This window comes from Glandiceps talaboti, chromosome 7, assembly GCF_964340395.1.
Source record: "Glandiceps talaboti chromosome 7, keGlaTala1.1, whole genome shotgun sequence".
Lineage (NCBI taxonomy): Eukaryota > Metazoa > Hemichordata > Enteropneusta > Spengelidae > Glandiceps > Glandiceps talaboti.
Genome location: NC_135555.1, coordinates 18,523,388 through 18,759,317, shown reverse-complemented (window position 1 = coordinate 18,759,317; position 235,930 = coordinate 18,523,388). Strand labels below are relative to the sequence as shown.

General features: G+C 36.0%; 8 protein-coding genes across 11 annotated transcripts; 5 read left to right on the top strand and 3 right to left on the bottom strand.

Annotated features, from left to right (window-relative positions):
• Nucleotides 1-7,162: 7,162 nt before the first annotated feature.
• On the bottom strand, nt 7,163-16,808 carry LOC144437142 (vacuolar protein sorting-associated protein 4A-like). The gene is made up of 10 exons (XM_078126003.1): nt 16,623-16,808; nt 15,015-15,126; nt 14,064-14,214; nt 13,278-13,506; nt 12,635-12,753; nt 11,622-11,770; nt 10,635-10,716; nt 9,087-9,306; nt 8,669-8,809; nt 7,163-7,334 (listed from the first exon to the last, which is right to left on the bottom strand). Exons 1-10 carry the CDS (start codon nt 16,641-16,643, stop codon nt 7,233-7,235), a joined length of 1,326 nt encoding a protein of 441 aa, XP_077982129.1. The 5' UTR covers nt 16,644-16,808; the 3' UTR covers nt 7,163-7,232.
• An 855-nt stretch (nt 16,809-17,663) lies between these two features.
• On the top strand, nt 17,664-23,623 carry LOC144437664 (vacuolar protein sorting-associated protein 4B-like). Of its 2 annotated transcripts, XM_078126662.1 has the most exons (10): nt 17,664-17,817; nt 18,378-18,415; nt 18,803-18,924; nt 19,347-19,501; nt 19,874-19,955; nt 20,126-20,257; nt 20,733-20,820; nt 21,454-21,594; nt 21,880-22,069; nt 23,213-23,623. In XM_078126662.1, exons 1-9 carry the CDS (start codon nt 17,721-17,723, stop codon nt 22,027-22,029), a joined length of 1,005 nt encoding a protein of 334 aa, XP_077982788.1. In that variant the 5' UTR covers nt 17,664-17,720; the 3' UTR covers nt 22,030-22,069; nt 23,213-23,623. The 2 variants fall into 2 exon arrangements, with proteins under 2 accessions (XP_077982788.1, XP_077982787.1); XM_078126661.1 differs by lacking the exon at nt 23,213-23,623 and having other exon boundaries at nt 21,880-23,074.
• A 3,173-nt stretch (nt 23,624-26,796) lies between these two features.
• On the top strand, nt 26,797-75,589 carry LOC144438250 (septin-7-like). Of its 2 annotated transcripts, none has more exons than XM_078127299.1 (12): nt 26,797-26,900; nt 45,979-46,088; nt 56,976-57,076; nt 60,405-60,539; nt 61,523-61,640; nt 62,341-62,454; nt 65,115-65,174; nt 69,981-70,077; nt 70,775-70,940; nt 73,032-73,179; nt 73,822-73,976; nt 74,719-75,589. In XM_078127299.1, exons 1-12 carry the CDS (start codon nt 26,891-26,893, stop codon nt 74,771-74,773), a joined length of 1,269 nt encoding a protein of 422 aa, XP_077983425.1. In that variant the 5' UTR covers nt 26,797-26,890; the 3' UTR covers nt 74,774-75,589. The 2 variants fall into 2 exon arrangements, with proteins under 2 accessions (XP_077983425.1, XP_077983426.1); XM_078127300.1 differs by lacking the exons at nt 26,797-26,900; nt 45,979-46,088 and adding exons at nt 47,971-48,092; nt 71,397-71,423.
• Nucleotides 75,590-78,995: 3,406 nt separating this feature from the next.
• Nucleotides 78,996-102,616, top strand: LOC144437704 (endonuclease/exonuclease/phosphatase family domain-containing protein 1-like). Its single transcript, XM_078126709.1, has 9 exons — nt 78,996-79,122; nt 86,647-87,681; nt 93,491-93,542; nt 95,214-95,321; nt 98,545-98,676; nt 99,931-100,011; nt 100,563-100,617; nt 100,749-100,943; nt 101,851-102,616. The coding sequence occupies exons 2-9, from the start codon at nt 86,723-86,725 to the stop codon at nt 102,165-102,167; spliced, it is 1,899 nt and encodes a 632-aa protein (XP_077982835.1). The 5' UTR covers nt 78,996-79,122; nt 86,647-86,722; the 3' UTR covers nt 102,168-102,616.
• A 10,747-nt stretch (nt 102,617-113,363) lies between these two features.
• Nucleotides 113,364-138,616, top strand: LOC144437533 (GDP-D-glycero-alpha-D-manno-heptose dehydrogenase-like). Of its 2 annotated transcripts, none has more exons than XM_078126480.1 (3): nt 113,364-113,541; nt 113,747-113,879; nt 132,802-138,616. In XM_078126480.1, the coding sequence occupies exon 3, from the start codon at nt 132,820-132,822 to the stop codon at nt 133,867-133,869; it is 1,050 nt and encodes a 349-aa protein (XP_077982606.1). In that variant the 5' UTR covers nt 113,364-113,541; nt 113,747-113,879; nt 132,802-132,819; the 3' UTR covers nt 133,870-138,616. The 2 variants fall into 2 exon arrangements, with proteins under 2 accessions (XP_077982606.1, XP_077982605.1); XM_078126479.1 differs by having other exon boundaries at nt 113,364-113,605.
• Nucleotides 138,617-152,537: 13,921 nt separating this feature from the next.
• Nucleotides 152,538-170,667, bottom strand: LOC144437591 (D-beta-hydroxybutyrate dehydrogenase-like). The gene is made up of 9 exons (XM_078126558.1): nt 170,237-170,667; nt 164,934-165,130; nt 161,847-161,971; nt 161,086-161,208; nt 158,444-158,547; nt 155,799-155,871; nt 155,270-155,331; nt 154,235-154,288; nt 152,538-153,931 (listed from the first exon to the last, which is right to left on the bottom strand). Exons 2-9 carry the CDS (start codon nt 165,101-165,103, stop codon nt 153,839-153,841), a joined length of 804 nt encoding a protein of 267 aa, XP_077982684.1. The 5' UTR covers nt 165,104-165,130; nt 170,237-170,667; the 3' UTR covers nt 152,538-153,838.
• Nucleotides 170,668-174,757: 4,090 nt separating this feature from the next.
• LOC144438046 (leukotriene-B4 omega-hydroxylase 3-like) lies at nt 174,758-182,033 on the bottom strand. Its single transcript, XM_078127079.1, has 9 exons — nt 181,854-182,033; nt 180,091-180,235; nt 179,168-179,340; nt 178,511-178,629; nt 177,269-177,530; nt 176,643-176,839; nt 175,872-176,008; nt 175,602-175,749; nt 174,758-174,926 (listed from the first exon to the last, which is right to left on the bottom strand). Exons 1-9 carry the CDS (start codon nt 182,031-182,033, stop codon nt 174,758-174,760), a joined length of 1,530 nt encoding a protein of 509 aa, XP_077983205.1.
• A 30,493-nt stretch (nt 182,034-212,526) lies between these two features.
• On the top strand, nt 212,527-214,893 carry LOC144438045 (histamine N-methyltransferase-like). Its single transcript, XM_078127078.1, has 3 exons — nt 212,527-212,686; nt 213,665-213,948; nt 214,750-214,893. Exons 1-3 carry the CDS (start codon nt 212,527-212,529, stop codon nt 214,891-214,893), a joined length of 588 nt encoding a protein of 195 aa, XP_077983204.1.
• The last annotated feature ends 21,037 nt before the right edge of the window (nt 214,894-235,930 follow it).

The window sequence follows — 235,930 nt, the reverse complement described above, 5'->3', positions numbered from 1 at the left end:
CATTTTTGTGTGAACTTATTCAAAATCTCTAATATATTCATCCAAAGGCACATATTCTACTTTGATGTCTGGCTTTACAAAGGTTTTACAAAAATTCTTTGATTAGGCAAAAAAAAAAGAACTGTTTCTGGTGCATCACTTAAATACCCTCGCGTCGGTCTTTTTTTCTTCATGTTTGTCCAGCCCATAGAGTCTGCAGATCCGAGGGGGAAACACTAAATAACCCTCCCTAATTCAGTGAAGACAACTGCAGAATCAGTCATGAACAAGCACACACACTTGCTCTAAACACAGACAAGTTTACTTAAAATGAACAGTAACTGCCATAAATAGTAGATTGAGTGACAGGTTTGTTGAGAATTAAAAAAAAAAAAATCATGTCGTCACACCACTTTAGACAAAATGTCCTGACCAGAAACAATTCTTTTCTTTCTTTCTTTTCTTGGCCTTAGTGTGAACAAATTACTGTGTTAGAGAGATAACAGTGGTTTTCTTTCACAATATGAAAATGATCACTCACAATATCTGCTATTGCGTAAAAACTTCTACAGAGATTTCTATAATCATGTCTTTTCAAATCATGTTTTTGACTCGTAAATCTTATCAAATGTTGTCTCGTCAAATCATGTTCTAAATATGTAAATCTTATCAAATCATGTCTTGTTGAATCATTTCATGATTTATATCATAAATAAAGTATATGTACCTGTCAAAGTACTTTGTAATTTGTTTTCTATGAACCTTTTCACTTCTTTTGTTTATTTAATCACCAGGGATAAGACAAAAAATGATGAGCATGTTTGTGAAAAAGCTAGTACACAAATAGACAACAAAAAGACAAAAACAAAAGTTCTGTAGATTTCAGTCACTAGGTGGCGCAATTCAATATGCTACAGTACAACTTTTAACTTGTTAGTGTGCTGACAACGCTTGCAGAATGTCGTGTTCAAATTACACTACAACTTTACCAACATGGAATTACATTTGTGATATTTTATGCACCACTTAGAAATATTTCTTTACTTCACATTTCTTCTATCTATTCCTTTTCACTTCTTTGTTTTTGCTGTTATTTTGGGGTCATTTTACGTATATCAATTTCTTGATTCTGACAGTACAGGTACCATAACTCTTTCGAGGGAAATTTCAGTGTGGGTGGGTGAAGTCCCAACTGTCTATCAAACAGTTTCTTATCACAACATTAATACACTGGCATGTACATACACATACTCAGTAACATTGATACATGTAAACATTGAAGCACACACACGCACGCACACACACACACACACACACACACAAAGTGTAAACAGACAGGTCTAGGATTAGTCAAACCACAAGGTCTGTGTCATGGCCTCATTTTACACCATACTGGTTTCTAAGTTTCTGAAAACAATAGACTCAAAAATATCAAATCAAATTTCTATGACTTCACAATATTTCCAAAAATAGAAAACTCATGAATTGAGTCATTCACTCTTTCCTTGGTTTCTGTATATGAATTTATTGCGCAGTATTAATATTTATTTACAAATACAATATTTGCAAAATGTACTTGCACACTTCAACATAAAGGCACAGAGCATAACGGACAAGACAAAACACTGTTTATCATATTTGACATTTTTTCCAACAAATTTCAAATGCACTATTAAAGAGGTATTGTATATAGACATATGTAGGCCTGTGCAATCACTGTTAGCTATGTTGTCTGTTGATGACATCATGGACTGCGTCAAATGTCTATGAAAGTATGAAATTTCCACAAGTATGTTCATTAGACTCCTACAAAATGGGAAATCGTTAATTTTGGATTTGTTTGCATATTGCTATAAATATTTGGCAAGAATGAAGTTAAAATCTGTTTTACTTGTGCTTGGTGTTTGTCTACATACTAGTATTTATTAATTTGTATGGGTACATATGTATATCACAAGGGGATGCAAAGACCCCAGCGGCGGTACCAGTGGCCAGCTCTGGTAGGGATATGTGGCCAGTGCTGGGAACCCCAGGCCCCATTGTAGACCTACTTTGACCAAAAATCAATACCCCATTTTAGACCATTACAGATTTATAAAAGATGAAAGTTTAGACCTAAATACATTTTCCTTATATTAGGAAGCAACATTTTGAGACAATTAATGGCAGTTATGATTTGGTAAAGGACAATGGACCCGTTTTAGACTCTTCAGCTCAAAAAAAAAACAGACCCCATTTTAGACCAAAGGGCTAGAAAATGCACCCAAACAGCAGCACATATACATATACTCAAATAAGGTGAGTAGCGCCATGCATACCACATACAATGATAGCTATTCTCTTGGTCAGTCAATACATAATTATAAACTGAATGATTTATTGTTGTTGGCAATACCTTAATCATTTTTCACTAAAGTGCTCAGCAAATAATACTTAAAGGAATGCCAACACCAACAAATCACTCTACAGTATAATTGTACTGAAACAAAATGACTCAGTAACCATGACAACATAAGCTTTTCAAAGTAACATTTATATATGTATGCAGATGTACAAAAATGTCTTTCAACTACTTTTTACATAGACTACAAAAAACAGCCATTGGTGGCACTCTAATATAGTACTCTATACTACACATAATGTTGATTGTTTGACAGCCACGAATGACTGCATTTTATAGTCTACTTTTTACAAAAACAATTAAATATTCCAAAAATCTAAATAAAATAAACTGGTGGTCAACTTCAACAAATATCTCATTTTGTAGCAGTGCTACTCGGTGAAAAGTTTCGGAAATTCTTATATAAGGCAAAAAAAAAGAACTGTTTCTGGTCAGCACACACATCAATTAAATACCCCTTGTCAGTTTTTTTGTGTGTTTGTCCAGCCCATGCAGTCTGCAGATCCGTGGGGAAACACAAAAATAACCCTCCCTACTTCAGTGAAGACAACTGCAGAGCCAATCATGAACAAGCAAATGACATCTGCCCCACATACACACTTGCTTTATTAAAGTACTAAATAAAAAGAACAGTAACTGTCATAAATAGTAGACTAAGTGGTAGGTTTGTTAAGAATTCAAAAAAAAAAAATTATATTGTCCTGACCAGAAACAATTTTTTTTTTAGCCTGAAGCTACACTAGTAGCCTGAAAGATCCAGGCATTCCTTCCGTTTATATAATGCCAATAGCTGAACCTTTCTCACTACCATACTAGCTGCACCATTTTGAATATGGATGTTATAGATACTGATTTTATTTTATTTACATAATTCATAAACAATATGATCACGCTCTACAGTTCATTTTTGTATTTAAAAAATGTTAACTCTGCAATCAACATAGTCTTGTCGTAGGACATCAGATCTGTGCTCAGGAGGTTGCGGAACAAAAAGCCAAGGTTGACAGAACCACTGGTGCGCAGCTCCAGGTGTGAGCAAGCCTACGACAGTGCCTTTTAAGGTTAGCAGAATAGTCCAAGGGTGTAGCAGCGAGAAGACTTTAAACGTGGTTCTGGGTATGAATGTTACCTTTCACAGAAGTAGAGGCTCTTTTTAGCATGCAAACACTTTTTGTAGTTTTTGGTGATTTACTGACAGGCAACACTGCAATTTGGTTAAATTGGGTTACTATTAAACTTAAAAGTATCTCAATGAAATTTTGCTTTTATTTTTATACTGCTGAGGGATTTCAGGGAATTGTCAAGTCAACGGTTGAGTTATCTAAAATGTTTGAAGTCAAAGAGAAGTGTAAACCACAGCATGGCCTGAATGTTGATGCAGTCCTTTTCAAAGTTCCACATGAAGCACATACATAGATTTTAACAATACATTACTTGTCATGAAATACAAATATGGCATTCACAGGCTGCAGGAAAGTCAAATTATCATATCAACAGAAAACAAAATTCATGATCTGAAGCTCTTAAATAGACCTTTCTACAAATAGCGCCCTCTAGAGTTACGACCGAGTTGGTTGAGACAGGTGGTGAAATGTTTGATTGTTTCCCCTTCTTATTATGATACTATGGTCTGCAGCTACTGTTATTGGAAGGGTCTCAAGAATTTTATGTGGATCAGATTTGTAGGCCAAACACCAAGGTATAGTAGTACTATAACTGGTCTGTCAAGTTTTGTTATGTTCAGAGAATAACTGGATGCCTACTTTCTCCCTTCCGTTCATTGATTCTGAATTTTAATGTTTATATGTTAATATCAAAAGACTACATTATAGCGGAAACATAGGATATGAACATAGGAAATCCTACTTGCCAATGACAGAGATATAGCATGTTGTAGATGTCAATCACTTGACTGTCAGCAACAAACAAATATAATACTGAATGTCTGGGAATATACCACTTTATACTATATTCTGTTCAGATAATGTGAAGCACTTGATAAGGTTCATTCTGATTGGTCAGAAAAGAAAGGAAACAAGCACATCTGTTGGTTGTATTGTTAATGAGTGATAAAGTATATATATGTTATCCAATCAGTGGCAACCTTGTAATAGCTTCACATCACCACTATCCAATCAGTGGCAACCTTGTAATGGCTTCACCGCACCCTATCCAATCAGTGGTAACCTTGTAATAGCTTCACATTGCCTTAGGCAGGGTTCTGTGCACGCACAACTCAGGGGTAGAAAGTCATCTCTCCTCTTCATATTCTGGATGTATGCATCAATTTGTTTTACCAATGTCAATGACATCGACAGTTTCACTCACTTCAACTTGACTCCTAAAGTCATCCTGTACATAAAGACTGAAGTGTGCAGCCAAACATTTCACATACTAATTCTTTTGTCTGGAGCAAAGTTTATCTTTTAATAATGTTCACCAAAATAGATAAATTGTGAAATCTTGTTATGTTTTCCTGTCATACAATGATGAAATGTCAACTCAAATCCCATGAATACAATATACAATGACCTAGAATGATATTTAAAGTGAAATGCGCCTCTGAAATAAATTGTTTAAACTTTTGCTGTTACTTTGGTTCAAGGAAACTCAAATCCATTATCAGTTAAAATCAATTTAAAAAATCTGGGGGTCACCATACAAAGTTTTGAAATAGAGGTCAAAATGATATAGAAATTAAGTCATTTTAGAATCTAATATGGCTGCCATCCAATATGGCTTCCATCCAATATGGCCACCAAATACTGTCTTATCTCTATGGGAAAATGAAAGATTATAGATTCCCCTTGCACACAAGATGGTGAACTCCAAATTTCTTTCATTATTTCAAAAGGATCTGAAACAAGCTTTACGCTTCCACATGACAAAGTTTGGAGAGTTTTTTTTTTATTATTTTTAGTGAAGTTTGTCCCCAAGATGCATTATACCTTAAAGTGGCCATATGAATGAGGATTGGGTATTTATTTTGAAATTTATAATTTAAAGCACAATTTTATCAATTTTACCTTGTTTATACTTCAATAAATCACAAAAGATTGCTAAATGTGTAAAATGTTTATTTGTTATTGTACGTAAAATAAACTTTTTACACATTTTTAAGCTTTTTGCAATGTATTGAGTTACAAACACAGACTTGGTCCATGTTGTTTCACACTGATTTTTCAAGTAGGAAGCCATGATAAAATTGTTTTATAAATTAAAAATCCCCCAATCCTCATCCATACGGCCACTTTAAAGAAGGGATCCCTTTGTTCAGACATATTTGAATATGCAAATTAACTATTCAATCCAAACGCATCCTGTGTTAATGTTGACATGATCTCAGGAGATGGATTTTAGTTCAATACAAAATATTTCTATTGTAATAAAAAGACTTTAGAAAAAAACAAATTGAAAATATGCATATAATTTACTCTGATTTACATAATATCTACAGCTACACAAAAGACTGCACAATTCAATGTCAGTAAATATCTCAATAATTTTTTATTTTCTTGAAGTTGGGTGATTGAAAACCGTCCCTGAAACGATGGTACTATTAAATCTGTATTAGCGACACCATACCTTCAGTATATGTAATTCCAGTGATGATTATACTTTTTACATTTCTGTTCAAGTTCTGGAAACCAAAAGTAGGCTTATGCCTAAGTTAAAGTGGCCATATGGATTAGGATTGGGTATTTATTTTGTATTTTTAGTTTATAAAACAATGTTATCGTGGCTTCCTCCTTGAAACATCAATGTCAAACGACATGGACCAAGTCCTTGTTTGTATCTCAATAAAAATTGCAAAAGATTAATAAATCTGTAAAAATGTTTGTTATTGTACATACAATACCAACATTTTTACTCATTTTTTTAGCTTTTAGCAATGGATTGAGTTACAAACACAGACTTGGTCCATGTTGTTTCACATTGATTTTTCAAGTAGGATGCCATGGTAACCAAAAACCAAAATAAGTACCCAATCCTCATCGATATGGCCACTTTAAATAAATGTTTTTTTCTTTGTACCATAGTTCATTCAATGTGGTCAGTTTCATAATGACAAGTGTGGATTCTGTGATACAATTGTCATGAAAAACAGATGTAACAGTTCATGCCCAAAGAGAGCCCATAAATATACTTGATACAGAAAATACACAGACTGTGACAGGAATTATTGTTTGGGGCCAGGATCTCTTAGAAATGAATCTATGTTGTTATGAGGCAACATGGCTCCATTTATGGTACATACATTTGTAACTTCCCACATAAAGCACATACACTGTGGGGTAGCAGGGGGAGGGGACTGAGGTGGCATGTGTAGTGTCATCTACTGACATACATTTATAATGTCCATAATCCCTGTTTCCTGTTGTCTACCATGGTCTTGTTCGTTCCCAATTTCACAACAATCCCTGGGCCTTCTGTCTTTCAGATATGACAAAATATAAAATACAGACACAGTATGGTACACATACCGATGATTGAAGGTCGGACATCTAAACAACAACTGTCAAAGTTTTTTATTTGGATTCCTAGCAAATCAAGATTTCAAAGAAAATAAAAAAAAGAGTTCCTTTCAGTTGGCACTACGTCAAAGCTAGCAAAAGATCTTTGCACCTAAAATAGCATATTCTACCTCAAAATGAACCTCAGAATTATACTTTATACAGCATGTTATATATTATTACTAGCTCAGAAATCAGTGGGAGGTAAATATTATGATATCATCCCTCCCCCACCCACCCCCCGCCCCAACCCATGCCCCTCCCCCCTCAGTTTTTTGTTTCACATTTTTTTGAATTACCAGTATTTACAAAATCTAACGAGTAAAAATGTTTTCTTTTTATCCTTCCTGTCCAAAGTCGTTTGTAAATTTCTTCAGTTTGTCCAGATCAGCATCATTAACTGTTGGTTTGGTATTTGCAAGTGATCGCAGCATGTCACTCTGAAAATATCAAAAAGTAAAAAGAAAAATTTACAGGTTCCTGTGGTGTACACTGATGACAGCTGATGATGGAAATCTACCAGTTATTGCTGTAAGTTTCTAAAATTGTCTCCTTGAGAGAGCTAATCACTGTACACATGCCTACAAGTTCCTGCAGTGTACATTTTACTCTAGAAATACAATCTTGCCTACAGGTTTCTGTGTTGTCTCTTTGATATGAGCTAATGCCTTTACCAAACTACATATGCCTAGCCTACAAGTTCCTGTGGTATCTGACTATCCTAGATACACAATCATGTCTACAGGTTTCTATGGCATGGCTGTAATATGAACAAATGATCAGGAGTACCAAAGTAAACATGTCCACAAGTTTCTGTGGTGAAAAACAGTATGAACTATTCGCGAGAGACATGCACGTGTACACCTACAGGTTCCTATGGTCAATCACTGAAAATTAACAAATGTAACTATGCCGACAGGTTCCTGTGGTGCCTCATATGGCAAATGTCAATGAAACAATAACTTACAAAGAATCTATTTGAGTTGGCAAAAATACAATTTAGTGCTCTAACTATTGCAACAAAGGTCAGCTTTCATCCATGACTCATATGTGACACTGGAGTATATAGTATGCCGGTCCCATCTTTGAATAAATTTACATCTAATTATAAATATGCTGTCCAACTGTATTGTAACACCTCAAGATATTACAGAGATTGAAACTGTCAATCAGATTGAAGTCTTTGTTTACACTTTCCTTAATCACACAAGTCATGAAAGTGGTGATTCAGAAGTTAATAACAAAGAGGGTTTAGATACACATTAGAATGTGTACGCGCGAGGGACTATTATCATGCAGGCGTACATGTAATGGTGCGTACACAAAGTTGTGTTTAGTTACGCATTCAGAACACAAACGTGAAAGACATTGGAAAGTGCATGCGTGCGTTGACATCTTCTGTCCAGAAGGCCATACAAATGACTTTGTTTTCTAAACAGGGTTGATATTTGTCAGTATTTTTGCCATTTTTCCTGCAACTACTTTAATGGAAAACCAAACACTTAGTTTACAGTTATGTTTCCGAACTTTGACACAACAAAATATAACATTTAATAGAAGAAAAATGACTGAAACTTAACACGTATTTACAGTTACGTGTAGACTGCCATTTTGACGTAGCATCATCTGATACAAACCACCTTAGTTGCTTTGAATCACATGACTATGACGCTATGCATATATAGAACACACGTAAATACGTGCATCTAAACCACTCTAATACAAATTCACACATACCTACATTATGTTCAGTTTAGTAAATTATAATACTCACCATGCTTACAACAGGTTCTAATAATTTTTCTCCAGGTACATCCATCCATGTCATTGGTACGGCACCAGGTGCACCGGGTGAACAGGGTTCAAGTAAATCATCCACTATAAGATTTGGATCTTTCCTATCAGGTCCACGTACCTTGAAATAAAAACGCATTGACATTTGCGTTACATATTTTGATATTCAAACCATTTTTTTGGGGACTCATGTACTGCAGATATTGATACAAAGACATCGCTATGGGACTATGTATACACCTGTGTACTCTGTTCAAAATGTTTTATTTCTTTGGAATTTTTCTGTTGGGAAGTTACGAATTCCTTGACGAACTGTACAGGGCTACTACCAACCTATGTATATATCATAACAAGAGACAACTCTACCTAACAAAATCTAGATATCAAATTGTACCTACCCGTCTGAAATGTGTAGCTGATTGTACTTTCCTTACAGGTTGCATCAATGCATCACGTACAACAATACTGACGTCAGCGCCTGAGTAGCCATCCGCCCTTTGACCTAAGTCTTTATAGTTATCATCTGTAAGTGAATTAGGTGTCTTGCCCATGTGAAGTTTAAACATTTCTGTTCTAGCATGGGCTTCTGGCAGTGGGATGTATATCCTCTTTTCAAATCTGTGTGAGAAATGAAACAACATACCCATGTTACTACAATTCTATCCATATTTTCTTGGGTTCATTCATTGCACATTTTAGTATATATGAATATATATATATATACTCTCTATCTGTGTGTCTGTCTGTCTATTTGTCTGTGTCTGTTTATCTATCTGTCTGTCTGTCTGTCTGTCTGTCTGTCTGTCTGTCTGTCTGTCTGTGTCTGTCTATCTATGTCTGTGTCTATCTGTCTATCCATCTGTCTGTCTGTCTGTCTGTCTGTCTGTCTGTCTGTCTGTCTGTCTGTCTGTCTGTCTATCTATCTATCTATCTATCTATGCTAGCAAACTATCTATCTATATATTGATGTGAGCAAAATTTGTGCACACTGTAATGGGTCATTCAAAATGTGAAACCTTATCATGGACCTTGTATCTCCCATTAAATGGTTCAGAACTTTTCACGTTAATACAGCTATGTATAGTGTTTTTCTTTGTAAGGATGGGGTCTTCTCTCTCTGTGTGTCAGATACTTGGTAAAATGACATTGTTTGTACATGAAACTAGTGAGACCACTCTTCTGATCTACTCATACTGATATGTGACTGAGATAGAAACTAACAGTAAGAAAAAGTATATATTGTTCCCCAATATTTTTCTTAGGCCAGCTGAGGAAAATACAAGAGACCTAAGGGGACTTTGTCATTACGATTCGAGAGATGAGTAACGCTTTAGTCCAAATATTTTTTCCAGCTCATTAAAGCAAATTACTGGTTAATAATATGTGTATATCTCGTCACGAATAATTTATGAAAAATCAGGAAAAATAATGACCATTTGGAACATTTGACTCATATTTTGAGTAATAATAACATTTATACCATGCACAAAACAGATTAAACAAAAAATATGGAATATATACTCTGGTCGTTCTACATCACGACAATGTGTATCTATGTCACGACAACACATGTCTATGTCACTGGTTCTGCTGTGTTCGAAATATGAGTCAAAATGTTCAAAATTACCATTACTTTCCCCTGATTTTTCTTTGCTATTACTGGCGATGGTATCATTATATTATTCCCTTCCATTTTTCTTCAGTCAGCCAGAAAATACTCGTTACCTAAGGGTTGTCACTACTCGTCTAGTAATTCATAGTGACAAGGGTCCCTTAGGTCACTCATATTTTCCTTGGCTGAACAAAGAAAAATATCCGCGAATAATATCTAAGCACATGATATTTCTGTGACTGTTTATGAATGATTAACCCTTTAAACAGCACAGCGCCCTCTATCAATCATATACGATTGAAATGAGGGCACTGTGCTGTTAATGTTAACTTACCTTCTCCTAATAGCAGCATCCAGTACCCATGGGATATTAGTTGCCCCTAGTACCAACACTCTATCTTTGTCACTGCCAACACCTGTAACATTCAAATTATATAATTCATATCATTTACTTTATTTTGTAATTTAAGTAACAAGAGTGTGAGAAATCCGATAAAAAACATCTCGACCTGTGAACACATTGAACAATAATATTATAGCATTACTCCTGTACAAATGTTGAGAACTCATATATATACAAGTTTATACGGCTTAAAGTGGACACTCACACAACTATAATCATAACATCAACTGGGACTCTTGTATCCATTATTGATACATCCCCTACGTGATTTCCCGAGGACCATCAGGGAGGCTATAAACATCAGACGCTACCATCCTGGGATCAACAGAGACATCGGGGCATCATACTACCTAATATCTACCATTGGCTGATCATACCGCCACCTAGTGGTCAGCTGTAACTATGGAAATTGTCATTCTGATGAGGACCGTCGACCAAGACAGATCGATCGAAAGCTCAATGCTAAATAACTTTCAACAATAGGATCATCAACGGGTGAGCAGGTGGACTCACTGACCGTGTGTACAGTGCGAGGGTATATATTTGACCTTCACCATGACTACCAAATTACATTTGTAATAGACAACATGATATGCATACACTTTTGGACATTTCTTTCTCAATTCTCAGTAGATGCAACAGACTTATTTTCACATGCGTCTATAGTACAGCATGTGTAGTGCGTGGAACAGAAGTTTGTGTGTTGACCAAGAAATTTTGCACAATGCACCTACAGTAGGCAATACAATTCTATTTCAGGTACCGAGAATTTTTTCCATCTACCATCTACTCAGAATTTCACTTTCATGGAAGACATTTTCTATCAATGCCCATACTCAAACTCTGACCTTGACCTTGACCTCATGAAGTAGACTAATCCAAGGTCAAAGTCATAGGGTCAAGAGCATACAGACTTACCTTGCATATTCACTAGAAATTCTGTTTTTATTCTCCTAGCAGCTTCACTTTCATTTTCACTACGAGAACTAGTTAGAGAATCCACCTCATCTATAAATATAATTGACGGCTGGTGTTCCCTTGCCATCTCAAATAGATTCTTTACTAACCTAGGGGGTACAAAGAAAACCACCACATCAATACAGTGGTAAACCAACATTACGGTTAACACCAACAAATAATGGTTCTGTCTCAGTAATGGTCATATTGGTGGTACTACCGATCTCTCTGCACAGCTGATAATAAACCGTGAATTGAGTAAGTTTTATAAACATTTTGGTTCTGTCATACATACTCAAATCTCCTTAATCTAATAATCTGAGTCTTCAAGCTTCTTCCGACACATGACAAATAGTGTATGAGTTATGCCATGATGGGGCGCCCTCACACATCATTCAAGCAGGCCGTTGAGGGCGCAACAACGTGACAAATTTTACAGTCTACATGACAAATAGATCATAACTATAACAGAGAATAACTAACCACCCACTCAAGCAAGTTCAACCACATTTCAACTATCCTTGAAACTCTACACTGGTTGCCAGTTCACTTCCTGGATACACTACAAAATCCTTCTCCTGACTAAGAAAGCTGTCAAGGACAAAAGCTACAACCAACATCCACGACCTTCTGCCAAGTTACACACCAACACATTACCTTCATTCAGCTAACAACAGCCTCCTTCTTCCAACACAATTCATGACCAAGACATATGGTAGCCACGCATTTTCAAACTGTGTGCCTAGACTATGGAATTCTTTACCGATTGGATATACGACAATCATCAAATCTGAACACTTTCAAGAACAAACTAAAGACACATATGTTCAAATAAGCATTTTGTGTGGATTGACCCTTATTGGCACCACTGAACATTAATTTGGTTCTGGAGTCTGGCGCGTTATAAATTATTTCTGATTGATTGATTGATTGATAGATTGATTGATTGATTGATTGATCATGACAATACTTACTTTTCACTTTCTCCCAGCCATTTTGACATGAGATCTGCTGAGGATACAGCAAAGAATGTAGAGTTATCTGCTTCTGTAGCTACTGCTTTAGCTAAGTATGATTTACCAGTACCTGGTGGCTGTTAACAACAAATAAACACAGAGATGACTCATTCAATCACTGTACACTTTAGTCTGTCAAGTAGGACACTGGTAATCCATCCAACCCATGAATCTGCCCAACAATGGATATATAGCATTATACCCTCTTATGTTAGCCAAATTTTGTTGTTGCGAATCAAATGAGCAGGTTATTTTGTTGATTTTAATGATGGTGTATGATTTTTTAAACCCTCAACAAAATACTTTCAAAGAAAAATGATGTCAATCAGGGCCAGTAGTTGGATCCTTTGACAAAGAGTTTGTTAGCAATTGCAAATAGATGAACAGCAATCACTGAAACACTAACACGCTCAAAGTCAATGTGAAAACACAACTTTTGAATTTTGTAGTTTCAAAACTGATATGTACTTATTTCTTTTGATATTGTTTGTGTTTCTCTTAGGGGGAGGAGTGTGCAAATTACAAATGGAGAAGAGAGAAGTGGGGTGGAGGATGGTGGTGATGGTGGTGGTGGTGGTGGTGGTGTCAAAATGCTGCTTACCCCAAACAGAAGTATTCCTCTCCATGGCTTCCTGTTACCAGAAAAGAGATGTGGGAATTTAATTGGCAGAATAACAGCTTCTTTGAGTGCTTCTTTGGCAGCTTCCAGACCTGCAACATCTGACCATCTTACGTTGGGTCTCTCCATAACTATGGCACTCTGTAATTGACCTTGTAGTTTCTTAGTCTCTGGATTATTATCAGAGTCACTGTCAGAGCTGTCATCTTTGCTGTAATTTCAAAAAATGTACATTGTTAAGTTTGTGGTGTACTAAATAATTTGTCAATATTTTTGAGACCAGGTGAAGGTGAACGATGATATATACTTTTGTAGATATTGACAGGGAATACAGTGTTGAAGTGTTGTTTGTTTTACAACTGCCGACATCAGATCGTAGGCAAACGGAACCTGCTACAAACAGGTAAACAACTGAATTGGATTAATAACACTTGGCTCAGCATGTTGGAAGTACAGAGAGACTTGTATTACATTCTATCAATGTATCATTTGATAAGAACAGTTTTATGGCCACTTTAAATAATAGTTCACAAAGCAGGTTATTTTTCCTGGCACTTCATTGGACACATAAAGGCTGTTCTTATCATGCACTGCATGTCATTTGAGGTAAGGAACATCCATGAATCTCCTACATAAATTTAGCAGTCTTCTACATCGAATGACCATATAACTGGTATATGATCGACTTAGTCGTGCTTGATGGATGCCTTGACGGCATCAACAGATCCACCTTTAACTACGCCGTCTTCAAGATTGTTCCAGTCTTACCCTTTGTTTCCTTCTGAACTTTTCATTGGTTTCTTCTTGTCACCTTTGCCCTCCTTTTTCCTCAAGTAGTCTTTCAGCTGCTCCGCTCTTTCTAGATACTGCATGCATTTCTTTCGTATACTTTCTTTAGCCTTTTCACCCTGTGCTTCATCTAAAGAGGATTGTAAAAGAAAAACAAACAATTACAAACCAAAGACAACACTCCAAATATTACTTGTGATCTTTTAGAGTTTACAATTTGTTTTGTAAAGTGTATCCACTACATCTATTTATATGAACCTAGGTCTTGTTTAAAAAAAAAAATTTTTTAAAAAATTAAAAAAAAAAAAACATGGGTCTTGTGCCAAGTTACCCCCACCCCCAGTATATGGGTGATCGCAACATGACAAATTAATGTTATACAAATAATTTAGAGACATTTTATGACTGAATAATTACAAATTTTACCTGGTTTGATCTTTAATTTGGGTTAGAGGCCCATGACAGAATCCCAGGTTTACTATCTTTGATCTTTAATTTGGGTTAGAGGCCCATGACAATCCCAGGTTCTCACATTTTAGTGTTACTCAGCTTCCTACAGATTACACAGGGCCATGCCCAAATCTTAAACCCTTATCTGACAATGACCTTCACAAATGTTGCTATGACAAGAGAGCGGCAAGAGAAAGCCTCCTTGCTACACAACACAACAGTGGCATTGCCACCTGCCAGAAAATGCAACAGTGGCAAGAGAAAGCCTCCTTGCTACATTGTAGAAATCACAACAGTGGTATGAGAAAGCCTCCTTGCTAGAAAACACAACAGTGGCGAGAGAAAGCCTTCTTACTAGAAAACAGTAGTAGCAAGAGAAAGCCTGACTGCTACAAAACACAACTCAATTATTACACAAACATGTCAAAACATTTGGGGAGTTACTGATCTACCGTACTTCATCCCCAGCAGGCTACTTACATTTTATACAGTGAAGGAAATATTCTACTCCATGTTCATACAGCCTCAGTGCCTCATCATAATTCTTGTTTTTGTCCTCTTCTGTAGCTTTAGTCACCAACTCAATAGCTTTCTAGAGGATAAAATAAACCAGTTAGTAGTCATGCGTACATAAATGGTGAACATTAAAACATGGAGGTGAAAAAGTGTCTCAAACTACATAAAGTTTATGATTGCACAATGTTGTACAAGCTCAATAATAGAACTTTGTTTCTTTAGGACAACCCCCCCCCCCCCCCAAAAGAAAAAAAAAACATTTAAAAGTGCGACATCGACATTTTTATGTGATGTAAACTATGATGAAAATTGTTGCTGTCACATGATGCAATGTAAAAACAGTGATGGTAAACGCATTAAAATACTACCGGAAAACCAGCACTGTATATCATATTAGAAGTAAATTTTAATCAACCTATCAACATGTATGTAGTATGAGTAAATACAGAACCTGATATCATTGAAGGTGTAAAACTTAAGAAAGTTTTCGAAATTTGGTTAAAAATGTAAAATTAGGTTCAGCAATCGCATTGACACCAGACCCCCCCCCCCCCAACGAACGAAGTTCGTTTAATGAGATTCTTTGACATTGTGCGAGATCATTGCTTTGTATATGTCAATTCAACTTTCGTTTGGTGATCATATACCAGATTTTGAATGACCTGAAGAAACATAATTCTTGAAAAACCACTCACTATGTACATAAAGATTAAGATATGAACAACAATCACATACAAAAAAAAACTTACTTTTTTTAGTTAAGGTAACCCTAATCTTTAACAATCTGAAAAAGTGGTGAAGTGTTATGGGAACTGTACATGTTGTTCCTGTACTTGAAAAATACCTAAAACTATTAATCATTGCACCGATGGTGGAATACGGCAAATCCACAGCCATGCATGTGTATGGGTTTGCAAGTATCTATTACAACATTCGTACAAAAAGACCGAACTATTTATTTGGGAAAGATAGTCACCTGTGTTCCTAATTTCCATTTATTTACATTTTTTTAATCTGTCTAGTCGTGACACACGTGAAAAATATGTTTGTTTTCGTTTCATTCGGACCCCTCCCACCTCAATAAACCAGTTGGCTTTGTGATACATAATATGAATTGAACGTGAATTATTTCTGATGGTTGCAATACAGCAACAAGATGAACATGTCATTCCAAACGTATAACTGAATGACGCTCCACACCGCAGAAGAACCCCGAAACTCGATTTCGTCCTTGTTGACATTACGATTTCGTATGACTGTATTTCACGTTGAAGTGTGTCACAAATGTTTAGTGTTTTACCCCAGCCGTGTCGACAAAATATTACGTCTTGAATTCATTTTCAAAATATGCAAGTTACAAAATCATGCGTATTAACAATAAATCCAAACTGGTGCATTCGTATGTCATCTCCATAATTTTGGAAACAGTCATATGGACTTCATCATCATCATGTTATATTTTTGCCGGATCTCTTCCGGAATGTTGTGGGACTTTAAAAACCTTATTAAAACGACATCTTTCATTCCAACGCTCTGGGTACTTCACAAATGTAAGCACTGACGTTTACTTACTTGCATTTGCTTCGACGTCATCTTATAAATAACGTTTTCGGGAGAAAGCCTCCCAAGTGTTTCACCAAGTCGGATGAGAGAACACTAGTACATCTATCAAAATGGCGACGATCTTCACCTCAGTGACGTAGGTCACGTGGTATGTATATTATCCCACAATGCAGTATTTCTGCAAGTGAGTCAGGTCCACCTGCTTCCAAACCTCCACAAAAGAAGCAAAAAATATGATTTACGAACACCAAGATAGAAAAAATGCACAGCAATCAAAACTTAAAAACTAACGAAATTTCTTTGTTGAAGATTTTGCTGATTTCGATAACTTCGTGTCCATATAAAGTTGCTCTACAATGAGCCAAATCGAGGTGATTACTTCATTCAAAGTGTTTAAAACCAAAAAGTAAGCTTGTGTTACCTTTCTTGGTGAGCGAAGTATTTTGAGAAAGCCATATCATAAATATTTTCATTACAATAAATCGCTTATGAGACAATACAAAAATTTAAAATAAAATTGGTGAAATAAAATCATTGAACAAAACGCCATATTGTCTGTTAAAATGCAGATCACTAACGAATTTAGTGGTCTGAGGTGTGGTACAACCATGCAATGATCTTCAGAACGTTGGAACAAAAAGTAATTTTCACTAAAATTCACCGTCTTCTTTACCTGAAACAAGAATAAATCTTATTGTGGCTATCGGACCCGAGTTGATCAATGTGCGATATTTATCTATTTATTTCGGTTTGTTTACTTTATAGGCCGTGGGCATCTTGACAAGTTACCATAACAACCATTGCAAAGTACAAACAAACGATTCAAACATATTTTGTATATTTGGCTGTGACACAAGTGATCCATTCAAATTATTAATGACATTAGTATCAGCTGACCGTATGCATGACTGTCACGTTTGCACCGCGTACAATACAATAAGTAGGACATGCGACAATGACATCATAGACCAGGTCGGGAGGATGAAGTAATGAACATGTGAGAAACACGTGATCTCTCAATTTGAATACACAGTTGTAAATAAATGTTGACGATGTAGTATTACATGTAATGTCATCATACTAACGTACAGGAGAGGACGATCAAAGATGGCAGGGAAAAATATCAGTTGGTCTGACGTTGTAGGAATTGATGAAGCCAAGGACACACTAATGAAAACTGTCATAACTCCGCTTCGAACTCAAGGTATGTGTTGTGACCTATATAGGATAACACGAGTACGTAGTATAGGTAGGTGTATAGTATTGTGATTGCAGCAGGACCAATATGCTATAGCTATCTACTACCACTAGGCTGTAGCTTGGACGGAGCTCAGACTAGATCAGACGACTATGGCTGTCCTGTTCTACTGAGTACATTACATGGGACTAGACTGTCGGGGATATTGCCCTAAAGTATGCCATATTGTATATTGCACTGTTAGCCTTATTTTTTATTTAATATACATACATACATACATACATACATACATACATACATACATGCATGCATGCATGCATGCATGCATGCAGACAGACAGACAGACAGACAGACAGACAGACAGACAGACAGACAGACAGGCAGGCAGGCAGGCAGGCAGACAGACAGACAGACAGACAGACAGACAGACAGACAGACAGACAGACAGACAGACAGACAGACAGACATTTTCATAGACATACATACATTTTTATAACTTTAATAATTTTTCATTTATTTATTCATTTATTTATTTATTACCTATTTATTTACTTATTTCATTTCAGGATGTAACATGCCCTTCACATCAATTCTAATTTGTGCGGTACGTATACAACGAACCAATTTCTTCTTATTCAGAGTATTATGATTGTAAAATAAGTTTTCGATTTTAAGAACCTCGTGGTTCGGTGAGGTATACTTACAAATTTATTTTCATTATCCTAAACTGCAGCTGGTAAATGTGGAAGTCAACTACAATTCATACCACATTTTTCGTATCTCTAAATACTCACATTATAACAAATTGAGCAAAGCAATAGAATTGGGGAGAAATGAATAAGTTTGCATGCAAATCACAGTTATATAATTATATATATTGTCATTAGTCATCGAATTTTAAATTTTAAATCTTAAAACTGAATATCGAAGTAAACCTGCTCAGTTTCATATCGTTTTCTTTTTATAAGATTTCCTTTTCTTCTGCAAACAGCCACCAGGAACGGGCAAGAGTTACCTTAGAAGAGCAGTGAACAGCGAAATCAGCGACATCGCATCTTTTTGGTCCAAACATTCCATGGAGTTCTTCAGCAAATACATAGGTTTTAGTAAAGAGTTAAGTTACTTTAAACGTATCCTTGATATAATATATGGCCGTGGCGTTGTCGTCTGATTCGTTAATAATTGTTGCAGAGTAATTGATAACAAATATCTAATATCATAGTGAACCACACATTTTAGTCTAGTTCCTATACAGTATCGTTACGATTTACACCTCCGCCAGTTAGAAGCCACGTAATTTGACATCCATACTCCCGGTCCAGACTACATACAAATATTTCGAAGAGACTGAGCTCCTCGTCATCGGTGGGTCTCATATTACAAATTGTGACAAAAAACGTAATAGCATATTTTGGAAAGCAGGACGATACAAAGGTACTCCGTGAGGATATATACAATAAGAATATTGTATAACATACTAGTAGTATGACGCCGCTGTCTGACACATACATTTTTTCTAATGTTTTTTTCTTCAGTTTTTTGAAGTCTTTTCTGCAGCAATCGAGTGAAACAAGACCGACTGTTATTTGGTTAGATGACCTCTTTTCGACAGACGGAATGTTTCCATGTGCATTCTGTAATGGAGACGAGGGAGAGACACTATCACGGTATCTTACATACTGGATGAACAGTGAGTAAATCATTTTATGTACAAGACCATGTGATATGTACGGCTCTTAAACTTACGTATATACAAAATATGTAGCCCCGGTTGAAAACGTCCATGTTAGTTAACGTTCGATATCAAATGAAATTGACATTTGATATCAGACAACCAACACAACAGAGATCGACTGAGGTCCGATCGATGCATGGGATATCACCACTTAAAACTTATACAGCGATAGATAGGATAATGGCAGTGATCCTATAGAATTCGAAATTGTGATTTGGCCAGTAATCCTAACTGATGTCAGTACCCGCTTGTCTTTTTTTCTCGTTTGACTGAAAATGTATCTTTTGCCCACCTGTACTAACCTATCTCTTTTGCATCACCCTTCAGGTAACGAGATAGGAAAGGAAGGTCTTGTATTAATCGGTGCCACACAGACTCCATGGATCGCAAGTGATTACCTGCTCAAAAGGTAAGAGATATGTGTCATGTTATTCCAAAGTTGAATTACACAAGGCAGTATTTTTGTATTATACATATCGAAAAATATTTTGATAATTTCCGTTCAAATCACATCATGACTTTCTATCTTATAACTTCTCCTCTCTGTTTGCCCTCTTTTGAATGATATTTCTCGGACAGCTTTGAACATTTCGTTTTCCTCGATCGACTGGACGAGGAAGCCCGACATCAAGTTCTCAAAAGAAGGTTACAAAGTGAACGACACTGTCTATCTGAAGACGATCTATGGATGATAGCAAGACTTACAGATGGGTAGGTCTAGGGTTGTCTAGGAGAGAGAGAGAGAGAGAGAGAGAGAGAGAGAGAGAGAGAGAGAGAGAGAGAGAGAGAGAGAGAGAGAGAGAGAGAGAGACAGACAGAGACAGACAGAGAGAGACAGAGAGAGAGAGAGAGAGAGAGAGAGAGAAGAGAGAGAGAGAGAGAGAGAGAGAGAGACAGACAGACAGACAGACAGACAGACAGACAGACAGACAGACAGAGACTGCATGAGGCAGACTGAGGGGGGTTAGGAAGTTTCTATCACATTGCAAAAGGGTTCACCGTCAAATGAGCTCAATTCTTATAAAATCCATGTTTATAGGTAAGGCAAGATATGTCTGAACTTGAACTTGAGTAAAATAATGATGCGTTTACAAATCTACAACCATAGGGTACTTTCTAGTGTAACTTATATCTATCTTTTTCATCAAAAAAGTCAAAAGTAAATAATATCAAATTATTTTCTTAGTTTTTCAGGAGCAGACATAAGCAGTTTAATCTCTTCAGCGTGCATGATTCCACTTAGAAGTATAACGACATCGACACATTTCAAAAAGGTATACACACACACCCTATATGTATATACTAGGTTTGGATACGAATATATATCTTTACTTACCATTTATTCTGCATTAATTTCCTTTGATCACATAAATGAGTGTCCTTTTTCTTTTGTTCGAACATGCGTAGTTCATGATCATTTGCTAGGGTTCGTGTGTTTATGTCATAGCTTGAAAAGGCGCTAATAAGTATTTTCTTTGGATTTGAAGTAAGGTTAGCTGACCCCGGACACTACTACATGTTCAACAAGTCATTAATATATATATATATATATATATATATATATATATATATATATATATATATATATATATATATATATATATATATATATATATATATATATACTTTATAATTCAACAGAATAAGGATGTAATTTTTATAATATATACATTATATTTATATGTATGTAGTCTATAATGCTCTGCTACTAATATTTGCATCGAGCTAGCACCGTTCTCTCCAGCGAGACACTGATCATATAGATAACATATTATATATAATTTTTATAGATTTTCAGCATGCTATCGCTTTTATTAATTGTCATCACAGATTTTAGTTTCTGAAAAATGTTATTTCAAATATTAAAAAACACACACCACATTTTGATAAAATTCTGTGTATTACAGGTAAGAGGTCCAAGTCCTGAAAATCCATCGGTGATGGAAGATGATTTGTACACACCTTGCAATCCGGACGATGAGGGCGCACTTGCGATGTCATGGGCTGACGCACCTGAAAATAAATTACTTCTTCCAGAAATCACTGTCGTAAGTCGAGTAGGATTGAATCGTACCTTAAATTAAGTCGACGGCCATAGTAAATTAGATATGACGACAAATTAAGACATGTCTTTATATAATGGTAACAAAACAACAGTTTGAAAAAGTAACAAACGCAAGTGAATATATCAATATATATAACTTCTTTGAAACGGTTCTAGTCCGTCGTACGATCGTGTCAGAAGTATAGGATGAAAAATTTCGACAGACCAGAAGGCAATGTTGGAAATGTTTTTGTACAAATGTTTATGATATCTCGTTGTTTTATTGCAGGATGACTTTATAAAAGCCGTCAATAATTCCTGTAGCAGCGTCAGTGAAAAAGAATGGGAGGAACTATACAGTTTCAAGTTGAATGTCACATCAAAAATTCAAAACCTTCGGAATGACGACGTCCCGGGTTTCGGACCGCCTTCGGAATAATAATGACGTTCTTAGTTTCGGACCTCTTAGTAGACACACGGTAGAACATCTTTAACCTATGCATGGCGTTGCTTTGCTAATATTAATTGTGGCACATTTGTCACAAAATACTTGGAACAGAGTGCTAAGAATGTGGTCCTAGAGAGAAATCCACTAAATATGTCACCTTATTAAGTTGACTCGCAGCCCTGTGCTATTACATACAGACGCTTGTACTTCTAGTGGTTCTCCCTTTCTATGTGTATATATTTTTCACGTTAATATGTAATTTGTGGTAGATAAGATACCAAATAGGGAACTTGCAAACCCGCCCTGTTGAATTTGCCTCATGGAAAATGTGTTAATAAATACTAATCAATTAGTATTGTAAACAATGTTGATACATTGTTTGCAACCACGAATGATCAATTCATAGTTACCCTGACCATTGTGGGAGGTTTTTTTTATCAGTACCTCCAGATTAGGCATTACGATAACCACATATAATCCCATAGTCCTTTGCATCTGAGCATGCTCAGTCTGGATGGCAAGTTCCCTATTACCTATCATTAGTCCATTTAATACTTTTCTCTACGATAATTAAAAAACTGAAAATCTGATACATTTTTTATAGATTATAACTATAAGATCAAATAACTACATCGATAAATGTGGCTACATGTCTTTTTAATATACGGGAGATGACGTGATTTGACAATTATAAAGTGGTCAATTTAAGTCTCTGAACTATTGATATTACCGAACAAGGGTTGTCATGATAGCATAAATATGTCATGTGTTTGGAGATCTTGAGATTAGAACGTCTCACAACAGAAACAACTTTAGTTACCCTTACGTATATGTTTTTAAACACCACACAAATTTTTTGTCATCATGGAACGTTTCGTTTTGTCAAAACTGATTTGCTTCTACCTATGAACAAATAATGCATGATAACTCATTCTATCAGGTCCAGTGTACTCTACATTTTCTTGTTTTTATGATGTCGTCAGATCATAACAAGGCCTACATGAATGATGTAAAACATAGCTATGAGTGAATTTTAATACTATATACATTTGTTTGTTTGTTTGTTATTGTTTTATAATGAATATTTCCTTAAATAAATAGGTGAAATCAAAAACTGTTGGTATTCGCGTGTGATACTGATTTTTTTTTTTTTTTTTTTTTTTTTTGCATAAAGTCAAAGAGGTTATAATATGGGGATGTTGGTATGCCGAGGTGAACATCGTACCTCATGAGGACTGAATTAAAAAATATAAGTACATGTAGTTCAGGCGAGGGGTACTTTTACTCACAGGGGTGTGTAATATTTCATAGATTGTTGTTTTCTTATTGCTTAGAATGCCTTTTTCTTAGGAAAATATCGTACGAATCTTGCTGCTACAAATGCATCAATCTCTATACTACGAAGAAATAGTCTCTTCCCCTTACATGTAGGAATATATAATCAAAAGGTTGCTGTAGACCTGGAAAACAACAATCTATGAAATATTACACGCCCCTGTGCTTTTACTGTATTTAAAAAGAGTGTGGTGGGCATGACGTAATTATAATCCGCTCATTGACAATGACCGCACAAGCACTGTTGTAAGCTTATTATATTAAAGCCCGCAACTTTTTTTATGGCGAAGAAAAATCTCAAATTTCGTCTCACAGGAAAAGATCGAGAAGAGCAGCGTTATTATGATGACGAAGGATGTGATGTATACATTACACAGAAGTCAGCATCTTTGATATTTAATAGTACACGTAGTGAGAATGCGACAGATGCTATATAAATTATTATCATGAAACTGAAATTATACCCTGCTGTATGATCACAAAATCAAGTATAATTTTCATAGATACTTTGTATGAACATATTTCGACGTTAAGTCACTCAGGTTTTAACCATGATAACAATAACAACAATAAAAGCAACAAGAATAACACAATAACGTGATGTGGGTCGTCATTCAATTTGGTCTTTTCTAGTCCTCGACCTCGTCCCCACACATAATACTTGCACTGAAATATACGAGCGCCACCAACGACAGTATATCCTGCAGTCAAGTTGTTGTCTAAAGAAGTTACTATAGTATACAATTATGTGTGGTTCCATCGATGTCAGTTATGTATTCCGACTTAAATGAAAGATAAATAAAATGCATCACAATACATTTCTTTGACCCTCGACTCGAAATATTTGCTGATTCACTTTCTATTTATAAAATAGATAGAATATGTCATAGAATATGTCATGAAAATACGTCAACAACTCGTCAATAAGCTTATCAACACGTCATACTTCCATATCATGTTTTCATAACTATGTTTATATCATAGGCCAATTTATGGTCTAAAATTGCGCGAATAAAAGAACCATATGCACGTGCACGTGTTGTTTCGTAAACCTGTAGTTACGCATGACTATCATTTGTCGACATGTCACGTGTGAAAGATGCTTGGTAAAAATTAATATGCTTGGACTTTTTAAAAAAAGTCGGAACCGGACCTATCTCGCAAAGGGGAAAGACTCTCTTGATTGATAATATTAATGGTGCCACATTAAACGTCAAACCTCAAAAATGATTTTTAAGGAGATGAAATCAAGTTTCCACAACTGCGTTTTCTCATTTCATTCGGTTTAACTTTATCTGCTATGGTACAGATTTTACGGTTAGTTACGTATATGTGCGTACGTAACAGTGTTACTGTTAGTAGATTTATAACGTAAAGGTCGAGCAGCATGTCTACAGTGATAGCAAGCATGGAACTGGCGAAGACATGAGACCTAGAAAGATGGCATTTTCCGTTATAGTAAATTCAGATCATAGGCAACATACATGTAAAAGTTAAGATCGGTTATCTCAGTGAATATCAAATGAACGCGAACTAAGCTTATACACGATCTGTAATTTTAGTCATTAAGATAAATCTTCTCATTTATCCCTATTAACCCAAAGCTTGACACTCACAGTGAGACTCGTTACATTAAATTAACCCAGCAATAAACTGTGTACGCCTGCAATTAATCTAGACACATGTACAATCCCAATCAGATTATATCAGCTAGTACTTAGTTAGATTCGATCTTCGTACCTTTTTTATTGAATCTTCCTTTGTGTTAGGTCTATGTTTACGTTTTCGTTTTGTCGGATCGGATTGACGACCAAACATTATTAGCAGATTCACAATCATTATTATTTTGTAAAATGATTTTATTTTCATCCTGGTAGGGGAGAGGGGTGCAGAGGAATGATTACCGAAAACTTTGTTCAAAAATCTCTCTAAAATAAGCTTTACCGGCAAACATTGGAATATTAGTTCAAATGTTTTGTTAATTCGTTTCATTATTTTTTGATAACACCACTTCTTATATTACAGCCTTTTCAATAAATTGATAAATTACATTCGTTTTTTTTATGATTAAAAATAACTAAATACAGCATTAGCTCAAGCCATGATCGGATAAGTCTCTTTTTTTCGAGTTCAAATAGAAGTGCTGTAAGACTACATGTAAATTTAGTTTCAAAGCTAAAAATGCGTCTGAAATGGTCTACAATTTAGTTATTGTGATTCTATCAGAGAGATGGTGATCTCCAGAAAATGTGTGCACTACAGGCAGAACACTTGCAACTACACAAGTCAAGTCCTCCGGAGAGGCAATCTCGTGAGCAACGAGATATTTATTCTAACGAGAGTACCGGTTCCGTTATTGCGCATGCGTAAAACAAAGACGAAGGAAAGTGGCGGTGAGATCCTTTTATGGTAAACTTCACAGAAAATGGGTACGTTTTGCACTATTATGACTTTATTAACCAAATCTTTACAATTTTAAAAAAGCGTATGTACTGATGAATTTCTCCGCAAGTGTAGAAACGCGTCTGTGTTTGAGAAGATATAAAATCTTGGATATCATACAATGGGTGTAGTGAGTAGTGTGTGGCTGTCAGATCTCGTGTACTGTTTTCAGTCGGAAGTGACGGGTGATAGGACTTCCTTTTGCCAAAATGTTTTGAATGAAGTATTCAATTTTATGGCATTGATTTAGCGGTTTGGTCATGAATTCCAAAACGCGTATATTCTTATGATTTTGAGATTACTACTCCCGTTTAGCGAGTAGTACACAGTTCGCGATTCGTGTTTTGAAAGATTAACACTTTTAAATCTGAGTTCACGTCGCACCGACTATGCTTTCAATTTTTGAGTCACTCCCATTTTTGACCATTAATCAATTTGACGTAAAATCAACCAAAAACTCTTAGTCTAAAACGACCATTATAACCCATTAGTTTGAAAGTCATTGGCAAAAAAAAAAACAGTGAACAGTCGCTCATAATGTATTTGCACAAAAACCGTTGTTAAACATTTTTCTAAAAACAATTTAGTGAATTATTAACAAAATGTTGATCTTTTTGGGGATTAAAAAATAAAATTGATGTCATTTATGCTGTGCACACTATTATTTTGAAGTCCAATTTTTGATGTTAAAAAATGTATTGAACATGAATAATGAAACATTTTTCTCTTTTCTGTTTGTCTTCCCCAAACTTTGTGTTGTGTGAAAACTCCTGGTATTGGCTTGCACCTGACCTCAGCGGTAAGTGTCAGCTTCACTTATTAGCAAATTTGTAACTTGAGTTTATCTTTCTTATCTCAATGTCATTATGTTTGTTTTGTTTTTGGTAAAATTTCAAGTGTTTTGACATTTCCATTACACTGGTGCACCCTAAGGAACTTTTCCATTTCCTTTTTGGTTTATTATCCCATGTAACAGAACACCAAAGCCAAGGAATTGGAGGGTTATGTTGGCTTTGCTAATTTACCAAACCAGGTGTACCGAAGGTCGGTGAAAAAGGGCTTCGAGTTCACATTGATGGTTGTTGGTAAGTAGTCACTATTGTATAGTTACATTTGTATAACCACACTTTTAACATATAGACCAGTCAAATTTGATCCTCAGCCAAATTTTCTCACTGCTGAGGTATCATTTCCCAAATGTTTATCTCTATGTTGCATTACCCCTTCCTATAAGATACATTACAGGAAAAGTGCAAAGTAGTGATATATATTTATTTCAAATCCAATTTTAACATGCAAACAGTGAAAGGAATTGGCATGTTTGTGTCTTCCACTTTTCAACACTACTCCATAGTTCATGGTAGCGTAGTTTATGCACGGTTTCTGTCAAAAGTCAACACAACTGCTGTAAAGCATATGGACACTGGACATTGAATCTAAATATTTATTACTGATTAGCTGTCATATCGGCTGCTGGTAGTTCATGTTGTGTTTAAAAGTGTGCAGACTTCAACAGACATTAGTTCTGATAGTGCTGTAACAATTTTGTAACAAATCACAAAAGTAAAAAAAATTACTCAAATTAACCTACTGTATTTATAAAATTGGATCTGGGGATCACAAAAAAAAAATCATTAATCAATTATCCCAAAATTGAAAGGATCTGTAAAGAAAATATACTAATATATAATTTTCATCACGTAGTGAAATTAATGTGTAAAAACTGATAAGACAAAATGAAAGTCTTGTGTTATGACAGAAAGATGTTCCTGTATGACAGTGCCGAATACTTAGCAGTTCTTTCCATTTTGAATTCATGTCACATTGTAAATGCTTTTTAAGGTTACTACAATGCAATTCTATCTGGAGGCAGTTGTGGTTGTGTTAGTAGTTTAAAAAGGATTGCTATCTGGTGTGGATTGGTGTTTATGGAAATATGAAAAATGTCAAGGGTTGAACTGAACAGTGCACAGTGGTATGGACACTATACATGTAGGAGCTGATAAAAGACAATGATTGTTCACTAGGACTGGGTGAATGAATTACTACAGTTGTATGCCTGTTTTTGTTTCCCTGGGACCACAATAGAACTGTGACAACATGACATTCTTTCAGACCAATAGAAAAAACCAAACAAATAAAACATAATAGGATTCATTCATATTATAACTTTTATTGGTACAAATCACACTCAGTTGAAAAGAATCTAATGTAGTGACATCATATGTGATACACGACAGGAAGTCCTGTAAGTTTTCTCAGTGTTGAGGGTTGGCATTGAAATAAGGGTGTGACTGAAACAACACTAACCCAGAACATTGAAAAATACCGTAGCTACTCAGTACTAGATTTGTTACATAACCTCCCCAATATCAGGTGTGTTGTTATTTCTACCCTAGTATTTTGTTATGTAAAGGGTTAAACTCAAAGCTATTTATAACTTGGAAACTAGATTTTACAATGTAAAGCTATCAAATACTAGAAATAGTTCAAATGAACCCAGTCCAGTAATTTTTTTTGTCTCAACTCACATATCTTCATGAATGCATACCAGGTATTGTCATGGTATTTTAAGTATGTCACATGTTTTGCTATGCGTAAACAAGGAGTAAATTATCAAAAAAATGTTCAGTAAATTTTCCATTTTTCTGTTGTACCATGTCTGTGCAATACTACTTATATGATTTTTATGAATTTTAATTATATTTGAATGTTATGCAATTACAAATGATTTGTTAAATTCTTCCACTGGACCGTAGAATTATTTGGGTCATCTGATACTAAATTTTTGGCTGGTTTCCAGTTTGTTGGGGGCAGTTATCAGAGTTGACATCTGATTGATATTTGTAATTGGAAGAATCAAGTTATAAACCTAGCAATCACCAGACTGTAATTACTGATGGTACTTATGATGAAAAATTCCATTCATGAAAACCATCCATCTGTAGAATTATGAATATAGAGGGAAGGAGAGTCACAGAGTTAAAAAATTCTGAGAAGTATATAAACTGTATATCTCGAAGGATATTGAGCTATGTTATTGTGGAAACTGTATTCATAGTTATAAGCCCAGCCATGAACTTCCATTCTGGCATTTGAAGATTGCCATTCTGTGGCAAGTATTTTGGTTTTCCGAAATTTAAAGTGGGAAGGACGTTGCAAATCTTGACCCTGGGTTATACAGAATTGGGGAATATTGACATGGTGATATCTGCATATTTTATGCTGACAATCATGCAATAATATAGGGCAGACCCAGTGAGTTCTTGTTTATTCAGATATGTCCACAAATAGGAACTTTCTGTGTTGTCGTTGTTGAATTTATGTGTTGTCGTTGTTGTTTTGACAAAACAGGAGAACAAAGACAAACATACACACTGATTTATGATATGGATAACCTTGGTATGTTAGGTCAAGTCAAGAGATTTTAACAACACCTTGAGGGTGGGTCACTTCAAACTATCAACACAAGTAAGAACAAGTTTAACAACATGTATATATATAACAAGTGCTATTGTGTTTGAGAAAGCTGAACAAGTTCAGAAACATTTTTTGTATCTCTTCTGTAACATCTGCAGTCTTCTTGTTGACCTAGTTTCAGATTGATTAATTGAATTAAACATTATGTGGTGCTGAATATTTGTAACTCATTAGATAATACTACAACCATGCTGTGAGCGACCTTGAAGTTCTTTAAATGTTTAAGAGAGTGTGTATGTTGTAGACAGCATATGATTAAAGATGTCCCACTACAGGATATGAAACATTCATCAGAAACGTCCGGAAATTCAAATCTCAATGTGTACATTTATACACATTCTTTTGGCCACTATCAAAAGTCACTTTAAACCAGTGATGTTTGTGTTCGAACATAAATTTCAGTTCGCAGTGTTGTCAGACTTTTGCAACTGGAGAGGTTGTATTTCATTCAGTCTGTATTCTACTCAAAAAATGCTGGTGTCACTTCTATAGCATAGTCACACAAGTACCAGGGTTTTTTATCGGTTTCGAAGCAGATAAGGTTACAACCAAACAACATGATTCGTCACAGAAATATATGAGACCATTTTTTTAGTCATAAAAATAAGGGAGTGGCATGAAACTTGAACTGTGAACAGCTCCTGAGAACATTTCAGTGGAACATTAGCAGCGATAAAACAATCACAGGACTTCTGAGTGCTGTATAACAAAAGAATAAGTTTGTCACTAGACTTCTAAAATTTGAAAGAATTCACTCAAGTGTCCATTTTGTTGACATGTCTTCTGTAGTCGGTAGTAAGAAGGAAAGTCAATTTAAATAGAATCAATTTACAAGGAAACCGACACAAAATTGTACAAGGCTTTGGCCTTCAACAAAGATGGCTCTGTGCTCAGAGGTCCCCTAATGCTGTTGACAGTTTGTTTTATATTTGGTTACTTTGGTCTTGAACAAAGATAGTACTTGGTGGCCCTGTGGTGTAAATAGTGTGTGCATGCCGTAAATATTGTTTTGTTCTGGAAGTGCAAAAGCCAATGTTCGAGAGGCCATTATCCTAAGCATTTATCCTTGCGTATTTGGTACATTCTGTTGAAAAAATCTGGTGCAAGGAAAGCAATTATGTTTTTGTTCCAGGCTAAAAATTCCATAGATTAAACCAAGTAAGGAGATTTGTTTATAATAGAACACTTCCCCATATGACCTGTCTAGCTGTATTGAAAAGTAAGAAAAGATAAATGAATATTTCATCTCCATGCCACATTGTATTATAAACGGGTGCATGTGAGGTGTTCCACACCACTGGAGAAGCTGCCAACAGTCTATGGGTACACAATTCTAAATTGCTACATCTTGTAAATGTATTCGATGGACCTAAACGGTGCGACTATTGTGAATGAACTACTTTCAAGAAATTACTTGCTATGATGATATATCTCTACATACATAATTGCTGCCCTAGTTCAGTTTGAACTTTTTTGTGTGTTATGACTGGAGAGAGTCCCTGCCAAGAAAACTTCCTCATTTACCCTGCCAATTATCACAACTGTTTCAGTGAAACATCTCCCAATTAGTATAGAATGTACGCCTAACATCTGTTAAGTTGTGCACATGTCAAACAGACATATTTTACCATTTGGTGGAGCGTTCCTTGTTTTTCTTGCAGTTTGAATATGGGCCATTGTGGGAGGGGTAGGGGTGGGATTGAAACTAGGAACTCAACAAACTACTGAAAATTTGATCTCGGCCAGTTGGGGGAAGGGTTGTGGACAGATTGAAACTATGGGTTTGACAAACTGCTGAAAATTTGATCTGGGCCATTAGTGAGAGGGTTTCGGGTGGGGGTCGAAACTAGCTAACAAACTTGCTGGGATAAGTAGCTTGCATTTCATTTGAGGAGAATTATAAATTATAAATACACACATACATGCGTTGTACTTGATATTCATTAATAAGTGAAAAAGAGACATCGGGGAGAATTGTCAATATAAAGTCAAAAATATAGAGTATTGCACTCTGATTTACACATATTGTAACTAGGCAGTCTTTGCAGTTGCTTTTGACACACTTCATATGTATACACTGAAACTCAATTTTATTGCAGACATTTTTATTACCCGCTGCTAATGCTGATCTGTATGTAACTGGTGTTTCATCTCAAATCTCTCAGCGGTGTAATTTTCACAGACATACCAATATAAATGTGTTACTTTTATTACACAAAAACATTGTCCATAGCAACAAGAATTGAATGACTGACGTCATTAGCTGGGGGAACCAGGTTACTAACTACAGGTCAAAGTTCATTTCTATGGAATGCCAGAAGCGATTTATTTCAACGATGAGAAACCTTGTAGTATTTTAAGCGTTATCAAATTATAGGAAATAGAGAAAGGAATTATTTGAAGGATTGTTTGTGGTAATGTAGGAGTTCATATTACCTAGAAAAAATAATTGTTTGGTTCCCGTTACTCGACCCAACCTAGCTTTTCACTGCCAGCCCTAAACTTTTTTTTAACATATTCGAGAAAAAAATAATAAAATCACAAATATTGTGAAGTCTCACGAGATATAGTGGATGCGGAAACTGACATCAAGTTGAAAAGGCGAAATAAAAGTGTTCTTCCAATTTGTAATGGCTTTACAAATTACATCTGGTAAAATGAAATAAACAACACATAGACCATTTGGAAAACAATGGAAAACCTGAACTAGACACTAACACAGAAAAAAAAAAATAAAATAAAAAATCTACCTACCCCACCTATTCTAAAATTGAGTGTAACCGAAACCACACAATTTTTTTTTATCAGGCCTTACCTAATTTTTGCTAATTTCATCAATTATTTCATGGCCATATTTGAATGTGAGTAGCATACACATAGGTTGGAGTTTGATTTTCCCCATTTTCTCCTCGTAATTTGTAGTAGTTCTTTTTTCCTTCCTAAAAAGAGTAGCTGTAAAGCAAACAAATTGTTAATTATGTTAGAAATACAAAAGCCATTTCCTTCTGTGGGGCTATAAGATTATGCTAATTTACCACTACAATATTGATATTGATATTTGGGAACTGATTATTAATATTACAAGATATATTGTAAAATTTCAATATTTGATGAAAATCGTGGAGCCATGAGTTCACAGAAAGGTGATTCCATAAATTTATTTTACAGTGTGTGCTTAAGTGCCCATATTATCAAAGTGTCTGCCAGTCCTTTGTTGGAGAGGTTGGGTGACTTAATTACACTTGCCAGTTCACATAATGATATAATTGATTCAACAACCCAAAAATGTTCATTAGAAAAATTTCCATATTGATCTGGCTGGCTCAAATACAGTGAAACAGAACAATAGCAAGAATGCGAAGCACATAATGTCATTGATAGAATCACTATCTCCTCACAGTGTGTGTTCTGAACCCTCATTGTGAGATCTGCTCATCTTGTGTGCCAGACAGACCTGCTAGTATTCTGTTTGCTGGTGACATGATTAAATAAAAACATCTCAGTCACAAGATCAGAGGGGCACCCTTTTCATCCAGATTGAATTAGCAGAGGCTCATTTGGCTCTATGCTCTAGGCCGGAACTCATGCTGTCCAAGTGAGTCTTGTGGAAAGATCTTAGCCTTGAATCTAGAGTAGTATGTACTATGTAGGCTCTTTGTTGGTATGAAATGAATAACATTAGTAGTTGTACAATAACATACCCACTAGCTATGAGCTCTAACATTTTAAAGCTTTCTGAAAAATTGCCAAAGATACATGAAATAATATAATAGTGAGAAATAGTATAATACAACAGAATTCTCCTCAGACATTTCTAGAGTTGAAGGTTTTTTTCCTGATGACATCTGGGAATAATGCTGCCTATTGATATAACAGTGTGAACTTTTGTTGCGCAAATTTTTCATAAATTTTATATTTTCAGAGAACACGTTCTGTTTGTCACTTTTGAAATTTGGAATTGTCAGTAACATTTTTGTAAATAAAATTTTGAGTTGTACTCGAGACTAATTAATAAGTATTAAGTATCATATAACAGTTATTGATAGTATCATACTGAAATTACAGAATATGATATTGAAATATATTACTGCCTACCAACCAAAGTTTCGGAAGGGTTGCTATTACATTGTAAATTAAACATACTTTTGACTGTTTCAAATTCAATTGATTTCTGAACTCTTCTCTGCAACCTGTGTACAATTCAGAGACAGACATACCTGACTGGTTGATCTGTTACTCTGTAATCTTCCTCCTCCCCATTCTCTTCCCCCCTCCCTTCCCCCCTCTTTTAGTTTAGATGTTATGCTGTAAATAAATTTCTGGATGTGGTCCTCAAATTTGTTGATAACCGTACAGACAATGAATATATATTGGAGATGTCATGACTTATACAAACAAACCATAAACTCTTCATCATTGTCTCTGAAAATAACGACATTTAAATAAGATGGCTGCCACCATGTACCGGTATACCCATTATCATTACTTGTGAAGTAATGTCAATATTGTATTCATACATTGAAGTCCGATCAAAACAAATTCTCATGAAATTGTGAATATATATCATTCATACAATGTTTGTAGTAATATAGTAATTTCCCATTATCATGATTGAATATGACATTTGATATTTAGTTTATCTGCCAATAAATCTATAAATGATACATGTTTTGATTTTCCAGGAGATAGTCTTGAAAATTGAAAGAAGAAATCCTTTTGTAGTATTTCACTTACTGAAAAAAATAATTTGATGTGTTTCATAGTAAACACCCCTATCCCTCTACTTCCCCCCTCCCCCCTCTGTCATTTCTTTCCCCTCCCTTTGACATGAGACCAGAGACTTGACTATCAGGCTTGACAGATTCTGGCAAACAACGTTGCAAGCAGCAGCTGAACCAGAAAGCCATGTCTTTGGGCTAATGTCAATGCATAATGCATAATTGTTGAATTTCCACTATGATTTAGGGAGCGATGTAAATACATACATACATACATACATACATGTATATGAATGTGCATATAGAAGGACAGATAATATCACAGATGCTCATACAAAAATATCTGAAATTTTATAATATTCTGGGGTCATGGACGTGGGATGATGAGGGCAAGTTAATGGTAAGTGATGGTGTATACAGTTCTATATTTATACGGGTACATCTACATAAATGGTTATAACCAAAATGTAAAATAGTCAGGAAATGGGGTAGTCTGGAATTCATGCCATCTTGTTTTATACTAAATTATAGTATTACTAGTACACTGAGGAAGTGACATGCATGCTGTACTATTTTACAACACACTGAGGAAATAAACTGTCCTATAGTGGAGTCTTGATCCCAGGCTAGGGATGAGGTGGTACATTTGGTGATCAGATGTGAGATTGAAAGTCATTAAACTGTGACGTGACAACAGGGAGATTCAACCACATAAGAGATTGTCTTTTACTGTGTGTGATCACCCTAGCAGAGGATAATGTCTTTCATCTCTCCAACAATACCAAACTAGCTATCCTTTGTGCTTCCCAGTAGATTTGATTGTGTCAGTATGTTTGTCTAACTTAGACATTACACTGAGTATTGTGATATGTGACGTACTCAAAAGAGATGTGAATTAGCCCGTTTTAGTTCAGCCATTGAGATTGGAGTATTTGCTAAACTCTCTGCTTTGTGGAGATGGATCTGAAATTGTGATAGGGTATTGTGAAATATACATGTGTTACATCATTGGGTGTCAGTTCCAGTCTGTTGGCAGAAGATAACATTAGAGTCTTCAGACCAACTGTTTACTTTGCTGTGTTTATCTTCTGACCCATCTTTCTTGAAATATACACACACAGAATGTTGATTTATGTATTTTCTGATTAATAGTAATTTGATGTATCTATTTCTGTGGTTGACATGCAGTAGCAATAAGTATGGATTTACAGATGTATTTTTACCAAAGGTTTTAGAAACCTTATAACAGAGTAAGGAGAGGTCTTTTCAATTACTTATTATGTAGTGTTGGAAGTGGGGGTGGGGTGGGGGTAGGGATCGTGCTATGGGTTAGAATCCTTGTATCACTGTCAGAGGAGAATTCTATTGAATATATAGTTTGAGAGAGGGAGTTGAAGAGGAAATACATTGTTCACATGGGGCATGTCTTTAAGCTATTTATGCCTCCCCAATTTAAGATTTTCCTTTCTGAGCCAAAATCTCCTAAATGGTGGTAAAGAATAATATAGAAATAATAATAATGCCTCCATCTTCCATACTATAATGAATCATTAAATGTGTCTGTCATTAATTAAGCAATTCATTTCTGAATATTATGCATAAATTCACAAAATAAAGGAAAATTAAATTCGTAATTTTTCCTTTCCAATTGAATAAAATATAAAGATCAAAATGAATGAAATTTCTGTTTACTGATGTATGGCTTTATTTTGTCATTTATGCCCACAGTTTTTCACAAGAATGGCTCATTTACATATAATTTGCATATAGTGTTTGACATTGCTTGATGTATATGTATATGGTGAACACAATACACAGTACAAATGTATGTACAGCATAGTAATGACATTGACCATGACATAAGTACACTTCAGACATTAAATATTTTATATAGGAGTCATTAACCACAAAAGTGCTTCTTGCATTCTTAAAATTATTTTATAATTATGATCACACACAGAGGTCAGACCAACCCAAAAACAAGGTAATCAGTTGGTCATTTGTTTCCTGTTACTGATATTTCAGTCTTTTTCTGAAATTTCAGAAACCATTGATCATTGATTAGTTTCAGTATTACAGTAGATTTGTATGTACACCCCTGATGATAATGCTGACAAAATATCAGCAAAAAAATTCCTGATTTGCTTCCAAGAAATATTTTAACTCAGTGACTGTGAGCAAAAATTTCATTACTAAATATATTTGTATGGTTTTAGAAACCAAATAAGAGAGAAGAGGAAATTTGTGAAAAAATGGATATCTGTTACATACAAGTATAATTGGAATATTGGTGAGGATTGAGAACAGTCATATCCACAATACTAATTTTAGTAATTGAAACTGTATATCATGTGGCAAATGCTTATAAACTGTATGCTGTAGAGTTACCTGAGAACAAAATGTAGGAATTTGATAATTGAATTTAGAAACTTGAATTATTTCATTCAGTGTTTAGAGTCCTCAACAAAAGTTGAATTCATCAACTATAAATATAGTAAAAATATCAACTCCTTTCAATATTTTGATGATTGACAGTTATCTTCCTAAATTTATCTTGAAACACGAGGATACCCAGATAAAGAGCTAGGCAGGAGTAACTCACACAGATTTTACCTGTTTCTGTCTCTAAACATAACAAAAGCAGTGTAATATCACATAGACTTTATATATAGCCATTTGCCATATGGACAGTTTCTGTCTCGGTAGTCAAAAGTCTGGAGTTAGTCCTTGATGGTAAATTTGTAATAAAGTATGCCATGGTGCTAGTCTTGCTTGAGTTACTTCAACCAGCATTTTTAATGGATAATTATAGTGCTGTGTGTGTTTGGATACATGACAGGTTTGATTCATGGCTCAGACTGTCGTTTGATGATCATTTGGTCTATCTAAAATATTAAATACCATTATAGTCTAGGACTTCCTTTCTATTACACATCCATTATTGAGCTATTACCAGTGAGCAAACATCTTTACAACTTGATGTATTGTGACTTATTAGATAGGTAAATAAATAATAAAAATGTAGAGAAATTCAGTAAATCTGCTTCAATTTAGTGTTATTCTTGTTACTTTTATGAAATCTGTAATTTTAATGACAAAATGGAAATAATCAATCACTGTTTTTTGGTGTATATGCAGATTTATTGTCTTCGTGTATATATATTTATAGCATGAAAACCTCAGGTTTTCCTTAATCTGTAAATTTGTCTTCAAATGTCACTTCACCATACTTTAGTCATCACTGTGCCTCTAACTTATGAAAGGCAAGATTTTGTGTTGCAGGTGAAAATGATAAAAACTTGTGAGTCACCAAGTAGTTAGTTAGTTTAGAGGCTATCCGTGTCTTTGAATATCTTCTCACAATCTTTAGATATGAAGCCATGGATAGCATCTAGAATACCACATAGTAAGAGACACAGCAACGCCAAATTTTAGTGCGTCATATGAAATTTGCTGTACGACAGTGGCGTATCAAATTGGTTTAGAGGGCATACTAATAGTCATTCAGTATTTACCATAGGTTTCTCCTGAACTTAAAATTTGCGACTTAATATTCTGGGTAGAACTCTCATATACTGACACAATTACTTATATCGGTATTATCTTAAAGCTATGCCTTTCTGTGTAAATACTATTAAGCAGTATAATTTCGCCTGGTGTTGGTAGCACTTTTGATTTGCACATTAGAATTATGTGTTTTAATGCTTGTGCAAAATCAACATGTAAAGATCATTTGTCCTTATACTGTGTTTGTATACCTGCAATATCCATGCATATATATTTCTAGATTTGAGATAGTTGGTATTCAAGGGACATGCTGACAATTTCAACCCACTTACATGTCAATAATGCCTATTCTATCAATGTAGATACATTATTTTCAACAAAGGACATCTTTTGTTCTCATAGTTGTCTCAAAATTGATGATAAAATTTCTATTTTGCATAGTCAATTAATTAGTATTCATTACCATATCTCAATCATTTCACATTAGTGCTCATGATGAATTTCATAACAACAAAGAAAATATATTAAAATATTTTTATAGGTTCCAAGTGTTACTAATTTTAGAATTTACATATGAAGTAGGTATAAAGGTTGTATTGTTTTTGCATTAGCCTAGAGACACAGTTATCTGGCTAATTAGATAGTATTCCCCAATATTTTTCCTCATTCAGCCAAGGAAAATATGAGTGACCTAAGGGTCTTTTTCACTACGAGCTGCTGGACAATAGTGACGAAACGTGTAGGTCACGAGTGCTTGCAGACTGAATGAAGAAAAGTATTTGGGGAAAAACATAATTATACCAGTGCCAGTAATATCAAAGATAAATTTGGAAAAGTAAGGTCAATTTTGAACTTTTTGACTCATATTTTGAATACAGTAAAACCAGTGACGTTTAGACGTGCGTTGTCGTGACGTAGATGTGCATTGTGAATAGAACAACCAGGGTGTAAATTCCATATTTTTATTCAACTTCGCTTATGTATGGTATGTCTTTCGCAAAAACTCTGTCAAGCCAGTATGTTGACAAAGCGCTGGCAAAATCCAAATCCAAGTTTGTGGGCTAGTGTTACGTTCATTGATGAGTACTTACGCATTGCGGAGTACAGGCTGTTTTTGTTGAGAACTAAATGTTTGTAAATCTTGCTAAGTTACCCAGGCATTTTTCAAGGACTTCAAACATGCAGAAATGATTGTGGTTTTAATAAATGTCTTGGAAACTATTATAATTACGTGTACTTGTATAGTAAATTTCCCACTCATTGTTAGCTGGGTTTGTTGGAAGAGTTCAAGCAGTTCTTGAAAGTTAGTAAAGCAGTGTATAGTTACTGTGATGGTGTCAGCAGGGTCACTTTTCTAGGGTATGGGTGTCAAGCTGTGTTCATTTACTGTGTCAGTAGGGTTACTTTTGTAGGGTAGATGGGTGTAAATGAAACCTTGAAAGCAACAGCAAGAATTGAAGGGAGGATTTGTGGTGTAGAGATTAGGTGTATCAGTTTGGGTTGGACAGATTTGACAGGGAATGGGTGGACCACTTGGGATAGTTGAGATAGTTGGGATAGTTGTATACCTTATAGTAAGATGCAACATTTGGAATTGGGGGAGGGGGTAGAGATCAAGAGGCTGATACTAGTGTTAGGGTGGGGAGGGTGGTAAGAGTGAGGGATGGGGATAATATGTGGTTGAGGTGTTCGATAGAATCGGAGAGGAGGTGATAGGGTGGGACAGTTTTGATGGAATAGGTTTGATAGTGAAGGTTTAACCCAGCGATTAGGCGATCAGGCTCAACAATATTGTTTGTCAGATCTGTTGAGTCAGTATGTCAAAATCACACAGCCTCATCTCGTGGCTAGGTAAGGTTGTGCAAGAGGGTGCATTTGAGATTGGGGGTTTTGATGACAACATTTTGGGTAGAATGGGCACATAGGCTGGTGTCTGCACTTGGAACAAGTCATGCCAACTCAAGTATGGCAAGGTAAAGCCTTGAATTAGTTGTTGATACCATAATTACTAATTTAGTTAAACTTCAACAATGATATCATCACAGAGTGCATGTAGCACAGATGGTCACCGATGTGACTGATACTGTTGGTAGTAAAATAACACATACTAGAGTTGCTATGGTGAGGAAAAGAAACATTATATGTCAATTAGAAAATATGCTAATGTTTTTGTGAGATTGCTGATTCAAACTCAATACCATCTAATGCCGTATTCATTCATAGATATTAAATTAGCATATAATATTAGATTGCTGGTAATATCCCCCTTGTGTTTATCCCAGAGGCTTGAATATCAGACTAGATAATACTGTTTGGTCTGTGGAAATGTTAGCCTGTGAAATAGTGACCTCGACAAGTTTCCGGTCTATCTGATGATCATAGAACACAGACTGTGAAGATGTACTCATGAATGAAATTTATCATTTGTACATATCCTGTTCTTTGTAGCTCTGTTTTTACTGATCTGAATTTACCGAAGTAGGTTCAATGGTGTTGTTTGAGATAAACCTACTACTAGCCTACGATAGTGACACTGTCCAGTGTGATAATCATACTCATAATATGAAAGGTGAATGAAATTTGTAACTCGACTGCTCAGAGAGTAGTAACTGACTTTACCAAAGTCCAATGGTGTTGTTTGAGATAAAAGTACTACAATGTACATTGTACTAGCTTGTGATAATGAATCCCTGGCCTACTGAGTGTCTGATCATCATATACCGGTACATGCAGTACACTGAACTTGAAAGATGTACTGATGAATGAAATTTGTCACGCATATATTCTTCATATTGCATTATATTTTACAATACACATATTCTATTCATTGTAGTAGCATATCATTTAATTTTTACTAGGGATAAGTTCGAGATTCCCACTGGGTACCAATTGTAGTCTATTAAAGTGAAATGTTAGATTTAGAATTTGGAGTCTTACGCAGTAAAAGTGTGACATGGAAAATCTTTTCACCCGTAATCCAGCCGATTAAAATGTTATTATAGCCACACATTTTGAGTGACTGCTGGCTTATACTTTATAGTGAAAACACTGATAAAGAATCAAGTCTCCTTCCCAGAGGAAACTGTTTGTATGTGTGTATGTATGTGCTGTTAAAAGTTACAGTTCTACTATGTTAAGAACCAAAGTAGAACAGCAAATCTACTGTACTACAAGAAACAATTCTATTACAGTACATGTATTAAAGTGTCTTGAGAGAGTAGTAATAGTGTTTAGGGTGTGTTGTCTACAGTAAGATTCACGTCTAGTAAGATAAAACTAGAACCTAGGGATCACTAGTCTGGATGGCAACATGGTCTTTACCTAAACTGGAGGTGTAAATTGTAACGATACTGTAGAAGAACTAGACTAAGTGATCACTGGCCCAGAGTGGGGATATTTGTTCTCGCCATTCCTGATAACTTGTGGTGTGGTGTGGTGTGGTGTAGGAAGTTTTAATATCCTGCCAACGGAAATGGGTCAAACTAAAAGTGTGTAAGTCCATGAATGGCATACAGTACAAACTACATATATGTTTAGAAAGTCCTTGAATGACATACAGTATGTGGTAAACTGCTTACTTTGCAGTCAACATGTATAGTATAGTAAACAAAGGCATGACATATGACTCACCCCAACCACAGTTATGAGTCATACACAGAGTTAGCATTACCTGAACTATGACTTGTATGTATGTACATATACAATGTACATACTGGTAGTCAAACTAGGTCACAGGATATGGAGGCTAGGTAGATAGTAAGAACTTCTTTGCTGGCAAAATTATATGCCTAAATTTCAGACAGCTGTATTTCTAGTTTACTATTATTTAATAGGGTTTATTCATCAAGTTTCATTTGTCAGGTATGTCTACCTAAGTATATACAAAATTAGCAATAAACGGATCAGAATTTGATTTTAATGGAAAAAAAGTAACTATTTCAAGCCAAAGAGATGAATCGAATGTTACGACTTTCTAATTTTTGGTGGAGAACCCAGTTACTTGAGTTTTGAGCTTGGGTATATGTCTCTTTGCTGAAACACTACTGTCAACCAAGCAAAACACTGATTGTATTTGAAACGTTAGTCTAGAGACTTGTTAAATGATATGATGTTTACCATTTCAAGGTACATGTACAGTTATCCAAACCATAGGTAGCTTGAGACGGTAAGCTTAGCACAAGTTTCTGAGCTAATGAAATGTTGAAATTGGTTGTTTCGTGACATACTCAATGATTTGGGTGAAAATCAACGGTTAGCTGTTATGAAAGCTTTCGGGGGTGAATATTATTTGTCGAACAGTCAATGGAAAGAAAGATCGCATGTAAAATATAAACATTAGTTATTTGTGATATACTCAATCATGATTTGAGCAAAAATCCTGCCCATCCCACCACTAGTAATAATATGGTCAAAAACATGCAAACATCCCTAGTTTAATAGTGCTAGTTAGATGTGTTGAGAGCTTTTGAAAGTCAATACTCTATGCTGTATACTGAAGTACTGATTGTATGTGAAATACAGACAGCCATCATTCCTTGCTTTTGATTTGAGGTGAAGGGTCAACTGTGGGTCAATTTACATCATATCAGTCTATCCTACTGACCTATATACAACCCATTACACCGAAAAGTTTATTGTGGAAAACATATGGCAATTCTATTATTAGATGTAGATTGTATGTAATCATGGTCAAACATAATTCAATGTCAGCTGTGAGTTTGAGTTGCCTGGATCATAAACTATGACCAACTACAAAACAAAGGCCGACTTGTTATAATAGTAAAGCATGACACAAAAGAATTACTGTGTTCAGTTTTGTATTTCAATGGCAGTTTGTTTTTAAAGAGAAATTTGCCGCATTTAATTTGGGCAAGCATTTCTCGTAAAGGCAAGTGCGTTGATGGATTTACAGTATGAGTACATACTCTAATAGCTTGTGTTGAACCATGTTCTAACTTCTTAGCAGAATCTCTAGTATTAGGAATAGAGGTAATGCAACTTTCACCAGATTTTTACTTGGGTTCCCACACCTAAATATATATGCCAAAATCTGAGAAATCTGGAATTTCTGGAGTTCCCCTTTCATTGCATAAAATAAGGTTCTTGACCTTATCGTGAGAAACTGCCAGAGATAACACCTCCACCCCCCCTGTGAACCAATTTCTCAAAACTTTAAAAAAGTAATTTCTAACTGAGTTTTATAAGTTTATACTGAAATAAACACCCCCTCCATCCCTATATGAACCAAGTTTCGAAAATTTTAGAAAAAGACATTACCCAACTGACTTTGAAAGTTTATCCTGAGATTATCCCCTCCCTATATGAACCAGGTTGAACAAAGACAGTGTCAGCCAAGAAGCAGATGATGAGTGATAACAAACTCTATTTGTCTAGACTGTGTGTTCAGCTGATTTTGTGAAAGTTAAGGACCTACACTGTGTCACCTATGGTTTGAAAACTCTACGATAATTAACCACATGTCAAGGTATAGACTATAAAGTTGAAATTAGGCCAGAGATCATACTTCAAAAGTGTCTTGCAAAATGATATTCAATAATAGCTCTCTCTGCAGGATAGTTAGAATTAGAGCGTCTTCACCACATTAATCCCAGCCATTGAGTTAGTAAAATAAATAACTGGTGATGAACTCAGTGGCCTTGACAGTTGTCATCCAGTCACACAGCAGACATAATATGGTGTTAAGTGTCCCAAGCTGTCACTCTACAGTTAGTCTAGAAACTTGTCATGGTCTGGTCTTATCTCAAGACAAGCTATCTAAACCTAGGCAATAAGAAGGTGTGGCTTGAATTTTGAGAGCTTCTTCAAATAGTAAGACCAAGACAAGGCTTGTGCTATTTGTCTAGAAGTATGGTAGTCTAGTCCTACATGTACATGTATAGGATAGTTACTGATACTTCAAGAATAAACCACTTAGTCAGTGAAATTGAAATATTTTATGAAGATACACTTGAACAACTGATTCTAGTAATCAATCAATCAATCAATCAATCAATCAATCAATCAATCAATCAATCAGTGGTGTTGATATTTTATAACAAAACAGACTTTTAGGTGGAAAATATGAATTCCATTAGTGATATCTTTGTAAGATCTCGCTCACAGTGTGCCCTCTATGATAGCCAAATTTTGTTTTTGTGAATCAAAATGATAAAAACTGTGATTTCTTGTGAGCCACCACACAGTAAGAAATAGGGGAACGCCAAATTTTGGTGCGTCACTAGAAATTGTGTGTGTCGGTGATGCGTCACATTGGCTTAGTGGGCACACTGGATCACTAGCTGATAAATGGGGAGTGTGAGGGGTCCCAATAAAATACCTGGGGAAGTCAGGTAGATGTTACCTACCCTTGACACAAACACTAATAGGTATGACCTTACACTGCAAATAAGAAATCAAGTCCATGATGAATTTTTAAGTGTTTCTTTTGGTAAAGGTACTTGTGATTATTGGGTATTATGTAAGGGGAGTCCAACCCAACCCAACCCATTCTTTCATTCATTCATTCATTCATTCATTCATTCATTCATTCATTCATTCATTCATTCATTCATTCATTCATTCATTCATTCAGTGATATGTATTCTTTGTGTGCAATCACTGAATCAATGTATAGTAACACTATAGAAACAGAATACCACTGACTGTGACATAAAGAGAGTAAATTCTAAGCTCATTACTAGTAATGTAATCACGCTAATGATGTTGTAGATTCTTTTCTACTCCTGATGTGAATGGAAGGTATTTCAGAAAAACAAAAGAGAACATGTTGAAATTCCATTCGGGCGGGAGATAATGGTGTATCACTGTATGGTCCTATAATGGTTTCAATAGCTTGTTAGCCCTGTTTCAATTCAAGGTGACATTGTTGCAGTCCTCCATACAGCAGGCACAGGGTTTCACGAACAGTGCAATTTAAAATTTAGCCCGGTTTCGTTGAGATTGTTTCAGTTCTTGGTGCAACAGCCACAGTGTTTTTCTAAGAGCGCAATTTAATGTTTAGCCCTGTCTTGATGAAATTGTTTCAGTTCTCAGTGCAACAGCCACAGGGTATTATCAAGAGCTTGATTTGTAAAAAGTTGAGTCCTGTTTCAATGTGACATTGTTTCAGTCCTGGGTGCAACAGCCACAGGGTCATACCATTTCCTTATTGTTGGGTGGTGAGGGTAATTAGACCCATCAAAGCCCACCCCTGTGACAGGAGTTGGCAGGGCCATTGTCTATACATCAAATCACATTTGCAGAGTTTCTTTGTGAAATTACATTTGAAGATTATAGAGATATTAGATGTGATAAAATCTTTGACCTTGTCAGCGTTGATCATGTATGTCACTGAAAAAGATACATTCAAATATTAGGGTCATTTGAAAAAACAGTACCAATTACTTTGAAAACCTACTTATCCCCTAATCCCCTAAGTAATTGACAAAGCTATGAGTTTGCCATTGTGTGATGTCATTTTAGAAATCCTATCCTGTGACATTGTAAATGTTAGTTTATGTTCTACTCACAATTCATTATTGAAAGAAATTATTTTATTTTCATATGGAATTATAAGGAATTATTTGTGCTGTTTTAACAGGTTTTTATTTTGATGCCAGATATAGAAATGTAGAATCAGAGTGAATACTTCTATTCATGAATTTTCTGTTTTTAGGTTTTACATTAGAAGTGATGATAATGATGAACAGTGTGCCCTTTAATGATAGCCAAGTTTTGTTGTTGTGAGTCAAAATGATAAAAACTGGGATTTCTTGTGAGTCATCATCGCATAGTAAGAGATAGGGGAATACCAAATATTGGTGCATCGCTAGAAATTGTGTGTGTGTCAGTGGCGCATCAAATTGGCTTATTGATAAAGAAGTACAACAGCTTGCATCTTGATTAAAAAAAAAATTAGAGAAAAAACAAACATATAAAAAAACAAGTAACTAAGCGAAAGGATAGATCCTTTAGTATAGTCATGCACTATTCCACAAAGATTACATTTGTATATACATCTATATTTAAATTTATACCAATATGGATGTTTGCTGTTGTTTGCTGTCTCTAGACTTTTTTCATGAAGTTTGTGCTGTCATAGTGTTTTGCTAATTTACTATTTCTGAATTCCCACGTCATAAATCACAAAATCTAGTCTGATTTTGTAGCCATTTTGTTACACTTGAAGTATTACATGTATAACACATATTCCCTGTTGCAATGGTTTGTTCGTTCCTTCAGCTATTAGTAGGAAACTATAGTGCATCAGAGGAACATATAATTAAATTGTAAAATGAATCACTCTTGAAATATACAATGTACATGTAGCTAGGAGTCTATGTATGTTCTCTTTCAGGTGAATCTGATCTCAGTAATCAACTACTTTTGAAATATACGTTGTACTACATACATGTAGCCAGCTAGGAATTGACATAAGTCTGTATATGTTCTATTTCAGGTGAATCTGGTCTCGGTAAAAGTACACTGATTAATTCCCTGTTCCTGACAGATATATACAGCGATAAAGAATATCCAGGCCCGTCACTTAGGGTCAAGAAAACTGTCTCTGTAAGTATACATAATTTGAACAATCAGTGGATACAGATGTTTCCCATGACAAACTATGTGACCCTAGTCTTGTCTGTCTTGTGTGGTTCCCACTCTGACTTCTAGTCAACTCCCAGTGACTTCCAGTCAACTTTCTTTATATTCACCCCTTTTGAACCCAAATGCCATATCTGTAGATTTATTTTGTTTGAATTATGTCAGAATGGTGGTTATATGTCTGTCTGTGTCATACCAAAATGTTCATTCCAGGCTTACTATTGTATTGGTGCCAAATGTATGACTTAACCTGTGTTTTTGATAAGGTTTGGGGAAACAGGTAGCAAATGAGGTGGGGAGGGAAGGAGGGAGGGGGGACAGGTGTGTTTTTGTGTCTGGTAGTATTTACACACATCTTCATAGTGTACTGTAATATAAGGGATGATCGCACAATGTCTCACAAGCTCAATAAACGAACTTCATTTGTTTAGGAGAACCCCCCCCCCCCCTCCCTCCCCTCCTCCTCCCCCTCCCCCTAAATGAACATAGACAAGTGTGACGATGACACATTTAAATATGGTATGTAACCATAGTGGAAATTGTAGCAGTCACACACCACTATGATCGATGCAATGTAAAAACATGATGGTAAACACATTAAAAATAAAATACTACTGGAAACCCAGCACTGTACATGTATATCACATTGGAAGTAAATTTTATTCAACTTGTCAACATCTCAGTAGTAAATACAGAAGCTGTTATCATTGAAGGCGTGAAAGTTTTTCGAAAATTTGGTTAGAAGTGCAAAAATGAAGTTCAGCAACTGCATTGATGCCAGCCCCCCCCCCCCCCCCCCCCCCCACACACACACACACACACACACAGCTTGTGTGATATTTTGCAATCATCCCTATTCAGAGTTCAAAATAATAGCAGTAGGTTATAGTCTAAAGCACGTAGACTACTAAACATTGTATGTAGACTACCAAATATAAACTGTGGTAATCTGTCAGACCAAGGGAAATCTAATAGGAAACTATAGCTGATAAACTAAGTTCACTAGGTTAGATCTGACTAGCGACTACCAAACATAGATGTTAATTTGAAGCCCTGTGTAGTAATAATTTCTAATATTGATCGCAAAAATTCTCAGGAACATACTACCTTCAACCTTCCGATTCCATAATTCCTGTCTTTGTATAAATCTACTTCCCTTTTCCTCATCACTTCTTATTTCTACACATTTTGTGAAAGAGACAACTAGAAATTGTGTGTGACATTTCATTTCCTTCAACTTCCAGTCTATTAATGTCCTATTTCGTCACAGTTCACTCACATTTCACTCACAGCAAGTAGTTTCCATCCTATCATTTCTAGAAAATAAAATAAATATAATTCCTGTAAACTCATCTGTAACTCTTTTGTGACTTGACAAGGAAATCACTCCACATTTGTAGATGATAGAGAAATAAATTACATGTCTTTTCTTCCGCAAAATGCATCTGCAGTTCTTTGAGAATTGAGAGAGAATCAGTCAACATCTGAATGAATGAACAAATCTTTATTCACCTACAAATAACAGAGCAGCAACTCGTATGCCCAATTTACTTCGGATAAGTTTTGTGAATAATAGTAGGAGAGAAGGTAGAAAATAGTCTCATTTAAAAGTAATCGAATCTAGCCATGTATATATTTCTAACAAATGAAGAGATAAATTAAATGATAGTAATTTCTTCCTTGATATTCTTCAGCAATTCTTTGAGAATTGACTGGGGAAATCACTATATATAGAAAGAAAACTGTGTTACAAGTACATTCTCATTCATTTCGTTTCAATGCACTAGGTGTATGTGTCGCTACACTAGTCTTGATTTGAAGCCAGAGTTTTAGTCTATTTCTCCAAAGAGGTTGGAGTTGTCATGGCAACAGTTTGTCACTGCAGTGTCAAGGTATCCTTGAAAGAGCTGTATGCAGGCACTGTTGTAGTTATACATTTCTAGTGATGTCATGACCAGGGGATCAAAGGTGAAGTTTCCGAATATTCATTTTGGAAAACATACATGTACATATTACAGATCATGTGCATGTACATATTAGAAAGAAAATTGTGTTTAAACTTTAACTTAGGATAGTTCCATATATAGTGACTTACGAACAGTAAATTGGAAATGAATGCGACACAATGATTATTACGTGATCAAGGTCCGTAGTAGATGGATTGAAATGTCACATTCGTTTTCAATTTACTGTTCTGAAGTAACTATATCGTACTATCCTAGTAATTCTTGGAACCATGAACAATTATATATTCTCCTGTGTTTAAGTTCCCCTTCTTTTCATCGTACTCACCTTATGTGTAGTTACACTAACTTGATTTTGACCCAGAATTTGTAAAAAAGAGAGTTAGAGGTGTAAACCAATCTGTTACATGTACTTTGCACTTGTCACTTGAGGTACCCTTGAAGAAGGGTCATGACCATACAACCCATGTATAAACTGATGTCATCACTAGGGGTCAAAGTTGAGGAATCGTTTTCCAAACATACATGTACACTCATATTTGAAATCCACAGAACAGGTACTCATAGTGTGAGTTCACAGACAAGAATTTCAAGTTTCATTTCCCAGTTTACATTTTCATCAAAAAGATCAAATTCTTTGCCTTTAAATAATGATAACTTTGAACTCGCCCACAGTATGGTGCAAACTGTGTTACTAATTGATGGATAATAGAGGCAACAGGGCAGAGTATTTCAATGTTACAAATAACCAGTGTACTGCTGGGACAGGGCAACCTTTTGGTGACCTTATAAGAAATTTGATGCAGCAATCTGGCTGACTTGTGATCCAAAGTCAGTGAGGTATTTAAAATAGTGCAGTTAAGATATAGGAATACATTTATGAGATTCAGAGGGCTAAATGCCGGAATGTTTAGCTAGAACTATAGAAAGGGATTAGAGGCAAATATTTCATATATGGTTCATGTAATGTGATATTTGAAGATAAAATCTGAAATTCAAACATGATAAAATCTGAAAATTGAAATGAAATTATTAATTACTTGTATGTATAAAATGTAAACTTTGTGCTAAATGTACATGTAGGTTACTTGAAAATATGTAAATTTACATATAATTTATGTAGTTCATGCCAGTGCATTACGTACTTAAATAGTTGATTGCAAATGCAAATGTTTTGATTATGACAACTTTTCTGTGAAATAGATATTGTTACCCTGGATTCACGCTGTCTTGTAAAGCAGTGTACCCTCTAGTAATAATAATCAAATTTTTTTGTGGGTCAGTACATGTATGATAAAAACTGGGATTTCTTGTGAGTCGCCCGCCACATAGAAAGAGATAGGGGAACACCAAATTTTGGTGCATCACAAGAAATTGTGTCTCAGCGACATGTCAAATTGGCTTAAAGGGCACACTGCTTGTACAAATTTAAGTGTAAGAAATGAAATTCCCTGTAACAAGTTTGAATTCCGTTTTAGAAAATTTCAATTTGAAATTATATTCTTGTAAAATATACCGGTACCAATCAAGTTGTCAACTTCATACTGAAAATATGCAATTAGTCAGTTTTCTGTGTATTAAGTGACACGAGAGTGACAGTAAAGGACTTAACACTACATGTACATGTAGCTGTGTAGTGGTAAGGCCCCTTAGGTCATTTGTATTCTCCTTGGCTGTATGAAGGAAAATATTGGGAATAATATAAGTTAAACTGGGAAAGCAGATGAATAACCAGGAAAGATGTCAATGATCGTGTAACGTTTTAAACTCATATTTATAGACATGGTACCAATCATATAGACATATATTTGTGAAAATAGAACGACCCAAAAATAAAGCCTGTATTGTCTGTTTGAATGCATATAATTTGGCTTAAAAGTTACATTTAGTATATAAGTGGATCTGTCTCACTCTCTGTCATTTGACAAAGCCCTGCCTTTTTCACTGACTGTGACAAGACCTTTATAAATGTCACATTCAGTTTGTATTCCCTGAACACAGAATGAGTTGAAAGGTTTGAAAACAGCATTGTTTGAAGTAGCCGAGTTAGATGCATATTATGTAAATAAAACACATCAATATTAGCTGAAAAAAATCGAAAAAAATCAATGGTGAATTATTTCAGCATCGCATCAGCTACTACAGTGTTGTCTGTGTGAGGTTTGTGTGTATGTTGTTGAAAGGTTACATGGTACATTTCCCAGTAGATTATATCAGATGACACATTCTAGTGATGTAATACAATCTATAAATAGCCACACTTGAGAACAGCTGATGTTCTACTTGTAGAATTTGTAATTCACTGTTTGTTGTTATCAGATTGTATCATCCATCACTGCATCTGAGTTACAACTGCACTGTTACAGTGTGGATCACATGAGTAGTTGAGGAACAGCTTACTAAAAATTAGAATTACTTAAATAAAAATATACATGTACCAACACACAGACATACACAATTTCATACTGTACATTTCATACAAATACAAACACAGACAATAGAGATGTGCTCTTACTTAGAGGCATACGTGTAACACTGATGGACAGAGAGATGGACAGACAGACAGACAGGCACACATATACATACATGTGTTCAGTCAGTAGACTTACAGACAACACATACATGCACACAAAAGCAGAGCAACCAAACATATAAATTCCTTTGGTAGAATGTAGTATTAATTATACAATCCCAAAATTCATGACGTAAAATTACTGGTCTTCAAAAACACCAGCCCTCCCATCATTATTGCTGTCAATACTCCAAAAAGTCTGTCATATTTTATGCCCAACAAATTTACTACATACACCATTGACACAGACACAGACACACGTCATGTATTGACAAATCACAACATATGGATTAGGTATTTTACTAACACCATTGACTGGGACACAAACACAGACAAGACATTCGTACTTTGCATTACTGCCATAAAGCGCCATCCTTTCATCCAAGATCATTATATGCTGAGTCATCAAATTTTGAATACACATCTCACATCACCTTATGGTGTGTTACACTAAGCGTAATACTTACTGTTTTGTCTGTTATACAAATTCACAACTCCTTTATGTTGGATTAGAAATTGCATTCTGAATCTGAATATTGGTAAATGATTGATTGATAAAAATTAGTTGCTTGTATGAAGTTGGATTTGGCGTGTTCTCCCATGTTTTGCAAAGCCAGGATTATATAGTTCCCTCTTCATATAGATAAAATTCTGAACTAACTCGTCATCTAAATCATCTTTCATGAAACTGCTATTACATGTTGTATAAATCATAGCAGCATACATCTGTTACAAATATTTGAAGAAGTGATGACATCACAGATGTAAAATTTGCCGGAGCAATAATGGAAATATCTATTGTTGATGATGCAGCGCATCTGATGGCACTTATTGTATCATTTATATTCATCTGAGCGCCCAAATTGAGTATTTCATCCAATGAATTTATAGGAATTTTGTAGAAATGAATGTATGTACAAATGTCTTTTGGAGAAGAAGCATGATAACTATCTTCAGTTAACGTTGTAAACCACAGCCTCTTTTCGTTACCGTCCAAGCACTTGATATTTCGCAGTGTCGCTGAAAATATCAACTTTTTTTGCAAGAATATCTTCAGTGTACGTGTCTCGTGGTCTTGATGTCGTTCTAACATTCAAACAAATTTGAATGGGCTTGATTCAATGTAAGAACAGACTACATGTACACCCCCTTTAGCAAGACTGTTGATAACAGATGGTACATGTATGTATGGAAGGCAAACAACCATCCCACACATGATTGTGTTTGTATGTGTGAATCCTTCATTGTGAACACATTCCATGAACTTTGGGCAAGGCAAGGTTTGAAAAGTCAGATCCATTTCGTTTTATCCACCATAAACATTCCATTTATTCATAATCATGACACTTTTTATGACGTGAGCTGAGTTCATGACCCCAAGTTTTGTGAATAAACTTTATACTGGACAAGTAAAAATAAGTGAGCTTTCAGCAGGATCCTTTCAACTTATCAGGTTTTAATTTCTGTTTAGATTGTGAGATAAACAAGAAATAGTTGAATGAAACTTCATTGATTGAAACCCTCAAAGAAAGTTTGTAAATAAGGTAATTTCAAACTGTTTTTTGTCGCCATGTGTATACTGGAGTAATCTTTGTTAGTAAATCTTGTCTATCCTCATAACTTCAACTCAGAGGTAGAAGGACTTTCGATAAGGCAGTTGAAAAATGATTGTAGTGGGTGGGGGCGGGGGAGTGTGGGTGTTAGGTATGCTTCCCTTTGTCCCAGAGGTTTGTCAGCCTGTTTGTCCAAAAATGAGATGTTCTTATTTCAGATGAGGGAGTCGAACAGTGATCTACCCTACTCCATTCTCAATTAATGGTATGCCTCAAAACAGATGTACTTCGGTAAGACACTTGTACTTGTGCAGGTCCTGTTTTAGTCTCGCTGCCAGACTCATGACTATCGCCCCAAAGCTCTATGTAAGTCGAGCAGTGAAGTCGCTAGAAGTGAGGGACTTTAGTCGAAGTTGTTGCAGCATCTTTGCATCTTGTCATGTGCTACAAGGCAGTCACTGAATCACTGTTGGGTTTTGTCCTACCAGACATTGTGTTATTCAGTTCATTCAAGGTGCATGTGTTGTATTACATGGTCAAACTGAATAGATACATGTATGGACCAGTGGAATTTATCACATGGGCTGACACCTTCCCTCCCACCTTTCCCAGTACACACTCCTATCAGGACCAACTGCGACCGCAGACAAATATTAGATGAGTATTTGTACATGTTATGTTGGTGTCAGTATACTGATATTTTACATATCACAGTCCTCAAAACTGTCCAACTTTGTATGATCTATGGATTTCAGGTGCTTGTAAATTAAAGGAATAAGTCAACTTTTAATCGTTAGTAAATAATTAAACATATTATATTAGTAGACACAGAGAAATTGTGTTTGCTTTCCAGTAATAACAGAGTCAGCTGCCCCCTAATTGTGGAATTACATTTACATACATGTCTAAAATATTAATTATGGATAACTTTGAGGTCATAATGTTTGCTAGAATGACATAACTCACTAGAATAATTCAATATACCACAGATGGATTTATTAATAATTCATGGTGTTCCTTTAGGCATAATTTTGAAAATGATGTTAATATTATTTAATTATGGTCTCAGTTTTCATTGCAATAGAGAAGTCTGTCAAGTAAAATTGTCACTGTTTGTTGTATGTGGTCATTGGAGAGAGGAATCATTCTGTTAAAAAAAAGACCTGGGGAGAACTTGGGGATGGAGAAAATGTACTAGAAATCCTTGAAACGAATCATTCTTTTTGTCTATGCCTGATGATGGTTGATGCATCACAAAAAAACACACCACATTTTCTCTGAAAAACGTCGAAAAGAACATTAAAATCAACAAATCGAAAATAACATCAAAACCAACAACAACACTGATCATGGTGATAATAAATGTGTCAACAGCAATAATTAAAATAACAACAGTAATAAAAACAAAAATATCTACAAACATAACACTACGGAATAAAGTTTGAATAATCCCAATACAGAAAGATTATTCAAACATGACTCGATCAGTGTTTATTTTGAAAATTTTAATCATATTAAATATCAAATTTGATTAAAAAAATGTCTTCAATTACAGTAGAACAGGATGGAAAAACGATCATTTCATTACGATATGATATCAAGATTATTTGTGATGACATCTGTCACTGTATTTGATAAAGGCTGTCAGGAAACACACATCACATCTACTGGAGATTTCCCTGGAATTGTCTCACTCCATTGGGGATTGCTGAAACAAAAGAGCAATTTATGTGGGTGTATTCCAGTGAAGTGATATTCTGTAAGGTGTAGATTTGCATAGATCTTAAATTCTCGGTACCTGAAATAGAACATTACATGTATTTGCTAGGCACATCAAAAAAATAATGAACATTCGATTTCTTCGTCAACACCATATAATATAATAGTCACATGCATTACTAAAGGCAAACGTGAGAATAAGTCGACCTTCTTGTTCTATTTTGACCTGCTACCATGAGATAAAATGGTATTGCAGGTACTGAGAATTCAATGCCTTTTTTGGACACTAGTTTAAATTTATTCAGCTCAGATGTAAGTAATTATACTATGTAAACCTTGAAAATTTAGTTATCAAATATGAGAGAGATTGAATACATTGATCAACATATAGGTAGTCAAGCATTGTGAGTATGGACACATCTGTTCAATTACCATTATCATTTAGTTCGTTAGTATGATCATCAGGGTTGGGATGTTTAGGAATTAAAGTGTATTTATGCTATCTTTTTGTGAATTCTTGTTATTATACCACATGTAAGCCAAGTTTAACATATTTGAAAAAAAAATGAGTAATGCCCTTGTTCTATGTTATGACAACAGCAGCTACATTTGCATGATTTGTACATCATTCATGGTACAGTATTCAAAATATGTAAATATTGAATTTCATGACACACTTGTGACAGACTGCATACTCAGGGTGTGTGTTCTGTATGACTTTACTGAATTGACTGTCTTTAACTTTATATCTATCTCTCTATTAAGTGCATCTGTTTGTTGTAGTCATATTAAATATGGCTGAATGATAACCGAGGGGCTCTTCACCTTCTCTGTCTGTCTGGCTGTCAGAAAGACACATCTGTGCTCAATAAACTTTTATAAGTTTTTATAGCACCATCACAGTGCTTACATTGTCTAGCCAGAAGTCTTAAATAAAACATAAAATGTTTGCTCCACAGGAAAGCAGTCGTTAACTATTTAGAACTTTGTCAAATTTGTCAAGAATTTTCTTTAGAGAAACCTATGTGAAAGTTTAAACCAAGGGATCAGGATATAGGGATGTCAAATGTGCGGTAGGATGTGATCATTAATATCCAGACGGTGTAGGAAATGTATCCCAACTTTGACTTGTATCATATATGTACCAAAAAACTGTAAATGATGTTTATTACTGTCTACTTTTAAAGGTCTCTCATATTTCAAAAAAATAGTGACACCCATGCATGACAGTTAAATTATGTATACATGTACATACAGTCTAGTTTCTATATGGTACATGTATCATTTTGATTTACACCACTCACAGTTTAGAGACCACGTTGGCATCCAGACTTGTATACATGTGAGCATGAGCACACATATGCACACATGCATGCTTGTATCCACACACACACACACACACGTGCACGCTTGTATCCACACACACACACACACACACACACACACACACACACACACACACACACACTCTCTCTCTCTCTCTCTCTCTCTCTCTCTCTTTCTCTCTCTCTTCAGGTTGTAATTTGCTATGTATCAAAAGATGAAATAAGAAAAAAAAACATGTACACTACCACAGGATGGTGAAAATCTTAACATTAATTGATTTAATAACACTTTCAGTTAGTTATATTTCTTTGTATTTGAACACGACAGTGTGGATTTTGCTATTTGAGTTGAAAAGTACACCCCATTTATGCATTTTACGTGATTTTCCTATTATGGTATGAGAAAAGAGACCAGCAAAAGTGGCAAAAATGATTTCACAATGAAAATAAAGAACGTCACATGTAGATGAAAAGAAAATATGATATGAATATTATTGTTATTTATAATATTTTATTAGAAATATGTCAGCCAAGTATTGATCCAGGAACAACATTGATTGTATAAAATGTGAGAGAAAAACATTGATTTCAGATTGATAGTGCGCGCGGCAAGTAAACAGATAACTGTTAGTAATTGTAGTCTGTAGTGTAAATCATACCATATGATATAGTTTACTTATCAAACATATGATATCAATATAAAACAGATTTCACAGTAGTTGTGAAAGTACAGAAATGATTTTGATGGTTTATTGTATAACATACAAAGTGGTTCATGTTGACATAGTGTATTAAAGGTTGATGCTATTCCTAGCTATTCCCATCTATCAAACTGCCTCCTTCCCATACTAATGGAACTCTGACTGGTATCAGATTCAGTCGTGTCATGGGATGATGGTATGTGATTGAATGGTCACCTGGGACAAAAAAAGTTGGTCCCTTTTGCCCCAGCATATGTTACATTGTACTTCATGTTTCAGAAATGAATCTGTTTTTTATTCATTTTTTAAAAAAAATATGTGTTAGGCCTTCCTAGCATATATGTTAAATAAATTTTGGGTAAATTTGAAAGAAATTGAGTTATCTACTGCCACTGGGATTTGCATGGTTGTCGTTGTCTTTGAAATCAGTGCAGCTCCTTTTCATCTGTATAAAAATTCATTGATTTATTAATCCATTTGTTTGTTTGTTTGTTCATTCATTCATTTGTTTGTTTGTTTGTTCATTCATTCATTTGTTTGTTCATTTGTACATACATACATTTGTTCGTTCATTCAATCATTTGTTTGTTCATGCAATGTATGTCTTCATTTGTTCATTCATATGTATGTATGTACGTTGGTACATACATATGTTCGTTCGTTCGTTCGTTCGTTCGTTCGTTCATTCATTCATTCCTTCCTTCCTTCATTCATTCACTTATTCAACTAACCAACCAACCAATCAATCAATCAATCAATCATTTAATTAGTCACACTTGTTCTTGGCGGCAACTCTCATCTCGACCCCTAAGCCCCCTTCCCCCACCACCACCACCACCACCACCACCACCACCACCACCACCACCACCACCACCACCACCACCACCACCACCACCACCACCACCACCACCACCACCACCACCACCACCCACTTTCAGAATGTGTTATATTCAGACAACTCAATATGATGAAATATTTGTAAATATTGATTTCTTCTCAATATATTTACGTGGACAGGTTGAGACATCTAGAGTGTTAATCAAGGAAGGTGGCGTTCAACTTCAATTGACAATTGTAGATACACCAGGTTTTGGTGATGCCGTCGATAACAGTAATTGGTGAGTAGAAAAACACTAATGTACATTTAACTACAAAGCTTCAGATCCTAATGTCAAGAGAAATTTGAGTTGACAATCTGCATATGTTTGTCAGCTAAAACTTGACATTCTGAGGTGAAGGGAATCGGTAGACTGTCGACAGTCGCTCGCGCCTTTTTTCCATACGTTTTATCTAAACTCCGGTCCGGCGCAACACTAGTAATAGTATAATCGCAAACTGATTTCGAGGGCCGTATTGCGAAGGCCCAAGCGACTGTTGTCCCTTGCCGCGCCCTCATGCGATAACAATAGGAACATTCAGTTTGTAGACTATTGACATTTAGGTCATAGTTCACAAAGCTTGTCAATCAAAATGAACATGGCGTAGTCACCAAGCGAGTCAACACATCGAGACGCATTGGAAAAACTTTGATACTCGCACTTGAAAGACTTTCAGAGAAGAATTATAGATACCTATGTCTCTGGGAAAGATGTTTTCGTTAGTGTACTGACAGGAAGTGACAAGTCCATAGCCTATGAAGCCCGGGCTATGAAGTCGCAGGCCTGTGGGTTATACTTCCATGCTCCGATCGTTCTCGCGATACAGCTAACAACATCTAGTCTGCAATTGTCCCAGTAGTATCCTCATTGATACAATGATAGCTCTAATATAATCCCGTATATAAACGGCGAAGGCCCTTTTATTTGTGGTAATTTTGCTAAACAATAGGGTAAGTGGTAACAACCTAGCGGCCGACCCAAAGGTTCACCCCCCCCCCCCCCCCCCCCCCCACATCAACAACAAAAATCATATAAAAAGAAAACATCAAGGAAAAGACACAAAAAACTGTCATATCATATAGCATTGTGATAAAGATTACGTAAATTGACTCCTCAATCGGTATCTGAAATAATGGGGTACAATAGCGTTAGGTATATATAGACTCAGTACTCTGTGGAGGCACTAGTTGAAGACGTGTCGGATCGGAGCACGATCTCCGTGCCGTGGTAAATATGGAGGCACTTTTCTGTTTCTGGTCTAACGTCTACCATTTGCACATTATCTGCGCCTCACTATCAAACATTTTATACATGAATATTATTACTATATAATATGCTAGCTGCAGTCGAGGGAAGGTAAAAAAAGGTGTCCAAAACATCTGTTGCTTGACTGGAGTGTCGGTCGGAGTTGGTACAATAAGTCGACTTCCGTTGCACTCTCTCGCTCCAGTACCACTGTAACAGCTAGCTGCATGCTAAACAAGGCAATAGACTAGTGAGCATGACAATGTATCGGGCGTCGAGTTTGTCAACGACGTCATTTACGAATGTTATAAAAACGCGCGGTTTCAAGCTTTAACAAAGAAAGATAGGAAAGGAAAAAGTACTTGATTCTGACCATCAAAATGCATTTACGAGGTCAAATTTGCGCTGCAGGTTACGTGTGTTGCACGTTGAGTAACCTTACATTGAACTGTATGCAAATTATACGATAGAGTACCGCCCATTAAATGACGTCACATCATGAATAAGTAATAGCAAGGGAGATGCGGCAAGGGACAACAGTCGCTCGGGCCTTCGGCCCTCGATCTCGGGCCTTCGGCCCTCAATTTGCGATTAGACTAGTGTTGCGCGGGATCGGAGTTTAGATAAAACTTTGGGCAAAAAAGGCGCGAGCGACTGTCGACAGTCTAGGGAATCGGGTAAAAATTTTCATCCTATCCTATGTAGTTTGATGGGAAACCCTTCATGTGTTTGGAATGACAGGTTTGTTTTACAACAACAAGCAAACATTGTCACAAAGACATGACTCTTCTCCTTGGCTGGGTGTCTGTTATGTAGACAGGCGGATGTCGTCCTCAAAGACATGCCTGCTAAGTCAACCTGTTGTTTCTTGGCATCTATAATACAATGCAATTCTTCATGCTGTAGTTGTCAAGTGGCCTTGGTACGTACCATTGTTTTCTTACAAGTAGGTACACAACTCTTGTCCATGATAACATGTTATGTGTTCAACACAAATTGTAAAAAAATACTGTAGCAGTTTGGTAGGTATGTGTGCTAATACAACATGCATGCATGTATGTATGTGTGTGTGTGTAAATGCATGCATTTTTGCATTTGCAAAGCATGTGTGATGGGAGGGTATATATAGATGCGTGTCTGCCATCTGTCTGGGGAAGAATAGGTGTATGTCCATGTATCTGGTTTTTTTGTATTTGTGCATAAGTGATCTCTAGTTCAGGAATATCGATTTGGAGTAACATGAAGGGTTGGTTTTTTAGATTTCGTTTCTTTGTGTCATTTGTAAATATTGATTTCTTCTCAATATATTTACGTGGACAGGTTGAGACATCTAGAGTGTTAATCAAGGAAGGTGGCGTTCAACTTCAATTGACAATTGTAGATACACCAGGTTTTGGTGATGCCTAAAAGTCCTAAAAGTAAAACCTTATTACAAAAAAAATACAACCAAGTGTGATGTATTACGAAGTGAGTGTATAGGAAACACCCAGTTCAGTAGTATGTAGCTTAGGCTGAGGAATCCAAGCTGCTACATCCATCATGTTGCATACCATTATTGTACGAAACTATCAGTTTGATGGATCACAAATCAGTTGCAAGTATTGGGCTTTTGTCTTGTTACAGACACTAAACCCCATGATGCTACTTTTGTGTGTTCACACGTACAAATACACAGCCCAATAAGTTCTTTATCAGCTTTTAGCTTTAGGTACAGACTCCCCTGTGACTTACTGACCCCATTGTCCTCATAGATTGGATCAATAATTCCACAGAAATTGAGAGCATTGTTTTCCTGAGGCTTTAGATCCTGAGTTATATATATATATATATGGGAGAGAGAAATCTTGTAAGTTTTGTATTTTTCATATATACATTTACACTATCAAATTGACAAGGAAGGAGGGGTGGATAGAGAGAGGGAGGATGGATAGAGACATATATAGAGGGAGACAAAAACGGAGAGAGATAGACAGAAAACTGGGTTGGGGAGTGTTCCAAAGTTTGTAGGTGTGTATGTGTGATAAGTATGTTTGGGTCTGTATGCATATATGTTGGGTGTTGTGTGTGTGTGTGTGTGTGTGTGTGTGTGTGTGTGTGTGTGTGTGTGTGTGTGTGTGTGTGTGTGTGTGTGTGTCTGTCTGTCTGTCTGTCTGTCTGTCTGTCTGTCTGTCTGTCTGTCTGTCTGTCTGTCTGTCTGTCTGTCTGTCTGTCTGTCTGTCTGTCTGTCTGTCTGTCATGGCATGTAACCACAGATTGATACATATGATACACAGCTGCTAGATTATTCATGTAAATCTATTGTCTCTTTTCAATATTTCTCTAGTTGGCAACCAGTCATTGACTACATCGATAACAAATTTGAAGATTATTTAAATTCAGAGTCAAGAGTTAACAGACGTTCAATGCCAGATAACAGAGTGCACAGTTGTCTTTATTTCATAGCACCAACAGGACATGGGTAAGTTTTTAGATTACTCTTAACAGGATTACTTTAAAATAAGTTTGTCAGAAACTTGTTCATGCTCTAACATCATCAATACTTTACTATTGCAATGCCCTTCTGTATGGGCTGCCAGCTAAAGACACTGTCCCACTTCAACATGCCCAAAATACAGCAGCTAGGATTGTGTCACGTACAAAGAAAACAGATCACGTCACATCAGTTCTTTCTGCTCTTCACTGGCTACCTGTATTCAATACAAAGTACTAACTGATCACCTACAAGGCACTCAATGACACTACTCCTGGTTACATCACTGAATTGATCATCGGTACACCCGCAACTCGTTCACTTCGCTCAAATAACAAAAGTCTCCTTCATGTACCCTGCTGTAATACAAATTCTTACCGTGAGCATACATTCTCGTGAGAAGCACCAGTCTTATGGAACAGTATACCACTTGTACTTCATTCTTCTCCAACTGTCGATAAATTCAAGGACATCAAGACACATCTGTTTGCAAGCGCTTTCTAACATTTTACAATGATCTACTATTGTTCTTGTTAAGTGCAATAGAACATTACGTTGTATTGGATTTTTACACTATACAAATTCTTTTGATTGATTGATTGATTGATTGATTGATATTGACTGATGAAATTTATCCAAAAACAACATTATATTCCTTCTTACTTTGTCTTCTCATCTGAGGTTGAAAATGTCAGTTGCAGAGTTTATGTCTGAATACTAATATAGACACAACTTTGTGTTCAGGGAAACTGTTCCTAAACTGCATCTCCTTCTTTCAGGTTGAAACCATAGATAGAGTTTATAACACAGAGACTTGTCTTTGGATTTCAAATCTAGCAATCCTCCATTGGAAGGGATCACTAGATTTAAAAATAGTTGACCACTACTAGTCTCTTGGCCACAGAATTGATGGAGAAACATTACTTTGTGTGTGGGGAAACTGTTTCTAAACTATGTGTTCTTTTTTTCAGGTTGAAGCCATTAGATATAGAGTTTATGAAGAGACTCCATGAGAAAGTCAACATTATACCACTAATAAGTAAAGCGGATACTTTGACTCCTGATGAATGCAGGCAGTTCAAACAACAGGTAAGAAGTGAGAAGGAATCGGGATGTCTTGGTAAAAGATTGGAGTCTAGCCCAGAATACAAACATATTTACCATGATATTTTTGGTAACGATTGGAGTCAGTTACCAGAATACAAACATATGTAGGCCTAAAAAAAATAATTGTTTGGGTCCGGTTACCTGACCACACCTAATTTTTTACTGCCAACCCTAAACTTTTTTTACATATTCAAGAAAAAAATAATAACATCGCAAAAATTGTGAAGTCTCACGAGAAATAGTGGACATGGAAACTGACATCAACTTAAAAAGACAAAATCAAACTGTTCTTCCAATCTGTAATGGCTGTACATCTCAGTGATAGGAAGAAATAAATAACACAGAGACCATTTGGAAAATAATGGAAAACCTGAACTAGACACTCACACATGAAAAAAAATATATAATAAAATAAAATAAAAAATCTACCTACAGCACAGCAGATTGTAGTCAATGGCCAGAATGTACAAAGTTAACGTATTCGTCATGATATTGTTGGTAAAGATTGGCGTCAATGCCCAGAATATACAAACATATTTACCATGATATTTTTGGTAAAGATTGTAGTCAATGCCCAGAATATACAAACATATTTACCATGATATTTTTGGTAAAGATTGTAATCAATGGCCAGAATATACAAACATTCATTGTGATGTTTTCAATATTTTTTCTACTTCAGATAATGAAAGAAATACATGACAACAAGATTAAGATTTATGAATTTCCAGAAATGGAAGAAGATGAAGAAGTGAAAGAAAACAACTCTAAAAATATCCCAGCAGCTAGTTTTAAGGTAATGACAATAATTTCCATTAAAATGTGTTATCATCATAGCTTGTAAAATGGTTATAGTCATACATGTACTCACAACCTTTGCATGTCGTACAGATTATCTCATTTCAAATTTCGAATTTTCACGAATGGTAAAATTATTAGAATAAGGAAATGGAGAGTTCGACATGGCTTGCCAATTTGAGCAGGCGAAATTTCCGTGAATTATAAAAACATAATGGAGAAGTGAATAGTTTGACACAGATTGTCAATTTGAACAGGCGTAATATTTGTGAATTAAAAAGCCATAAGGACAAGGAAATGAACTGGTCGACAAAATTAGTCAATTGAAATAGGGGAAGCATTCCTTTTAGTGTTATCCGAAACTTATACATGTATATTGCGATTGTGCAATCAGAATTGAAATATACTAATTTATTAATATTCAAGAAAGTATAAATAATAAAATTATTCAAATTTGAGTGTCAGCACATAAAAAACTAAAAGCAGTTGATAAGACTACAAAACTAAAAAAAGAAAGCAGTAAATAGTGAGAGTCAAAAAATTTCTTGGAAGCGATTCCCAAATTGAACCCAGAGTCCATGAATTGAACATTCATTCTTGCAATAAATAGTTATTTGTTTGTGATGTATTACCTTGCACCAATAAGTTTGTGGGTGTTAAACTTAACAGCATTACGAAAGTAGGAATCGTTTTATCACCAACAAAGCCTAGTGATTTATCAATCCTCAATAAAAAGGTCAGGTCAAAGGTCTTTGTTTCCAGTCTCAACTTTGACCTTTTAATTTTGAAATGTACAGCTAACATCTGTGACATACAAATGTAGAACTCTGCACTATTATCAACAAGTCATATTTATATAATCAAGGGGGTTATTTATTTGTAGAATTTATGGTAAACAAACCAGCAGATGTATGTTTATATAATATTATGAAACTAGTCGTATAACAATAAATTAAAGGAATGGTCATTGTCAAAAGTTTACTAACCTTTGCCACATAAATCATCAACGCAAATGGAAAATGTCAAATTACTAAATAATGTTTTACTGTATATGAAAATTCAGTTTGAAATGAGAAAATGTGTCGTTATATTTATGGATGGGATAAACGTAAGGTTTAGATCTATGTACCAATATGTAGTCTTTAGTTATTGTGGATTTGTTTAACTCTGTGAAACTCTGGTTTTCAGTAATGGATGGAAGGAGGCCTCAGCTGTCGCATGGTTTTGTAATACAACATTGCATGCCACGACTAGTCTAGTCAGATCTTGTTTTTTTCTGCCAGCTTAGTTTCATTGTGGTAAAATAAAGTGTTCTTCTTTTACTGTGCTATCAGCTCCTATGTAAACAATGATCTATGAAGTAAACCAACTAAAGGGTGTTGTATATGGCTTACTCTAAGTTTACATACATGCATGGCTCATCTTCAGGTGATTTCACCAGTGTGAGCGAACTTGGGGATCAGTCCCACTTCAGGCAAGAAACTTGGAGTGTAGTGGTCACCCCTCCTTCTTTCCGTTCATAAGATAAAAAAAAAAGCTTCGACATGTTAGAAATAAAATGCTTTCCCTTGAATATGAAAACTGTGTAGATACCGTTCTTAACCCTTGTGACACCACATCGTTGTATACGATGACAGTCCCTTCTGGATCGTCATGTCGTGTCAGAATATACATTGACAAGCTCACTCATTTGCATAAAGTATGTCATTTATAAGGCCATCAAATGTTTTCAAGGGCTACACAGTCTAGAGGCTAGCCATGGGATTGAACAGAGATGTTGAGATTCAAAGCCATGGAAGCCTCTAGACTGACAGTTACATGTTCAGACAAAAATTTCATTGCCGATACAGATAGTCTTTTGCACCTTATGTTATGTGTAGATATGGCAGGCAACCATTTGGAACTTGTGTATGGTACAAAAAACAAATTAAAAAGATTGCAGATCTTTTGACTTAATTCCTTTCCATTTTTGTAACAATGATTAGTGGAAAATAAGTACTTGTGATTCTGTATAGATAAAATTAAAAAACCAAAATGTTCAATCTATACTTACTAAACCATCATCTTTCTCTGATCTTGTCTATGGCTTACCTTGACTACATTCTGTATTTATTTTCTACTGTTCCAAACTTTTGGTATCTAGAAAAACAAACCACAACACAGCTTGCAAACTTTGCAAACTATTTTGTATGGCCTGGTATATCTACCTCCACAGTTGATATCTTGTTGCCATGGATAACTTAGAATAAGCCCTCATTCGCCATCGTGTTGCCATGGTGACTTTAGAATAAACCCACAAGTGCCATTTTGTTGCCATGGTGAACTTAGAATGAACCCATACTTACAATCTTGTTGCCATGGTGAATTTAGAATAGGCCCAAACTTGATACTTTGTTGCCATGGTTACCTTGAATAAGCCCACACTTGCCATCTTGTTGCCATGGTGAATTTAGAATAAGCCCACACTTACCATCTTGTTGCCATGGTGACCTTAGAATATGCCCACACTTGCCATGTTGTTGCCATGGTGAACTTAGAATAAGCCTATACAAATACATATATAAAAGAATTGATGATCTTTACTGTCATGCATCATCTTTTTAAGTTCTTGTTTTCCTGTGTGTATGAATATTTCCAATGCTTTATTTCTGTTGTCAGAGGCGATTTGATACTAAAGAAAAAGAAACAGTCAAAATAAAAGAAAAACCGAGTCTGAAGGTATCTACATATAAACCTCCGTCAATGTAGTAATTATTTTGTAGTCCTGTATATACTCTGTATATATAAGGTCAATGACAAATACTAAAAATATAGCAGTTTGGCGCACTTCCTATGTTTGGGCTCTAGTAACGGTTTTAGCAGTGATATTTTAGAGGGTGAATTAAGAAAAAAAGTAGTATCAGTCTGATAGTTGTATTTATTTGTTCTATTTGATTAGAGTAGATGGTGTTTAGCAAGTAGAAGGTATAAAATGAAGAAGAAAAAAGTTGTAGGCTTTTTTTTTTGCGCTAACTTAAAAATGAATGTGATGTTGGTAATAGCCTGGTTCCATGATGTATATTATAGGCCATATATATCTCTGCAGTCAATATTAAAGAGATTGCTGCCTGATGTAATTTCTATTGAATGTTATCTCAGTTTTTCTTGTTCTGGACAAAATCTACCTGAGTTCACTAGGTATTTTATCAGGGTCCCCCCCCCCTCCCAATTTCAGGTATTTAAATCAATGGAAGAATCCCCCCTCCCCCATTACCAGGGTTCTTCTCCCCCTTCCTGCCCAATTCAAAGTACAATGGAAGAATCCCCCCTCCCCAATCCCCCCTCCCCCATTACCAGGGTTCTTCTACCCCTTCCTTTCTAATTCAAATTACTTAAATCTATGGGAGAATCTCTCCCCCCCCCCCCCCCCCCCAATTACCAGGGTTCCAATACCATAGTAGTATAGTTTCCATAAAGTATCGTTACGATTTACACCTCCACTCACATGGTTTAGTTAGAGACCACATTGGCATCTAGACTAATACCATAGCAAAGTCCAACAGTCTTCAGGAAAACAACTGATAGCTGCAGCAGTATTTTTTGTGCAGGTTTTTGAAAAGTGGTAACAGAAAGACATGAATTGGTTAAAACAAGCATAGTTTCCCATATTTTGTACAATGCCATCATTTTGATTGTGAACCCTGGTGAATGCATTGGAAACTTGGGTAGTTTCTCCTACTTTACTTAACAGTAGTGTCTAGTCGAGTCATATGGGATTTTGACTGTTGTGTTGGGAGACTTGAGTCAAAATCTCCACACGAGTAGATACTAGGTGTCCTACTTTATAATATTGCTCTTCACTAAAAACACTGGTACAGAACCATGGTAAAATGACACTGGGAACTCAGGTAGAATATTACCTACTTTGCAGCCCTTAGCAAAGACACTGTACAAATATCATGATGTGTGTACAGAAAGTCCAATATTGAATTTAATAACTATACTGTGAAGGCAAACAAATACTGATAGAATGTGATAAGTGTAGTGGAACCATGGAACCAGGCATTATAAAAGCAATGCTATCTACTGTATCACAACTTTTCATCACAGAATGAAACAGAGAAATGTACAGATTTGGATATTAATGGAACAGAAAGGAGCCTCGTATCTTTGCAGGACTTCTATATGTGCTAACTTTGCAATGAAATTATGTATTTTCTCATAATAAATAACTGTTTACACTACTCATTAAATCAATGTTCCAAATTACAGTGAAATTATTTTCCAACGGAATTTTTTTTTTTTTTTTTTTTTTTTTTTTTTTTTTTTTGCAAAATGTGCGAAAATCAACTTTCCAAACTTGCATTACTGATCTTTCTGTTCCTGAACACTTCAATTCAGCATTTCTCGCTAAACATACGCCAATATTGCAGTTTTAAAGTTTATAATGGCTGGAAGATGGTATTTTCATGAAGACATGAAGCCTCTATACTTGGCTTCCAAGGCTACATATGCCAAAAATACTATATAATTTCGTGATTTGCTTCTCCTGGAAAACCCTTCAAAGGAAAATTGGACGGAACTGTAACAAAACTCGTACTTGTGTTGAAAAATGATGATAGAGCCATGAATATCCAAATCGGTATTGATTCATTGTGACGAAAAGTTGGAATGTTTTGAAGTTTACATTATATGCTGCTATTGTGGACTGTAAAAATTGAATATCTGCATAATACACATGAAATGAATTTCTTTTTGTCGAAAGGGGAAAAGTAGCTAGTTTGATATATCGCTTACAGCTTAATGTAACGTCAATCAATAGTGGCATCAATTTGAAAGTTAAAATCAAAGGTCAAAAACAGAAGTGAATTTGAGAGCCAAACAAAGGGTTGTGCTTGACAATGCATAACATATAAATCATAAGCTGCCCTTTCTCTCTCTCTCTTTCTTTCCCCCTTCCTTTTCTAACAGCCATTATTTTAACAAGCTCAGTGCATGGTTGACTGCAACAGGTTCAAATAATGCTGCTGCTGCTGTTGCTGCCGCCGCTGCTGCATGTCAGAGTAACTTGTAATAAATGAATTCTAACAGTACATCTATACATAAATGTATACATACATACCATACTGCATGTAAATACACAGACACACACACACACACACACAGACACACACAGACACACACACACACACACACACACACACACACACACTTAGTCAACAGGTGGGACATGGTGTTTGTTTTCATATTTCATTTATTTTCATTCAACTTATTCTTGTATTAATTTGCTTTCTCCCCCATTCATCATTTGATTTCTTTGTGTTTTGTAACCACATTTGACTCAGACTCTGTTACAGTATTGACATGATCCTGCATGGTTGGTTGTGTATCCTGGGTACTAATTGTCATTTCTAATACAGTATTATGATTTTTTAGCACAACTGAACTGAGGTTCAGTAGTGCTATAGGGATCGCCTGGCGTCTGTCTGTCTGTCTGTGTGTGTGGATGTGTGTGTGTGTGTGTGTGTGTGTAAACAACTTAAAGTCAAAAACCACTGAACCGATTGCCACGATATTTGGTGGGTCCATTACCTTGGGTGTCTAGTTGGGAAATTGTTCAAATCAAAATGATCGCATCACAAGTGTGTGATTTGGGTCAAAAAATGTGATTTTTGGTCAAAAAACTTAAACTCAGAAACTGCTGGGCAGATTGGTGCGAAATTTGGTGGAAACATTCTTAAGGGGGTGTAAAGTAAGATTTGTTCATGACGGGATGATTCCATCAGTGATATGCAAATTAGGGCTAAAAATGTGTCTTTTTGGTTAAAAATCTATAATTCCAAAACTACTGAGCAGATTGGGCTGAAATTTAATGGGAATGTATCTAGGGATGTATGGACAAAGAAATATTAAGCATACCACGATTCCATGAGTGATATGCAAATTAGGTGTAAAAATGTTCATTTTTGGTCAAAAACTTATATCTCAAAAAGTACTAGGTCACCGAGTCTGAAACTTGGTGAGATGTTTCTGAGTGTTATTCTTCAAAACGTTTTGACAAAATTGGCCCTAGCGACCATGACCACGCCCTTAGCAACAACCAAATGGCAGTATATTTTGGTCAAATAACAACATCATCTGGTAGGCAAATGAGTAAACATTCAAAAAATGTATGCAAATACCATAGCAACCATGACCACGCCCATAGCAACAGCCAAGCGGTCTTGAATTTCACAAAGATAACAACAGGGATTAATAGACAATTGAATAAACATTCAAAAAATGTATGTAAATATGCCTAGCAACAAGACCACGCCCATAGCAACAGCCAAATAATCACATATATTGCAAAGATAACAACAGGAATAGAAGACAAATGAATAAACATTCAAAAAATGTATGCAAGTGTGCCTAGCAACAAGACCACGCCCATAGCAACAGCCAAATGATCACATATATTGCAAAGATAACAATGGGGATTAATAGACAATTGAATAAACATTCAAAAAATGTATGTAAATATGCCTAGCAACAAGACCACGTCCATAGCAACAGCCAAATGATAGCATATATCGTAAAGATAGCAACATGGTTGGATAGGCAACTGGATAGTCATTCACCAAATGAACACTTATTGTTAGCATGGACTACCATATGGATAAACATTTTTAAAAACTGTACAGTTGTGCTACAACGCCATTGGCGGTATTTTTATTAGTCTATATGCATTTATGTTTGTCAACAATATTATTTTGTCTTCACATGTATTTTATTTATTATTTTATCAGTGCAACACTTTGGCATAAAACAGATTATACATATAGGTCAAACAGTGTGTTGGTGAATTCTCACATCTTGAACACTCGTGCACACAAACATTTCTACACGCAATAAACACAGATCACAAACAAGCGTGCATGTGCATATGCATGCATGAAAACAACAAAACATGCTCATAAAAACATGCACGCTGCCATACGTACATACGTATGTACATGCATGCATGCGTGCGTGCGTGCATACATAAACATATACATACATGTATGCGAGGACTTGCATGCGTGCATGCATACATACATACATACATACATACACATGCATGCATGTATACATGTATGCATGTAGACATGTACATACACACACATGTATACACATGCACATGTACATACACATGCAAACACACATACATACACACATACATATTATACACATATACACACATGTATAGATATACACACATGTGCATGCACACGCACACAAGCAAACAAACAATTTCAGCTACAATATGTGTATGTTCATTTCTGTGTAGGTAATACATTGATGTAGAAGCCATCTTTGTTTCAGATATGTACAATGTTTGTCAAATTTCTCAAGTATCAACTTTTGTATGTGTTCTATTGTCTTGTCTTCACATATACAATAATACATACATATACCATGTAACTAGCCATACACAGACAGACCTTCAAAACAAACAAAACTTTACTCCACTACTACTTACCCGACATTACAGCCAAATAATATTATCGTTGATTGTGATTCCAGGAGAGAGTACCATTTGCAGTTGTTGGTAGTAACACAATTTTAGAAGTCAATGGCAGGAAAGTCCGAGGAAGACATTATCCATGGGGCATTGTCGAAGGTATGCAGGCTTACTCTGGATTTACTAATGATTGCCATGATTGTAGACACAGAGCCCATTACACGTTTTTGCTATCCTGAGCAATTCATGCTAAAGTTGTAGCTTAATTTTACTAAGTTATAGGGTGCTACAACATCATAGAGACTAAGGTGTCTGTGTGAAAATTTTGTCAAAATCAAAACTATACTTTTAATTTCTGTTTTAACAGTATAGAAGTAAGTTTCACTGCTTGTGAATCCTTGCCTCAATTGTTAATTTCTAATAAGGGCGCACTAGCAGTGTAACTTGCAGACGAAGTGTCACATAATGTAATTCGAAACTGTGAGTACCAGTGCACTCTCTAAAGTCTCTTTGACTTGCCACTGAAACACGGCAATTTCTTGTGACCCAGCAAAATATAGTGTTCCCCTATCTCTTAGTGTGTAGTGACCCAAAGAAAGCCAGGTTTTTATCATCCTGACCCACAACACAAAAAGTTTGTCGTTCATTTAGAGGACACACTGGTGCTTACTCAGCTGTCCTTTTGAGTACAAAATTGGTCATTGTATTAACGTAACTAAACTACAGTGTGGTCTGGTGATATAAGAAAGTTTTGTGATGTTAGTTAGGTTAGGTATTTGGGTACAAATGATTGGCCCTGGTTAGATATGCCCTGCATTTCAATACAAATCATTGTATTGTTATGTATCTCTTGTAGTTGAAAACCTGGAACACAGTGACTTTGTCACACTCCGGAATCTAATACTTCGAACACACATGCAAGACTTGAAGGATGTTACAAACAACGTTCATTATGAGAATTTCAGATGTCGAAAACTGACACAGGTTACCGCAGGAGATAACAAGCCAGCCAGGTCCAGCAAGTAAGTTTTGTTAACATTACAAATTATTTTTTTAATGAAATTGTAGAAATGACCTTGTTTGTCCCATATAGCTTTGGAGTTGTATGTTTCTATTTTATAAGATATTTTGATGTTGTATATTGTAACCTCTTTATAATGGACTCTCACAAAGTGAACAATCCCTTACCACAAACCTACATGTTTCCCAAATGATAGAGGGCGCCCTTTGCTGTCATGAACACTTCACTTTACCAAGCATTTTTCATGTTCCCTACCTACCTTTCGTTTGTTGTAAAGAGGTCACAAGCATATTTCCATGCATTTTGATATATCCCCATCATTTGCTAGCTGTGAGATGGTTGTTCCGTTCTACTACTAGATCACAGAATTGAAAGGAGTTAAAAAAAGTGATGAAACTCTGTAATATTGTGGCAACTCGGCTAGCATGTTATTATGTCAATGTTCTTTTTGTTGTAGGAAAGATGACAGGGCTCATAGTTCCAGGTATGAAACATGTTCAGTGAAATCACCATAAAGCAATGGATTAAAAGTGCGATAATGCGTCAATATTCTCGTGCTTTTTTGTAGACTTTTCATGTCATTATAAAGCTGAATGGTATACTTGGGGCCTCATCTAGAAACCCAAAATCACGCCTACTAACACTTTTCATGCAGTTGTCTCTATCCACGCCATTCATGTCTTCTCTATACACCCATTCATTCACTCATGCATTCATTCATGCAGTCTTGTCTACCTATACCCACCCATTCATGCTGTCTTTTACAGTAGCGTCATCACTTTCTGATTGGAACTATCAAGACTACAGAATTGTGTATCTCAGCTGTGACGTAGCTGTGAGACTGCAATTTTGAGAGATTTGCTTATGGAATACTTCCTGTCTCTCTCTTTAGATAATATCTTTTAGTAAATACAGATTGTATTAAAGGACATGGCAGTAAATGTTAACAAGACAGAGACAATGAGATTGGCATTTCCTTTGATATTATCTGTATTTATTACATTTATTTAAAAAGTTGTGTCAAATTCATAGTGATTTAGTCAAGAGCATTACAATATACAAAGTTATTGACCAGGTTTTCATGTATGTTTTGTACCCCCTAACTTGCCTAATATGATTGGTGGATACTATCAAAACTATATTGTTTATACCCCCTAACTTGCCTAATATGATTGGTGGATACTATCGATGCTGAATTGTCTATTCCCCCTAACTTGCCTAATATGATTGGTGGATACTATCGACACTGAATTGTCCATACCCCCTAACTTTCCTAATATGATTGGTGGATGCTATCAACACTGAATTGTCCATACTCCCTAACTTGCCTAATATGATTGGTGGATATATCGACATTGTATTGTCTAAACCCCCTAACTTGCCTAATATGATTGGTGGATATATCAACATTTTATTGTCTAAACCCCCTAACTTGCCTAATATGATTAGTGGATACCATCGACACTGAGTTGTCCCATATAGTGATTCCTTACTTGTGCCTCCATTTCAAGATGTGTGCATCCAATGCGTTATATTCCAGTTTCCATGTATTTGTAACCATTTCCAACAGGAACATCATGTGGAGGGCACCCTAGATAAGAAAATACATGGGCTCAAACTTTTAAAATGGATGCCAACATCATGATAGTGTGCAAAAGTGCATGTAAAAAAGTACTTCATAAGGTTCTAGAAATCATACTTGGAAAGGAAGAGTATCCATCTTTGCAATAAAAATATGACGAAAAGACACTGAAAAGTATACCACATGTCATTAAAAGTACAAAGTTAGGGGTGCTTTCTGATTTGTCAATTTGCAGGATTTGTCAAGTTTCGAGATAATAAGTTTTTGGCCTTGTGAGGGCGTGCTTCATACATGAAAATTTGGTCAGCAGGACTGAAGAGAAGGGAAATGTAATCACAATCTCACGATAATTCAAGTTGTCTAAAACTTAGAAATTTAGAATTTTTGCCTTCAAAAGTGTCAGGTGAGGTTAGGAGAGATATGCCATACGACGATGCTACTGTGTTGTTTAGTTTATCATTGTGTTCAAGTTACTTACAAAATATCCCTTCTCTGTTTTCACACCCACAGAGTCTCTACAAAGAATCCGATGGCTCAGTTTGACGAAGAAAGGCGAGAACACGAAATGAAGATGAAAAAGATGGAAGCTGAGATGGAACAGGTGTTTGAAATGAAAGTCAAGGAGAAGAGACATAAGCTAAAAGAATCGGAAGGAGAGGTAAGTAATTGTGGTGTCAAATGAAAGGAAAAAACTTTAATGGTATGTTTATAGATGTTAAAACAGGGGTAGTATGGCATTGCCAATATGTGATGTTTAGAAGACAATGTTTGTTCACAGGATAACCACATTTCTCATCACACCAGACATTTAAAATTGTAAACCCAACATGGGAACATGTTTGATATTCTAAAACTCTGCAACATTATGTTAAATTTGGCTGTGTTGTAACACTGTATAGGGTAGAATTCTCATTGACTACTTGACACAACATGCTTATCAGTTGTATTTTGTTTCTTGATTTTGAAGGCAAACAAGTCTATTTAGGTGTGACACATAGTTGTCTGTTGTATGAAAATTAAGGCTGTTTTGGACAAACATATATGTAATGATAAGAGAACCCCCCCCCCCCCCCCCCCATAACATGAGAGTGACAGTATGACATAGTCAGGGATATTTGCACTTGTGTTTGTGTTGTTTTCTGCTGCACTTGTCACTTGGTTACGTTCATGGCTGCTGAGAACATCACAAACACATGCAATTACTGTGAATACACCAGACTGGTACTCTCACATCATGAGGGTCTGTCATTCTGAGATTGTCACATGCCAAATGAACTTGTATTTATACTTGTTTTTCCAGTTACAAAAACGATATGAGCAAATGAAAAAGAGTTTGGAACAGCAGCAAAAGGATCTAGAGGAGAAACGACTTCAATTTGAGCGAGAAAAACAGAATTTTGAAGAAACTCAAAAAGTAAGGGAAGAAGAACTGAGGAAAAGGGTAGACAATGCCAAGTAAGTACTGCTGTTCTAATAAGTACCATGTCCTAGAACATCCTGTTATGGCGCCCTCTGTAGGTGAAAATACAAAATGTGAAGTTATGGGGTTTGTACCATATATTACATAAGGACTGCTAATGGAATGGGAACCAGTACATTGTTCTCTAAATTTCATTGCATATAGTATATAACTTAGATGAATTGCATTGTGGTATTCTCTTCAAAACATATACATAGACAGTGTATACTATTATTATTGTTCAGTACTGCTAAGATACATGTACTGATTGATATCAACTTAGTACACACAGAAAGCAACAAGTAACTCACTTTTTCTGTGGAACATGAGTACACACGTCCACACCCCTATGTACACACACAGACACACATTCACACACCCATTCACACAGATACACAGACACAGACACACACACAGATACACAGACACAGACACACACACATATATTTAGGCATATGTATGCATACATACACACAAACACCCACCCACACACTGACACATTTCAATATGTGCATCAGTCTCTCAATCCCATCTCCAGTTGAATGACCATCAGCCTAGTAGTAGTGAAGATATTATGATACAGTTTGTGAAAACAGTTTGTTTTTAAGAAACAATTTCTTTCAGCTAACACAGTGAACCACTGTATATCTGTTTATTCCAGTTACCAATTTTAAATTATTATTTTTTTTAAATGTTACCAACTTTCTTATGACTGAATGTTGACTATTTCTTTTACAGAACACTGGACTACAACAAGAAAGGCAAAGAAAAGAAGAAAGCTTCTCTATTTTGAAACCGGTGTCCACTCATTAGGACTATAGTTGTCGTAAGATTTGAAGTAAAAATCATCAACGTTTAGTATCTGTGGCTAGAACTAACGCTGTGTAAATTCAACAGCTTACAAAAAAACCCAACATGATGATGGGAAATTATGTGAACACAGCGAATTTACACGATCTCTGCCAAGATGGTCATCACTACTCACTCTATTTTGGAAGTGATGCAACAAATAGAATAGCTACGATATTAGAGATAGTTAACATAGTCACTTTCATGTATATTATCTTAACAAAGTAAACAACAATAACAACGTAAACAACAACAACAACAACAAAGGAAACTTCGTGTTGGTTTGATGAACTAACACTAATTGCAAATTATTTGTAATCTGAGAGATTTTGAGGGAAAGGAGATCAATATGTAACTTTTTGATCGTGACAAATTATTGGATTACTGAATTTCCTATCTACATTAACATTGCAGCTTAATTCTAATTTTTGCGCTGTTTTTTTTTTTTTGACAGCAGAAATTTTAATGATAGATTTCATTTTCTTGTTCGTTTATAAAAATGTTTGTTTTTTCTTCCAAGACAGACTGGTGCTCATATTTATGACGTTACGTTTTTTTTGTACGACATGTACGACTTTTTTTTCAAACTCAACATGTAACAAGAAAGTTGCAGATCTCACTTAAAAATAATTCTGATAGTGTTTCTGTGTGTTATACTCAAAATTGATAAGTATTCTATTTATAGTAAATGCGTTTTCAGGATCAGTTAGATATTTGAGATCTCTGTTCAATTCATTGCTGTACTAGTACCTGTACAAGCCCCCCCCCACCACACACACACACACACACACACACACACACACACACACACACACACACACACACATATCACTCAAACAACCCTTGTCCACCCTCGCCTCCCCTCTACACCACCACCCTCAAAACTCCCACCTCCCTCTACACCACCACCTTCAAAATCTTCACCTCCCCTCTACACCACCACCCCCAAAACCCCCACCAAGTATATTTTTCTTCACACTGTCAGCTTATGTTTAAATTCGGAACTGCACAGTTTTGATATTTCCAGCTTTTGAAAAACTGTTCTGTTGAAAGACTCAGGACCTAGTCAGTAATTTTATTACATTGCCAAAGCACAATTGTGAGCAGAGACTATGCCTTAAGTTGTGTATTGAGCCCACTGGTAATGATATTTACATAGAAGCCATTGTCCTAACTTTAAGGCTACTTCATTTCCCTCGTTCTCTGATACCCCCCCCCCCCCATACACCCCTGCCCCTGCCCACATCTCTTCCTACCCCTTGGCTTATGCTGTACAGCAAAGGAATTGGGCTTGAAGTAAACCTAGTAGTACAGTAAGTAGCAGATACAGTAATACACATCAGTACACATGACCGTGATAATACTGTCAATTCTCAAAACATTAATTCCACAAAATTATCCCAAAAAAAGTGGAAGAAATGGGAAAAAAATCAAAGGCAACTTGGTAATGCAAAATTCAAAACTTACAGATAAAAGCTAAATTTTCAGACTCCAGTCAAATCTTCATTCATGGTAGATGGTACAGATATAGCAAAAAAAGTTATTCTCCCTTTTTCTACTTCGTATATAGATCACGTGATCGAATGGTTGACAAAAACAAAAATAAATTTACAAGAAACTGTGTTTATTTTATCAGATTTCCCCCTAACAATGGTTCTAGAACTACAAACTCACTCGTATTGTCTAAATTGATATTTTGAAAAAAACATTCACTTTTGTTTTCTATGCATCTATACTATTTAATTATTACATTATGTTATTTTGATCTCTAGCATTAGTCTTATCATTTAAGTGGTATTGTATATAGATTCTGCTGTTGTCATGGAAACATACCAATTTTTTTTTTATAACAGAGAAAAACACTAACCAGTTATTGTAAAATATGGGCGTATTTCTTAAAAACAGGCATAAGAGGGTATTGGGGGGGGGGGTAATTTGAGGGGTCGTAGCGATCTAAAATTCATAGTAGATGTCAGAATAGTATTCTTACTATAAACACCTATTAGGTTTTACTTTAGTGTTGAAATTCTGGAAAAAGCCGTGGAACTTTTTAGTTAGGAAAATGTAGTTATTCACCGTGCGCCGCTAAAGATCTGAAATTTTGTGTAGGATGGAATTTCTAATTTGAAATCTGTATATATACTTCTGATGTAGTGAGTGCCTTCCAAGAAAAGTAGAATGAAAAACAGCATCCTTCTGTATGCATTAGCTTTTATTCTAAGAAACCTGGTCAGTAAGATCTCTGTATACGGACACCTCGCAGTGTAGTCGACTAGTCTGTACGATGCGAAATGTCATAATACCATCTCTCAGTCTGAAGAGAGGTTGATTATGGCAAAATGACACAACATATCGCACAGTCTTAGTGGACTTACTGTGGTCATCAATACTGATAAACACAGATCTCAGGGGGTGTTGCCTGATTCCCCCATCCGTAATGTTAGCTCGCTAGCTTGATCATGAATATTTATGATTCTCTAAGAATGGGAAAGTGGTACCACCTGTGCTTTCAATATGACAAGTCCCCCGAGGTAGCTGTAAAGTAGAATGTTCAATACTACATAGTATTGGTTGAAAATTGTTTCCAGGATTTCTAGATAGCGTATGCCAATGTAGAAATTTTTAAAATATTGACGTTTTAGAACTATATTGAAAAAGAGGAGAGTAGATATGTTGAAATGGTTTAATGGGAAGGGGGTTACTACTAATGATGATATTACATATAAGAGACTTTTTGAGGTATACCTTCAAGATATTCTGCCTAGATAACGAGTCAGCAGTTTGGATGAGTTTTTTTTCCAACTATTATAAGCCCAACCACTGTTTAAACTCTATTTGTGTATATTACTCTGAAGTTCAATAGCAGCATTTAGGTGAAAGGGTTCATCCAGTAACAGCTGATTGAGACAATTTCCTCTTTGTCTGACAGAAACCCCCAAACTTGTTCTCCTTCCCCAGTTTTGGGACATTTTACCAGAAAATAAAATCAGTATCACCTATTCTTTCACTAACTGCCATTTAATGTATTTATTTATAAGTATAGATCATGTTCATTTTTTTATTACTGTGTCAATGTAGACTCCACAAGGTAGATATATGTGGTTGCTAAAATTATATATCACTCAGAGATTGTCTACTTCATGAGACAATAGAAGATAGTCTTGCATATTGTTTTATTATGTAATTTGGGACCGTATGTCCACTTTCTGCTCTGTACAATCAAAAATTAACAGTTTGTAAATGTCTTTAATTTTGTGCTGCCGTTGATGTTCCCGTATTGTTGACTGAAAAACAAAAGGAGACAAATTCGCTACACTCCAACGTTGGTGGCGCTCTTCACACACAGCAGACCGCCACCAATGGTCAGTGTGTGCCTCTGTTGACGTTATTAACTTTCTTCTATTGTTTTTAACGATTTGGAAAACAATCACATCTTCAGATATGTACAGGATTTTTTGTAATGTGTGCATTTTTTTTATTTTAACATTAATATTTTCATGTAGAAAACAACATAATACTGAAATTGGGAGGTGTACTGTAAAGAAAGTGTGTGGAACAATTTTCAGTGCTGAGTTGATTTTTTGTGCTTTCCAGATATGGTGCAACAAATGTAACACCCCAATCCAAATAATTTTTTGTATGACATTGCCCTCTTTAGTTTTTTTTATAGCCATATGTATTAATTAATGAGAAAAATAAAGAACAGCACTGAAAAGTCAAAACTGAAATGTGTAGTGTACTTTTATTTTCTTCCTGTATTTTATAGTGCCAGTAGTACATGCAATATGAACTTCATTCTTGTGTTGCAAATGTGTGTGGGTGGCTGTCTGTCTGTCTGAAGAATATTGAAAGTGAGAGAAGGCCATACTTGTACAGAATTGCAATGTGTCAAGTGAAAAGTTAAATAATTAACATATTAAAAATTGACTCCTTGGGGAAAAAAGATGACGAAATCTACTCTTAAGCAACGAGAGAGTCTATTTTCGCAGTCCACGTGATGACAGGACGAACAATAACATAAATAGTATGACTCAACTGGGCCGTGGCAGGGTTGGTTACCACATCACTAACGCAACCAGCAGCCACTCCCCTTCCGAAAGTTCGTTGATCTTATCTTTGTACTCAATCCACATGCGCGGTGACCTTTGACATTCAGCTGGTCTGTCTAGTGATTCCCCGTGTGCGTAAACAGCTTTGTTTATCGCACTGAACAATGTTTCATCAATTTTCAACTTTAGTACGTTGACGTTGCTGTTAAAAACAGACGAACATGTTGAGGTGACGTTAAATAAGGTGAGTAATACAGTTATACTCGAACGAATACCGATTTATCCGTACATGCTCATGATATGTCGATATGGCAGCTGGTCTTCGGACGGGGGACCGGGTCATCATTACATGATGTATCATTGTATGTACATACATACAGTACAATATGACGCAGTTGTGCACATGGTACATGGAAAGGCTACCAATGTTGATTGAAATAAGTGACAAAACTCCCTGAAAGGAGAAATTTTACGAATGTAGCAGTTTTAATAGACAATTGTTCACCAGAATCGATCGCAACAGGACCAAAAATACCAATCACCGAATCTTAGGGATGGAGAACAACTGCGCTATTGTACAGTCAGTACATTATGAGACACGTATGACGCGTAGTCGTGATTCATGTAAACCACAGACCGTTAGTACTATAGTCGATGGACACGTCTCTTTACACTATGTATATGATGTAAGTTAAAGTTGTAACGTTGCAATGTTCTTGTTTCGGGGCCGAAAAAAATATTGAATTATTTTTTTTTCGATACTTGTATTGATTTATAGACCGTGTAAATAGCGATTTACGACAGCACACGTGCTCATGCTTACGAAAACACACCAAACAAATAAACAACAACAACAACAACATATTCATACTGACTAATATTAATGACAGAGTAATTACATGTAGTTATCAATATCAACAATGTTTTTGTGCAACAAGAATTACAATATGTTTTCCTATACTAGAAATGGTCACCTCTAGCCACACATTGTGATGTACTTGTTCAGTGTACTGGGTGACCGACACTGTTTATAATGACACACCGATAACTGTTCTTGCAGGGATTATCCATATTTGTCAAGAAATGAGCATATACAATTTCTTTTCATACATGTATAGTTTTTAAGAAGAAAATCATATTTCAACAAGTGCACAAGTTTAGAGTTCTGTAACTTTAGTCGTTTTTCACTTGCATCAAATTTAACCAGTTTGGATAAAGATAAAATTTGACCACTATACTAAACCAGGCAGACATTTAGTTATACATCCATTATGGGGCTGTTTCTCAGTAACTTTACTATTTCAATCACTCACCACCTATTAAACACAAATCCAAAACACCCACTCTATGTATTTTATGAGTGATATTGTGTATATGTGTCTAAAGTTACACTTCTATGCTTGAGTTCACTTTAGTTGTCTATTGTGTTGTATTCAATATAACAAAAAAGTGTGGTTTTGTTTGGGTGCTTAGTCTGTATTGTTCAATCTATGAAATGCCACTTGACAAAAAAGCATGTCATGACTGAAGCACCTAAGGACATCAAGTGATCAGTGTTTCTATGGCCTATGGATATTTATACTTCTAAGTTCTATTGTATCATACACATGAGAGTAACTCACGCTGTCACCTGTGGTCAGTGATTTTATATTAGCAGTCAGGGCTTGCATTTAATATCTAACTTGGTAGGCAAATTTCACCAGGTGAACTATTTTAGCAACAATTTTCAAATTCTCTTTGAATTCAACTTTTTTATTTGGTACATAATATAGACTAATACTATATTACATATATACACCAAAAATAGTGGACATCAGGTCGGTGTATGATATATTTGGTTATTCTAGGGGGTCTCTCTACTAGACTCTAGCCCTAGCTTCATGAACTTAGCCATGGCCCTAGCTTTTTGGCTAATTTTCAAATGTTATGCTAGTTTATCAAATTATAGATCTGAAGTGTGCGTATCGCTAAGGGACGGTCACACAATGTCACACAAGCTCATTAAAGTGAACTTTGTTCATGGGGGGGGGGGGTCTAGCATCAATGCAATTGCTGCACTTCGTTTTCACACTTTTAGCCAAATTTCGACAGAAAACTTTCACTCCTTCAATGAAAATAGCTAAATTTGTATTTTTGTAATACTACTGAGATGTTGATAAGTTGACAAAAAAAAATTACTTTTAATGTGAGATATGGTGCTGGGTTTCTGGTAGTATCTTTAATGTGTTTACAATCATGTTTTTACATTACATCGATCGTAGTGGTGTGACTGCTACAGTTTTCATCATGGTTTACATCAAATATAAACATTTGATGTCGCACTTGTGGAGGGGAGAGGGGTTTTTGACCTAAAGAAACGATGTTCGTTTGTTGAGCTTGTGCGACATTGCGTGATCGTCCCTAAGATAGAGGTTATTATTCCATACTACATACATGTACATCCCTCATTGGTCACTTTCAGAGTTCTATGATTCAATCTCTGTAGGAAAAACCCTTAAGAAGTTACTAGCACTGGACCAAAAAACAGATAAAACACAGAAAACATATACTTGAAATTAAACACCTCCCCCCAAAAAAACAAACACACAAACAAACAAAACAAAAAAAACTAAAAAACAAACAAAAAAAAACAAACAAAAAACCCAAAAAATCAAGCAGGACCAAACTTCAATCCAATACCTTTCTACATAATAATATTCCTAGGTCACACTGGTGATTTGAAGAATAGGGCCATAAATCAATTCATATGTTTTAATTTGTTAATTCCAAACGGCCACCAACTTCTGATGTGATGTTGAAGTATTCTTTGAAGGGCAAAGTGCCAAATTTAATGATAGTGTAAAGTCCATTGAGATTAAAATCTTGGCATGAAATATGGTTCTTTTGGCAGAACTATAAAAACATAATATTTGTAGCTAGATAAACTTAATGTAATGACCTGGAATTGAAACAGAGCCCTTAAAGGCCAGGGATTCAATCCCAGGTTCTCACATTAGTAATATTAATAATAATAAGTGGTTTATTTCCCCAAATGTATAAATGATTACAAAAATTTGGTAACAAAAAACAAAAGAGAGAAGTGTAAGTAGTCAAGAAATAACTTACAGCTAGTCTAGCCTGACCCCCGACATTGCACATTGTGAATGATAACAATAAGAGGGTTTAGCCATCGATGGGACTGAAATACATACATGTACACAACTGTGGGAAAAAAGAGTAATACCTCATCAATGGCGCCATTACATGTAAGATTAAATAGGCCGTTCCTCTGCGTTGTACCATCATTTTCTATAGATCTGTCTATAGTTCTTGGGGCGGATTTGTGGAGTCATGATTGGTGAATGGTTAGAGTGGCCAGCTTGGAATCTACATGTTGCAGGTTCAAGCCCCATCCATTTGTTTCTGAGTGGCTGAAGTCCTTGGGCATGATTTGAACCACAACTGTGGCTCAGTCAACCCAGCTGTATAATCGTGGACCTGGTAGGATAGTGGTTGCAATGTGAATGCTTTAATCCTATGCACTTATAAAGGCTGCAATAGATTGTATGCTCCCCAGGGAGTTGAGGAAGTATAAAAGGCTGTTGTGCCGCTATAGATCCATACCAGGGGTAATAATTGTAAAGCGCTTTGAGCACAAAGTGGGAAAGCGCTACATAAAAACAAACATTATTTATCATCATTATTATCTACATGTACATGTATGTTCTGCCAGACAACATGTTAATCCTAATCTGAATTTGAGGACTAATCTAAATAGGGGCCGGATTAAGATAACATTCAATATGTTAGATGACTTTGACCATGTAATGCGATGTGTTCACAGAGCTCATAGAGCAACTATAAAACTGTCGTTTTAGAGAGTATTACAGCTTTTTTATCTCCCAATGTTGGCCTTCTGTATTATGAATATAAAGGAATGAAATCTGTCTCTGTATTTTTGAAATTAGTTATATTTTTGGGACTGTATTCATGAAAAGGTTAGCTTTATACACATGGGGTAGTGTTGAGACACTGACCCTGGATTAACAATTACCCCTTTAACTTGTGTTTTGATACATGTATTTATAAAAATTCAGCCCTGAGGTATACATGTACGACATGTAGTTACCTGCGTGAATTATTATTTGTACCAGGCATTGACAACTATTTTTCCAAAACAATATGAGACTTTTAAGAAAGCTTACAGGGTTAGAAAATTACCTTCTAAAGATTTCATTGACATTCCATCAGGTTTTAGTAGTTTATTGTTGTCAAGATTTACTGTCCTTGACAAAATAAATATTTACCAGACACACAATGGTGATATGATAATCATAATTGTTAAAAAAATGAAATTTGAATACAATAAGGGCATTCGCACAATGTCACACAAGCATGGTAAATGAACTTTGTTTAGGACGAACCCTCTTCCTCCCTCTAAACAAACATTTACAAGTGCGACATTGACACGTTTATATATGAATCGTTGAATCGTTGTGGTGACACCACTACGATCAATACAATGTAAATACATGATGGTAACATTCTCGCACAACAGAGCTGTTATTTCTTCCACAACACTAGAAAATAATGGTGCATTTTAGACGGTGACGTAAAAGAGGCTGTGGTTAAAATTCTACCGGAAACCTAGCACCATATCTCAAATTAGGAGTAAATTTTAATCAACTTATCAACATCTCAGTAGTAAATATGAAAGCTGTTATCACTGAAGAAGTGAAAGTTTTCCAATGAAATTTGGTTAGAAGTGTGGAAATGAAGTTCAGCAATCGCATTGATGCCAGATCCTCTACCCCTAAATGAACAAAGTTTGTTTTTCGAGCTTTTGTGACATTGTGCAATCATCCGTAATAAAATAAGAATTTTAGAAAAGAGAATAGGACTGATTCTTGTATTTAAATAAGAAGAGAAAAAATATTGAAAGTTAAAAAAAGGGTTTGGATAGTTTGAATGATGGTACCAGTTGAATTCTAGTTGTGTATGTGTTTTAAACTTCTCATTTCTGCTTTCCGACCGATCGACAACTGAAGTCTTATAACTGTTACAGGTTTGTCCCTAGGTGTCAGGTACAAACTACAACAAGACTTCAGAGTGGTAAGCATTGTTTTGTAGTCTGTTTTAGGCCAGGTTTGTCTCTAGGTGTCAGGTACAAACTACAACAAGACTGCAGAGTGGATAGCGTTGTTTTGTAGTCTGTTTTAGGCCAGGATTGGTCAGTATGCTGACAGCTTAGGCCTTGTTTGAATTCCAAACGATGTAAATGCTTCCTGTAGTGTAAGTCTTACAGCTAGGTAGGAATTCAGACAGCTCAAAGCAGGATTAGTGGATATAGACTTTGTATACCAGTGGTATTTTTCAATGAAATGAGTGTAGTAAATGTGTAGTTTCTAATGCAACAGTGTCTGAAGATGGAAGGCACAGGACTGTACACTGGAAAGATGGCCACCAATTGCCTTTCAACACTGAGCCATATAGGATGTAACTTTTCAGGACAAAGTTCAGAGAAAGAACATTCAATTATGGGGTTTAGAGCTGAAAATGCCAACCTTTGACTTGAATGAAATTATGCAGTGTATTTTGCTAACCTTAACCTGTTTTGTAAAAATTAAACAAAGGAAAAAAGAGTTAAAACAATGAGGTGAGAAATTTGATAAATTTGCCTAGTAGATTCCACACCTTGTACTACTGTATATCATTTTTGTGAGCCATCCCAGAAAAATATCTTGGGAACACATGTAGATTTTACCTTCTGAAGAATACATGTACCACCCAAACAAAAACACTTATTTTTTGTAATGAGAATTCTAATATACTTTCCTGTACATTTGTTTTTGTGTTACTGTTTAGCCAGGAATCAGTCTTCCCCATCCTCAAAATGTCTGTGCGTGGATATATGTTTTTGTTTTTTTTTAGCTACACTTCATTGATTGACAGCTAGTGAGTCTTCTATGCAGTACGTCCAACAAAACAACCAGTAACAATCACAGACTGAGTCATTCATACTAAAAATCAACCACTTTCTATTAGGCCATCCCTATTTATATTTATGTTTCTCATGACCCACCAGGTCTATATTTCTAGAATCTGCCCCCCCAAAATGGGGGAAAAATTTATACCCTTTATAACCACTCAACTTTACTGATTGTACAGAAAAATAAAGAATAAATAAAGGCCCTCTATGTCCAGATAGAAAAATAACTCAACTTCACTGATTGTACAGAAAATAAAGATTAAATTAAGGCCATCTATGTCCAGATAAAAAAAATAAATTGATGTGGCAACTTCACAGCTATGTATTTGGGCAAGTCTTCCTTTTTCTCTTCAATAGTGGAAATTTTGAAGCTAAGATGGTTCATGCTACCCCTTCTGACTTTAGCACTGTTTATTTATAAAGCATTCAGACTGTTTAATAGTCTAGATGCTATCCATAGCTTCAAATCTTAAGACCTCTCTTCACCCTGTCTAGCTTACTTCAGAGATCATGAACCAGAAGTTATTCATGCAAATGAGTAAACCACCAACTGTTAGAATGATGTAAACTGAAAAATGTAGAAGTAGCATTCTATGCTGACAAATATACCATATTTGGACACAAAGATACCATATTTGGACACAAACATACCATTTTTGGACATACTGTAACTTCCCCTAATAAACATTAACTTATCACTGGACAATTCTGTGATTTATTAACAAAGACATGATGTCATGTATGTGTGGATGGCTTCATTTGAATTTGAAATTTCATCTCAAGACCTCATTGAACTAGACATGAAAAGAGATAGGAAAGCACAGATAGCCTCTAGACTAAATTCAAAGCCACGGATGTAGCTGTTAACAGTATGTGTATAATTATGATTTGAAAATGTCATCAAATATGCAGACAAATGTACTTTCATTTCTATAAAATAATAGTATATATATATTCTCTTTTGTTTTTTGACCCATCATTATGATGAGAAACGTAAAATTGAAAAGAGTCGCCCTCAACTGTAGAAATACTTGAAATATGCAGGCTGGTGATTTAAACGGTAACATATCACAATGTTACTAGGATAGAACTAAGATACAACTACATATACACTGTGTGGCAATGATAGCTGTTATCTATCATGTGAAACTAAACATTCCGTAAAGCACATGTCATGTTATACAAAAAAAGGACAAATTTATGTGTGGGTGAAGTGTTGATTGTTACAGTAAATTGATAGGGAAGGTCAGAATACTGTTTGTCAGGCAAACAACAAAAGGACCCACATATGTTCCACAGTAAAATAGGATTTTTGAAATCAGTCTGGCAAAGGTTATTGGAAGTACCACATATTATGGTAACATGTACCGTACGCTGCACGTACACATCATAGGATGTAAACCGTAAATTAAAAATTATGATGTGAAGGTTCAGGGATATTGATTTTTGGTATATTTCATTCAATTAGATGTAATTAAAAGATGTCATGTTGTAAGTGTTAATTATCATCAGTTATGAGGAATGCGACCCTTGAACTTTAACCTCCAGAGCTGACTCATCAACTATCATAGATGTTTATGTGTAGTGGTGAATAAACAAGTTTTAATAGTTGATGTATCACATTCAGTTCGACCCTAGAGGTATATGCAGTGTCTTTAGTTATTTGAGTGTCAACTGTTTTGGGTAAATGTCAGTCTTTAGTCAGTGTTTGGTTTGTTTTTTTGAATTGATATTACAATATGTTATTAATTTATTCATGGAATTATTCACATGTGTTGTTGTTTTTTTTGTATCGCACAGCTGTGGCTGAAATGACCAGGGTTTAAACCAGGACCACTATATTATCACTATGACCAGTAAGTTCTAACAGACTGCCATGGGAAACAATATGATCACAACGTGCTGTGGGCGATGTCCCAAAAAAAGTCGGCTAAGAAGCGACTATGATCTAATACCGCATATCAAAGGTCACAGACGTGACATTAGTGCTACGTACAGTGCAAAGGATCTCACTTTTACATTTAACAAACTCAATATCAATGCTGCCACACAGGAGGAGTTAATGACACTGCCTGGGATCAGTCGCATCGTAGCTAAGAACATTGTCGATTATCGACAACAAATTGGTGGATTTCGCAAAGTTGAAGATTTGGCGCTTGTTACTGGTGTGGGAGCCGTCAAGTTAGCTCACATGAGGCCTGAAATATGCATAAGTAGTAAAAATGGAATTGGAACACCAAGGGGTAGTGATGGAGGTATTTCGCGAAGTTCGTCTGCCACTGGAAGCCGATTTAATCCCTCTGTCCAACAACCGCAGTATACGCACACCCAACCCACGTCAAAATACACGGATATCAACACTGCAACTGTGTCGCAACTAAGCCGAATAAATGACATCGGTGAACACCGTGCCAAAAAAATAATACATTATCGTAATACTCATGGACCGTTCCATACGTATGATGAAATTAAAGACATACCGGGAATTGGTCAAGAGACGCTAGATCAGATACAAGATCAGATAACGCTTGGTGAAATGGAGTACCTCACAAACCATGCTGATTTCAGTATCGGTGATGCACCAAGACGTAAGGTTCAAAGGTCAAACAGTAGAAATAGTGGTACTCAGACTGATTTTCAGTTTTTAGACATACAACCATCAAGTCCTCCAACTACATCTGAAGTTATTAGAGATTTCGTTCCAGAGTTTACCGGAATTATGAATGGACTGCCCGTCATCAGGGTTGGGACTTGGAACCTGTCTAGATTCAGTAAAGATAAAGCTAGTAACTGTGGTGTGATGGAAGTAGTGTGTCGGACCATACTAGAGAACGGGTTAGTATGTATATATTGTATTAAATGAGTACAGTAATAATGTACAGTAATAATGGCTTGAAATTTTGAATAGTTTACTTTTCAGTGAACTTTTTTTTCAAGAAGTTCGCATGCCAGTTTACAATGTGAGCAGTAAATAATTACAAAAATGGCGTAAATCTTTGTCTAGGTTTTTATCTCAGTGGGCTTTTTTTCAAGACGTTCAGATTCCATGTTTACAGTGTGAAAAGTACATGTAAATGGTTTGAATCCTTGACCTGTTTTGTACTGCAGTCAGCTTTTTTCAAGAAGTTTGATTCAAATCTGCGAATGGTTGAATGCATCCCTATAAAGATGATGTGACATAAATCTGTTACACGCTTTCGTTAAAAATTTGCCATCTTCTTCAAGAACTAAAATCAAAAAAGAGGAAAACTAGACTATTTATTTATTTTTTCTAGTTTTGCACTGTAATGGCCAAGAAGATGTTTAATTCTAATTTGTGAATGATTAAAAGCATCCCTATAAATTTCTACACACATCGAGTCAAAAAAATTATTATGGTCCTGACGATGATGATGATGATGAGGCAACATAAAAAATTCAGGATTGACTTTGTAGAAATGTTTTGACTTAGAGTATATATTTTCAACTGATATTATGAACTCAGAGTCTGTGAACATTCATTCTCACATCACTATCAGACCTAAAAAAAAATAATTGTTTGGTTCCGGTTACCCGACCCCACCTAGCTTTCCACTGCCAACCCTTAACTTTTTTTTTACGTATTCAAGAAAAAAAAAATAAAATCACAACAATTGTGAAGTCTCATGAGAAATAGTAAATGCAGAAATTACTATCAACTTAAAAAGACAAGATAAAACTATTCTTCCAATCTGTAATGGCTGTACATCTTATGAGAAGAAATAAACAACACAGAGACCATATGGAAAACAATGGAAAACCTGAACTAGAGACTCGCATAGAAAAAATATATATAATAAAATAAAATAAAAAATCTACCTACTCCACCTATTCTAAAATTGAGCGTAATCGGAACCACACAATTTTTTTTTATTAGACCTCTAGAGTTGAGGTCATGGCAATCTGTTAAAATAAAGCTTTTTCTAAAATGTATTGATATCCTCCAAAATTAGATTCAACTTAAAAAGTGGAAAATTACAATATTTATTTCTAAAAAATGAACAACAAAAAATGTTTTGTGACGTGTGGATTGATTCTAAAGTTATGACTGTATAAAAGATAACCTTTTGTAACCTTCTATGCCACGCAAACATAGATAATCACTTCCTCGATTTGTGATTCTATTGATTACAGTTGTTTATAAAAGATGTTTATTGGTAAATTTATTGTTTTCAAGGTTATAAATAACGGCTACATAATAGAGGAAAGAACAGTACAATAAATAATAGCTCTTTTTTGGTCATTTTCCAAGAGACCTGAAAAATTTTTTTTTTTCAATATGTAAATTTTATTTGTCAGTTTTCATGAACGAAAAAAAAAAATCTTTAATCTTTAATGTCTTTTGAATAAAATAATTGTGTTCAACAACAACAAACATGTTAAACTTTGATTGTTTTACATTCAAGGTTTTACAAAATGCTGTAAACAAAACTTATTCAGATTGGGAAAAATCCATGTGAAATATTCAAAATTTTCATTAAGGAATTTAAGGGTTTTTATTTTCATTTTCTAAAAAAAATAAAAGTCCATTGGAAGTAAAAGCTGAAACTAAAGACTTTCATTTTATTGATCAATGGTGGAATTTTTTTGAAAATGCTTATTTTTTTTTTCAAGTTGTCACAATTATATAATGATGTCATTCAGAATTATCATTTATCGGCAGCTCAAAATGCATTTCAAAACTGGGTAATGGTTAAATTTTGCTTTGGTACTGAAAACATGAATTTGGTGTGTTCCTGTATCTTGTTTTAGTATATGTAATATTCAGTAGTCACTGTGTGATGATGACAACAGAGAAGTTTTACACTCAGATATTCTCAGCAGCACTGATTTTAATCAAATGGATTTAAATATACAACCTTAATTACATATATAAACGCAGATAAAAAATGTATTTCTCGAAATATTTATTTATTATTATTTAGGGACTGCTTTTTATACAACATCATTTCCAATAATATTAGCAATATGTGCTAATATATATATATATATATATTCATATAAGTATAAGTGTCTCAATGGAGAGAACAGTGCTCAATGCAATATTAGTAGCTGAGCATTATAGCAGGCTGATGATTGCTTCAGGAAACGTGAAACTCTGAGTAACAACTTATAACATCCTTATTCTTTTGATTTAAGTCTATACATGTACATATATATATATACATATATATATATATACACACCCCAGGTATATGTATACAATATCCATTTTGTGTGATGACTTCACAGAATTTTGGTCTAATATCAAGCTGCTACCTTTAAATTTTCTATATACATGAATTTTATGCTCTTACATGTATTGATCATAATAACATTGAAGAGACAGATATTTGTCTAAAAGTACCGTAGTACAGAAATATCATTCATGTGATAGTTACAAATGAAAAATTGCAACTCACAGAGTCAACAAATATTCAGGAAAATGATCCCACATATTTGCTAATATGTCTTGTAAGCATCATGGTGTACTACAATAGGTTGTCATCAAGTGCCATGCTCAAGACCCTTGAAACGCTTCAGAATGATAAAGCTGTGGCGCACCTTGATGCCTGCATCTTGATTTAGGTTGGGCTTCCTGTGGTCTATGTGTTTTGCTTCCTTCAACTCGCATACACTTACACCCCTGATGATGCTGATAAAACATCAACAAAAATTTTGAATTATTGTTTTAAAAAACTGTTTGACTTTGCAAGTGTAAATTTGTATTTGTATATAAACTATATGTACATGTATGAACCAATTCCTCTAGTGGACTATCCTTCATGGAATCTTAAGATCTTTCTTTCGGGGTTGGAGATGATTCGATACCATGTTGGTATCCAGACTATGACCTCTATGTAATAGTCCTTGAACAGTCATTTTCTCGCAATGTCATTCACACCAGGGCTTGAAACTAACAGTAGTCCCATGCCCACAGACTACCAATTCTAATTTTCAGTTCAGGAAATCTGTTTTCAGTTCAGGAATATGGGACTACAGGTGACAATCCTTGGCCTACCAATTTCTGAAATTGGTAGACCACTAGGACTACCAAAGAAAAAAGTTAAATTCGAGCCCTGCATATTATCAATGGTGGAAATATGTATGTACCATGTAGTGTAGTCTGTGTGCCAACATGGTCTCTAACTAAACCACTGTGAGTGGAGGTGTAAATGGTAACGATAATGTATAGGAACTAGACTGTGAGTGGAGGACTGGTAATGATACCGTATAGGGACTAGACTAGTGAGTGGAGGTGTAAATGGTAACGATACTGTATAGGAACTAGACTGTGAGTGGAGGTGTAACTGGTAATAATACCGTATAGGAACTAGACTAGTGAGTGGAGGTGTAAATCGTAACAATACTGTATAGGAACTAGACTATGTGAATGGAGGTGTAAATGTTAACGATACTGTATGGGAAGTAGACTGTGAGTGGAGGTGTAAATGGTAACGATACTGTATAGGAATTAGACTATGTGAGTGGAGGTGTAAATGGTAATGATACTGTATGGGAAGTAGACTGTGAGTGGAGGTGTAAATCGTAACAATACTGTATAGGAACTAGACTATGTGAATGGAGGTGTAAATGTTAACGATACTGTATGGGAAGTAGACTGTGAGTGGAGGTGTAAATGGTAACGATACTGTATAGGAACTAGACTATGTGAGTGGAGGTGTAAATGGTAACGATACCGTATAGGAATTAGACTATGTGAATGGAGATATAAATCGTAACGATACAGTATAGGAACTAGACTAGTGAGTGGAGGTGTAAATCATAACGATACGTCGATACTTATATAAATTTATGTAAATCATTTGATCTACAAAACTGATAAACATTTTTGGTCATGTTTGAGTAAGACTTCAAGTTGGTATTAACATATCATTTTACAGTATATAGTGAATTAAAATGTTTTGTGTTAATATTTTGTTTACAAAATAGTTCTACCACTTTATTTTTGTTATGGCCACTGGGATTCTCTGATTTACACAAATACTGGTATTTTTTCCAATGTGCAGTAAGGGTCAGCTGGTAAGGGTTTGTCATATATCATACATGTATATTACACCATACTCAAGCCAAGTTATTGTCTTTGAACAGAAAATATGGATAATGTACCCCTGGTTGTTCTGCTTCACAACAACCCGTGCCTACATCACGTACATCACTGGATTTGCAGGGCTCGAAATTTGAGTGAAAATTTTCCAAATTCCTATTATTTTCTCAATTTTTTCGCAAATCCTACTTGAGAAGATATAATTATGTTATTCCTGATATTGTACTGTATTCAGCCAGAACACACTTTTGACCTAAGGGTTTGTCACTACTCGTCTAGCAACTCATAGTGACAAAACCCTTTAGGTCACTCATATTTTCCTCCGCTGAATGAAAAAAAGAGATTGGGAGTAACATCTAGTATTGAACATTTTGTCACTTTTCTGTCTACTTTTTGGTACATGTATCATAAAATTTAAAAAAATTCAACAAAATAAGTTTAACATTTATGACTAATGAAATTTTAAAACTCTGCTTTGTTGCATTTCATTGTAATATCTCATACAATGTATTTCCAATGATGTTGATAATATAATACAGGTATTGCCACGGATTCAGCATTCACATTCTTTACACCAAGTCTGTTGTCATAGCAACTGACACCAATCTGATAGTGTTGCCATAGCAACTAATCCCCAGAGTCAATATCCGTACCTCTAAGTATATTTTTATTACTCTATACAAACAATAAATTCATATAGTAAACAAACTCATCATTGAACACTATATTAATTTAAAAGTTAAGATTTGTTGATAAAAACCTGCTCAGGTGTGAAACTAGTTGCAGATTCAAGTCATTGTTGTTCTGAATTACTACTAACTATTAAAAACACGTAAAATTCATTTTCAAGTTATCTACATATAAATATTACGTGATTCAAAGTCTTTTGACCAACTTCAGTATCATTTCAGTCCCCCTCATAATGCGTAAAAGCTGCATAGATCATGCCATGATTTCAAGCTTGATGTTGGTTAGACCATTGCGTGTAGACAGGCAGTGTTACTACCAAACTAGAAAGACTGTAGAGTTTCAATCAGGTGGCATGGTGTTTCTTACATCACACATAATAACATTTTTGTTACATATTACACTAACAAAATACAGGCACTGATAGTGTGCATGTATATATGAAATGTTATATTTTATCTCACTGTGAACACAAATAAATTGTTTTGTGTTTGAATTGTCTTTGTGTCATCCGACATAGTCTGGAGTGTATGTATGTGTAAATTGTAACGATAATGTATAGGAACTAGACTACATCCCACAGTGATGTTGATTTGTGTTCACAGTGAATTAAAATGTAAGTTTGCACGCTATCAGTATCTGTATTTTAATTCATGTAATTTGTAACAAAAACTTTTTGTGAGACGTAAATAAATTGTGCTGCCTAATTGAAACTCTTATCGTCACTCTGGTGTGGTTGTATTTTGGTTGCCAAGATACCGACATTATTCTAAATGATTCGAAGCTCCAGTGAAAAATGAATTCATTCTTTTTTAATGTACTTTATAATGTAGTGTATCTGTAGTTAATTTTACTTTTTAGTAAATGTTGTAATTTTTGTTTGTTTTGTAGACTGAGTCTTATAGCATTTCAAGAATTGCTTGACCAGGGAGCTCTGATTATGGTAGGAAATATTGTGTGTTGTGTGTGTGTGTGTGTGTGTGTGTGTGTGTGTGTGTGTGTGTGTGTGTGTGTGTGTGTGTGAGTGTGTGTGTGTGTGCGTGCATGTGTGTGTGTGTGTGTGAATGCGTGCATGCGTGTGTGTGTGCAAGTGTCTTTAATGATCATCATGTTTGTGTATGTTTTTGACTTTTTTATCTGTCTGTCTTTCAGTCTGTCTCTATGTCTGTCTGTCTGTCTGTCTGTCTGTCTGTCTGTTAGTCAGTCTGTCTGTCTGTCTGTCTGTCTGTCTGTCTGTCTGTTAGTCAGTCAGTCTGTCAGTCTGTCTGTCTGTCTGTATGTATGTGTTGGGGCTGGGGAAGAGGAAGAGTCTTTGGAATGGCAGTTATAGAATCACACTGTAAAATATAACCTATTGTTATTGTTGTGTCAAATATTACATGCCAATGTCTGATTAGGAGTAACATTTTAGGTGAGAAAAATTTTTTAGTCTGGCTAAGTTGGTGTAGAACAAGAGAATAATCCCATTTAATACTTATGGTTCCATTGATGAGATAACACTAAATGCAAGAACCTGGGACTGAATCCCAGGCCTTTAACTTCTTAACATACGCATACTACTGAAAAACCATAGACCTTTCATGTAGGGGTATGAAAAAACAGAAAATGAAAAAGAAAAACCCACCAAATCTTCATGGGAGGTAATTGTATTGATGAAATATTTCAATTAAATCAATGGCTATAAAGAATAAGACATCCCCTCCCCCTTCCTCTTTATTCATTTCATTCACCCCCCCCCCCCCCCCCCTCTTTATTGCCACAAGGAACAGGGTTTTCTTTTCAGTAAAAACATTGAACACAAATTAAACTTTTATTGACAGATAACATTGGTTTAAAGATAAAATCAATTATTGGCACTATAAACTAAGTTCAACATGTTGTATAGATGATATAATGAAATCAGACAATAGTTTGTATAAATGTTTACAATCTGTCTGGATTACATGTTGTACTGCAGTAGTGCGCTGAACTTTATATGTAGTGAGGGTTGCACCGAAGTCATGGGGGGGGGGGAGGGGTTAGAATGTCTAGAATACATATACCATATTGGTGTGCTGAACTTTGAATGTAGTGAGGGTCCACCTAAGTTTAAGTTACACTGTAAGGGGGGGGGGGGGTAGCATGTGTGGATTACATGCACCATAGTAGTGCACTGAAATTTGTATGTAGTGAGGGTTCACCTAAGTTAAGGTAAAAGGAGGAGGGAGGGGGGGGGGTTTAATGTGTCTGGATTACATGTACAGTAGAAGTGCAGTGAACTTTGGTGTAGTGAGGGCCCATTGCACCCAAGTTAAAGGGGGGGGGGGGTAGGTATATCTGAATTACATGTACATGTACTATAGTAGTGCACTGAACTTTGAATGAAGTCATGAAGTGAGGGTTTCACCAAGTTCATGCGAGGGGGGGGGGGGGTGGTAGTATGTTTAGATTACATAAACCGTAGTAGTGCACTGTATTCTGAATGAAGTGAGGGTTGCCCTAAGTTTAGGGAGCAGGGGGGGATTGCAATGTTTTTAAGATAAATATGTCTACTACTAGAGAGGTTTGTCACCAAGTTACCACTTTACTTTGCTTTGACATTTGAATTATGATGTTTTCTATCTTGTTATACTAGGTCTGCAATGAGTTAAACAATCCAACACTGCCAAACGTTCTCAACTGGACTGGACATCGTGGTATGTGGGAATGTCAGATATCAGAAGTTGCTGGCAGAATCAATCAGGTACATGTAAACCGGTTTATCAAACTCATCAAGCATGACTTCAAGGAAGTTAAACATACATACATACATACATACATACATACATACATACATACATACATACATACATACATACATACATACATACATACATACATACATACATACATACATACATACATACATACATACATACATACATACATACATACATACATACATACATACATACATACATACATACATACATACATACATACAAACATACATACATACATACATACATACATACATACATACATACATACATACATACATACATACATACATACATACATACATACATACATACATACATACATACATACATACATACATACATACATACATACATACATACATACAAACATGCCAAAATAAGTAGTGACTAAAGGGCTGCCTTGTACATGAATACAATATACCAGTCTGGTAATTGTTTAAAATTAGTCTTTCAGAACTAGCTGCAAACTACAAAATTGCAAAAATTTCTAGTAGCACAAATATCCAGGTTTACAATACTTGGGGTGCCAGCACTGATTCTAATAGTGGATAGAGCTCCCTCTAGTGACAAAGATTTTAGTGAAAAGTATGATTAAATCATAATTATGGCTAAGTTATAGTGAATTTTAAGTAAAATTTTGGCTCTTATAGTATTTTCTTGTTTTCGCAAATTTAACCACAAATATATACTACACCTTAGTTCATTATTTTAGTCAATCATTGGGAAACATTTTCACTCCGAGATTATTCTGATGTTTTCATATGTTTATGAGAAATTTATCACACAGAAATTTGTAAAATAACTTGACATGTTATCAAATGAAAATTTCTACCCACGGAGTCAAAAAAAATTTCTGGAAGCGAAACTCAAATTTTCGCTTATGTCTCATTAGCATCGTCTGGAATGTACTACAACTTAGTATTATTACATGTCTCTACTGAGACACATGAAACAAGCTGGAGTGATACACCACTGACGATGCTGATGAGATGTTAGCAAAAATTTGTTTCAAGAAATAAACGTTGACTGTGTGAGGAGAAATTTGTCATTTGATACGACAAACCCAGAGTCCATGAACATTCAGTTCGAGTAATTTCACATATCTTAGGAAAAAAAATGTCTAATCTTTGTAAATACATGAACACTAGAATATAACATGGACTTTGTATCGGATATACATATTTTGTTAGGTAAAACCTGGCATATGGCACAAACACAACTCGAATATTAAAAGTCAAATTGCTTCATAATAGTAGCACTTGACAGACATCATTGACAGTTATGAATTTCACAAATGTCATGTAGAATTATCACACAAACAAAGCTCCGTTACAATTTTTTGTAATCCATTCTCCTGAATCGGAAAATACCCCTAGACAAAATTCTTGTTTAACATCGTAGATACCCGTTACGTAGTTATGTAGTATGCAGTGTGTTTCCTTTGATATACTGCACTCATGTTACAATTTATCAAAAAAAAAAATCGATTGGAAGAAAGAACGATACCTGCAAATGTTTCAGCCTTGTGTTTTGTTAAGGAGGTCACATTGTAAATGTCTCTCGTTAAGGAGGTCATTTTGTGGTTGTTTAGTGTGAGTCAAAGTAAACACAAACAAGTACCTGTAGGGTCAGCGTCCTTGTGGGAGTAAACAAGTTATTTGTAATACTACTATGTACAAGTATCTCAATAAGTAGTCAGGGTTAGAGATCTCATGCTTCTTCTAGAATAATTCTCCTCTGTCTACATAGGTACAGCAATAAAATATACTACCCTAGTTGAAATACTTCAGCTGTATGGTGTATTATAGTTATTTTATCATAGGCAAAAAAAAAAATTGTTTCTGGTCAGGACATTTTGTCTAAAGTGACGCGGCAACACAAATTCTTTTTCTTTTCTTTTTTTTTAATTCTCAACAAACCTGTCACTCAATCTACTATTTATGGCAGTTACTGTTCTTTTTATTTAGTACTTTAGAGCAAGTGTGTATGTGGGGCAGACGTCATTTGCTTGTTCATGATTGGCGCTGCAGTTGTCTTCACTGAAGTAGGGAGGGTTATTTTTGTGTCCCCCCCCCCCCCCCCATCCCCAGATCTACAGACAGAACAACCACACACAAAAAAGATCGAGGGGAGGGTATTTATGTGATACACACACTGACCAGAAACAATTCTCTCTTTTTTGGGGCCATGTTTAGCAAGAAATAAATACTAAAATGCTACATTTTCATTTGAACTTTATTATCACCATTTTCATTGATGTGGTTTCCGGCTAAAATAAAATCCATAAAAAGAATTTTTACCGATAGTTACCACACACACACCTTCACAAATCGGTCATTAACATCATGTCTTTGTTAGTTAATCATGAAATTCGAACCATTAACACAATCCTAAGATAAAATTTATAAAGGTGTATAGAGTATTCTATTTTTACACAAAAACAAATAGTCCCAGATGTTGAAAATATCTTTAGGAACATGTCACGGTTTAGATTAGATTTACCTGTTTTCAGATAAACAATTCTATTTGACCATTGTGTACATATACTATACAGCCCTTGGGTATAGTTACTAAGCAGTATAGATTTCACATTGCAAGAAAGGAAATGTCTGAAATAATGTTTTGAAAGACGTTATTCTTAAGGTGTAGCTGTTTGCAGTTGAATGATATGTTATAATCTGGTTACTTACCTTGCAGTCAAAGTAGAATGAAGTGTCACAAAAGGGCAGTCCATAGGAGGAAAAATGAGGGCTGGATTTTAAACATGATGACTGTCTCCTTATTACATGAAGCAGTCAACGCAATATGGCTAAAACAATTCTCTGATTTCAGAAAAGTTTTGTTGTCTGGAACTAAGTTACTGAATGCAAAATATTTTGATTGGTTGAGAGTGACATCAACTGTTTACCATCAAATACTAATTGTAATTTTTCCACAGGAGGTCCACGGGCCGCAATATATGGCCTCCATTTCTGGCGCAAACACTGATTCTGAACAGCACTCCTAGTGGCCAAACTGTGCGATCCTTTTGTTTTTTTGATAAGCAGTGCATGGCATATTTCATTTGTCTACACAAGCTATACAGTACTAGGTTACATAACAATGGTGCTGGATACAGTACATAAAGAAACTTTTTCGAGTGATGAAAATATGGAAATACTTTATTTTCAAGATATTTATGGTTTTTTGACTATTTTGTGCCAGTCTTTAGAATACAATGGTTTCCTGTGGGATAAAAGTCGTGGTATTACCATGAAAGACAGTTGGTTGATGGACCAAGTACGGAAACCCAAACACCAACAATTTACCAGACAACCATACATTGGAATCTTCTTGGTAAGTTAATACCATCTTATCTAAAGAACATCATGTCTCTGGTATCTGGTTTATCAGGATGATCTGCTCTCTGTAAAAACACAAAAAAACCTGAGAGTCTCTTGAAACTAAACAAACTGCAAACTTTGTACAAGTACAACCTGTATATAAAAAATGCTTCATAATGCTTCGCCACTGATGCTGCTCACACTTGCTGTTGCTCCTAGTTCACGGTTGTTATGGTTACAATTGTTATGGAGTAAAAGTAATGGCATAGACAGTATTGATGGAGCAGGTGAAACTGAAATAACAAATTTTCAAAAACATATTTAGTGAAATGATTTATCAAGCAATTAATAAACTTCCAATTATTCAAATTTATGAAATATTTCAACAGTATTTAAGTGGCACAAGCGGAGTGTATGAGTTCTTTGACTCGGAGAGGAAATATTTACATAAAACCGTAATTACAGGGGAACACCACACCAGGAAATATTGACATTTTCATAGAGCATTGATTCTCACCTACAATTATTTGTGATTTTAGAGCACCATCAAGTTGATATTGTGCCTTTATAGGGTATCTTTACAGTGGGCCAATGCATGATGGGAGTCAGCAGAAATAATATATTCATGGTTGAACAATGAATATTTATCACTCCTAAGTGCATATTCACGTCAGTGTAAAACATCTCTTATGAATATTCATTGCAACCATAGTTTATGAAGATAACTTTATTTTCTGGAGTGCTAGTGGTGTTCCCCTTTAAACCATAAGTTAATGTTGATGCCTGCCTTCAGTGGTACTGAAATTGTATTTTAATTGTTAGCATACTTGATAGCATGATACTGCTGTATTGTTATGATATAATATATTATGTCATTGAATCATTTATGTATTATTTGTGTTAAAGTTTGAGTTCTCACAATAGTAAATGATGGTTAAATACACTTCAGCAATTAGAATACAATAGAGTAAATATGACATCTCAAAAACTTATAAACTCAGCATGTACCCCTTTAAAGTAAAACAAATTCAGCGACAACTGTGTACAATAGCTAAATTCTATGTGAGCAAGGAACAAGGAATATACATTGACATCATCTTGCTGTTAACAGTAACGCTATCATCAACAAAACCTTGTTTTTATGAACAATTTCTGTCAAGTGGCAATATTGTACATTGTGTATTGTCAACATAGTAGTATCATGGTGTCGATATGTTTGTTTGTTTGTTTGTTTGCTTATGTTTGTTTGTTTATTTTATCAAACCAGGCAGCCAAACTGGAAGTAGTAATAATAAGTTTACATCTGAAGCCATCTGATGTACAAGACCAGAGTAAAGATAAAGACCAGGTCTGTGTGAATACTTTCTCTTTGAATTCGCAAACATTGTGCTTTCAGAAGACCACAATAGTGATTCTAGGCTTTCTGATGAGTTTCCATTGGAACATTGTTAAATTAATAACATGTAGTCCTGCTGTCTTCATAACAATTATGCCACCTAGCTGATTTAGAAATATCACATCTGTATTGCCACCTAGGTGAGTCTTAAAACTCACATCTCTTGGCCACCTAGGTAAGTCATAAAATTCACGTCATGTTTGCACCTAGGAGAGTAAAGAGAGTTGCATCTCAGTGCCACCTAGGTGAGTCATAAATATCATAACTTTTCACAGACTCCTTAGATGAGTCAGAAAAGTCAACTCATAGCAATCTTGGTGAGTGATAAAAAAACACAAGGCCTTATGGGTAAAATAACAAATTACAACTCAAAGACTAGAAGATGAGCACGTATTTTTTGTTAACAGTGATGTGTAGAGATTCACAATTGAGCAAGAAGAGAAGACATTTGATAATTAGTTGTCATGGTAACTCTATAGTATTAAATGTGAATTTTTTTTCAGGCTGATATCAAGAAATTGCCATATCTCATAGAATCACTACAGACAGAACTACCAGGTAGGCCAAATTATAATTTCAATAATATTTTGTTGCAAAACTTTGAAAAAAAAAGAAAGAGTTTTTCCTTCATTACAAAAATGCTATTGTTTTTTACTTTAATACATACCTCATACTTGCCTTCCTTGTAGGAGTCAATGACATCATTATCACGGGAGATTTCAGCATTGCACCATCGGTCGCTGAATTCTCAATCTTTAAGAATTACGGCTTCACCAATGTAGTTACTGATGACACATTTACAAACATCACCACTTTGAACCCAGAAGGGTCATATTCGCATGATAACATATGGTTGAGTAAAGGTCTTCAACAAATAGAAACAGGTGAGTTACCATGGTGATGTGTTTACTAAGAAATTCTCATTACCTGAAATAGATTTTTTACCATCTAGGCACATCATAATAATAACAATTGTTCAATTTGTTGGTCGACACCGTGACTTCCTCTGCACGCATTATATATACATTTACTATAGACACACATGAGAATAAGTCAACCTTCTTGTTCTAGTTTGACTCTCTAGCTGGTAAAATGCTATTGCAGGTACTGAGAATTGCTTGGATGGATTTATCTGTGTATGCTAACTATTCAGCGCCACTGAACAGAAATGAGCTCTTTAGTTTGGGCTTCATAAATTTGATTGATTGACTGACAGACTGACTGACTGACTGACTGACTGACTGACTGACTGATTGATTGATTGATTGATTGATTGATTGATTGATTGATTGATTGATCGATTGATTGATTGATTGATTGGAAAAAAGAATTGTAAGGTTTTGTGTACTGATGAGAAATTTATTGTTGCGATTTGTATATGGCATGATGTGATGAGATGTGAGGTTAGGTGAGGTGTGGTGAGGTGAGATGAGAGGTGATGTGAGGTGATGTGATGTGAGGTTAGGTGAGGTGAGGTGAGGTGAGATGAGGTGAGATGAGAGGTGGGGTGAGGTGAGGTGAGATGAGATGAGACGAGATGAGATGAGATGAGATGCGATGGGATGGGGTGAGGTTAGGTGAGGTGAGATGAGATGAGATGAGATGAGATGAGATGAAATATGATATGATAAGATATTCATATAGTGCCTTCTATCAATCAAGTGATGCTCACTGACACTTTACAAAAAATACTGTCACAAATAATCTCTCTTGAACAAAGTATGTCTTAAGTCTTGACTTGTAAGTCTCAATACCACTCATAACTTGTTGTCATTTGAATGTATCATCCAGGTGAAATGGGAATAATACGACAAGGATTACAACATCCCTGTATTCCAGATGGCTGGAAATGGAACGGATTAGTATCGGAACACTGTCCAGTGTGGACTGAAATGTACGTCAATGGACAATTGAAAGAAAACGGTGAAACTGACAAACATCAGAACACCACTAATGTCGACAGTGGAACAACAACCACTGAAAACCACATCACGTACAGACACCCTAGCTACAAAGCAATGTTGAATGGTGACATAGACGGTAGCGAACACTTTGAACTTGACACGGTTGATTCTAGCGAAGATATATTTCTTGAAGCCATGGGATAAATATCTTATATGGAGGTGATCTCCAAGATAGGCGCTGATGAACTAACAACCGAAGATCTCCAACCCCACCCTGCTAGTCAAGTCAGTGGTTGATAGAATTACATAGTAACTAATTTTATAGTTATTGATTTCTGCCAAGGTGCCTTTGAAAAATATCGGCAATTTTATAAGAAATATGAAAGATATTATGGTATATATGAATACTAATAATCTGAGTTCACATACTAGCAATAGTGCGAAGACTGAAGAATTTGTATCGGTTGGTCCTTCTCATGACATCGTTTATGACCACATGGTTTGCATCAACGTACTTGTAGTTTAGTTTACTGGTTAGAAACCATTGTGCTCCTTTAAAAGTGCCACAACGATGACAAAATGGGGTTATTTTGGATTTTTAATTCATAAAACAATTTTATTATGGCTTTCTACTTGAAAAAAATCAATGTAGGACAACATTCACCAAGTCCTTGTTTGTAACTCAATGAATTCCAAAAAGTTAGAAAGTGTCTGAAAAGTTTGTTATTGTACCTACAATAGAAACATTTTATACATTTTTGGGTGTGTTTTTTTTCAAGTCATGGAGGAACGAACAAGGACTGGGTATATGTCATTTTACTATTTTTTTTTCATGTAGGAAAACATAGTTGAGTTGTTTTATGAACAAAAAATTGAAGCTATTAAACTATCTCTTTGTCATCCAAATAGCCACTTTAATAATGGTACAATAACTCATTCACTGGCAAGAACAAAGATCTTTATGTTGTTGTTAGCTGCCAAAGCATAAGTCATTTCAGCAATTGTTGAGATTTCCCTATTTGGTATTAGTATACCTGTATGCAAATTTGGGGTCACATTGAAGGTCATGAAAATTGTCAATTGTGAATTTGCCCATTGAGGGAGCTCTACAGTTCCTTTTGATGTTGCCAAATTTGAATTTTGTTGTTGGACAACAATATAGGAAAAGTTTCTGCTGTCGATACATATCATAGAACTTGCCATGACTCTTTTTTTCATCAGGAGTTTTTATGTAGTGTCAAATCATAAAATCATTTTCATTAAAATGTCAGGCATTTGTTAGTATTTTTACTCACCCAATTTTTTGAGATTAGGGCATTAGGGGAGGAGGGAGGCCTTTAAAAATGAACCTACACATTTCGCATTAACTTTTTAGAGTGCTCACAACATATCTGCCAATATACTAAAAGAGATTTACATTGTGATTTTTTTTTATTAAAAGCCTTCCAAAAAATTACAAATTCATAAATTTGAAAGGAATTTCATAAGAACAAAAAAATGTTATTCCAGTATTTTTGAAGTATATAGCTAGATTTGTAGATACACCATAAGTTGTACTGTGACTCCAGAATTTGATATTTTGATGTGAGGGTATAAGTTTGTAATACCCATGTTGCCTTGTCATTTGGTTTAACCCAGTTATTTTCAGTGGAAAGGAAGAATCTATATACAGGGTAATAGGGATGGAAGGGTTAGTAATGGAGACAAGGTATTTGTAGGAATGTATGACCATGGATTGTCTGCTCCTCTAGGAGTTGAGGAAGTATAAAGGGCTGTTGTGCCGCTACAGGTCTGTGCCAAGAGTAATAATTGTAAAGTGCTTTGAGCACAGTTTAGGAATACTCTGAATAAAATCTTAGTATCTCTCATAGATAAGTAATTCAGCTCATTAGAAGGCTTGAATCATTGCCAGGGAAAGTTTTGTGTATTTTCCAATGGGAACAAACTTAGCAAAAAAGCAAAGTTATCCCAACTGTGGAGTGACATAGCGATAAATCCTCCAAATCAAAATTTGGCAAGTGGCAAAATTTAGCTCATAAACTTTTAGCATCTGACACAATAATATAGAAGATAGGAAATACTACAGAAAATACAAGATTTAGAAATAGTTTGATTCTGTATAACTTATTCTAGTTGGCTTAATATATTTTGGTGTGCTTTATGTGTTTGATAAGTGAACTAAATTAATAACGCTGTGCTGGTTTGTAAATTTAAATTATTACTTTTGTACAGTAAGACTGTATTTTATTCTCTTTTTTTTGGACAAAAAGAAATTTAAAAAAGTGGATGCATATCAATTGATTACAAATATTTGTGGTATTCATTAAATACCCAGGAAGTGTTTTGCCATTTTGTTGCCAAGTAGTGGACAATTTTCATATTTTCACTTTTGAATTTCAAATTCTATTACCTTCAATGTATTCGTTCATGATTTTTTGTTCTTATATCTTAATTCAGTGCTGTTTTGGTTTTACATTTGAGCAAAAATATCACAAAATTAACAGTTATTTTGAGAGAGTGACTAGAGAATGGTTTGCAGTCATAACTTTGAATATGGTGCAATCATGTGATAGTTCTTATCCAATCATGACAATGGAAATTGTATTGTTAATAGGCCTAAGATGCAGAAATGTACCAAATCCTGTCATGTGATAGTTCTCACCCAATCAGAACTCTGGAAATGACATTTTTATGATACATCTTGACAGGTGATCATTCTCATCCAATCAAAACACCGGTAATGACATTGCTATGACTACATTTACATAAATGTACAAAATCCTGTCATGTGATAGTTCTTATCCAATCAGAACACTGAAAGTGACATTTCTATGATAATTTATGCAGAAATGTTCAAAATTCTGACAAACAATGAAATTTCAAATGAATTTGTGAATTTTTATATTCAGAAATGGTGCTCTTCAACTGTCCAAGAGAGTTTTTAAGGTATACTCAACCCATAAGTTATTGTTGTTGTTGTTGTTGTTGTTGTTTGTAATGAGTTATTTTAGCTCTAAATAGTGACAAAAACTGCTAAGCAGTGTGATTAGGACCATACAAATTATCTTAGAATTGTTTTCTTAGTTTTTGAACAAAACTTAGTGAGAGACTAGCTTTGTTATCGCTGGGTGATTATTTTCTCTCAGCAGATCAAAAACTGAAAGTTGGCGGTTCTAAGAACAGCCATACAGTGCTTTAAAAACTTCAGTTAATACACAAACCATAATTTTGCACATCTTTATCAACCAAATTTCAATTTTTCAAAAAAAATTTGACCCGATAGGACTATGGCAAATTACATTGAACGATAATACTTTGTCCTTCTTCTGTATTCTGGACCTGAGAGAAAAATTATAAGCAAAGTTGAAAATTAAAAATAGGTAAAAAACGAGAGCAAGAAATGAAATTGAAGAATAAGAAAAATAGAAAGTATAGGAAATTTAATCAAACATACTGATTTTGAAGAATGTTATTTCAATAACTGTTGATAACCCACAGTAAATGATGAAAAGGAGATTCTCATCATCATGAACAATAGAGAAATGTGGAGGAAATATACAAAGTGTGCTATTGATGAAACTTTGGTTCTTCCATCCATCCACGGACGAATGATGATGATGATGATGATGATAACCCACCTTACTTTCTCTCATTGCATGTGTTAACTTTTTTTTCTTCTTTTTTTTGAGGGGGGACATTTTAATGAAACAGTCAAATAAGTTTGAGATGGTCCCTTACAAAATATGGTTGCTGCTGTAAAGTTATTGTCAAAATATGATCATAATTCATATCACTTTTGACAATAATAGTTTTGATTTTGCCATGGTAAATTTAATATATTCATTTCATCAGAGAATGATGTAACTTAGCAGTATAAATAAGTGTGGTTTTTACTAGAATTTCTGATAGACCTTTCTCCAAAGTAAAATGTTGAATATTCGGGATGAATTAACTAGTTAACCCTGTAAATAATTACACATTATATTTCCACCCCAACAGTGTTAATGTACATGTCATTACTCCATAATTTAACTATGGATGTCTAGAAGCTATCCATGGTTTTGATACTCTTCATCTCTCTCTCTCTCCACATCTAGTCAAATGGATGAAAATCTAGCTTGACCACATGCTGATAAAAGTGTGAATAAACCCCATGATAGTAATAATCAATCCAACATATAAATTTGGCTAATGTGTCCGAGAATGACATGATCCTGATATGCAAATTATGTTTACAATGTAACAACCTTCAAGTTTGAATGTAAGATGGATGTGATAACTTTGTTAAGCTTCAATACAGCTGTTGGTGGTAGTAGTTTATTAATTTAGCATTGAATGTTGGACTACATACATTCATTTGACTAGATGGGGAGAGAGAGATCACGAAGAGAATCAAAACCATAGATTAACTGTTAACAGAATAGTGGACTATTAAATTTTACATTGAGGGGTGATAGAGTATATAAGTGCCTTATAAATGCAAACAGATCAATTCAGGTTTGTCAAATGTTATAGATTGTTATCATTAGGCCAAATAGAAAAAATATGTTTCCATATGTGTCCCTGTTATTGGTTTCTTCCTATCAGATGTACAGCCATTATAGATTGCAAGAACAGTTTTATATTACTTCTTTAGTTGATGTCAGTTTCCGCATCCACTATTTCTTGCCAGACATCACAATTTTCGTGATTTTATTATTATTTTTCTCGAATATTTAAAAAAAAGGTTAGGTGGGTTCAGGTGACCAGAACCAACATTTTTTTTTTTAGACCTATGGAAAAGGATAGCTTGTGATTTCACCATGTTTAATAAAAACTTGGATGTTATCACTGTACTGATAAGTAAAACTGAATAAAAGTAACACATTTTATCTCATTTAAGATCCAAGTTTTTTTTTGTTCGACATGATAAATTCACAATGTATCCTTTTTCCCCTTTTGAACTTTCCAGCTGTGGATGCAATTACAGCTTTTGGATTTTTTTAGATTATATATATTTAAAGTTTTTGTTAGTATAGATTTATTGTGAATTATAATAGCACTGCATCCAGTCAATACTTAACATTTTGTGTGCTGTTATTTGCTGTGACTTTGTCATAGATATTTTGTGACATGGTTTTTAAAGTGGATGACAAACTAATCGTCTTTTTTTTTAACTGTAAATTATTCTTAGGGAGGGATAAGTTTTTGGCATGCCTTAATTGTATTTTGACTATGCATACTAGAATACACATTGTGCAAAATCGACCAAAAAGTGTCAACTGTGCAGTTTTCCAAAACAATTTACCGGTATCAGATGATTTACAAATGTTATAACACACAAGCAGTTCAAAGTTTTTAGCATTGAGCTTTCGATCTGTCTTGGTCGAAGATGCTCATCAGAATGACAAATTCCATAGTTACAGCTGACCACTAGGTGGCGGTATGACCAGTCGATTGTAGATGTCAGGTAGATTGATGCCCCAATGTCTCTGCGTAACTACTTTCTACAGTCGGCTGATCATACTGCCACCTAGTGGTCAGCTGTAACTATGGAATTTGTCATTCTGATGGGGATCGTTGACAAGACAGATCGAAAGCTCAATGCTAAAAAAACTGTTTGTGTGTTATAATCTTTGTAAATAATTTGATCTACCAAGCTGATGAGAACATTTTTTGGTAATTTTACTAGATTTTACTACTTGGTATAGTATGTTTATTTTCAGGTAATATTTTTTTATGGCAGATTTTGTTGTTAGTAATTTGTCAATGCTTGAAAGAATGTGCAATTTATTATACAACTCTATTCACAGATTTGCCACATGTTGTTATTTTCAAAATGCAGTTGAGAAGTTTTTGTACAACTTTTACGTGTCAGTCTTTTACACCAAAAATGGTTTGGTTTCTTTTTTTAGTAACTGTAGATATTGAATAGTTTAGAAGTCGAAAGCTTGCCATTTCCAACAGTGAGATGGGTTCAACTGATTTTTGTTGGATCTGAATATAAGTCAATCAGCTGAATCTGAATCCGAATGTAAGCCCAACTGCTGAATCCGTATATTAGCCTATCTGATGAATCGGAATCTGAGCCCAAAGTCCTAAATCCGAATATGAGCCTATCTGCTGAATCTGAATATTAGTCAATTTGCGTAAATTGAATATTACATAATATCATCCCCAATAGTAAAAGGCCATTTCACCTATTAAAGCATACTTGGTGTTCCTATGGCAACATACCATGTTAAAAACCAATGTGGCAAATGGTGTTATAATAATTTTAATTTGTAAAAGACCCTCCTCAAAATATGATGGTAAGCCAAGCAAACTTTGATGATAAATCACCGAGTTAGGCAGTCAAGTCAAGTGAGGGCGCCCCGTCATGGGGGACCTTACAGACTACTACCTGGGCAGAGAAAATAGTTAAAGTGATCAAACGTTGGTAATGAATATAGTTGTTTGTTAGGTTATTGATTAAACAAATAGTGTTATTGAATGAACTGTATGTATTTATGTCAATGTGCCTTAAATATGTAATGGTGACACAAACAGCATTGATATTTTGGTAAATTTTACGAATAAAAAATTGTTGCTCTTGCGCAATTCTTGTTTCTTTTTAGAATGTCCTGTATTTACCCACATGAATTTTACACCTCACCATTCTAAACATCACTAATATCACACACACACACACACACACTTACACAAACAAACACATTAATACACATAATTACCATACACACATATTAACACATACATACACAGACACAGACTCACACACACACCTGATTAAAATCTGATGTAGTGAACTCGGCGAACTTGAACTTTCTTTACCTCTCCCTCCTACATTGTTGTGTGAGTGAGTGTCTTGTTCCTACATTTGACACAATACCATAGTTCTCATACAAATGTCGCTCGCTGAGTGGATTTTCTCAACCAATGAGAATATTAAAAACATAAAGGTACAGTACTTCAGAGTGCTCTGTTCAACAAGAGACAACAATGTTATTGCTATTGTCTGATCGTTCTCTTCGTTTCAATTTTGGTCATTGAGTGTTATATTGTAAGACGGACTCTGATTGGCTATTCATAAGTACAAGATTTGTACATGATCTCCTAAAGTGTTGTGACAGATGTAGGTACAGAAGGTGGTCACAGCAAAAGAATAACATCAACAATAAAATAAGATGGTAAATAAAGAAATCGTGCCAAGTTCACTACATCAGATATTTATCAGATGAACACTCACACATACATACATACATACATACGCATACATACATACATACATACATACATACATACATACATACATACATACATACATACACACACACACACACACACACACACACACACACACATACATACATACATACATACATACATACATACATTTATTTCTTGATGTCCATGAACTTTGCAATATAAAATCTGAGGAATGGAATGGAGTTTACAATATTCCGGACTGAAACAGTGTACTACATGACAACTTCATGTCTATCAATATGACATTCTAAAAGTTAGAAAAACACTCATTTCGTGGACTACTGAAAGGATCCCAAAGTCGACATGAGTAGGCGCCCTCAAGTACACAGTGATAACTACTTTCGTTTAAATTATAGTTTTCGGATGTCTCGATTTCTTGTCGATTCAGCCACACCGACAGGACATCCGACGTATGGTTAGGGTAGTCTTGCCGTTAGACCTTCAGGTCTTTTTTCTGCTGTAATAAGCGAGTGCAGAAAGCTCCTTTCAGGTGCAAAGCCCGTGTGCAAAGCGACCTTCGCGATCGGTCGCTTGTATCGGAAGAAAGTCCGAAGCTTCCAAAGACTAGAAGCCCCGCTTGTTTCGTTTCAAATCAAATAAATGCTACTATAGAACCGGAGTGTCATCATGTCGGTGGAAGACATAGTTTGGTTCGATTCTGAAAGAGCGATCGATATCTGTAAAAAGTTATGGATTATTCCCCATATTTCACTGTAGGACAACAAACTAAATTCTTTTTGTTTAATAGGTCTGAGAACCCCTCCCCTGTCCTAATTAATTGGTCAATATTGAATTGTTTCAGACAACACAATCACGTCAGTATATACAGAAGTATGTAGTGCTATGAATACAAAGCCAGAATATGTAGTGAGTGAAAATACTCCTGTTTCATATCACAGGTGCATTTATTAGTCCCCAAAGGATGCATGTCATAGTTTACAGCTCAGAACAGAATAGTAAAGTGAAAACAATATACCACAAAACCCTGAAAAGTAAAAGCAAAGACGAGCTACACAAATACAACTTTAATATCTGACGGCTGACGGTACAAAACTCTTTCTAATTCTGTATCCATACTTTGGAGCATTATCTTCGCCATATGAATTAATACGTGGATGTTTATCTTCAACAGCAACCACACTTACCTTGCATAGTACTACATGATCAGTAAGGTCGACCGGGGAGAGGGCGAGCGAGAGTAGACAGGCCCACAATTTTAGCAGCAGTGGTGAAAGAAATCTTCATGAGTTTGTTTCGATTGACGACAGAGAGCAGATGGAAATAACATATGTTACAATAAGTTTAGAGGTTCAATTTAATGCTACGATAGAGTAAGAGAAACAGTTTAGCATATATGCTGAAAGACCTTAACTCTTTTTCTTTTTTTTTCTTTTTTTGTAACTATTTTTCCCTACAAGGTGTCATGTAATGATGATTTGCAAAGCTGATGTTGTGCTGGTTTTTGAACTACTTCTACCGAGCGCCATCAAGTGGCGACCACTAGAGAATGTCGGTAACCCCTGTACTCTACCACTGAGCTGGGTACGGGTACGTACGTACGGTACTCATGGTAAGAAAGAGACTGGGGTGTAGATCGGGACCGCGGTTGGCGCGCCTACATTCTCTTGTGATCGCCGCTCGGGGGCACACTGAAGGCGTAACTATGTAGCTTAGTAAAACCAAAAGAACAGACTGAGTCAAAATTGGTAGGGAGAAGAAATTGTTACAGACTTTAAAGTACTTTATTTATCACATATGACACTAATAAGTTGTGTTATTTGTAAAAAAAATAAATAAACAAAACAAAAATATTTGATAGACCTTTTTGAAGCCCTTGGATTAGGGAGCCTTCAGTATTTACAAGGGGGGGGAGGAATCGGGGTGTCGGTCACATTTTACAACATGTTCTTGGGGGAGGGACATATTTTGCACACAATTGGGGGAGGGTCATTTTTTAAAATCCGTAGTTTGGGGACCAAATTGAAGATTTAATTATTGTCAATTTGTTTTGTGTGTTTTAAGATGTAAAAGTGTATGGAAGCTCATTCGTGCCATTTACAAAAGCCAAAAGAATAAATATCTCGTGCGCACGACATATTTTCTTGTGCGCACGAATTATATTGTGTGGTGTGCACGACATATTACGTCGTTAGCACAACATTATCTCATGCTCACAATATATTTTCTCGTGTGCAAGAGATAATTATCTCATTATCTTGAGAAACTATCTCGAGATCTCAAGATGATTTTTTGCTTTTGGAAAATGAAAAGCGAAACTATCTTGAGATCTTGAGATAATTGTTTTGCTTTCGGAAAACGAAGTTATCTTGTTTTGTCGAAAAAAACTATCTGGTTATCTCAGAGATATATGTTCTCATTATAAGAACTGCCACAACGAGGCATTCATGTTCACCACAGGCTTTCGTTGACTTTGTGGTGTAGTGTTTTATAGAAATTTGAACGTCAGGGTTTTTGGACTATTTCAGATATTCGTTAAAATACATACGTATGTATGTATGTATGTATGTATGTATGTATGTATGTATGTATGTATGTATGTATGTATGTATGTATGTATGTATGTATGTATGTATGTATGTATGTATGTATGTATGTATGTATGTATGTATGTATGTATGTATGTATGTAGGTAGGTAGGTAGGTGTGTGTGTGTGTTAGACTGTCGACAGTCGCTCGCGCCTTTTTTCCCTACGTTTTATCTAAACTCCGGTCCGGCGCAACACTAGTAATAGTATAATCGCAAACTGATTTCGAGGGCCGTATTGCTCGGGCCTTCGGCCCTCGATCTCGGGCCTTCGGCCCTCGATATCAGTCTGCGATTAGACTAGTGTTGCGTCGGATCGGAGTTTAATAGATAAAACTTTGGGGGAAAAAGGCGCGAGCGACTGTCGACAGTCTATGTGTGTGCATGTATGTATGTATGTATGTATGTATGTATGTATGTATGTATGTATGTATGTATGTATGTATGTATGTATGTATGTATGTATGTATGTATGTATGTATGTATGTATGTATGTATGTATGTATGTATGTATGTATGTATGTATAAATGATGTCATTGTTAAAATATGAAGATGATGCTGATGACGATGATGATGATGATGATGATGATGATGATGATGATGATGATGATGATGATGATGGTGGTGGTGGTGGTGGTGGTGGTGGTGGTGGTGGTGGTGGTGGTGATGATGATTTAGTTTTGAATGTCACAGAGAACACGGACAGTGATACATGTACTGACTCAAGTAGTAACATTGAGTCAGATTAACTGACACTGATAATGGCAATACTGAAGGTGATGATGATGATGATGATGGTGATGACAATATCAGGTAATTTTGCAAGTGACCAGATCAGACAGAGTATGCACAACATGGAAAGCACGTTTTAGATACTAACTAGATTGTGTGTGATTATAAGAGAAATGTAACTAGCCTTTCTTTTACTGTTTGTCACTTTATATGTACAAATATTACTTTTATTTCTAATACAGAGTCAAAATCATTTAATTTGTATGTATACATGTGATGGGAATATTGATTAACTTTCAGTATATGCAGTTGTCGTGGGGAGGGGTATGTTTTACAAAATGGAACAAAGGAGAGGGTCACTTTTTGCAAACGCAGAATGGGGGGGGGGGGTGTAATTCCCCCCCCCCCTGTACATACTGAAGGCTCCCTTAGGCCTGTTAGCTACCACCAGGTGCCCTGAAATATAATGCTCATAATTTGAACAAAATTAAACATCAGGAGCAGGTGACAACACCAATCTGATTAAAATCCGATGTAGATGTCGGCTAATCGCGATTTCATTGTTATTTTTTACCTTCTATATTTTGCCTGAATTGACCTTCTTGGTACATGTTTACATTGACCAGGCTAAAAAATGTAAAGATGTACCAAGGTCAATTCAGGCAAAATAACGAAGGTAAAATAGGAATGAACGATTAGCCGACATCTACATCGGATTTTAATCAGATTGGTGAAAACACAAGCCACACACCATGTATCATGCATCACATGAAGGTTGGTTATGTGACGAATTTGTCAGACGTTCTTAAGTTACTCATGCGCAATGGTAACATCGTGTAATAACCTTTGACCTATTTGCACATGTCTGTGGAACCGGTTCCGTCTCCGTCTTTACTAAAGCGAGACAACGCTGAACGCGGGTGTACCCTACCCCGGTTTATAAAGACTTCCGGAACTATGGCAATTTCGTCCTACATAGTATAAATTTGGTCAATCCGTGGTTTTTATGACAGATGAGACGACATTCCAAGCTTGTCTTCACCCGGGGCCTTCACGTACGTACTCTATCTGCTAGTAGTAGTACCGGTGGTCACGTGTGACAGTCCGAAAAATCATTAGGTAAGACCGACCCGTATTGGTTGCTTTCATAACTAACGTATGCAAATTAATGGCCACAATAGAGACATTTTCACGTGTGTATGGATTACGTAGCTTTATAGCCGTGGTTTTATCTATCCATTCTTGTTGTAACCATCATAGGGCGGGGAGCAGTACACGGCCGGCCACGTCTAGACGAATCCGAAGAAGCAACACACCATACAGTGCATAGCAGATCTAGAAAGGTCCATTGACCGGAAAAAATACGAACACTTCATCGTCGTTTGAATAGTTGGTAAGTATAAACCGTAGAGGTATACCATTGATGATTTTTCGAACAAACAATTAGACATACTCTGGTAAACAGTGAAAATTAATTGATTTTCTGTTTCGTAGCATGATCATGTTTCTGTCGTTGCTACTAGTAACACCAATATTTGAAGAAAAAAGCAACATTTATCTTTGTGATAGGTATTGCAATAGGTAACTATATAATATTTCTTCGTTAGTGAAAAAAAGAAGATTTTTTAAAATACATATCAGCTCTGTAATGCATTAAATAATGCAGCAATATACTCACATATTAATGTCAATCTCGTTTTAACAAAAAAATAAGGGAAAAATCAGTCATGATGGGTGGTGGACTTGTAATTTGTGTGTTAACAGATTTAGAAACACCAGAAAAGGATTTTTTGTTCTGTTTGATAAGGTTGCTCAGTAACCATGTACTAGTATACAGTATGCTATCACTATGTCAGTGAGTAAGGTGCTGGTATGCATCACACCAGTTGGCTGTTACTGTCATGAACTGTACATGTGGGTGTTACATAACACATTATGACTCTCAGGAAAGATAATGCAAGTCATCCAGCCCTGACCTCATCATGCTAGTCCTGCTTGTATCTACCTGACGACTGTGGCCCATTCATGCCTGGCCGTAGCATTGACCTTTCACACTTAGAATTATCCACAATCATCAGAGATGGTACCTAGAATATATCTTTACTCCTCATTTTTTTCCAGCAAGAATTTAGGACATTATGGAATGGGTGAACAATAGCTAGACATGTGTGTTCAAGAGAGGTGGTTTGTTTGAGGAAAGAGAATAAGGTTTTAAGACTCCAGTGGGTAAACTTATTTTTATTATCTGTATAGAGTTGACACTTTTCTGACATGAATACATGATCTTTTGTAGAAAGGGATAATGTCAATAATGACAGGGAACAGATGGTACCAGGGATACCGTTTATCTTTGACTATTATGTACATGTGTACATGACCAACCCCTTACCTTCAACAATCTTTTTTGTGCTTGGTCAGTGTAATAGTATGTGTGCTTTTGTAACTCTTAGTAATTTCTGGAGATAGAGATAGTCATGTGACTGTCACATGATAGTTTTGAAAAATGACTGAAATGCATCATTCTTTAAGGATATCCAGCTGTGGAAGTTCAATTGTTGTGTTGATGATTGGTATGCAAATTTTGTTAAAATGTGATTTTCAGTGAAAACTCCAAAATTGCTGAGCTAAGGCGTGAAAAAAAAAATTGTGTGGTTTCGATTACATTCAATTTCAAAATAGTTGGGATAGGTAGATTTTGTATTTAATTTTTAATTTTTTTTTTGTATGCGAGTGTCTAATTCAGATAGTTATGTTTTCTGTTAATTTCTATATGGTCTCTGTGTTGTTTATTTCTTCCTGTCAGATGTACAGCCATTACAGATTGGAAGAATAGTTTTATATTGTCTTTTAACGTTGATGTCAGTTTCCGCATCCACTATTTCTTGCAAGACTTCACGATTTTCAGGATTTTTTTTTCTTTTCTGGAATATGTAAAAAAAAAAGAGTTTAGGGTCGGGGTTGGATATCCGGAACCAAACAACTTTTTTTATTTTTGCCTAATTAACTACAAGATGATCAGAATTCCAGATATTCAAATTCAAGTTGGTTTTAAAATTTTTTAATTTTGATTAATTCCTGAAATAGTTAATACATGTATCTGGTGGGCATGTAACCAAAGGGTGGCAGTGACTCTTAAGAGCACGTGTAAGGAGTGGAAGTATTCTATAATGGGAACAAAAATGGCATCAACAAAATAAACTGCTTGTGCAAAAAAGAAAATAATTTTGAGTAAATTGAATGCATACATGTACATTGTACATGTACGTTGCTCCAATTTGTTTGTATATTCTTACTATCTACAAACAGTTTGACTATCAAATAGGTGTTTGTGTTCATGATGCAATAGTAAACTACATACATGTACCACCACATTTCAAGGTTATTTTTGTATAGAAGTCATTGTCATATCAACAGATGGTAATTCAAGCGGGATTCTCCATGTACCTCGTAGATACTGTAAACCTGCATATTTTCATGACTAGAAAATTTTGCGATTTTATAGTCTTCATGTAGTTCACAAAGATTAATTTTCACTAATAACCATATTGGTACATTGCATTATGCAGAAATATATATTTTTGCTACTACTTATTTTCGCTTTTTTGTTTTGTAGCGAAATTAGCGAAAATAAATTACATCAAACAACATTTTGTACAATGACAGACTGACACCCAGGTACAGGGATTTTGTACAATGACAGACTGACACCCAGGTACAGGGATTTTGTACAATGACAGATTGACACCCAGGTACAGGGATTTTGTATAATGACAAACTGACACCCAGGTACAAGGATTTTGTACAATGACAAACTGACACCCAGGTACAGGGATTTTGTATAATGACAGACTGACACCCAGGTACAGGGATTTTGTACAATGACAGACTGACACCCAGGTACAGGGATTTTGTACAATGACAAACTGACACCCAGGTACAGGGATTTTGTATAATGACAAACTGACATCCAGGTACAGGGATTTTCATGATCAAACTTGTTCACCAATAGCTCATGGTAATGGTTTGCAATCTGAGTATTTACACTGTGAATTCTTCAAATGCTTGTTTTGATTGACAAGTGAAATATCAAATGTCAAGGAGTTTGAAATACAATAAATTCTGTTTAAAGTAGAATGTCTAAAATTCTCAGTTTTAAAATTTAAAGGAACTGCACTGTTTGGCTTTATTGCCAAATATATAGATAAGATGTGGAATGTTCTAGAATAATCTCAAACTTGAGCCTGTATGTGTTAAGGTGTTAGTTTTGTGGTCAGTGGAGATAGACTTGTCAAAAAAACTGATTATTGTCTGGTCGAAACCTACTACTAGAGTCCTACTTGCAGACGGTGCACAGGTCTAGATTACTGACATGGCCCTCAACACCATCCTGCAAAGAGCAATGTACCAATCCTATCTCAAGTGTTGGAGCAAAATGCATCCGCACCAATAACCGAGGAATTACATACCCACTGATCAAATATGAGCAATCGATCGAATATGTACTCATTTTACATCTCTTTGACGATAGTAGTCCGGCATAAGATCCAAAAAAGTGTCGAAATCAGGACTTTTCCAGAGCCACGGTGTGGTAAAATGACTAAATAGTTCATTTATTGCTAATAATATTTAACCACAGGGTGCATTAATTCTTTAGTTACCAGCATTTCTGGTAAACCTGGGTTTCACGGCTGGCTCTTCGCAGGACGGAGAAGGAAGGGACGACTTACTCCATAAGCAAGCAGGACTAGTATAAACCATGGACAGTGGAGAACTCTCTATATGTGTATGCATAAACAAAGCATACCAATATGTAAAAGCACTCCATGAACAATGTTAATATAAAAGCACTCGATGAATGAGGTATATAAACATCATATCCTCCTGTCTGTAGTGCTAGCTGAAATGCTTTACTTCCATTGTTGTAGTAGTAGTAGTAGTACAGTAGTATCCCTTGTGACATGCCCATTCACACGCCATGAGTTGGCACATTTCTTATGACCTTTGACCCCATAGATTTACATCACAGGGTCAATATCCTGAGGAAGCTACTACACTGTAATCTGACCTACACATGTACTAAACATCATTTGGAGTCTGCTTTTAGACTATTTCAGTAATTTTCCAGTAGAAGACAGATTTATTTTTTTAATCTGGATTTTAGAAGTATTCATTATGAATGAATTTATAGCAATTTGAATTCATAAATTTTTTTTTTTTAAGGGTGTAGATCTCAAGAGTAAATTAATGAGCAGCCAGACTGTCTTAGTTAAGAGAATCTAAGTTAAAAAAATTGTTCAGGAACACTGGTAGAATTTTAGTCTTGTAATAAAGACAATTTTTACAAAGTCTGGATAAATGTCATGTATTGAATGAAATGAATGTGCATGATAATGAGTAACTATGGGGTTGGGGGAGAGGGGAGGTAGGGGTTGGGGGAGATGGGAGGTGGGGTTGGGGGGAGCGGGAAGGGTAGTGATGGAAAACTTTGAAGTCATGCTTTTCTTTTGTTTAAACTTAGTATTAGAGAATGAGAGCGCACCTGTAAAGTTTATTGATTAATGGAGAATGTCATTGAGTTGTTACAGCAAATGATTACAAAGACTATTCAGTAAGTGATGGGACAGAAAATTCAATTGTTTGTTGAAGTAATTGTTCTGAATGTCGATTTTCCATGGCTAAAACTTTTTGAGTGACTGAGATGACATATGCTTAGTGGGTCTCTTCTTCAGTCGGTTTTACAATCCAAAAATTTGAATTATAATGATAACAAGAGTTTTAGTTAGCTGATATCTGCAATCAAACCTGCAGGTGAGTATTTTTCATCAATGATGGAAAGCTAAAGACATTTTGATGTAAAATTCTGAGTTACTTTATAGACAAAAGACTAATGCCATAAGATGACATACATGTACATGTATGTACATGTAGTGGTTTTTTTTTTTTGCTAAGGCGGTGTAGTTAAGTAAAGTCTGTCTGGGTGCCCAAGGCATTCTACCTGGCGCTTGCATACCAGTGCTTTTTTTGCTAAGGGCGGTACATTAGGTAAAATCTGCCTGGGATCCCGGTTTAGTAGATGAAATCTACCAGGTTTAGTAGATGAAATCTACCAGGGTCCCCATGTCATTTTACCAGGGTTCCATACCAGTGTTTTTGCTAAGGCCTAATAGTATACAAAAAAATTGTTTGGTTCCAGTTACCCGACCCCACCTAGTTTTTCCCTGCCGACCCTAAACATTTTTTTAAAAATATTCAGGAAAAAATTTATAAAACTGCGAAAATTGTGAAGTCTCGCAAGAAATAATGGATGTGGAAACTGGCCAGGCATCAACTTGAAAAGACAATATAAAACTGTTCTTCCAATCGGTAATGGCTGTCGGAACCACAAAATTTTTTTTTGTTACGCCTAGTACACATAGTACTGCTATGCAAAGCAAGCTATCAGCAAATTAGTAGATTTTTTTTAGCTGAATACACGCAAAAGCTTTTTTCTGGGGAAATAAATGTTGCTATGCTAACATACTTTACAAGTTGTGTGTATATTGATATGAAGCTGTTGTAAAAGATGTAAACCACAGTTGCACTGAATATGACAGACTGACTTTATGAGTTATTTACCAGAAGTGTCTAGTTTCCCCTTGTAAATGGGACATGTAGGTTAATTAAAGGGATAGGTCTACATGTATGTAGGCGTTAACTGATTAAAAGTAGATACTATAGTGGTGACCAATTCTCTGAACAGCAAAATAAATATAAACAACATTATACCATGCACAAGTCTGTGTCATGACGTCGCGTCTACGTCACTAGATCTGCTGTGTTCGAAATACCGGTATGCGTTAAAACGTTCAAAATTGCCATTACTTTCCCCACTTTTTCTTTGATCAAATAATCAATCAATCAATCCAATTTCTGTAGCCCCGATTTCCAGAGCAGTGTTCTCTTCAGTAGCACTGAGCAGCTAAAGCACACCATATGCTTTTGTGAACAAATATTACGGATGTTTGATATTACTAGTGCTGGTATAAATGTTATTCTTCAATATTTTTCTTCATTCATTCAGTCGGAAATTACTTGTGACCTAATGAGTTGCTAGATGAGTAGTGATAAAGGCCCCTTACATGTACATGTAGGACACTCGTATTTCTGAGGCTAAATGAAAGACAGATATTGGGGAATAACATCTAAATATATGAAGGTAAAAACAAAGGAAATTTAGCTATATTATTACATCAGATTTTAATCAGATTCATATTTGCTGGATATCATGAGATTCCAGACAGCAATCATTATTCAGATGAAAAAAACAGTAAATTTAAATTCAAAAAGTCTTAAGCAGATTTTAATCAAATTGTTTCCATGACAGGTCTTTATAATAATAATAATAATAATAATAATAATAATATTTATAGAGCGCTGAACAAAATTAAAAAGGTGAAAGGAATACTGAAAAGGGATAAAAGTTAAAAAAAACCTTCAAAGTCCCACAAGTTCAAAGTTCAAAGATAAAAGTAGCAACCAATGAAACAAATTAAAACTAGGCATACACCTTCTTAAAAAGATGAGTCTCCAGTTTTCGTTTAAAAATGTCAATAGAGTTACAAAGTCTAAGTTATGTTGGCAAACAATTCCAGAATTTAGGAGCAGCATGTGAAAAGGCACGTTGACCGTAACTTCGGCGTAAGACTTGGTGTTAGCTGACATGGAATCATTTCGATTATAACATGTTCATTGTTGTTATCTCAGGTTCAATGTAGCTCAGAAATATTCAAGATCAAAGCCTGAACTTGAATTTTTCTCAGTTATACATGTACATGTGTATTATACTGCCCGGGTAAAAACACAAAAGAATAATTATTAACAGCTTAAACCTTGTTCCCACATCAGGGGGTGTCCGTACTCAACTGATACCATCGCAATGTGACATGCAGAATAGTATGCACTAGTGCCTGTAAGAGTACTTAATATAGCATAGGGGTGTATTCATTGGATGAATTGCATAGTTTTTTGTCTTCATGTAATTGATACATTTTGTTTGTCTTTCAAATTGTTTTTATTCAGATTGAAAGTGTCATTAAGCTTTTGTTTATTTTGATTGTTTTGTGGTGAAAGTATAGAATAGAATTAATTGAATGTGGGTAAAACCGCAAAGAATGAGGAAGGATTGACGTTCCCATGTCAGGGGGTGTTTGTACTCAACTGTTACCAATTCAATAGTCAGTTTATCAAAGTCATTAATCTTGTTTCTAGCAGGGATTATGTGTTTGTGCACAAAAAACAAACTACAAGGTATGAGAAACAGGATAAATTGGACTGTTGAATTATGGATGAGGTTGTTAGTGTTTTCATTTATACAGGGAGAACAAGGGAATGTGGGAACATTTGCATAGATTTGTACACCTCAATGTGTATGCATATAATGTATCATCTCAGTAATTGCAACAGGGGATAAATTTAGTAAAAATTACATAGATGTTTATATCTTGTACAGCATACGGTTAATTTGTGTAGGGAGGCTGAGTTTGGAAATCTTGCATAAATTCCTTAATCATATATCATAGTTCTGTTGATGGAGAACCAGAAAGGAGGGGGGGGGGGATCTAATAAAAGGTGCACAGATTTCCATACTGTGTGCTATCAATAGTATCATTTTAGTGGGAAGAATATCAACTCTAGTAATGAGAAAAGATTGAATTTCTTACCTCGATAGCAGTGTGCCGTCTCATAATACCATATTTTGTTGTGAGTCAAAATGAGAAAAACTGGCATTTCTTGTGAGTCACCACATACATGTAGTAAGAGATATGGGAACAACAAATTCTGGTGCATCACTAGAAATTGTGTGCATCAGTGGTGCGTCCAATTGGCTTAGCAGGCACACTGCTCAATATTCGTATGAAAAGTTTGGGGGAGAACCCTGGCAACAGACGAAAATTTTGTGAAAGTTGCATAGATTTCCATATGTTAAATTTACACCTTAATTTGATTGCAACCCAGGGGCAGCACCCAGCAACAAAGGGTTGGGGTTTATATTGTGGTAGACGTTGTGTAGATGTGTTTATCATTGTATATTTACTCACAATTTTGGGTGGGAAGCAAGGTGAAAACCCTGGGGAAATTCAGAGCTAGATTTTAACTACTTTAATACTACCCTGTCACTAAAGCACAAATTGTGGGAACACTTTTCGAATCCCATTACAAAATATTGAGAGACTTGCCTGATCTATTGATATATCTATTTTCGTAGTTAGGTGATACATTTCATGACACCATGCAAGGCTAAGGTACTGACACATATACATAGACTCAAGTGTTTGTTATGGATGGTTACACATCATCCAACAATCAATGGTCAGCATCATTAGTCTAGGTTGCATGTGACGGACTCATGTTCTGTTGCATGTGACCTACATGTACATGTAGTGCAGGTGTGTTCAAAAATCCAATACGTTGGACGTAGTAGTGTGAGTGATTAGAGAAGGGGGGAATAGAACACATCATTAAAGTTGACTAAGGGCACATTTTCTATACTCCTGCCTAAAGCTTTTTTGGGATTAAGTAAATGTGAAATAATGACAATTCAGTGAAACCAGTAGACTGTACAAAAAAATGTACTTGTACATGAGGGCCATGAATATGGATGAGTTTTGTAAGTGTGGATCCAAACTGTCTTGAAGAACTTGAGGGTAGATTTTATTGAAATTTCTTGTAATACCTATTCAGAAAAGGATACATGTACATGTTGTACAAAACATTGTATGGACTTGCTTGGATATTAGTTTGCCATGGTATAGTACACATTACATAACTGTCTGTCTTGAGGATATCCAATTAAATATTGTTGTCATGACATACTGCTCAACCTGTTCAAATGGAAACGGTTCAACAAAAAACTGGATGGACTAATACATGTAAATGGGTCAGTGATTTGCAAATATTGTGTTAGTGGGTGGGTCACTGTGAACATCAAAGTAGAATTTCATTGTTTAATAGTACAATACATACATACACCATTCTGGAGGTTGTTAAAAAAGACATGTGAGAAGTTTTACTGTCAGGTCAAAGGCACAAGGGCGAGTGCCACATGCCTCATAAATTAAGTAGAATTTGCCTCTTGTTGAAGCTCGTAACCCATTTTTAGTTCCCATACCATTTTGAAATACCTAGAATGCTTTGAGATGTTCAACTAAAATTGAGTTCAGTACCCTGTTAACCTTATACAGGGAGTTCACTTTCCAGTTTTGTTTTCACGAACCTGTAGGGTCTATAATCATCCAGGAGTAATTGTTCGATCCCACAATAGTGGCGGACATTTACTTAGTTCAACCCTTGGGCTACCAAACACAGTAAGTAGAACAACAACAATGGAATCCTTTATATAAAGCTAAGAAGAAGAAAATAATGTGGTTCACGTTATTCAAAAAAACATTTCTTTTTGCTTGTACATGTAGTGTGTACTTTTAAAAAGCCCATGTGTCCGTCGTAGTAGTAGTAATAAAATTTGCACATTGACAAGCACTTGTAATAAATTGGATACTTCATTCACACTCAATAAGTTATTGATTGATTGATTGATTGATATTCAATAAGTATGATATGGGGGGGGGGGGGGTGTAACTCCATGGTAACATTACGGGGAGGCTCCTCACAAACATTGAAACCCAATGTGTTGTGATGCCAATTTTATGCAAAAAGTACACCCTTTCTGATACCACATTGCATTTTAATTAGTAAAAGCCAGGGCTCCCAGGGGAAGCCAGCCCTAGATCTAGAGTGGCAATGAACGATGGGAATACAGAAGTGTTGAAGGTAGATACACCAGGTTGAAATGCTTCCAGTGTTGACTGTATAGTCTCTGTTAATTAATGCCAGTTTTAATTCACCCGACCCTTTCTCATAACACCACCTCATGAAAAGTATACCCTTTCTGATACCAACCAGCATACAAAACGACCCTTTTCACGCGGACCCTCCCCGTATTGCTGTCTATGGGAGATGCCCCCCCCCCCCCCTTCCGGAATGTTCCCATCTGGAACTAAGTCATATGAGGATATTCTTCCATAATGGAGTTAATACAGGTGTTGGTTAGTCATTATATATTTAGCATGGAATTCATTGCCAGTAACTTGCATTTGATGTCACCAGCTTATTATTTTGGTTTTGGAATTCAGTAACATAACTGGCAAACTTAGTAGATGTTATACATACATGTAGATGCATACATACATATACATGTATGTACATGTATACTTATTTCAGTAGCATAGACATTACATGATATACATACAAATGAATTATATTTGAGGTACCAGTATTGTGTACATAGTGAAAGGGATAATTGTGTCACATGTAGCTTTGACATTTTCTACAATAATGTGTGTGATGGTGCATGAAGATAGACGTATGTGTACCAAAAGTATTTTATATATTGGTAGACATCAGCAGTGTTTGTTTGTACAGCGAATGAATTATATTGTGTAGTTTACAGTGTAGGTCACAATACTATGGGGATAATACTATAGTATTTATGTCCACAATAGCATATTGACTTCAAAGGGTAAATATCATAGACTGCGTAAGGGATGATTATACAATGTCACACTTAAATGAGTGAACTTACATTAAAAGTTCATTTAAAAAAGGGAGGTCTGGCATCGATGCAATTGCTGAACTTCATTTTCACACATCTAACCACATTTCGAAAACTTCGACAGCTTCCGTATTAATAGACTGAGATGTTGATAAGTTGATTGAAATTTATTTCTAATGTGTGAAAAAATAACACATAAACTATACAGTTGTAATGCAATGCCACTGGCACTAAAAAAAAATAATAATGATAAAAATGGATGTTAGTATGCTCAACTGCATTTTAACACCATTGGAACTTTTTTCCCCTTATTAAAAAGTAATGTGATATGGAAATTAGCACTTAGTAATAAAAGTAAATAAAACAATAACTATATGTACATGTAGATGGCGGAGATAGAATTTAGAAACAAAGAGAGTACTATTTCCGTTGAAATTAAACATGTTTAAGGATGAGATGCAGGTTCGTTGGTGAATTTTGGCCTTTTTTTTTTTTTTGCTCATTATGAAGCTTCATGGTATGTGCCATCATTTGGTTAAAAGATTTTTTGAAAATCGTTCATTTTTTCCATTAATAAATTCAAAATGAAAAAACTCTAACGCTATATGTGTTTTATATGGTTTCATTCCTGAATGTTTATGTACAAAGATTTGCATACATAAAGAAGATTGACAGAAACGTTGATTACAGAAGAGTGTCTTTTCATATGCAAATGAGCCATAGCTAGTAGGCCTCTGTGCAATGACTGACGTGACATTATCTCTTAGCTGTGTTGTTGTACAAAACCAATCAAACTCGGTAAATTTGGTTATAACCAATAAAAAGTAAAAAAATACCTCCTTTGAACCTGGACTTATGCACGTTGATTTTGACCAGTGCATCGGCTAAAAACGTTACAGTGAAGCGGCCTACACTGCACTACAGCCGCACAGTCGCTTGTAAACTGTTACTCCTTTCCTAAATGGTACTTACAAGTCACATACAACACGTAGGGGGAGAGGGGGGGGGGTGTCGGACATTGCTACCGATTTCATAAGAATATCGTCAATCCCTATAATAACGTCATTGTTCTGTATTAGGACCGTTATAGACAAGAATAAAACCATTTAGGAAAGGAATAACAGTTTACAAGCGACTGTGACTACACTAGTCTACAGCCTTCAAGTGTACCCGACGCGACGGCGATGTATTAGATGACGGTTTTCAAGTACCATGCATGTAAAAAAAAACCATACAAATCTCGAATATCTAACAGTATTGCAGGCTAATTGTTTTAGCCGATCGAAAAAAATTGATGTTTACAAAAATAAAACGATTTAATCAACACGTTGGCGCATCGAAAATGAACCATGCTATCTTCGAGACTTGAGAGTTCACGTCAGATGCGTGACATTGCATCGGCGATTTCCGGGTATTACATTTCTGTTTCTGTAAGATTCACAGAACGTGGCCGTAGACTAGCTTTGAACTTTCGCGTTGGTGGATTTTGACAACGTCCTCTTCACATACTATATTATATTATTAGGGTTAAGGTCCTATAAATTGAGTGTGGCAACCACACTCTAACGATCGGCTTATCACGGCTCGATCCTTCGTGAACTTTCGAGACACGTCGACACCGAGTCACATGTACTGTAGTAGTATACGTGCGTTGCGTTGTTTATTTGCGTCTACGATGACGCTGTCTGAACGTAAACGGCAAAGAATTTGGCACCGAGCGATCCTCAAGGCTATTAAAGTTATAAAACGGAGATTTTGAAGGTACAAGTAGTTTAAATAAATGAGGTAATGTCTACTACGACTCCGAGTATCATAAAACGTCACTCGCAGTGGAAGAAAAACTGTTGACGTGAGTTCAAGTACCATTATTTATACCGTAGTTTTGTAACACTCCTTACAATTTGTATAACATTCCCGATGTCGTACGGTGTCGTGGTGTGGAAATTTGATTTCAGGGAAAGGATTAACTTTTTTTATTGTGTGTCTTCAACGAAACACCAACAACGTAGCAATGCCTAATACATGAGCAGGAATATGGAACTCGAATCATGCAAAACACGAACACCAACTGCGTAGAGCAAGAGCTTCGAATCCAAACCAGAAAGTATACTATGTAATGTCGAGAACGGCACGCGTACCGTATTAAAACTTAATAAAAGATTAAACCAAAGTCTCCACCCGTAGATGAATAATAGATGACTTGACACCTTTATCGCGGGAAACAAACACGTTTCTATCTGTAGCATTTCATGACCCTCCTAAAATACCCGATTTTCTTCATGTCTGCAACGTACACAACCAAATGGCAAGGATTGAGTAACATATTTGCAAGTCACAGAAAACAGCTGTTGCAATGTCTGTCGAATTTGAAAGCTTTTGTCGGGCGGAAGGAGTCCAATTGTGTTAATTAGCATTTTTCTACGTTCTTTATTTTGTATACTGTGTGAAGTTCAAAGCTATTTAACTTTGCGTCAGAACGTCCCAGCTGCGTCAAATTTGGAGACAATACTCGGAGACAGTGTGTCGAAAAAACGTTCCTCCGGATTGTTTAGTTTTTGAGGGAATCAAGAGATATTGCGTTGAGAAGTGTGAAAAGCGGTAATTTATGCAAAAAACACAAAAATACAACTTTGGATGATTATAACAAGACAATGAGAGACAAAATAAAAAATCCGGAGGAACGTTTTTTTGTTTATGTACATAGCTTTCATTTGAAGTCGAAAAGAGGACTATATTCAACTGTTTGTAAAAGTTAAATAGCTTTAAGTGAAAATCGTCAAAAAACACAGTTTTTGGGTACAGATCAATAATATGGTTAAAAATGTAAAAAATCACCACAGAAACCACAACTTCATACAAAGACTCGACATAATTAATGAAAAAAATGGTATATTTATCTTGTCTTTACTGTGAAATGTGATGGAGGAAAAATGAGCTAACGAACCTGCATCTCAACCTTAAACACGTATATACAAGAAAATGGCAGTATTTCAGTAATATGAGTAGAAAGGAAATAGATTAAATAGATTTTTAAAAAAAAAAAAAGATTTAAAAAAAAACTGAATATACATGATGTTGCGCCTCATGAATAGTAGTCTAGTTACATGTACTACACATGTAGTCATTCTCTATGTTCTCTCTCTCTCTACGTATAGTCAAACGGACAAATTCAATTGAAAATCTGGCTAAATCTCCTGCTGGGGAAAATGTGAACCGTGTATGTTTAGTAGTAATCCATCACACACTGACAGGTGGTTGTAATTGGTTACTTAGTTTAGTTCACTACTAAGTGTGACATGAGATACATTTAACAATTATTAATGATTTGTTAGGAAAGTAGCCAAAATCTTCATGAACAGGCAGAAACTGGGTCAAAATATGGTGAGATAAAATGTCGTTAGTCCAAAACAAGTTGAATAAGGTACAGGAAAAAACAAGGAAAAAAATGAGCAAGTAACCCGTATTTAATAATGTTTTGTGCAGTCATTGTGTTTAAACATCCATGCCTCATAGCAGCATTAGCAAAACAAATGCCTAGATCTTACAAGAGAAGAAAAAATAAACCCTTGCTGGTGAGAATGTCAATCTGATGTAGTGTACACGTTGCGATTTCTTTTTGGCTGTTACGTTTACTGCTGTTTGTTCTCTTGTGAGTGCTCGTTACATACATCTGACACAATACCATACATGTAGGTTTTAATGAGCTGCACGAGTGCACTGAGTGAATTAGCTCAATCAATGACAACGCGTAATGCACCAAAACATATGTGTACAGTATGGGTATGGTACTTCAGAATGCTCTGTTCAAAAATAGCACAAGCAGAGTGCAGACAAAGATTTTATCTTTATTGTTTGGTGGTTCTCTTTCTTCCAATTTCGAATGTTGAGTGTTATATTGTAAGACAGATTCTGGTTGGCTACTTGTAAATATGAGATTGGGTTCGGGAAAACCTATGACATTGTGTCAGATGTATGTAACGAGTGCTCACAAAAGAACAAATGACAGTAAACGTAACAGCCAAAAAGAAATTGTGACGTGGACACTACATCAGATTTTAATCAGATTGGTGAGAATGTGAGGAATGATCTTTGCAAACCCAGTAGCATATATAGGATGTTCATTTGATTTGATAAACAGCTTGCAGAAAAGCACAAAGAATCTTTATAGTAAAACTCGATTTTTTTTCTCAAAAGGCAAATTGAGTAACATCTCTTCATGAGGTAGACTCTGGAGAGTTTTCAGGATGTGTATTGTTAAGGTTTGTGAATGCATTTATGAGAGGAATCACTTATGTCAGAGGCACATTATTACACAGGTGGAAGTGACGGGAAGAAGTCCGGTAAAGCTACCTTATCAGAGGATTTCATGGAATCAAAGGATGAATGATGGAATATTCCCAAGGAATACCTGCTCATTCTAGAACAGTTAATTAATTTCCAGGATTTATGAACATATTTTCCATATTTACAAAATTTGCATGTGTTGCAGATATCTATTTCCCACATCTATATGTACATGTATATTTCACATATAAAAGCGAGACCAATAGTTCATTACAGGATACAAAACAACTCTTTTAACTTTAAGCCTCGAGACTCACATCAGCTTAAATCCTGCACAAAGTAAGCCATTGCAGCCTAGGAAGTTAACTCTTTGTGCAATATTTTTTAGGATCACTTTGCCCCTAACTTCTAAATTTTAGGAGCAAAATGCAGGTAAAATTCAAAACTTACATGTAGGAGCAAAATGCAGGTAAAATTCAAAAACTTACATGTAGGAGCAAAATGCAGGTAAAATTTAAAACTTTAGAACAAAGTAAAAAAAATAGACACTTAAACTTTGTAAAAGGTTAACTTTTAGATATGAAACTACAAATCTTAACATAGATACCAATACCATGTTCCGGTAAAATGCCGATAAATTTGAAATTTCACAGTTTAAATGCCAGTAAATTTAAAATGTCACCTGCTGAATGCTGGTATTTATAGAAATTTACCAGCATTGGCATATTTTTAACTGGTAAATGCCAGTAATTACCGACAACTTCCTTGGCTGCATTGTGTGTTTCCACACAACTTTTTAATTTTAGAACAAGTTGGTAACAGTGCTATTAAAAGAACCTAACGAAAATTTATATACATGTGTACAAGCAGCTGACATACATGTTTTCATATTTTTACATTTTTAAGGTCCACAGTATTCTGGAATTTTAGAGTTATAAGTTTTAGTGAGTCACTACTATTAGTTACATGTACTTCCTTTTGTGAGATAATAGTATCTTCCTGTCAAGTCTGAAATTTTTTATGGAAGTAGTGATATTGATATGCAGTGATGTAATAGCTGGAAGATGGAAGAAATAACCACTGACTGTCAGCAGAATAATTTGGCTATGAAAATTGCTGCATTTGTTTAATTAATTAAAAAAAGCAATTCTAGTAATATATGAAAGTGTTTTGAATTGTTCATTAAGTACATATACATGTATTTCAATATATGCAGTGATAATCATCACAATTCCTTCCTAAATTGACCAGTTGGCTGTTTTGTTTGGATATTAGCTCAAATCAACTTTAACAATTTCAAATGTGATTGATTGTATTACTTACATTTGTACATGTATGTGCAAGCAGAGTAACTGCAAATCACATCATAACTAGTGTGGATGACCAGACTGTGCACATGGTTTCTAACGATACCCTAACCACAACACAGTCTGGTGAAATGGCCTCAATGAGCACACTAGACTGTGCTCCCTCCTGCAGTGTTGATATAAACATGATTGTGTTGTTGCGTCCACACATGATTTAGTTTAAACAGATTGGCGGTGGAGTCCTGGTTGGACACTGGACATCGTCAAACTGGTTGTACCAAATGAATATTTAATGAGCGGTGACAACAGCCCGTTATTACTAGTGGCATGCGCTGTTGTGCTTTGCTCACTATGGGGCTGAACCATAATTAACACCTTTCGTCAGGGCCTTGACTATACTGTTAGTGTCATGAAGGTATGAATCGTAACGATACTGTATGGGAGTGGAGGTATGAATCGTAATGATACTGAATAGGAACTAGACTACATCATGACATATACATGTTTGTAATGTCATGTGCATATGAATTTACTGTATTATGTACATGTATTACTGTTACTGAATATAGGGATAAGATCTCAGACCTGATGTTTGTTTTTAATAGAAAAGTTACTATTAATATGCCCAACAAATAAGTCAGCTGCTATATGGTATTTGCTTGTATCGCAAATAACTCTTCAGACTATATAAGGGCATGTACATTGTACATGTACATGTATGTGATGTTTACTGACTCATAAGCAAGTTACGAGAGTGTACATTGAATACCCTAAATACTAGTGTAGTGCTGTAATCAAGTTTGGTAAGTACACATACGCAGTTGTCACATTTGAGAAGTGTAAGAATTCTTTTTTAATGAAATTTTTGTGACTGGATTCTTATATCTGAAATAATTGAGTAACCTGTAGTGCGACAGAGCGTCATCATTGATAAAAATGGTGTATGGCGAATGAAATGTTGATGGTTCCAAGAATCAATAGGATGCATTTATTACAATAGAGTTACTTTGGAATGGTAAATTGGAAAACGAATACAATGTTTTGATCCATCTATGGACCATTACGATGGATTACTATCGGCCTACTGTGGACCTTGATTATTGCGTGATCAAAATCCATAGTAGATGGATCGAAACGTCACATTCATTTCTAATTTACCATTCCAAAGTAACAATACGTCATGTATTCTACTGCCCTAAACATTAAATACATCAATATTCTTTTTGATTAACTGAGTTTCTGTGAATAAGATATTGACTTGTGATATGTAATTAACCATTATGGTTACAAAATTAACAAGTACAATAACAAAGAAAAATTGTACTCAACGCTGGTAATTGTCTCCTGTAACTTACTAATTACATGTCGTTGTTGCTTAATAACTATGGTGCTTCCGAGTCAATGCTTTGAGTCTGTATTTGGTAATCCACTCATCATAAGTGTTTTGACTTTTAAAAAAATAACGTGTTGTTAATTTTTGATCGAACTGATTTGGTAAAAAAAACCATCATAGATGTATTTTAGCTCCAGTAACAAAGAGACATGTCTAATTGCCACATCTGATTGATTGTCAATGCTGTCAAGCCCTCATTAGTACCTAACCAGTCAATTTTGAAGTACACTGTTTCACTAATCTAAATGAACTTTGGAGGTGTATTTTTTCTAAATTACTGTGACAAAACGCCCAAGACATTGAAGCAGTCGTGGGTATTTGTAATTACAACTACATCTACATGTATAGTATCATACTTAAAAGTGGACACGTCAGTCAGCTTTATTTTAAGGGCTGCTGTCAAAGACAGCTGGGCTGTTAGCTTAGTGGGTTTTCCACCCATCAACTTTTGTTTCCAACTTCATCCCTCAACCTTGCTTATGTATGTGCTATGATATATGTGTATATACCAGTATATCAGTTTGAGTGTGTATTTAATCATTTGAAGATGACATCTTTCTTTGTTGGTAAACCTTTTTGATATTTTTGGTCAAAAATGTGGGTTTTTTTTAGACTATTCTGAAACTACTGTTATGGTTTTGCTTTATTGTTGATGTGTATGTATCTAGTCAAGGGTTGTTAAGTAGAAGATATTGATGTCTTTCTCGTCTATATTTTTGTGAATATTTTAGGTCAAAAATGGTATTTTAGACTCTCCTGAAACCAATTCTTGTTTTGATAGTTGATGTACATATATGTGTACCTAGGCTTAATTGGAAGATGGTATCTTTTTTTCCATATTTTGTGAATTAATTAGGTTCTTAAGTGGTAATTTAATTTTGGCAGATTATGCAGTTACATGTGTTTTTGCTAAGGTTTGGGAACCCCGGTAACAGAAAGGGGGAAAGAGGTAAAACTGGTAGTGCTTCCCATGCAATGTATCATAGTTTAGGTGGGAACCCCGGTAAAATGATGTGGGAACCCCGGTAGATTTTACCTACTTACCGCCCTTAAATAAAACACTGAGTTACATGTATTCATAACATGAACATAAGCATATCTGGCAATCTTATACCCATAGCAAAAGATAGACAACAGTTTATTGCAAAGACAACAGTTAGGAAAGGTCAGTCAACTATGTGGACATCTGAAAAGAATCAAAGATAATAATGTATTAATCACCATGGGGAGATTGACATGTTGGCACAAAGAACAAATAACTCAAACCATGTGTCACAAACACATAAATACATGACATACACATACATATATTTTTTATGACTAATAGCCATGGCCTTGCCCCAGCTTAACTCCAAGTGTATGTGTACATTGTTATTGGACAAAAATGCATCAGTAATTGGTAGTCAAGTGATTGAGCATTCAAAAAAAAAATATGCATAGTAACCATTAATGCATCTATAGCAACAGTGACCATCAGTTATCACAACCAATGATCATGCTTCCTTGCAGGTTACAGCTTTTATATCGTGTGACTGACTTTACATTGTATAGTGACAAAATTGCACTTAGTTTGTGCATATGGTCACTTTAGTCACATAATGAATACTTATAAAATTTACTTTTTTTTATAAAATAGAACCTACAGAAACTACATGTATGTGTTATGAACAAATTCTCACTTCTTGTATACTGCCACAGTTTGAGACATATAACTTATATGCCATTTCTTTTTCTTGATTCTCAGATCACATATCATACAAAAATGGCACAGAATGGGACCAACGGCACGATTAATGGCACCACCAATGGCTACCATAGAGAAGAGAATGGTTTCCATGGTGAGACAAATGGTATACATCGTAATGGTTACCTCAATAATGTCCATGTCCTGGTGACTGGCGGAGCTGGATATTTAGGATCAATGCTGGTACCAATGTTGCTGCAGGAGAACTGTGAGGTGACTATTTATGATATCTTTAGGTGGGGAATTGGGCCTTTGCTACCATTGGCCGGTAATCCAAATCTTCACATCATCAAGGGGAATGTCTTAGATGAGGAGCACCTGGCACGGGTAATGCAGGGCGTTGACGCTGTCGTTCATTTGGCTGCCATCGTCGGTTATCCTGCATGTTCTAAAGAACCAGAACTCGCACAAGAGATCAATGTCGAAGGTACAAAGAATGTTGTCAAGAATCTACAGCCACACCAGAAGCTGGTTTATGCATCAACAGGCTCATGTTATGGTGCAGTAGAAGGTGTATGTACAGAAGACACCCCAATTTGTCCGCTCACATTGTATGGCAAAACTAAAGCCGAGGGAGAAGAGGCTGTTCTTGGTGTCGGTGGTGTTGGTCTTCGTCTAGCGACTGTGTTTGGCGTTGCACCACGAATGCGCCTAGATCTTCTGGTGAATGATCTCACACACAAAGCTCTCAATATTAAGCACTTCGATGTATACCAGGGTAGCTTTCGTCGCACTTTCCTGCATGTGAAAGATGCCGCTCGTAGCTTTGTCCTCGCTCTCCAAAATTACGAGAAAATGAGTGGCAAGGCTTACAACATTGGTCACGAAAGCATGAACATGACAAAAGCCGAAGTGGCTCAACAAATCCAGAGAAGCGTCAAAGGGTGTAAAATAACAGAATCCACCGATGGTGAAGACAAAGACAAGCGTGATTATGAAGTGTCTTATGAGAGAATTCGTATGTTTGGCTTTAAGTCTACTTTGAGTGTTGAAGAAGGTATAAATGAACTTCTGAAAATTCTCCCATACATGACGGAAGCCGATGTACAAAAAGCCAAAAATGTATGAGACACGGTATGCGATTAGAAATGACCAAGTATAATTATGTACTCCTCTGATAATTTGATGAAATTTACCCTTACTAGCTAGATGCACCAATAAACTAGTGTATAAGTAACAGAAAAAGTTTCTCTGCTATTAATGTGGTACTCTATATGAAATTTATATATGTGTTGTGTGTTTGTGTACCTCCTAAACTATAATATTTGGTATTATATACTCTTTCTAGTGAGTTTGAATAAGAAATTAAAGCATTTCAGCCTTTGCCATTTGTCAGTGTTCATCTATGTCAGTGTCTTCTTTGATTATGTCCTCTTACTTAACACACACTTAGCAAAATGGAGTCATTATATTGCTATTATGAAGTGTTGGTCAGAAAGGTGCAATGTCTTCCGCGGATATAAATATACCCACTGTTTCAATGATGTCAGTGGTGAGTATCAATAAAAGTGTCCGTAGACAGGATCAGGCTAAGGGAACAATAGAAAGATTTAGCTGCACATTAGAATGTGTATGCCCACAGGCATGTACTTGTGTAGGCAGACAAGTAATGATGCCAGGAGAGTTGTTTTTAGCTATACATTCAGAAGACAAACTTGTAAGATAATGGAATGTGCGTGCATGCATTTTCACATCTGTTTTAAGGCTGAAGGAACTGAGGGCAGTGGAACTCTTTTAGATTTTACCTACTTGCCACTATTCACAAAAACAATGATTTTGCTTGCTCGAAAGCTTGTATTTTTCTTGTTCCTGTCAGTTGTTAACAATTTCATATCTAAAGTTACCAAGTGGAATTCTATAGACAAAATGATGATTTCTCTCTGTCAGCAACAAAAGTCTACACCACTGACTCTTTTCAGCATCAGATGGATAAAAGAAAACATTTACAAATTTGTAATTTTATCATATTGTAAGAACTTCACATTTTTCTCAGTTATACCAACTATAGAACACTAAGGATTTGAAGTGAACAGTGTTGATATACACCAATTGCAAAAAATGTGATAATGTTTGACAATTAGGTATTATTCTCCCAAGATTTTTTCCCTGTTCAGCCAACAAATATATGCGTGATGGAGGTCACAAATATTTTCTGGCTGAATGAACTAAAATATTGGGGAATAAATTATTATACCTCCTCAAGTATTTATAGATGAAAAATTGGGGGAAATAATGGAGATTTGGAACGAAAAATTGGGGAAAATAATGGCGATTTGGAACGTTTTGACTCATATTTTGAGCACTGTAAAAAAGAGTGACATACATTGTAGATACATGTTGTCATGACATAGAACAACCAGGATATGTAATCCATATTTTGTGTTCAAAGACAATAACTTGGCTTGAGTATGGTATAATACTTATTTTCCATTTTTCATTTCCTCTCTCAATTACAGGAAAATTATTTCATCTTTCCTCTCTCAATTACAGAAAAATTATTTCATCTTTGCAGTTTATTTTATGTTAACATCGTTCATAACATGTCAAACCTTTCAGTGCTGTTTCCAAGACGATTTAAATTAAAATTAATATTGCATATTATTAAAACACAAAAAAACGTGAAGTTTCAGTATTTAAGGCATTAAATACTTTGAAGTGGAAACCCTAAAGTTTGCCGAATGTAGTGCATTTGAGTACATTTCATTTGTAGTTGTATCGACTTTTTTACTTCAACATACGTATTTTCCTACATATTAATATATATATATATATATTTATAGTGTAAAATATTCAAGGAATTGTTAATGTTTCAAAACATGTCAATTGTCGGACATGAAGTAAACATATGCAGTTCCATATTCACTTGTTTTTTGGACTTTCACCAGTTCTCATAAAATCTTGTACTTGCATGCCTCTTCACTATGAATGGTTTGACATACTTTAAGATATATGTTTGTAAAATGTTTTGTGCTTCACCAGCATGTTGCCAGCATGTAAGTAAACTAATTGAGATACAGCACAGTAAATGTAATTGATAATGTTACATAAACTGATGCTTCTGAGCAGGAAGAGTTGCAGAGCAGTGAGCAGAGACTATACAATCTATTTCTCATAACAGCAACCTTGTTCAACTATAAAACATTTTCAATGTGATGTTCTGTACTGTGGTGCAGCATTGACCCAAAAACCTGTCATCAATAGTTCTGTTTTTGTACAGTTACAATACTCTTAACACTTTGTCATTTATTATTCACATATAAAAGCCATACTTCAGCTGTTTAAATGCTAATTTTAAGAATATACTAGTAATTTTGCTCTCCAAATTGCTGGGATTAGATTAACAGTCATAACCTAGTGGAATTACAGCATTCCATTAGACCCTTGGGCTTAATAGTTCTCGAGGTGAATGTTAACGTGTAACCATTCCATTAGTTTTTTCTCTAGACAACAATTTCTCCGGGAATTTATGTACCTTGTATGTGACTTATTACTGGAAATCCTTTAATGTGCATTTCTGTATAACATATCTTTAGCTGGCTATGTCTGATGAACAGTTAAAATGCAGTAAATATACTGAGAACTGTACAACAATTTTTGGCAAATGGTCGACTATGCACAAATAGAGAAAGAAATTCAATGATATAGAGAAACAATATTTAAAGAAGACAGTATCAATACAAAGAACATGAAATTAAGGTAATGGTTATATTAAATTGTATGGAAAGATTTGAAAGCTAGTTACGATTCACTTGAAAGTTTTGCAGTCAAGAACACAAAGGATGTAAAGAGTGGCCATCTTGTGTGACCGAGTCATCATTTTGTACTAGAAGTGTATATTTTTAACCATAATCAAAACAGATACTTTATCCATGGTATTGGTATGATGTGATTCAATGTGTGTGAAACACTGATGTATTTGATCTAAAAAATGTAAGAGAACCATTCATGTTTATTATAAGTTTGCACTTATTAAATACAGTACATCCTCAGGGTCTTAGCCTCCTTAAGCGAGAATTTTTGAGTATGTGTATAATATGTCTTCGTCAATAGTAGTTAATTTTTTTTACAACAGCACTTTGAATTCTTGTAAACACTCTTACACACTCTTTACTCACTGTAATCTTGTTGTTATGGTGGCATCCACAGTAGATGGAATTTATATCTTGAGAATTATTTTAAACAGAGAAGTGTTCAGTGTTTATCTGAATAACTCTTTACAATTTACATTATACAGATATTCTGAATTCAAGATGTATGCGGCCAAGTGGTCAGCATATGGTTTGTATTTCTTTACTGTTAAAACCCTTTGTAGTTGAAAAATAAACACTATTCCATCTTATAAAGGGACAATCGTACAATGTCGCACAAGCTCAACAATCGAACATCGTTCATTTAGGTCAACCCCAGCACCATATCTCACATTAGAAGTACATTTTTATGAAATATCAACAGCTCAGTAGTAAATACAAAAGATGTCATTGTAGGAGTGGAAGTTTTCCATCAAAATTTGGTTAAAAATACGAAAATATAGTTCAGCAATCGCATTGACACTGGTCAGACCCCCTGCCCCCTAAACGAATGAATTTCGCTTATTGAATTTGTGTGGCATTGTGCAATCGTCCGAAAGTGTTTGAAGAACCAACCAAATTTTTTGTACTTTGGTGAGGGGGTCATTGTCATTGGCTTTTACTGTTGATACTGAGGGCTTCCCACCAATCGGCATTGAACTGAAATGTCAAGTTTGTAATCCTCAGATGTTTATCAATGTGGTAAAATTTGAGAGATCAGTGACTCAAGAGTAAAGGACCACATGACAAATATACTTCCAAATTTTTATCAGTATTTCTCAGATAATATCCAGATAATGCAATTATCATTGTAAAATGTCTTTTAAAATGGACTGTTTTTTTTTTGCACTTTATCATTATTTCATACGAAAGAAAACTTTTTTATCTCTTGCTATTCAAATGTATAAGAATAGTTGTATTTTTTAAAATTTCATTTCAATACAACAGTACCAGAGCTTTTGTTTTTATTATGTCAATTATTAGCTATCTCTTGAAGAATATTGATTTTCTTTATAATTGATACTTGACAAACCAGTGTAGCTGAATTTTCATTGAAATATATCTCCATAAAGTAAATTTATTATCTAGTTGCTAATGATGCCCTAGTGTTATTACCCTGGTAGTTGAGTTTTTGGTTTTCTAAGACAGACACAAACTAAAACTATTATTGCAACATGTTGATACAACAGTGATAAGCTAATAGAATGGACATTGGTTTAGAGTTCCATGAACTCGCAATGTTGTTTTGGGACTTCCAATGTTTACACATTGTTGATCACAGGGTGATTAAAATCACACAACAGAGGAACTGCTATCACCCTCTTATGTAATCTTCCACCACACTGAAGAATGATTGATTTAGTTTGTGTCTATCTTAGTAAACAAAAGGATGGATTACCAAATATGGATAGTGAAATGCAGTGAAATAGTTTTATTTCTGATGAGTGTTGTTTTTGTAAATGAGAGTTATCTTGAATCAAAAACAATGACTAAATTTAGAATTTAATGAGCATATACACAGATAATTTCATGTCTACTTTTGAACGGAGACTGTAAGTTTATAGTGTGGAAATGATGGCACTAGAAACCTGCATATTGATATAGCTACTGCGGCCCTAAGCAGTAACCAATAAATTGTTTAGAAATCCATAGATATTTACCTTTAATAAATATTTGCCTTCAGGTATATTGAATATGAAGAATGATCATGAATAAATAATTACTTGGCAACATATAAATGTTTTTTGTAGATAAATACTTTGCTGGTTTGGATGTGAATATAAGTGTAATTGTGAAAATAAGGGATGAGGATGCACATGTATGATGATCATTATCAAGTTATCACCACAAAGAGGGGTAGAATGTAGTATTTGTAGGAGATACTGTATTTCCTGTACTTATTCGCTGTTACCAAAGTACTGGACAGGAGAAGTACTGGCTATTATATTATTATCAATTTTTTTATGTCTATGTGAGTGTATCTTGATATGTTGATGTGTTTATTTGAACAATACATTTGTGAAAAGAATAACTTCCTTGAAGTTGTGTATGCAAATGATTTGAGTGATTTTTAGCACAACTGAACTGATAAGGTTGAGTAGTGCTATTGACATGGTGCGGACAGACTGTCGGTCTATGTGTGTGTGGACAACTTAAACTCAAAACTGCCAGACCGATTGCCTAGGTATTTGGTGGGGACATTACTTGTGGTGTCTAGTTGGGAAATAGTTCAAAGCAAAATGATCACATCACTGGTATATGATTTGGGTCAAAAATTGTCATTTTTGGTCTAAAAATTTAAACTCAAAAACTACCGGGCATATTGGTCTGAAATGTGGTGGGAACATTCTTTACATGAATTCCCGGAGAATTTGTTGTATGTGGCGATAACTTCATTTGCTCAATTTTGATTTCCTCAGACAAACTATAGGTCAAATTTTGCTACTGTTCGGTCATGATGAAATGCAACAACGAAGCTGAGTTTGGCCATAATGAAATATATTGTGATGACGAAGCTGAGTTTGGTCATGATGAAATATTCTGTGACAACTAAGCTGAGTTTGGTCATGATGAAATATTCTGTTACAACTAAGCTGAGTTTGGTCATAATGAAATATTCTGTGACAACTATTATGAGTTTGGTCATAATGAAATATTCTGTGACAACTAAGCTGAGTTTGGTCCAATCTGATTAAAATCCGATGTGGTGAAAGCGGCAAGAAGTCCTTTTTTACCTCTATTCATCGTGTTGTGACGTTTGTTTTGTTCGGAGTGATCGCCGCCTATAAAACAAACGTCACAACAATATGAATAGAGGTAAATAAGGACATCTAGCCGCTTTCACCACATCGGATTTTAATCAGATTGAGGAGTATTCTGAACGACATTTTGTTTGGTTTTAATATATTTTCCAAATTAAAAACAGTTTAAAAATAGAATAAAATCCCAACCTATCTACCTACTCAGTTTTGTGAAGCTGTGTTATTGAAAGCACACAATTATCATTATTATTTTTCTATGCCTAAGCAGAATTAGTGTCTCTATGTCATAATCATCCTCGTTACCTTAGATATATATATTTACTAAGCGTAGATACTAAAATGGTAAAAAACAGGTTGTTGAAAAATTCAATTCAGTCAGATACGCTTGTCTTAATGAAATGCTCTGTGTTTCGCATTAAGCACAATGTGCCATGATCACCATGTTACATAATAAAGGCAATAAAAAATATCACTTTAAAGTGGACATATGGATGTGGAGTTAGTATTTATTTTTGATTTTAAATTTATAAAACAAGTGTAGCATGGCAAAATTTAATTTTTTCATCAACAGTGCAATAAAATATCCAAGTCTTCCAATATTTCGATGACTGTTGCACTGTGGATATATGAAATTAAGTTGATAATTCTACACAGTGAATGAAACTATTTGAATGTTATCTACAGGCAACAGGCTGTATAGCTATGGAAAATGATATGTTCCAATATGGAAATTGATATTGTAGCAGGTGTTTTGCATCAATGCCAGTGTCCACTTAATAATGTCTGCAAATAATTAATAAAAGGCAACCTTGTATATCTATATATCAATATGATTTTATTATGATCAATATTCCTATCATTTTGTTTATCATTTCAATGCATGCATACTGATACAAATTTCCATCAGTATCAGACATATGGTCAACAAATAATTGAGTGAATTATACCACACTATAGTTATTGTGCCCGATGAAAGACAACCATTAATAACTTCATTGCATCCTAAAATGAAGGACCCATCACTTGCACACAAATTATAAAATTTGAAAGGTTAAGTGTGGTCATACGGATCAGATGGCACTTACTTAGAATATTTGATTAAAACAACTTCACGTTTTTTCTAATAGGAAAACTGTGAAACAACATAACCAGAAACTGTGTTTGTAACTCAATAAACTGCAAAAAAACTAAAAGAAATGGTATGAATTGTTTATTATTGCATGTACAGGAAGTGTAAACAAACTGGGTGAACACAGGTAATCACAAGTATAATCAAACCATTTATGCATAGTGACATACTGACGTACAGAGATGACTTCCCCCATTAATATACAATACCATTGGAGATTGAAAGGAAGAGGAGTAGCGGTGAAACAGGATTCTTTCACAGGTAGCAAGATGATCATATACCAGTAGCATATTCAAATGTATTCAAAGAGTTGAATGGAAAAAAAGCGCAAATTAATTTTACCTATTTCTTCACAACTAAATAATTATTAATAACCAAAATAAATTCTTCAAACTGATAAATTCAACATTCTTGTTAATTCAAATGTCAATTTATTTCCAAGTTGTTATCAATTTATACTAAATCGAATAGAATAATGACATTGCAAGAGTGCAATAAATGAATAATTTTCAATATATGTAAATTAATTATAAATAATTTGACATATTAAAGTGGCCATATGGATGACAAATAGGTATTTTGGCTTTCTAATTCTTAAACCAACTATGTTTTCCTACGTAAAAAAAATCATATGAAACAGCATCAACCAAATCCTTGTTTGTAACTCAATGAAATACAAAAAAGATAAAAATATTTTTAAAATGTTATTATATGCACAATTACAAATATTTCAAAATTGCAATTTTTTGAGTTACAAACAAGGATTTAGCTTATCTTGTTTCACTTTTTTTTTTCAAGTTGAAAAGCATAGTAGAGTTACATTTGTTTTATGAATAAAAAATCCCAAATAAATAACCATCTTTTCTCCATATGGCCACTTTAATATCATTGACTACTTAATATGCTTAATGTTTTATCTCCTCAAATTAAATATATGCTTATGTCACACTTCACAATAGTCGATAATGAAATATTCTGTAATGATCAAAACCAGGCTACCTTGCGGCGTTAACTGTTACATATCAACCTGTCCACGTGCTTTTAAAGTAGGCCATATAGATGAGGATTAGAGATTTATGTAGTATTTTTAATTTATAAAACAATTTTATAATGGTTTCCTTCAATTTCAAACAACATATTGACCATATGGTTGTGTTTGTAACTCAAAGAGCTAAAAAAAATGTATAAAAGTAATATTGTACAAATAACAAATATTTTATTTTACTCATTTGTCAATGTGTTACAATTTATTGAATTGAAAACAAGGACTTGACATCATATCATGTTTCACATTGATTATTCAAGTAGGAAGCCATGATTATAAAATCGTTTTTATAAATTAAAAATCCAAAATAAGTACCCAATCCTCATCCATATGGCCACTTTAAATAATTGTACGACGTTTGTTGATATTAGGTGAATGGATCAATAAGCTGGGATGGAATATTAAATCGTCACTGTTTCTTTAGGTAGTGGTCAGAATTTACAGGGGGAGGGGCTCTAAGCAAAATTATTGTGAACGCAATTTTCGTAAATGTCCCTTCCACCCTCACAAAATGTTAGAAAAAGTTTATTATATTTTATTATTTTAACAAAACTAAATATTTCCATCACATACAATCACAGTCCCTCCATTCACCAATTTGAAAACATTTCATGACCCCACTTTCAACTTCCAATGTACCCCCCCCCCTCGTAAATTCTGACCACAGCCTTAGGTAGATGTCCCTGTAAAAAACACCTAATAATCAGACCGCTACTTATCTTAACGATTATTACTAGCTCCTTTGGATAACTACTGTCAATGTTTCAATAGATAAATCAGCTCCGTTATATCAAAGCAGGTAAAAATATGATGACAAGGAAACCACTTGTTTCTCATTTTACACCTATACATAAAATCTAATGCAGTTTTACTAGTAGCCGACGTTAGCTCTTTAGCTATAGCGTCGACCTTTTAATGTTTGTAGGATATACATACTGCTGTATCTTAGGTGTCTGTACGTCGTGTAAAACAATCTTGGCAATTGCTCTGCGCACCCTTAACCTCACTCCTTATTAAATGCTATTTTTAGTCTGCTTAATTGCGCGACGTTACCATGGATATTCACGAATTGTGTGGTCACAATGCAATTCATCATTCTAAATAAAGGCAATGTTTGATTTAGTTACAGCTAAGCAGAATATTGCTATGGGATACCTACGTTTTTATGACGGCGAAGTGAACATTAATGTCAGTGTCATAAAGTATCGATTTATTTTGCAATTACAGAGAGAGAGAGAGAGAGAGAGAGAGAGAGAGAGAGAGAGAGAGAGAGAGAGAGAGAGAGAGAGAGAGAGAGAGAGAGAGAGAGAGAGAGAGAGAGAGAGAGAGAGAGAGAGAGAGACGGACGAAAACAGTTAGACAGACACAGAATAAGAGGTAGAAAATAGAAAGTGAGCAATTGCATTTGAGAGATCGTGGGTGCAGGTGCGTTGATCGAGGACTTCAAGCAGTATTTTTTCCTCGAGGTTATTTTTTCTCCGTTAATATAATATCACTGCATAATTAATAGGTATTTCTCAAACGGGAAATCGTTACGTCAGACAATCAGATTGTAGAACTTACGGACCATTTATGCAGAATCAATGAGTAATGAAATAACACATTCTATCACATCTCTATCATTTTCCATCTTTACATCAATAATATATTATACTTTTAAATTACATTTGGCTACTCTGTATTTAGTAAGTAATAATGACGAAACGTTTCTTAGCAAGTGTAAAATGTATTTGGACATTTGTGTGTGGCTTCTAACGAAGAGAAAATGCCAGAATGGACCTCGTGAGAATGCCCTTTTTATAGTAGAAACGCCATAAATTATCAAATTTAATACGTGCTACGTGGCTTTTCTCCCCGTCGACCTGAAAAGTCAATTACCGTTACAATAATCAGTTATTAATGTTATTCATTGACAATTTAAGCTGTCCACTTCTGGTAATTATCATTATAAGTTATTAATGACGAACACGATGACGTAAAATGTGCTTGGTATGACAGCCAATCAAGCGTTCTGTTATTTTTAAACTTACACCCATTGTTACAGGCTTGCTCAATGGCGCGATTTGTACCAACTAATAACTAGTGTGGATAACAAAATCTATATTTATAGCTTCATTCATCTTGAAAGCCTTGAAAATTATATTTCAACATAGGGTGTTACGTGTTCTGACACTGCATAAACCAATTGATTTTTTAAAGGGGCACAAACTGAATTTATAAGCGTTTCGCTGAAAATTTATTTTATAGAGTGGCGGCTGTCATTCCACTCGTTTTACAGTGCAGAGGGTGTCATTCAACTAACTGAAGGTAGAAAAGGGTGTCATTCCACTGTTTACATACAGGAAATGCTGTCATTCTTTTTCCGTCATTCGGTTTGTCATTCGTTTTAGGGTCACCCATGGTTAAGTGTGCTTTAGTAAGCAGAATACTGCAAGTACCTTATTATGCAGAAAAAAATACATCCCCAAAACGTACAAACACAGCTTGTGCCCCTTTATATTAAATTAGAAGCCAGTAAGTCCGGCACAGAAGGGTTAGAACAGAGTTGAACGTCTGTTCGACAAAATCTGATTAGCTTTGCAACATTGTATCGTCTGGCCCGACAAATATTTACCATTGTATGACACAACAGTGTACCATCGCACCATCGGTGTTTTGAAATCTTACAAAACTGTATTATGAGTCAGGGGTATGAATATATCTCAATAATTATCATCAGTTGAGTGATTGTTTATGACTTTATTAATTATTCATTGTTTAACGTTTTTTGCTGGTGGAAAGAGGGGGCATGGGGAGAGGAGGAAATGTAAAGAATAGTTTCATAATGAATCTATAATAGCGCCTTGTCTCAGGATATAATTACACCTGCCGACATCAGACCTTGGACGAACAGAAAACTGTTACAAGCAGGGAAAGTAAACGAACGAATTGGCAGAGCAGGTTGGAAGTATAGAGACTTGTATTATATTCCATCGTGTAATAGAACAATTTTATGGCCACTTTACATAATAATATATCGTTCACGTTCACAAACAAATTTCCAGTTCCCCTGGCATTTCATGTACACATAAAGAGGCAATAAATCTATTCATATCAAACCATGGTGTGTAATACAAGTCTCTGTACTTCCAACTTACTGAGCAAAGCGTTATTAATCCAATTCATTTGTTTACTTTCCCTGTTTTATAACAGCTGGTTCTGTTCGTCCACAACCTGTATATCAATATGCTGAGGTGGTATTACATATTGTGACGTTCATACGAATTAGTATTGTACAGAACCCATTACTCAAAATAGAGAGAGGAAATATCGCAAGTAGATGGAAATAATACAGGCTGTTTTAAGTTACAGCTCAACAGTTCTCTTTGATGCTACCACACAGAAACCAATACGAACCTGCACAGTCTTCACTAAGATAGAAAGATCGCAATTGTCTTGCTACATTTTGTCTAATTGAAATACACCATTTAAATCTACTGTATACGTAACTAGACGCCAGAGGCACAGGCGCCAATATTTTGATGTCTACATTTGTTATCTTGTAGCATGTACAGTGCAGAACTACGGCGGCCCACAGGTGACAGACGAAAACTAAATTTGTGCTATAAATAATTGATTTTTGAGGGCAAAATATTTAATAAAAGGATAACACTTTTATTTCATACGACAAAACATTAATTTCTTGGGTCAATATAGAAATATCAAAGCAAAAAACTACAATTTCTGTGACAAATAAATTCTTTTTACGGAGCAGAAAATTAATTTGCGAAACGAAAACTTTTATTCGTGTGGCCCAACCTTTATTTTCGAGTGATAACATTTAAGTTGCGGGGTAAAATGTAAATGTCGAGCCGGAATATGAATTTAAGTCCCTTACAATCTTATACTCTGACTGCAGAAACAACATTTGTCACTATACAACCTCCTTTTCTTATCGACGAGATTTACTTAACACAGGATGCAACATTAATGTTTGGGGACGAAACATTAATACACGAGGACAAAACTTTCTTTTTGCTTGACGGAAGTTGGATTGCATGACGGAAATTGATTATATATCCCACAATCCTCGGCACACTCTTGGCGGCTATTTCAACTTCGCGACCAGCACTATATCTGATCATGTCAAGTGGTAAACACATCAATTGTTTCCAGTGTATAATTTTTTTTCTTTGCCTGCCTGTCTGTCTGTGTGTCTGTCTGTCTGTATGTCTGTCTGTCTGTCTGTCTGTCTGTCTGTCTGTCTGTCTGTCTGTCTGTCTGTCTGTCTGTTCAATTCAATTCAATTCAATTCAATTCAATTCAATTCAATTCAATAAATTTATTATCCGGAAATTTGTCTTTCGGCTCAAAACACAATTTACAAACAATTTACACAAGTACAATATATACATATACATATACATATACATACAGTGAGTTTAAAAGGACTTTACAGTGAGTTTAAAATAGACACAGCTGTTGGAACGAACGATTTTTTAAAAAGGTTTTTCCTTGCAAGAGGCATTCTATGACGGCGACCAGATGGGAGCTTTAATAGTGAAAGAATTATGCAAGGGGTGCATATAATCGTTGACTACTTTCTGGGCTTTCCTGTTAACTGCCGTATGATAATGACATGCCAGTGTTGTTTGACGACAGCCAATTATCTTCTCTGCTGTATTTACAATACGACAAAGTTTACTCTTGTTTTTAACCGTGAGATTACCATACCAAAAGATTATATTGAAAGTCAAAACACTTTCAATAATAGATCTATACACTAATTGCAGCACGTTCTGACTGACATCGAATGACTTTAATTTCCTAAGGAGATATCATAGTCTCTGTTGAGCTTTTTTCGCAATATAGTCTGTGTTTTCGGCAAATGAGAGCTTGCCATCGAGAATTGACCCAAGGTATTTGAAACTAGTAACAACTTCAACAGAGTCTCCATTCATTGATACAGGTATAAATTGGTCAGTTACTTTATGTGCTACAACTAATTTTTTGTTTTTGAAACATTCATTTCTAAAAAGCTGTCTTTACACCAATTCTTTAAAATATTCAGCTAAAGAGCTTCATCGAGTAACAGACCAACAAGTGCCATGTCATCGGCAAATTTAAACAAACAACTTATTGCAGAATTGCATCTCATGTGATCAGTATAAATTGAAAATAATGTTGGTGACAACACGCAACCTTGGGAAGCACCAGCATTCAGTACAATTTGATCTAATCACCAACTTTAATCACACGCAAAACATGTACTATCAAAAGGCCATGATGTATTGTGATGTATGCTCCCAATATAAGAAATTGATGTCAAAAATGAGATTTTCACTTTCCATGGGGATAATGGACTCCAACTTTTGAAAAGACAATTAATATAAGCACCAGTCCTTAAAAAGTTAAAATTGTGTTACAATACACATCAATGACGCTATTGTACATTTTCTCAGTTTAGTCGCCTGATGGCGCTGTTCACGCTGCAAACTATAGCATCTTTTCTTGATTCTATTTATTGCTAAAATGAATACTTTGAAACCGACATTTTTCGGTGTTTAGCCAAGTAAGCTTATTCTTCAATATATCATGAATTACTTCAGAGATGCCTCCTACATGCAATGAAATCAAAAGATTCCGTAAAAAAAATCCCTTGGAAAAAAGGAAGTTAGTTTCATCAAGATCTATAATTGAGATTCACCCATTGTTTTTATGTATTCATATCGCTTCTACTTTGCCCACGTTAACACACAACCAAAACTTTAAAAGGTACTTATAGGACGAAATGTCATTTACAATGTACTGATAACTGGTTTTATTTATGGACATTGAAAAAACACTTAATTGCTATGGATTCACGCGGCATTTTGACTTCTAAAACAAAACGGGGGTGATTATTATGTTTGCGCGATTGTCATGTTGCAGGAACCCGTGCCATCAGATTTATTATACCCACATGTATGCCCCTTATCTCAAATGCCAAATGTTTACAAGATCTTTGTGGAACTTTAAACCGTCCTCTTAATCATTGGGTTGGGTAGTGTCACGGGTATTCATCACATAAGGCTACGGTTAGAATGTACGGCAGGGAGGAGGGGGGGGGGGAAAGAAAATATTTTGGTCAAAAGAATTTCGTAGGCCCCCCATAATTTTCGTAACCCGCGACACATTTTAATATGTGTAATTATAACCCACTCCCACTTCCGTACAACTATATGGTACACTGCATTATAATAAAAGTGACAATCGACTTCAGCGTCCATACATTACAATATAAAATTTAAAATTTCATTACCCAAATAGATGCAACAAAATGTCTTACATTGGGCTGTAACCTACACTTTGAAATACTCGGCCAGCATGGTTTTTCTTTCAATTTTGATTTGGGAATCACCCATGATAGCTTGTGGGGAGGGTATCGGAGGGGTTCCTCTCCCACAGTGTGCTTTAAATTTTTATGATAACGGATGATAAAGATAAGAAAGAAAGAGAGAGAGAGAGAGAGAGAGAGAGAGAGAGAGAGAGAGAGAGAGAGAGAGAGAGAGAGAGAGAGAGAGAGAGAGAGAGACGGACAGCCAGCCAGTCAGCCATACATACATACATACATACATACATACATACATACATACATACATACATACATAAACACATACAGCCAGTCAGAAGAGACAGACAGACAGAGATAGAGACAGGCAGACAGACAGACAGACATACAGAGGGGGAGACATACATACATACATACACACACATACAGCCAGACATACAGACAGAAGAGACAGACATACATACAGACAGACAGACAGACAGACAGACAGACAGAGATAGAGACAGGCAGACAGACAGACAGACAGACAGACAGACAGACAGACAGACAGACAGACAGACAGACAGACAGACAGACAGACAGACAGACAGACAGACAGACAGACAGGCAGAGAAAAAATTATACACTGGAAACAATTGATGTGTTTACCACTTGACATGATCAGATATAGTGCTGGTCGCGAAGTTGAAATAGCCGCCAAGAGTGTGCCGAGGATTGTGGGATATATAATCAATTTCCGTCATGCAATCCAACTTCCGTCAAGCAAAAAGAAAGTTTTGTCCTCGTGTATTAATGTTTCGTCCCCAAACATTAATGTTGCATCCTGTGTTAAGTAAATCTCGTCGATTAGAAAAGGAGGTTGTATGGTGACAAATGTTGTTTCTGCAGCCAGAGTATAAGATTGTAAGGGACTTAAAATTCATATTCCGGCTCGACATTTACATTTTATCCCGCAACTTAAATGTTATCACTCGAAAATAAAGGTTGGGCCACACGAATAAAAGTTTTCGTTTCGCAAATTAATTTTCTGCTCCGTAAAAAGAATTTATTTGTCACAGAAATTGTAGTTTTTTGCTTTGATATTTCTATATTGACCCAAGAAATTAATGTTTTGTCGTATGAAATAAAAGTGTTATCCTTTTATTAAATATTTTGCCCTCAAAAATCTATTATTTATAGCACAAATTTAGTTTTCGTCTGTCACCTGTGGGCCACCGTACAGAACAGTTTCTTCTTGGTTTCTGACAGTGTTGGTTATATATCAAACAGAGCCGCTGGACTATAAGTTGAAACGGGTTGTAACTAATATGTGGTTAATTCTTAGACAAATCAATGTATGGGCAGGTCAAAGTCATCTATTTAGGGAGCCTTCAGTATTTACAAGGGGGAAGGGCCGGAGGAAATCACACATGGTCTGTTAAGAAAAACATGACCCTTCCCCCATCCTCCATTCGTAAAAAGTGACCCTCCCCTTTGTCCCATTTTGTAACATGAATAACTTTCACATGCATAAACAAACTGGTAAGAGAATTGCGTGAACCTAGGGGACCCGGTGTTGATTTTTGTATCAGTGTTTGTCAGACTTTTTTCGGCACCCTCAAAGACAGTTTTCATTGTACACCACTGATAAAACGACGTTCTGATCACAGGCGTTTCTATATAACTCCTACAATGGTTGTAAAGTAACACACATTAAAAAAAACTGGCTAGTGACCTTTCTCTTATAATCATACACAATGTAGTTAGTATCTAAAACATGCTGTCAATGTTGTGCATACTCTGATCACTTGTAACAGTTCCCTGATATCATTGTCGTCATCACCTTTACCTTCAGTATTGCCATTATCAATGTCACTCTAATCTGACTCACCGTTACTACTTGCGTCAGTACATGTATCACTGTCCGTGTTCTCTATGACATTCAAAACTAAATCATGATCATCATGATCATCATCGTCATCGTCATCATCATGATCATCATCATGATCATGATCATCATCATCATCATCATCGTCGTCGTCGTCATCATCATCATCATCATCATCATCATCATCATCACCACCACCATCATCATCATCGTCAATCAATCAATCAATCAATCAATCAATCAATCAATCAATCAATCAATCAATCAATCAATCAATCAATCAATCAATCAATCACCACTACCACCACCGCTTCCGCCGCCGCTGCTGCCCCTGCCGTATAATTTACCTCAATTTATTCTAGACTTGTAACCATGATATTTGAATAAATCGTTGCCATGACACATAAAGCCTTATTTGGTATATACACGGGTACATGTTATTTAAAGACATACAGATTTACACGGAGTATTAGTGACCTATGAAGTGATCGTATTTGCTTTAATAGCTGTGTACCTTCCGTGTAATAAAAAACTAAAGCGTACAGTTTACGCAGCTACTAATTTACTATCCCAACGCAATATTCTACCAGGAACCGATCAATATTCACAAGCTTATTAGCTTAGAAAATCAATGAGTACAATTAATATGAATAATATATTTAGTACGTTAAATGAACTAAAAGAAATATAGCATTTGCATAAATATCGGGTTCTGCAGAGTGAATTCATGGTTTTACATCGCAAACTTTTTGTGCTTTTGCCAAGAAACACCAAACTTCTCATTCCCTGTTCTGAGACTATCATGATATGAAACCACGAATTGACGCTCCAGAATGGAACCTGATGTTTATGCAAATACCTTTCTTATTTCCTGGAGTGGTGTCCCCTTTTAACATACTAGATATATTATTCGCATTAGTGAGAATTGTTTCCATTTACTTCTATCTAGTTTTATCTGAAGTTAAGCTGTATGTCGTACTCCTTGTACCAATTTCTGATTCAAAGCATCTTCATTTTCGTACAAAAAGTGATCGTAAAATCAGCTAGCAACGACAAGATAAAATTAATCTGTTTATTCCCCAAGAGTAAATAGGCTAAAGTATGTGTTGAAATGATACTTCATAAACTCACTACTCATATTATAACATGTGAACTCATTAACAGTTAATTAAATTTTTTAATAATATGGAATCGACATGAATATTTTCTCTTTCAATATAAACTAATTACTTTTATTTGTTGTGTAATTGAACAAAGAAGCAATTTGTTATTTGATATTGATTTGGCTTAATTAAAATGAATTTGAATAAACTCGCAATAGCAGGCAACACTCTATGTAATTTATAACATGGTTTATAATATACCAAGTGATAATGCTGTGCCATGATTCGCTAGAATCAATCACGTGATAGGAAAATAGAATAACTATTTCCCTAGGGAAATAGTCCCATCCACTTTTACATGGTCACGTGCAAACCGCGCGTTCACAGCAGGTCAAAATGGCAGCTTCTGACGATGTCGTCTGCCACCTCGAGTTCACAGCATGAGGTATATTATAAAACACATATTACCTGGCCTATATTCGGGCTATAGCCCTCATGGCCAGGCAATATGTGTTCAATATAGTAGCACCATCCTCAAAATTAATCAGCCTCATGCAAATTTGAATAAGTTTTACCATTAATTAATTAATTTTATTTAATAGGTCTGCTCAGCCTCAGTCTCAACTGCAATGTTGACAACAAGCTTAGGCCATGTACATGATTATATTTTTGAAATTGGCTTTTAACAACTGAGGGGATGTATCTGCACCTACCAACTTTGTGTTGTTTCTCTGAAGATATTTGCCATGTAACGCTGAGCAACAGTTGCTTGTGATGTTTACCGTTGAGGGCGTAGTCCTACAAGGCGACCACGATTATCAACTTGATCAAAATAAATGTGTGTATGTATGTATGTATGTATGTATGTAATGTATGTATGTATGTATGTATGTATATGTGTGTGTGTGTGTGCGTGCGCACGCGTGCTTGCTTGTGTTTGTGTGTGTCCACATACTAGGAAAAATAATTTTATGCATGGTGTTATAGTGTATTTTGTTGCGTCAATATTATTGCAAGGAATTAGTTAAAAATATATCTTTGGTAAGCAATTAAATTTGAATATACTCAATGGCTTTGTCTTACAATTTAAAATGAAGAAAATAATTTTTTGACAATAAAATTTGAATACACTCAGTGGACTTGTTCACAGTATCTTCATTTTAGTGTATGTGTTACGTCTGGGGGTTGCTTCATATAACGTTTCAGTGTCCAAGTATGCAGCTCTGCAAGTATGGTAGTTGTGGGTAGATCGACAGAACGTAAACGACTCTCCACTCTAACTGTCTTTCTAGGGTACCACGATCCACGAGCTTATCTAAGTTAGGAATTAGCGACACAGGTATCGTCACATACACGTACGCTCTTACACTCAGGCAGAGAGAGACACCGCACACCAACAGTTGTAATCAAAATCTTAGAGTCGGAATAAAAATCCGGAATCCGGAATCCAGAATCCAGAATAACTTTATTCATAGTTACATTCTCATATATAGACTGAATGATGTCATTTGTTCTAAATATAAATTTGTTATGAAAGACGATCTTTCACCTATATTCATTGTTCTAGAAGACATGGTGAACTTTCCACCAGAATATTTAAGTTTGAGATTCAAGATCATGCCATATGTAAATTTTTCACGTGTAAGACAAGTGTTGATCACACCATTGGAAAATAACTAAGCATTAATTTGAATTTGGTAATCAACAAGTTAACTTGTTTACAAGAACTAATCTATGTTGTTTGATCAAAACACTTGACATTTGTTAGCTACTAGAGATAAATGTAACTAGTATAGGATTAGTAGTAGACTGTCAACAGTCGATCGCGCCTTTTTTTCCTACGTTTTATCTAAACTCCGGTCCGGCGCAACATAGTCTCGCTGCTAGACTCTCTCACAGTCCTGGGAACTTCGCTTTACTAAAATCGACGCTAAATGAATTATTTTGTATGTACCAATACCATCTACATAACGTACTCCATCGTACTCGAGCAACCTTGTACTGTGTGCCCTCATCGACCACATAGAGATATATGTTCGTTGACGTGTGACTGCGACGCTCCGTGTTATCGCGAAGTCAACAAACGTTTTGTCCCTTTAAATTCAAAAACTGCCCTACCAAAAAGTTTAAATCAGACAAACACACAGCACAGACACACAGACACAGCATAACCTTCCTTAAGAGAAAGTAACAACAACCCCCAAAGTCCCTCAATCAGCACAAAAAGTTGTACATCCAATCAGTGAACCCCAACTGTAATGATGTAAACAGTGTATAAGTAGCATCCTGAGCTGACAAATATACCAGATTTGGACATTACCTAACTGCCCCAATAAACGCTAACTTTATGAGAGACTGTGTTATTGGTTAGGATTTTGTGACTGATTAACAAAGACATAATGTTAATGACTGTGTGGGTGGCTGTGGATGAATTTTAAATTGCATCTCATGCATCTCAGCAGGACTTCTAGAATAACGACTTTGACTAGACTGTGAGTGGAAGTATACATGGTAACGAAACTGTGTAGGAACTATACTAAAAGGCACTATTGTTCTAACATAAAAAAAGAGGAAAAAATCACAAGAAAAAACGTGTATCTGCAAATAATAATTTTGAAATATAGCCAACATATTCAATTTGATTAGATTGAAATATCGAATAGTGGAGATGGAGTAATGAGGATTTTGGTAGGGAGGTTACAAACATTTATACACATTTATTGCTTCTTCGTACTCATAAATCACGTTTGTCTTTTACTGTGTCCACGCCCCTGCGTCTAGTGGCAGGTCCGCTCCAGTGATCTGATCACCAGCCGGAGAACACAGAAACAATACAAGTTCTGCAATCTGTCAAAAAAAAAATAACATCGTCGTAAAACACTAGCCACTTTACGGCAGTGCTACAATCTCCTTCGCAACATAAGGTGTATGACATGACATAAAGTGGAGATATTCAGTAGAAATTCCCGGAGATGAATTATTAAACATTCTTAGCTAAATATTTGCATTTTCTTCTATACTATCAGATACGGATTCTTCGTGTGTAAGAGCAAAAGAAAGCAATTTACGATAACATAATACATTTTGTAATATAATGTGCAAACATTAATACAATATAACCTCTGACCTTAATATACTGACGTCACTTACATGTTCAAGTTTCACGAACTCTCCTGTGGGATTGGTCTTGTCCATGATGTATCTCTGAACGAAAAAATATATATTGTTATTTGAAGTGATATAAACAGATCACAAGTTATTAAGCCCTTTTACCCAGGTGAAAATATTAAAATAAAATATGAAATCTCAATTAGACTATTCTAGTATAATAATTACAAATAAATTAAAAACTAAGCACTGCACCAAAATACTTGGATAAATCCGAACTTTCGACCTGAATCCTCAGGTCTGACGTCACGCGTTGTTTACGCATGCGTGACTTCAGAATATTGTCCCAGACAGGTGCACTGTGGTGTAGTGTATCGGCGCACGTCTCTGTTTAGCGAGGGTTCTAATGTACTGATAGAGATGGCTTCTTTGATTCTTTTTACACATAACTAGTATAATAATTTTAATACATGCCTTCTATATAACATAACAATTTACTTATAGAATAGATGATTACATATTTAAGGATTTCCTTGAAATGTGTTTTTGTACGTATAACAAATTACGTCATTATCCTAAGGATTTATTTTAACAATCTGGTGCAACATATACCAATTCCTTTGTAACTCAATAAATGAAAAAAAAGAAGAAGAAAAGATTGTACAACATGTAAAAGAACAAAACTTTTCCGCACTTTATTTTTTAGCTTTTTGTAATTTATCTAGTTACAAATACGAATTTGGTCGATCTTGTTTCACAGTGGTTTTTTATTCAAAAGTAGGAAAACACAAAGTCGCTTTAAAAAAATCACTACTTGCCATCTATATGATCACTTTAATACCAATTCTTTAGGCATAATAAATTACGTCATTATATCTTTGAAATGATATCTTAATACTAGGTTTGATTGCAGTCAATTGCAAGTGATGCATTCAGCAAATATTACTCGGCAAAATCAACTGAACAGTCCAATATGTTATGGTTAAACTTTATTTTGCCTAAAATGTATTCTGTAATGAACAGTTGATCAGTTTTTTAAGAAGTACTTCAATGTACACTATCAGCAAATGGAATTACCTGTGACTCTTCTAAAGGAATGTCATTTTTATCGGCATAATCTCTTATTTTGTTCAGGGTGACTGTTGAAATGAGAATAAGAAAAGACTATGTCATGATACTTGAAATTGATGCTATTTCAGCAGTTAGATGTGATAAAAGAAAGCTTACTTTCAAAAAATATACACAAATGCATGTGACACCACCACCACCACCACCACCACCACCACCACCACCACCACCACCACCATCATCATCATCATAATCATCATCATCATCATCATCACCACCACCACCACCACCATCATCATCATCATAATCATCATCATCATCATCATCACCACCACCACCACCACCACCACCACCACCACCACCAGCATCATCACCATCATCATCATCATCATCATCATCACCACCACCACCACCATCATCATCATCATCATCACTTCTGAAAAGCTGTGTAATCTTTTCGAAATTTTGGTTTATATTCTTATGTGATAAAAATGTATCATTGAGATAGTGAGACACAGAGAACGTTCACATTTCTTACAGTCTGTATTCGTCAGTGCAGGACAGATGCTATTACAGGTAACTCCGGTACGATGATTTGCTTTTGCAACTGTCTGGAAGAGTTGAAAATATATCGCCTTAATTAGATCGAATTATTAAAACATACAGATATGAAGCAAAACTCTCAAACTTTGTTAGCTAATGTTTCCTGAAGCTAATGTATCGAGAAGGGACCAGTTGTACATTTAAAACCGGATAGTGTTTTGCTTCCTTTCCTGCCTTGTGTATAAAACATCGTTTACTGTAATATGCTCCTTATACTCTTTTAGTTGATTTCTACTGCTGACAAAAACTTCGAAAGTTTCATTCTCTTCATACACAAGACGCAGTCTATAGGTTATCATTTGATATTTTGACACGATATCTAAAAATAACTGCAGCATCGATTCTGATAAAACCTACTCCACATCTTTCATCATCTAATCAGAAGATTTGATTAGATTTTGTCAGACATCCAATGAAGAGTGATTGGTAATTTACATAAATAACAAATTTTGGTAATTATATGATATCTTGAAAAGCAATTCTTCAAATTGACATTGATGATAAGTAACTACATACGTTCTGCTATATTTCTTTAATATCCTATTCATGCCAATGAGATATATTATGCGTTCACATTACTTGTTGCAAGAAGGCACTGCAACTTCCCCACTCACGCGAACGTACATGTAACTGTACTCATATTGAAGTTGTAAGGCCAGGATTATAGCACAGTGGCCTATGATTTTTGTTGTTTTATTTGTCTGTTGATATGTTCGAATCAATTAGTTTGTGTATTTACATGATGGTGTGGATGAATTTCATGTAAACCGTATTTGGCATGTATTCACTCGCTCAGCAAATCTCTTTTATGTATATTGGCCGGACGAACGTTATTCCATTTCAATAGGATTGTATTTCTTATGGTTACCTATAATTTTGTATTTCTTATGGTTATCTTATGGATATACTTTGGGGGATTTACAAATTGGGCATGTTTGTCAGCGAAGGTCAAACTGGCGTCCTGTTTGCACACTCAGGCTGTTATGCAAACAGGTACTGTTATGGAAGATCAAATTTCATATAGTTTCATATATTTAATTAAGGGGCACATCATATATGATACTATTGATAGCTATAGCTCAGAATTTTCATTTCAACAATGGGTGTAGGAACAAAAATCTACTGTTTTGCCCTTAGGGACCGGTCAGCTTCTGTGGCGGAAGGGGGGGGGGGTTTAGTAGGGGGGTGTCACCCTGTTTTCGAAATTGGCAGTGGGGCGGTCATCCTGTTTTGAAAATAATTATTACTTCACCTGGAGTGACGCTCAAACATAACTTTATATCAATTTAAAGTTAATCTAAATTGTTCCACTCCAGTTTCACTCTTTCTATTTCGGACACCAGATGTTATCGACACTACAAATTACCACATGTCATCAGATTTCAGTTTGTATTATACATAATACACGTAGTAGGTATGACGACATTACATTCTCTAACATACCAGTGAGTTTACTATCTCTGCAACAGTAATACACTATACCAGTCTTACGGACACTGCCTGGCCCATTTTTATGTATCATACAAAACTCATTTACAACTTACATTAACTTAAGCTTTTCGAAGCTTTGAAATGATAACTTACAAGGCTATGAATAACATAAAATTGCCTTAATAGAGCCAAACATCTCCAGATCTGCTAGGGGGAGACCTGCTAGGACTACCTCACCCCGGCTCCAGAGGTCACTCATGCAGTCAGCCAACAATCAGATGGACCTTTTTTGTACTGTCATAATGGTATTAAACTTTTCTTAAACATTAATTGCTAATTTTAGATGAACTGTCTTTTAGAGATGTGAAATTATTGCCAGGATAGTCTAAAACATGCCTTAAAAGACTCTTAAGGTAAAGAAACTCGCCAACTCTCTCCTGCCAATGATAACAAACATCAGATGTGCTAACCTTTACTATAATGATGCTATTTAACCTTTTAAGAACATATTTCAACCCTATGTGTACAAAGTAGTTTAATATCTGATATTTAATGGTGCTGTCTTGAAGTTATTGTCTGAAAGGCTCCGAATAGCCTAAAAGTTGGCTTTAAGTGTAAAACCATCCAGAACTTCGAAGGGGGAGAACCCCCCCCCCACCCAGAGGTGGACATATCCTTGTCTAATAAAGCTCTTCCCTCTACCTCTTACTGTCAAAATGCTATTAAACTTTTCTGATAATATTTCAACCTTATGTCTTACTAGTTGCTTTTTACATGTTGGTGCTATCTTGTAAAGCTTGGAAATTATTGTCTGAAAGGGTCTGAATACCCTACAAATTGGCTTTTAAATGAGAAACCTCCAGATCTTCTAAGGGGAGACCCCTTGAGATCCCATGAGAGGTCTACATGCACATATTCTCTTCTCAAACTTTCCCCGCATTTGACAGTCCCTTTTCAATATATTTACCCTGTGTAGCCTGTTTTCGGCTTTACAGATTGGGGGGGGGGGGGGTTCAGAGACTTTTCGTCGATCTGACGGAAAATCCTCCCCCACCCCCAGGCCGCAGAAACTGACTGGTCCCTTAAGGGAGACATTCGGTTTAAATAAGGTTTCTCTTATCTTTGCAATAGTGATTTGTAGTCAATTACCTTGGTTAACCCTGTACAGCCGTGTCTTGCAGCAACATTGGCCACACAACCAGTTTCCGGTATTCTAGAATACACTGACGATATGTTTATGATTCGTCCCCAACCTATACAGTAATTAGAAATGTAAATTGAACTTAGCTCCCGTTATACTTAAATTTCAAAAAACTGTGAAATGACGCCCCACATCAACAAAGGTACATATCAAACACTCACTCACACACACACACACACACACACACACACACACACACACACACACATACACACACACCCGACAACACATGAACAAACTTACTTACATACAGACACACACTGAAAAGATTAACAAAACCAAGAGACCAAATAAATGAATGTATGTATGTATGTATGTATGTATGTATGTATGTATGTATGTATGTATGTATGTATGTATGTATGTATGTATGTATGTATGTATGTACGTACGTGTGTGTGTGTGTGTATGTATGTATGTATGTATGTACGTACGTGTGTGTGTGTGTGTATGTATGTATGTATGTATGTATGTATGTATGTATGTACATTTTTGTATGTATATATGTATGTAATAGAGTAGTAAAAAATATATAATGCTGCTAGGACTGTAGTACAAAGAAATGCATAAGGAACTAATAAACCAGTCCGTATATAGTATACTTACGATATTTCAGAACTAACTATCAATTTCCTTGACATCTCCCTTAGGATTGATGATGATGATATAGCTACATCTATTTATACTAAACCTACTGATTCACATTCATATTTGCAGTATGGTTCATCACATCCTAATAAGTGTAAAGATTCCATTCCCTATTCACAATTACTTCGTTTACGTCGTATTTGTAGTAGTGATTTGGATTTCAGAAAAAGGTCTGCTGAATTTTGCACGTACTTCCATCAACGTGGTTATCCTATGTCTGTTACCAACGCGGCTTTACATAAAGTATCATCTTTGTCTAGGGAAGCTTGTATCAAATCACATGATCAGAGGAGTAACAACGATCGTCCCATACTAGCTCTTACATACCATCCCTTTTCAACTAGATTTAAAAACATTATATACAAGCATTTTAATATCTTACGTTCTAATAGGGTTACCAAGTCATTGTTTCCTGCAGTACCATTAACAGCTTGGCGTAGTGATACCAGTCTTAGAGATATGGTGGTACGTACAGAACAACGTGAATTGGAAGTTAATGCTGGTTCTTTTCCGTGCGATCGTACTCGATGTGGTACATGTCGTTTCATTATTAATACTAATCATGTTTTTGGCCCTAAGAACAGTGTGCCTGTTACAAGTAGATTTACTTGTATTAGTACTAATGTAGTGTATTGCATTACATGTCAAAAATGTGGTTTTCTATATAGAAGTTCAACTGTACGTCGTCTTGGTGATCGTTTCGTGGAACATCTCCGATTGACCAGACAAAAGAATCGTAACTATCCCGTATCTATGCATTTTATTACAAACGATCATAGTGTATCAGATATGTCCATTTCAGGAATTTGTAAGGTTTCTGGTGATGAGAAAGCATTGAGGTTAAAGGAAGAAGAAATCATTTTCCGTCTTGGAACGCTGGAACCCCTTGGAATTAATAGATTATTCACGTCTTTCCCAATCTAAAAACTGGGTATTTTTTTAAATTTCAGGCGTATTCTATTGGGTTCTATTTGGTGCGTGCGAATTTTAGAACTTATCCCACGTATAACCGTTTATATATATCACGCGCGGTTTTGTTCCATTATATTTAGAAAATGTTCGGGTTTTGACCTGGCATTTTTGTGTCTCGCCAATTTTTCCTTTGAAAAAGAATATTTATTCGAAACGTCGGATTTAACAGCTATATATACGGACTGGTTTATTAGTTCCTTATGCATTTCTATGTATGTATGTATGTATGTATGTATGTATGTATGTATGTATGTATGTATGTATGTATGTATGTATGTATGTAACATGTATGTATGTATGTATGTATGTATGTATGTATGTATGTGCACATTATACTTGCATATACAAGTACAAAAAACATGTATATGTACGTATGTATGTCTGAATGGCTAAGGTGCGAGAATATATATAATTGTATTATATATTGTCTCCATGCAAACAGGCTACAAACAATTTCATCTTTCAACGTTTGCAACATTTTAATATATGACAAACTGTGAATCTGACAATAACACTAAAATAGTATACATGGAGGTTATAATGATTGTACTAGGAAATTAAACTGAGAACAGGGATCGAGGAACATCGCAAATATGTAAGGTACAGAACAGTACATAGCATAGGCTTTAGCTGAACACTCACGCAGCTATAATCACATCATCGACTAGGACTCTGTTTCCATTATTGATACATCCACACATAAATTCACGAGAAAGATCAGGGAGGCTATAAACATCAGACGCTACAATCCTCAACAGAGTCGGGGCATCGAACCATCTTACATCGACAATCGGCTGATCATACTGCCACCTAGTGCTCAGTTGTATACGTAATCGTGGAATTTGCCAGTGATCAGAGATCGCCAACGAAGATGGATCGAAAGCCCAATGCTAAAAAACTGTGAACTGGTACCTTTGTATATCATGACTGTACTAGTAATGATATTCATAATGACCTATCAATATCATACCTTTCTCTTTCATGCCTGGCAGTAACAGACGTATAAGGTGAAATTGGGCTGTCAGCCCAACGGCAAGGATGGCGTCCCATTGCTCAGTTGGATAATCCTCAATTTCCGCTGAATGTCTTAGACCTTGGATGAAATAATATATTTAAAAGAGAATGACACAGTTTAGATTTTTATTTTTGTCTTATAAATATCTTCTCATAATCTTCAAATATTTTGATTTTGTTATTCATTTCAAATTTCGGGAAGGAAAATGTTTTCAACTTTTTACAAATATTTCTCACTTATCAGTAGCCTCCAAAAGGACTGGTGTCAGTCACCACTGAGCATTCTGCCAGATAGACGAGGGTACAGATTATTCTAGCCAATCCAAGGGTACTCAGACTATGGTTGCTATATCATATATGTAAATTAGTCTTAGTTAGTGACACATTCTTTGTTAAATCGGTATACAGTCTTCCTTGTCTACGTCTATGGTCAGTCTCAGACCACTAAAATTCTGAGGGTAAATGCATGCACCAAACGATATTAAATTATTATTTATGCAGAATCATCAAAATTGCACCTTACATCAATAAAGGACATGTGTATGTTGTGCTACCAATGCATAATGATGAGACAGACAGTCACATACATACATACATACATACATACATACATACATACATATATACATACATACATACATACATACATACATACATACAGACAGACAGACAGACTGACAGACAAATTGGCAGACAGACTGTGAGATGTTTACGAACCTGCATTGTTGACAAGCACATCTACACCATTTGGATATATTTTCTTTAGCTTTTCACAAAGTGATTCGATCTCCGAGGATTTAGCTAAATCTGCCCGTAAATAGTGGACAGGTACCTGGTGTTCCCTATGACAGAAAGGTTGTAATAACTAATTTCACATGTCACACACAGAAACCTAATACAATGTAGTGCATTTTTCTTGAATTGGCGATACTTCTTCCATTCAATATTGTGATATCGCCCTCAAGTGTCCGTCAGCCATTCATTTAAAGAATGGAAAATTGGGATCATACGCAGAAAACTCAATTCTTCCAAATGGCTGCATGCACAGACTACACAATGTTCTAGCTCCCAAATTTATCTTTCAAATTTAGGGTAATACACAAAATCTGAAATTTTACCTCTCAATAGTAGCATACAAGTTACATAAATTGGACCTCTTGCAAATATTAGACCGTTCTGTAGAAATATCATATTAAAAAGTAAATGAATCGTTGTTAAAGGCATTTCATGAGTGCTTATTAATTTCCCACTTTGCAATGAGATAGACTTAGTCATCAAGTTGGCATGTGACTACTTATTCCCAGCAATGAGTATGACATGAGTATGACATAGTCTATGGACAATTTCAAAGCATTGCACTATTTATCATACTCGACATCGGCTGATGGCATGTTGAACTTTCCTGAAGTGAATTTTAATCTTTTAAATAAACGTTTTGAACTATCTTGAACTACATAAATAAATAGATAAATAAATAAATAACAATGATAAATAAAACTGTTCCAGAAAACATGTATATAAAATCCTTTATGATTTCAGGCAGAAAGTACTTGTGACATTTCTTACAATTTATATTTGTAAAATGAATGTAAACTGGTAAATAAAAAAATGTATAAATATAAATAAATTTTGTCAAAATTAAATAGTTTAATCGTTTAAAAGTTAAATTTGCACCATCCCTTAATTATTTGTTATCCATTTGTACCTGATTGATTATTGAAAGTTTTGATCAAAGGACATCAAGCTCTGCATCTGAAGGCACATTTTGATAAATGTGAAATGAGTAAAAATAGCCTGTCAGGCTGTCACTGATATTTGGTTGGATCAACAGGTTTGATACTAATACAAATACATAGTTACAAATAAGATTGTTGTTGAGACCCTTCATAGGGCTAATAACCACACGGACTAATAGTCTTTGCAAATTAGGCTCATCTAAAATGTCTAGAGATGCAGAGCTCATTGTGTAGTACTATTGAGTGAAACTTTCTCCTATCCAAAAAATAAAACAATGCAATATATGAAAGGCCGGAGAGAAACAACATGGAAGACCAGAAGAATTGATGAATAGTTGTACAAAGAGACAGTCAATTACAAAAGCATTGTTGCAAACTGAAACATTATATATAATAATGGCCACCATTTTACCTGTTATTTCCATGGATCTGCATCATCAGCTACCATGGTGTGTATTTATATGCTTGGAATACATACAAGACTGTCAGTGTTTGGCTTAAAGGACAGAGTTGCCCTATTTTAAAAGTTTACATGTATTTTTTTTAATTTTGAATGCAAATTTGTATATGCTGTTTGCAAAAGACTGTACAGTAGTCTAATTGTCTCTAGATATATTAATTTTAAAAACACTATGCAAAAATTATATTGGAAAGTATTCATGTAAATTTGTTAACAGGGTAGGAGTATGGCTTTAAAAAATAATTCAGCACTGTTCAGCCAAAAAACATTAGTGAAACTGGAGAACTAAAAATCATTTAAAAAAATTTAACAGCCTTTTAACAAAAAAGGTGCAAAATATGTATATACACAAGTTCCTGTATAAAAGCAACTAACATTAATTATCCTATGTTCAGCTTCAATATACACTCAAGTAATATTAAAGTCTGTGCAAATGAGTAAAATCTGGAGATTCCAAATGTAAACATGAAATTACATTAGGTGTAAACTGAATGCCTTCAGTAAAGGCAAAACCTTAGATTGCTGCTCTTTCACGCCTTGTCGAAAGAAAAATTCTGCGCTACCAGACATGATATTGCATATCCATTAGTTACTACATCAATAAATAAAACGTAGCTTTGGAACTCATTGTTCATATCCCCTTCTGTTAAAGTTGAGTTTGCTGTATTTTCAACCCACTGTAACTTTCACTAGAGTTTAGTTCACTATACGAAAAGTCATATTTGACCAATGGCATGTCTTTCCACCGGGGTAAATCTTTAGCAAAGGATGTGTAAATGTGGTGAGTATGAGACGAAGTGACACCTTTGACTAAATTCACCTCCGGTGACTTCTCCCCTGGGGCTGTGAAGTATCACGTTGTCTCGTACTACTCCTTGACAGATGGTAGTTAGGTGGGTCACAGGTAGGGTAAAGGTGGGTAAATTTGACTTTTCGTATAGTTAACCTCAACTGAATCTCTTCTTTCGTGCCAGTAAAATCAATTTAATACTGGGCAATAATTAAAAAAAAATATTAATCAGGTCTACCACTCCAGAAGTTGTTTTGTCAACTATTTTTATCCTTGTTACCACGTCTACTAACACCCCCCTCCCTGGACCCCCACCCCCACCGCACGACCAGCAAGTAAGTCGCTGCCAACTGATACAACAATAATTTTAGAAGGAGAAAAAATAAACAGTGTATTGCAGTGTACATTTACAAATTGCCATCGACGTAGACCGGTAAAATGAACAACTCAACTGCATTGGTACAGTATGTGATATTGTATCGTGTAGACAACTGAGGGGTTTGATCATAGTCCTCAAGTTGTTTTGTCAACTATTTTTGTCCTTGTTACCACGTCTACTAACACCCCCCTCCCTGGACCCCCACCCCCACCGCACGACCAGCAAGTAAGTCGCTGCCAACTGATACAACAATAATTTTAGAAGAAGAAAAAATAAACAGTGTCAATTTTTTATGGTGTTTCAAACACGGGGAAATTGTGTCCTACCAACAAAATCGATTAAACCGAACTGTCTGCATATCCGAACAAAATCCGTGTTCCCGGCGGGGCAGGTTTGGATTAATCGGAGTTTGTTTTATAATAGACGTATGTTCTCTTACCTTTCCAGTTGTTCTCTAATAGGTTCTGCTTCAGATGGTTCCCGTCTTCCATGTAGTATAACTGCATACCCTTTCTCTGCCAAAGAATTAGCTATGGTATAGCCAATACCTCTCAATGATGTAGCTCCAGTGATCAGTGCAACTTTACAATCCTTACCAACTACTGCCATGGTTCTGTTTTCCCCGACAATCGTCTTCTGTTATTTAAAAACACCAGCAACTATTTTTAAATAGTATTTACTGATTGGTATTAAAATGTAAATTGTATTGTAGTAAGAACGGCCTTAACCATGTCATTAGTAAATTAGGGAGCGTTCAGTAATTATAAGGTGGAGGGGGCGGGGGAAATCAGGCTCTGCTGTTGCGTAAAATGTGACCATCTCCCGATTTCCTCGTGATAAAAAGTGACCCTCAATCAATTTGCGTTCCATAAAATATAACCCTCCTCCTGTTGAAATATTTCAAAACAATGGTTTAAATGCTATCAGACATGAAAAAGGGCACTAGGACCCAGGGTGAGTGTTCTTACAGACTCGATGGGTAGGCTGTATCACTCAGCCGTGTCTCACTCACAAGACGAGTGCGAATTTGGGGGGACTCCTGGAGTAAAAGTCGGGGACGATTACTCACCCGCTCCCGCAGGTGCTATGTTTGCCGGGCCTGGGTGACTCTGGGATAGCCTGTGGACTGACTGGGAAAGCATTGACAGTTCCACAGCAACGTGATATGGAGCGTGCTACATAGCCCTGTCATGTAGTCCCAAAACTACCACGTCTACTCAAATAAAACCTACCTAAGAGTACCCATTCATTCTCATTCAGGCTACCAGCCTACCATCCACAGACACCACCACACGATCTAGGTTAGTGTAATATGTTCACCTTAAGCTAATGAGATTCGCCAAGTTTTATTACAAAAGGGCGATGGATATATTCACTTGTTTCAAAGATGGTAGACTGTAATTTGCTAGTTAAATTTCAGTAATTGTACGTGTATTAATGGCTTACAGCTCGATGTAGTTTTAGTGGAGATTCGACTAACCCTGGGCTTCGCATCACCGTTTCATAGCTGACCCCCACCGGCTACCTGTTCCGAATATATGCATGAACCGTTTATTGTTTCGATACTGGGAGGTATGACATGTAAATATATACATGTACTAGTATACAATGATATTTTCTCTATTTTATCGATTAAGTATTATATCTAATGAGATTAGAAGTGCATATTTTTAATCAGCTCACACATCCATATAACACCAGAGGATGAGTGCATTCTTAAGATCTAGCGTAATTACTGAAAATCACTAATTATGCAAATAACTCATTAAAATTACAAACTATACGGTATTATCAAACTTTATGACACATGCACTTTGTTATCATTAATGTATGTACTAAATTACTTCGATTCATAATCATATATTAACATTCTGAATGACTTAGAAATGGCAAGTAAAGTCAGAAGGAACATTTGAACTATTTGTTTTATTGAATTTGTCCAAATTTCAGCGATAAAAAATAATATTCATTCACTCATGGTTTTCCTAACCCTGCCATATAGGGCGTCGATTTAAATTTTTTTCATCTAATTGAAGACATTTAGGGTCGTTTGGGTCATGAGAAACAGAATTAAGGCTGCCCTTATATATACCTTCCAATTACTGTTGTTATCTTTACAATATACATAATGTTCTGACTGTTGCTATGGACATGGTCTTGTTGATAGGCATATTTCATACATGTTTTGATATTTTTTTGGCCTGACTAACCAAAAATGTTGTTATCTTTGCAAAATATACTGGCATTGTTGGCTGTTGCTAAGGCTATATCAATGGAAGTTGACTATAATCACATGGATTCATGGGTTTTCATTGCCTAACCAATGGTTAAGAATAGGGTCTTGGGGCCACATTTTATTTTTAGCCCCCTAAGACTAATTTTGAAGATAAAAATTGCCAACATTTATTTTTTTATATTAGTGCAGGGGCATATGGGTTTTCGTGTGAAATGCATGTTAATTTTATGAAACATATAATATGGTTACGTTCATTATAGGACCACATATAAAAAAGTACATGTTGGCAATTTTTATCTTCAAAATTAGTCTTAGGGGGCTAAAAATAAAATGTGGCCCCAAGACCCTATTCTTAACCATTGGTTTGGCAATGAAAACCCATGAATCCATGTGATTATAGTCAACTTCCATTGATATGGCCTTAGCAACAGCCATTAATGCCAGTACATTTTGCAAAGATAACAACATTTTTGGTTAGTCAGGCCAAAAAAAATATCAAAACATGTATGAAATATGCCTATCAACAAGACCATGTCCATAGCAACAGTCAGAACATTATGTATATTGTAAAGATAACAACAGTAATTGGTAGGTATATATAAGGGCAGCTTTAATTCTGTTTCTCATGACCCAAACGACCCTAAATGTCTTCAATTAGATGAAAAAAAATTAAATCGACGCCCTATATGGCAGGGTTAGGAAAACCATGAGTGAATGAAAATTATTTTTTATCGCTGAAATTTGGGCAAATTCAATAAAACAAACAGTTCAAATGTTCCTTCTGACTTTACTTGCCATTTCTAAGTCATTCAGAATGTTAAAATATGATTATGAATCGAAGTAATTTAGTACATACATTAATGATAACAAAGTGCATGTGTCATAAAGTTTGATAATACCGTATAGCTTGTAATTTTAATGAGTTATTTGCATAATTAGTGATTTTCAGTAATTACGCTAGATCTTAAGAATGCACTCATCCTCTGGTGTTATATGGATGTGTGAGCTGATTAAAAATATGCACTTCTGATCGCAATAGATATTATACTTAATCGATAAAATAGAGAAAATATCACTATACTAGTACATGTATATTTTGGCATGTCATACCTCTCAGTATCGAAACAATAAACGGTTCATGCATATATTCGGAATAGGTAGCCGGTGGGGGTCAGCTATGAAACAGTGATGCGAAGCCCAGGGTTAGTCGAATCTCCACTAAAACTACATCGAGCTGTAAGCCATTAATACACGTACAATTACTGAAATTTAACTAGCAAATTACAGTCTACCATCTTTGAAACAAGTGAATATATCCATCGCCCTTTTGTAATAAAACTTGGCGAATCTCATAAGCTTAAGGTGAACAGATTACACTAACCTAGATCGTGTGGTGGTGTCTGTGGATGGTAGGCTGGTAGCCTGAATGAGAATGAATGGGTACTCTTAGGTAGGTTTTATTTGAGTAGACGTGGTAACAAGGAAAAAAATAGTTGACAAAACAACTACTTGAGTGGTAGACCTGATTATTTTTTTTTCAAAATTATTGTCTAGTATTAAATTGATTTTACTGGCACGACCCAACCTTTACCATACCTGTGACCCACCTAACTACCATCTCTGTCAAGGGGTAGTACGAGACAAAGTGACACTTTTGACTGTTCACAGCCCCCAGGGGAGAGGTCACCGGGGGTGAATTAAGTCAAAGGTGTCACTTCATCTCATACTCACCACATTTACACATCCTCTGCTAAAGATTTACCCCGGTGGAAAGACATGGTCAAATATGACTTTTCGTATAGTGAAACTAAAATGGTGGACTCTAGTGAAATTTACAGCGGGTTAAAAATACACCAAACTCAACTTTTACAAAAGAGGATATGAACAATAAGTTCCAAAGCTACGTTTTATTTATTGATGTAGTAACTAATGGATATGCAATATCATGTCTGGTAGCGCAGAATTTTTCTTTCGACAAGGCGTGAAGGAACAGCAATCTAAAGTTTTGCCTTTATTGAAGGCATTCAGTTTACATCTGATATAAACATATTTTTTGATCAATAGCATAGCATCAATTGAATCGTTACTATACAAAGTTATGTATTCGAGTGAATAGACCCAATTATTTTTATTCAAAACTACTGTCTAGTCTCTCACTCACGCCATTATGTCGTATTCATTGTCTACGTTTCTACTAGTGTAGCTATTTGGTTGGAGTTACATGTCAATTCAAGGGAACAACATGAAAAGATGTGTTCTCCGCTGTTACATTTAATTACGTTATTTCATCGAAATTCTAAAATAAAACAGGATAAACAGCATAAAATAAAGATGATAAAATCAGTATCTGAAGAATATCTTTTCTAATATTTCAAAGGAACAATATGAATATATACATATTTAGTTTAGTTATTCAGCGTGAAGGCACTCTTACATGCGACAAATCATCGGACCTGCAAAACATCTCCGAATAGCATCGTGTGCGACATGTTTGCGATCTATTGTTCTCTCATGAACAATGAATTTAGGTGTTGTCGGAATAATCAAAGGACATGCCACACAAAAGACTATGGAGATAATGTCGTGGTCCCGGTATCGTCGGTTTCCCGTGTACATACAAGCTCATTACTGACAGCTGAACCCGGTACCGCTGTTACCGCGGTAAAGGTGTGTTTCCCGCGGGAACCGCCCGCGGTACCGGCAACTTGAAATGGACCTCTTCCCTTATACAGATATAAAGCAATCGTACAGTTCACATATTTTAATTTGCCATCAATATACAGAAAAACCATGATTTTACATCATTTATGAAAGTGCTGCAAAAATTACCCTTCATATTGAAATAAAAATTGCCAACATATATTTTTTAATTGCTCAGATGATGGGGAACACAATGATATATGTTGGCAAAAATTAACATGAATTTCACACGAAACCCAAAAATCTGCCATATGCCCCCGCACTATATGTGGTCCTATAATGAACGTAACCATATATGTTTCATAAAATTAACATGCATTTCACACGAAAACCCATATGCCCCTGCACTATTGTGTTAACCTGAATCGACGGAAAATATACCAAATGCTTTGAAAATGGTGTTTTAACTAATAAAGAAGCAAGTTAGGTGACAATTTCGGGATTTTTACGGAATCAATTTGATGTGTAATGAAAAACACGCTCTGGTTACCTTTGAAAATGATTGCCTTCGTATCCTAGATACACAGAACTTTCAAAATATGTCTAAATCGTGAGCGAGCGTGACACTTATACATGACGGGACTGGGGTTAACTCAGACCACTGTAGTCTGAGGGACATAACGTTCGCCGATACGTTTCAACCTATTGTTCCCCCAAAAGCTATTTTGCTCACGCTGACCTCATTTACTCCTAGTGCTGACAGCTTATAGTGTACCACCTTATTTTAATATTCTGGCCAGTTTCACAGTAATGAATGTTATTGATGCGACAAAAAACTTAAGGTTTTTATAGATTAATTACCTTACCTTTACCCGTTGCAAACTGATGGATCGTGTTGGTAGAGTCACAGATAAGTAACACCACAGATTAGAGTTGACTTCTCAGACAGAGCTCAGAGGCCTCAGAGGGCGCAGAGGACTCAGACAGAGCTCAGGGGCCTCTGTCACAGACGTCGCGCACAGAGCTCAGATACTACCTCAGACGATTTCGTCCAAATGATTCATTTTACAGTCTGAACCGATCGCAATCTTGATGGTCTTTCATTCTTAGTGAACATGTGTCACAGATGACATATTCACATTTTCAGTAAATTCAATATTTTAACAGCATCGCATGTCCTAGTTTCACTAAAAGGTCAACAGACTGTCTCAAGGATATCGGATTCAATACTCGAGTACATGAGACGACAGTCTGCATTTCATAAATAGCTAGGATTCATATAGCTGCAATAATTGTAGCGTCTTGTTGCGGTTTTGTGGTTTTTTTCGTCTGTTTTGGTGACTTTTTAAGTTTTAGTGTTTAACCCGCACTTATATTAAACACTAAAACTTAAAAAGTCACCAAAACAGACGAAATAAACCACAAAACCGCATCAAGACGCTACAATTATTGCAGCTAGGATTCATAGTGATCATTCATCAATGTTTTGTTAACGCCCCTACAAACTGTAATATGGATTGCATTAATTATTTGGCCATTGGCCATGCGTTATGTAAATTTAGACTTTAAGGACGTCACAATAAACAACACTTGGGACTAGCAGGTACTTCACTTCGCAGGGGCACTTGGCTTCGGGGGAAGTCAATGAACGAGGCACTTGCTGGGTGCTTGCCTTAGGGGAGAACCATTTGATTTATGGGGGGGGGGTATGGAGGAAGTAGGTATGGGAGCAATTTTTTTCCAGTCAGAGTGACAGCATTTTTTTTCTACTGTCAGTCCTGCATCAATTTTTTTTTCAAATGGAGTAGCAGTGCAAATTTTTTTTTAATTAGTCATTAAGTTTGTAATGCGTTGTTCATACCTATACCACGTCACAATGGTTCACAACTGTACCTCTAAATAACTTGTTCTGTGCAAGTAGAAGAATTAGCAGTTCTACCAACCATACTTCTGCTACTTAAATTTTTATGTACAAAAGATGACTGGTAAAATATCCCTGAGGAGCTGACTGATCTGGGGAGTGCTGTACTCCTGATCCCTGTGAATTGCTTTCCTTTAAGCCATCATAGTAATACCAGAAACCAGAAGAAAATATCTTGCATGTGAAATGTGACACTAGTTTATTGACTCCTGTCTTGTTATTATAGTGCATGCTTTAATGATAAGTGCTGGAAAAAAACCAGGAATTTATACTTGTATTAAAAACATTTGCGCCGGCGCGCTGCCAAACAATACATGAGAATAAGGTTTCCAAAAAACTGACCTATCTTACAATTGAATCCTGCATAGATGGATGCAAATAGAAGCAAATAATTGTCTCTCATGTAACTAGGTGAACAACATATGAAGGTAAAACTTATGGGATGAAATAATGTAAACAAAGGTATTCATCCATAGAAATTGACAGTCACATTGCCATCACACTACATATAACAGAGGAGTAGTACTGTTCCTCACCAATAAGTTTACAGGTCTACAGGTAGGGACCAGTACTACTCCTCAACTCTTATATATATAGTGTGATGACAATATGACTGTCAATTTCTTTAGATAGATACCTTTATTTACATTGTTACTTCATCCTATAATTTTCAACGTCATACGTTGTTTGTTTGAATGATTAGATCACTAGTTGAGTCCAAGCCCCCTGTGGTCTGTTATGCTGTAAAGCTGTCAATGCTGCTTACAGGTTTATTATTCTTTGTATAACTCAAGTCATCTTCCACAAATTCTGCACTTTGAAACCAAAGCCTTTATTTTGACAGTCAATGCAACCCAGTCATGCTTCAGTGCCATTTACGCTATGCTTTTTGTATTTTTGCGTACAAGAGTGACAAGTCTTTCACTACATTATGTTTTCCTGCATTCAAATAAATGCATGCTGTTCATTTGAAACACTGACTCATACTTTGTTTTAAAACTCATCTATTTATTTTTTCTAAATTGTTGGATGTGGTGAATGCTGTTTGTGTTTAATAGTTGTGTGTTGAGTTGATGAACATGCATTAAAAGAGGATTATGTTACTTGATTAGCCATACTGCTCTTTGTTAGCCTATTTCTGATGGGATGGGTTATGTTCACACATCACACCATTTCAGTAGTTTTTGGAATCTTTTCATAGCTTACTTTGTACACAAGTTTTCCATTGTACTCCCTTGCATTTTACAATCAGCCTTGTCTAAATACATATGTTTTGTTGTTGACTCAAAATTTGCATCAAAACAGTGCTACAGAGAAAAACAGTATAAGACTGTAATCTTGCACAGATGCTTTCTAATTGGTGTTGTGATGAGATGAAATTCCAAATCTTTTATGAATGACGTAACAATTTTCACAGATAACAAGAGTAAAACATGTGAATGTATAATGTATGCAAATTGCGGCGGTAAGTTGCCGACGGTGACGTTTTAATGAATGACAAACCCGTTCATCTGTAATACTATCTTTTATTTCGTTCGGGGCAGTAGTCAGGGGGCAGTTGTCCTTCGGGGCAGTTGTCGGGGGGGGGGGCAATTGACCGGGGGCAGTTGTCCTTCGGGGGCAATTGTCCGGGGGGGGGGCAGTTGTCTGGGGGGGGGCAGTTGTCCTAGAATCTTGTAGCACATTGTATTTGGTTGTCGTTATGGCCATGGTCGGCATATCATACCCATGCCAGTTGTTGAATGTTTATTAGCTTGCCTATTAATTTTTATAATATACATACTCATTTGGCTGTTGCTATGGGCGTGGTCTTGTTACTAATGGAAGTGATGTTCACACTCATTGAGTAATGTGTTAAAACCCACCAGTTTGTTCTGAGATTGGCAATCTACTAATTAATGCAAAGTTCGTAAACCCTGATATTACAGTGATAACGGTAGGAAATAGGGAAAATAGTTAGAGGAAACAATAGTTATGTTGACAGTATTTAAAACTTTATTAGAAATATAGAGAAAATAAGAAAATGATATTAGAAATCCGGAAAATTGCCAGAACAAAATTATTTATTCGTTCTTTTCCAAGTACTAAAGTTTGCAAAGCAACAACTTTCCAAACTGTGTACGTCGAGAAATTCTACTCCTGAAACTTACACCAATTGTAGATAATGATGATTAAAATAATAATATTTTGTCAGGCTAATTATCTTAATGATCATTTCCAAAATTCTAATCTTAACATTTTTGTAATCACATTAATTATTGATAGTGATGATGAAAAATATTAATAATTGTTATATTCAGTAATTATCCTACCAAGCAAATTTACATTTAATTTTTTTGGATATCAACGTCGAAAATATGTATGTACGTGTGTGTTCTCTGAAGAAGTCATGATAGTTAATTGTGTACGTATGAATTAATTTATATTTACATTTTGATAATGTTCATGGAAGTTGAATCACGGTTACACTATAATCATGGATGATTACATCCATTGAATGATAACCTGGTTACAAGGAGGAAGACAGTGATCAGACGAGGATCTACTAAACCATCTATTTTAGAGTGACATTTAGTGAACAGGCAGTCAGACAGACAGACAGACAGACAGACAGACAGACAGACACATGTGGAGTCATGATTGTCGAACGATTAGAGTCGCCAACTTGGATTCTGCAGGTTGCAGCTAGGTGCGAGCCTCGTCGTTGTTGTATCTGAATGTATGAATGGTTATCGTCATTGACTAAGATTTGAACCATGATTGTACCCCAGTCAACTGAGCTGTATCATTGGGTACCTGGTAGGATAGATGTTGCAATACATTGCTTTAACTTAATTTTAAACAGAGGTTGCAATAGATTGTATATATTAAGACACACACCATTTTGGGGTCGTAAATTAAATGATTTAGGTACTCAAGGTACTATACTATACTATACTATACTATACTATACTATACTATACTATACTACGGTATACTATACTATACTATACTATATTATACTATACTATGGGCGTTCTACGTCACGACACCATGCGTCTACGTCACACTGGTTCTGCTGTTTTGGAAATATGAGTCAAAACGTTCAAAATTGCCATCACTTTCCCCGATTTTTCTTTGACATTACTGGCGGTGGTACAGTTATGTTATTCTCCAACGTTTTTATTCATTCAGCCGGAAAATTAATACTCGCGACCTAAGGGTTTGTCACTACTCGCCTAGCCACTCGAATTGACAAGGGCCCCTTAGGTCACTCGTATTTTTCTTGTCTGAACGAAGAAGTATATTGGGGAATAACATCTAATTATAAGATATTATTCTGATTTTTACATATCTTAAACACAACAAAAGATTAATTCTTCCTTGAAATGTTTTTGGAACATTGCATTTTAAACTATGGTTGGACAACACAGACAGGTGTACACACATATATGCTTAGAGTTCGACTGAATCATTTTCCAATCTATCAATTTCTTGGTTTAACGAATACGCGTAATCCATCTTCGGATTTGAGGACGACGGAACTGAGTTTTCTAGCCGGCACACTTTCGTCGACGGCCAGTTCAAATTTCCGTAGTGTCAGTGCCATTATTACTTTCATCTCATTCAGGGCAAAGTTCTGACCGATGCAATTCCTTTAATATAAGCAGAAAAAAAACTGAGTAACAAAGTAATAATACGTTAGTTATAATGAATTAACATATTTTACGATATCTGATTTCCAATTTAACTAAATACGTTGTAAGCTCGGTTTTGAGAGAGAGAGAGAGAGAGAGAGAGAGAGAGAGAGAGAGAGAGAGAGAGAGAGAGAGAGAGAGAGAGAGAGAGAGAGAGAGAGAGAGAGAGAGAGAGAGAGAGAGAAAGAGTGTGTGTGTGTGAGAGAGAGAGAGAAAGAGAGAGAGAGAAGAGAGAGAGAGAGAGAGAGAGAGAGAGAGAGAGAGAGAGAGAGAGAGATATTCTCCTTTTAATATAATGTTAATACTTTGTATAAAAAAGTTTAGTATCACACAAACCCGCCTAATTCGCGGTCATCTGGAAAATAAGGCATCGTTTCTTAGCTGAAGGACAAGTATGTACCCAGAGAAGGCCGGAGGGTCTCACATGACACGCATGTGACCGTTTCACGATAAGGCATACGCTGATGACCTGGGTGAGTACCTCATGCTTTTATCCGTTTTCTTACCATTTGCGTCATTAGTCTTTAGTTCAGACGATCAGTATTTTTTAAAATGACCATTACGAGTGTAATGCAACAAGCTAATCTGTATGTACCATTAATATGCACCATTGACTAGTACAATGCTACTTACCTTGGACCTGCAGAAAATGGCAGATATGCGTAGGGTGATCTGGACTGACTGTTCTCTGGGGTGAATCTCAGCGGGTCAAATCGTTCAGGATTTTCCCACAAAAATGCATTATTATGAAGCCCAATAAATGATATTCCAACCCATTGTCCTGTTGATAAAAGAACAATAAACAAGGTTGACTAAAACTTGACAAACCTTTCACAGAATACAAGAATAGACAAAAATATACATACACTGTACATTTGTACTGAACTGAACAATATGTCTTACCTTCATCAAAGGTGACATCCAAATCGGGAATTTTCAGTGGTTTAGTTAGACGTCTTCCAACGAATATGACGGGTGGGGAAAGTCTCATACTTTCCTTGATGCACATCGTCAGGTATGTTAATTTATTCAGATCGTCCCTAGATGAGATACAGAGCGAGAAAGGTTTGGTGTATTTTTTTTCAAGGATCTATTATGCAACCTTTAAAATCCCACTGTCAAGAAACTGTACAAGCTGACACAAGCGATACATCGCACATATTTTTTGGGAAGATCAGAAAAGTGCTGGAACCGTCAAGCCTCATCCTTGCGTAAAAAAACGATTTTTTAAAACTAGTTTCGTACGCCAGTGAGTTATATACAGGAAGCTCGGGGTCCCACACTACAGTAACTAGGGAAACTTGGTTTCCGAGCAGTAATTTACATGATTTAAGAGTTCAAATGCACTTCCCCCAGGTGAAGTCTGGCGTCTAGCAAATAAACCCAAATTGGGACGGCAAAGAGATTACACATTGATTGGGAGACTACTCAAAATGTTTGTCAACATACAAAAAAGAACTAAGTTAAACCCAGACACGTGTATCGGATGAACATAGAACATGTAACATGTCTATGGACAGACAACGTCACAAGAAGATGCGAGCAATTATCTATTCAAACATCAAAAACGGACGTACACAGTTTCAACTTAAGCGTGTACTGAAGTTTAAACTATCCTTCTCACGGTACTATAACACATCAACTGCTGAGTGTTCAAACAAAATGCTACTTTACCATTCAATCACGTCTTCACTTTTACTATCGAGTATTTCATCAATTTCTTGTCTACACTTTTCTTGATGTTCTGGATTGTTTGCTATGTGATGCATACACCATGATATGCCACTAGCCGTTGTATCGTGACCTTCAAACATGAACGTGTCTACTTCATCACGTATTTCTTGGTCGGTTAGACCTTTGCCGTCTTCGTCCTGGGAAATACATAAAGGATTGGTTGACCAATCAAGGACATAGATAGATAGATAGATAGATAGATAGATAGATAGATAGATAGATAGATAGATAGATAGATACATAGATGGATAGATGGATGGATGGATGGATGGATGGATGGATGGATAGATAGATAGATAGATAGATAGATAGATATTAGATGGATAGATAACATGTATTTCTATGTATGTATGTATGTATGTATGTATGTATGTATGTATGTATGTCTGTCTGTCTGTCTGTCTGTCTGTCTGTCTGTCTGTCTGCGTGCGTGCGTGCGTGTGTGCGTGCATGCATGTATGTGCCATACCATACGCATTTCTTGGTCCATACATGAAAACTGAAGTAGAGACGTATGCATGTATGCATCTACCATACCATACATCACACCATTTTTCAAGCCTTACCTCAGCTGCCAGCAGTATGTCAAGAAAATCTATGTATTTCCTCTTGTGCTGTATGTTTTGTTCTCGTTCTGCTTTGATGGACTCCTTTCTTTGCTTGATAACATCTTCTGAGTACTTATGGACTATGTTCGTATACTTCCTCCACTTGTAACCATGGGGACTGAGATGGAAGATGAGGTCCATCTGGTAAGGTGGGAAATGGAATCTTTTCTCCACGAGTTTAGTAAGTTCTGATACTGCTTGAATATAGGGATGTCGTTCCCTGTGGGGGAAAAATTGAAATTGTCAATGATTTGCCTTCTAATATACAATGCGCTCAAGGAACCAATTTCCATGAAAATAAACGTTCCTCATATCTCTCCACACTTTGTCTTATGAAGGATTGTGTTTGTCATTTTGGATACTAAAAAAGGGGGGAGTTCACCGTATTGTTTTCATTAAAATTGACATTTTACTTTACATTTTTACATTTCATGTAGAGTAAACACAGTATTCATCAGCCATATATGAGCCTCAAATAGCACAAGGTTGATACAATTTTGACCTCTATTTCAAGATTGTAAGTTGACACCTATGTTTTTCATGGTTTTAACTGAGAATGTGTATCAGACGAGTACTTGGAATTTCATGCACAGTATTTGTGAATATGCTTCCCAACCTTATGCTTTGTGTAAGTTTACGATTTTTTGAGTTGTCGTAGTATGTGACTCAGAATCAATAATCATTTACCGTCACTTGGTTCAGGGGGCAAGATCAATAGTTCAATGTAGGATAAAAAATTCGAATGCTTATGCTTAGGTCTCAGAGCCCCCCCCCCACCCCAACCCCCTCTAGCTAAATTGGCCAACATTGAAAATTGCTTTAAATCACTCAATCAATTTCAAATCAGTATATATTAGTATGTAATGCTATGAATATTAATCCAGTGTGTAGTGAGTAAAAAGAATATAATTCTTTTGTTGACACCTTACTTTATTTTAGTGCCATGTATTTACTATTATAGCAAAAATGCTTTCATTTCACAATTTGAATATTTGTACTTAGGGATACACAACATCCATTAAAAGTAAAATCAATTTTGTAGGATGAGAACTAAAATGGCTCAAAAAACCCCAAAGTAAACCAATTTAGTTTTTATCCTACATTGGACTATTGATTTCGCCCCTAATATCAAATTTTTAACATTTTGATACCGGAAGAATTCGTTGTTGATGTTGTACGGAGACCACATTATTACCTCACCCTGTTTGACAGTGGCTTTCCTGACTAAAGATACACTTCAATAAACCATCCAGTGTAAGTAGGCTGACGTGTTCAAACATTTCAAGAGATCCTTCTTGATAGATGTTGCTCCATTTATTCTAGTGTAACGAAAGTATAACAACATTAATAATATGCATCGACGATTTGGAGAATTGCACAGGGAAGGAAAACTTTGCCATCAGTCAAATGAAAGTATAGAAATGGGGGGGGGGGGGACACACGGAATTACTATTAGTTTGCTTTAAATCTGAAGTGTAGAAAATGAGATGGGTCAAAAGGTGACAGAATAAAAGTAAAAAAAAATCCATTTACAAATTCGAAAACTTTTAGCGCTCTAACGAGCTACTTCAATTCATCTGTCTGTCTGTCTGTCTGTCTGTCTGTCTGTCTGTCTGTCTGTCCGTACGTACGTGTATTGTCTATCTGTCTGTCTGTCTGTCTGTCTCTGTCGCTCTATCGCTCTGTCTCTCTCTCTGTCTCTCTCTCGCTCTCTCTCTCTCTCGCTCTCTCTGAGAGCTGTCATCTAATGTTTTTTAAATAGTCACAATTTAATTTAATTTTAAGATATATAACATAATTTTCTTTTTCGATTTCGAGAATTCAATTATGACGTCATTGATACTTAACGTGACTTACCAACATGGCATTGGCACACTCGTTGAATATTTGAACATAGGGTTTCAAGATATCAAAGTGAAATCCAGGTGTCAATAATCGTCTGTTCCTGAACCATTTGTTTCCTTTACTGATCAGTAACCCATCACCAAGCCATGGTTTGATCAAACCATAGGTGAATTCATCCTTTGGCTCTGTTTAAAAGGTTACAGAAATAGTACGAGTGGTGGTCTGTTGGAAAATCTAACGACATTTGACTCAAGCTTCCGTAGAGATTTAGAGAAAGCGTGCGTGTGTGTGTGTGTGGGGGGGCAGTATCCAATTTTAATATACACCCTTGATTGGTCACATCGGCACCTAGTGGTCAGTTTCAATTGCTGTACATATATTTGAAGGTGGCCAATCATCATGAATAATCGAAATCCCATCTTATTACACACTGTTTTTGTTTTTGTTTGACCAATTAAAGAACTTTTTAGAATAATGAAAGGGAAACTGAACAGCGCCAACACTGCTACGATTGGAATAAAGGTGATGGTGGATAGCGCCACCAGAGTTACGATTAAAATGAGTATAAACCGGATTCATATCCTATCTACATCAAGTGAAACGCAAAGGATACAGAGATAGAAACATATCTGTCGCTTTGAATTTAAATTTTCGAATTTTACAGCTGCATCAAAAATGATTTAAAAGTTCATTTTACTTTGGTATTTTGGAAAACTATATAATGCAAGTTGTTACTACAAGCAAATGCCAAAAGCTAGTTAAGGTTCGATGAGATTCATTGTTTTTTATACTGATGAGTTTCTAGTTCGATTAATGTGTTACATATGTAAGATAGAGGTATTCTAGCTCATTTTCCGAAATAAATAATTGCACTTTATGATAATAATGCACAAGCTAGATATACAAATAATCGGCCATTTTATCACTGCACTTACCTGTGGTTGCCAAAATTGGTTGGACTGTACTCGGACTGATACACACGATACAACACATGAATGGTCCAACCCATAACTGAAAACCATGCTCGCAGTCTTTAAACACCTTTTCGGCATATTGATATCCTGCTTCTGTGCCTGGAAACTACAACAGAGGCCAGTTAAATAAGAAACAACACATCGTCTTACCCAAAATCGAAACAATTGCTACATTTTGTCGTCTGCCTCAACAAAAAAGAACCGAGTATAGGTTAGAGCTCGATAAGAATGAATGAATAAGTTTGGGTGGAGTGGAGTGGATGTAATCTTGACGTCCTATCTTAATCGATCTCTAGGCGACCTTGAAGACAACCATTAATTGGTTTGATTATTGAAGCGTAGAAGTTGTCACTGGGGACCCACACAATGGTTTGATATGCACCAGTGTTGCAAACATGCATCGTTAGCTCTCAATGTGTTGGGGATACGACAGAGCCTCATCCATTGTTCAACCACTTACAGTACAGTAAGACGTTTTCGCCATGATTGTAGCAATGAGCTTGGAAGATTGGTTGATGTACAAGTGTCAATGGAGGTTGATTCTAAACAATGCCACAGTTCATTGAAATTGTCTGGCGATCTTACGAACACTGCCACATTTTATTGCCCAGTGCAACAAAAAATGATACAACATTGCTACATTTTTGTTCTGTGAGCTACCATTACCTTTGCAGATCGTCGCCAAAATGATATACAGTGTAAACAACGTAATAATTTTTTTCAGGCTTCTATTGTATTGGGTGATGATCTACTAAGACAATAGTAGCTCAAACAATGGAATTATATCATGTTGGGAAGATTTGGACTACCAGACGATGAAATGTAACAATGTTTAGTGACTACCAGACGCCGTTCTATTTCAGGGTAACTACCTTCTACTGTAGTACAGTTACATCCACAATATAGACAGGGGTAAACACCAGGGTAAATCATTGACAAAATAGGGAAGATGCGCTGTATGATCACATATAAATTGCACATCCAATGGTATATATACAGAACTTCAGGTCTGGGTAAAAACACTATTGTTTTATGTCCCAAGGCAACGATTTCATATCACAGAATTTCAGACATCGATTCTTTGGTTCGAACATTGCGTCTAAAGTTCATTTTCAAAATGACATAGCCAAATGTCGAATGGTCAAAGGTCACACTTTTTATATTAGTCTACACAATGTGACATACAAATGCATAACAAAAACATGCACCGAAACGTCACGGGAAGCTGCGACAACTCATACGTCTGTCACATTTTGTTGCTGATATAACTTAATGTTCATTCACTGAAAACTTCAATAACCTGTATTTTAAGTTTATCGTTTGTTTACAATTTCAAATATAAAATCGGGAGAACCTATTGCAACGTTGCAACGTATTATCGACCTTTCGTGTGTAAAATTTATGCTGTGATCGTTCCCCCTCAACGAATTCTGGACAAAATGAGAGATCCGAAAATTTCAGATAGAACAACTTCATTATTCAATATTCCTAAACTATACAACCCTTGTAACAAATGGCTACACAAATATATGTCTGAGGTCTAGTTATTTTCGAGTGTAATTTTGGCATTTCAAGTTGCATTGCCAATAATCTGTTGACCCGGCTAAATGTGGACACTGTCTTTTCCTATACAGACCATCGCCATTGAAACAGCACCACTTATGTATCAGAGTTCGTTACACCATCAACGAAGTGCAGTCACCTGAGAAATGTCACCTACATACCTTGTGAATATTGCCTATCAGTGGATTCTTTCCCGTCGCTGGAAATGCTGCCAGAGACTTCTCCGACTGTCTTTTTCTCTTATAAAGGTTGATAACCGAGAACACAATTTTGAGAAGGACAACCAGAACAAGGAATGGCGCAATGAGATCCACCAGTGTTTTTGTTTGAAATATCGACATGGTGGACGAATAGAGACGGGCTTGTGATTGTGTAACAACAGTATAGTGTAAAGGTATATAGTTCGGCCTAATATTAATTGGAATTAGACCTTTGCTATCTTTGTATACATCGTATTTAGACTTTGTGACTTACAAGTGCTGATGATAAATCCAACGGTTGGATTCAACGGTTGGATTTATCATTAACACTAAAGTAGATCACAAACTATAAATACCTAAACGTGCGTACTGATATGTGTCAGTACTAACAATACTGTTTTGCTATTGGCTTTATCAGGTGAGGTCCTTATACACTAGATCACAACTCTTCAACCACTGACAAGGCCTTATTTGCGCCTCAATTAACAGCGCCACCCCATTCGGTCCTATGGTGTTCTTGTCTTCCCTCACCAACTCAATAGATGATCCCACAGCCATCTCCCAAGCAACCACGTAACAAAAATAGCTTTCTTGGTCACAATTCTCTACTTTATCATGTTTATACATGTATGTTGTTCTCTTTCCACTCTCGAGCTCATTACTGTTATGATATCAAAGTGGACCACAAACTGGATTTGGGGTTGTCCCCCTCCCTTGGTGATAAAGTTAGTCATCCTCGAGCTCTGAAAAAAATATTATTTTAACTTCACCACTAACAATTGAATAATTTTTGCTTCAGTTTTACAAAATAATGTTCTTACTAACAGCTTTTTACACCGAGGGTCGCGTATTCAGAACATTCAATAGTTATCAACATCACTTCCACTAGTAAAATAAGGACCACACATTGCGTTAATATGTAAATATTTATTTATTCATTTATTTATTTATTTATTCATTTAATATTAATTTGTACAATTCTGAATATATAAACACAACAACCATTACCCTATGTACGACCAAATTCATATTGACGTCGGACCTAAGTGATACGATTTACACTTCTATGTGTACACCTTCTGTGTTACACAAGTATAAAGACGGATGTACACATTCGACCAAAGTTCTTCAAAGGGACATAAAAACATCAACATTAGGAATTGGTGACCAAAGCACTAGGACTGAAACATGTATATGTACGTCTTGACTTTAAGTCGTTGGTGTATATGCCTTATTTGGTCATAAATTCAACGGTTTTGGTGTTCCTTTCTCCCTGATGAAGGATAAATCCACCCGAAACTACCTCGGGCGGACAACACAATTTTGCCACAAATTCCCCATGGTTGACCAACATTTCAATTTCGCTGTTGTTTGAAACCTATATCAAAATCATTCATAAATTTTATTTTCGATAAATGTCTTTAATTTGGCATTCAAAGTTTATAAAGAAAAAAATTATGGTCAATTTTACCAAACACTGTTATACATAATTTTATAAAATAAGGTAAAATAAACAAATATGCGTTTTCGATAAAATGATTGACCCTAAACATTTTTTCAACATTTAAAACAAAAATAAAATCCCGATCTACCTACAGTATTTCCTGAGGCCATGTTATCGGAAGCACACAATTATTTATTTTCGCCTAAAGTTTAATGGGTACTGCTAACTCAGATATCTTACTCAATTTGAGTAAATATGTATACAAAGCTATGGAGATGAGAACTTCTAAAGTAAATACTATGTAATACATCTTCTCACGTTTTCTATCTGTACGAAAGAAACGTATTTTTCATAAGCTGTAAACGTTTGCATATGGGCCCGTGGCTTAGGAACGCAGTAAACATATTAGTCTTCAACTTTATAAAGCTGGTATGTCATTCCATGATACTCGTCAAGGGCATGTTTTCTCGGGTTATTCTTCATAGGCCTTCGGCACATGAAATCAGTTTTGAAAATCAAATGTGTACACAACCCGTCCAGTATTAAGCCTACTATCTCTCAAGACTTTGATATATGCCAAATACATATACATGATATCCTTAAAATACAAATGTAAGCTGGAGTACAAGGTGCATGTAAAATGAAACGTACATCTTCTGTATTGATGAGTATACTATCCCCCCCCCATATGTGGCCACAGTAAAGTTTTCTATATAAGTATTTAACTATGCCTAACAACTATTACTAGTATGTAACTATGAAAAAATGGCTGTTAGTTTTATATACTGTATGTACATCCATCTGTTAGAATACGATATCAATTCTGATTCTGATTTATCGAAACATCCCCAGAAACATACTTCCCACCAAATTTCAGACACAAGTCTAAAATTCAATATATGTTGACAGCAAATCACATTTTATATCTAAAAATACACGTACCCATTAAATTTCATGCCTCTTAGAGAGAGGTAATTCCACTGCATCATAAGAATTGCCAAGCCAAGAAAAATACATCAACACATGGTATTGTCAGAGCATCTCTCTGAGCATATAGAAGCATAGCACCTGAATAATGTAACGTAGGATAGTCATGCTAAGCAGCAGCATGATAATATGAGTGTGTGTCACCTTTATACAAGATTTGAAAGAGTCACATTTAACAACATGGTATTTACAAACAGCACAATGTGCAAGAAATGGCTTGATATTGCTAATTAATTGTAATATAAAGGTTAAGGTCATGGGAAATTGTCAATGCCCTAAAAGAAAGATTGCCCCTGATAATAAAGTAGAAGACAGTTCAATAAAGTATGTAAGCAATTTCAGAATTGTTAATTTTTATACCAAAAAATCTTTGTCCAAGATATACTTCTCAACATGTCAAGTTCCTCATTCATAGTCTCAATGTTTAGAACAAATATGTCCGTCATTTGCTCATTATTGTGAAGGTCGTAAAATAAAGTGATGTACACTGATAATTTGACTACAGTATCTCACACTTGTGCCATGTTTGTTTGAAACCGGTATACAGGTTATGTAAAAGTACATGAACATATTGAATATTTTCAGTCATTTGATCTTGAGCAATGTCTCACTGGAAGGTTCATCATGATACCATGGGTGTAGGTAGACACTCCAAATACATCTCTATTTAATGAGATTCAAGAGATGGTGGGCCAAACACAACTTTTTACAACAAATGTGACTGATGGTCAGCCATTATTTTAAAAAGTCGAGAATCAAAGTGACCAGCACATGCATCTGACATTTGTGCCAGGTTTGGTTGAGGTAGCCCCCTGCATGCCAGGTGTACATATATACTTTGGATAATTTGGGCTATTTGACCTTGATCATATAGCTCAATGTCGAAGGTCAAGGTCTCAAAAATTCTTTATGGTGACATAGGTATAGACACTCAAGTGACATCTTTAGCTGTACCATAAATATGGCAAATATTCGACCACCATCTGACAAATTTTGCCAGGTTTGGTTAAAATTGGCCTGTGCATGTCACAGGTATACATACATGTATAAACGCTGATCAACTTTGGATATTTGACCTTGACCATAGAGGTCAACGTTAGAGACTCGTTAGAAAACTCATCAAGAATAACATGGTCATGGATGTAGACAACAAACGAGACCACTCTCCATTAAGCTTCCTGAGTTAGTGGGTGAAATGTAAATTTTTACGACAAATATGATGGGGTCAATCGTTATAGTCAAAATGTGATGTACACACTATAGTACGATCTCTATCGTATCAATTGTTCCAAGTTAGGCTGAAATTGGTTCATGTATTTCAGAGATACAGGTGGTCATGTACAGACCCGCATTTGTGTGCACCTGGATCTCTGCTTTGCAGTGTGGGGAATACATATGGCTGTCAGTCAGTAGAAAAGGGAATGTGAGTACCAAAATTAATGCATGTGTATATTTCCCCTTGTTCTTTATTATTCATTTAGATTCTTTAATGGTCATGCGAAAAATACCACCAAGTATTTGCAATATGCAAGACAGACCTTGATGTTGATAACTGACCCTCAAGGTTAAGGTCAAAGTCAATGTCTTCAACAAAAGGTCATGCCTGATAACATCAAGATAGACAATACGAATGTGGCTGCTATTCAGGAAATGGTGCTGTTAACAACACAAAAATATTTGAGCACATGTATACATATACTAAGAAATGGGTTGGTTTTGATAAATGATCTTGAAGGTCAAGGTCATATGCCAATGTTTTTAAGAGTGAGGTTGCATACGTTATAGCTTTGGAGTTGGGGGCTTAAAACGAGATTATTTTTTTTCGCTTTATGACATATCCCAAGGTATATAATATCTTATTCCAATTTAACAAGAAGTCCATAGAGCACCACAACACCACGTCTTTTTGTAAACCATTCAATCTCTTTGTTATCGAATAACGGATCAATCTTTTCGTTTGCTCCTCCAATAGTCTGTCGGCCAACGTCATAACTGCCTGGCTTGATGCACAGCTGGAAGGCCACTCTAGCATTATATAGGTGCCCATATTTGGGGTCTGTGAAACTAAAAACATGTTCAGACAACTTTAGTTGTTACCATTTTTTATTCCACTTGCACATTGACACAAAATATAAGATATTGTCGTATTCATCTATGTGAACACATGAACTCTTGTCTTCTATTATTGTTAGGGACCGGTCAGTTTCTTCAGCCTGGGGGCGGTGGATTTGTAGGGGGGTCACTCTGGTTTTGAAATTGGCAGTAGGGGTGGGGTCATTCTGTTTTGAAAATTGCAGAAGGGGGGGTCATTGTGTTTTGGATTGTGATGGAAGAAAAAACTCCTATTCTACAATGCCATATAGCCTTGTCTGAAATGTGATACATGTAAATATTTTTTCTTGTCCCCGTTTCTTACATACATTCTTTAATATTACTTATTAGTTCAAACATAACTATACATATACATATACATGTATTACCTAGCTACTACATTAGTTACATAACATTTCATGTAAATACTTGGCTGTTTCACAAGCAATGCTTCATTTGTATTGCACTTTGGGCCAAAAGTGAACTTGAAGGTTTCGAAATGGTACTCTTCATAGATAGTTTATAAAAGAAGTTAATCTAAATTTTTCTACTTGTCAGTATGAACTTGTCAGAAGGGATTAATACACTTTCTATTTTTGACACTACATGTTATTGACACTACAAATCACCACATCTCATCAGATTCCAGTTTCTATTATACACTAGGTATGACCGCCTAAAGTTCTCTAACATACCGGTGACTTTACTATACGTTCAATATTAATGCCCCTACATCAATGTTAACGGGGCCATTTTTATGTGACATGGGAATTCCATTTAAAACTTACAGTTACGTTAGCTTTTCGAAGCTTGGGAATTTTACCTCAAAGGTTATCAATAACCTTAATAGAAGCAAAAAACTGCAGATCTGCCAGGGGGAAAATTCCAAGGACTCCCTCACCCCAGAGGTCACTCATGCATTCAACCAACAATCAGATGCACCAACAACATTTTTTACTGTCATAATGGTAGTAAACTTTTCTTTAATATTTTCACCCTATTCTAATTTGGTATGGTATTGTCTTTTAAAGATGTGGTATGTTTGCAAAGATAGTCTAAAATTGCCTTAAACTCCAAATCTCCCCTACCAATGACACTACCATTAGATGTGCTGACCTTTACTACATGTATATGTTGATGCTATTTAACTTTTAAGAACATATTTCAACCCTATGTAAGTTAAAAAGAATAGTTTCTGATACTTGATGGTACTGTCTTGTAAAGCGTGGATTGAGTTATTGCTTGAAAGGGTCTTAATAGCCTAAATATTGGCTTTAAAAGTAGAAATCCTCCAGGGCTTCTAGAGGGAGACCCCCTCGCACCCCCCACATGCGAGGCAAGTCTCAAGCGCTTCCCCTCTTACTGTCAAGTTGTTATTAAAATATATTTCAAAAATATTTCAACCCTACATGTATGTAGTTGCTTTTTACATGTTGGTGCTATCTTGTAAAGCTTGGAAATTATTTTCTGATAATGTGTGAATAGTCTCCAAATTGACTTTCCAGAGTTAAAAGCCTCCTGGGCTTCAAGGGGGGGGGGACACCCCTTAGACCCCCATAAGAGATGCACATATTCCCTCCTCAAGCTTTCCCCCTACCTTTCACTGTCAAGATGTTATTAAACTCATTTTGGAATTATTTACCATGTGTAGTCAATAATTATAATTATGATAGTGCTAACCCGGGATCTTATAAAGTAGATGCAAAACAGTCAAGCATTCCACACTAAGTCATGATCAAAAAATACCTGTCGTGTGAATATTATATATAGAAGGGGGGGGGGGGTCATCATGTTTTAGAATTAAGTGATGGGGGGGGGGTCATCCTGTTTTTGGTTTTACACATGGGGGGGGGGGTTCAGTGACTTCTGGTCGGCCCGATTTAAGAATCCACCCCCCCCCCCCAGGCTGGAGAAACTGACCGGTACCTCAGGAGAGATAACAGAGTAACATACATGTAATGGCTCCACAAACAGGTTAGGAAAACCATGAGGCTATCTAACTTTAGATGAAGAACTACAATCAAAGGTTTCACTGAAAACTTGCAAATAGTTTAGACTCACTGTATATGTTTATTTTTGATTGACATTTATGCATATCGATTAGACATATTAGCATATTTTTGATACATTTCTTCTTCGTCTTCTGAAGAAGATTCTTTGTGATGGAAGGAATACCATAGGGACACATATCAGAGATGCAAGAAAAAAGTGGTTAAATTTGGCCATGATTCCATTGGTATACAGTTCTTTAATTTATCGACCAAGCATTTTAAATTACAAGGTGTGTGGTACAATGAGCAGGCGATAAGACAAAATTTCTAATATTATGGATGTGATCACAGTTGATATCATTCTTAACTTAATAAATGTATAACCATGTAGGCTGTATTTAACTTACTTGCTCGGTTTTGCATAAACATCACGGCCGGAGTACTTTATACTCGGTGAAAGGAATATCTGTTTAGTGTCAAAGCCATCTGGTTTCCAGTCAGGAGTAAAGTGACCTGGGCGTTCTTCCAACTTCGTTCCATCCATTGTAATGTCACCTGTACGAAAAGAACACCTGCACCATGGATTTGATGGATGTTAGCTGCAATACAGCCGCATGTTTCGATTAGACGCGATATCAAGTTCAGTGTGGGTATAAATTAGCGACAACTCTTTAGATTGCGGTCAGAATTTACATCAGGGGCCTGGGGAGAAAATATTTTGATGAATTTTTATTTGTAGCACCCCCTTCGCGCTCTCAAAAAATGTTATCCCCCGGACGTATTGTTGTAGCCCCCTCCCCGGCGGCACATTTTAATATCATTGTGTTATTAACAGTACCCTTCCATTTCCCACAGTCTAGAGATGTACAGCATGGTACCCTACATTAAACTAACAGTGAAAGTCAACTTCTGCGTCCATACGTCAACAATGAGTGATTCTTTACAAATAGATATGGGCTGTGCAAAAAAGGCCTCACATTAGGCGTAATCTGCACTTGGAAATACTTGGTCAGCAGGGTTTTCTCTTTTCAGTCTTAATTTTGGGTAGAAACAGCACCCCCCTGAAGCTGCGAGAAATGTGTTTATTTACTCGTTAAAGGGTCGCGCCTGAGGTTTTCATTTGTTTCAAATCATGATCAAAATATTTCGGTAGCCCCCCCCCCTTCCAGACCATCAAAATGTTCATGGCCTCCCTTTGAACCCTCAATTTTTTCATGGTTCCCACCCCAATTCTTCCCAGGTGCCCCCTTGCCACCAATCTCGTTTTCCTGTTCCATTCCAAAGTAACATTGGCCACCTACTTGTGGAATCATCCTCTGCATGCTATCGTTACGATTTATAGCTGCACTCACAGTCTAGTCGAAGTCGTTACTCTAGAAGTCCTGAGATGCGTGAGATTAAAATTCACCAACAGCAACCCACACAGTAATTAACATCATGTCTTTGTTAATCAATCACACAATTCTAACCAACAACACAGAGCCCCATAAAGTTAGTGTTTATTGGGGCAGTTAATATGTAATGTCCAAATATGGTATATTTGTCAGCTTAGGATGCTACTTATACACAGTTTACGTCACTATAGCAATTGGGGTTCACTGATTGGATGAAGAACGTTCTGTACTGATTGAGGGACTTTGACCAGACTGTGGTTAGAAACCACATTTGGCATCCAGACTAGACAAAGTAAGTCATACACATTTTCATGATAAACCTCCAAGAAAGTGTGCTTCCTTACAACTACTAATCAAAAGTTAACGAAAATGCTATATTACTTCCAATGTATCATTTACGAAAATATGAACGAGGTTGCACGGATCTACCTGGCATCAATAGATCTCCTTGTTTGATGATCTGTTTGGTCACGTCTTGTTTGGTACCATGAAAGGCCACATGCCATTTTTTAAATACTTGTGAACCTACTGCTTTTGTCGAATTTGCCCTGAAAGAAATATAGATATTCTGCATCAAGTTCAGAGATGATGAATATTGCATTTACATGTACTTATTATAATTCATGAATATATATTCTCAAATTAATAGACCTCGGGTAGAGGATATATTTAAAACATATGAAAACGTTCACTTCTGCTGTTGCAGTTTGAGACATACAAATAACAAATGATGGTTAAATATTTTTAGGTAATTAGAATGCAATGGGCATTTTGAATCGACAGCAAAGAGTATACTTCAAACCCGTATTCTCAATTTCTATTGTCGATTTGTCACCTTCTTCCATCGACAGTACGAGCTCAGCGGATAGGACGTTTATCTCAAATATATCTTTTTAGTTTACTGCACTTACTTTAAGCCAAAACGGAACCAGCCAACTGGTATTCCATATCGTTTTGAAGGCTCCCCGCGATTATAATGTAACATATCTCCACGGGATTCATGACAGAATGCACAATAACAAACATCAAAATCTGGGTCAAAGTATACATCTGTTAACGTAGATAGCATAGACGTGGACATAATGTAAGTAGTCAAAGGTACACAGTCAGCAATTTTGTGGTGATGGTGGTGGTGGTTGTTGTTGTTGTTGTTGTTGTTGTTGTTGTTGTTGTTGGGACAATAGGTTTGTTTCACACCATGATATTGAAACACACAGTTTATTCCCCTGTACATGAGCGAATACTGAAACGGTATTTCGACTCAGGAGTGTTCATAGTCAAGTTTTTGTATGTATGATTTTTGTATCAAATGTACATAGACACAAATTAAAAGAAGACTCTGGTTGCAGACTTTGGTTCTTTAATCAATAATATGTATGTGACAGATTACGTCAACTTGTTTATTTCTAAATTTATTCCAATATCCATTGCTTTTCTCCTGTATTTGTGTTCAATACTGTAACAATAGAATTTGTAGGATGGACTTCTTACATTTTTACTTTACTCACCCTTTATGTTCAACGAATCTTTAAATCCCTTATATATATTCGCATACCAACAACTTGTCAATGGCGAAGACGGTACTCTTCCAAAATCTTGAGATGAGAAAAGATCTATATTAACCATTTCATATTGATGTATCAATCAATACAAATCGGACGTGTCTAATGTTGTCACTTTTCAGATAAATTAACTCCATATGACCATGAATGTAAACAAGATACATTCTATTCAGCCAGATGTTTCACTGTGTGTTGTTATGGTGATCTTTCACTTTAGTTCAGTGTTGTTAAATCACTTCAAATCAGAGACGCAAATCATCTCTATAGAGTTTGACTGTTAATTTATCCTTAGCAGTTATCGTGATCGATGCATTCCTCACCTGATTCACAGGTACTGACATTTAACCTGGAACTTGGTCTACCACCACTTGGCGGTAACTTGATTTTTCGTGCTGGTAAATCATCCCAATCCTGTTGTTGATAGTAAGGGGAACCTTTACCACGAGTTGGCGGTATGATTTGTTCATCCCAATCCTGTTCTTGATAGTAAGGGGAACCTTTACCACGAGTTGGCGGTATGATTTGTTCACCCCAATCCTGTTCTTGATAGTAAGGGGAACCTTTACCACGCACGGGTTGGCGGTATGATTTTTTCACCCCAATCCTGTTCTTGATAGTAAGGGGAACCTTTACCACGGGTTGGCGGTATGATTTGTTCACCCCAATCCTGTTCTTGATAGTAAGGGGAACCTTTACCACGAGTTGGCGGTATGATGTGTTCATCGCAATCCTGTTGTTGATAGTAACCACATCTGTAAAAAGATCAAATTTTCACTTTAATAGGAGTATATGTTGTGGCACTTGCTCTTCCATCACTAGAACGAGAGAATATACAACAAAAGTACATGTAAGGTTGAATGAGTGTATTTGAGTTATTTTGCATTATACGCATTTTACAGATAAGTTGGATATTCTTCATACATTTCGCACAGCAATTTCTATCTTGGTCTAGGAACGATAGCAAGAGATCCAAACTGACTATTGATATGGCAATGTGTTTTGTTCGAAGTGCGGTTGATAGTTCATGCATATGTACAGTAGATACGTTCAGTACAACCCGAAGTTCCGGCCAAAAATCTTCTTTTACTTTGCTATGTCATGCCAAAAAGATTGCCATGTGAGAAGATTTACATTGCGTATACTCACGCTTCTGTTTCTTCATCAGAGCTGTGAAGAATAATGTTGCTTATCTCCTCAGAGGCTACTTCAGATTGATAACTCGCTACTTGTGCAACCATTCCTTTTCTATGATGTTGGATATCTGCAGGGTAGTCTGGGAATTCATCATCTGATACTGCACCAGCGAATTCGAGTATAAATTTTGATGCAGCGTCATCGTCAAACAGGACAATGCGAATATCTTTCAAGGCGTTCGACGACCGATGGTGATTTGTAGCGAACTTGTGCACAGCATTAGTAGTAGTAGTAGTAGTAGTAGTAGTATGTTTATTAGAGTGACATGTAATCACATAACATAATAGTAACAATACAAGTCAAAACAAGGAATTACCCAGCCCAACGGGCTTACAAGTCACTATAGTCAGTGTACAATATATACTGGTAACACTGTCGAAAGGAAAAAAAAAAAAAAAAAAGGCAGACTACATCCAAAAACTTTCGCAATGTAACATAATACTTTAGGTCTGTACATATAATATATCACGCCTTCTGTTGAAGGCCCTTGAAACAAATTTTGAAACGAGTCTTGGATGTTTAGTCATGATGTGGTTCAACTTTCTGGTATCGTTGAAGGTGGGAAATTCGGGACAAGCGATCCTTACATTGTTCAGAAGAATATGACGAATATCATTGTAAAGTGAACAATGGAAAATAAAATGAGGTTCGTCCTCAATCTCGTTCAAGTCACAAAATCTACATGTACGAGTGTTTAGCGCTTCACCTCTGAAGCGACCCGTTTCTATCCTTAATGGTAAAATTCCTAATCGAAACTGGGCGAGAAGGGACCTTTCGGACCTTGATAGGTCCAAATTTAGATACCCTTCCACACAATACGTGGTCTTAAATGTGCAATAAGTACGGAGTTTAGGCTTGTTTAGGACATTGTTGTGCCAACCGTCAGTGTACATTTTCTGTTTACTCTCTCTGGCCATGGCAATATCACAAGGGGTCACATCATCAATATTTAAACTCTCAAAAATGTTGTACATATCTGCTGACCAGTTACCAGCACTCAGTAAAAGGTCCCAAACAAAAATTTTCTTTGTTAGTCTATCGTCTTCTAGATTATGTAACCTATTCCAGTATCGTATCATATTACACCACCTACGAGTACTACACATGTCCCAACCCGTATCACCAAGTACCGCAAGTTTGGGGGCAAATTTGTGGACACCTAGAAAAAAGCGTAATGCTCTGTTTTGTATAGCGTCAGATGTTGGAAAGTTATCAAAACCCCAAATGGCAGAACAATAATCTAGAATGGGAACAACTGATGCATCAAAAAGCTTTGTGAAAGTATTAAAACCCATATTTTTAAGATATTTAAACTTAGAACAAATTAAACCCAAAGCCCTACCAGCTGAATCTGCTAACATACTCGCAGTTACTGTAAAATCTAAGTGTTCATCTAGTACGATACCAAGATATTTATACCTACTGGCATAACTAATCACATCTGTACCAATGTGGAAATTAACATTACTGCGCTCAACACCTGTTTTTCGGAAATGCACGACTTTGGATTTTGTAATATTTGCCATAAGACGCCATTTTTTACACCAGTCATGAAAACAATCCAACATCTTTTGCAGGTCACTTTCATTGTCCGACAGAAGAACAATGTCATCTGCGTATAAAAGAATACTCACATTCAATTCCCCTATTCGAATACCACAATCTAAATCTTTGATGTTCATTGCCAAGTCATTAATAAAGAATGCAAATAGCGTCGGAGATAAATTGTCACCCTGACGAACTCCACTGTGTGTGGGAAAAGATTCTGTTAAACAACCATTCAAACAAACAGAAGCACTTGTATTTGAATACAATGCGTCGATCGCGTAATACATTTTGCCGTCAATTCCATTGACTACTAATTTATATAAGAGTGCATCCCTATTAACGTAATCAAAAGCTTTTCTTAAATCTAAGAAAGCAGTATAAGTCGGTAAGTTATTCACAAACCTATTACGAATAATTGAACTGAGCACGAAAATATGATCTTGACAGGAACGATCTTTACGAAAGCCGTTTTGTTCGTCAACTAAAAGATTATGACTTTCTAAGTAGTTCAGAAGCCTACTATTTAATATTGAGGTATACAGTTTAGAAATTACACTTTGCAAACTTATTCCACGATAATTCAGAGGTATTCGAGGATCAGCAGATTTATCTTTTGGGATTGGAAGAACTACAGAATATTTCCAAGCACTTGGGACAATACCAGTATCAAAACATAGTTGAAATAGGTGCTTTAAAATATTAATTGAGTAAACATTTTTCAAAACTTCATACGGGATATTGTCCGCACCTACTGCTTTACCTGACTTTGCTTTCTTTACAACATTCTGTACTTCCTCTAACGTGATATTTCTATTTAGGGCAGTATTACTAGTATACAATGGATCGTTCATGTCGTTCACTAACATGTGCTTATGCTGACACATTTGTATATGAAAAGTCTCATCAAAATTGTCACCATGGTGATTATATAATGTGGAGAACTCATTTCGCCATACACTGAAGACCGTGTCATGATCCGCCAAAATTCTTTCGTTTTCATCGTAAACTTCCAGTTTAATGTCTTTACGCCGACATGGTCCAAGACGCTTGATATGTTCCCAAAATCTGCGAGGGTCATCAGTACAAACAGTTTCTATGTCGGTGATAAGACCTTTCTTGTACTGCCTGGTGTAAAATCTTAATTTCTTATCGAAATTACGCTCAGCTATCTTAAACTCAACACGGTGTTTTCTCCTGAGCGCACTGTTAGTGTTAGTACATTTCAGAAATAACCGTTCTTTAGTGTGCATGATCTCCCATAGATTCCTAAGGTCTTCATTCCAATACGGTTTATGACGACGTAGTCGACGACGAGATTTCGCAGTACAATCACGGTATGATAGACTAGTGTTCATCTCATTGATAATGCAATCACAAAGTTGCTTATAAATAGTATCTATATTTTGTTGTTCATCCCTACAACTAAGAATATTATCAATTATAGAAATGATTTCTTCCTGGGCAATACTAGAGTTCATAAAATTGTCCGGTAAACTACGTAATTTATATTTCCTAGAGGCAAACTTTCTAGAAGAACAAAGTTGAGGATGAGCACCTTGATTCTGAGCCAGAGAAGGAAAAACTTGATGAGTATTAAACGTGACGGTAAGCAAGGAGTGGTCTGGCATTTTACATCTATCGTTCAACAGGTGCAACAGATTGTGTTTTACCATAAAATCTGACATAGTTGTCACAGCAAATTCTTGACATTGCTGGTAGTTTTCGTGCGGTACAGCAATATAATCAACAACAGCCCTACCTCTTGTTGATATAGATGTAAAATTGTCAGAATCCGGGCTTGCTCTACCATTCAAAATACAAAGCTTAGAGTCATTCAAGAATTCAACAAATGCTCTACCATGCTGATTAATTGTATTGTCCAGCACCTGTCTACTAGGAATATCATCAAGACCAACAATAATGTCATTCAAATTGCCAATGCGTGCATTGAAGTCACCACATAAAAATACAGCGTCTGCTTCGTCTACCAAATAAAGTTTACTCAAAATGTGACCAAAAAAAGAGCATCCGTCTCTACCCCATGGCGAGTTTTCTGGAGGCAGGTAACAAGATAAGATAAATGTACAAAAACACGTTATTTTATGCTTCAATTTAACAATCAGAATACCATCGTACATTCTGTCAAAAATTGTGACATTACTTTCCTTCAAAATCCTATCATTAACAAAAACACCAACACCACCAAAACTTCTGTTAGCATCAGTATGAACACGGTTACGATTAAAACCGAACCATTTATAACCATCAACATCAATCGTATTTTGCCCAGATAAATGTGTCTCATTTATACAAATAATGTCTGCTTTTGACTTTAAAATTATTTCTGTTCTAAGTTCTTTATTCCATTCGGTCCAACCTCCAACATTAAGGTGTGTAATTTTAATGTTATTGTCAGCCCGCAGGTTGGATGAACCCTAGTCGCGAGTATTTTCATCGATGTGATCCATTGGTGCAGACGCTTGATCACTTAAGTGATCTTTACGAAGTATACGCCCATTTCCCGCAATACGGTAATCAGAACCATTCGGCAGTAGTGAGAGAATTGTTCGAGCATTTAACTCTATCAACCTTTCCACATGAGACTTACACGACTTTAGATATACTCTTGAAAACCGAGAAGTATTTTTAAGCTTTTGTTTTGCCCTGAGAACCGTCACTTTCTGCTCAACGTTTTCAAACGCTATTTTTAACAGCCCAGGTCTTCCTTCTATGCGACTTCTTAATCTAGTGCACTTGACTACTTTCACAGAATAGGCAACATCATCACCCAATGATGTAATCAAGTCGTTAACTTTGTCAGGCAAATCTTCATTTACTTCTTGGCTAACTCCAATTGCTATAACTGAAACCTCTGACTCAACTACCTTTTCGGGAGCCGGAGTACCATGGTTGTCAATGACACCTCGATCTTCCAATAAATCCAATCTTTCCTCTAATGCAGACATTTTATTTTCCATCCTGGCAAAATCAAGTGTAAAATCATCCTTGATTTCCTGTAGTTTATTTTCTAACGTAGCTAGGATATCATTCTTCAATCTGTCGATTTTACTATCGAATGCCTTATGAAGAGAATCCTGACCTGCTTTTAGATTACGTAACATCTCGGTAACCTCAGAAGTCACTTCACCTTTTCCACCTGTTGCACCCTCAGAGGAAGGTCGTTGTATTCCACCAGAATTTTGGCGTGGTCGTTTTTCTTGTTGTCGTCTATCCACACTCATGGCTGCTTTCAGAATTGTTCAGTAACAGCTTATCAACAAATACACCAAGTTTTGTGTGATATATAACACCGTATAAGGGACAATTTACAAGAAACTTCGGAGCGGCTGTTGAGCAATGTTTGCAGTCCGCTACAGCGCCACCAACCAGCATTACTGAACACCTTTGCACAAACGTCCACTGGCATTCCGCAGTTACCTGAAAACGACAATGAACCACAATTTTAACGAATTTGCATTTGGTGACTGGCATGGTTATATCCACTGCTACATTATGTACGTGTGAATAAAATTTCGTCCTTAATCTCACACGAAGATCTGATAGTATGAATTCCATGCTATACTCGCCATTATGTCACCCGGGGTAGAATGTGCCTTGAAAATACTCTGTACAATCTTTGCTCAAGAAAACTTGAACTGAAAAGCAAAAGCGCATACTGTACAAAACCATTTAAGGGACGACGACTAATATATGCGAACACCTCGGACCACGATAGGAAATATATAGGTCTGAGTTAATACTCAGTATGGGAAAATAAAAGATTGTCGATTTCCCTGAAACCAAAACTAAAGTTCTTATTATAATTATTTCAAAAAGAACATGTTTCACGTGTATGCCAGAGTTTGGAGAGATTATAAGAACTGTAATTTTAGGGGAATTTGTTGCTGAAGCTATAATATAATACCCCTTTTATATTAATTAAACTTTTTATTTATCACCACAGGACCGATCTTTCAAAAACTACATGTATAGAGATAATCATTCTCCCTATGCAAATGCCTCATACGGTCGTTACCACAAATAAGGTTAAGAGACCCTCAGTAATTACGAGGGGGTAGGCTGGGGGGGGTTTGTTCGAAATAGTGCAGAGTGCATTATACAAGAATGTTACCTTCTCAGTGTATGGTAACAAGTACACTCCAGGTAAGTCATAAAATATGTCAACGTAAAATGTGACGCTCCCCCTGGATGGGTTTCTAAAACATGACCCTCCCCCTTGGACAGGTTTCTAAAACATGACTCTCCCCTTCCTAGTAATTATTGAATCGAAGCTCCCTAACGACTTAAAGGAGAGGCTGCATAGACAGAGTGAGAGATAACAATTACATACCTGTACTTATTGCTGGTATGGCTAAGGACTGTGCTTTCAGTGTGTTGCTGGCGAGTGAGAATATATCTAATAACATCCTATACAAAGTTTCCATAGCTTTAGGTCGCAGTGCTGTATCTCTGCTCCATCTTGGACCAAGTGCATGAATGATTTGCTTACAAGCCAGTCTCCCCGCAGATGTATAACATATGTCACCCTCCGATAGTTCTCCATACTTCCTGATGTGTCTATCAGATTCTCTTTGAATTCGTCGTCCTCCTGCTTTCACAATGGCTAAAGCCACACCTGCACGATGCTCTAGTGTCTCGCTTGCTGCATTAACAATCACGTCAACCGATTCTTTTGTGATATCTCCTTTGTTAACGCTCACGTTTATGCCTGTAGGAGTAGTTGTCGATAAACTTAACTTCTCTAAACACTCTGAAAGATCAATCTCGCTTTCCTGTTCCATTCCAAAGTAACATTGGCCACCTCTTTGTGGAGTCACCCTCTGCATGCTGCACGAATTACCTTCAGTCAATTGTAATCGCTCAAAGTCTCCCGTGGGTCTTTATTTCTTTTTCTTGTGAATGTTTGCTACTGCTTTAATTTTCCTTTCGTCAATTTACTGCTGGTCTCGGTCTAGGACCTTCATTGAAAGTATAGATGACACTAAACATTACAATTTGTTCAATAGTATTCAACTTGTGTTAGTTGTATATCTAAAGCATTAATTGTGCAAATGAGTCATCAAGATTAAGCCACATTATCAAACTGCATATGGCACATGGACTTTGTTACCATAAATGTATGTACTAAATTATATTGAGTGTGTAGATTGTTTTCTTAAGATATAGCCTGAAAATCATTAATTATGTAAAAGGATTAATTAGTTTCAGTAATTATGATATATCTTAAGAATGCGCGCTGCAAACGCAACACAATTAGGTACATGCATTGATGATAACACAAAATGCATGAGCCATATAAGTTTGGAAATGTAGTTTTAATGGCTCATTTGCATAATTCACTATTTTCATTCATTCCGTTAAATGTAGAATGCGCTTTTCAAAGTAAAAACATTGCTAGATACATCCACCATAGCAGAGTACACAGCTTCTAAAAAATTTGTGAAGTAGATTTAGTTTTAATGAGTCATTTGCATAATTAATGATTTTTAGTAATTTGGCTATATCCTAGAAATGCATACTTCAAATTCAATATACTTTGGTACGTACTTCAAACATAACTAATCACGTATGTTCTGTTGAATTCTAACACTGTGTGTAAGAGCGAACATCTAAAGACTTTGCCCTTATGGAAGGCATTCAGTTTAAATATGTTTTTAGTTGTAAAGGCAATGGTATTTCCCACTACTATCGCCATAGTGAATTTGTGTGGCACTGTAGTAATTAATACCTGTGTTTCGATCTAGTTTGCTGAGTTGAAGGCCAGAGGCCAGAAATATCAAAGCCTAGATGAGTGCACTGTTCATATTGTCGAGACCAAACCACCCAATATCTTACCACACTGTTCCGTAAATGGAGAGTAAAATTGGCTCTTTGAACTTAGTTCTAAATATCCTCATACGAAAATATGCACTAGGTTGTATCGATTTATGGGTAATGGAACTGTCTACATGATAATACCATGATCTCTTTGACCACGTCTTGTTTGGTACCATGAAAGGCCACATGCCATTTTTAACTATCGGCAAACCATCTACTTTTGTTGGCTTTACCACAACAGATATAACCATCTCATACTTATCAAAAGCTAGGATATTTTTTCCTAAATTTTATTTTTAATGTTTTATGTTTAATTTGTGGTGGCCTACATTATGTGGTGATTTGGTCACCATGGCAACTGATGTTCATAAAATGACCACTTTTTGTTAACTTAGCATAACAAACTGCTCCATGTAACTTGTAAGGTATGCAGTATGCAAATAAACCTGATTATTATTAAATTTATAATGTTATATGTCAGATACATATTATGTATTCAACCAAAACAATATTTTCGAGTCTACTGTATGTTTCCATGGAAACAGCTAAAATGTTTAAACGAAATAATTTTTGTTCATGTTTTATGTCAAATTTTGGAAAAATAATCTGCATATTATGGTAATTTTGGTACCATGGCGACGGATGCTTATAAAATGACCCTTTTTATTAACTCAGCATAACAATATACCCCACGTAGGGTGGTCAATATGCAAATTAACTGGCTTAGTATTAAATATTATTATTTTATAATATTATTAGTAGTTGAAATTTAAACTACACGTTCTTTGTAATTTTATAGAGCAAATAAGTCAATCTATATTTTATTTTATTTTGATAGTCTTCCAAATTCGCCACACATTCTTCTATATTTTCCCTTGTTTTCCCTTGCCTTAGTTTTTCTGTCCACACTGTTTAATCAATTGCTAATAGAGTTAATATTTGATTGTAAGATTGTATGATGTAATTTTTGTCATATACTACTGTTATTTACTACAACAGTTGTACTGTGCTATAGACTTTGATTCGAACCACTCACTCTGTTTGCTCAATTGACGATGTGCGACATTAATTTATGGCAACTTCACCATCGTTACCATGCTTTCTCAGATATCACAGCTAACCCACAATCAGGACAACTCAAAGCTTCACTAGTTGCAACTGAACATTTTTAAGTTTTACACTGTTTTGTTAGAACTAGATGTAATGACATAGTCCTACTCTTAATTAATACTGTATACCTGCTGCTTATTTCATTAGCTATAGGGAAACTTGAATTGTGCATGCAGCTGTACACATGTTAAAAACCTAATGACTGACAAACCCTAAAAGTGGGTTATGGACGGACGGACCCCAACATAGTAGTCACCCTCAGTCTTTGCCCATTCTGAAATAAAAAGAATTTAAAACAAATCATCTGACAGAAATTGAGCTTTCATTTTACGGGGGGGGGGGTTCCTATAGACAGCAATACAATTGATTCCATTGCGGCCGAGGAAATAGAGGGGTCGCATTTTACAATGACACATTGTACTATGTAACTTTGCATTCTTTTTGTGATTTTGGTATCCCACCACTACCACCAGTGCTACATCCAAATGCTGATGATAGCACATTCTACAGCTGCCACATTCCATATTTGCAACTGTCATACTGTAACATCAGAACGTACGAGTCAAACCACTGCTGACAACCATGCAATGAATCAGTTTTTACCTCCCGTACTAAAAGGAGGATGTCTGTCTGTGTGTACATCTGTCATATGTCCGTCTGTATGTGTGTGTGTGCGTGTGTGCATGTGTCTGTGTCATCATTTTCTTAAAAACGGCTTATTCAATTACAATGAAATTTGGTACAAATAATATTTTGGGTAATGGCTAGACCTGAATAGTTTTTAAGCGAGATTTGTTTATGTTAATTAGGGAAATTTGCATATCACTGAAATCGACTAATTAAGCAATATCTTAAGGCTGCATACTTCAATTTCAATATAATTTAGTGTATTCATTAAACATAACATCATACATTTGTCCTATAAAATTTGCTGATATACCTTACAGTGTTAATGAATAATTTGCATAATTAATGATTTTCGGTAATCAGGCTATATCTTAAGAATACATACTTAAATTTCAATATAATTCAGTACATAGGTTGTCCATAACAAACGCATATGTCCTGTAAAGCCTGTTGATGTACCTTTCAGTGTTAATGCATAATTAACGATTCTTGGTAATTGGGTTAAGACTGCATAATTCAATTTAAATACAATTCAATACATACATTGACTATAACAAATTGTGTTTGTCATATAAAGATAGTTGATATACCTTACAGTATTGATGAATAATTTGCATAATTAATGAGTTTCGGTAATTTGGCTATATGTTAAGACTGCATACTTCAATTTCAATACAATTTAGCACATACGTTTAACATAACAGAGTGCGTATCTCCCATAAAAGGTGTTGATTTCGCTTAAAGATTTAGTAAATAATTTACATAATGAATTATTTTTGGAATTAGGGTATATCATATACCATTACAGTGTTAATAACTAATTTGCATGATTAATGATTTTCGGTAATTAGGATATATCATAAGAATGCACACTTGAATTTTAATATACGTTAACCATAACACAGTAGATACGTCCTATAAAATTTATTGATATTGCTTACAGTTATAATGAAAAAATTGCATAATTCATGATTTTATATCAACCATAATAATACGCACCTGTCCTAGGAAGTTTGGTGCTACAACGTTTACCTTTAATGAGTATTTTGAATAATGAACGATATTCAGTAATTAAAGAGTATCACGCACACTTCACATTCCGTATAATTTGCCACATACATTAACTTAAAGCATGCTTGTCCAAAAACAAAGCCTGTTACCATAGTTTTTTAGTTGAATGAGTTCTTTGTATAATTAGTGATTCTCTTACGAGAGGCATTCAGTTTAAATCTGGTTAGATAATGTGGTAGAGTGAAGATGCTGTTGTCAGACCCTACAATGTTCAGCTCTGCTGCCAAACAGAGAATCAGTGCCTTATCATAAATTCAATAAGTTGGGAGTGACATAAAACTGTTAGTAGTGGTGGGGCTGAGTTCTTACTATTGATTATTGATTATTTGACGTCTGGCATCAGTTTAACCTATTTTTAGCACAGCTAGTTCAGTCATGCTAGGCATCGCTAAGAGTCTATCTGTCTATCTATCTATCTATCTGTCTGTCTGTCTGTCTGTCTGTCTGTCTGTCTGTCTGTCTGATTGTCTGTGTGTGTGTGTGTGTGTGTGTGTGTGTGTGTGTGTGTGTGTGTGTGTGTGTAAAAAACTTAAGTCATAAACTGTTGGACCGATTGCCATGATATTTGTAATCTGTTGGGTATAATACTTAGGGTATCTACTTGGGAAATTGTTCAAATCAAAATGGTCTTACCATCCATGTGAGATTTGAGTCGAAATGTGGTTTTTTGGTCATAACATTTCAATTCCAAGTCTATTGGGAAGATCGGTCTGAAATTTAGTGTTTAGATTAAAACATGGCAATGACATAACGACCCCATTAGTAATATGCAATTGCAAATTAGGGTTATAATGTGCCTTTATCAGTGGTCCAAAATATATCACTCCTGAATGGGACTGAATCTTGGTGGGGGTGTTTCTGGCAGTTAATCCAAACATTTTCTCCAAACTGGCCCGAGCAACCATGATGAAAATGTCCTTAGCAACAGTGTAATGATTATGCACATTACAAAGATAACAATAGGGATGGGTAGGTAAGTGAATACAGATTCCAAATATGAATGTAATTATGCCTCGCAACAGACCACGCCGATAGCAACAACCAAGTAATGGTTTATATTGCCAAGATGAAAACTGGGAGGGTAGGCAAGTGAATAAAGATTCCAAAACATGTATGCAAAAGGACCATACCCATAGCTACAGCCAAATACAGTCGTGCTACAACGCCATTGGCACTGTATTTTGACATATTTGAACAGGGGAGTGGGGATCATGCTTTAGAAATATAAATTTGATGTAAGGCAACAAACGGAATAGGGGCAGGGCCACAATTTACACAACAGGCCAGGCTTAATTTCCACTAACCCTTTGTAAATACTGAAGGTTCTGTAAAGTAATTGGGATTTAAACTACATGTTCTTTGCAATTCTAATATTCTGTAACTGAGTCAATCAATAACTTATTTTGATAGTCTCCCAAATTCCTCCTAAAACAATCGCGCTATACCTGTAGACTTTGATTCGGTCAACCCCCTCTGTTTGTTCAATTGATGATAAGCAATTTTATTATCATCGTTACCATGCTTTCTCAGATATCACAGCTAACCAACAATCACGACAACTCAAAACTGCACTGGTTGCAGCTGAAACATTTTTACGTTTTACACTGTTTAATTAGATGTAATGACTTAGGCCAACTCTCAATATTGTATACCCGGAGGTGATTGAATTAACTGTAGTAAACTTGTGCGTGCAACTGTATACACGTTAAAAACTTAACGACTTGTATTTTACCAGACACACCCTAAAAATGGGTCATGGACGAATGGCGCCCAACATAGTAGTCCGTCTCGGCCTTTACCCGTTTGAAACTAAAACAAACATTTAAATTAAATAAACTGACAGAAAATCAGTTTGTATGTTACTGGGCAGGCCCTCAAGGCTGCAATTCCAGAATGTGATGAATTTGCGTAGGTTATGTAATAATGTATTTGTTATGCCATAAATAAATCATAACGACTTGTGTTCTCCGTTTCAGATGTGTTGTGCGAGCTCAGAATGTTCAAATATATATGATTTGTCATATTTAAGTGTTGCTAATTTGTCTTAAATCATATCCTCAGCTACAATGGAAGACGAAATGTATACACAAGGTTTATTTTTAATGCTCAAATAACTTTCCACTGACTGACAACCATATCTGGTGTAACAAACAAATATATCACTGCATAATTCAGAACTTTCAATACATAGACTCTATTCAAGTGTGTAACTCTATATAACCACACGCAAGCTTTCTTGTACGACAGTGACCTTTGAGACTGACGTTGACCTACTGGATAAATTATCAAAAGGAAGACAGTCAGTAGCATTTCCGTGCGGCCAATTCCTTTCAAAATGGTGTTTAAAAGGTAATACAGAACAAGGGAAAAAGAGAAATATATACTACACGCATTGCTTTTGGTGCTGTAACTGTAAGGTGGCCATATTTGTAGTGCACAGCCATGATTTACTGCATTTATACTTCAATACATGGAAACTGCATTCAGTGCTTATCCCTATATTGTAAGGTGTAAACTGTCTTTTGAGAACATGACAATTGATCTAGACTTTCACCCATAAGGATCAATTGTCAAAATGCGACCATTTCCTACGTATCACAGACACTTTTGTGTATCTCTGTTCGTTACCACTAATTTCTATTAAAATCTTGTCATAATTCAGTCACATGGAAGTAAAGTATGAAGACTTGTTCAGATTTAAATTTGTCACTGCACCACCTAAGAATAAAACTGACCTCTAATTAACAGGTACATTATATAAATAATTGAACAATCTCTAGTGAATATGACCCTGGTTGCTTCATGAAAAAAAATAGTGCCATTGGCATTAATGTTGTGCACAACTGATATTGAAATCCCAAATCATTTTAAAGAAGGTATTCCTTAGTATGTATATCTATCAAGTAGTGACGAATTTTAAGGTTTTTGCCATAGCTCACAAACAATATAAATATCAGTGATTGTATAATCGTTCCATCAACAGCTCCCCATCTATAACCCTAGAAACAACATCTTCCCATTTCAGAAAATTAACCATGTAGTTTTGAAGTTTTGGCTTCTTGAAAAGAAATAACATTGATTTGCATACCTACAATTAGGTCATATTGTTTTCAATAATTCTTCACCTGGACACATAACGTTTAATTTTTGACCAAATAACAATGTTTACAAATCTTACGTCCTATAGTGTGATCAGGCCATCATCGGTATTGGTTTGCACAATTAACACATTTAAAATATATCCCAAAATAACACACACACCCCCCCACACGCACACATTGAACCAAGCCTTGTACTATGAAAACTGGATTTTGAACTAAGAGTGTGACATTGACAGCGATTATATAAGGGACCGGTCAGTTTCTTCGGCCTGGGGGGGGGGACCGGTGGATTGGTAGGGGGGGTCACCCTGTTTTTGAAATTGGCAGTAGGGGGGGGGTCATGCTGTTTTGAAAATTGTGGATGGGGGGGGGGTCATTGTGTTTTAAATTGTGATGGAAGAAAAAATCCTTTCTACAATGGCATATAGCCTTGTTTGAAAAGTGGTACATGTCAATATTTGTTCTTGTCCCTGTTTCTTACATGAATTCTTTAATATTACTTATTAGTTCAAACATAACTATACATATACATATATACATATACATGTATTACCTAGCTACCACACTAGTTACAGAACATGTCATGTAAATGCTTTGCTGTTTCACAATCAATGCTTCACTTATATTGCAGTTTGGGGGAAAAGTGAACTTGTGACTTGAAGGTTTCGTAATGGCAATTTTCATAGATAGTTTATAAATGAAGTTAATCTAAATTGTTCTACTCGTCATGTTATTGACACTACAAATCACCACATCACATCAGATTCCAGTTTCTATTATACACTATGACCACCTAAAGTTCTCTAACATACCGGTGACTTTATTATACATGCAATATTAATGCCCCTATACTAAATGTTACATGTCTATTTTATGTGATATAGGAAACTCATTTAAAACGTACATTTAGGTTAGCTTTTCGAAGCTTGGAAATATTACCTCAAAGGTTATGAATAACCTAAACATTGCCTTAGTATCTCAAGCAAAAAACTCCATATCTGCCAGGGCGAAAACCCCAAGGACTTCCTCACCCCCAGAGGTCACTCATGCATTCAACCAACAATCAGATGCACCAACAACCTTTTTACTGTCATAATGGTATTAAACTTTTCTTAAATATTTTCACCCTATTCTAATTTGAGATGATATTGTCTTTTCAAGATGTGAAATGTTTGCCAAGATAGTCTAAAATTGCCTTAATCTCCAAATCTCCCCTACCAATGATACTACCATGCTGACCTACATGTATATAATGATGCCATTTAACTTTTTAAGAACATATTTCAACCCTTAGTGTAAGTTATAAAGAATAGTTTCTGATACTTGCTGTCTTGTAAAGCATGGATTAAGTTATTGCTTGAAGGGTCTAAATAGCGTAAATATTGGCTATAAGAGTAAAAATCCTTCAGGGCTTCTAGAGGGAGACTCCCTCAGACATGAGGTGGACATATCCCAGTCTCAAGCTCTTCCCCTCTTATTGTCAAGATGCTATCAAAGTATATTTCAAAAAGTATTTCAACCCCATGTAGTTGTTTTTTACATGTTGGTGTTGTCTTGTAAGGCTTGGAAATTATTGTCTGAAAGGGTCTGAATAGTCTCAAAATTGACTTTTCAGGGAAAAAACCTCCAGGGATTCTAGGGGGAGACCCCCTAGGACCCCCCCCTAAGGTGTACACATCCCAGTCTCAAGATCTCTCCCCTACCTCTTACTGTCAAGATCCTATCAAACTATATTTCAAAAATATTTCAACTTTATGTAGTTGCTTTTTACATGTTGGTGCTGTCTTGTAAAGCTTGGAAATGATTTTCTAAAAATGTCTGAATAGTCTCAAAATTGACTTTTCAGAGTTAAAAACCTCCTGGGCTTCTAGGGGGAGACCCCCTAGGACCCCCCATGACAGCTGTACATATTCCCTTCGCAAGCTTTCCCCCTACCTTTCACTGTCAAGATGCTATTAAACTCCTTTTCAAATATATTTACCCTGTGTAGTCAATAATTATAATTATGATAGTGCTAACCCGGGATCTTATAAAGTAGATGCAAGACAGTCAAGCAGTCCACACTGAGTCACGATCAAAAAATACCTGTCACTCATGCGAATATCATATATGGGGGGGGTCATCATGTTTTAGAATTAAGTGATAGGGGGGTCAGCCTGTTTTGGGTTTTACAGATAGGGGGGTCAGTGACTTTTTGTCGACCCGATTTAAGAATCCACCGCCCCCCCCCCTCCAGGCTGGAGAAACTGACCGGTCCCTAACATCCCCGAGAGGTTACACTGAAAAGGACATTGATCTGATTACGTATCACTCTTTTGCATCTCACTGATCTGATCTCTTAATTCATTTGAACGATTTTTCATCTACACATACCAATAAATACCAATTAAATCGGTCGGGTGTTTTGATGTTGTCTTTCACAACGCGCGCGTGTGCACGCACACATACATACATACATACATACATACATACATACATACATACATCCGCAAATATACACATACATTTCTCGATACGTAAAGCACTTCTTAACCTCTCAGCTCAGTTGTGCTTTTAAGTTCCAGTTGCAGATAGTGTAGACTCGCTGACAGACTCGTGAATATCGACCTTTAGCTTTGTAAAGCACGCAGAGTCGCGAGTAGTGAGGGACTTTAGTCCCCTTGATTAATGAATAACAAATTCATCACACCTGCGAGTAGTTGTTTTTTCACCTTGTCTTCCACTTGATTGTTTTTTAGAGTTCCATAGCTACAAACCATTCTATATCTTCACCCTCCCAATTACAGCATGAGTAACACTGACCAAAATGATTTGCTAAAAGTTATTACCTGCTCAGCTTCCTTAAAGTACAAGATGAGAGAGCGAATGGCCCAGCCGATGCTCCCCTGTGATTCACTTCCCTCTCAATGTACAGCATTCGAGACGGGACGAGACGAGTCACGACTCCCTAAGTTGGTCAATTTAAAAAATGTTTTCCCCGAAGCGAAACCACGTCACACCACATCACCAAATCAGCCAAATGAACTCAAAATTTAAGTCGGGAAAGTGGTCTCATCTCACATTTGGTCTATTGAAAGTTGTGGTATTTTTTGTGTACGTCTTATCATTTTCATTAGGAGCCTACAATAATTACGAGAGGGGATTGGGGAGGGTCATATTTTAGAAACCTGTGGGGGAGGGGGGTAATATGAAAGGGGGCAGCGAGCATGTAATTGATCGAGCAAGCGATTGATTGATTGATTTGGTTGAATGATTGATCGATTGAATGATCAATTTTTGGGGTGTATTATAACTCATTTTATGTGTGATATTGATCAATTCACTCATTGAGTTTTCCCTGGCTACTTTGCTCTAGGCTGTATCTCAGACCACTAAAGGACTGAGGCTGTATGTAAGTCTCTCTTTTTTATTGACTAAATAAAGACGCCTTGTCCATTCATAAAGGTGCCTCGATCGGAAGTGAAGGAAAAAGTAGATGATAAAGTAGTTAGTCTTGATAAAATTCACCCCAAATTAACTGTACATGCTGGAAATGTTATTCCAAGCCCTGTTGCGTTATTATCAAAAGTTCACTGAGCCAGGGGATTTTTTCCTGCTTCACTAAAAATGGCAGAAATAATACTAATCTATAAGAAAGGCAACGCTGACGAAATCAATAACAGACCTTTTTCAATTCTTCCAATTTTCTGTAAAATCTTTAAATCTATCATTAACAAGCAACTTTTTCACTGTCTTGACACAAAACATGTACTCCTTAACTCATAATTCGGCTTCCTTAGGAAATTTAGTACAGAGCTTGCCTTGGCAGACTTGTTCTCAGAAATTAGATAGTGATCATCTTCACAGTACTGGTTATGCAATACTTTAAAACACAGTGTAACATTTTCTAAAAGTAAATACTTTCAAATTTAAATTTACAACAATAAAACATTAAAGGGGCATATGGTGAGTTTAGACGGGTTTTTCTTATAAATTGGTTAGTAATACAAAATACTTTACATAAAACCATGGCTAAACTAATAAGGTATAGTGTTTACACCGATTCATGTAGACGTGACGTGTCACTTTTTACCGACCATCCAACTCATGAGTTCATGTAATGACAGGGATTTCCTCAGATTTGTTGATGCCTACCAACAAAGAACAATGTTCCAGTAAGTTTGGTGATATTTGTGCATGGCAGAAATATGTGTCGTATAATCATATTCATTGAAGGGGACAGTATCTGTAACTTGATAATCTTTTTTTGTTCTGTGTGTCAAGTGCAGTTTCTTGTTATGCTCCATAAAACATGTTGGAATACCCTGTATTTTGCTTGTTGACACAGCCTGTATTTGTGTAAAGTGCACTGTTATTGTTTATAATTTTAGTCCAGACTAAATTTTGGCTTGTCAAAAATAACAATGCAGTTTGTACATGTACAGACTGTGTTTACAAGCGTTTGCCAAACACATGAGTGTTTCAATGTGTGTTATGGAGTAGAACAAGAAGCTAAAAACTGTAGTTGATACACAGAACAAACCATACTGAAAAAAAATCATCAACAGTTACAGCTACTATTCTTTTAATCTGTCCACATTATTCCATCCATCCATCTATCAGTGAATTTGTCATTTTGAGATGGGGTCAGATTTTAGAACTTGGGATTTGGGGAAGGGTCACATGTTAGAGCTCAGATAGACATACCCTAAATCCCCCCTGTAATTACCGAATGCTCCCTTACCAAGTATGAAACCAGAGTCCATGAATTCATTTTCGCATTATAGAAATGAATTATTCTTCCATCACAATTCATAGACACAATGACCTCCCCCTCCCCTACACATTGAAAATTACCAAAACAGGATTACCCTCCACCATCAATCCACCCCCCCCCCTGCCACCCAGGCCAAAATACACTGACCGGTCTCTCAATCTTAATTCGACAATTGACAAATACTTGATTACGTGTTCGATTCCTGAACAGAATATGAACCAGTCTCAAAGTGCAAACATTGGCGACTTTAAATGTCATTGACCTAAATACATGTATCTGTACAGTATATGAGTATGGCAACCCCGGCTAGGTTTACTACATTGGCAGATGATCTTGGCTGGTATGATCAGGCCTATAAGACGTACCTAACCAAGACTGATCGACACACAAAAACATTAACGGCTTGCAGTAACCTTTTGCCGAAGATAATACTTGAGAATCATCGTTGTGCAAGAACACAAGTCAATGATACATCCGGGGATACACCCGTCTTTCGGTACCTAGGCGTTGGTAGCGGTTCTGGTGAGTACATTGCATGCATGAAAATTGTCTAAACATCTTACGATTTTTCGTTTCTTTGCATATGAATATGAAATAAAGCATAGACACTTCTCCTTTGGTTGATTTCGGCTAAGTCCTGACTCAGCCAGCACACAGGAGACAGGAACGCACCATAGGAGCTGGCGTTGTTGCTATGTTCACCACTAGAGGGCGAACCAATGGGTTGCCTAGCGAGTGCAAAGCACGAGTGAAAGGAACGACACAGTATTGGCCACTCCGGTACTTTCATATTCATTTCTAGTCGCAGAATGGTTTTTGCTACAAAGAGTGCGACTATCACTTTCGTTGCAGATAGCGAGTGCTACAAAGTCGCACTCTTGTCTGAGATAGCTTCTGCTATATAGCACTTTGGGTATCACACAGCAACTGCTACTATAAACTGATAGTATCACTTTGGGTCGCATAGTACCTTTAGAGGTACTCATACATACCTCGACACAGAATTGATAAGATTAAATTTGCGAGCTTGGAAATATACAAAAAAATAAACGTCAAAGATCAAACAAATAACGCCTAGCGATGGTAAATACTTTCAATTCTTCAATGTATCATTGTCATCTGTTCAAAATGGTCACAGCTGGCAATAGTTAGCGATACGTTAACCCTCGCTCAGATCCAACACTTGCTCCGTATCACCCATATCCAACTGCTGTGCAACGCCACAATGACGGCTAACCAATATTAAACTATATCAGTCCAAGCCAAAGAGGTAGTTCTCTAATATTCTTTCTGCTGCATGTGGAATCCAACTGGATTTTCATTTGAATGGATGTACGCTTGTTTTTAAATGTCTCATGACGACATATCGTAATATACGACGGCTTACTATTGTTCCTGTACAGCATTATGTTATGTCGGATTTTGGCTACAAATACTTTTGATTGATTGATTGATTGATTGATTGATTGATTGATTGATTGATTGGTATAGTAGGTCGGTAGGTAGGTAGGTATGTAGTAGGTAGGTTGATTGGTTGGTTGGTTGGTTGGTTCGTTGACTGACTGACTGACTGACTGATTGATTGATTGATTGATTGATTGATTGATTGATTGATTGATTGATTGATTGATTGATTGATTGATTGATTGATTGATTGATTGATTGATTGATTGATTGATTGTGTGTTCGAACATCTTCGTTGTCAACTCCTGATGTATGAATGTAAATTCATGACTATCCCTTTTCACTTTCCTAAACACAGGAATGTCTGATATAACACTCTTGGAACATATGCAAAAATCATTTCGTTCCATTAAGGCTACGATTGTTGACCCAAGCACGGCCTTAACAGAGAAGTTTAAGCAGAACCTGACTGAAAAAAGTTGTTCTCTTCCTGATGTGACCTTTGACTTCAAACTCATGACTATTGAAGAGTATATGAGTGTTTCTGAAGATGAGATGTTTGATTGCATCGTTGGCATAAATTTCCTCTATTATGTCTGTGACCCAGATGAGATAGTTCGGTGGCTTTATTCAAAACTCAATGACGGTGGTACATTAATATTCCTAGTGACGTCAGGTGAGAATCGATCTGTACTTACAACTTATCATTAAAACCATTCCATACATCCTGGCATACGGGAAAATGCATATAGTATAATTTATACAACCAATTTTCTCTCTAGATTTTCACCCCCAAAAAAAGATATTTGTGGAACAATATTAATTATATTATTTGAAAGGATTTCCGCACAATTATATTTAATGCATATATTAGAAGCATATTTTTTAGATGTTTAAGGACCTCAGCAATGCTCTGAAGAATTTATTGTGTTTCACCAAATGGGTGACGGGGATGGGGTGGAGTAGGGGTGGGTGGGTGGAGCAGATTTGACTGATATTTAGTGGCAGCGTTCTTACGGGTGTTTAGTTTAAGAATTGGTCATGACGTGGTGATCCCATGAGGGACATGCAAATTTGGGCCAAATGTGTCTTTTTGGTCAAAAAATCTGTAATTCAAAACTTTTGCGCGGATTGGGATGAACTTTAATGGGGATGCCTATAGGGATGTGTACATAAAGATGTAGTCACAATATGATAATCGCATCAGCAATATGCAAATTAGGTCGAGAAATCTCAATTTTGGTCAGAAACTTATATCTTGAAAACTACAAGGGTATGGGGCTGAAACTAGGGAGCTATGTTTCTGGTGGTGTTATCTGCAGTTTTTGTTCAAAACATTTTGACACAACTGGCCCTAGCAACCATGGCCATGTTCTTAGCAACAGTGAAGTGATAATGCATATTATAATGATTACAATAGAGACAGGTAAGTAAGTGAATAAAGAATAAACAAATGTATTTTAATGTGCCTTGCAACAAAACTACTCCCATCCAAATGATGGTTTATATTGCAAAGATGAAAACTGGGAAAGGGTAGGCAAGTGAATAAAGATTTCGAAAGTGTATGCAAATATGCCTAGCAACAAGACCACGCCCACAGCAACAATCAGATATAGCTGTGCTACAATACCATTGGCGCTATTTTTTCTTTCAGTGAACAATATCTTTCCTGTACTGTGGGCAAACTTCCCTGTTTTATTGAGTACTCGGGCGAGAAAGATCACACCTGAGTTAATCGAAGCAAGTCTGAAGAGATCAAACGCCAAAGACATCAAGGTCATCGCACTGGAAGCAGATATTGATGTTACAGAATGTTTTGTTGAGGACTCAAATGAAGGCAATTTGCTTCTTGATTTCATGACCCATGCAGTACGTTTCCGTACAACAGCACCACCAATTTTAGTGCGAGATGTTTTGCAGTTCATGAGTGAAATGGGAGTTAGGAAAGGGAATCAAAATTACGTCAATAATAATCATGATTTCATTTTAGCTAGAAGATAAATAAATAAATTGTAATTTTTTTATGACAGGAATAGTATGCTATAGTTAAAAAAACAAAGCATAGCAAAAGAAGGATAAATGAAGCCGTGTCAATTATAGAAAGTGATGATGACAAATGGTGGTGGTGGTGGTAAGGATGGTAATGTTATAGTAATAGTTTGTTTATTTGTTGGCTTGTTTGTTTGTTTGTTTGTTTGTGTGCGTGCGTGTGTGTGTGTGTGTGTGTGTGTGTGTGTGTGTGTGTGTGTGTGTGTGTGTGTGGAAACTACTGCAATAATTCTAATACATTTCTGTTATGATAGTTGATTAATATTTGGTAAATATTAAATGGACACTACTATTAGACTTGCTTGAGTTTCCGGGCTTTTCTTTCTTTTCTTTCTTTTCTGGATTAAAATACTTTTGTTTAAGCACACGTCTGTTTTATAAAATGCATGAAATAAAAACCTGAGTGAGTGATTACGAAACAATCAGTGAATGCATAAGCCCGGAGACTTGTATCAGTGAAGGGGGTTAACTGTGATGAGATGACATCATCACATTCATGACCTTATATTCATTCATGACAAAATTAAAGGCAAAGCTACAATTGGTAATCCCTAAGTTATGCACATGGGAGTTGCTTATGTTATGCAAATTAGTGTTACATGCCCTCTCATCTGATCTAGCTTGGGCTCACAACCATCAAGGTCATCTGAGGCAAAAGCAATCTTTGTTTATGTTATGCAAATTACACAGGTGACCCCATCATGTTCTTGGAGAAGAACCTTTGATTCGATGGCACAGGTGGCCTGTATCCCAACCTCTGAGAAGTTGTCATTCCTAATAAGCAAGTATACAAAAGGAGAGCCAGAGATTAGTTTTAAGTATCCTCTTGTGTGATTAGCTTTAGAAATATTTGGATCTGTCTGTCATTCTCTATTTGTTTTCAGTTTAATATTATCTTATTGGCCACATTTGTGGCCTCTTGTCAGAGAGACACTGATACATAAACAATAACACCTACATTTGTACATAGTAAACATGAATTCACACATCCTTTTTACCAAGGCTGTCCAGCATCCATCATGTCAAGAAGTTTGAAGTTCTAGTAAGAAAGGAAATAAAATGTTAGCTTTGCGATAAATTTATAACTTTTATACACGTATTATATGTATGCATGTGTGTGTATGTATGTATGTATGTATGTATGTATGTATGTATGCATGTATGTATGTATGTATGTATGTATGTAGGATGTCTCACATGCTCATGTGTTCATCAGTTCATCGGATGTCAACAGCTGATGGATGGCTGTATAGTATGTTACGTAAATGGTAAATGATACAGCTGTTTCCATTTAAAAAGAGATTATTTGCCATCAGTTTGGTAAGTTCAAGAAAGTATAATCATAAAAGAAAACAGCAACCAGTCTTATCATATGAGGTCTCTTCCATGTATAGTTAAAAAATGACAAGCCTTGAAGGGAACAGAAAGCATTTGCTGACAAACTATACAAACATGCAAGTTGTGATTACTCATCACATTGAGTTAGTAATGTCTTGAGGCTGCTTGATATGTGAACACTACCGTGGCCGATGATACCGTGGCCGATGATACCGTGGCCGATAACGACAAACCGGTCTTCTAATTCAAGTGTCGGTCTTCTAGTTCAAAAAACCGGTCTTCTAATTCAAGTGTCGGTCTTCTAGTTCAAGTGTCGGTCTTCTAGTTCAAAAAACCGGTCTTCTAATTCAAGTGTCGGTCTTCTAGTTCAGGTGTCGGTCTTCTAACTCAAGTGTCGGTCTTCTAATTCAAGTGTTGGTCTTCTAGTTCAAGTGTCGGTCTTCTAACTCAAGTGTCGGTCTTCTAGTTCAAGTGTCGGTCTTCTAATTCAAGTGTCGGTCTTCTAACTCAAGTGTCTGTCTTCTAGTTCAAGTGTCGGTCTTCTAACTCAAGTGTCGCGTCCGTCTTCTCATTCAAACGTTTTCTATACTACACTACACTACACTACACTACACTACACTACACTACACTACACTTTACTATACTATACTACACTACACTATACTATACTATGCTATGCTATGCTATGCTATGCTATGCTATGCTATGCTATGCTATGCTTTGCTTTGTTGTACTGTACTGTACTGTACTGTACTGTACTGTACTGTACTGTACTGTACTGTACTGTACTATACTATACTATACTATACTATACTATACTATACTATACTATACTATACTATACTATAGACCAATGGGATCTCATGTGAGGATGTCCGGCTATACTATACTAGACCAATGGGATCTCATGTGAGGATGTCCGGCTTTCGAGATATGTCACTTGACTCGCCAGTTACACAAACAATCGACTGTAGCATTCCAAAACCACTACCAGTGTATCTCTTAAAACTATTATGTGATTCTCACGAAAAACACATTTAAATTTAATGGAGAATTCTGCACACAAACATGTGTATGTAGCATGGGCTCTTGGGCCTCACCCGAAATAGTCGACATAGCATTCCATGAACTGGAAAGTCACATTATTTAAATCTACACGAATAAAATATCACTCTGGACACGTTTCAGGGATGACGTTTTCGTGATATTTTGTGGCACCCAAGTCGAACTAAATAATCTGAGTGAAAAAATAAACCAAATACATTCAACTTTCAAATTTTCGTTGGAAAGCTCAGATACGGAAGTAACATATCTTTTCAATCCACAAATGTCAACGACACCAATAACACAAAGTATTTGATATCAAAACTCATTCCAATATTTACACAGGCAATCATGTCACCCAGACTCAGTCTTCAAAGGGTCCATTAAGGGTCAAACGATCAGATAGATAGGAACATGCATATGTAGTAACAAAGAAGAATTTCGAAGAAAGTGAAATTCTTCACCGGGAAATAGCGAGGAGAGGCTATAATGAAACAGAAATAAATACTAGTAACTTGAGTCCACTATCATAATCCTGACATCTCTATTTCATGAACAACACAAGTAAACTCTGGGCAAACAAATACGGGAATACTATACTATATACTATACTATACTATACTATACTACACTATAGTGTAGTATAGTATATAGTATAGTATAGTATAGTATAGTATAGTATAGTATAGTATAGTATAGTATAGTATAGTATAGAAAACTATTGAAAGAGAAGATGGACGCGACACTTGAGTTAGAAGACCGACACTTGAACTAGAAGACCGACACTTGAATTAGAAGACCGACATTTGAACTAGAAGACCGACACTTGAACTAGAAGACCGACACCTGAACTAGAAGACCAACACTTGAATTAGAAGACCGACACTTGAACTAGAAGACCGACACTTGAACTAGAAGACCGACACTTGAATTAGAAGACCGGTTTTTTGAACTAGAAGACCGACACTTGAACTAGAAGACCGACACTTGAATTAGAAGACCGGTTTTTTGAACTAGAAGACCGACACTTGAATTAGAAGACCGGTTTGTCGTTATCGGCCACGGTATTATCGGCCACGGTACGATGACGACAAACCGGTCTTCTAATTCAAGTGTCGGTCTTCTAGTTCGACAAACCGGTCTTCTAATTCAAGTGTCGGTCTTCTAGTTCAAGTGTCGGTCTTCTAGTTCAAAAAACCGGTCTTCTAATTCAAGTGTCGGTCTTCTAGTTCAAGTGGCGGTCTTCTAATTCAAGTGTCGGTCTTCTAGTTCAGGTGTCGGTCTTCTAACTCAAGTGTCGGTCTTCTAATTCAAGTGTCGGTCTTCTAGTTCAAGTGTCGGTCTTCTAATTCAAGTGTCGGTCTTCTAGTTCAAGTGTCGGTCTTCTAACTCAAGTGTCGCGTCCATCTTCTCTTTCAAAAGTTTTCTATACTATACTATACTATACTATACTATACTATACTATACTATACTATACTATACTATACTATACTATACACTATACTCTAGCTATAATACTATACTGTACTATGATATGCTATACTATACTACAGAAGAGAACTTCCTTACTAGTTTATGCATGATCGAGTGTTTGTCCAGTGTGATAATCTCCCAGCAGATGAGAGATAAAGCAAACTGTTAATGTAAGTGATCTCCTGCCAGTTTTAAGATAAGGGGTGTTTTAATTAAGATAAGATTAGAAGAATGGACAAGGCGTCTTTATTTAGTCAATAAAGCAAGGAGAGAATTACATACAGCCTCAGACTTTTAGTGGTCTGAGATCAACAGCTGAGAGCAAAGTAACCAGGGAAAGAAAAAGAAATAGTTTTAAAACTCAATGAGTCAATTGATCAATATCACACATAAAGTAAGTTATATTGCACCACAAAAATTGATCAATCAATCATTCAACCAAATAATAAATCAATCAATCAATACATCAACCGATCGATCGATCGATCGATCGATCAATCAATCAGTTACATGCTCGCTGCTCCCTGTGGGTAAACTCTTTTATTTGCCCTAATGTTTGAATACTATTAATGTTTACCATATGTGCTGACCTTTGGTGATAAAGGAACACACACAATACACTTTCTGAAAAAGTACCCCCTTTTTACGATTCCAACGACCTAGATGGCCGACAAAAAAACACCCCCTTTTCCGTGAAATTTCTAAAAAGCATGCGTACCCGCTTCGTCTGGGACTGCCACCACCGGGAGTCGCCAATAGTGGTCTGAGGCCAACACCACTCCAATATAGCTATAAATGAACGGGAACTGATTTTTTTTCTGATTTGCAACAAATATTGCTTGTCTGTTAATTTGTCAAAAAAGTGACTGCATGGGCAAACAGATACTGTGGCTGTCAAAGTGTCATAGTTTGGCGTGATGTAATTCATTTCGTGTGAGTTCTGCTTTTTCACAAGGGATACATTACTGTATTTTCAGAGGTTTCTCATTTGTCGTTGTAAAAGTATTTGGTGACATGAACGCTATTCATTTAGCAGAAGACAGACAGCGAGTTGTAAACAAAGTAGTTCTTTATGCTAAGAGTATTCCACTTTGCTGAGATTTGTCTTTGTAGCTAGGTTGAGAACTATGGTGTAAGACAGTTAAATGCAGATCCAAAAAAGAGAGTACACAATCACGTCAGATAGAAGGATTACTGATGTGAAAATCCGACTTACTGTTATTAGGGTCTGCCCATAGTCTATGTACCACAGTGAATAGCACAGCACAAACCATGTAAACGTTGATGTAGGCCATGGTCTCGACTTATTCGTATCTGTCGCTTCTCTCGTGCTTGGTCGTTTCCTGCTACTTGTGGTGGAGTTAGAGTTACAATGCTGTGTCAAGTAGCTGATTACCATGTGGAAAAGTCCAACACTAGCTTATATGCATACCAAACTGTGTTGTATGTAACATGTACGGACAAGGAAACTATATTTTCGTTGTCTATTGTGTATGTTTCACTCCTGATATAAATGTACGTCATGTGTTTCCCCGTTTACACTCGGAGGTTTGCTAGTTCCGGGTTCGAAGTCACTATTGTGCAGACAGCCAGACCTTACTGTATGGGTCATTAGCAATGCAAACATTTTAAATGTAGTGTTTGTTACTATTGTACTTGCTAGTGCACACACGTTTACGCCTACAGTCGGAATGAAACTGAGTGAAATTGTATTACATAATAATTCTAGGGACATAAGTAGAAACATGTGTTTCGTCATTTTTATTAGCACGACTGAACTGATGTACAATGTACATATACTTTTTTTTTCATTCTAACTTCGCTGTACACACTCATATACTCTTCAACAGTCATGAGTCTGAAGTCAAAGGTCACACCAGGAAGAGAACAACTTTTTCAGTCAGGTTCTACATAAACGTCTCTGTACAGTTAAGGCCGTGTTTGGGTCAACAATCGTAGCCTTGATGGAACGAAATGATATTTGCAAATGTTCCAAGAGTGTTATATCAGGCATTCCTGTTTTTAGGAAAGTAAAAAGGGATAGTCATGAATTTACATTCATACATCAGGAGCAGACAACGAAGATTTTCAAACACACAACCAACCAACCAATCAATCAATCAATCAATCACGCCAAAATCCAGTATAAAGTAATATTCTATGGCGCTTTACAGGAACAATAGTAAACTTTAGAAAGCTCGTGCAAATAGATGCTGATTTACTGTTAAAGAAATCAGCGATATAATCAGTGGTAGAGCAGAGTTATTGAGTGCGGTATAGGTGATCATTAGTACTTTGTATTAGGAATATTAATGGGATGTCTCCTATTTGCTAAATATCACGTTACCAATTAAAGATCTAAGTGCAATCTACAACACGCAATAATTTCTAGAAATTTCATGTAAGACACAGAACATGAGAGCAGAATTTCATTTGAACTGAGCTTGTCAATTGATTGACACGTACAGCTAACTGGTCAAGCACTACCTTCGGCTTCGCTTTGTGGTTAATTTTGGGTATGTCCTGTCGTATGTGCTTTCCTGTCTCCTGTGTGCTGACTGAAAAATCATATATGTTTAGACCATTTTCATATTCAATGTACTCACCAGCACCGCTACCGACACCCAAGTACCGAAAGACGGGTGTATCGTTGACTTGTGTTCCTCCACAGTGATGATTCTCAAGTATTATCTTCGGCAAAAATTTACTGCAAGCCGTTAATGTTTTTATGTGTCGGTCATTCTTGGTTAGTTACGTCTTATAGGCCTGGTCATACCAATCAAGATCATCACCCAAAGTCGTAAACCAAGCCGTGGTTGCCATACTCACATAGTATAATACTGTACAGATAGATGTATTAGGTCACAGTTGGTACAAAATTCAGGTACAGGCCAGGTCAGACCAGGCAAGATCATGTATAGACAGAATATTTTGGGGGGATTCACATTCATAATCGGATCCAAAGATCCGTCATCTGTTTTTAATTCCAATATATTATATATTGGTTTTCATGGCAAATTTCGCCTTCTCTTTAATAAATGCTAATTCAACAATGTAAGTTCTCGAATATGTTCACATTTTGTTGGAAACGTCTATAACTAATGTGAACCGCTGAAACAATATCTCTCTTGACAGCTATATATTAATTACCGATTTTAATGACCGCTCACACAAAGCATGCACATTTAGATGTGTCATAGAGTGTGTATGAGGCAAATAGAAATCATAGCCTATTTGTTACATTGCATACAAAAGAAGTGAGTATAAATGGTAGATGCGTGCCTAATGATGGAAATCCACAATTACCCAAAGCATACAACGTACCAATCACCTGACCTGATTTTTTGCGCCAACTTGTATTGACCTTTGTTGCGCAATGTATATGTCAGTCTCGGCACCCAGCAGGGGTGGGGCCCTCAATGGCAAGAGTCTGGGTAACCGAGACTACGTATATTTATGGACTCTAGTTTTAGTAATGTATCTTGTCACAGAGTCGAAACAGTTCTTGGAAGTGAATCCCAATTTTCGCTTACGTCTCATCAGCACCGTCAGGGGTGTAGTACATTGGGCTGTCACGTGTCTCTAAAGAGACATGTGACTTTAGCTTCAGAGAAACAGCTGGAATCTCCATGCCAATGTAACCTACTCCATTTTTCACTTTTTGAGTATAAGGTTTAGTTGTTATTAAGTATACATGTGTCAAGTATTGCTCAGTACAAGCCTGTAACGGAGGGTTGTGTGACGCCACCAGGTGACAGGGTGGGAGAGGACAACCACGCGTGGGGTCTTGCTACGTCAGCAGATTCCATTAAACTATTTCTTGAGTGAACGGAGAAACTTTGTTCTCTGCCTGTTATTTGTATTTCCCTCAAGATTTGCCGTAGAATGGTTACTCATCCATCCTACATTAAGTAACAACTCTCTACTTCATTCACAGGTATGTTTAGACATTATCTATAGTGTTTATTGTGTAGCATTTTGAACTAGAACTTGATCGTGTGAATTGCCTCCAAAAGTTAGCGACGCCATGCAGTTCTTACATGTGTTCTATTTATAGCCGTTACACGAGTCAACTGATGCATATTGTAGTTTGAGACACTTTGTACTTGTAACTTTAGCGATGGTTTCCAAATGATGATTACGAGTTTCTATTTCATTGTAATGAGTACTTTTAGAGCGTCTATTGTATTTTTGCATAGAGTTTCCTGTCAGTTTTGCCAAAATACATTGCCTAGCATACTGACTCTGAATCATTGTACTGTTACACTGCCACCTAGAGGCGAGTCAATTATATAAGTTTGGCACCATTACTTGTATCTTAATTTAGCATATCTGTACTTATAAGATGAATCAAGTTTATTTTGAGAGAGATTCATTATGTAAAGTCTATATATTATTTTGTCTATTGTATATTTTATTTTAAGCAGATTCCATTAAACTATTTCTTGAGTGAACGGAGAAACTTTGTTCTCTGCCTGTTATTTGTATTTCCCTCAAGATTTGCCGTAGAATGGTTTCTCATCCATCCTACATTAAGTAACAACTCTCTACTTCATTCACAGTGTTCTCTTTAAACTGGTTACATAATTTGGCGCCCAACGTGGGGCCCTAATGCTAAAGTATAGACAAGATACTTAAGCTGATGGTGCCTCGATACAGACTGTTGTTAGTTAACTGGAGAACTGGAAGTTTGAATGGTCTATATTAGCAGTACTCCTTTGCTGATGTGTAAAGCCTGCTGCTACTGACCAAGTGATACTTGCATGATAACCCAGATTCCTATTTTGTGGAGCTGTATTTTGTGGAGCTGTATTACCACTACACTGGAGCTAGAAGACCAAAAGCTGATGCGATCAAGAAGTCCTGTATCTTTTTAGCTGTTTGTAGCTGAATACTGTGTTAATATTATCAAATTTAAAAAGGACCCTGATAAATAGTGACACAGATTTGAACCCTTGCTGCATTTACAACATTGATATAGATTTCTTAGTCATCTAGTGTATGTACAATAATTTTGGTTGAAGTTTGATGTGTAATATTTTTTTTCTTTGCTACATTTCACCCTTTTGTATAACATTTTAATCATAAGTGAAACTAAACATGGATACACCACCATGTACACCTAGTCATAACCCAATAGACAGTACAGTTTTCATTAAGGGTATTGCTATTAGTGCAACCTCTCAGCAACTGAGAGATTTTTGTTCATCTGCTGGTGAAGTTGTTAGAATAGAAAGACCATTTGACCCAGAGTTATCATGTAATAGAGATTATGCATTTTGTCAATTCATTGATATTGCAACAGCAAAAACTGCTCTTGGAATATTGAGTGGTAAAATGTTTATGGATAAGCAAGTCGAAGTGTCACTTGTCCCATCAAACATGAAGGATGAACTTAGGTATTGTATGTCTCCTATGTATGTTACAAGCCCACTCATGATGCCTAGTTATAGACGTAAAACCAAGTCTGTTATAGGTCCTAGCATGTCTACACCTACATTAGACTATGATAATGTAGTAAGTCAAGCAGATCTCGATCATATGATATCTGTTGTAAGAAAAGCAGGTCATGATGTCACTCCATTGCACAACAATCCCAGCGGTACTTCGACTAAAACAGGGTACAGTGGCCCATCAGTAACATGTCCAATGTCTTCTGATCAATCAAGTGTTATGTTACCTGCATCATTGTTTCAACCACCACGGATTGTCACATTTTCGGGTGATCCTAAAAACAAGGGTGATTCTGATTTTGAGGCATGGAAGTATGAAGTTGACTGTCTTCTGAGAGATGGATCCCATAGCAGAGAAATTCTTACGACGGCTGTCAGAAGGTCATTGCGTGGAGAGGCCAGTAAAATAGTCATGCATATGGGTGTTGATACATCAATAGAGGCAATTGTAGAGAAACTAGTTGGTATCTATGGAGTGGTAGAATCTGGAGCTTCTCTCTTGCAGCAGTTCTACAACAGCAAACAAGAGGAAAGAGAAAGTGTAGCTGCATATGGTTGTCGTTTGGAAGTAGCTATCAATAAAGCCAGAGAAAGAGGTGGATTAGCTGCACCAGCTGTAGATGAAGCATTAAAGACTGTCTTCTGGAAGGGTTTATTTAGTGAGCAGATTAAGAATGTAGCAAGACATAGGTATGACCAAGCCAAGACTTTCGATGAATTACTTCGCATCACAAGAGTGGCTGAACAGGAAGTAAGAGAATCTGCCCTTTATTCTAAGCCGTTCAGATCTGGTATTACTCACCAGTCTTCAGTTCCTGAGCAGTCTAATGTGACAAAGGTAGCTGATCCCATGGTAAAAGAATTACAACAGAGTGTACAGTTATTGACAGCCAAATTGGCAGAGTTAGAGAAAAGAGAGGTACCAACTACAGTGGATGGTCAACAACAGCTGACAGAGTATACAGATGGTGGTAGAGGAAGGGGAAGAACCAGAACAACTTCACAACGGTCACCTCGTGCACAACAGAGAAGTCCTGAAGGAGCAGGTCGTGTTCATGGTAATATTCGCTGCTTCAAGTGTGGTCAAGATGGTCACATAGCAAGAGGCTGTAGAAACCTTAAAGCTGATAACAACCAGTCAACCACTACTGATAGTACTGCCAGTACTGAATCTTTAAACACCCACGTGCCTCCACTAGTGGGCAAGTGGTAGGCACTAGAGTCAAGAAAGCCCGAAACAGCATCATTGTACATAGTCAGTCCGTCCTTGATCGTATTGTTGGAGATCCTAATGAGGAAGATGCTGTCATAAATGGAGTTCATTGTCGCAGTTTGATTGACACAGGATCACAAGTAACAACTGTTAGTGAGTCATTCTATAAGACACATCTTTCATCATCATGCTCCATTCAGCCTATTGAAGATTTGTTAACAATTACAGGTGCACAGGGACAGACAGTCACATTTCTTGGTTATATTGAAGTAAACATTTCTTTTCCAAGCAGGATCTTTGGTACTGCTAATGGAATGGATGTCCTGGTATTAGTTGTTCTTGATACAGCATACAATAGGGAAGTTCCCCTCTGTGTTGGTACAAATCTTATCAACTATTGCCGGAGACAGATCAAACAGTATAAAAAGTCAAAGAATGTACAGAGTTTGAGAATATCAGCTGCTGTTCAAGCTGCATATAACCATCTAGATGCCAGAGAAAAGTTCTGTGGTGAAAATGGCAAGATTGGAGTAGCACGAGCCCAGTTGCGTAGACCAGTACAGATAGAACCAAACACTATTTTGAACCTGGTTGGTAAGACAAAACCTGGACCAAAGGGTGATGAGTACCTGGTTACTTGTGAGGCTACCAAAAGAAGATTTTCTGGTAATTTAATTGTCAGCCCCTTGGCAACAAAGTTACAGTGTAATGGTAGAAAAAGTAGATTGCCAGTGCAGGTGCAGAATCTGTCAACCAAGGCAGTGACTATTCGTCCTGGTGATGTACTTGGTGAAGTGAGTGCCGTGACTTGGGTTGGATCACCAAACAACTACCAACAGTTAGCAACAGCTACTCCTACTAGTGAAGTGAACACATCTGACTCTTTGTTGCCAGAGATAGATCTGAGTAAGTCTCCACTTACTACATCACAGTGTAAACAAGTCCAAGATTTACTTGCTCGTAAGTCTGAGATATTCTCCAAACATGACAATGATCTTGGTTTCTGTGCAGCTGTGCAACACAGGATTCCTTTGACTGATGACAAACCGGTATGTGAGAGACATCGACGTCTACCCTCTGCTATGTATGATGAAGTCAGATCTCTTCTTGAAGGCATGTTGGCATGTGGAGCTATTCGTGAGTCGCATAGTCCATGGGCAGCACCCATAGTGCTGGTCAAGAAAAAAGATGGGTCTACTCGCATGTGTATTGATTACAGAAAACTAAATGCTAAGACTATCAGAGACTCTTATGCAATCCCACGAATAGAGGAAAGTTTAGAAGCCTTGAAAGGAGCGAAATGGTTCTCGTGTATTGATTTGAAAAGTGGATACTGGCAGATTGGTATGGCGGATGATGACAAATCCAAAACAGCTTTTACGACACCATTTGGTCACTATGAGTGTAACAGGATGCCTTTTGGTTTAACCAATGCTCCCAGTACTTTCCAGAGGCTCATGGAGAAGTGTATGGGAAATTATAATTTCAAAATATGTCTTGTTTATTTGGACGATGTAATTATCTTTTCATCTACTTTTGAGGAACACTTGGAGAGGCTTGAAGCAGTCTTTGACCGTTTACAACAGTATGGCTTGAAAGTGAAAGCTTCCAAATGTCAGTTTTTCCAAAGCAAAGTCAAGTATCTTGGACATGTGGTGTCAGCTGATGGTGTGCAGACAGATCCTGACAAGATTGAAGCACTGAAGTCCTGGCCTGTACCCAAGAATGTAGATCAGCTGAGGTCCTTCCTGGGATTTGCTGGGTATTATAGGAGATTTGTAAAAGGGTTTTCCCATATCGCTAGACCACTTAACGACTTGACTGTTGGTATGCCATCAAAAAGGAAGAAAGGACAGAAGAAGACTTCGAAGCCAGCAAAGCCACCAGAGTTCATTTGGACTGACCAGTGTCAAAGGGCATTTGATACCATCATTGAGAAGTTGTCTAACCCACCTATTCTGGCTTATGCAGACTATCATCTACCCTTTGAGCTGCACACTGATGCTAGCTATGATGGTCTTGGAGCGGTTCTATATCAGGAACAGGATGGTAAGAAACGAGTGATTGCCTATGCCAGCCGAGGACTATCACGCAGTGAACGAAATTACCCTGCTCACAAGCTGGAATTTCTTGCACTTAAGTGGGCTGTGACGGAGAAGTTCCATGACTATATGGAAACCATTTCAAGGTAATTACTGACAACAACCCTTTGACATATGTAACCACCAGTGCCAAGTTAGATGCCACCGGTCACCGATGGCTTGCAGCACTTTCCACATACAACTTCAGCCTAGCATATCGTCCTGGTTCTCAGAATGCAGATGCAGATGGTCTTTCACGCAGACCGCACGATGGAAATGATGATGATGAACCCAGTGACCATGTGAGACAGTTCATGGAACGGATGGAGGCTAACAGCAATAGAATGTCGTCAGAGTGTGTTGAAGCAGTATGCCAGTCTTACCTAGCCAAGACCTCTATTCCATTGGTAGAGTCCGTAAGTGTGAGTGCAACGGCAATTCCTAATACACTAGACAAACCACCACCTTTGCCAGGGAGTGAATCATTGCCTACACTGACCAAGGAGGAATGGATAGCTGCTCAGCAAAGAGATCCAAGTATCCAACGTGTTGTTATCCTGAAACAGGAAGGAAAGTCTCTATCTCGTACTAAGAGACAGAATGAAAGTGTTGAGGTACAACGTTTATTACATGAATGGGATAAACTATGTTTTAGGAGTGGTGTGCTGTACAGAAGTCGAACTTTGCACAAGGGAACCAAAGCCTACCAGTTGGTACCACCTAGGCAGTACAGGGAAATGGTTTTAAGAGGTGTTCATGATGAGATAGGTCATCTTGGTAAAGAACGCACCTTGGACTTGGTAAGAGCTAGATTCTTTTGGCCATACATGTCTCGTGATGTTGATGTCAAGATTAAGACCTGTGAGAGATGCACTAGAAGGAAGATACCACCAGGTACCAGAGTTGCTGCCCCGTTGGTTTCCATCAAGACCAGTCAGCCCATGGAATTGGTGTGCATGGATTATTTGACACTGGAGGAGAGTAAAGGAGGTATAACAAACATCTTAGTCATAACAGATCATTTTACACGTTATGCGGTTGCTATCCCCACCAGTAACCAAACAGCACAGACTACAGCAAAGCATCTGTTTGATAATTTCATGGTTCACTACGGTTTCCCAGCCAGACTTCATTCTGACCAGGGTCGTAATTTCGAATCAGAGGTTATTCAGCAGCTATGTAAGATAACTGGAGTTCAGAAGTCTAGAACAACCCCGTATCATCCCCAGGGTAATGGGCAGACCGAACGTTTCAACAGGACGCTTCTGGATATGCTTGGTACACTCAGTGAACAACAGAAGAAGGACTGGAAGTCATATGTGAGTTCTCTTGTACATGCTTATAATTGTACTAGAAATGACTCTACACATTTTTCACCATACTACTTGATGTTTGGTCGTCACCCTAGACTACCCATAGATGTTTATCTGGGATTGGAGCCTGCAGACAGTATAGAAAACACACATCATGACTATGCAGCCTTGTTAAGGGATCGTCTGGATTATGCCTATGGTCTGGCATCAGAGGAGTCAACTAGAAAGTCTAAAGATAACAAACGAAGATATGACTGTAAGGTTCGTGATTCAGTTCTAGAGCTAGGTGATAGAGTGCTAGTGAAAAATGTCAACATCAGAGGTGAGCACAAGATAGCAGATCGATGGGAGAAAGATGTATTCACTGTCATCAACAAACCTAATCCTGACATACCAGTGTATGTAGTTCGCCCTGAAACAGGTTCTGGTCGAGAGAGGACACTCCATCGCAATTTGCTGTTGCCATGCTTTTCTCTGCCCAGACCACCAGACATGAAACCAGCCATTTCCAAAGAAACTATTAGAACCAGATCAAGAATAAAGACAAGAAGCTACAAAGCAAGTGACAACAGCAGTGATGATGATAGTTCTGATAGCTGTGAAGATATTGATTTTGTACGTGTATCTACTAAGTGTAAACCACATGATGTGAGTTCCCATAAACACAAGCAATTGTGTGAAGAAGAGAAGATAGAGATCTTAGGTGAAGTAAATCCTAGTAATGTATCTATACGACGCATTGATGAAACTATTCCTATGGAAGATGTTGAGACACCTTCTGTGACATTCGTTGTGAAGAAAGAGATTCCAACGTCTACAGTGGAAACATCTGTGCAGGATATTACTGCAGAAATGGTGACGTCTCCAATACCAGACGCACAGGAAGAAGCTCAACCTGATTGTAGTGTTTATGTTGAAAAGGAAGTACAAGAAGAACCCAACAAGGAACCAGAAAGAGAACCCTTACGACGATCGAAAAGAACGATTAAACTACCTGATCGCCTTAATTTAACCCAGGTTTGTGTGAAACCAGATTGGATGGTGAAAGCAGACTACTTGTCATCTCTAGACTTGTCATCTCTAACACAAGATTTAGGTGAAGAGTCAAAGCATAATGTTTGTAGTGCTATCATTAGTATTGTTTCCAATGGATAATCATTGTATGTGATGTACACCATTGTAAGTGAATGTCGGGACGCCATTCCATTAAGAGGGGGAGGGTGTAACCTACTCCATTTTTCACTTTTTGAGTATAAGGTTTAGTTGTTATTAAGTATACATGTGTCAAGTATTGCTCAGTACAAGCCTGTAACGGAGGGTTGTGTGACGCCACCAGGTGACAGGGTGGGAGAGGACAACCACGCGTGGGGTCTTGCTACGTCAGCAGATTCCATTAAACTATTTCTTGAGTGAACGGAGAAACTTTGTTCTCTGCCTGTTATTTGTATTTCCCTCAAGATTTGCCGTAGAATGGTTACTCATCCATCCTACATTAAGTAACAACTCTCTACTTCATTCACAGGTATGTTTAGACATTATCTATAGTGTTTATTGTGTAGCATTTTGAACTAGAACTTGATCGTGTGAATTGCCTCCAAAAGTTAGCGACGCCATGCAGTTCTTACATGTGTTCTATTTATAGCCGTTACACGAGTCAACTGATGCATATTGTAGTTTGAGACACTTTGTACTTGTAACTTTAGCGATGGTTTCCAAATGATGATTACGAGTTTCTATTTCATTGTAATGAGTACTTTTAGAGCGTCTATTGTATTTTTGCATAGAGTTTCCTGTCAGTTTTGCCAAAATACATTGCCTAGCATACTGACTCTGAATCATTGTACTGTTACACTGCCACCTAGAGGCGAGTCAATTATATAAGTTTGGCACCATTACTTGTATCTTAATTTAGCATATCTGTACTTATAAGATGAATCAAGTTTATTTTGAGAGAGATTCATTATGTAAAGTCTATATATTATTTTGTCTATTGTATATTTTATTTTAAGCAGATTCCATTAAACTATTTCTTGAGTGAACGGAGAAACTTTGTTCTCTGCCTGTTATTTGTATTTCCCTCAAGATTTGCCGTAGAATGGTTTCTCATCCATCCTACATTAAGTAACAACTCTCTACTTCATTCACAGTGTTCTCTTTAAACTGGTTACACCAACATATCTTCAAGCTTGCAAGGCACATGGCGTGTCAACATACCTTGCATTGCGTTGTGTTTTTTTATTTCAATATTAACCGCTTTAGTTTATAGCGTACAATTACAATGGGATATTCACCTCCTTGGCATGTATTTTCCCCCCAATTTCGTGATTATCCGATTTGTTGACTGACCTGTTTTCTTAACCTCACATCACATTAATAAATGTCAAGAGACTTGGGTGTACAATACATTTGTAATTGCGGAGGGAATATCAACTTGTCTAACTTCAGTAAAATGTTATATACATTGGTAATGTGCAGGGTTCGTGACTAGCTGAAACAAATACATTTTGATTACTTCATGTTTCAATGACTTTGTGGCCTCCTTATACACTTAGTAGTTTTGGTGTTCTGTGGTAATTGTCAATGCAGATGTCTTCAACCGACACTGGCTTTAAATGTTGTACATGGCACAGTTAATACTTTTTTGTTATTATTATTATTATTTAAACTATACTAAGGACGCATAGTCCAGAGAAAAAAAATAAAAATACCACAAGACAGCTTAAAAGTTTACATAACAGACAAACACATACTTTGCCCATAATGATAGATAGTTTAAGTCTCTTAGACACAGTCACATAAACTTTAGTCAAATTGTTTCCCTGTGCACCGTATCTATTGGGGATGTCTAATAAAGATCATCTGAATTTTCCCCATTATCATTGCATCACCTTATCTAAATACATTCATTTTATTATAATAGAGGAATTTCCAACCAGTATTGATGCATTCTCTTTCTGCATTAAATATACTTAAGTACGAATGTAGATCTGTACACAAACGTCAAACTTATATGAAATGTGTGTCGTACATTCATACATATGTTATATAAATGTTGCTTTAATTTTCATCTACGAGTATACATACATCATTTTATCTCCGTTCGGTTTAAACACCTAAAATGGTAAACTACGTAGTATATTCTTTGCATTTATGGAAAGAAACACAAACCCATTTTAGATAATAAGACCTTATAATTTCCAAACAATATGAAACATCTCATATCATATACAGGTAGGCAGGTAGCAGGTAGATAAAAACACATTTGCCTTCGACAAAAGAAACGTGATGATTTCTGTTCCTTTTTTTATTATTTCAATATCATTCCTTGATTTTACTTTGGTACAAGCAAAACAGGATATAATTAAACTGGCATGTGTTTTTCCCGCCACTTTCGTGATTATCCGATATGGTGACTGACCTACGACCTGTTTTCTTAACCTCACATCACGTTAGTACATGTCAAGAGACACAGTTCTAGTTATAGAGAACATTCCTACTTGGGAATTTCCCCTTGTAGCATAATTCTATTATCCTATCTACACACATAACCACCTTATGTAATAGAGGACCAGAAGAATGAGATATATTACTATATTTGCATTTTTTCCCACCACTTTTTTATCGTCTGATTGGTCGACAGTCTTTCCCTGCCCCCAAATCAAATGTATATAACACTGCTCCTTCGAGGTCAGGAAAAACTTGGTTCCACTTCCGTATCCGTAATGTATAACAACCAGTCTGTTGAGGGCGAGAATCCCGAAAGCATCAACTACTCAGAAAAGTTGTCCAACTACAATAAGAGCTAAGATGTTATTTACATTGTCGTTTTATTGCCAACTGAAACGAATGCACTTTGATTAGGTTATTTTTCTTAATATAGATGAATCGTGTTTTGTGATTTTTATTAGTGTGGTCAATATCAAAATTGCAAATATATTAAATTCATAAAACCTTGTTATGTTGATAACATGTCATAAAAGTTATTTGTGACAAATAAGCTGACACGACATTCTGTAATAGCAATTTATGCAAATTTCTCTCTTTTGAATATAAAATATCTTAGAAATATTTAAAACCAGAAACGTGTAGTTACCGCTAATAATTAAATTGGACTGTCTGTTAAAAACTATCATATGCTGATTGATAAACTAATATATGTCAAATTGAGAAACATGAGTACGTAGGTTTTTGGACATTGTTTAGCTCAGTTTTGCGTTTGTCCTTATATATAGTTCCCAGTCAAAAATGAATTGCATTAGCTTATTACATGCACAGCTATATATATACACATGGAGTAGAGTTGGACTTTGAATTATGTTTTGGTTGTTAGTTAAATAATAAACATTTACAATAGTCCGTTTTAAAAATTAATGATATTCTCCTGAATCACTGGGCCACGGAAGGGAACAGTTGTAATAATTTGGTGCGAAGTACAAATACTAATACTTACGAGAAACGAAATTATCAGTTCTATGTTTGTTGAACCACAAAATACCAAGATATCTTTGTTCATCGCACTTCTTGGTAATTTGAAAAAGACGGAAACGAAAACACTATATAGCAGATCAAAAGTGTTTTAAATTCTGTGTTAACATTTATTGTGTTGTGTAATATTCTACTCATCACTATATGATGAGATTCGTAAAGAAATGTTTCCAAACTAGTTTTGTGTAAATCACTCATTTGATAAGTTTACATCACTGCTGAATGTCTGTAATTTGACACGAATACTTGTCATGTCTTTATTAAAAAGGATAGAAAGGATAGCTATTTATTGGCTGAAGTCTTGTTAGACCTTTATTCTGTAGATATGCGGCCTAGGACAAGGAAAATAGATACATTATATTTATATATTCATTCAAATATGCGAACGAAATGTAGTAGAATAAGTCTAAACTGTTACAAAGAAAAACTCGTGGGGGCCACTCCATCAGTGTAATTATCAATTTTATGAACAGTCCCTGAGAATGTATTTTATTCTTACTTACAACTTTATAGACAATTACGGTTGTCAGAGTGTGAAACTGGCCTTCACAAAGGTCGTAGGTGGGCTTGCTACAAATATTAGAATTAAATACCTATGTGAACAATAACACTGGTTTTATCATTTCTGAAGTGTGGATTTAGAGTGAATTTCGACCATACTGATGATTTCATTCTCTATCCATTGTTACATTAATTTTGTAATTACATGCACGCTGTTTGTTCAAGTTCAAATGAACACAAAGTGGTGCAAATCAGTTTGCCTTTTCCCCCGAAGCAAATACGCAAATATCGGGAAACATCTCTGAGATGATAGCGTAAGTATTGGTAGATAGTTTGATATTAAATGTTGTGCACCGAGATCAATTATGTGAACTTTTTTATTATATTTTATATTTTAGTTTGTTATTAGAACTTTTGCTACTATATGACTGAGTGTTTGGCAAAGTAAGCAAACGATCAACATATACCAATCCAAAGAGTGTCATGAAAAAGGTTACCGATGGCAAAGGGAACACCCATCTTTGTTTATTTGCTACAAGTGATATTGTCCAGGAGAGGAAGTTGTTTACAATTAAGGTGATAATTTGAGAAAGGTAGGCAACCTTGTTGCTGACACATCGCGAAAATATGCAAATGTTAACCTAAACGATACTATAAAAGGGGTTTTCACAGTGACTGTTAATATTGTATCTGTGATGCTGTTTCTTATTTAGTTAAATGAATAGTTTTCTCATGAAAGAAAACTATTCATTTGGTCAAATAGCCATAATTATAGTCTTTTAAGACTTTATGAACATACCATTGTATGATATGCATTCGGTTGCTTTATTACTATGAGCGAGTTGGAAATATTTTCTACAGAAAGTTAGAAATATGTTAGGAGAAAGAGTGTTATTAAGTTCAATTGAAAATCTGTCTGTTATCTTTTACTTCACATGCAGTTGTCTGACAGTCAGTCACATGCGTCACCCATACGAAAATGAAGAAGTCAACTGAACCAGTGTTGAACCTAATTGATAGCCAGCAATGAAATATTGAATTTGTCAAATGATGCAACATGTGGTGATGCCTTTGAATACATGCAGATTGGTCTCCCCGATACGGTGGGAGAAATAACCTCATGTCACTATAATAAAATAATCAGCCACATACCCAATGGAGGTCATCTTTGAATTTGAATATGAATGTGAATATGTTGATAGCTTCATAACCATATAGACTTGACTGAAATGTCAATGAAACCGCTCAGCAGTGCCAACTGTACTTTGAGCTAGGTGTTGCGTCAACGTGTTCAGCGAGATGAATAGAGCCAATTGTGTCATTATCATTATGCGATGTATGTCATCATGTGATGTATGTAATAAAGTTGACGCTTGCATTCTTAAGATGTTGCCTTAATTGCCGGAAATCATTAATTATGCAAAACTAATGAAAACAACATGCTTTATAGGACACGTGAGCTTTGTTATTGTTGATGTATTTACTAATTAAATATATATTAATTAGAAGCCTGTACTCTTAAGAAGTAGCCTAATTACCGATAATAGTTAATTATGCAAATTAAACAATAGTGTAGGCTGGGCACCAGATTTCTTTTAGTCTTATAATTTTTAAATGGTTTTAATTTATTATTCATTTTAGTGTGTTAAGGAAAATAGTGTTCTCAAGTTTTTAATTTTTCCCAGTTACTAGTCATTTCCTAAGGGACTAAAATCAGTCAGCGTCTCCTTGGCATGTGGCCAATAAAATAATATTAAACTGCAAACAAATATGGAATCACAGGCGGGTCCAAAGATAACTAAATCTAATCAGACAAGAGGATATTTAAAAGTAATCTCCGATTCTCCTTTTGTACTTGCTTAAGAGGATACTAATCTTCGGCTTTCCTTTTGTATAATTGTTTAGTAATGGACATTTGTTGGTATGCAGGCCGCCTGTACCATCGATTCAATTTGAAAGGATCTCCCTCCTTCAAAGTAGGAATTCGAACACGATGGGGGTCACATGTAATTTGCATAATATAAACAAAGATTCCTCTAGCCTCAGATGACCTTGTTTGGTGGTGGGCCCTAGCTAATCAGATGAGTGGGTACATAGCACTAATTTGCATAACATAAACAACTTCCATGTGACTTTTATGCATAACTTAGGGGCTACCTACGTAGCTCCACCTTTCCAATGAATAAATATAAGGTCATGAGTGCGATGATGTTACCTCATTTATAATTTATATCACGGTTACCCCTTCACTGATACAAGTATCTGGGCTTATGCATTCACTGATTGTTTCGTAATCACTCACTCAGGTTTTTATTTCACACATTTTAGAAAAGAGATCAGAAAAGAAAGGAAAGAAAGAAAAAGGCCCGGAGACTCGGGGAAGTCTAATAGCAGTGTTCACTTGATGTTTACCAAATGTTAATCAACTCTAGTTATTATCATAACAAAAATGTGTAGCAAGTTTTATTTTAATTTATGCGGTAGTTTTCTGAGAAATCGTGTCCATCCATCCACACACACACACATACATACATACATACATACATACATACATACATACATACATACATACATACATACATACAAGCAAACACACAAATAAACAAAATATTACTATAATATTACCATCCTTTCATTCTGTCATCATCACTTTCATTAACACGGTTTCATTTATCTTTCTTTTGCTATGCTTTGTTTTTTTTTAACTGTATCGCACCATTCCTGTCATATGAATCTAATATGTATTTATCTTCTGGCTAAAATGAAATCATAATTATTACTGACGTAATTTTGATTCCCTTTCCTAACTCCTTTTTCACTCATGAACTGCAAAACATCTCGCACTAAAATTGGTGGTGCTGTTGTACGGAAACGTACTGCATGGGTTATGAAATCAAGAAGCAAACTGCCTTCGTTTGAGTCGTCATCAAAACATTCTGTAACATCAACATCTGCTTCCAGTGTGATGAC

Excerpts from the sequence above, each read along its gene's own strand:
- LOC144437142 (XM_078126003.1), bottom strand. The coding sequence starts at position 16,643 with ATGACGTCGAAGCAAATGCAA. Across the intron at positions 12,754-13,277 it reads GAGGAATACTTCTGTTTGGG|CCACCAGGTACTGGTAAATC; the intron begins GTAAGCAGCATT and ends TGTTGTTAACAG. Across the intron at positions 10,717-11,621 it reads ATTTCTAGTGAATATGCAAG|GTGTTGGCAGTGACAAAGAT; the intron begins GTAAGTCTGTAT and ends TGAATGTTACAG.
- LOC144437664 (XM_078126662.1), top strand. The coding sequence starts at position 17,721 with ATGGCAGGGAAAAATATCAGTTGGTCTGACGTTGTAGGAATTGATGAA. Across the intron at positions 19,502-19,873 it reads TCTTACATACTGGATGAACA|GTAACGAGATAGGAAAGGAA; the intron begins GTGAGTAAATCA and ends ATCACCCTTCAG. Across the intron at positions 21,595-21,879 it reads TTCTTCCAGAAATCACTGTC|GATGACTTTATAAAAGCCGT; the intron begins GTAAGTCGAGTA and ends GTTTTATTGCAG.
- LOC144438250 (XM_078127299.1), top strand. Across the intron at positions 57,077-60,404 it reads GCCGTCGATAACAGTAATTG|TTGGCAACCAGTCATTGACT; the intron begins GTGAGTAGAAAA and ends ATATTTCTCTAG. Across the intron at positions 65,175-69,980 it reads AAGAAAAACCGAGTCTGAAG|GAGAGAGTACCATTTGCAGT; the intron begins GTATCTACATAT and ends TTGTGATTCCAG.
- LOC144437704 (XM_078126709.1), top strand. The coding sequence starts at position 86,723 with ATGGGAAACAATATGATCACAACGTGCTGTGGGCGATGTCCCAAAAAA. Across the intron at positions 100,618-100,748 it reads ACTACAGACAGAACTACCAG|GAGTCAATGACATCATTATC; the intron begins GTAGGCCAAATT and ends CCTTCCTTGTAG. Across the intron at positions 100,944-101,850 it reads TCTTCAACAAATAGAAACAG|GTGAAATGGGAATAATACGA; the intron begins GTGAGTTACCAT and ends TGTATCATCCAG.
- LOC144437533 (XM_078126480.1), top strand. The coding sequence starts at position 132,820 with ATGGCACAGAATGGGACCAACGGCACGATTAATGGCACCACCAATGGC.
- LOC144437591 (XM_078126558.1), bottom strand. The coding sequence starts at position 165,103 with ATGGCAGTAGTTGGTAAGGATTGTAAAGTTGCACTGATCACTGGAGCT. Across the intron at positions 161,972-164,933 it reads ATTAGAGAACAACTGGAAAG|GGAACACCAGGTACCTGTCC; the intron begins GTAAGAGAACAT and ends TTTCTGTCATAG. Across the intron at positions 155,872-158,443 it reads GCTGTACAGGGTTAACCAAG|ACAGTTGCAAAAGCAAATCA; the intron begins GTAATTGACTAC and ends CAACTCTTCCAG.
- LOC144438046 (XM_078127079.1), bottom strand. The coding sequence starts at position 182,033 with ATGTCGATATTTCAAACAAAAACACTGGTGGATCTCATTGCGCCATTC. Across the intron at positions 176,840-177,268 it reads ACATACTGCTGGCAGCTGAG|GACGAAGACGGCAAAGGTCT; the intron begins GTAAGGCTTGAA and ends TGTATTTCCCAG. Across the intron at positions 175,750-175,871 it reads GGATGTCACCTTTGATGAAG|GACAATGGGTTGGAATATCA; the intron begins GTAAGACATATT and ends TTTTATCAACAG.
- LOC144438045 (XM_078127078.1), top strand. The coding sequence starts at position 212,527 with ATGACTATTGAAGAGTATATGAGTGTTTCTGAAGATGAGATGTTTGAT. Across the intron at positions 212,687-213,664 it reads AATATTCCTAGTGACGTCAG|TGAACAATATCTTTCCTGTA; the intron begins GTGAGAATCGAT and ends TTTTTCTTTCAG. Across the intron at positions 213,949-214,749 it reads AGTTCATGAGTGAAATGGGA|GTGACCCCATCATGTTCTTG; the intron begins GTTAGGAAAGGG and ends CAAATTACACAG.